General features: G+C 39.9%; 1 protein-coding gene across 1 annotated transcript; it reads right to left on the bottom strand.

Annotated features, from left to right (window-relative positions):
* Positions 1 to 49,104: 49,104 nt before the first annotated feature.
* Positions 49,105 to 255,616, bottom strand: LOC149173395 (putative nitric oxide synthase). Its single transcript, XM_089426682.1, has 7 exons — positions 254,845 to 255,616; positions 244,202 to 244,387; positions 241,313 to 241,399; positions 241,148 to 241,227; positions 130,668 to 130,749; positions 67,734 to 67,754; positions 49,105 to 49,215 (listed from the first exon to the last, which is right to left on the bottom strand). The coding sequence occupies exons 1-7, from the start codon at positions 255,325 to 255,327 to the stop codon at positions 49,105 to 49,107; spliced, it is 1,050 nt and encodes a 349-aa protein (XP_089282808.1). The 5' UTR covers positions 255,328 to 255,616.
* Between the last annotated feature and the right edge of the window lie 32,742 nt (positions 255,617 to 288,358).

Here is a 288,358-nt window from a genome sequence, read left to right as displayed (position 1 = left end):
GCGGTGCCAAATCTCACACAACTCAGAACTGCTAGCTCTGCTGTCGGTACTACTGCTCAATGCCAAAAGGGGCTGAAATGCAAACTTGTACACCTTTGCATGGCGTACACCTATCACTCTAGCTGAATCAGCTTGAGTGCCCCTGGGATACATCAACACCTGTCCTCCCCTGAATAGTACCTCATATCCTCTGTCCTCCGAAGCTGAGACGGATATGAGGTTCTTCCTCATCCCTGGCACATAAAGAACATCTGACACTTTCAAGGGAGGTCTGGACTCCCTCTGAAATGTCAGTGTACCCACCCCGACTGCTCTAACAACTCTGTCATCATCGAGTACTACCTCAATATCAGTGCCACTCTCTGAAAGCTCTGAGAAGTACTCTCGGACTCCTGTCATGTGACGTGAAGCCCCACTGTCCACATACCAGAGACCTGTAGATGCTCCGCTAATCGAGGGAAAAGCATGCTCCCTCTAAACCTGTGTAGCAGGTGATCCTGCACTAGAGGACTCACACGTAGTGAACGCAAACTCTCGGTCAAAACGACCAGCAAAGTCCTCAATCTCTGCTGAAGCTGCCACGTCCTGGTTCTTCCCCTTCTTCTTCTTCTTCTCCGGACACACAACTGCATAGTGTCCCATCTTTTGACAATTCCAACACTTCACTTTGGAATAGTCCTTCTGTGAGTTACTCTGTTTACCTTTACCTTTGCCTTTGCCTCCACCACCGCTTGTGGAAGCTTGCTTCTTCCCTTTGCCTTTCTTGCCTCCTGCCACCAGTGCTACGTCCTCATCCTATTCAACTGGCTTGGCTGCCCAAGCTGTCCTTTCATGATCTCTGTCTGAATGCAATCATCCCAAAACCTCTCCCATGTGGGAAGGCCTCACGTGCACAAACCCCATCAGCAAAGTTCAACCATGAACGGGGGAGGCCATTCACTGCAATACGCACCAACTCAGTGGATGGAATGGCCTCTCCAATCGCTGCCAACTCATCTCTCACATTGGTAATCTTTGTGAGATATCCAGCTGCACTATCATTACCCATCTTAATGTTCTTCAGCTTCTCCTTCAGGACCATCTTCCGGTTCTCATTGGTACTCTGGTAGAGATTGGACAATGTTGTCCACATCTCATGGGCATTGCTCTTTCCTTTCACATGAGGAATGCAATGGTCTTTGATTCCGTCTAGAATCAGCCTCTTACCCTTATTGTTCTTTTTTTTATACTCAGCCAACTGAGTAACATCAGTGGGCACAACAACAGGGTTCTGTGCGGTATGCACCATGATATCCCAGACTTCTGCCTCCTCAAAGATACTCTGCATTCTCTCCTTCTAAACACTGTAATTTGTATGCCCATCCAACCTATCCTCCACCCTCAATCCCAATGACATCCTGCTGTCCTAAAACTGAAAAATAGCACTGCTGTAGTAAAGATAAAACTGTTGTTTATGAAAAAATCAGCTTGCTGGAATTTTCTGAGTGAAAAATCAGCAACTGTAATTTTTCCTTTTGTTGTCCCAAACTTCCCTTCAGCACTCAAGCTCTGATACCATGTAGAAATTTCTGTTTTCCCACCCCGGTTTTCAGTTTCTCCCATGTAGTTAAATGCCCATTCCCATAACCATACATTTAACAGACTGAAAAAAAAAATATTGCTGAAAACACAAATTTTGGAAATTTTTCAGAATGCTGGAAATTGCAGAATTAAAAATCAGCAATCAAAACAGCCATTAAAACACTGATATTTTTTGTCAACTTGACCCTGGAAAAACCCCCTACAACTCTTGGGGAAAACCAGTTTGAGAGCTCTTCTTTATTTTTGAAAATTGTCTTTTTACAGTGAAAATTATTCAGCAAAAAATTAGCAAGCAAATTTACAACTTATCTCCTTTCCCGTGCCTCACAGCAATCTGGAAATTACAGCAAACAGGACAGCAATAAATGTTGTACGGCCTCCGTTTTGTGTGCAGAAAAATCAGCAAACTGCTCCTCGATTTTTGTGCAAAAATCTGCCTTTCACTATGTGCTGAATCAGCGGTACAAATCTGCTCAACTGCTGCCTTGGAATGTGTGCCAAGCTGCTGTCTCCTTCTCCTCCCTGCTCAGAAATCTCTCTTGCTCTCTTGCTCTCCTTCTCCCAATCTGCTCATGAAAGAATGAATGACCTTTTCCTCATTTTCCTCCTTTAATATAACTCCAAGTGACTTTTGGGTGATCCAAGTGACTTTTGGGTGATCTCTAAATCCAATGGCTGAAATAGATTTAGATCAATGGCTGAGATTAAATGCTCATTTAAATCTCACTTTCTATTTTTTAATTCACCCCACTTTAATAAAGACCCACTTAGTCATTTATTTCCAAAGTCACTTTTCCTTTCTAATTTTTCATTTACTTTATAAAAGTTACTTTAAAATTAGACTTAGTAACTTTATCACTTAAAGTCACTTTTAAATTAGATTTAACTTTATAAAATTATAAAGTTACTTTAGGAGAAAAATTAAATTCTTTTGGACACTTTTCCCTAGGCCAAAGATCAAAGCCTAAGGGAACCACCTGTCCTCCGGTACCAAATTTCAACAACTGCACCTCCAAACAGGTTAAACACATACCCAATTGTAGATCTTCTCTTATCCAGATCTCCAGCCCGTCTGTATTAACAAAGCCACGGATGTCCAAAACTTTGTCCAATCCTGTCCTTCCTTGGTAGCATAGACCATAACCACTAGTGCCACGCAAATACCTAAAAACCCGCTTCACTATTGTCCAATGCTCCTTCCCTGGTTTTGACATAAACCTGCTCAATACTCCCACTGCGTGTGCAATATCTAGTCTAGGATAGACCATTGCATACATCAGGCTATCGACTGCACTTGCGTATGGAACACGAAACATGTCCTCTTCCTCTTCTTGTGTCTTGGGACACTGTTCAGCAGATAACTTTACAGAGAACTTAGAGTTGGAAGGATTTTGAAATGTAGATGACCAAATCTTCTATGCCAAAGTTCACATGGGCTAATTTCAACATGAACTAGGGCTTCGACTAAAGGAGACATCAGCCTGTAAAGTCTTCCTTCTCGAATGCCGGCACTGCCGGAAGAGCCGGAACTACCAGAAATGCCGGAACTTTCGGAAAAGCTAGAACTGCTGGAAAAGTCGGAACTGTCGGGACTGCTGGGAACAACCGGAACTGCCAGGAACAGCCGGAATTGCCAGAACTGTCGTGAACTGCCGAAACAGCGGGAGCATTTGTCTCCAAAGGGGAGCAGCATGCAAGGGACAGCTAACTAAAATTGGGACAGTTGTATGGTACTTAGCACCAAATACACCAAGCATGCAATGTTACAGCGAGCATGCAACAACAAGCATGTTAACGACAACAAGCATGCTAGCGACAACAAGCAAGCAAGGTGCAGCGAATACATAGGCTAGGATGGCAACATGGTGCAACAATGGCACATAATGTAGTAACAGTGATGGGTACAGTCATGATTAATGAAGCGTGATGAGATGCAGCATAGTGATGATGGGTGCAGCATGGTGTAGCGCGGTGAGGTGCAGCATGATGACGAAATGCAGCACAACGATAGGTGAAGGAGTCACCTTGAAGAATTAGTTGAAGCAACATGTCTTCAACTAATCTCATGTATCATCTTCTTAGAAATGATCTATGTTCTTATCTAGATAAGTCAAAGTGTTGACTTCTGTTGTAAATGTACTGTCTCTCTCTCTGTGTTGAACTATTGAAGAACATATAAGAAGAATTGATCAAGGGTTTCCCCACACTGGGGTTTGTCGCTGGCTAGCGCCACCTCTTGTGTCCTCTTGTCTTGGCTTGTCTTCTGCGATTTATGTTTATGTTCTATCTGCAGTTTACTTTAATGCTGATGTGATTGCTAATCTGGAAAAGATATGTAGCTAACTGTAAATAAATTGCTCTAAGCATAGAACATACCTAAAATTAACATGGTATCAGAGCCAAGGTGAAGACAATGCCCAATCAAGAGTGAAAGAGCAATCACCGAAGATAGTTGGGAAAGGATCAATGGATTCCTCATCCTTGTTCAAATTCACCAAGGGTGAAGTCAAAGCAGAGAATATTATCAGAATGGCGCAGCAGAAGTTTCTGATGGCCTACCTAAAGATCACTTCAATGGGATGTCCGGATCTAAGGGTGGAAGGAAAGGCAGATGCCTTGGTTGTAATAAGTTTGGCCATTATACAAAGGAGTGTCCAAATGGCAGAGACACATCTCTTGATGAAGATAACAATCATTCCAGGGACATCTTCAATGATCAAAGGAATGACAGGTAATGCAGATCATCAAAGAAATCGCTGACTCTTCAAAGAAAGCAAGTAACCCCAGGTATGAAGAATCAAATTTTGTTTTTGATCAGATAAAGAAGCATTATCTTGTATTGGCCCTCTCCTTCAGATTCTTTGCGCATCTGGCTTATTGATTGTAGTGCTTCAAGGCACTTCATCGGATAGAAGGGTGCACTCTCTAATTTGGTAGAGATGGAAGCAATCGTGGGATTATACTTGGAGCCGATGCCACTTATCCCGGAAAGGGTGTAGGGAATGTTACCCCTCAATTGAATGAGGGTAATTCAATTCATTTACAAAATCTCTTTTATGTACCTAATCGCAAGAAGAACCTGGTGTCCATCTCGGAAATGGAAGTCAAAGGTTTCAGGGTGGCATTCATCGATGGAAAGGTACGTGTTAAAAAAATATAATTTTCAAAGATGCTTTTTCTCATGGGTTCAGGGTTGGCAATTTGTATCAAGTTGCAGGATGGTCCATTGGGGATCATGTCAATTGACATATCGCATCTATAACACCGGAGGTCTACCTATGGGGCCCTACCTGATGTGAGTCAAATGGTGATAGGGATGTCTGAATTCAAGTAGAGCATGAAGGTACATGTCTAAGATGTACCGAAAGAAAATCTTATAAGGGGACCATTCCCCTTGTTAGAGTCGGTCTAGTAGCCCTCCATCAGCGATCAAAGCTCTTTGCATTTGCATAAGTAGGTGTCTCATCAGTGTCATCTTATTGCATTCCATTAGGCATGCCATAACCCTGATGGAGGAGCTGGTGTCTTTATTCCCCTCTTGGCATTGCTGGATCAGAATGTTTTAGTCATTAAACTTTTTCAAGGTTACTTGTCTTGTCTTGAGGTCAAAATTCTAGGTCTAGGGTTTAGGTTCAATTTGTCTTCAAGGTTATGTCTCTAAAAGTCAATAAATGCCCAGCAGGCCAGGGGGATGATTATCAGGGTTTTTAAAGCCAAGGTCATTTCTCAAAATTTTGTAAAAATTGTAAAAATTCAAATTTTTCAAAAGACAGCATGCAGCCCTGGTCCCCTTTGCCAAGACTCCTCAGAAGCTATCCCTGCAAAAATTATCAAGGAAAAACATCAATTCAACCAATTTCAGGACAAAAGGAAACCAAAAAGTCAGCAGCATTCAAAGTTTAAAAAAGTGTCATGAAAAACATTAGAAAGAGGGTTTTGACATGAAATTAATTCAAAACAAGGCTATAAAGTCTCTCTTTCCCTCCATTAAGCTTCATTGTGCCTTCAAGCAATAGAGCAATCGTTTTCAAGAGCATTTGGGCGAATTTGGTGAAGTGTGAAGGCACGCGACCCACTGAGCCTGGCGCGCGACCCGTTGAAGGCGCGCGACCCATCAGGGCACCTCCGCCAGTGTAAATTTTACACGGGCGCGACCCGTTGAGGGCACGCGACCCGTTGGGTAGTGCACGCGACCCATCAGGGTTTCCTCCACAGAAAATTACCAGCAAGCTGCCAAGCGACCACAAATTGTTCAAGCTTGTCAGGTAGGCCTTCAATCATATAAATTATGGTTTGCTAAAGCTTGAGAAGATCATGATAATATTTTTAAAAGCCTTCATTTGCAAGTAAAGACTCCATGTGCTTTTGCTTGAAAATATCAAAGTTGCTAGGGTTTGTTTCGCTGTTTTAAGGTATTCCTTTTCATTCCTATTGTTCCTACATTTTCCCACCTCCCATTTCTTACTCCCTTATCACTGTTATTTAATTTCCCTACCAAAAATATTAAGAAATCAAAAATCAAACCCTAAACTCCACCTCCCATAACATCCTTGCAAATGAAATTGTATGATGATGTTGATGTCATGATTCCTCCCTTTAACCCCTGTTTCATATATTTTTCCCAATTTCCCTTCCAAGTCTCCCTTCCCTAACATTTCCCTTGTGCTATTTGTCCCCTTGAAACTGTTGAAATTTGGTACCGGAGGACAGGTGGTTCCCTTAGGCTTTGATCTTTGGCCTAGGGAAAAGTGTCCAAAAGAATTTAATTTTTCTCCTAAAGTGACTTTATAATTTTATAAAGTTAAATCTAATTTAAAAGTGACTTTAAGTGATAAAGTTATTAAGTCTAATTTTAAAGTGACTTTTATAAAGTCAATGAAAAATTAGAAAGGAAAAGTGACTTTGGAAATAAATGACTAAGTGGGTCTTTATTAAAGTGGGGTGAATTAAAAAATAGAAAGTGAGATTTAAATGAGCATTTAATCTCAACCATTGATCTAAATCTATTTCAGCCATTGGATTTAGAGATCACCCAAAAGTCACTTGGATCACCCAAAAGTCACTTGGAGTTATATTAAAGGAGGAAAAGGAGGAAAAGGTCATTCATTCTTTCATGAGCAGATTGGGAGAAGGAGAGCAAGAGAGCAAGAGAGATTTCTGAGCAGGAAGGAGAAGGAGACAGCAGCTTGGCACACATTCCAAAGCAGCAGTTGAGCAGATTTGTACAGCTAATTCAGCACATAGTGAAAGACAGATTTTTGCACAAAAATCGAGGAGCAGTTTGCTGATTTTTCTGCACACAAAACGGAGGTCGTACAGCATTTATTGCTGTCCTGTTTGCTGTAATTTCCAGATTGCTGTGAGGCACGGGAAAGGAGATAAGTTGTAAATTTGCTTGCTGATTTTTGCTGAATAATTCTCACTGTAAAAAGACAAATTTCAGAAATAAAGAAGAGCTCTCAAACTGGTTTTCCCCAAGAGTTGTAGGGGGTTTTTCCAGGGTCAAGTTGACCAAAAATATCAGTGTTTTAATGTGTTTTAATGGCTGTTTTTAATTGCTGATTTTTAATTCTGCAATTTCCAGCATTCTGAAAAATTTCCAGAATTTGTGTTTTCAGCAATATTTATTTTTTTCAGTCTGTTAAATGTATGGTTATGGGAATGGGCATTTAACTACATGGGAGAAATAAGGAGAAACTGAAAACCGGGGTGGGAAAACAGAAATTTTTACATGGTATCAGAGCTTGAGTGCTGAAGGGCAGTTTGGGACAGCAAAAGGAAAAATTGCAGTTGCTGATTTTTCACTCAGAAAATTCCAGCAAGCTGATTTTTTCATAAACAGCAGTTTTATCTTTACTACAACAGTGCTATTTTTCAGTTTTAGGACAGCAGGATGTCATTGGGATTGAGGGTGGAGGATAGGTTGGATGGGCATACAAATTACAGCGTTTGGAAGGAGAGAATGCAGAGTATCTTTGAGGAGGCAGAAGTCTGGGATATCATGGTGCATACCGCACAGAACCCTGTTGTTGTGCCCACTGATGTTACTCAGTTGGCTGAGTATAAAAAGAAGAACAATAAGGGTAAGAGGCTGATTCTAGACGGAATCAAAGACCATTGTATTCCTCATGTGAGAGGAAAGAGCAATGCCCATGAGATGTGGACAGCATTGTCCAATCTCTACCAGAGTACCAATGAGAACCGGAAGATGGTCCTGAAGGAGAAGCTAAAGAACATTAAGATGGGTAATGATAGTGCAGCTGGATATCTCACAAAGATTACTAATGTGAGAGATGAGTTGGCAGCGATTGGAGAGGCCATTCCACCCACTGAGTTGGTGCGGATTGCAGTGAATGGCCTCCCCCGTTCATGGTTGAACTTTGCTGATGGGGTTTGTGCACGTGAAACCCTTCCCACATGGGAGAGGTTTTGGGATGATTGTATTCAGACAGAGATCAGGAAAGGGCAACTTGGGGCAGCCAAGCCAGTTGAGCAGGATGAGGACGTAGCACTGGTGGCAGGAGGCAAGAAAGGCAAAGGGAAGAAGCAGGCTTCCACAAGCGGTGGTGGAGGCAAAGGCAAAGGTAAAGGTAAACAGGGGAACACACAGAAGGACTATTCCAAGGTGAAGTGTTGGAATTGTCAAAAGATGGGACACTATGCAGTTGTGTGTCCGGAGAAGAAGAAGAAGAAGGGGAAGAACCAGGACGTGGCAGCTTCAGCAGAGATTGAGGACTTTGCTGGTCGTTTTGACCGAGAGTTTGCGTTCACTACATGTGAGTCCTCTAGTGCAGGATCACCTGCCAAACAGGTTCAGAGGGAGCATGCTTTTCCCTCGATTAGCGGAGCATCTACAGGTATCTGGTATGTGGACAGTGGGGCTTCACGTCACATGACAGGAGTCCGTGAGTACTTCTCAGAGCTTTCAGAGAGTGGTATTGATATTGAGGTAGTACTCGGTGATGACAGAGTTGTTAGAGCAGTCGGGGTGGGGACAGTGACATTTCAGAGGGAGTCCAAACCTCCCTTGAAAGTGTCAGAGGTTCTTTATGTGCCAGGGATGAGGAAGAACCTCATATCCGTCTCAGCTTTGGAGGACAGAGGATATGAGGTACTGTTCAGGGGAGGACAAGTGTTGATGTATCCCAGGGGCGCTCCAGCTGATTCAGCTAGAGTGATAGGTGTACGCCATGCAAAGGTGTACAAGTTTGCATTTCAGCCCCTTTTGGCATTGAGCAGTAGTACCGACAGCAGAGCTAGCAATTCTGAGTTGTGTGAGATTTGGCACCGCAGGATGGGACATATGTATCATGGAGCCTTGAGGACATTGCGGGAGATCACTACAAGTGTGCCAGATTTCAGTACTGATCACTTTGATACTTGCAGAGGTTGTGCGATGGGCAAGTTTGCCAAATCCCCTTTTCCCAGCAGTGACAGCAGAGCGACGGGGATACTTGATTTGATTCATTCCGATGTGAGCGGTCGGATGTCTCATGTTTCCTTGAGTGGATATGAGTACTATGTTTTATTCATTGATGATCACTCCAGGAGGACCTGGATTTATTTTTTGAAGACCAAGAGTGAGGTCTTCAAGCGGTTTCAGGAGTTCAGAGCTCTTGTGGAGACTCAGACAGGTCGAAAGATCAAGTCCTTGAGGTCGGACAATGGAGGAGAGTACACCCTTGGAGAGTTTGTTGACTATTGTGCGGAGGCAGGCATTAGGAGGGAGTTCACTGTTCCTTACAACCCCCAGCAGAACGGGGTTGCGGAGAGGAAGAACAGATCCATCATAGAGGCTGCCAAAGCCATGATACATGATCAGGGGTTGCCATTGTTCTTGTGGGCAGAGGCCTGCAACACAGCTGTTTACTTGCAGAACAGGAGTCCGCATCGTGCTTGGGGCACATGACTCCGGAGGAGGCTTTCTCTGGGAAGAAGCCTGATATTGGTCATCTTCACATCTTTGGATGCATTACATACTCCTATATACCCAAAGAGAAGAGGACCAAACTAGAGCCCACCGCAGAGAAGGGTATCTTTGTGGGCTACAGTGAGACCTCAAAGGCCTTTCGGATTTACATTCCTGCACAGAGGAGAGTTGTTGTCAGACGGGATGAGAAGTTCGAGGAGGACAGGGCCTTTAGGAGGTCACGGGAGTTAGAGTATCTGGATCAGCCAGACCCTCAGCAGCAGTTGAGTCAGTCGCAAGGATCCAGTGGGCAGGGATCAGGAGGATCCGGAGGTACATCTATGAGGATGTCAGGTCCATCAGTGAGCAGTGGCTCATCGAGCCAGAGGGGTGGTGCTCCGGGCAGCATGCAGAGCAGTTCACAGAGCAGTTCACTAGGGAGTCCACTGATGGACAGTTCACACGGTACCTCAGCTTCTACAGGTTCAGGTGCAGGCAGGAGGACAGCAGACAGACAGTCAGGAGTTCAGGCTACTGATGATGATGAGGAGGAGGAGTTTCATTCTCCGGTGGAAGAAGTGCGCTCAGGGAAGAGGAAGCCCAAGTGGCTTCAGGACACCTTGAGAGATGCCACATCTGTTGCTGAGCCGAAGAGGCCGGTCAGAGAGAGTAGACCACCTGAGAGGTTTTGTAGTTATATGGCGATGGTTACCAGCATCCTTGACTCTGAGCCTTCTAGCTATGAGGAGGCAGCTAGCCAGCAGGTCTGGAGAGAGGCCATGCAGGAGGAGTATTCTTCTATCATGAAGAATGATGTTTGGGAGGTGGTGCCGAGGCCTGAGGGCAAATCCGTGGTTACTTCCAGATGGCTTTACAAGGTAAAGCATGCTGCAGATGGCAGCATTGAGAAATTCAAAGCGAGGTTTGTGGCTAGAGGGTTCTCCCAGGTAGAGGGAGTTGATTATGAGGAGACCTTCGCTCCCGTGGCTCGATATACTTCGATCCGCTCCATTATATCGATAGCAGCAGAGATGGGTTGGAAGATCCACCAGATGGATGTGAAGACCGCATTTCTCAATGGCTTCATACAGGAGGAGGTGTACATTGAGCAGCCACAGGGCTTTGAGGTGCATGGGAAGGAGTCCCATGTGTGCAGATTGAAGAAGGCCCTTTATGGCCTGAAGCAAGCTCCCAGAGCTTGGTACTCCAGGATAGATGCATACTTGCAGGGGATGGGTTTCACAAAGAGTGAGGCAGATCCGAACCTTTACTTTATTGTGATTGGTGAGGAGCCTCTCATTCTGGTGCTGTATGTGGATGACTTGATCATTACAGGTGCAGAGAGACTCATAGAGCACTGCAAGAGAGATCTTGCGGCGGAGTTTGAGATGAAGGACATCGGCTTGATGCATTACTTTTTGGGTTTGGAGGTGTGGCAGGAGGAGGGGCATTTCTTCCTGGGGCAGGGGAAGTATATTGTGGACATCCTTAGCAGATTCCACATGGAGGATTGTAGACCCATGTCGACACCGATGATCACCAACTGGAAGAAGCTTCATGCTTCGGATTCCGAGTTGGTGGATCCCACATTGTACAGGCAGCTGATTGGTTCCTTGATGTATTTGGTCAACACTAGACCAGATATCTGTTTTGCAGTCAACACGATGAGTCAGTTTATGTGTGAGCCTAGGAAGGTTCACTGGGTGGCTGCAAAACACATTTTGCGGTACTTGCAGGGGACAGTGGATTATGGTCTGGACTACAGGCAGGGAGATGGAGTGAGATTGGCAGGATACACTGATTCTGATTGGGCAGGTTGTGCTTCTGATAGGAAGAGCACTTCAGGGTGTTGTTTTGGGTTGGGTTCAGCAGTAGTGTCATGGTTCAGCCGGAAGCAGCAGTCAGTAGCACTGAGTTCAGCGGAAGCAGAGTATATGGCAGCCAGTCTAGCTAGTTGTGAGGCTATCTGGCTTCGCAAGATGTTGTTTGGCTTATTTGGTCAGCCGTTGAGACCTTCAGTGATTTACTGTGATAATCAGAGTTGCATTAAACTCACGGAGAATCCAGTATTTCATGACAGGTCAAAGCATATCGGGATCAGATATCATTTCATCAGAGACTATGTTCAGAAGGGAGCTGTGAAGCTTGAGTATATTTCCACTGATGAGCAGGTTGCAGATATCCTTACCAAAGCCTTACCACGGGGCAAGCATGTCTACTTCAGAGACAAGATGGGTGTGGTGAGGAACACCTTCCTCGGTAAGAGGGAGTGTTGAAATTTGGTACCGGAGGACAGGTGGTTCCCTTAGGCTTTGATCTTTGGCCTAGGGAAAAGTGTCCAAAAGAATTTAATTTTTCTCCTAAAGTGACTTTATAATTTTATAAAGTTAAATCTAATTTAAAAGTGACTTTAAGTGATAAAGTTATTAAGTCTAATTTTAAAGTGACTTTTATAAAGTCAATGAAAAATTAGAAAGGAAAAGTGACTTTGGAAATAAATGACTAAGTGGGTCTTTATTAAAGTGGGGTGAATTAAAAAATAGAAAGTGAGATTTAAATGAGCATTTAATCTCAACCATTGATCTAAATCTATTTCAGCCATTGGATTTAGAGATCACCCAAAAGTCACTTGGATCACCCAAAAGTCACTTGGAGTTATATTAAAGGAGGAAAAGGAGGAAAAGGTCATTCATTCTTTCATGAGCAGATTGGGAGAAGGAGAGCAAGAGAGCAAGAGAGATTTCTGAGCAGGAAGGAGAAGGAGACAGCAGCTTGGCACACATTCCAAAGCAGCAGTTGAGCAGATTTGTACAGCTAATTCAGCACATAGTGAAAGACAGATTTTTGCACAAAAATCGAGGAGCAGTTTGCTGATTTTTCTGCACACAAAACGGAGGTCGTACAGCATTTATTGCTGTCCTGTTTGCTGTAATTTCCAGATTGCTGTGAGGCACGGGAAAGGAGATAAGTTGTAAATTTGCTTGCTGATTTTTGCTGAATAATTCTCACTGTAAAAAGACAAATTTCAGAAATAAAGAAGAGCTCTCAAACTGGTTTTCCCCAAGAGTTGTAGGGGGTTTTTCCAGGGTCAAGTTGACCAAAAATATCAGTGTTTTAATGTGTTTTAATGGCTGTTTTTAATTGCTGATTTTTAATTCTGCAATTTCCAGCATTCTGAAAAATTTCCAGAATTTGTGTTTTCAGCAATATTTATTTTTTTCAGTCTGTTAAATGTATGGTTATGGGAATGGGCATTTAACTACATGGGAGAAATAAGGAGAAACTGAAAACCGGGGTGGGAAAACAGAAATTTTTACAGAAACAGCATCTCAAACAGTTAAAACAGCAGATTTTAAAGCAGAAGCAGCAGTACATTTCAGCCACTTCGCTCCTGAAACCATGTCAGAAACCGAAACCGATTATGAGCAAAGTGATGACCATGAGTCAGCTTCAGAATTTGAGGTACATAGGAGGCCTCACAGGGGTGGTAAGAGCGGTCACCATAAGAGAGAGGAGCCCACCTCTTTGACCGATTTGCAGGCTTGTCCAATTGCAGTCACATGTTTCCGCTATCTGTCATGTTATGAATTTTGTGAGAGGATCTCTCAAATCCAGCATCACAGGGAGTTGGCTCGCTTGTTTGTTTTGCATTTGCATGATGGGCATGTGAACCTTGCAGGGGTGGATTTTACATTGACACCCGAGATGATTGCTCAAGCAACAGGGATACCAAATGTTGGAGAAGTGTGGAACAAGCGCAAAATATTGGACAGTTTTCAGTATGAGCCTTACATTAAACCTGCATTTATGAGACAAGTGGCGGGTGTATTTCCTTTCAGATTTTTGAGGAATGAGTATGCTCCTTTGATGAGGCTTATCATGCGCTATTTCACCTGTGAGGGAAGATTTTCACGTGTGTATTCATACCATATTCGCTTGTTGATGCATTTCACACGGGTTCGGATGATGAACATCCCTGTTTTCTTGTGCCAGAATATTGAGAGGATGGTGCCCTTGATGCAGAGGAAAAGCCCAGCACAACAATATAGGAGCCTCTATCATTATGGTTTGATTCAGCTTGTGGTCATACATCAGTTGGCTCAGCATGGCATCCCATGGGAGGAGTTTATCTCTCATGAGTTTTTCACAGCACCACCACCACATCCTGAGATTGTTCGTGAGGAGGGAGGACCATCACAGCAGCATGATATCCCTGAGACTAGACATGTCAGCTCTCCTCCATTGGTCACTTATCAGAGAGGCCACAGGGCCTTATTTGCAGCAGCTAGGCGAGTATTTTCTCCACATCAGGTGGAAGGGGTCTCGCCTTCTTCATCAGCTCAGCGAGTGTTATCTCCACACCAGGTGGAAGGGGCCTCGCCTTCTTCAGCAGCACAGGTACCAGAGAGAGGCAAACAGCCCAAGATTGATGAGGGGCCATCAGGTATTCCAGGCATAGAGGTGGTTGATCTTGACATTATTTCTCCTAGCCTAGAGTCAAAGGAGATCATTCAGCACCTTAGAGCTGAAAATGACTCATTGCAGCAAAGATTGGACATGGCAAATTGGACCATCACCTACTTGGAGCAGCGCAACAAGCAACTTGAGGAGGAGCACACTCTAGATGAGTTGCGGAGGATCCATGAGGACCGCAACTTGGCTCGAAAGAGACCCGGCGATTTGGTACCCATTGAGCGAGAGGCTATGCTTCTTCGGGTCAATGCTCATTTGGAGAGGTTGCTGGCCAAGGCCAACCAAGATAAGAACTTGCTCAGGAACATGAAAAATCATTATTGGGCGCGGATGCACGTATGCAAGGCAAGAATGAAAGTGCTCCAAAGACGGTTGGCCAAAGCACAAAAACGAAGGAAAAGGCCCGACCCCCTCCATATCTTGGCTGAGGCTTCTTTGAAGGAGCATGATACTAAATAACTCAACTCCAACACAAATTTCAAAAAATTTTGAGCATTTTGGGTCATTTGTGATTTTTCTGGCAAAAAACAGGTTTTCTTCACCGATGGGTCGCGCGCCGCGCGCGACCCTTTCGTTTGGCAACTCCATTTTGGAAAAACTCAGCATTTCTGGATTTGTCATGGAAAGTTACACTTGCTCAGCCATTACCAAGAAATTTCACCAAGTTTTGGGCCTCCAGAAAGTCAAAAAACAAGCAAAAAATGACTTTCTGCCACATTTTTGACACACAGGAAGCAGTCTTGGGAGATTGCAATTTTGGAGGGGCAAATGACAACCAAATTCAGAAATTCCACTTGGGTTGGAAAGTATACATCTAGACCTTTCCAACAAGCCCACTTTTGCCTCATTTGGACACCGGGAAGTACCTCAAAATCAGCTCCAAAGTAGCGCGACCCGTCCAGGAAGAGGGCGCGACCCGTTGGGCAGTTTTCACAGGAATTCATCTACAGCTCAGGAATTCGCCCAGTTTTGACCAGTTTTGACTTGTGATGGGATTTTTCACCCTCTTTGATGTAATTAATGTATTTTCATGTTGACATGACACTTATTTACCTATTCTAGAAGATTCATTCATGAAATAGCAAACATTTAATGAATGAATTGGTTTCCTAGCTTATAGAGGCAAGTTGTTTTGACTGCCTAGATTTTAGTGCTCAGTTTAGAATTGGTTGAAACAGCTCCTAGAAGGATGAGCTCGACCCCTAGAGGCAAGGGAAGAGGTTGGCTTGCCTATATTATGTATTTTCTTAGTCATTTTCAGAGGTTGGAGAGTTTGTACTCTTGAGGGAGAAAGCTTCTATTATATTACTCATTGTATCTCTGCAATTTTTGGCAAAGGAAGACCAAGGTTTTGCAGTCCTTTTTGGGATTCCTGTGGTTACATGTATTGATGGTGTGTTTCTCTTTGTACTTGTAAGTTTGTTATGTGAATCATCTTCTTACTTTTTCTTCTGCAAATTAGGCAAATGAAGTGTTAAAGTAGAATTCATGATTGCCATGCTCTGCTTTTAAGTTTGCTTAATATTTATGTTTTCATCTGTCTAAAGAGAACTCTTGAAGGTGTCTTGCTCTCTTTAGCTCCTCACCGGTCATTTCTATCCATTCACTGAATTCAAAGGCATCAGTACAGTCTCCTACCTTGCCCCAAAGAACCCCCTGCAAAAACTGTGTCCAAATCCCCGCACCAAAATTTGCCCTTCCCCAACTTTCCACCAAAACCCTAAAAATCCCAAATTAAACCTTTTGATCAGTTTACTAGCCTAAAATCAGTGTTTCCTCATTGGCTATCTCGCCCGTTGAAGATCTTTACCGAGATAGACCGAAGAGAGCCCTCTCCTGCCCCGTAGGGCTAGCTACGAGGCTAAGTGGTTTGATGTTGCCTTGAAGTTTACCTTTCTCAGCCTAAGGTGAAATTTCAAGCGCTAACACCCCTCATGCAGCAAGTCCACAGGTTTGGAACAACCCGAGGAGTTTGAGATTCATGATCGGGAATCTCATGTATACAGGTGGAAGAAAGCCCTCTATGGCTTGAAGCAAAACACCCCGGGCGTATTATGAGAGGATTGATAGCTGTCTGATGAAGCTGAGATTCACTAGGAGTGAAACCGGTCCAAACCATTACCCGAAGGTTGTGGATGATAGACCTCTCATACCGGCACCTTATGAGGACGACCTATTTCTGATAGGTGCAGACCCTCTCATTTGCAAAAGCAAGAGGAGTTGGATTCCGGATGTGGAATGATAAACTACAAGCCTGTGACTACCTCGAGGACCTTAACTTTCAGAAGGTATATGGTAGTAATGTCAGAACAGATTTGGGAAATGCCTCTGAGTTTCATAAACTCATTCGCGTTGCTGTTCTTGGTGAACTTCCGTCCGGACATATGTTTTGCAGTTAGCATGGTGAGCTCATATTTGGTTGAGCCTCACTGGATTGGTGCCAAGAATCTTCTGAGATATCTTCGGGGCACAATATCTCATGGATTGAGATACACTGCCAGAAATATGAAACTGCATGATTATTCGAATGCTGACTAGGCAGGCAGTGTGGAGGATCACTAGAGCACTTCTCAGTGCTGGTTCTCTTTGGATTCTGCTTCGATATCATGGATGAGCAGGAAGCAGAAGTCGGTTGCTATAAGCACCGTCGAGACCGAATACATAGCTACGAGTATGATCTCGTGTGAAGTTGCATGGTTGCAGAAGCTCTTAAGTGAGTTGTTTGTACACATGATGAATACCACTGTGATTCTCTGTGACAACCAGAGGGGGGGTTCGATTATTGAGGAATCCCGTATTCGATGATTGCTCCAGCAGATAGACATCAGACACCAGCCTTATCTGCAATATGGTAAGTCGATCAGTGAGGAGGCTCTATCGCATTGAGACTGATGTACGGGTTGAAAACATTTTTTCAAAGCCCCAGGAAAAGGTCAAATCTGTGACTTTCTCGAATGACTTGGAGTCGTTAAGAGACCTTCTTATAAGGGTCCTGCATGTTGCATGCATTGAGCTCTGGGAGCTCTGGGGGGCTTCGGGTACTTACTGGAGCAACATACGACCACAGGACGACTCACCCTCCCCTGGTGGTGCGCTATGAACAAGATGATTAGTTCTTTTGTGGGCCGGGATGATTAGTTCTCCCATGGCAACTGTGGAACAAGATGATTAGTTCTCTTGTGGGTCAGGATGATTAGTTCTCTTGTGGCAACTGTGGAACAGGATGATTAGTTCTCCTGTGGGCCAGGATGATTTGTTCTCTATGGCGACTATGGAACATGATGATTAGTTCTCTTGTGGGCTAGGATGATTTGTTCTCCGTGGCGACTGTGGAACAGGATGATTAGTTCTCCTGTGGGCCAGGATGATTAGTTCTCCGTGGCATCCACTGACAGGATGATTCGTTCTCCTGTGGACAGGATGATTAGTTCTCCTGTCGAGGCATCCTACCCATGTAGTTTGGGACTCATGGGAAGTACCTCTCATCTGATCAATGAGCAGGGAAATAAGGATAGGGACCATAGTAGTACTATCGATGGACGCATCGTTGTATCTACCGTACTCCCTATGCTAGAATGACCTCCATTGATCTGGGATCAGTATGGGTGGTTTGAGACACTCTCTTGTGACATTGATCTGGGATCAATGAAATTGACCTGGGATCAGTATGAGTGGTTTGAGACACTCTCTTGTGATATTGATCTTGGATCAATAAAATTGACTTCGGGCCAATAAGAGTGATGTGACACACTCTATTCAGATGAAACTGACTTTGGGTCAGTAGAGAATGGTATAAGACATTCTCGATCAATTCTTCTTCTTCATGGTTCAGCAGAGCAGAGCAAAGCAGAGCTCAGCAGTGCAGGGCATTGATGGCAGAGATAGTATAGTCGAACATATGGATCAGTGGGTGGAGTTCTCCCTAGTTGAGAGGGAGTGTTAAAAATGGCAACTAGGGCCAAACTCCATGTGGGTCATCTTATTAATGGAAGCTGATATTTTTCTTGGATCCCTCTCATCGAGAGGTGTAGGATTGATCTAAAGATCATCCGTTTCCGATAAGTATTCATGGAGTTATGAATTTATTTGCCTTATAAGACAATTCGTCAAGGTCGGCCAGCAACCAAATAAACCCCACATGTGCTTAACCTTTTAGTATAAATAAAGGTGGCCTTCAAGTCATTTCAACACACTTGGGATCTCTTCCTCTCTCTACTTGTCTTTGGGTTTTAGTAGGAGGAGAGATCCTAAGGAATAATGTTGCCTTGATCCAGAGGGCGGAAACGCCAGAACTGCCAGAAAAGCCAGAAAAGCTGGAACTGCTGAAAAATCCAGAAAAGTCGGAACTGCCGGAAAAGCCGGAACTGCCAGAAAAGCCAGAACTGCCGAAAAAGCCAAAACTGCCGGAAAAGACGAAACTGCCGGAAAAGCTGGAAAAGTCGGAACTGCCGGAAAAGCCGGAAAAGCCGAAAAAGGTGAACTGCCGAAAATGCCAAAACTGCCTGAACTTCAAAAAAAGCCGGAAAAGTCGGAACTGCCGGAAAAGTCGGAAAAGCCGGAACTATCGGAAAAGTCGAAACTGCCAGAGAAGCTGGAAAAGCCGAAACTGCCGGAAATGCCGGAAAAGCCGGAACTGCCGGAACAGTCGGAAAAGCCGGAACAGCCGGAACTGTCAAAAAACCGGAACAACCGGAACTGTCGGGACTGCTGGAACTGCCGAGACTGTCGGAACTGCCGGGAACAACCGGAACTGTCAAGAACAGCCAGAAATTGCCAAAACTGTGGGGAACTGTCGGGACTGCCAGAACTGCCAAGAACAACCGAAACTGTCGGAACTGCCGAGAACAACCGGAATTGTCGGAACTGCCGAGAACAACCGGAATTGCCAGAACTGTCGGGAACTGCCGAAACAGCGGGAGCATCTATCTCCGAATGAGAGCAGCATGCAAGGGACAACTAACTAACATTGGGACAATTGTATGGTACTTAGCAGCAAATACACCAAGCAAGCAATGTTACAGCTAGCATGCAAGGGGCAACTAGCATGCAACAACAAGCATGTTAAGGACAGCAAGCATGCTAGGGACAACAAGCAAGCAAGGTGCAGCCAACACATGGTGCAGCAATGGCACATAATGCAGTACAGTGATGGGTACAGTCATGATTAATGAAACATGATGAGATGTAGCATAGTGATGATGGGTGCAGCATGGTGCAGCGCGGTGAGGTGCAGCGTGATGACGAAATGCAGCATAACGATAGGTGAAGGAGTCACCTTAGAGAATTAGTTGAAGCAGCATGTCTTCAACTGATCTCATGTATCATCTTCTTAGAGATGATCTATGCTCTTATCTAGATAAGTCAAAGTGTTGACTTCGGTTGTAAACATACTATCTCTCTCTCTCTCTCTCTCGCTGTTGAAATATTGAAGAACATATAAGAAGAATTGATCAAGGGTTTCCCCATATTGGGGTTTGTCCCTGGCTAGCACCACATCTTGTGTCCTCTTGTCTTGGCTTGTCTTCTGCGGCTTATGTTTATGTTCTATCTGCAGTTTACTTTAATGCTGATGTGATTGCTAATTTGGAAAAGATATGGAGCTAACTCTGAAAATTGAAATAAATTGCTCTAAGCATAGAACATTCCTAAAATTAACAACTATATTGACAACAATAGGTGAATAAACTTCCTATACAATGCTTCTTACTTTGTTGAGTACCTTCAGTTTTCAAGAGGAGACATCACTGTCAAGATGAGCAGGTCAAACCCTTAAATTAATGATAAGGTGTCATGTCACTACCCCTTGGGGTTTTAGCCCACAAAATTGGGTCTTCAACTTAAAATGCAAATATCTTTCAAATCCTTAAAGAACTGTGTGGGGTACCACATATCATCGGAAAGATATTTTCGAGGAGAAACCAACTAGAATGATTTGGATGCGAGAAACCACGAATTTCCATGCCAAATTTGCCGATGAAGATCGGGGTAGCTCTTGGTGCTTCTTGGGTTGACATCAATGACAACCACCTATCAACAACTAGAAAATAAAATGAGAGAAAAATAAAAATTATATCCAAGTGGAAAATGATAAAAAAAATGAAGTGGACTTTCCCAAGAAGAGAGTCTAGTCAAAAAATGAAGGAATCTCCACTAATCAAGGAAATTAAGCTCCAAAAAAAAATTGATGGTCCAAGGAAGAAGCTAATGGTCCAGGAAAATCGATTTCACTGGAGTGATAGTCTCGATTTTTAATTTGAATGAGAATTTTTCAAGGAAAAAAGAGAAGAATATTTTTAAGTAGTCCAAACCACTCCGTAATCAAATTTTAACTCAACCCTAGCCACTCCTCCAGTGAAAATGGATTCTCCTCCTCAAGATCTGTGCAAGCTCATCAAGGGTTACAATTTTGTGGTCATGGATCTAGCCGTTTTCCTCTTGGATCTAGCCATTTTCACTTTGGACCAAGATGTTTTCCACTTGGAGGGGATCTCCTCTCAATTTTTCTATAAATTAAGCTCTAAGCTCCTCATTGTAGGCATGAAATTGTAATTTCTGAGCTACTGGCTAGTGAAACTCTGTTGTACTGAAGAAGAAAAAATTGTGTAATAAAGAAAGACTTTAGGGGCACATGCTTTGTGGCATTATTCTTCTATTTCCATGGTAATATTTTTCTAATTTATTTGTGCCCAATGCTCTACTATATCTGATCTATAATTTGTTAGTTTTGCATGCCTTTGTTTGGATTAATTTATACAAGTTATCATGTGTTTTTTTCTAGGTTGGAGGGCCACTCTTGATCTAGAAGCACTAGTGGGTTTTTGGTTGAACCGCTAGTCTTATTTTTCATTGTGTACTCCATTCCCTTGTGTATCTAACAAAAGTTTTTGAAGTGTGTGGAGATCTATAATTTCCTAAATCAGATATTGAGCGTTTGGGGAAGTTTTTGGTTGAACCAACCAACTCTCAAGGGATAGAGGTGGAAGAACCCACATCGGTTTCTCTCAAAGTCTTATCAAACGATTTTATTCGAAAAGGGAGTTTCCTTGCTATAAGCTTAGAATATCATCAATTTTAAGATCTATTTCTTTATTGATGTGCTTTTACTGAATAATCTAGCTATCTAGAGCTTATTTCTTGCTTGCACAAGAGCGGAGGTGTCCTCACACTCTTGTCGCTTGCAAATTTGTAATTTTATGTATATATTCTAGCCATTTTGTAAATATATTTCTTTTGTTCCTCTTGTATATTTGGATCTCCTTTTCTAAGTTTGTGCAGATCTGAAAGAAGCGGGTTTGGCTTGGTGATTTTTTCACACAAAAAAAAAATTGTAGGTGGATGTTTGAATATTAAAGAGACAAATACTCTTTTTTGGAAGCCAAAACATACCCCCGTTTGTGGATCAAACCTTCATCTCTCTCTCCTTTGCGCAGATCTACTAAACGGCTAGGGTTTTGGAATTTACTTTGAAGGGATTATCACTTGGAGGCTTGAAAAATCATAGATCTACATTTTTAAGGACCTTTTCCCTTTGGTCGTGAGCATATAAGAGGATCCCTCTTCCTCTCTTGCGCATAATTTGTTCCTAAAGCTTGGACGTCTATCTCTTTGAGAAAGATCTCTCAAAAGAAAATGATTTGCTTGTTGAGGGAGTCTTCACAACAAATTGTGCCATAATCATTATTTAAATTTCTCATTTGTAATTCTAAGTCTTGAGGAAAGGATATTGGCTCCTTAAAGCACTATTTTGTAGACCCTCCTCTAGATCTAGAGCCTCACTTCTCTATAAGAGGGTTTCACTTGTAATATTAATAAAAAGAAATATTTTGCTTGAGGGAGCTTGGGGTTTTTCCCCTTGGCATCCCACCTCCTCATTTGGAAGGAGGATCTCTTTGATGGTGGTGACTAACTTCATTTTGCATTGTTAGCTTGGTTTATTTTCTGTCAGGCCAGGGTAACTCCAGCAATTAATGAGCGCAAGACAGAACTGGTGATTTTATTCATTAGACAATTGTTATTTATACATATACAAAACGGATCAGTTCATCTTCTAGATGACTGTCCAGCTTCACCTCATCCGTTTCGGATTAGGTGTCAACATTCCCCCCCTTAATCTGAAGGGATGTTGGTGAGTCCAAGCATCGTTCTGAATCTTTCAAGCTTTTCTCTTCCAAGCGCTTTGGTGAAGATGTCTGCAATTTGCTCATTTGTGGAACAATGACGGAGATGGATTGTTTTGGCCTCAACATGATGTCGGATCATATGATATTTAGTATTGATGTGCTTAGTACGATCATGGAACTTTGGATTCTTGGCCAACTTTATTGCAGATGTGTTATCAATCATGAGTGGAGTAGATTGTATTTGTTTTACCTACAAATCTTCAAGAATTTTCCTGAGCCACACAATTTCTTTTGTTGCTTCAGCTGCTGCCACATATTCTGCTTCTATTGTGGAATCTGCTGGTACTGATTGTTTGCGTGATCTCCAGGAGACAGCTCCTGATCCAAGACTCATAGCATATCCTGAAGTAGATACCCCAGTTTCTTTGTCTCCATCGAAGTCTGAATCAGAGTATCCAATCAAGTTGAAGTCGTCCACCTGTGTATACTTGATTCCAAGGTCTTGAGTTCCTTCAAGTACCTTAGAATTCTTTTTGCAGCAGACCAATGTCCCTCACAAGGTTTTTGCATAAACCTGGAGAGGATTCCAACAGCAAATGAAATGTCTGGTCTGGTAGTAGTGAGGTAGATGAGACTTCCTACAAGCTGTCTATACTTTGTTGCATCCTCAAATTCCTTTCCTTCAATAGATGTGAGCTTCAAGTTTTGTTCCATTGGAGTAGAAAGGGGATTGCACTCTGTCATGCCAAATCTGTTTAACAAATCTCCAATGTATTTCTTTTGAGAAAGAAATATGGACTTTGGATGTTGGGTTACTTCAATGCCAAGATAGTAATGAACATAGCCCAAATCAGTCATTTCAAAACTTTTTCCTAATTCTTTCTTTATGGATGCAATATAGCTTTCATTGTTCCCTGTCATTAAAAGATCATCTACATATACCACAAGATATACAACTGTTTTGCCAACTTTCTTGACAAATAAAGTTGCATCATCAAGATCAAAATGTTTGAAGTTGAGTTTCAGAAGATGCTCAATTAGTTTTTCATACCAGGCTCGTGGTGCTTGTTTGAGGCCATACAAGGACTTCACAAGTTTGCATACTTTATTTTCATGTCCTTTCACAGCAAATCCTTCAGGCTGGGACATAAAAACATTCTCTTTTAGATCTCCATTCAAGAATGCAGTTTTTACATCCATTTGATGGACTTTCCAACCGTTCTGAACAGCTAGTGCAAAAAGTGTCCGGATGGTGGCCCATTTTGCTGTGGGAGCAAAAGTTTCCTCATAATCAACCCCTTCCTTCTGTGCAAAACCTTTTGCCACAAGCCTAGCTTTGTGCTTGTCAAGTGAGCCATCAGCTTTGTACTTTTTCTTGTAGACCCACTTGCAGCCAATTGGTTTGGTTCCAAATGGAGGATCAACCAGCTTCCAAGTGCCATTCTTTATGAGGGCATCATACTCCTTCTGCATCGCTTCTCTCCATTCATCATGAGAAGCAGCTTCTTTGAAGGAAGTTGGTTCAAAATCTGTAGACAAGTTCAATTCACAATCATAAGTAATATCCATATCAACAGGTGAATTAGAGTTATCTACATCACCTCCATCTTGTCGGTTTGTATTTCTGGTTCCTGTTTTTCCAATTTCATCAGGATGAACACTTTCAAGTGTCTTTGTCAGCCACTTTGGGGGACCTTTCTGAGATGGTCCAGGTTGTTCTGTTGATTGAGTTGGGACTGAATCAAGATTAAGTCTCCCAATTCTATCAATTACATCACTTAAAGCATTATCCGTTGTTAGAGTGTCATGCAGGGGAGATTGTTCTTCAGAAGGAGATTCCAAGTGTTGATCTAATATAGGAATCCCCCCTTCAAGATGTGGAATCTGATTATCAAACTCTTGAAATGATTTCGGTTTTGTGAATCTATCCAAGCGATTAAGTTGCCGCTCAACAACACTGTCAGATTGGATGATTCAAGAAAAATGACATCTCTAGATAAAACAAACTTTTTATTTACTTCATCATAAAGGCGGTATGCTTTAGATGTGTTTGAATACCCCAGGAAGATACACTTACAACTTCTAGCACCAAGTTTGTTTCTATGTACCTTTGGTATTAAAGCATAACAGGTGGAACCAAATATCCTGAGATGTTTACCGAAGGGACATGTCCATACCACAATTCATAAGGAGTCTTGTTTCTTATAGCACTAGATGGACATCTATTCTTTATATATGCAGCACATAGAACAGCATTAGCCCAAAACATTGTCTTTACATTTTTGAAGAAAAGCATGGATCGTACCATATTCAAAATTGTTCTGTTCATTCTTTCAGCTACACCATATTGTTGAGGATTATAAGGCACAGTTGTTTGATGTTTAATCCCATGTTGGCGAACATAGTGTTCAAATTCATTTGATGTATATTATTTTCCATTATCAGTGCGAATAGACCCAATATGAGATTGTGCATCATTTTCAATCCACTTATGAAAATTCTTGAATGTTTGAAAAGCATCAGATTTGTTCTTCAATAAGTAAACCCAACACATTCTGGTGTAATCATCAATAAATGTCATGATATATTTATTTCCATTTGCAAAAGGAACAGGCATTGGACCACATAAATCTGAATGAATAAGTTCAAGCTTCCTATGTGCTCTTGAATGTGAATCATGAAAAGACTGTTTGCTATGCTTTCCTAGAATGCAAGCATCACATTGTTTATGTTTTCTAGGAATTGTAGGCAAACCAGCAACACCATTTTTCTTCAACAAGCGGAGACTATCATAGTTTAAATGTCCAAATCTAGCATGCCATAATAAACTTGATGGAAGTGCACCTTCTTCATGATGAGAAATATATGAGAAATGTTGTGCATGAGCAGAGGTTCCTTGCAGTTTAAGGAGTCTTTCTTCTTCTATACCCCTCATGACAAGTGAGTGGTCAGATGCCTTTCTTACCTCAAGCTTGCCATCAAACATGTGAATGGAGTGACCTTGCTGGCGGATGTGGACCAGGGACAGCAAGTTTCTCTTCAGCTGTGGGAGATATAGAACATGATCCAGAAGAAAGTCTGGAAGACCAGGCAGTTTAAGCCTGATTGTGCCAAGCCCTGATGGCTTGATTTTTGACTGATCTGCAAAGTATACTGCTCCATCAACATTGTCAGTGAAATCTTCAAAGAAATCTCTCCTATGAGTCATATGACAGGTTGCTCCTGAATCAAGCAACCAGTCATTTTTCGAAGAAGCAAGTGAAGCATTAAACAAATCTTCATTTACTCCAATGTTACATTGTGCCTCAATATAGTGAGCGGATTCAGGTGCTTTACCTTTGTCTGTGTCATCAGTTTTACCTTTCTGCTGATTTCTTCTCTGCTCAACCTTGTCCCATGGTAGCTTGCATGTAGAAGCATCATGTGATCCATTTCGTTTGCAGCGAATGCAATGCAGATCTGCCTTTTCTGCTTGAGGATGTCTGCCCCCCCTGCCTCTGAAATATCTTCCTCTTCCTCTTCGTCCACCTCTTCCTCTTGTAGAATCTTGAGCAGGATGCTTTTCTTTATGAGCAAGGCAAACAGTCTCTTCAGAAGATTCAGGGACTGTTTTCTTTCCAAAGGCTTTCTCTCTTTCAGCAAACTTTTTCACGAGAGTGTCAAAGGTTATATCTTTAAGATTTCCATTTGCTTGTAAAGACTCAAGATAGTTAGAGTAGGTAGGATAGAGTGCTTTGAGAAAGGCAATAAGAGAGATATCCAGCTCAACCTTAGTGGATTTAATATCATGCACTATAGACTTTATTTCAGATGCAAGAGTAAGAGGATCATTATTTTTCAGTTCAAGAGTGAAGAGTTTAATCATGAGCTGAACAACTTCAAGTGCAGAATGTGTATCATAGAGTTCTTTCAGCTTTTGTAAAGATTCAAAGGCAGTGGAATAGGATGAAATATGACGACTTACTTCCTCATTTACAGATGCTGCGATCAATGCAAAGGCTTTGCTGTTCTTGTTTTCCCAAATGGCGAGTTCTTTGTCTGATGTGGGCTGCACAGGGTCTTTGTCTTCTTCTCCAACACACACTCCTTTCCACAGCTCATTATAGATGAGGGTGTGTTTTACCATTCGAGACCATTCTGAATAGTTCTCCTTGCCAGTGAGAACTATTCCTACCATAGAAATGATTGAATGCATTCTATAAAAAAAAATATCTCTGCCAAAAACTTCTGTTAAAAAAAATCCTTATATCATAGCCTTATGCATCAGCATCACCATTTCTTATATCACTGCCACACTACTGTGTTTTGAGAGAAAAAAAAAGGCGCTAAGGGATCTCTTCAACATATATCACTTCAATATATATCAATGCATATCATGTAATACTACAGATGCTTTAGACCCAAAACTGCTCAACCACAAACTGCTATCATCACATAAAACTGCTCAATCAAAAAAAGGCTGTGGAATATTTAAAGGCTGGTGCTGCCAAATCAACAACTCATAAAAAAACTTCAACGCTTACATATACTGATGACAATACTCTGCTCATGTCACAGCAATTCCATGGAAAACGCAGTGATACCAATAGATACACAAGCAGCGCTTCAATAGAATCTTATAAAAAAAAATGCAGCGATACCACAGTCTTTACAAAAGCGCAGTCGCAATGAAGAAATATACAGTTGAACAACCACACCACCAATTCATTGCCGTTCTATGATGTCATTATACAGTAAAAAAATGTTCTTCAGTTTTATATGATTGCCAGACATTCAAAATCCAATGGATAAAGTATGGTATACTTTATTAGTTAATGGTAATGACACGGAATAACTTCAACCAACAATTTCTGGAATAATCAAATCGGAATAACTTCAACCAACAATTTCTGGAATAATCAAATCGGAATAACTTCAACCAACAATTTCTGGAATACCCCGCATCTCCACCATTCTTACCACAGTCCACGGGTTCTCAAACCGTTGTGCAGTTCTGGCGCCCACGGGTTCTCAAACCGTTGTGCATATAATGGGTGTGAATCCTGGTTACGGGTGCTTGTTGCGTGCAACAATAGGAGCAGTCAAACAAAACGCAGCGAATACCACAGTCATCATTCTTTTTATAAAAAGGCAGTCACCATTCTATTAAAAACGCAGTCACCGCAGTCACTACTTACATAAAGCCTTATCCATTTGAATTCAGAAAACCAGTGAACCTGGCTCTTTTTAAATGCAGCGACACACACCTGCATACAATTTGAATAGCAGAGAGAAGAGAATCGATATCAATTTGAATTGCAGAGGGAAGAGAAGCGATATTAATCAGGAGCGGAAATGTTTTCAGGATGAAGAAAGAGAGCTCTAATATGAACCAGCTCAACTCGACGCTCAAGTCTTCCCTATCAATGCTCAAAAACCGAGTCTAAGCAAAGCGTTAACAGTAAAAACGTTGAGGTTCTCAAAGGACGTGATCAATCCCAGAGAAATTGTGACAGAAATCGTCAAGCATGCCAAGGAAAACGCTTCTATGCGTTCAATACCAAAAAAAAACGACTCCTCACCAAAAAACGCACATCAATTACTCATGATCTGAGGGCGCAGTCTCAGAGGCGCTCAGGACAGAGGGCGCAGTCTCCAGAGGCGCTCAGGACAGAGGTTTCATGAGGCAGCAGAAACCTGGCAGAGGAGTTACAGCTATTTTAGGGACTGGGACCTGGGCTCTGATACCATGTCAGGCCAGGGTAACTCCAGCAATTAATGAGCGCAAGACAGAACTGGTGATTTTATTCATTAGACAATTGTTATTTATACATATACAAAACGGATCAGTTCATCTTCTAGATGACTGTCCAGCTTCACCTCATCCGTTTCGGATTAGGTGTCAACATTTTCTTGCTCACTCATTATTGATTTAGACTAGCTCTCTTTTATTTCATTCATTAGTTTCATTAGCCTCTTGATCTACTTTTTGTTTTTCATTGAAGTAACCTCTCTAATTTCTTAAGCTAATCTCACATTGATATCATAATTTGTGCTCAAAATTGTTAATTGCCAATTTGATCATTAAAGTGGAATTGTATTTCTCTATTTTAATTGCCAAATCTTCATCTTATTTGAAGTTCTTGTATTAATTTAGCATCTAATTTGCATCTTTTGATTCTCTAAAATTTACCTCCAAGCATAAGCTTGGTTGATAGATATTTAAGAAACTTCCTCAATTGTCATTCAATTTGAGTTTGGAACAAAGGTTAAAACACATTACCTCGCAGTTCTCTTGTTTGCCAAGCCCCTTGTAGGAACAAAGGAATGCGGGTTGTATTGAAGAACTTAGGGGGTATCGTATTGAAGAACTAAGGGGGTATCATTAATGAGGCCTTAGCCTTCTTGCAACCACCTCACTCCTGACCAAGTTGAAGGAATTGAGGGGAAGTCACACCTTAGATTAGGCAATTTAAATAAAAATTACCAAGACCACTCTTTATTTCACACGTTCACATATAACCTTGCTCACTTTGCACACAATTGGGTAGTGTATAATTTGGATTGTGATCTTATCATTTACTTGCAAACATTTCATATTCTTGTACTTGTTCATGTGCTGATTGCTAATTGTCCTTTAAGCATTATATCATAATTGAGCATCTTTCCTTTAAGTACAAGTTTTAGCCTAAGTTGCATGAGACATCGAAACGTCTAGAAGTTTCTGAACAGGGACAGCCCGAAACGCGACCCACGGAAAATGGAAACGCGACCGAAATGTCTCATATCTATATATATATATATATATGTGTGTGTGTGTGTGTGTATATGTATATGTATATGTATATATATATATATATAGTCAATATTAAATAACACATTATTTTCCAAGAAAAGAAAGAATGAGACATATAAATGACATTTTAGAAAGAAATCCAAATTTATATTAACTCTAACAGATAATTACATGATCCAAAGATCCAAAATTATCTTTTATAGATGAGGCTTTACATCCAAGGCTCCAAAATCAACCTTTATATGTGAGGCTATATGTGCTAAAATTGAAATAAAGCATGAGCTAAAGACAATTATGGCTACATTAACATATCATTACTAATAAAACTCCTCATCCTCATTAGCAAAGATCAAACAAGATGCTTGTTCAATAGAAGAGGCAACTCTACTAGTACTTCCAGTTGCAATTGCATCACCACTGGCACAAATATCAAGAGCAGAAACAGAGAGCTCTAAATCTGGACATTTGGGTGTTAGAAGAGGCCCACGGCCTTCTTCACCGCTTGAGAAAGGTAAAAAAAAATCGCCTTTCTGTTGCCTGAAACGCGACTGAAACGTCGTTGGCCTTACTGTACGGCATTTCGAAATAGTGAAATGTCGTACGATACGGCCAACGACATTTCGGCCACGTTTCAAGGTCATTTCGGGGTTTCAAGCCGTCCCTGGTACCATACGCCACCTTTTTAGGCGTTTCCTGCAACATAGGTTTTATCCTATTGCAAGGTCTATCTTCATTTTGTTGCTCATATCTCAAATTGGTATATAATCTATTGTGGTTGATTCACTAACACTTGTTCTGCAACTTGTTATTCTTGTAACTTGAATATCATAACTCAATTGCAAGTAGTGTGATTTCTTCTTGAGCATATATCTCTTGAAAGTTATATTTAAAGGCATTGGCCTCTTACAATTTGCAAGATACCTTGTTGATTTTATTGGATCTATATTGTTGATATTTATATGCTCATAAACATTTATACTTGCTAAATCAATTTATAATTTTATTTCAAGTTATATTGAATGGTGATAGCCTTACTAGCCATCTCCTAGACATTGTTATCCTTAACAAGTTTTTCCCTTAGAATCATCCTTAGGGACCACCCCCCTTAGCTTAGCTAGGAGAGAGCATAAATGAAGAGAGTTGGGACAGATGACAACCTCTTCTCTGAGTGTTGCCACAAAGCACACAACTTGTGGGGATGAGGATTTTTCCCACATTCCTAGCTGTGCAATTTCGCAGACAACAAGCCCCAAACTTATGGGGTTGTTTTGAGGCCCTAAATGATGTTTTTTAGTAATTTGGGGAGCTAGGGGTTGCGTGGCATGCCCTTTCCCTAGTCGAAGTAGTTCTTATATAATTTTTTCTAGCGAGCTTTCACACACTCAAAGCAGATATTGTATGCAAAAGTTGTACCCCCAGGAAGTTGATGTACCAACTAACCACTTTGGGGCCTGCAAACCATTTGGCATTTCATCTTCTCGAGTTAGGTTTTTAGATCTCTAGAGTTTTTCCTTTATGTTAAAATGCCATTCTTTCAACCTCTCGTAATAGCTTTTGTCAATGTTCATAGTCGCCATCTCTCTTTGTTCAGAGATAGCTACCACCATTCTAGTCAATTTGTGCCCCACAAGTATTCTATTATTTCATTTATTAATAAAAGTTGGGTTTTCACCATATTGTTGTAATCTTTGCTATATTTCTCTGTGTGCATTCCATTTATCTACCTACATTCCATTTCATTCCTTGTACAACCCGAATCACTTATAACTGACACCTATCATTTCAAAGGGTAAGCCTAAGAACTATTCCTCCCCTTAAGGTTGGAAGTTAGTCTAGTTGTCAATGATGTCAATATCCATTGAAGAAGGCACTTGATGATGACCCTACATTGAAGAAGGCAGGCTTGATGATGACATAATGATGTCCTTACATTGAAGAAGACAAGGACACGTTTAAGAAGGCAAGGACACGTTTAAGAAACCAAGGAAGTACTACACTCCATTTCTGCACTCACAAAGGATCAGTCACATTAAAACCCATTTTTTTCATCTCCTCAGAGGCAGAATTTCTTCATGAGACCTCCACCATCTGAAAGAGCATAATTTTAGCTTTCCAACGAGCTATTACTCAATCAAAATCTCCAAGCGGTTTGAAAGTTATTAATTTTTGAAGTTAAGATTAATTTTCTTGTTAGTGAGCCAACCTCACCCTTCCAAGACAAGTCGGCTTACTTCAAGGGGCATGGTTGTTCGTTGAAAGGTAAATTTTATGTATGTATATATATATATATATATATAGATACCCTTCCAAGACAAGTCGGCTTACTTCAAGGAGCATGGTTGTTTGTTGAAAGGTAAATTTTATGTATGTATATATATACATAGATATATATATATATATATATATATATATATACATATATATGCGGACAACCTCCTCTTTCGGATCAGCTTCATCCACACAGGAGTTCGGTGATAGAACAGTGTTCATAGCTCATGAACAGAGATAATTGATTACACTTTAACATCTCCTGAGGTGAATCTTGGTATAGTTGTGGTGAATTTCGGTGAACCTGTGGTGAATCTCGATGCACTGTGGTAGAACTCGTGAAGGACAGACCTATCTGTGACATACTATTTCGGATCTGTGTCTATTGCTAAGGTTGACTCCGGACCTGTGATCACACAGACCTTCGAAATTGCGGTTTGTTGATACAATTGTGGTATATGTATAGAACTGTGTTTGCACCAGGCCTCGGAACAATACCTCTTTATTATATTTGCAGCAGAGATCTTTCGGTGGGATAGCAGTCTCTCTCGGTCCTGACAAAGTCCAAACCTACAAGTAGCATATGCATATATATATATATATATATATATATATATATATATCCGTGGATCAATAAAATTGAAGCTAGGACTGTCGATAATATACAACAGTGGGGACTCAAAAGTGCGTGAAGGGTTAGATTTGAACAGACCTATGGTTGAACTACAAGAGCTCGGACAGTTAGCTTATTGCAGAACTTGTTGGTAACTTGGAGCTCAGATCTATTGAAAGCTTAGGACTACACCTTGCCTCAGTACCACGGTGCTATAATCTCAAGAATAGTGATAAACTTCAAAAAGTGCAATGTGATCTTCTTTGAACAGATGATGCAGTGTGGTGCTAACTCTTCTTGGGAAGTGTGAAGACAGATCAGTGGTATAGTTTGGTGTTTGGAGCAGTGCAGAATTGAAGATGATGCAGCATGGTGCAGATTAGTGAAGTAAAACTTTTGTGATCAATTAAGTCCAGTGAAGCAGCAGAGAAGGATTGGTGTCCTTGGAGTTGGTGCTCCTAAACTCAAGGTCGGTGCCTTGGACGAGATAGGGTCAAATCCCTAGAGGTCGGAGCCTCATCAAAACCAAGTTGGAGCTTCGGAACACATTTGTACTATATTCAATTCTCTTGTTGTTAATTTTTGGTATGTTCTATGCTTAGAGCAATTTACTTCAATTTTTCATATTAGCCCAATGCCAATATTCAGATTAGCAATCACATCAGCATGATAGTAAAGTGCAGATAGAACATAAACATAAAACAATAGAAGACAAGCCAAGACAAGAGGACACAAGATGTGGCACCGGCTGGGGACAACCCCCAATGTGGGGAAACCCTTGATCAAATCTTCTTTAGTCTTCAACAGAGAGAAAGAGATAGAGTACAATGATTTTAAGTCAGTACTTGACTTGCCAAATAGAAGATCTGACATCAAAGATTTACACCTTGAAGATGACACAATGAGGTTGCAATTCTGACATCAAGGACTGCAGTTCTGAATACTGGTTAGGGCATATTTATCAGCCCTCAAAATCTGCCCAGATTGCCTTCAATTAATGTGATTGTCCTCCAAGGGAAAGTTGTCCCCTTTGCTGTAATGCAGAGCAGCCTATAAGCCCTTAACAATAGCTTTGCCTTCCTCTCATTATAGTGGCATCCTACAGCTCTTAGAACAGGCCTGCGGCAGCCATTCAAGAGGACTGTTCCATCCTCTATGGGCCCTCAGACAGCTCCCTTTCTCCACGTCCTTCAAGCAAGATACTCGGCCTTCTTTTAGCCCTTCATTCTTCCTGGAATGGCTATTGAACAGCCCTATTTCATCCACGCTGAATGCCTCTTCTTGTTGTGATCTTAAGCTTCACACTTCAGCCTTTCTCCCTACAAGAGCACCCAGGAACAGCACTCAAAACAGCCTCTCTTTCACACGTTGTACCTACAGCAAAACATAAGACTTCCACGTTGATTCTAGGGCTTCTTTCTTGTTGTCTTATGGCTCCTTCTTGCAGTGGCTAGGGCCTTCCTTAGACTGCAGCTAGGCTTCTTCTTGATGGCGGATAAGGGCCTCCCTCTTGCTACGGATTAGGGTCTTTCTTTTGTTGAGAATAGGAGCCTTCCTTTAGCTGCATGTCTAACCTCTCTTGACTGCATCTAAGCCTTCTTTTGACTGCGGCTAGGGTTGCCTTTTACTGTGGCTTAGGGCTTCCTTTTAGTTGTGTTTTAGGGCTTTCTTTTAGCTGTGTTTTAGGGCTTTCTTGACAGCGGACTAGGGTTGTTGATTAGGCCTCCTTTTGTTACAAATTAGGCCTGTGGTTAGGGCACTAGGGCACCTTCAAGACTGCGGCTATGGTTGCTTTATGACTGCGGCTAGGGCTGGCTAGAACTCCTTCCTTTAGGACTGCGTATAAGGCTTCTCCTTAGGACTACAATTAGGGCTCTTTCCTTTAGACCTCTCTTTCCACCAAAACCCAAATGAGTGGAGAGAGAGATCACAAGAGATGAGCGTATTAAATGACTTGAAGACCTCTTCTATTTATAATGCAACATCGAGGCTAAGTTGGGGTAATTTGCTTGTTGGCCGACCTTGACAAATTGTCAAATAACATAAATAAATTCATATCTCCATAAATACATGTCGGAATCGGATGATCTTTAGATCAATCCTACACCTCTCGGAGAGAGGAATCCAAGAAAAATATCAGCTTCCATAAATAAGATGACCCACATGGAGTTTGGCCCTAGTTGCCAACTTCAACACTTGTTCAATTAATAATACAATTATTATACATTGATTTAATTTAAATTGTGAAGAATCTAACTGGTAAAATAACAATTGAAAAGAAATATTGATTCACCCCCTTCTCAATATTTCCAACAATTGGTATCAAAGCCAGCATCTTCATAATCAGCCTAACAGCTAGAAGAAGGATTCTTAGTCACAATGAAAAATCAATAAGTGTCAAGAAGGCTTCCTTTGTTCGATGGCACAAATTTTGGTTTTTGGAAAAAAAGAATGTCCTACTACTTAATGTCCTTTGGACCTAAAGTTTGGCATTCTGTTTTGAATGGGTACACTGCTCCTTCCACTCTTCCAACTGACCAAGACGAAAGCAAAGCTTACATTGCAAATGCAAAAACCTTAAATTCCATCACTAGTGGAATCACTGATTCTGAATTTACAAAAGTCATGAATTGTGACTCAACCAAAGAAGTATGGGATAAGTTGGTTAGTGTTGATTTTGGGTAGCATCGGATGTGCTCTAGCCACGAAATTTGGTGGAGAGGTTAGGGCACATGAGATCTCCAATACCCATAAAGGGTTTGGGCAGATTCTAAACAGTTTGCGAGACATTAAAATAATTAATATTTTTAATGGAGTCCCTAAGTCTAAACTTAAGGAAATTAAAATATTAATGTGAATTAATATAAAACTGTGTTAGAATGGTCCAAAAGACATGGATCAAGCCAGACCTAATCTTAGCCGCCGATTAGGGACTTAATCTCGGCCGTTGATTTGTCAACGAGAAAAGTATAAGAGGAAGCTTGAGGGTCACTTGGAGAATACACCAGAGTGATCAATCATTCTATTCTCTAGAGCGGGGTTTGCTAAGAGAGATAGAATCAGTGATCAGTTGCAGCGAGGGGCAATGAGTACAAGGCAGAGAGGCAGGGACAGTGCCGAGAGACCAGCGCAGAAGCAGAGAGAGGCAGACACAGAGCCAGAGGCAGCAAAGACTGCGCAGAGCCAGAAGGGCCTGCGTCATCCACGCAGAGGCTGCAGGAGTGACGCAGAGAGCCAGAGAGGCTGCGCAGAGCCTCAGTAGGCTGACACAGAGGGTTTCAGGCTGACGCAAAGGCCAACAGGGCTGACACTGAGCTTCAGATTGTGTTGGAGAGGGATTTCGTGGAGCAAGCTTTCCGAATACCTGTTTCCGAAGAGAGGTATTGCTACCAGATTTTTTTATCTTTGTCGAGTTAGCCAGTTTGGCACCCAGTGTACTCAGAAAGAGCTGCTTAATAATAAAACCCTCAGATAGCTGCACTGGTTTTCCCGCATTGGGCTTTTCTGGGGACATTAGTCCAAAAATAACGGTGTCATTTGTGTGCTTGTTTCTGTTTCCTTCAGTTGATGATATGTAATGTGTTGATCATGCACTTGTATTTATTTTCAGTATTTACATGGTAAATAACTTGTTAATTAACAAAACAAGTAGGTAGGAATAAATCAGTAAAGTGCATGGAGGGTTTCTAACTATTAGACTTAGAAACTTCAACATGGTATCAGAGCGTGGTTGCAGATCACAGGAGAACTGAGGACATCAGCAGAGCAGAGCAGCAGCAGCAGCAACAGAAACTAGTTGTCCCAAGTGACAGAAATTGTTCCTGGCAGCAAAGCAGCAAGGAAGGGGTGACGCAGTGCCACGTCATCAAGTTCGAGCCAAGAAGAGGTTGTGCAAAGGCTAAAGGAGGCAAAGACAGGCTCACGCAGAGGCCAGGAGGGCTGACGCAGTTGGCTGAGGGAGCTAGTTTTCCGGTGGCGGGAGTGCGCAGGGCCTAGGAACTCTCACCTTCAGGTTGCTGGGGTTTAGGAGGTTGTGGGTACGTTGCAGAGTGGAGCTGGTGGGGTATTGTAGTCAGAACAGTACCTAACAGGGCAAGGCCAAAGAGGGCATAGACGATCAGAGTAGGGGGCATCTGGACATCGGCAGAAGGGTTTCTAGGAGGGAAATCAAGGCTCAGAGGGAGTCACATCGAAACTTACAGGAAGGAAGTAGAAGAGAAACATGGCACTACACGGAGTAAGAAACCAAGACAGACTGGACAGAGCCTCAAACTTCGCAGTCTGGAAGGCTAGAATCTTATCTGTACTTGACAGAAATTGTGTCAAGCACTTCGCCTTGAGGAAGATAGAGATCCCAGTTGACCCAGCTGATAAAGACAAGTACAAGGAGGCAATGGCGAGGGCCAAGAGCATCATCCTTGACGGGGTCAAGGACCATGTAGTACCACACATTGCCGAGAAGGAAACGACAAATGAGATGTGGGAGGCCCTAAACAAATTGTACCAACATACTTCTGTGCAAAGAAGGATGTTACTAGAAAATCAATTGCGGTCATACTAGAGGAATAAGGGAGAACCGATCGACACCTTCCTCGGTCAACTAAATGAGATCCAGGATCAGCTGACTTCCATAGCGGCCACGCCGGATCAGGAATTAATGGTGAGAACAGCCCTAAACGCAGTCTCAGAAGACTAGGAGGTATTTGTCTAGAGTATACTGGGCAGAGCGACCCTTCCACATCGGGAGGAAATGTGGGCGGCTCTTCACCAAGAAGAGGTCAGAAGGCTAAGGAAGGCGGGAAGCAGCGGCAAGGGGATCAAAGTCAAGGAGGAGGAGGATGTTGCCCTAGCATCTGAGGGAAAGCAAGAGAAACGGAAGAAGGACCTCTCCAAGATCAAATGCTTCCATGGTGGGGAGTTGGGTCATTATGCGACCCAATGTCCAAGGAAGAAGAATAAGGGAGAGGCCTCCAAGACCAAGGCAATGCCAGCAAGGGCGGAGAAGGAAGTGGAGACAGACAATGATTGTGCCATGAGTGCACACACGCCACTTGAGCAGAAGTGGGGAGACATCGAGCTGTAGTCAGACGAACTACAGGCAATGAGGGGCAGGATCTTCGAGGTACCCAGCCTCTTGGATTAGACCATGCTACGGGAACCCCGAAGAGGAGTAGCAAGACTGGCAGATGTCGGTAGAGACGAATGCGGATGAAGCGGCAGAGAGAGCTACAGTGCAGAATTCCCAAGACAGCGCAAGGCTAACAGGTTGCAACAATGCGAGAGGCACGGGAGTGTTGCACCAGTGCAGGATGACACAGAGAGGTGTGCAACAGTGCGAGATGCAGGGAGTTGTTGCAGCAGCGCAGAGGTCAGAGAGGGAGCACTTGTCAGTGGCAGACGGAGCTTCAACATCAGGAGTTCTCTAGCCTGACAAAGAGGTCAGAGTTGGGAGATCAGTTACTTACTTCTCAGTAACTGAGTTGTAGTGCAGCAGTTAGCAACAGTAATGCTATGGGCAGCACGATGCAACATGATGAGAGGAGATGCAATGCAGATGCATCAGTGGCAGTGACAGGGCCATGGGCAGCAGCAGGGATGCAGAGGGAGCTATCGTACAGATGCAGCAATGGCAATGGTAGAGCTATGGGCAGCAGTATAGAATGCAGCAGTGCAGAGGATGATGGGCAGCAGTAGGGTTGATAATATCAAATCCTTCATTCCCCACCTATCTAACTAATTGATTCAAATAGACCATTTACATCATAAACAACCTTATCTTTCTAGAACTTGATTACAACTTAGAAAAATAAATAGTTAAATTAAAACAACCACTCCCTGTACTAAATTTCAAAAACCCCTTAGGTCTAATCAAAGTGATTGATTTCTAAGGGGATTGCTCCTGCATCACAGCAGTTAGGCTTATGGCTTTAAAGCTCACTTTGTAACTAGCTTGGAAAAGATGCATTTACTCAACTTCACATTTATGGGGACTCGTTAATTGTCATAAATTGGATGAACAAGAACTTCTCATTGTAGAATTACTTTCTTATGTCTTTATACCAAGATATCAAAAGCAGTGTAAATAATTTCTCTCATCTCACTCTTGAACATGTTTACTCCGATAGGAATTAGGAAGCACCTCACTTTTCAAAAGCTATCTTGGCAATGGACAAAGGCTCATGGAAAATGTGTTTCACAGGGTAACATAGGAACAATTTAGCTGTTGATGTATTAGAACAGAGATTGAATCAATTTTTGTTGACATATATGCAATGTTGAAAATATCGGTATCCACAAAATATTAGTGAGGGTCATAAAAACATCTTATCGGCAATATCCACGAAAATATAGGCAAACATAAAAAATCAAATTTTTTTTTTCAGATTTTTAAACATATAAAACAATAATGATATTTAGCCAAGATTTTCAAAATATCATGATATTTAGCAGAGATTTTGAAAATATCGCAATATTTAGCCAATATTTACTCTGCGATATATTGTTTTGACGAAAATATTGTGATATTTGCGATATATCGTTTTGAAAAAAATATTACGATATTTGCGATATATCGGCGATATTATCCACACTAGGCAGCAGGCCTAGCATCAACAGAGGGACCAATGCTAGATGATCAGGGTGATACTCAACAAGGAGTGTTGCTAGAGCACAGTCCTCGCTAAGAGGGAGTGTTGATTTGGGGTAGCATCGGATGTGCTCTAGCCACAAAATTTGGTGGAGAGGTTAGGGCACATGAGATCTCTAATACCCAGAAAGGATTTGGGCAGATTCTAAACAGTTTGGGAGATATTAAAATAATTAATATTTTTAATGGAGTCCCTAAGTCTAAACTTAGGGAAATTAAAATATTAATGTGAATTAATATAAAACTGTGTTAGAATGGTCCAAAAGACATGGATCAAGCCAAATCTAATCTTAGCCGTCGATTAGGGACTTAATCTCGACCGTTGATTTGTCAACAAGGAAAGTATAAGAGGAGGCTTGAGGGTCACCTGGAGAATAAACCAGAGTGATCAGTCATTCTATTCACTAGAGCAAGGTTTCCTAAGAGAGATAGAATCAGTGATCAGTTGCAGCGAGAGGAAGTGAGTACGAGGCAGAGAGGCAGGGACAGTGCCGAGAGACCAACGCAGAAGCAGAGAGAGGCAGACGCAAAGCTAGAGGGAGCCACGCAGAAGCAGTAGAGTCTACCCAGAGCCAAAAGGGCCTGCGTCATCCACGCAAAGGCTACAGGAGTGACGCAGAGAGCCAAAGAGGTTGCGCACAGCCTCAGTAGGCTAAGACAGAGGGCTTCAGGATGACGCAGAGGCCAGCAGGGTTGACACTGAGCTTCAGATTGTGGTAGAGGGATTTCGTGGAGTAGGCTTTCCAAATACCTGTTTCCGAAGAGAGGTATTGCTGCCAGATTTTTTATCTGTCGGGTTAGCCAATTTGGCTCCCAGTGTACTCAGAAAAGAGTTGCTTAATAATAAAACCCTCAGATAGTTGCACCGGTTTTCCCGAATTGGGTTTTTCCAGGAACATTAGTCCAAAAATAATGGTGTCATTTGTGTGCTTGTTTCTGTTTCCTTCAGTTGATGATCTGTAATGTGTTGAGCATGCACTTGTATTTATTTTCAGTATTTACATGGTAAATAACGTGTTAATTAGCCGAACAAGTAGGTAGGAATAAATCAGTAAAGTGCATGGAGGGTTTCTAACTGTTAGACTTAGAAACTTCAACAGTTAGCTTATATGAGGGGGACTCCAAAGTTAAGAAAGCAAAGCTTCAAACTCATAGAAGGCAATTCGAAATTCTGAAAATGGATGATGAAGAAGATATTGCATCATACTTTCTCCGAGTAACTTAAGTGGTCAACTCTCTTAAAGGGTTGGGAGAAAATATTGAAGAAAGCATTGTTGTTCAAAAGGTCTTAAGATCTCTCCCTGACAGATTTGACTCCAAAGTAAGTGTTATAGAAGAAATGAAGGATCTAGATACTCTCAAGATGGATGAACTTCATGGAATCCTCATTGCCTATGAGATGAGAAAAGGAATCCCGAGTTCCAAAGATGCAGCATTCAAGGCCTCAAAATCAAAAAAGGGGAAAGGATGGAATACCAGCAGTGATGACTCCGATGCTGAATCCGAATTGGCGCAATTTGTACGAAGACTAAAGAAAGGATCCAAGCTAAAAGGTAAGTACCCTCTTATTTGTTTCAAATGTGGAAGAATAGGTCATTATGCTGCAAAATGTCCTCATAAGCATGATAGTGATGATGAGGAGGATTCTAAAAGGATGGTATACAAAAAGAAAGGGCTTAATAAGAAAAATTTCTTCTCTAAGAAAGATGAGTCTGATGAAGATGAATTTGTAGTCATCAAAAAGAAATCAACTAAAAATTTCCCTCATCACAAAGGAGGTAATGATGAATCAGATGAAGAAAATGACTATGCTGGAAGCCAAGAATTATTATTCATGGCATTCACAAATGATGATGATTCGGGACTAGAATGAAATGTAGATGAATTGTTAATGAGTTCCATTGAAGAAAATGAGAAATTACGAAATAAAATCATTTCTCTCAATGTAGAAAAGGAGGAAGCAAAAGGACGGGAAGACCTCTTGAAAAATAATCTAAAAGAAAAGGAAGAAATCTGTGAAAATCATGAAGCTGAAAGAGTATATTTGACGAAGGAATTGGAGCAAGTCAAAAAGAGTTGGGAAGGCTCTCAAATACTTGACAATATCCTTAATGCTCAAAAACTTCGATATGACAAATCTGGGATTGGTTTTAAAGGAGAATCCTCAAGTACTAAGGATAATGGAAGAAGCTATGTCGAGACACTTTCCAGCAATCCAAAAGAAGAAAAATCATTTCATAAAAGGTTGATCTCAAATCCAAAGAATGAAGAAAGAGTAACTCCAAGGAAGAATGTTGATTCAAATCGTGGCTATTACAACAGGTACCAAACTATCTTTTTTGGGCATTGTTATTATTGTAAAAATTTTGGTCATCAAGCTAAACATTGCATGGCTCGTAAGAATACAACACCAAGATTGAAGGATCAAACAAATAAACCACGTGGTCTCAAAGAGCAAGGACAAATCAAGACTTATAACTCCTTTGATCCTTTGACCAAATTTGATCCAATTTGCTCATTATGTAATGATTATGGACATAATGAACAAAATTGTCCACTCAAAAGAAGAGAAGCTAGAAGGGAGAATCTCAATACGGATAAATGTGGCCTAGCTCTATGTGCTCATAGTGATGAAAACCATTGGTTTGTGGACAGTGGATGCTCAAGACATATGACAGGTGACAAAAAGAAGTTTGTCTCATTGAACAATAAGGATGGAAGTGTATCCTTTGGAAGTGGATCTGCTAAAATCACTAGAAAAGGGACCGTTGCCCTTGTTAATGGAAAAGGAAAGGCTCAAAACGCTTTGCTGGTAGAAGGACTCAAACACAATCTCTTGAGTGTTAGCCAAATTTGTGACCAAGGACATAATGTTGTCTTTAGCACCAAAGATTGTGAAATAAGAAACTCATCCTCAGGAGAACTTGTGGCTAAAGGAGTAAGAACACCAGATGACGTTTACATCTAAGTTGCACGAAATGCCGAAACGTTTCAGAGTTTCCGAAACGGTTACGTTTAGAAACGTCACCTCTCAAAAATGGAAACGTCAGCCGAAACGTTGGTTGAAATGCCATATATGTTTATATATATAAAAAGAAATTTATAAATAACTGAATAGGACATTATCTTGCAAGAAAAAGGGGAATAAGACCCATAGATGACAATTTAGAAGGAAAACCAAGTCTATATTAACTCTCATAGATGATTACGTAATGGTCGAGTTTCGGTCAAGTTTCAGTGGAATTTCGGAGTTTCGGGTATAGGTACGTCCTGAAACGTCGGGTTCCTATAAGTTTCCTGCAACATAGGACTACATCCTGAGCAAAATCCACAAAGATAAATGTTACTTGAGTCAAACAGATGAGGCACAAGCAATTGGGGCATACAAGTTTTGATAACTTGATGAATATTAGCAAAATTAATGCAGTAAGGGACATTCCAAAGATGTTCAAACTAGATCAAGTTGTATGTGGCCCATGTCAACATGGTAAGCAAACTAGAACCAACCACAAGACTAAGGAATTCTCAACATCAAAACCTCTGGAGATCATTCATGCAGATTTATGTGGGCCAACTAGAACGCCAGCGCTCCAAGGAGAAAGGTACTTTGCTTTATTTGTTGATGACTATACTAGAATGATGTGGGTATATTTCATAAAATATAAATTTGAAGCATTTGAATGTTTTAAGAACCTTAAAGCTCTTATAGAAAATGAAAAGGATTCTAAGATTAAATGTCTTAGAACAAATAGAGGGGGAGAATTCACATCAAAAGAATTTGATGAATTCTGTAAAGTGCATGGAATCAAAAGAGAACTCTCTGCTGCTAGAACACCCAAGCAAAATGGGGTAGTGAAAGAAGAAACTGAACTATTCAAGAAATGGCAAGAACAATGTTACTAGCAGCTGACTTGCAACCAAAATTTTGGAGAGAAGCAGTCGAGACAGTAGTTTATACCTTGAATCGAACTCAACTAAGACCAAATAATGAGAAAAATCCTTATGAATTATGGAAAGGAAGACCTGCTTCAGTAAAATACTTCAGGATTTTTGGAAGCAAATGCTTCATAAAGATCAATGATGAATCACCAGGAAAATTTGATTCTCGATTTAATGAAGGAATATTCCTTGGATATTCTACTAGGAGCAAAGCTTACAAGTGCTACAATAATCGACTACGGAAAATAGTGGAAAGCATTGATGTGAAGATTGATGAAGCCCTTCCAGAAAAGGAAATTGAAGATCATGAAGTTGACCCCCTCATTGAAGAAAACGAAGAACCTGAAAAAGAGGAAAAAGATCAAGAAAAACAAAAGGAAAAAGAACCATCTCAAACTCCTTCAAAAGTAAAATTCCTCCAAAAACATCACCTGGAAGAGCAGATTATTGGCAATGTAGATGAGGGGATACAAACCCGAAGAAGGATGACAAGTACACCAAGGAAAAATGATGTTGCTCTCCTATCTATGATAGAACCAGAAACTTTTACTCAAGCAAGGATCCTCATTGGGTGGAAGCCATGGAAGAAGAAATGTATCAAATCGAGAAGAATGAGACATGGGAGCTGGTACCTCGTCCAAAGGATAAAAATATAATTGGAACCAAGTGGGTGTTCAAAAACAAAATGAATGAAGATGGACAAATCATCATAAATAAGGCAAGGCTTGTTTGGAAAGGTTATTCATGAATTGAAGGAATCGACTTTGAAGAAACCTTTGCACTGGTAGCTCGTATGGAAGCTATAAGGATGTTCTTGGCATTTGCTTGCTCAAAAGGATTCAAAGTCTATCAAATGGACGTAAAATCAACATTTTTGAATGGGGAACTCAAGGAAGAAGTCTACATGGAGCAACCAGAAGGGTTTGATCTAGATGAAGGAAAAGACTTTGTTTGTAAGTTGAAAAAGGCATTATATGGGTTTAAACAAGCTCCTAGAGCTTGGTACGCAAGATTGGATCACTATTTACAAAAAAAAGGCTTCAAAAAGGGGGTGGCGGGAAGTAATCTCTACATGAAGATGGACGAGGATAAGTTACTAGTCACTCTTTTCTATGTTGATGATCTGATTTTTACTAGCAATAATGATGAGATGAGCCATGGGTTTGCTCAAAATATGTCAAAAGAGTTCAAAATGTCGATGATGGGTGAATTATCTTACTTCCTTAGACTACAAGTATCTCAAACCACAGCAGGGATGTTCATATCTCAAGCAAAATATCTTAAAGACATGCTTAAAAGATATAGGATGGAGGAATGTGCACCCATGACCACACCTATGACCACAGATTGCAAATTAAGCAAAGAAGATGACTCTCCTCTAGTGGATGCAACTCATTACAAACCAATAATTGGAGCCCTTTTATACTTAACCGTTACTAGGCCAGATATTATGCATGCAGTAGCAATGGTGGCACAATTTCAGTCATCTCCTAAACAATCCCATCTCGCAGCTGTGAAGAGAATCCTAAGGTACTTACAAGGAACCCCTGATTTTTGTCTTTGGTACCCTAACAGCTCAACTCTTACTGTGACTACATACACCGACGCTGACTGGGCCAGAAGTGTCAATGATCGAAAAAGTACTAGTGGAAATGCATTCTTCATGGGAGATTGTCTAGTATATTAGCTCAGCAAAAAACAATCATCCATATCACTATCTACAGCTGAAGCCGAGTATATAGTTGTTGCAGATTGTTGTACCCAAATATTATGGATGAAGGAAGATCTGAAGGATGTCAACATAGATACCAACCAGCCAATCACCATCTATTGTGACAACAAAAGCGCTATCAGTCTCAATAAAAATCCATTGTCGCACTCAAAGACCAAACATATACCAATCAAGTATAATTTTCTCCGTGAACAGGTGGCTGAACAAAACATCAAGTTGGAGTATATCAATACTAAGGAGTAGATTGCAGATATCTTTACAAAACCCCTTCCTCGAGAAGCATTTGAATATCTTCGTCAAAAGATGGGGGTCATTGCTCTTGCATCACATTAAAGCAAACAAACAACATGATAGGGGGAACAACATGATAGGGGGAACAGCATGACAGGGGGAGCACATTGGCACCCCATTTTCCATTGATGTCAAAGGGGGAGAGAAGAAAAATATTGCCATCCAATGACAAAGGGGGAGATTGTTAGTCTAGTTGTCATTGATGTCAATATCCATTGAAGAAGGCAGGCTTGATGATGACCCTACATTGAAGAAGGCAGGCTTGATGATGACATAATGATGTCCTTACATTGAAGAAGACAAGGACACATTTAAGAAGGCAAGGAAGTACTACACTCCATTTCTGCACTCACAAAGGATCAGTCACATTAAAACCCATTTTTTCATCTCCTCAGAGGCAGAATTTCTTCATGAGACCTCCACCATCTAAAAGAGCATAATTTTAGCTTTCCAACGAGCTATTACTCAGTCAAAATCTCCAAGCGGTTTGAAAGTTATTATTTTTGAAGTTAAGATTAATTTTCTTGTTAGTGAGTCGACCTCACCCTTCCAAGACAAGTCGGCTTACTTCAAGGGGCATGGTTGTTCGTTGAAAGGTAAATTTTATATATATATATATATATATATATATATATAGATGCGGACAACCTCCTCTTTCGGATCAGCTTCATCCACACAGGAGTTTGGTGATAGAACAGTGTTCATAGCTCATGAACAGAGATAATTGATTACACTATAACATCTCCTGAGGTGAATCTTGGTATAGTTGTGGTGAATTTTGGTGAACCTGTGATGAATCTCGGTGCACGGTGGTAGAACTCGTGAAGGACAGACCTATCTGTGGCATACTATTTCGAATCTGTGTCTATTGCTAAGGTTGCCTCACACTGTGAATAAACTCTGGACCTGTGATCACACAGACCTTTGGAATTGTGGTTTGTTGATACAACTGTGGTATATGTATAGAATTGTGTTTGCACCAGACCTTGGAACAGTACCTCTTCTTATATTTGCAGCAGAGATCTTTCGGTGGGATAGCAGTATCTCTCGGTCCTGACAGAAGTACAGACCTACAAGTAGCATATATATATATCTATCCGTGGATCAGTAAAATTGAAGCAAGGACTGTGGATAATATGCAACAGTGGGGGCTCAGAAGTGCATGAAGGGTTAGATTTGTACAGACCTGTGGTTGAACTACAAGAGCTCGAACAATTAGCTTATTGCAGACCTTGTTGGTAACTTGGAGCTCAGATCTATTGAAAGCTCAGGACTACACCTTGCCTCAGTACCACGGTGCTATAATCTCAAGAACAGTGATAAACTTCAAAAAGTGCAGTGTGATCTTTGAACATATGATGCAGCATGGTGCAGTGTGGTTCTAACTCTTCTTGGGAAGTGTGAAGACAGATCAGTGGTATAGTTTGGTATTTGGAGCAGTGCAGAATTGAAGATGATGCAGCATGGTGCAGATTAGTGAAGTAAAACTTTTGTGATCAATTAAGTCCAGTGAAGCAGCAGAGAAAGATTGGTGTCCTTGGAGTTGGTGCTCCTAAACTCAAGGTCAGTGCCTTGGACGAAATAGGGTCAAATCCCTAGAGGTTGGAGCCTCATCAAAACCAAGTTGGAGCTTTGGAACACATTTGTACTATATTCAATTCTCTTGTACAATTAATAATACAATTATTATACATTGATTTAATTTAAATTGTGAAGAATCTAACTGGTAAAATAACAATTGAAAAGAAATATGGATTCACCCCCCTCTCAGTGTTTCCAACATTGGAAGCACCTAATAGGGCTATGTGACAACCCTCCTATACTTAAGCATGGTAACTTGTATTCAACTATAAGTTAGTAAGTTATTTGAAGATGATGCTTGTGTGAAGTACTTTTGTGGCTTAAACATTGAATATGTCTCACTAGGATGCTCTTAAGGTTCTTGTACGCATGATGTCAATCTCACTTGTTTATGTGAATATGTGCTAGATGATTCTACCAGGGGCAACCTTCATCCCTAGAGAAACTATGGGATGCCTGGGATTGTATGATGCTTCTGCAACACTTCAAAGAGGGCATCCAACCATTTTGTTGACGAGATACGACACTTTAACAAAGGACATTGATAACCCTTTTAGGAGCATTGACCTTGGGGATGTATTGGCATAGTTGATGAGACCCTCTCCCACCTTCTCGACATTGGACATTGTTTATTTGAGGTATGATGTTGCCTTGAAAGTAAATGTACCCGTGAGATGGTAGGACACCCCCAAGTTGGCATTGCACCTACTTGATGGACATTGCCCTACTCTTGAGGATGTTTGATGATGATGATGATATGGGACCCCTTTGCAGGGGAATGTACATTGTTTACCATGATGACATCATGCCCTAGCATGATGACGTCCTCCATTTAACGCTCCATTTAACCCTTTTGATGGAGATACATGACTTTTGGGATGAGATGCACCCCTTGGAGCCATTCATTGCACCTTTCATGGAGTGACACACATTTTGGATGATAACATCACCTTTGGAGGACATTTAACTCATACGTGCGGAGAGGCATAATTTTATGTTCTTTCATTGATTTAGCTACCTTCGAGGGTCAATTTGTGATGTATCCACCTTGTATTGTGGATTTTGATTATTTTAGGGTTTTTTTAAGGATAAAATTAGGGAAATCAACCTAGTAGCTCTAATATAAATTGAGGGTCAATTTCCTCTTGGATTCATTCTCACACTTGGAGATCGTTTGCAATAATTATTTGTCCCACAGCCTCCCTAGGATCACACATTCTAACCCACCGTTGGTTCCAAAGGACTTTGACAATGATCCAGTGCCTAGTTTGCCTCCCCCACCATCGATAATTAGACTCAAGAACCCTTGACATTTTACCTCCATTACCAGATCTTCCTATCTCAATCATTCTATCTTGCCAAGCTATTGATTATTTTGTATCATGCCATGGTCTTTTATATGCGTATCATGGCAACACTATTGCTTGTTTCTTTTTTTGTTTGTTATTTTCAGCATTTTCTAGGAGTTGTGCTTGCACTCCCACATTGTAATTCCATACTGATTGTACTCTTCTTCAATCCCATTGACCTACTTTTTTGGTCATTTGTTGGATATTAGAAAAACTATCTTATCTTCTCTCTTGTGCACTATGGAGCTAGTGAAGTGAACCTCTGTTCGACGCCTTTTAATGGATGGTTCTCTCTCTTGGATGATTATTGGTGAATCTTTGATGATATGTGTTATGCAAATATGAGTTATCTTCTTTCATCTTGTTCTTGCTCATGAATTCGGATTTACTAAAATTTTCACCTAAGATATGTTGATGTTTTATGGCTCTAAAATCTCCTTGCACAAGATTTTTCATCAAGTTCTCTTGAGGTGACCTACGTTTAGCTCCCTCCCTTTGAATTTTCCAAGAAGATAGAATAACACTTGGGTGAAAGGATTGAGGAACACTAGTTTGTCTTCCTTTAATTTCTTTGAATCCACATCTATCTTTTTCTTGCAAACATTTTTATCCCAGACTCCATTAGCCCTAGATTGAGAAAGGTACTAATCTCTCTCTCTTGTGCCAATCCTTTAAAACCCTTAAAAAAAATATTTTACTTGTTCTAGGGTACATTAGGGTTCATATACAGCAAAATATTAGATTTTCAGCATTATTCACCTTGGATGTCAAAGTCCTAGGGTTAGGACTTGTTTACGATTATTTGGAAAAGAAAAAAAATAACATTTTACATCCATTTTTCAACCATAATTTAGGGCCAACATCTAGGGTAGGTTGTGTTGTTATACATATTTGATATTTTTAGGACAAAAAGATTGTTGTAATATTATATCTTGTTTACTCTCTATTAGCCCTAATTTTACAATTCTTTATCATAGATTCCATGGCTTTCTATTACTTCTGTTATAACTATTTGCTTGCTGCAATTTCTGGTTTAAAAAACCTAATTTATGACAACCAAGTATAATTTCTTGATTGTATGTGTTTGGGAACTTATTTGAGCTTCTATTGGTTGGCCTAAGCCTCTAGATTGAACCACGGGAACCCTTGAAATCATATCTTGGAATTATACCTTAATCCACCGAAAACCCTAATTGATATATCCTTATTTCCCAGTGAAATCCTGTCATAGAACCATTATGAGCCATTTAGCTTGAGCTTATTGGGTTACTTGATCCCTAAGATCTACTAGAGAAGCTTCTCTTGTGTTGGATTTGTCCATCAATAAAACGAGGGGAGTTGTTGCTGAGGTGACTATGGTAGCAGTCCCATTGTTGCACTCAATCTAGGTTGCTTAGTAAGGCTTTGCACTAAGGTACTAGATTTTGTTATAACGAGAACCACTTGAAAGGGCTTTTACCATACATGGGCAGCCTGATTCAAGTAAGGTTGTTGGAACACTTATGGGAGACCATATAGTATAAATAGAGGAGTCATTTGGTCATTTGTGATGTATCGAATTGGAGTTCTTTCCTCTTAAGGTGTGGTGAGTATTTCCTATCTCTTGAGTTTTTGAGATTCATCCATATGTGATATAATATGCTTTGATTGTACAACGTATTATTTAGGGTATTTTTCAATATTAATTACCCACCATATATTGTTGACATCTCTTCTCTCTTTTGCTTGTGTGGAGTTATTTGGTTGATCATGGAACCTATCATATTTCAATAGAGTGAAATATGCTCTTTAAAACAAATGTGAAAGTCAAAAAGAGATGCAGTTGATTTAAAGCAGAGACTTTAAATAAAAGCAAAGCACAAGCTGGAGCAGATAAAGGAAGAAATTCTTACTTAGTAGAGCATTGATGAATGCCGACTTCCCCACATTAGCAGACCCCTGCAAATAACTATTGCATCATACAGTGCAAATCACTCATGCTAACAACTCATAATGTCAAGACAGAACAGAACAGGTGCAGGTTGCTGGTGCTACAATTTCATTCTCTAGCTGGGAAACAGATGGAATTAAAATAAGTTCAGTGAACAAGAAACATCCTTGAAACGATAAAAGATTAACTGCACTTCAAAGTTAAAAACATTCAACAAATAAGAGGAGTGGGTAGGAAACTGCTGTCTTCGTTTTGTTCAATTATTATGTGGTGTGTTTGGACAGTGGAATATCAAACACAAATTTTGTTATAGGTAGGGTTTTATACGAGATTATTATGTATTTGTTGGGATTATTCTAGCTTTTATATTTTTTATGTTTTCATTTTTTTGTTTCTGGCTTATGTTTTTGTGGCCATATATAATATATCTAAGTTTATCGCAACAACCATATTGTGCATACATGCCTAGTAATTTTAAAGGCAATCCACTCATGTGCAAGCAAGGAAGAAATTTTGATATCCAAGAACAATGAACTGTACAAAGAAAAGTGATTCATTACGATAGGAAGCTACAAATGAAGTCTGGAACAGGAACAAACAAAAATTATTTATGTAGTCAGGACTCAGGCTGGCTTGGCAACAACCTTTTAAAACAAGAGCCAAAACATAACAAAAGTAGCAGTAAAATAACATGATCTGAAATTTGACATTTCTATTGTCTTCACACAGAACATGGATATTCAAAGGGCTTTCAGTTTATGGCTTAAAGGATTTCACAAGGTGGATGGGAACTGAGTTTCTCTCTGTACGATAATTTCACTCTCCTAGTCTGCAGAACAAGAATCAAACGGTATATGAAGACAATCACAATAGAGTGCATATACGTGAAATACTACAGAACAATTTTGTAAAAGTTCTTATTTTAAAATCATGTATTACAACAGACCAACGCATTCATGCTTGGGTTGTGATTCTTTTCCACATTCCACAATTTGGTCTTTTGACCTATATATTGATCCAGAACTTTGGTTTCCGCAAGAATGTGTTGCACATTATATGCCACCATGAAGAGAACTTGCAGGTCTTTGAATTCTCAACAGCATCATCTTCATCCCTGCAACAAGTGTTGCAACCAGCAGACTTCTTTTTTCACAACCATAAATTGAAGGTATCATCAGCTTTGCAACTTTATTGCAACTTTATAATGTGTTACAACTGCCCCAGCAACATTGTCTCGCCCACAACTCCACAACCCTGCTGTTGTGAATAGAAGCATTTTACAACTTTGAGGGTGAAGGATTATGCCTTGCAACTGCAAGCTCAAAACAGTTGTTCAGGCTTCAAATGCTCAGTGACGTTCAAAGAATATATGACTATCTCATGGAATTCATTGATTAAAGAACACTTAGAGCTTATGCTAATGTATTCTTGATATTTCATTGTAATTTTATCAAGAGGTCCTGCTGCTTCTGTGATTCATGAGAAGAAGACCCAGGCTTTGTGGGATACAAACCCTAGAATGGACAATAAGCATGGTAGAAGAGAATGCATTAAATCATTGTATCTTGATGGGGAACATCTCTTGAGTCTTTGTACTTGCTCTGATGCCAGGGAGGATGGCACTAGGTGTTGAAAAGTGTAACTAAGGTTCAGTCTTCATAATGACATGTAATTGTGATTTTTATGTAAATGATGTAAAGAGGAAAAATAAAATTATTATTGTAATGCTTGCCTCATGGGTTTCATGAGCAAGGAATTCTATTTTTAGATGGTTCCCATTGTGAGCCTTTAGGATTTGTCATCTAGTCATAAAAATCAAATAGAGTCAATGTCATGTATGAAGAACCCTTCTTGGGCATGTTACAAATGTATATAAGTCAATAGGATTGTCAAGTAGCCCTCCAAGACAAGCACAAGTTATCCTTCTTCAAGTCAGCTTCAAGATGAAATGTAGAACTCAGGTCGGCTCACCTAAATTGGAGACACAACTCTTCATATGGTCATGTCGACTAATATACATGGACAGACTACTATAAATAGGCAACTCGGCCTATTCCACAGTCAAGCAGTTCGATCACCTCTGAAATTTGGATGACAATTGCAGAGACAAAATTCAGTGAAAGAGCTCAGATAAGGGTACAGAAACTCGACCTTATTGCAGAAAGAATTTCGGATAATTTCAGAGTGAAGTTCGAATAGATCACAGGGATATTCTCTGCATAATTTTCTGAGATAGAAAGCGGATTACAGTGAAGATCAAGAAGGCAGAACTTCGGTGATATATCACAGTAAATGTTTCAGTGCTATATCTTGGTGCCTCCACAACAAATAAGTTTGGTGCTATCACAGTGATAAGGGTTCAGAGCTACTACAGTGAGAGGATTTCGGTGCTACCACAACAAGAGGATTTCGGTGCTACCACAACGAAAGGATCTCTGTGCTACCACAGTGAATAAGATCTCAGTACTACCACAGTAAGAAGATCTTGGTGGTGATAGTGTCTCGATGCTAAGAAGGTCGAAGTGGAAGAGGAATCGAGAAGAGGAAAGGAGCAAAAGGTTGACTGTCAAGAGAACTTGTGTCTTGGTCTTGGAGTGGCAAATAGGTCAAGGGTCGTGGTCTTGGTATTCATCAATTGGAATCTCTATAAGAAGAATTTGTGCGGGTTTTCCTCTCAAAGAGTGAGAGGTTTTGGCCCTGGCTGATAGCCTACATTCCGTGTCTCTTGTCTATTTATGTTCATGCATTGGTAGCTGTTTGATGAAGAAGAACACTAATAACCTAAGTAAAGGAAGATCCTAATCTAAAGAAGTAAAAAGCTCTCACAAGCAGTTACTAATTAAAGAGAAATCACTTAATATCTTTGCCCTAGATTTTTCAACACTAGGTTCTGTGGGAGGCAAAATACAGAGAAGACTTGAAATAATAGGGTTGACGTTCTTGTGTGAGAAAAGCTTAAGGTCTGTGGCAAAAAAACCCTGGAGGTATGAAGCACTTTGCTTGAAGAGCCAATGTGAGGCAAACTAGGAGATGAATCAAGGGTGGCTTTTTGGTGTTGATGATAGGTTGATGTTGAGCCTTTCAAGTAATTAAGAGTAGCTTGGTGTGATGTCCTGACTTTTGCTAGGTCATGTTCGTTGGTTAGGGTTTGTTGTTGATGGTGGATGCTAGTGCTAGGCTTTCGACGCAAATGGAGTGTCCTAGATTGTCATAAGCGGCATATAGGAAATAGTGTACCAGTGTCCAACAAGTTCATATGTACTTGTAATTTCAGTCTCGTATATATAAAGTGCATTTTCCTGTCCAAACTATGTACATGTAGACTTGATTTTCAGTGTATGTTCTCATAGTAGTTTCTAGTGTTGCTTATCTATGTTGATTTAACATAATGAGCAGATTTGTGGAATGATTAGACTGTTGATTTTTGTGTAGTTTGGGAGGTACTCCAAGCCCTAGGGTTCAGGGATTGGAGGGAAAAGCACCACAAGTAGGCTTGTGGGCTTGGAACCCAAGCTTGGGGTTTTGCACCAAATCGTGTTTTGGGCATTTCCAGGAGCACATTTCTACATGTGATGGCATGAGACGATAGAGGGCGGAAAGGAGAATCCAACGCTTCGAGAATCGTCAAATTCCGAGTTGTAGAAGTGGAGATATGAATTTTTGAATGTAATTTTGGGGTTGACACCATAAGTGTCAAGGTCGGCCTAAGGTTATGTTAGGCTCATGACAACTGGACAACCCTAAAATGTGACGTTTTGGAGCCCCTCTCTTTGGTATAAATAGAGGGTGAGTATGAGGCTTATTCCTCATCCATTTGTGCATCACAAGGCAGCGTACAAGGAGAAAGACACTTATGTTCTAGGCCACAACAAGGAGGGTTAACCAGCGTGGGAGAAAGGATTGTTTTGGGTCTCTTTTGGTGACCAAAATTGCAGGGAAGGAGGGTTGAGGTACAAAAGTGAAGTCTGGAATGTTTAAGGGTTTGTTGTGGGTAGTTTACCCCTGAAATAGTATGCCGCAAGCCTTGCTGGAGCAGTCTGTGGCAAAAAGAGGGAGGACAGACCATTAGAGAGGCAGCCAAAGCTGTTGTGGCACATTGTCACAGGGCAGCGTAGGGTGGATTGAGGGTTGTTCATGACCAAAACAGCAGCAGAAAAGGAGGAGACCTCTCCAAGCGAAGGCCGCAGCAAATAAAGGGAGCCACAGATGATTCAAGGGACTGTGTCACTGTGTGTAGGGCTATTGTGGTATGCTAGGTGCCCTAACCTGATGCAGTGAATGACAGTGGTAGTTGACAAACTTAGAGAACAGAAATTGTCTTGCGTTGGGTCATTGTTTTGACCGGATTTGGATCAGTCTACATTGCAGTTTGTTGGGAGCCATTTGTTGGAGTTGCCTTGGGCATGAAGGAACTCCAACTAGGAGCAAATCCCACTATGGAGTGATGTAGGTGTCCTAGTGTGGACAGAGTTATTATAGCCTATGGAAGCCAAGGAGGTAGGGCTGACATGGCATGTTAGAAACCCTAACCAGTGGGTAGTTTCACAGTGAAGTTTGGAGACTAGATTTGTGCAATAGCTCCTCTATTGCAAAGCAAAGGGAAGATGTGGAGAAGTCTGTTGGCAGCCGTGTGTAAGGGTCTCCTAGGTGTGGGGATGCCCTAACTAGGTGCAGATGTTACAACGTGGACTTGGTCACTCATGGACTGTTGAAGGGTAGCGTGAGAGTGGACCAAGTGTGAACATGGATTGGCCACTTATGGTTTGTTGGAGGATAGCGTGTTAGTGTCCAAGTTGGAGCCTGGTGAGCAACACCTTGATGGACAAAGGTAGTTGCGAGAGAGGAAGTTATTGGAGCTCAAGGGTTTGATCGGCGAAGAGCATTTTGTGGAGCCCGAGACTTGCGTGTGGAAAAGGACTTCTATAACAGATGATGGGCAATCCTCCTAGCCCATGTTCATTGTGGGAGATGGACATCTTGCAGCGATAGGTGGCAGCCCTCTGTGCCCTGTGTTGGTCTTCATCAGTGCAACACAGGACCTGACGATTGTGGGTTGAAGTCCCTGTGTAGCTGAGGAGCAGCAATGGGAAGTAGAGAGTTGTTCACATGTAGAGCTATGAACAACTCGACAGGAGTCTCGATGTGTTGATGCGTTGATGGACGAACGATCAACTAGTGAGCAGATTGGATAGCTGAGGTTCAGTGGCCAGATGGACGTGGAGCATTGATAGAGGCAGGAGTTGCAGATTGGGAACCGAAGGACCAGGAAGGTACAAGGTACGACCGAGAGGAGCTGAGAGAGCACACTACATCAGCGAAATGGTCAGACTATCTTGTTGAGGGCAGATTGGTCATCGACGTACTGACACCAAGCCCCAGTTTGTATCTTGTACTAGTGGATGTATGAGGGTCATTATCCCTGGTATGGGAGCCTTAGACTGTTGTATTATATGTTGTTTAATATAACGAAGTTGGGTTGAAAAATATAAAAAGTTGTCTATATTTTGTGCATGTGTGATATACTATTGTTTATATTCCGTTCTGCAAAGTAGCTCTATTGAGATTCTTGGTTTGGTAGCGTCAGATATTTTAAGATTCTATCCTAGACCCAATATCGTGGAAATTCAACATAGACAAGTAAGTAGAAGCTTGGTAGGCAGAACTGTGGATGTAACAGATCTTTTTAGATTGCTCATCATAAAATACCGATGACGTGCCGCATGGAAATTTTTCCAAACTGTGAAGGCATCATCCAGAAAATGGCAGTCAAAGGTTGCCCAATGACACATGGGGGTTCCAGGCAGCGAAACAGGGTAAAATTTTGACCAAATGAACCATGCATCACATTAAAATTATCTACAAAATTGGCTAGACAAACCCAGATAGAAAATTCCTCATTTTCCCTAAGAGATAAACTTGACATACTTTTTCTCTCCTCACTTCCCCCACCCCTAATTCAATAATCTAGAGTGTGTAGGCACTCTGCAATGGCTCTGTAAAGGGATTTTCTTGTTGTTTTTTTGTGCTCTTTCTGCAATTTCCATATTTGCAATCATAGGATAGCAAATACATATGCACAAAACAGCCTCTTACCAAAGGTGCATATCAAACAATTTGAGCTATTTACATGATTATTATCTTGAGTTTCGAATAAAATACCCTGCTAGTCCACATTAATTTTTTGCATAAATTAAATTTTCAGGTCAGTTAAATGTAACGAACAAGGTTCCTATACTCAAAGGAATGCACTAATACCAATGTAACGAACAAAGTTCGTATACTTCAGCAATATGATCTGATACCAATGTAACAAACAAAGTTTGTATACGCAACGAAAAACTCAGAATGTCTAGAATATAAGAATGTCCATCATGGGATAGATGATATATTATATAAGAATATTTGAATACAAGTGAGATGATTACAATGAGGGTGAGGGCCTGCTTATATACCTAGGCAGGTACCTCTTCACAAATAGTCATGTCCTTAGAGACATGCCTCTTTGCTACTAATTATTAGTTAATTAATCATTAATCATTATTATTGTTATTTACATTATTTGTATTATTCTATATATATATATATAACATAGTCTTCCTCTCCAAAAAGCTTTGTCCTCAAAGCTTACTGATGAAAATGCTTGATCTCTTTTTCTGTTTTGAATGTCTTCTCGTCTCGGAACTGTCATCTTCGTTGATACCAGACGATATGATCCTTTGAGTGATAAATAATATTGTTGAACTGAGAATGGACTTGACCATCCTAAATCAATCTTTTGTGGAATCTTTTGGTTACTAGAAACTTGTGATGAACTATTATCACTGGACTGAATTGTGCAAACTTCAGTTTTATGTGGAACATGTTAATTTTTCTTAGAGCCATATTGTTCTTTGCTTAGATAATTGCATTTCTTCATTAACACATTAAGTTCACCCCATATCATCATTTCATCACTCAAATTTACATCATTATTTATCAGCATATTTAACTATGTAGAAAGAACAACATCATTATCATCAATGCAGTGGAACATAAAGGAACAATAGAAGAAAAGCATGCACACATAGAGACACCAGGATTGGTCCGAGACCAGGGCAAAACCCACTATGGGGAAAACCCTTGCAAATTCTTCTTCTTCTTAGATCATCATAAAATGTTTCAGCAGAGAGTACAATGAGCCCAATACATAAACTTGCAGCAGAGATTTATAGAACAGAAGCAGACTACAAAACTACAGAACATCAGAGAGAAACCCTTTATCCATCAGACTACTGAAGCCCACTGAAGGCAACTGTCAAACCCTAGATCAAGACCCTGGACTCTCCCAGCAAGGCAGACTGCGAGCGACTGAAACTTCTTGGATGCTCCCTTAGCCATTGTGTGTGAGCGTTTGTGTCTGACCCGGACGCTCCCTGGAAGACTGTATGTGTGCGTATGGGCAGAAACACCCATAGAACTGCTCCAAACCCCTAGTTGCTCCCTTTCGGCTACTGTGCAAGCGACTGGGACTGCCCAGTTGCACCCTTGACCTCATTGTGCGAACGACTGGGGACCAACAATGTCTGATTTGCTTTAGAAACCCTAGACGCTCCCTTCAGGCTTATGTGAGAGCATCTAAGACTTCCCAGACACACCCTTGACCACTCTGTGCGTGCATCTGGGGACCAACACTGTCTAATTTGCTTCAGAACCCTAGATGTTTCCTTCAGGCTTATGTGCGAGCGTCTAAGGCTTCCCAAATGCACCCTTGAACATTCTGTGCATGCTTCCAGGGACGAGAATACTTAGTTACGAGCTAGCGACCGAGAAACTGAAACCCTAGATCCATGCGAGCTTCAACCCTGTAGTTTCGGACCCTTGTGCGAACTTTCTCCGTTAGACTTGTGCGAACCAAGACAATAGAAGAGAAGAGAAGATGGCTTGATCAATGTATCCAAATGAGCTTAAGGTCTCTTCTATTTATAGGCTTCCATGAAGGTCCATTTGATGTTGAGGCTGGCCTATCCAATTGTACATATGCATAGGGCTGACCTGATCCAATATACATGAGTGGGAACATAAATTCAAAAACCAAAATCTGCTTGTCCAAATGAGGTGATATTTAGGTCGATTTTGGTCCTCTCGAAAAGAGGAATCTATTGCAGTTATTATCTTCATCATATGAGTTGCCCAAAGTGAAATTTGACCGCAGTTGCATAATTTTAACACTCCCTCTCAACTAGGGAGAATTCCACCTGTCGATATTTCTTCATCGACCAATATGCCATTCAAGTGTCATCACGTATCGTCATTGATCATCTTTGTCATGTAGTCGTCATGCCATGACCATCTCAAGTATCTCATCATCACAAATCATCAATGTACATCTCGATCTATCCCTTGCTTATTCCTAGTTATATATTGATTGTTTCTGGCATCTGCTCACATGTTGAACATTCTCGAATCTAAAAGAAGAAGAATTTTGACATCGGAGGGGAGCCCAATCTACCACCCTCTGTCCATCGGCCCACTACCTGGAATTTCGGCAGGGAGCTAAATCTACAATCTATATCATCATCGGAGAGCATACCATCAGTGAGAACGTCTCAACCTGGAACCACATCGAGGAGCACATCTCGACCCGGAATCTCATGGGGGAGTTATACATCTACAACCTCATACCGAGAAATAGGATATCCAAACACATAAGGGAGCACATCTCAACCCTAGGAAGTAGGATCACATCGGGGAGCTCAATCTCAACCCGGAACTGCATAGGGTTATCTCAACCCATCCTATGGCCTACTGATCTTCCCATAGATGACCCTGAATAGTCATGTGGTAGAACACCTGCATCATAATCGACTTGGGTTGTACGCCCCAAGTACACTCTCAACCTGTTGGCCAAACGGGGAGCGATATTCCCGACAAGCCCTGCTTGTGGGTATGATGCCAACTAGGGTATACTCTGCAAAGACCAGACAGGGGAGCAGCATTCTCCAACCCTATGAAGATAGGGGAGCAGCATCTCCAACCATATGGGTAACAGATAGGGGTCATACCCTATTGTCTAGAGTTCCCTCAACCCCAGGAGCCCTCTATCTCAATTCCTCACCCTGGGAGCTCAAACAAGGAGGAAGAGTTGGCTCAGTGTCCTCAATCAGCATTGCTCTCATCATACTCAAATCTGGTATTTGTTTGTCTCAATAGCAGTTGTTTCCTATTCATACAGGACATCAAATCAAATATCATGTTAGATCATAAATAATCATATAAATCACAAAGGGATACCATAATCATCCTCCTTCTCAAGGAGGTGTCAATCACAAGCCTAAGCTTGTCTCGAACAGCTGCACTGTCTCAATATATGAGAGTATCTCATTCCCAACAATATATACGGGGTTTTCTGCCAATCAGATCCCACTCTTTGTCATCACAATATATCCATGTCATATCCAGATCGTGCTCAGATAGCTCTCTAAGGAGCTTCTTCACCCTGTCTCACAGCTAGCCATGCTAGCATCATCGTACTCAACCTCGGTCGTTCTATGGACCTCTCATCCAAGATATCATGGCATATCTCATATTGAAGCAGCATCCAAATGTGCTCATCAATAATAATCTCAAATATCAACAATACATCCATGCAGTCACCTATCATATAAAGAATATCTTAGATCAACAATTGATCATCCTATGCAGATATCTCAAAGGATGATCATCTTATGGCACATTGTGCGGCGAACAACGTTCAAAGACCCACATGATTATATTGTGCGACATAGCTCTAATACCACTGAAGCATAAAAACTGATAGCTTGTTGACTTGATTGTAAAAATACACGAGGTATTTGTAATAATAATTTATTATATATAAAATTGTATAAGTGATGTAAAATGTTACAATGAGGACCTGCATATATACCTAAGCAGGTGTCCTTTCGTGACTGGGCATGTCTTTTAGACATGCCTTTTCACTTAACTTAATGACTATTTAACATAACCAATATTTGATTATTTAATATTTACATTTATTTTATTTATTTACTTGTTATGAATTATATTCATAACAAAGACCCGCATATATAGTAGGCAAGTGTCCCTTCACGTTTGGGCATGTCTTTTACACATGCCTTTTCACTTAACTTGACGACTAATTAACCAATGTTCCACCAAGACTCCGAGACAGGGAGACGCGGGTGCGGGGAGACACACGAAGGGTACGTGTGGGAGTACCCTCAAATTTTAGGGAAATTTAAGGGGGACGTCGGGGTATATAATTTTTTTCCTTTTTAATATATATATATATCAAATCCATATTCTATAATGAAAGCATAAATACCATAATACATACATATTTGAATTAAATAATGAAATACATTGATCCATACTCATCATCCTTACTAATACATACATGATTCATCCATAGACCACGAGATTCAATAATGAAATACTCTGATCCATATTCATTATTCATTATTCAACATTCTAGAATCTACAGTGATTTAAAAATTAACTTCCTCATTCTAGATTCTAAATTGATTTAAAAATTAAATTCATCATTCATCATTCTAGAATATAATTAGTACTAAGAAAAATAGACTATAATAGATATTGAAATCTAAAGTCTGGAATAGTAAAATTGATACAGCTAAAACTCAAAAACAGTGGAGTGATGAGTCTAAAAGTCACATTAAAATACACAGAGGGCTTGGTACTCTTGATTAAATACTAATTCCATACCCTTGTACATGACAAAATACAATGGAAACATTGCAATCCATCAAATCCTAAATTCTTGAAAAATTGTTAAGTCTGCCGGATTTTGAGTGAGATCTAAAATTCTACTCTCTCCATATGAAATCCAATGAGGTCGGAACCACTCTCAAACATCCTGAGTCATTTCATGGTAATGTTAAAAATTTAGGTAAAAGGATGAAAATGAAGATTAAGGAGAATGTCACTTTTACTTTAAGAATTTAGCATTACCATGAATTGCATAGCATTAGTAGGGAAATATGGTCAAATACTAGGTTTTCCGTCATAAATCATTGTTTACAAGCAAATTTAAGGGGGGTCGCATAGCCCATTTTGAGGGGGGACGCTTTCCGTCATAAATCATTGTTTACAAGCAAATTTAAGGGGGGCCGCATAGCCCATTTTGAGAGGGGACGCCTAGGCGTCCCCCTTTTGGAGAGTCACGTCCCCCACACTGGGGAAACGTTTCCCCAGACGTCCCCACGTCCCAGGTGCGTGGGGTGCGAGGGGTGCGTGCACCCGACCCTGGGGGATGTGTCCCCGTGGAACATTGTAATTAACATAATCATTATTTGATTATTTATCATTTACATTATTTATGTTTATTTTATTTTGTTGTGAATTATATTCATAACAAACACCCACAGAGCTTCTACACTTTTCCCTATATTATTTACGGGATGATGCACCTAGACCAGCATGCCCCAAGTCAGCTTAGTAGTACTACAGTAGTTGATCCAAGGCCTAGATGAGGTTTGTCTCATATCTTGAGTCATGGGAGGGCTATCACCATCTTCAGTGCCCTCAATGTTGAAGCAAAGATAGAGATTACACCACTTGGAGACCCATGAAACCCAGTTTTGTGCCCCAAACCCATATTTAGGGTCCACATGACGATTTTTACGAAGATCTAGGGGCCAGCCCCTAGAACTTGATTTTAGAAGCCCTCTACACTTGTTTTGGCACCTGAGGAACCGAGCTCATGCCCTAAAAGGCAAATCCACTAGCATGGTGTCAGCCTTTGCTCATTTTGGCTCACAATTGTGGAGATCTTTATGTGTTTTTACAAAGCTACAAGGTTGTCTTGTGACCTTGCTTATATTTTGCCCATTATTTTATGATTTGAGGGGCTTGTAGGCTAAATTAGACTTAGTGGAACACATATATTAGAGATATTTCATTTGATCTCTCAGGATCAACTCATCTTGGAATTTCAGCATCCTTAGAGGAACTCGCAGTTGTTTTCTTGTGGATTATAATCGATCTTGGATGTTTTTTTATCTTTGGAGCTGATTTTTTCATACTCTTTGGAGCTATTCTTTGGTCTAATGGATGGGTTTCTTTTACATTGTCTTGGAAGTACTCTTAATTGTTAAAGATTTATTTTCTATGTCTAATGTACGGAATAATTGATTCTAGTTTATGCTAAATTGTGCCCTAATTTTATTGAAGAGTAATGCTCTTTCTTTAATTTTGTTGGAAAATCGATGGAGATGGCAGTTAAATTATTTTCCTTCTTAATGACATTAACTAGTGATATTTTCATTATTAGTATTTGATCTCTTAGTTATCTTTTCTTATCATCAAGATTAATGCCAAGCAACAAGTAAAAGAGAACTCAAGATATAGGCACGCTACCAGGGCAAAACCCCCCTCGAGGAGAAAACCCAGTCACAAAATTCTTCCTTCATTAGATTCAAGATAAGGCGACCATGACCCTTACAAACTAGTCTAGACTCCCTCCATCAAGTCATCCTTCTTTCACTGTGATTGCATTGAATACTTGTCATTGTATTTGCACCGAGGCATCATCCTTATCACAGTCATGACATCGAGATCTCACTGTGATTCCACAAAAATCTCATCATTGTCATGACACCGAGATCTTATCTCTGTGGAGACACCGAAACCTTTACTGTGATGGCACGTGAAATGTTGTCCTGAGAAAGCACCAAAACCTTCTTCCTGAGATTTCACCAAGACCTTGCCCTTGAGATAGCACCGAGATCTGTGAGATAGCACCGAGACTTTTCCTCTAAGATTTATGCGAAATCTTATTTGTTGTAAAGAAAACCCTACAATACCAAAACTTCGAAGGTTTGAGATCTTTGACAAACATCATTCAACCCTAACAAGTTAAGATTTCATGATCATACCATAATCCCAAACATGACATCATCAACAAGAACTTCAAATAGCATTTCACAATAACCCTAAGCAGGGTAGGGTTTCACACATTGTCAACATACACTTAGGTTAGGGTTTTCTAGAGAACCTGTCTAGGGTTCTATAAAATCAATTAAGAATCTAGATAGGGGTAGATTTATCGAGAGATGAATCTCCCTAAACAAGAATCTTTATGATTCAAGATATCTAGACATAACGATGTTAGTAATGTAACGCAAACTTCAAACATAAGATAAAGAGAATTTTATAAGATATATAAACATACCTAGAGATGTTTCTTGACAAAACCGTGTAGGGACTCCTTGAAGTGCCATGATATTTTGTACCTATAACAAATACTTCTAGACAGAAGATGAGATACCTAGAATATGATATTAGCTCTTAATCTATAATGGAGGATGGAATCCTTTATATAAAAATCAAGTTTATATTTCCTTCCAATTAATACTCAGATTTTTACTAGATTGCTTTATAAATCCTAGAAGGTAAGGTTTAAGGTTCTTTTATCTAGGCTAGAATTATATGGACCATGAGAGCTTATAAATATTTGTACCTTGAGTTTTCATACCTTGAACTTCTTTAATTGAGAGATCAATGATTTATAGGACTTGATGCTCTCCTTGGAAACTGTAAACACATTGTTAGAAGACTAAAGCACAAAGATCACAATACTTACTTTTGTTAGAGGTTGTTCTCAATCTTGTTGAATGTTGTAGAGAAGGCTTGGAAGAAAATAATTGATCACTCTGAATTTAATCCAAACTAGATCACTATGACACTTGATCAAAAAGCCTTTGGATATGTATCTCTTTCAGATTGTGAATTTATTGATCCTTATTCTCTGAAGGTTGATCCGAATTTCTTCATTGTGATATTTCCTCATTGTAATATCACCAAACTGATGTCACTATGATACTGAAGTTGACGTGCTAGCTTTCAAATTGTGGTTACTGAAGGGACACCGAACTAAAAAGGCACTCAAACTGTGAGATGTAGTGGCATCGAGTCATGTATCACCGAATCTCTGGAGGCATCAAACTGTAGTATACATAATATCAAATTGTGGAAACATAGATATCTTATCTGAGTTCCTTTATGATTGTGACTGTGATTTACACTGATCTTTTCACACCAATTCATCACTGACGTTGATCCGAATTTGACTCCTCTGTTACTTGATTTCTCATTTTCTGACTGTCTCACAAAGTATACCAGAATTCATTACATCAGAATTTCCTTCTGAGGTTTTGTACTAAGCTTTCACTACTCTTGTTTCTAAGATTAATCGAGCTTCTTTGTTGTGACATATTGGAACCTTGCATTGTCATTGCAAATGTCTTCAAATTACCTTTTACTTTGACCATAGCTCTGATACCATGTTTGAAAATCGATGGAGATGGCAATTAAATGATTTTCCTTCTTAATGACATTAACTTGTGATATTTTCATTATTAGTATTTGATCTCTTAGTTATCTTTTCTGATCATCAAGCTTAATACCAAGCAACAAGTAAAAGAGAACTCAAGATATAGGCACACTGCCAGAGAAAAACCCCCCTCGAGGGGAAAACCCAGTCACAAAATTCTTCCTTCATTAGATTCAAAATAAGACGACCATGACCCTTACAAACTAGTCTAGACTCCCTCCATCAAGTCATCCTTCTTTCACTGTGATTGCATTGAATACTTGTCATTGTATTTGCACCGAGACATCATCCTTATCACAGTCATGACATCGAGATCTCCTCACTGTGATTCCACTGAAACCTCATCATTGTCATGACACCAAGATCTTATCTATGTGGAGACACCGAAACCTTTACTGTGATGGCACCTGAAATGTTCTCCTGAGAAAGCACCGAAACCTTCTTCCTGATATTTCACCAAGACCTTGTCCTTGAGATAGCACCAAGATCTGTGAGATAGCACCGAGACTTTTCCTCTGAGATTTATGCGAAATCTTCTTTGTTGTGATCATCTTTGTGATCTATCCGAACTCCTATCCTGTAGTAGCACTGAAACATTACTTCTGAAATCTTATCCGAACTTGCTTTTCTCTGTTATCTCACCGAAACTTCTATTCTGAAATCCAAACTGTCCTGTGGTATGTAATGTGAAAACCTTAGCCTTGTATATATAGTAGTTTGCCTATCTTAAATGAGCCGACATGACTATTGTGCACAGTTGTGTCTCCATTTTATGGTTAGGCCGACCTGAGTTATGTTAATTGAAGCCGACTTGTAGATAATCTATTAAGCAAAGTCTTTCAGTAGAAATCACATAAGAGAAATTTTTGGCCGACGTATTTTGAACCAACAAGTGTGGTTCATCATCAAGACCAGATAATCTATTTGAAGTTGACATGAATACTTTGAGATGGTGACTTGCTGAAGAGGATGACTTGATGGAGGAGCCTTTGACACAACAATAAATGACTTTGACAATAACCTAAAACCTACAATGGAGGCTTGACCTATAATTGACCCAAGCATGAAACACATGCTTTAAAGTCAATTCAATTTTATTATTTTTTCTTTGCACTTACTTTTGACAAATATATTACTTTTTGACTTCAAGTACAATAATGAAGACCGAACCTAGTTACATTCTCCAGCAAATTTATCATAATTAGGGCCATCATATGCTCTTTCTTTTTCTTTTAGTAACATTCATCTATCTAGAATTACTAATGCGTTTAATTGAAGGCTAATGCATTACTAATTGTATGAGTAATGCATGCAACATAAATTGTGCCCTAATCATGCTAAATTGTGCCCTAATGTTGCATGCATTACTCATACATGACATGTTACAAATTATCCTAGTGCTGAACTCCTTGAAGCTCTCCCATCAAACTCCATTTTTCCATTGAGTGGGTAAATTTTTGAAATTGTGTTATTAGGGCATCAAAATTTGGCCTCCTTTGAAACAACGTTAGTTAACCTATCACAGCCTTGACTCCATATAACCAAAATAAAAGGCACTAATCCAACTTCTGGGTGATCATTTTTAAATTTTTTTATCTTTTCTCCCTCTTAAAATCGGCCCTTTCAAGGCTAAGTTACGAAATTAGAACTTGCTGTGAATCCCTAGTCAACAAGAATTTTGGTGGTTGGAGATCCTAAACATCAAGAGGATAGTATTTGCCACTAAATCTATCATTTTTGTGGGCATCCACTTCAATTTCACACATAAATTTCCTTGCCCTAGTTGTTTGTCTAAGAGTGAAGCCTTGGTTCTCCTTCAACTTAAGGGTTTCCTTGAAAGTTTCATGAGCCTTGCAATTGTTGATATACATTGTGAGAAACCTTTTCTCCTAGCCTTGACCTTGAGCTACTCCAACACTCGTCAAATTTATCAAACCCTGGGTCTTGTGCCCTTATTTCTAGGCCTCTTTATAGAAAGTGAATTGCTTCCTTGTGAAGCCTTGGGCTTACATTGTGTCTTTCTTTAAATATCTCTATTGAGATCATTTCACACATTAACCCTACAATATCTATTATAAGTGATCACTCTCCTACCAGGACTCCTTCCATCGGTGAAAATCCGTAAAAAGCAAGGGGTATTGGCTGTGGTGACAGTGGGCCACTGCCCCAGTGTTGTCCCATTATCACGTTTATACCTTGTAGGGTTTCCCTCTCCAAGGCCTACTAGATTTTGTGGCAACACCTCCAATCCTGAAATCCTAAAAACTGTTAAGTTTGCTAGATTTTGCATGGCATCTAAATTCTGCTTTCTCCATATGAAATCCAATGAGATCGGAACCACTATCGAACAACCACTTCCCAACACTTGGGATCCCTTCTAACATTACTTAATCACCCTTAGCTACACTCCAAAATCTTTGAGAGCTCCAAGCCTATGGCTGAATTGCATGAGAATGAGGCAGTATATCAATTTTATGATGTTTTTTCATTGGACACGTGTCCAAATTTCAAGACACCAGTAGGTAGCAATTGTTTTCGAACCTATTTGAGCCTATCCAAGACTAATTAAGCCCTCTAAATTTAGCCATAATGTCCTTTGAACTCATTATCTTGGAATTACATCTCATCTCACCCAAGCCCTACTTTATTGAACATTATCCTTGGGTGTTTTATTTAGTGGAACCCTTGGAAGGTATTTGGCCTGTGGATACTTAGGTTATCTAATCTCCGAGATCAGATGGGGAAGCCTCCCTTGTGGGCATAGTATCCAACCACAGAACAGCAGGGGAGCAATTGCTAAGGTGACAATGCAAACTGTTCCTACTGTTGCTCTTAATCTAAAGTGTTTAATGATGCTTTGCACTAAGGAGCTAGATTTTGCTGTAACAAGGATCAAAGAAGGCAGAAAACCTAGTACAAGGTACAAGGAAGATCCTTTCAAGAAATGGAACCATTTTATAGATTCTATACATGCATGCATGAGGAGATTCAACCAAATGGGCTTTGCTAAGCTACCTGTAATTACAAAATCTGCAGATAAACCAAAGCTTTAGACAAAAAAGTACCTAGAGGGCTTTGTGACTCAGGATTTAAAGCATGAAGAAAACTCTAGCATTGGCAATAATAATTACTAAGTAATCCCCATTTGAGTAGTCATTCTTGTTTTGATGATGCAAGTTTTGAAGTTTTGAACCCTTCTATAATATTTCTGCATTCTATAACTTAATAGCCATGTAGATGACTTTTAAGATTTTATTCTCAGAACATATGATATGTGGATGACTCTTTTGACTAATCATATGATTTTTTGTTTTATGTTTTAGTGCTTTAATTTACTAGTTCTGATTTTCACTTTTTGCTTGTTGCAAATTCATAAAATTTTATATATGTGAAGTGACCTATATTGTGCCAAACTTGCATATTCAAAAATGGCATCCCTGTACCTACACAAACATCTAGACCCACAAACACCTTTTTCATCTAGTATAATAAGTCCACGGTCCAGATGATGTGAAACCATTGGATTCCAATCCAGAAACCCTTTCGAACAGTTCATCTTTTCCACGTAGCAGTTCACTTTATAGACAGAATTATAATTGATGTCAAATACCTCTAAATTTGTATTATTCATATTTACTTTCGAAGAAGAATATTACTTTGCAGGCTGGTGCTTACCTTTGTGACAAAAAGTGACAAAACCATTTAGAAATATAAAACAGCAGCCCTAAATCTATCCTTCCCTGCATAAATTAATAGGATCTCATTGTGACCTCTATTTAGACCCTTGTTTTATACGTAGAACAAGTATACAAGCTATTTCCACGATATCTAAATGTAGCCCTCAGACTTTCACAACTGGTCACTTTTGTCAAAGTCAAATAATGAGGAAAATTTATTCATCAAAATTGGAAACAAAAAGCCTTTTTGACTTTGCCTAGAGGATCTTGTAGGAAAGTCAAAGTCAAATAATGAAGAAAAAATTATTCATCCAAATTTGCAGCAAAAAATCCTTTTTGACTTTGCCTGTGAGGATCTTGTGGAAATGATTCCCGAGATGAGTTATTTGCTTTTGATGTAGGTTAATGCCATATGTCAGTGGATATTAAACACTTATGATGGAATTTTGACAAACCATACGGAAGCATGAAAGCCCAATATGATAAAAACATGACTCACCAGAACATAAACGTTGCGCCCCTGCACAACAAATAACAACAGTGTTAGAAACATATTCCTATTTTCTATTGATATGTTAAACTGACTCTAAAAGCTAATTTTACTTATGATGACAGAGGGCAAAATTGACATCAAATACAATGCATACCTAAGCATCACCCTTGTTAATAGAACTAATTATTTGAAATACGAATTGGGTCTTACAAATACAAGAAATCCAAAATGGTAAGAGCACCGTCGAAGTCCAAATAATTCCTTACAACTTGTCAGAAAGTCTATGAAGAAAGACATTTTGGATCAAAATAGGCTAGGTTTTAAGAACAACACGAACTGTTAAAAAGATGAGTTACTAGGATACAAATGTTGATATGGATATGTATATAGGGAGGTATATGGCACTATCAATTTTTTAGAAAAATTAGATACTCTATGGCCAAATTCGAAATATATTAATATGGACATAATATACAGGAGGTTTTCCCACATGCCAAAATGGCCTTCCATGTCAGCCTAAGAAAGATATTAAACATGAACAATAAAATTATTATTTACGGCCTTCATGTAGGCCCCAAAAGACAAGTCGGCCCCACAATGTGAATGGGTGTGACCCTTGGTCAAAACCCATCCAGTTTGACCACTATAAATAAACCATTCGACCTCCTTCATTTGGCATCAATCAATTCGAATCATCAAGTCACGAAGATCTCTCTTCACACGTGCGAAGAAGAGAAAAGACATTTTATGTTGACCAGCAAAGTTTTAGCTGTTCTATATCAGTTTGACCAGCATTGACTTTGATCTTTCTGAGCTGCATAAACTTGGAATGTTTAACTGGACATTGACCAAAATCCTGGGCAGATTTCTGGGTGTTGACCAAACCTATTTGACCAGCATTGACCGCAGGTCAACTGAGGCAGTTTGACTGAATTGACTGAGGAAGTAGTAGGGATGAAATTCAGCCTGTTGACCAGATTTAACCAGCTAAACAAAAGTCTGATTTTCTCTCCTTTGACCAGGTTTGACTGGTATTTAAGCTTGGAAATTGCAACAGATTTCTAGACAATTTATATTATAAACATTACTGAAGATTGAATTCTCCTTTGAAGAAAAGTTGGCTGGGTTTTTCCCAAGGATTGGTTTTCCCAGGGTAAATTTGTGTCTCTTTTGTGTTTGGTTGTCTCTTTATGATCCTATGGTTCTGATTGCATTATAGTTGAGATTTTCTGTGTATAATTTCTTAATGATATAAGTGACATAAAGACAACTTGAGTATAAAAATCATTGGAAGAAATTATCAGAGTATAAGATCAGTTTCTATTATAAGTAAAATTCAACATCATATCAGAGCCTAGGTGAAGGAGCAGCCACTATAGTACCTTGAAGAAGCCAAGCTTTAGAAAAATTTGAAGTCAGTCCTAGAGACAAGAGTTCACAAAAACTTGATTCTTTTATTGTTTGGCAAATGGCTCCAAACCTTAGAGTTGAAGACAGGTTGGAACAGGTTGGAAGGTGCAATCAACTTTCGATCTTGGAAAACTAGAGTGTTTCTCATCTTGGAAGATAATGACATTCTGACCTGTGGAGAAAGATATTCCATAACCAAAGGGAGTTGAGGAGAAAGCAAAGTAAAAAAGAATGAGGCCAAAGCAAAAATAATTCTTGTAGACTCCATAAAAGACCACTTGATTCCTCATGTTACAGGACTAAGGACTGCCAAAGTAATGTACAATGTTCTAGTAAATTTATATGGTAGCAACAATGATAACAGGAAATTAGCTTTGAAGAATCGTCTTCGCAATATTAAAATGATTGGATCAGATTTGTTACCAATTATCTTATGAAAATAACTCAGGTCAAAGATGAACTTGTAGCCCTTGCAGAGAAAATTGAAGAATCAGAATTAGTTACAATTGCTCTAAATGGTTTTTCTTCATCATGGGAACCATTTATTCAAGGAATCTGTGCACATGGAAAATTGCCATCATTTGATTAACTATGGGATGATTGTATTCAAGAAGAAACCAGGTTGTTAGCTAAAAATTGCTGAGAAATCTGCAGGCTTATGAATTAGGGTAGATTTCTCGTCTTCTGATAATTGCTTGTGAAATTTGTTGTCTTCTTATTAATCTTTATGATGTTTCTTTCATCAAACAATTACCAACACATAAACATGAAGATGATAACAAGAAAAAATTGAACACAAGATATAGGATCCAAGCCAAGACAAAACCCCTCCAAGGGGAAAACCCAAAATAAAAATTCTTCTTATAAATCAAATCAAAGTGAGATATCCAAGACCCATTACCATAGAAAGACTCCAACTCTCAAGATGGCAATTCAAGCCCTCCTTTCACATGGAAAATCCATCAACAGCAAGAGACCAGCAACATGTACATCATCAGAAACAGATTTTCAACAAGAGATACATCAAGGCAGAACTTCCACAAATATGAGCTTAAGATAAACCCTTCTTCACTTGTCAATTTCAGATTTTGTCCCTCCTTCCTTTTGTGATATTTCAGAAACAATTATGCGAATTGTGTGTCCAAAATGAGCTCAATTCTCCCTCTATTTATACTGTCCAGAGGGGTTTTAATAGACATGTCTTTTGGGGCAAGGCCGACCTAGCATCTAGAGGCAATTTTGACCCAAATTACATATTTGAAAAACATTTTTCCAGGCTATAAATAAGCCTTTGACTTTGACTAATACAAATAATAATAAGCATGAAGAACATGCTTAAATAAAATAATAATTTGACTTGAGCATGAAACCCATGCTTGAAAAATTTATTTTATTTTTCTTCTTTTTTATTTGACATAAAATATATAATGATATAAATCCAATAATAACTATGAAGACAGAACCTAGTTACATTTTCCAACACTCCCTCTTAACTAGGGAGGGATTCATAATTACACAACCGGTACAAGGATACTCTCAAATTGACACATTCTCATAAGAAGAGCGAGATTGATAAGCCATCTTCAAGCATCATCATCATAACCAGCATTGTCAAACTGCAATATACCAAGGCCTTGACTAACAAACTCTAACTCTCCACTAGATTAGAATACAATGTTGGGAGGCATACATATGGAAACCACTACAACCGCCTCTCAAGGCACATACCCCATCTAAATGTTCACCAAGTATGCCCTTACAGGACTATTCTTATCTTGGATTCCCAATCCTCAAAGAATACCGTTCCTCTTCAACCACTCTTATCTTGGATACCCTGTCCAATCCTCAAAAAGTGTCGGTCCATGGGACTACTTCTATCTTGGATTCCCAATCCTCAAGAAGTATCGGTCCCAAATGCTTATCCAATCCTCCATTCTCCCTACCAATGCCTTCACTAGACGTATGGTTGTTAGTCTTGGCTTAGTGCATGACACATGGAGAATATGGTGTCCATTATTCCCTCTCAACCAAGGAGGAAATCCTTACTCCTTCTCAAGCATGGAGGAGATTTTTTACTCTCTCTCAATCAGGGAGACATCATTACAATCCTTATCTAGTCTCATACTTCATCAATACATCAGCTACTTTTTTTTTTGTGGAGATATAGTTGTAGCTATAGGGCTCCTTCTCGCATCATACCTGAGCTTCAACCTTCCTAGATGTCAAACATTTTACGGAGCTAAACTCTTTCACATTTCATCTTCATGACAGGGTTTCTCGGTTCCTAACAACATCACATCAAACTTTGACCTTTCGGGATCTCGTCAATCATTATACAACTTTGTCATCAAATGGTTCATCTATCATTTTCAAGGAATCAAGCGTCCTCACAGCTGCTAGAACATGCCTTCTATTCATAGAGTTCTACCTCATATTCTTCCAAGAGTCATATCAGCATTACAATATCAATTATGCTTTCATGCTTGTCCAGGTGATCAATAGTGTTATCCACACAATCCATGTCTTCCATGATCAAACTATGCAACTGTATCCAACAAATTATTTCAAGTGCTATCTTTCCAACCTCTACATATATTTCTGCAATATGCCTTTCCAAGGAGCCAAATCGTATCTCAAACAAATCATCATAATTACTAAACCATAATGGCCTCAAGTCAAGGTGTGGGATTCTTTATGTCAAATTCCGCAACTTCCTCCCTCTGAGATCATCATTCTCTTCCATAGTCTATCTCATATTGCAATAGAGTTCTACTTCATGCTCTTCAACTTTCAATCATCAAACAAGAATGAGTCAATCAACAAGCTTCAGTATCGGGGTATTTACAGCTCCCTCTTTCCATCTAAGGTTAGGAAACTCTTTTGCCATTCGATAGTCTTCATCAAACTGCTCCTTCTTTCACAATCTTCATGATATGCCACGTACCTTTAATTCTTTCATTTTCCTAGTCAAGCTTTAGATGGGACTTGGCTTGACCTATAACCTTGGTTAGAAGACTTATGAAAGAACAAGGAGACAAAATATAAAGACAGTGGCATTAATAATAATCAAGAAGACGTTAAATACTTATCTTTGGAGGAAGGTTGACTCCCTCTTAATCTTGGACCCTTTTTTTCATCAAAGCCTATCTTCACATCAACATGATATAACACTTGTCATTCTTAAGAACTAGGCTCTTATTGTCGCCTTGCTTACACACGTAAGTTAATGTGGGAAAAATCCTCAACCCCACTAGGTGTGTCCTAGGTGGCAAAGCTCAAACAAGGGGTTGTCACCATATCCCAACTCTCTTTGTCTAGGCTCTCTCCTAGCTAAAGCCAAGTGGGGGTGGACCCTAAGTAAGAGACTAAAGAAGGCTTGTTAAACTAACAAATTCTAAGAGATGATTAGTAGATTAATTGGAGCATCAACCATTCAATAACTTGAAATATAACTTGAAGCAAATAAATAAATATCTAGCAAGTACATAATAAAGCTTATATATTATAATAAAGCTTGTATGTAAAACCCCTGTTTATATATTATAATAAAGCTGAGATTATTTCTTCTCATTGTATGATTGAATTGCATGCATTCTAGTGTTCTATTTTACATGGAAATCTTCTGTAAATTGAATGGTAATTTTATGGAGAAATTTTGGTTGAATTAGTTTTCTCCAAAATCTACAAATTATCCCGTTTGGGATATTACAGTGGTATCAGAGCTAGTGTTCCTGTCAGCCTGAGGGTTTATATCACAGGTGCCGAAGATAGATCAAAATTGTTGAAGATTTCCTCTCACAGGCCATATGAAACTGTCTTTCACTTAATAATTGTTCGACAGATTGGCCATTTAACAAAAATATTAAAAACGTAGCAGTTTGATCAAATTGATTAGGAAATATATTTGAGGAAATTATGGGGGGGCGAATTACAAAAGGATTCGTCAAAAATATTTTAGGGGGCGCATTTTATTACTCGGCCAAAATATAAAATAGGTTGAATTTTCTGGCCGAGAATTATTTGGTGAAGCCAAGAAGTAAATTCAATTTAAAGAGGGGCAAAGGATATTATTGAGCCGAAAGATTGATGTCGCAGTTGAATCATTTATTCTTTAGAGATTAAAAATGTAAGGAAAGTCATGTTAATTTCTTTTCCCCATCTAGCCATTATTTTGGCAGAGTATTTTAGACCGTCAGCATTTTGACCCAAGCCCAAGTTTGAGAAACAAATTTCTACATAAAAGAGAGGTCGAATCAATCGAGACCGCATTGCTACTGAAACAGAGGATGTTGTGCGCACGTGGAATTTGCGACATGGTGCCTATGCGGAAATCAATCGATGGCGAGCATCACGATCTAGTGCGTGGAAGTGATCTAACAATGGTTGACTCATATTCCTAATGATCAATGGCATGTGCACAGAAGCATACATGATAGAGTTGACTAGCGTGAGTTGAGGTCATTTGAAGTGTCGGGATCCATCTGAAGACCAGAGGTAGTGCGCAGAGGGCACCTTTCGAAACTTATGAAGTTTGGTTCATGGAAGTAGACGTGTAATGGTGATTGTTGAATTTGGAAGTGACAACTACCTAAGGACTAGCCACATGACAAAAAGGCAAAAATTCGGTCTCCATGTGATGCACTGGAAGAGAGTTAAACAGAGGTCGATCTGAGTATAAAACCAGAATAATTTGAACGTTGTGATTGGTATTTGGATGCAGAGACAAGTAGGAACAGCGCGCATCTGGAAAAGTTGGACCCCTGTATGTGATTTGGTTGGTGTGCATAATTACGTTGAGGCAACTCCTTCGTTAAAGGCTGAATTCTTTGATCAGCAGAGGAATGTGATAGAGAACGTGCTAACAGTCGAATCGTTGTTGGTATGCGCAAAAAGAAAAGGATGGAGATGTGTATGGACAGAGCACTTTGGTTGGGTCATGTGGTCTAAGTGATTGTACATGTATACTGATAGAGACTATTTTCTGAGAGTTGGTGCAAGCTGACATTGTGGAGGGTTTATTCTCAGTATTGGGAGCTAAGATTGTCATTCAAGATTTGAAAGAGCCGCAATTCATCATGTGGAACGGCGGTCAAGTTTCTTTGATGAGACCAAGCCGAAACAGTCGCAAAGCATATCAATTTGAGGAGCTAAGTCTAAATCCACCAATGGTTATTTCCCAGCCACACACAGTACGAAAATTATTATCCTGTGCGCCCTTGTCAGACCGCACTACACTCCATGAGACAACAGTATCAGGAAGCTGAGACGGTTTTCATTTCGGGACTATATTGCCAGTGATCGATTGTCCCATTGGAGCAGTGGAAACAACAAGGTTTTCATGAGGAGGAAATTTATTCCAGATCTCGCTGAAAATTTCAACATCAACAATTACCCAGGCCTAATTCATGGGTTCACTTAAAGACTGAAATTATTTGTTGGAGCGAGATTTCCAGGCACTGTAATTTACTACTAGTGAATTAATGAAATTTACTCCTCATATTGGAGCAAGCCTAGAATTCAGTGGGAGTGAACTGCCAGGGTTGTTAGAGCTACACTCGCTATACATTCTTCAAACAAGGGATTGAATTCAGCCATTGACTGATCATTTTCCAGATCTGAAGCATCATTTTTGTAGCAAGTCAACGCTTGGAAGGTTGTAGCAGAGTACATGATCAGAAGTGAAAAGCCATTCACCACCACTGTTGAAGATGTATTGAAGGCAATCTTGCGTGTGCAAACCAAGTTCCACTATTGTGCACCATTCAGTTTGTTATCCATATATAACAGTCAGTAGTTCAAATTACTTCTGAATGCAATTTGTTATCTTAGTAGCTGGCCTGAAATCTTGTTATAAGTGTGTCATTGTTGAAGCAACAGACAAACTCTACATATACAACAGTTTGTCATGAAATTGTTTGTCAAAACACCTCACTGAGAAATTTATCAAACTCTGAAAAACATTGGCCTCAATATTGTTAGAAAATGTAACTATGTTCGGTCTTCATCAATGTACTTGAGTCATTATGTAATCTACTTGTCAAAAGAATAAAGAAAAGAATTTTTATTATTGTAACAATGACTTATTAAAGCATGGGTTTCACGCTTGGGTCATCATTATATTAGTCAAAGTTCCCATTGTGGACTCCTAGGATTGATATTGAGTTTATAGAGTCATTTTACATTCAAAGAGACCCTTCTTGGGCTTTTGAATCATGTAAAAAGGTTTTATATTGAGTCAAATATGAATTATGTACCCTCCACATCAAGTTGGCCTATGAGAGATCAAGTCAGTGTAAGGACCCTAATTTGACCCACAAGAAGCCTATATATACACGAAGCTCGAAGTCATTTGGACTATCAACTCTCAAGCAAGTTCAATATCTCAAGAAGAGCTAGAGAAGTGAGAAGTTTGTTGTCGGGAGGTCGAAAGAAGTGCGAGTTTGGGGAAGTCTATAGAGAAGAAGAAAATCGAGATTTTAGTGTTTCTCTCTCTCTATTTTGTGGTCTGGATTGGGAGATCGAAGTCTCCTAAGATTTCGTTGTTGCCAAAAGTTGCCTGTTGCTGGAAGTTGTTGTCTAGTCGAAGTTGTTGGAAGGGGTCGAAGATCTGGGAAGCTGACTTAGTGTGGAGGGAAAGTTTGGTCTTGGTCTAGGGTGAAGAGTCTCAAAGAATACTATCGACAGGAAGAATTATCTTGACTGCGTTTTACCCTCGAGGGGGGTTTTGCCCTAGCATGTGCCTATATCTTGTGTCTCTTGTTTTGTGATCTTCATACACACATAATATGGTAATTGCTTGATGACAGATAAGATAATAAAGAAGTAAAAGAAGCCAACACACTCACAAGTAATTATCAAGAAAGGAGAATCAAACCCTAATATAATTACTTCGGTTTTCCAACATGGTATCAGAGCTAAGGTCAGGAAGAGTCAAAGATCACTTTGTTGGCATGGATTCTCCCACTATGGTGAACTACATAAGAATGGGTTGCAACACTGTTGGAAGATGGATCGAGGTCATCTACTACTTGTTCAACAAGGTCAAGAGTCAAGGATTCTTGGCTGCCCTTACAGGTTCTCTTACTGATGACAATGCATGGAGCATTGAGACACATGACAGGTGAAAGCAAGCAACTTCATACACTATCAAAAGAGCCATCCTCTCATGCAGTGCAATTGGGTGACAACAAAAGCTATGTTGTTAAAGGCCTGGGATCAACATCGTTGAAGTTAGATAATGGATCGAAGTTGCATCTCAACAACATTCTTTATGTTCCAGGTTTGAAAAAGAATTTACTTTCTATTTCTTGTTTAGAAGATAACGGGGAAAGAGTTGCTTTTGTTGATAGAAAAGTATTGGCTTGGGGAAAAGACTCTAGCACTGATAAAGCTAGGGTTATTGGAGTTCGTGAAGGAAGTCTTTATGGGGTCATTACACCATCTCCTCAAGCCTTGGTTCAGATGGAAATAAGTCCCATTGAGCTATGGCATAGGAGGTATGGTCATCTACATTACAAGGTCATCCCTACTCTTAGTCAACTGGCTCATGGTATTCCTAATATGAAGTTAGATCATGAAGAAGTATGCAAGGGATGCTCTTTGGGGAAACATACTAGAAAGCCATTTCATAATAGTGAAACTAGGTCTAAAGAGATATTGAACCCCATCCATTCCGATGTGTGTGGACCCATGTCTAACAAATCACTTGGAGGTCATCTTTACTATGTGACTTTCATTGATGACCATTATAGGAAGACATGGCTCTACCTACTCAAAACTAAAGATGAAGTATTTGATAAATTCAAGGAGTTTAGGGCTGAAGTGGAAACCCTAATCGAAAGAAAGATAAAAACTCTAAGGTCTGACAACAGAGGGGAATACACTTCTAAAGAGTTGATTGCATATTGTAAGGAAGCTCAGTGTTCCCTACTATCTCGAACAAATGGATTGGTCGAAAGGAAGAATAGGTCAATTGAAGAAGGCATTCAAACTATGCTCCTTGATCAAGATCTACCAAAGTTCTTATGGGGAGAAGCAACGATGACTATTGTATACATTCAAAATAGAAGTCCTCATAAGAGTCTTGATAATACTACACCCGAAGAAGTATCTCACAGGGAAGAAGTCGAGTGTGGATCACCTCTAAATCTTTGGAAGTCCAGCATATATCCATGTTCCAACTTCCAAAGGACAAGCGAAAGAAGTTGGACTCTACAAGTATCAAGGGAATATTTGTTGGATATAGTCTCTCTTCAAAAGCACATAAAATCTACATAAAGGAAGGGAGACACATTGAACTAAGCAGGGATGTCATATTCAATGAAAATCAAGCTTACAATAAATCAAAGGATATTCCTATTGATTCTGATGATGAAGAAGTTCCCATATTTGAAAAAAAAGAAGTTCATCATGAAAACTCTACTACAAATGTCAAAGAAGAAGGGCCAAGTGATCCTATTCAATCGGTGGTTGTCCCAACCACAAGGAAGAGGCCAAATTGGTTGAAAGCTACATTAGAAGGTGTTGAAGGACATGAAGTTGTGAAAGGTTCCTTCATGGAAAGTAAGAAACCAAAGATATATTCTGGCTATGTTGCATATATGACAAAGTTAATTGAAGACAAACCATCTACATTAAAGGAAGTTGAGCATGAAGAGGTTTGGAAGAAAGCTATGCAGGAAGAATATCTATCCATCATGAAGAATGGGGTTTGGGAGATCGTTCCTAGACCTAGTTACAAATCGGTTGTAACATCGAAGTGGATCTATAAAGATCAAACATGTTGTTGATGGAAGTATAGACAAGTACAAAGAAAGATTCATTGCAAGGGGTTTCTCTCAAAAGGAAGGCATTGACTATGAAGAAACCTTTGCACCTACAGCAAGGTACACTACCATTAGATCGTTGGTTTCATTGGCTGCTATAATGGGGTGGAATATCCATCAAATGGATGTTAAGACCGCATTTCTGAATGGGACCATTGATGAGGAAGTGTACATCGAACAACCCGAGGGCTTTGAAGTAAATAGCAGGGACTCTCATGTTTGCAGACTTAAGAAGGCCCTATATGGCTTGAAGCAAGCACCTAGGGCATGGTATGCAAGGATGGATGCATATCTACTTAGAATTGGGTTCGTGAAGAGTTCTGTTGATTCGAATCTCTACATCAAGGTCATGAATAATGAGCCTGTCATTATTCTACTATATGTGGATGATCTATTCATCACAGGTGTAGAGCGAAGAATTCAAGAATGCAAGAAGATGTTGGCAACTGAATTTGAAATGAAGGATCTAGGACTGATGCACTATTACCTAGGTCTAGAAGTATGGCAAAGACCTGGGGAGATATATTTGGGGCAAGGAAAGTACATCATCAAGTTATTGCAGAAATTTGGGATGATGGATTCCAAGCCGATGACTACTCCTATGATCACCAACCTCAAGAAGTTGAGGGATTCTAACTCTAGTCTCGTGGATCCTACCTCATATCGACAGTTGGTGGGTTCCTTGATGTATCTGGTAAATACTAGGCCAGATATATGTTTTGCAGTGAACATTCTTAGTCAGTTTCCGTTGGAGCCTCCTCATGTTCATTGGATAGCTGTGAAACCTATATTGAGGTATCTCCGTGGCACTATAAATCACTACCTAAAGTATGATAGTAAGGAAGTCAAGCTAATTGGCTTCACTGACTCTAATTGGGGTGGCAGTGAGACCGATGGAAGGAGCACTATCGAAGGAAGCTTTAGTCTGGGAGCTGTTATGATCTCATGGATGAGTAGGAAGCAAGATCTCATTGCATTGAGTACTGCCGAGGCAGAATATGTGGCTGCATGTGAAGAAGGAAAAGAGGTTGTTTGGTTAAGAAAGCTTCTGACAGATTTGTTCGAGAAGTTTCTCGGTCCTACTGTGATTAATTGTGACAATCAAAGTTGTATCAAGATGTCTGGAGATCCCGTGTCTCATTCGAGGACGAAACATATTAATAATAAGTTTCGCTTTATTAGGAACTTGGTGTAGGATGGGATCGTGAAGTTGGAGTATGTCTTGACAGATGAATAGGTGGCAGACATACTGACAAGGCTCTTCCTAATAAGAAGATTGAATATCTAAGGAACTTGCTTGGTTTGGTAGATATTGCTGATTGTATTGATGATAAGAAATTGGAAGAGATTTGTTGAGGCTTTGCAAGTGGAGCATTGCCTGGGGAGACATCTGGCCGGCACTTTGTGTTGATGTCTAGGTCCCGAAGTTGAAAAGGTGGTGTTGGTTATTGAGCTTTGTTCTAGATACACCCCTGTATGTTTGGGTTAATGGTTAGCAAGTAAGCCTGATGGTACCTAGAGGGGTTGAAAGCTTGAGTCCACCTTAGTCCCAATTAGATAGATTGCCCTAGTTAGGAATCTAGTCCATGGCATTGTGTGCCTAAATTGTTGACTGTAGCTGGATAGATAGCCTTAGTAAGGAATCTAGTCCATGGCATGGCGGTGCCCAAAAGTTCTTCATGGTTCATATAGTTTGAGATCTTCCATTGTATTTGTACATTATGAATACCTCCCTAGTTAAGAGGGAGTGTTAGAAAATGTAACTATGTTCAATCTTCATTAATGTACTTGAGTCATTATGTAATGTACTTGTCAAAAGAATAAAGAAAAGAATTTTTATTATTGTAACAATGACTTATTAAAGCATGGGTTTCATGCTTGGGTCATCATTATATTAGTCAAAGTCCCCATTGTGGACTCCTAGGATTAATATTGAGTTTATAGAGTCATTGTACATTCAAAGAGACCCTTCTTGGGCTTTTGAATCATGTAAAAAGGTTTTATATTGAGTCAAATATGAATTATGTACCCTCCACATCAAGTCAGCCTAAGAGAGATCAAGTCGGCCTAAGGACCCTAATTCGACCCACAAGAAGCCTATATATACAAGGAGGTCGAAGTCATTTGGAGTATCAACTCTCAAGCAAGTTCGATATCTCAAGAAGAGCTGGAGAAGTGCAAAGTCTGTTGCTGGGAGGTCGAAAGAAGTGCGAGTTTGGGAAAGTCTAGACTCTATAGAGAGGAAGAAAATCGATATTTTGGTGCCTCTCTCTCTGTTTCGTGGTCTTGATTGGGAGATCGAAATCTCCTAAGATTTTGCTGTTGTCGGACGCTATCTGTTGCCGGAAGTTGTTGTCTAGTCGAAGTTGCTGGAAGGGGTTGAAGATCTAGGAGGCTGACTTGGTGTGGAGAGAAAGTCTGGTCTTGTTCTAGGGTAAAGAGTCTCAAAGAATACTATTGAAAGGAAGGATTATCTTGACTGGGTTTGCCCCTCGAGGGAGGTTTTGCCCTGGCATGTGCCTATATCTTGTGTCTCTTGTTTTGCGATATTCATACACACATAATATGGTAATTACTTGATGAAAGATAAGATAATAAAGAAGTAAAAGAAGCCAACACACTCACAAGTAATTATCAAGAAAGGAGAATCAAACCCTAATATAATTACTTTGATTTTCCAACAATTATCGCAGCTAAACATGGATTAAACCATCAAAAATGCCCTTAATAAACTAGTAACAACAACTAATAGATCCCTTTCCAAGGAAATACTTACTATGCTACAACAAGAAGAACATGAGTTGGGACCCAAAATTTTAGCACTTGGGACAGATTTGAGATACATGGGGGTTACAGTAAAAGCCCTTCTCAAGTTGGAAGAACTTGCTTCACTCCTCTCTAAGTTAGATCAATCAGATGGGAAGAGCTTGATTTGGGCTCTAAAACCAGCCATGCTTGCCTTAATACAACACAAATAATTGGAGCACCCTTATATAGGAGCCACACTCTCAGTTGCCTCTTGTCTCAGTAGTATCACAACGCTGACCGCACCTATACCTCCTTATAGTGATGATATAATGAGGAAGGTCTTCAAACTAATAGTAAAGACCTTTCAGGATTTGGATAACAGTGAGGGTCTACTTTTGGGAAGAAGTTGGAAATTCTAGAAGCCATGGCTCTAGTTAGATCTTATGACATCATGCTTGATTTTGAGTGTGATGACCTGATCCTACAGATGTTCCAATGCTTCTTCAGCATTAGGAAACATCATCCTGACACAATCATAGCACACATGCAATCCATTTTGTCCTCATGTATGGGAGGCCATGATGCCATTTGCAGAATATTGCGAACTAGATTGTTGGCCATTTGGAGGAAAGAACAACTATTCTCACATGTGGCTTATGAACTAGCTGAAAGGTTGGTTGAGCAAGTCATTGGGTTGTTCTTAAGGCAGTTGACCAAGGAGGATTTGCTCAAGTTTGATTGATCATGCAGCAAGAATGAGCTGAGGAGGAAGGGACTTTGCTTCATCTGCAAGGGACCTTGGGGACCTGACCACTCATGCTTGAGTAACACTGAGGAGATGACAGAGGTAGAGCAAGAGGAGATTCCTTCTGACTTTCAGGGTGAGGATTCTTCTTTGGATGAATCCATGGGTTCATACGAGGATGCCTCTGAGGAGCATGAGTCATGTGGAGTTGTTGACAGTAGGCCCGATTTATATTTCGAAGTGTATGATGAGCAGTCAGTGAACCCTATGGGAGACATTCAGGATGATGAGTCACTAGTGATGTGTTACAAATATAAATTACATAAAATAAAGTGAATATAAATAATGTAAATAATCAAATAATCAAATATTGATTATGTTAAATAGTCATTAAGTTAAGTGAAAAGGCATGTCTACAAAGACATGCCCAATCGTAAAAGGACACTTGCCTAGTATATATGCGGGTCCTCATTATAACATTCGACATCACTTATACATTTTTATATATTAATAAATTATTATTACAAATACCTCTGTGTATTTTTACGTTTCCAGTCAACAAGCTACAGGTTTTGTTGCTTCAATGGTATCAAAGCCATGACACACAATATAAGCATGCGAGTCTTTGAACGTTGTTCGCCACACAATATGCCATTACGTTCATGTCCTGAATTCATGGAGCAATTAAGTAAAATTCAAGAAGCATTTCAGCGTTTAGAAAAATCATGTGCAGAAGTTACAACACGTCTAGAGGAAATCGATAATAAGGAAGATGATAGTGACAGTGAAGAAACGAAACAAAGTGAAGCAGGAGAAGAAGATTTTGCTCAGAATGATGATAATGAACACGAAGATGTGATAGATAATGATGAATATGAAAATGATATCGATCAGGATGATGATCCAGATGAAGATGATGTGGATGAGGACTATCTTGAGAAACAAGAAAATGAACAATATCATAACAACGAGAAAGATGTTGAAAAAGACATTGATGATGATGAAGAGGAAAATGTGGAAGAAGAAAAAGAAGAAAATACTTGTGATGAAGAATCACCACATTCTATAGAAGATCAGAAAGGGGTTATGTCAATTTCAGATTATGATGAGAATGAAGATGATCTTAAAAACAGAGATGGCTATGAAGATGATGATGATGATGACCTTGAAACATTTGAAGTTGTGAAACATGTTCCCTTAAATGAATTGGTAAACTTGACCCACCAACTGACGAGGAAAAATTTATAGTTAAAATGGCTGACAACGAGGAATACAAGAATAAGGTGCTAATAGAACACACCAATATTGATATTAGTAGAAGATTTTTGGAATGTCCTAGAGAAGTTGCGTTGATCTGCTTCCGTGAGCTTATGTATGATCAAATACAGATGGATGTGAAGAATGGTGTGTTGGATTTGATAAAGCGAGAGCGCGAGGGAGAGAAGATTGACAGGGCTTTGGTGAAACACGTTGTGAACATTTTCTTGGAAATTGGTAATGGTAATGGTATGGACTCGTACAAGAATCATTTTGAAAAGCCCATGTTTGAAGATACTGCAACTTACTATGCTCGAAAGGCCGCTTTATGGATTGTACAGGAATCCTTGCCCCAATATATGCTAAAAGTTGAAGAGTGTCTGAAACATGAGAAGCACAAAGTTGCCCCTTATTTGCACTCCAGCAGCGAGCACAACTTAATGGAGACAGTAGAATATGAACTCCTCTCCCGCTATGAAACTCAACTTTTGGAAAAACAGGATTCGTGTTGCCGTGTGTTGCTTAGGGATGACAAGAAAGACGACCTTTCCAGGATGTATAGGTTGTTTGGTAAGATACCCCAGGGTTTGGAACCAGTGGCAAGTATTTTAAAAGAACATGTAACTACCGAAGCAATAGCATTGATTAAATGGGCAGAGGATTCTAAGAATGATAAGCATGAATTTGTGCCCAAACTTATTGAAATCCATGACAAGTATCTGGGTTATGTAAAGCATCAAATTCAAAATCATCAGGGTACTCTTATGGCTTTTAGGGAAGAATTTTCAGTAATATGCAATAAAAGAGTGGGGGGAAGCATGAGTTGAGAGGTATTGGCAAAATTTTGTGACATTGTACCCAAGAGAGCTAAATCGATGGACAATCATATTGAGAGCATTTGCCAAAAAATCGGAGAACTTGTTCATTACGTCAGTGATAAAGATTTATTTACAGAATTTTGCAACAAGAAATTAGCTAAGAAATTATTGTTTGACAAGAGCAAGTATTTTGATCTGACTGCTTTAGCCTGATATACCCAAGGATTTAGTGGAGTTGATATTACATAAATTTGTCAGTGGGCTTGCAAATATGCCATTCGAGAAAACATCGAAAAGGATATTGAACGTGAAAGGAACAGAAAAGAAAATCCTGGAGCTGGAAGGACTATCAGCAATGCTGCTATCCGAAAATATCAAGTATTTGCACAAACGCTACAGCAATCTCAAGGTTTTGGTATGGAACTCTAATTTGCAGAGAGACAAAGTCGTACAGTTGTCGCTGGTTCTTCAAAACCATTTACTGGAGTAGAAAATAAAAAAAAATGCCTTCTTAAACGCCATTCCCCTACAAACAGTGCACCGCCCCACAAGAAAGATCATCTGTGCAGTCCAAGCCCATCCTCGACCTCAGTCATATGAACTCCTTGGTGTCTTACATCAAGAAGTTGAAGTCTGGCTCGGCTCAGGTGTCGCAAGTTAAAAGGTCGGCCAGCGTGTCTCCTGCCATAAATTCGGGTGCCACCACTCCTTGGACGCTGAATTCATTCGCTAGCACGGAGGAATATGCATCTCCAGAGATGGTGAACGGGACGGGGCACGAATTTGCAGTGCACTGTTGGGCACAGGGGATTCTCTTCTACGAATCGGATCCATTGTTAAGAGTTTAAAAATTGGCAGGGACGGGGCACGAATTTGCAGTGTACTAGTGGGCGCGAGGGATTATCCTCTACGAATCGGCTCCATTGTTAAGAGTCTAAAAGTCGGCAATCCCTTGGAGATTCAACTAATTGATTGGAGATTCAAATAATTGATGTGATAAGATGCACTATTTTCTGCATGGCGTGAAGTGGATTTAGAAGCCAGCATTGTATGATCTTGGCATAGCAAGAGCAGATATAGCGACAAGCCAAAAAAATATATTAATAAAAAAAAACTATATTAAAAAAAACAATAATATCATTATTTTATATATACATATAAAATAAAAATAAATAAATAAATAATATATATATATATATTAATAAAAAAATGAAAAAAAAAACAACATTAAAAAAAAGCCTAGTTGAAGACAACATTACAAAGAATTCTACATGCTAAGGTACCAATGACGAATTATACACGCTGAAGACAACCTACACTGATGTGAAGAAAATCGTCAGCTACAAGCTTTGAGGACAAAGCTTCTGAAGGAAGGGGCAATGTTACGAATATAAATTGCATTAAAAAAAAAGTGAATATAAATAATGTAAATAATCAAATAACCAAATATTGATTATGTTAAATAGTCATTAAGTGAAAAGGCATGTCTACAAAGACATGCCCAATCGCGAAAGGACACACATGCCTAGTATATATGTGGGTCCTCATTATAACATTAGACATCACTTATACATTTTTATATATTAATAAATTATTACTACAAATACCTTTGTGTATTTTTACGTTTCCAGTCAACAAGCTACATGTTTTGTTGCTTCATGATGATTCACCATGAGCAGCATATGGTGGAGCATGAGTCAGCTGAGGAGGAGGATCTGCACAGTATGCATGATGAGCTTATTGGGGAGAGCCAGTTGGAGGTTCATATTTGAGCCCATGATGGAGGAGGATGAGCAGCCACCCTTAGGGTCAGCCATTAAAGAGGAGTGAACAAATGTACAAATAGCTAGCAGGGTTGCAGTATTTGCAAACACTTGTCCTCCAGAGGTGTTGGAGGTTGACAGGGTAGTTTTGCAAAAGGCTAGTAAACAGCGGGAGTATGGAGTTTCCGATCAGACGAGGGAAGAGATGTTGGAGATGATCGCGCATCCATCTTTGTGTCGACCCACTGATGAGGTGTGGGTAGATGCACAGGCAGGTGGCAGAGTTGCAGTACTTTTAGGGAGCATCCCTCTCTAGGAGTACATAGATAGGGCTTGCAGCACAGTTTAGCCTCTTAGACCCATTACAGGGAGAGAGGCAGAGTTTTCTCGATGGATATTGTTGATTGACCAAGCAGGGTTGCGTGAGTGCAACACGGTGCAACATAGGGGACTTATCACATATACAGGTTCCTATGCATTCGAGCCTTCCCACAGGATGGATTGGCAAGAGGTCATGAGTTGGTATCCTTTTTATGGAGTATCATCTTTAGTCCAGGGCAGAGTGCAACAGGAGCCCTTAGATGAGAGGGTTACTATATGTTTCAGTGGGCAGTGGGATGTGGACCGACAATTCAACAGTATTTCAATAGCACTAGCCCAGCATCAGCAAAGTGGGGTTGACCTCGGCCTATGACAGAGGTTGGATTGGAGAGAGGTGATGAGTCGGTATTTGCTTGATGGAGCAGCTATAGAAAGAGACAGAGCACACTCTGAGCCACGGGACTTGGCGATGATTGGCCATGGTGGCATTGGGATCCAGGTGGTACTACCAGTAGCAGGTTGAGGCAGAGATGGGCATGGGATCCAAATATTGAGGGATCCAGTCATGTTTGGATTGCTTTGAGGCATGACATGGACCATTGGTTCATATGGGATCTTGGTATCAATTTGCAGATGCCCCTACAGTGGACAGGTGCAGATTGCTTGAGGGCAAGCAATCTTGGGGAGGAGGATTTGTCATATCCCCTTTTTTATTTTCCTCCATAGTACAGCCAAGGTGGATTTCCAAGGCATAGGATGGCCAAATCATGTGAGGAGGTTTATGTCATCAAGGGTTCTGAGGGAGTTTTGAGGAGTTTTTATGGGATCTGATGGCATTCGCTTGGCATAGTCCATCGCCCGCACAATTTGCCTTTCATTCTGTTGCATTCCAACAACTTCCAAAAAATTGCATTATTATGGGGCCTAACTTAATTAATTATGCTCGAGGTGGCATTCTGAAAGGATTAGTTGATGGAACACCTCAGTGTAATAGCTCGTTGGAACCAGAACAAGAAGATCTATAGGATGGGATGTTGAGAAGTGGATTTTAGTGGTCGAAGAGAGTATGGTGGCCAATTTACCATTTTCCTACATTAAAAGGAATATTTAATCGAAATAAAAAGAGGGAAAAGTGCTCCATGACTAAAATAATAATAAAATAGGATGTTCTAGAGGGGCCCATCAAATTTATAAAAAGAGGAGGAGGCCATGAGGGACATCTTGGATTTGATATTTCTTCTTGTATGAGAGGTTGGGAATCCAATTTTCTACTTCCTTGGTAGCCTCAGGATGGAAACCCTTGGGTGATCTAGTGCAATGTTGCACGAAGCAGGGACGAAACGGGGACGTTTTTTGGAAGCAGGGACGCGGAAGCGTCATTTTCCAAAAATCTAGGAAGCGAAGCGTCTGCTATATATATATATATATATATATATAGCATTTATATTCAAAATAATCATCCCAAATACCAAATTAGTTGAGAAGACATGAAAACATGCATATTTTTGCATAAATCAAAATAGATATGGCATCCATGATTCCATTATAGTTACTAGTATGTACATCAATGATTAATTATTCGAGCATCAACCATCTATATTCTAGCAATTACAAACATACATCAAATTTTTAAGCATATTATAAAACATAAAACATAGAGCATATTATGATTTATCTAGCAAGTGAGCAACTGTCAACATTTGTCATGTCCAAAATTCAAATAATAATGTTTACAAAATAGGTCACTTGGTCACTGCCAAGACAAAAAGGTTCAAATTCACAAGCCTACAAGTCTAATGATTAATCTATGACAAAAGTAGTAAATTGTGAATATATCTACTAATCTCTCCTCCTTCCACCACGAAGAGAACGTGGCGGTGGGCCTCCATGTGGTGGCAATGAAGAAGATGGTGCTTGTGGAAGTTGTGGCACTAAAACTGATGAAGACAAACCCCTTGTTGTTGGTGTTGAACCATGGAACCTAGGAACCAAGGGACCAGATGGGGGTGGCATCTCAACTCGATCATCATCATCCTGGAATCGCTAATTGCATGCATGCTCCCAAATGGACCAGTGCTAAGTATATAGTTGCTCAATTATCTCCATGCCAAACGCATTTCGGAAAAAACCGAAACGGGAATCGGAAAAACCAAAACACAGATCCATAAAACCGAAACACGGATCGGAAAAAACCGAAACGCGAATGGGGCCGTAAGGTTCCGAAATAGCAGGAACCGCATTTTTCAACCCAATCCGCGTTTCGGAGGGCGGATCACCCATGGATCCGTACGGATCGCGGATCAGGCTTTTGATCTGGGGGTGGGGCACGTTTCCTGCAACACTGATCTAGTGAGATTGGGCAAGTACCCATCTACCCTTAGTGAATTCTTCTAGAATTCATAGGAGAGCTTAGCAGTGGCAGTTCAGTACAACTTTGGTGGAGGGCTCGTGCAACATTGGAGCAGATCCTTGAGGCCAGTTCTATCTTAGCTATATCAGCTATTCTGTTATTTCAGCATGTAAAACCCCAGTTTATATATTATAATAAAGCTGAGATTATTTCTGTTCATTGTATGAATGAATTGCATGCATTCTATTGTTCTATTTTACATGGCAATCTTCTGTAAATTGAATGGTAATTTTATCGTGAAATTTTGGTTGAATTAGTTTTCTGCAAAATATCTCGTTTGGGATATTACAAAATAACTTGAAATAGAGTTGCACCTGTTGACCACTGGAGCGGCACTTGATGACTATCTAAAGACTCCATGCCCAAAGATGTACCAAAGGACACTTGTACCATCAGATATCATCAGATTACCAGAGTTTTTAAACTCTACTTCTTCTTATCATGTTCTTCTTCAGTTCTCAGATTCTGCAACCCTATGGGGATATTGTATAAATGTCACCAACATGATGAATAAGGCCATGTAACAGGCCTAGGGCATTGGGACTCGATCAGCAAGCGAGTACACCTTGGAGTGTTTTTTTTACTTGGTTAATTATTCTTGTTTTTCAGCGGCAAATAATTTTGTAGGTTTTCTCACTCACTACATTACCCCAAAGTCGGGGTGACGGCTTGAAGGTTGAGCCCCTAATGCATCTTAGTGTCTAGACTCAATGTATATTACCATGCTACGTCATCTCTGAAATTTCGCGGAATTTGACTAGGCCTAAGTAGGATTTTTTAATAATTAAAAATTTGTTAGGATATTCCGACACATAGGAAATAGTTAATTATAACTTGGTCTAGTGTAGAGTTAGGTAAAGTGTGTTTCTTTACTATGTACTTTTGTAACTTACAATCCGACGGTCATGATATGTTCTAGACATGAAGTGATCCGACGGTTCATTCCCTCATCGGTATTGCTGACGCTTGATCCGTAGCTTAACACCTGATTGGTCCATGATCTCTATTTAAAGAGCATGGAGGGTCATTTGTAAGGTGGTCGTTCATGAGAGAAGCTTATGTAAATTTTCTTTCTTTTACATTAATAAATTGCCTGAAGTGGCCGCGTTGGCTCAAGCCGTGGATTGTTTCCCCCTTTGAGGGTTTTAACCACGTCAAGAATACTGGTGTACTGATCTGTGATCTGTTTGTGAACGATGTCCCTTGGTGTTCTATCTAAGGAACTTACCCTGTAAATTCCTACATGGTATCAGAGCTATTTGAGGGTTGCATCCGTTGGTGATCCAAATCTGAATCAGGTACAACTCATTCGACTGTCGTTTCCTAGATTTATTCGTTTCTGACCGCTTTTGGGCCAAGAGGACTGCTCTATTGTGTTAGAAGCATCTGTTCCAGCGAGGAAACCCTTTCGTTTCACGCGAAAAGGTTTCTGGTAGCCCTAGTTACGTCACTTTTAAGATCTAGAGGTATACAGTGTTTATTTGCAGTTTTAATTATTTATCTCTCGGTTTATTTCAGTTTATTTATTTCTTTGTTTTTTATTACTGGATCTATACCTTTCATTTCTGCATATGCTCTTTGCCCCGCGACTCTGTGCGATCTAGGCAAATCAGAAATAGAAAAGAAGGATTTTTCTCATGTGTATGCTCTTTTCCGCCGCGCCTTAGTGTGATCTTGGAAAATCAGAAACATTGAGGAAAATATTCAATTTTCGGCAAAATCTAACTTCAAGTCGTAAGGTTTGGTTTTTTTTGCATGTCCGTTTTGTGTTGTGTGTTTTTGTTTTGTAGGCAAAAAGGACTTTCTCAAGTAAGCACACACTCCAAAGCTTTAGTGACTAAAAAAAAAACCCTTCCTCTTTTCCAAAAATTACTAACTTTTTAAACTAGCTCACTTGGTCCAAAGTTACTTTATGAGAATAGAGATCTTGGGTTCAAGTCTTTCTTTTTGTTGAACTACTTTTTCAAAAAGCACATGTAACTTATGTTTTAAAGTTACTTTATGTAAAAGTGTTCTCACCCATTATAAAAAGTGAGTCGCTTATAATTCTAAAGTCTCTTTATCTTTTATTTAAGTTACAATTTAGTGGGTAGCTCATAAAGTACCATTGTAAAAGTGACTTTCACTTATTTATAAAAGTGGGTCATATATATATATATAAAGTGAGCTAATTAGATTAAGTTTGGAAAGAGGGGGGATTTCTTTTAAATATAACATTATCATTCACTTCCGCACATTCACGTACTTCATCGACATCTTCAAAAAGCCATAACTTCTTCATCCGGGTACCGTTTTCAGAGCCGTTTTTTTTTAATCGACCTAATTTTTCGAGATCTTTCCATTGGAACGCTTAGTTTCAGCATCCTACAGCTTCAGTTTCTGTTAAAATGGAAATTCAATGCCAAGTTATTCTTGACAGCACCAACTACCTCCAATGGGTGTCCTCCATGGAGGATTTACTTAGAAGTAAAGGTGTTTATAGAATAGCCTCAGGGCAAGAATCTAAACCTAAATATGATGAAGATAAGGCAGTCAAATGGGAAAATAAGCAAGATCAAGCACATGGGTTGATAGGGATGTCTATTTCTTCAAACCTTAGATTCCATATCGCAGAACTTGATACCCCTGATGAAGCAATGAAACAACGTAATAAAGTTTTTGGAATTAAAAATGAAATTAGAGCCCATCAACTCGAAAATGAGTTGCTTATGTTGGACCCAAATAATTTTTTTTCCAATGAAGATTTTTTATCAAGTTCAAGACCCTTAGACTTCTCTTGGAAGGTGTTAAGGTTAAGATAGAAGATGGTAGCTTTATCTACTCCATTATTACTATGTTGGGACCAGCATACTCTGTGTTTGTTTCTGTAGGAATTTACAGGGTAAGTTCCTCAGAAAGAACACCAAAAGGACACCGCTCACAACCAGATCTCAAATCAATACACCAGTATTTTTGACGTGGTTAAAACCCTCAAAGTGCAAGGAGGGAAACAGTCCACGGCCTGTCCCAACGTGGGTACTACAGGCAATTTATTAATCAAAGAATGAAAATTTACATAAGCTTCTCTCATGCACGGATTTCCCGAACAATGACCCTCCATGCGCTTTAAATAGAACTCATGGACCAATCGGGTGTCAAGCCACGGATCAAGTGTCGGTAATACCGAGGTGAGAGTGAACCGTCGGATCACTACATATCGTGACCGTCGGATTGTAAGTTACAAAATGTACAACAGTAAAGAAACACACTTTACCTAACTCTAACCTAACTCTATACTAGACCAAGTTGAACTTAACTATATCCTATGTGTCGGAATATCCTAACATCCCCCCTTAAGAACAACTTGGGATAGGATTGAAGGATTTACAAATATGACACAATAGGAGAAGGAAGGAGGCACTAGAGCCTATCCCCCCTTAGTGACAACTTCCTGAACTCCAAGCATATATCGAAGTTTAGTGAACTTCGCCTCTGTGAGAGCCTTTGTGAAGATGTCTGCAACCTGATCATCTGTTGGACAATATTGCACTTCAAGAACATGGTCATGAATGAGCTTTCTGATGAAGTGCATGTGTAGTTCAATGTGTTTGCTGCGCTGATGCTGGACTGGATCTTTGCATAGCTGAATGGCACTTTGATTATCACACCAAAGTGTGGTTGGATGCTGCTGCTCAAAGCCAAACTCTGATAGGATCTGACGAAGCCACAAGGCTTCCTTACTAGCTTCCACGGCACCACGATACTCTGCTTCTGCTGACGAAAGAGAAATGGCAGCCTGTTTCTTACAAGCCCATGTAATAGGTCCTGAACCAAGAGTGAAGACATAACCGGCAGTAGACTTCCGATCATCATGGTCACCAGCCCAATCAGAATCAGTGAAACCAACTAACAGAGGAGCTGCTTTGGCACTGTAATGAATCCCAAACTGTACTGTACCTCGAACATAACGAAGTATTCTTTTAGCTGCTTTCCAATGACTTTCACGGGGGTTTTGCATAAAACGAGCAACAAGGCCAACAGCAAAGGAAAGATCAGGACGAGTATGGGTTAAATACAAGAGTTTTCCGACAAGTTGACGGTATAAGGTAGCATCAACTTCAGGAGAAGTACAAGAGACTGAAAGTTTGACTCCAGACTGAAAGGGAGAAGGGGCTGGCTTACAGTATTCCATGTGAAAATGACGAAGAATATCACAAGCATACTTGGACTGGGAAAGGAAAATACCCTCCTGGGATTGCAAGACTTGAAGACCGAGAAAATAGTGTAAGTGTCCTAAGTCTGTCATTTCAAATTTCTTTTTAAGGCTGGACTTCACATGGTTTATAAGGTTGGGATCACTACCAGTAAGAATAAGATCATCAACATAAAGAACAAGGATGATAAGAGAGTTGCCCACTTTCTTGGTGTAGACAGTATTGTCAGAATGACACCTAGAAAAGCCAGATTCTAAAAGAAAGCTATCCATTTTGGCATACCAAGCCCGAGGAGCTTGCTTGAGGCCATAAAGGGATTTCTTAAGTCGACAAACAAGGCTGGAGTCTGTTTGTATGAAGCCAATGGGTTGTTCCATATAGATTTCTTCCTGCAAGTCCCCATGCAAGAAGGCAGATTTAACATCCATCTGATGGACTTCCCATTTTAAAGAGGCAGCAAGGGAAAGAACAAGGCGGATAGAGTTCATTTTGGCAACAGGGGAGAAGGTTTCAGTGTAGTCAATGCCTTCAACCTGTGAAAAGCCCTTAGCAACGAGACGAGCTTTATGTTTATCAACTTTCCCATCTGGTCCATACTTGGTTCTGTAAACCCATTTACATCTAACAAGTTTGCGTCCCTTTGGTAGAGGAACAAGATCCCATGTATCATTTGTCATCAATGAATGATATTCTTCATTCATAGCTGCTTCCCAATGTGGATGGCCTGAAGCTTCTGCAAAAGTGTCAGGATCATGATTTACTGGAGCTTGAGCCAGTAAGGAAGAGGCTCTTTCAAACTGAGAACGTGTACGTCGCTGATCTGTAGGATCACCGGCAAGATCACCTGCTGCATCCCGAGTAGCACGGACCCATCGTGGAAGTTGAGGATCCTGAGAAGGTGGGGGAGGATTATCATCCTCGCTTTCATCATCTGAAGAAGAAATGTTTTCAAAAGTAGAAGAGATAGGAAGAGGTGGCACATCCGCCGGACTAGGCTCGCAGGCCGATTTATTTTCATCAAACTTTACATCTCTTCTAATGATAACATTTTTGGACTTAAATGGAATAAGTCTATAACCTTTTACATCTTCAGAATATCCAACAAAAGTACATTTCTCACTCTTAGGTTCTAAAGCTTTATGCTTTTCATCTGGAATATGGGCCCATGCTTCACTTCCAAACACACGAAAGTGACTTACATCTGGTTTAATGGAACTCCAAGCTTCTTCTGGAGTGATATTCTCTAGAACCTTAGTAGGAGTGCGATTGATTATATAATTTGCACAATTAATTGCTTCGGCCCAAAAACTAAGACTGAGTCCTTTAGATTGCAGCATACAATTAGCCATTTCCTTTAAGGTGCGATTTTTCCTTTCAGCTACACCATTTTGTTGTGGAGTGTATGGAACAGTATGTTGCATTTGAATTCCATTTTCGGTGCAAAAGTTGATGAATGTGTTTTTAACATATTCTCCACCATTATCAGTTCTTAGCTTAAGAATTTGATGTCCAGATTGTTTTTCAACAAAGGCTTTGAAGGCCAAAAAGGTGTTAAATACTTCGCTCTTGAGTTTTAAGAAGTATACCCAAGTGCGTCTGGAGAAATCATCAATGAAAGTTAAGAAGTACTTGCAGCCAGAGAATGAAGCAACAGGAAGAGGACCACATAAATCACTGTGCACAAGCTGTAAAGGGGCTGAGGCGTGCCAAGAGGCACGTTTGTCAAAACTGTCCCGATGATGTTTTCCGAGTACACATCCGGAACAAACACCATCTCTGCAAGATACCATAGGAAGACCTGTCACCATATTTTCTTTACATAGATGCTGAAGGGAGCGATAGTTTAAGTGACCAAATCGCTCATGCCAAAGTTTGCTCACTTCATCATTATGAGCAATAAATACTGAGGGAAGATTTGATGACCCAAAGTTGTGAAACTTATACAACCTTTTGGAATCATCAGCAAGACCAGTAGCTAGAATCTGTTTAGGATCTTTTAGATCCTTGATTACAACATCATGAGGTGAAAATTCAACAATTTTACCTTCACCTGAATGAGTTATCTGATAGACAGATAGAAGGTTGCAGGATAAGGTTGGAACACATAATACATCATTAAACTGACCATTGTCTAGATGAACAGTTCCAGTCCCTACAACATTAAGAGATCTATCATCACCAACATATATATTTTTGGTGTTACAATCATTTAAAGAAGAAAACATGGCTTGGTTTTTGGCCATGTGACAAGAGGCTCCAGAATCAATGAGCCACTCATGAGAATGAGAAGAAGAAGAAGATACATTTAATGCATAACCAGATTGAGATGATTGACAATGACATGCAGAAAGTGCCATTCCGGAAGTTGAAGTTGAAGTAGGCTCCACATGGATGTTATGTTTCTTCATTGCGGCTTCCAAGGCTTCCATCTTCTTAAAGCATTTAGATTCTAAGTGGCCATCTCGATTACAAAAGTTACAATGTCTATTAGTCTTCTTCCATTTGTTTTTATTGGTCTTATCATTTTGCTGAAATGATCTTTCATTTTGAGGCTGAGATGGTTTAGGACCATTCTTTTGAGGATATGACTTCTTAGGATTCTTTGAATTTGGTTGCTGCTGGGCGGCTAACGCTTTCGTGGAAGAGTTTCCAAGATTAAGAAGACCAAGGTGTAAGAGTTTTTCTTGTTCTCTTATTAAGGAATCACAAAAGGAGTCAAAGGAAGGGGCCTTGTATTCTTGTCCTTGACAAATGAAAGCTTCCCTTGTAGAATGGAAAGTGGAAACAAATACAGAGTAGGCTGGTCCCAACTTAGTAAGGATGGAATAAATAGGGTTACCATCTTCTTTCTTAACTTTAACACCTTCCAAGAGATATCTAAGGGTCTTGAATTTGGACAAGAAATCTTCAATGCAAGAAAAATTATTAGGATCCAAAGTAAGCAGCTCATTTTCAAGTTGATGGGCTCTAATTTCATTTTTAATCCCAAAAACTTTAGCGAGTTTTTCTAATGCTTCATGAGGAGTCTCAAGTTCTGCAATGTGGAATCTAAGATCAGGAGAAATAGACATCCCTATCAAACCACGTGCTTGATCTTGTCTATTTTCCCATTTTGCAGCCTTGTCTTCATCTTTTGGTTTCTTCTCTTGGTCTGTGGCTATTCTGAAGAGACCTTTACTTCTAAGTAAATCTTCCATGTAGGCTACCCATTGGAAGTAGTTAGTGCTGTCAAGAATGACTTGGCATGGACTTTCCATTTTTTTTTTAAAACTGAAGCTGAAGATGCTGAAAGTAAGTGTTCCAATGGATAGATCTCGAAAAAATAGGCGTTTTAAAAAAAACGGCTCTGAAAAAGGCTTCCAGATGAAGAAGTTATGGCTTTTTGAAAAAAAAATTGTTGACGTTGCCGGCAAAGTGCGCGAATGTGCGGGAATGAAAAAAAACCGCCCCCACAAAATGGAGACTTGAACCCAAGACCTCTACTCTCTTAAAATAGCTTTGAACCAATTGATCTATACAAAAAATTTGAGAGAGAGAGAGAGAGAGAGAGGGGGGGGGGGCCTTGGTTTGCGTGCTTGCCTTGAGAAAGCTCTTTTTCCCTACAAAACACAAAACACAAAACCCAACACGAATATGCAAAGAAAAACGAACCTTGCGGCTCGAAGTTAGCTTTAGCCAAAAAACTAGAAATTTAAAAAAAAAATCTCAAAGTTAGCTTTAGCCGAAAAACTAAATATTTTTCTCAATGTTTCTGATTTTCCGAGATCACACTAAGGTGCAGGGAAAAGAGCATACGCATGAGAAAAATCCTTCCTTTCTGTTTCTGATTTGCCCAGATCGCACAGAGTCGCAGGGCAAAGAGCATACGCAGAAATGAAAGGTATAGATCCGGTTAAAAAAAAAAGGCTAAATAAACTGAGACCGAAATAAGCAGAGAGAAAATAACAGTAAACTGCAAAAAAAACACTATATACCTCCCGATCTGAAAAATGACGCAGCTAGGGCTACCGGAAACCTTTTTGCGTGAAACGAAAGGGGTTCCTCACTGGAACAGATGCTCCGAACGCAACAGAGCAGTCCTCTCGGCCCGAAAGCAGTCAGAAACAGCAGATCTAGGAAACGACAGCCACATGCAGTTCTACCGGCTTCAGATTTGGATCACCAACGGACGCGGCCCTCAAATAGCTCTGATACCATGTAGGAATTTACAGGGTAAGTTCCTCAGAAAGAACACCAAAAGGACACCGCTCACAACCAGATCTCAAATCAATACACCAGTATTTTTGACGTGGTTAAAACCCTCAAAGTGCAAGGAGGGAAACAGTCCACGGCCTGTCCCAACGTGGGTACTACAGGCAATTTATTAATCAAAGAATGAAAATTTACATAAGCTTCTCTCATGCACGGATTTCCCGAACAATGACCCTCCATGCGCTTTAAATAGAACTCATGGACCAATCGGGTGTCAAGCCACGGATCAAGTGTCGGTAATACCGAGGTGAGAGTGAACCGTCGGATCACTACATATCGTGACCGTCGGATTGTAAGTTACAAAATGTACAACGGTAAAGAAACACACTTTACCTAACTCTAACCTAACTCTATACTAGACCAAGTTGAACTTAACTATATCCTATGTGTCGGAATATCCTAACAGTTTCCACCTTCCATTCTACTAGAAAAGCCTTTATTTCTCAAGGACAAGACTATGAGTCCCCCTCGTTTGATGCCTTTTGTGATTCTTTAATAAGAGAACAAGAAAAACTCTTACATCTTGATCTTCCTAATCTTGGAAACTCTTCTAAGAAAGCTTTAACCACCCAGCAGCAACCAAGTTCAAAGAATCCTAAGAAGCAGCATCCTAAAAAGAATGGTCCTAAACCAACCAAGGGTCCTAAGCACTTTCAATCTCAAAATGAAAAACCAATTCAACAAAATGATAAGACAAATGAAAAAAAAGGGAAGAAGACTGATAAACATTGCAACTTTTGTAATCGAGATGGCCACTTAGAATCCAAATGCTTTAAGAAGATGGAAGCCTTGGAAGCAACAATGAAGAAGCATAACATCCATTTGGAGCACTCTTCAACTTCAACTTCATCTTCAGGAATAGCACTCTCTACATGTGGTTGTCAAGCATCTCGGTCTGGTTATGCACTAAATGTATCTTCTTATCTCATTCTCATGAGTGGCTCATTGATTCTGGAGCTTCTTATCACATGGCCAAAAAAAATCCATGTTTTCTTCTTTAAATGATTGTAATACCAAAAATATATATGTTGGTGATGATAGATCTCTTAGTGTTGTAGGGACTGGAACTATTCATCTAGACAATGGTCAATTTAATGATGTATTATGTGTTCCAACCTTATCCTGCAACCTTCTATCTGTATATCAGATAACTCATTCAAGTGAAGGTAAAACCGTTGAATTTTCACCTCACGATGTTGTAATTAATGACCTAAGAGATCTTAGACAGATTTTAGCTACAGGAATTGTCGATGATTCTAAAAGGTTGTATAAGTTTAACAACTTTGGGTCATCAACTCTTCCCTCGGTATTTATTGCTCATAATGATGAAGTGAGCAGACTTTGGCATGAGCAATTTGGTCACTTAAACTATCACTCCCTTCAAAATCTATGTAAAGAAAATATGGTGATAGGTCTTCTTATGGTATCTTGTAGAGATGGTGTTTGTTCTGGATGTGTACTCGGAAAACATCATCAGGATAGTTTTGAAAAACGTGCCTATTGGCACGCCTCAGCCCCTTTACAGTTTGTGCATAGTGATTCATGTGGTCCACTTCCAGTGGTTTCATTCTCTGGCTACAAGTATTTCTTAACTTTCATTGATGATTTCTCCAGACGCACTTGGGTATACTTCTTAAAACTCAAGAGTGAAGTATTTAACATGTTCTTGGCCTTTAAGGCCTTTGTTGAGAAACAATCTGGACATCAAATTCTTAAGCTAAGATTTGATAATGGCAGAGAAAATATTAACAACAAATTCATCAACGTTTGCACTGAGAATGGAATTTAAATGCAACATAATGTTCCATATACTCCACAACAAAATGGTGTAGCTGAAAGGAAGAATCACACCTTAAAGGAAATGGCTAATTGTATGCTTCAATCTAAAGGACTTAGTCTTAATTTTTGGGCAGAAGCAATTAACTGTGCAAATTACGTAGTAAATTGCACTCCTACTAAGGTTTTAGAGAATATCACTCCAGAAGAAGCATGGAGCTCAATTAAACCAGATGTAAGTCACTTTTGTGCTTTTGGAAGTGAATCATGGGCCCATATTCCAGATGAGAAACATAAAGCCTTAGAACCTAAGAGTGAAAAATGTATTTTTATTGGATATTCTGAAGATGTCAAAGGATATAGACTTCTTCCACCTAAATCCAAAAAAAAAATCATTAGAAGAGATGTAAAGTTTGTTGAAAATATATCAGCCTACGAGCCTAGTTTGGCGGATGTGCCACCTCTCTCTATCCCTTCTACTTCTGAAAATATTTCTTCTTCAGATGATGACAGTGAGGATGACAATCCTCCCCCACCTTCTCGGGATCCTCCTTCAACTCCTCAGCTTCCAAAATGGGTCTGTGCTACTCGGGATACAACAGGTGCTCTTGTAGGTGATCTTACAGATCAACGACGTACACGTTCGCAGTTCGATAGAGCCTCTTTTTTACTGGCTCAAGCTTTAGCGAATTATGATCCTGACACCTTTGCAGAAGCTTCAGGCCATCCAGATTTGGATGCAGCTATGAATGAAGAATATCGTTCATTATTGACAAATGATACATGGGATCTTGTTCCTCTTCCAAAGGGACGAAAACTTGTTAGATGTAAATGGGTTTACAGAACCAAGTTTGGACCAGATGGAAAAGTTGATAAACATAAAGTTCGTCTTGTTGCTAAGGGCTTTTCACAAGTTGAAGGCATTGACTATATTGAAACCTTCTCCCATGTTGCCAAAATGAACTCTATCTGCCTTGTTCTTTCCCTTTCTGCCTCTTTTAAATGGGAAGTCCATCAGATGGATGTTAAATCTGCCTTCTTGCATGGGGACTTGCATGAAGAAATCTATATGGAACAACCTCCTGGCTTTATCCAAACAGACTCCAACCTTGTATGTCGGCTTAAGAAATCCCTTTATGGTCTCAAGCAAACCCCTCGGGCTTGGTATGCCAAGCTTTCTTTTAGACACTAGCTTTTCTAGGTGTCATTCTGACAATACTATCTACACCAAGAAAGTGGGGGAGTCTCTTATCATTCTTGTTCTTTATGTTGATGATCTTATCCTTACTGGTAGTGATCCCAACCTTATAAACCATGTGAAGTCCAGCCTTAAAAAACAGTTTGAAATGACAGACTTAGGACACTTGCATTATTTTCTTGGTCTTCAAATCTTGCAATCCAAGGAAAGTATTTCCCTTTCCCAGTCTAAGTATGCCTGTGATGTTCTACGCCACTTTCACATGAAAAACTATAAGCCATCGCCTTCTCCCTTTCAGTCTGGAGCCAAACTTTCAGTCACTTGTACTTCCCCTAAGTTGATGCTACCTTATACCATCAGCTTGTAGGAAAAAATTGTATCTGACCCATACCCGTCCTGACCTTTCCTTTGATGTTGGCCTTATTGCTCTGTTTATGCAAAACCCACATGAAAGTCATTGGAAAGCAGCTAAAAGAATACTTTGTTATGTTCGAGGTACAGTGCAGTTTGGGATTCATTACAGTGCAAAAGCATCTCCTCTATTGGTTGGTTTCACTGATTCCGATTGGGTTGGTGACCCTGATGATCGGAACTCTACTGCAGGTTATGTCTTCAGTCTTGGTTCTGGACCTATTACATGGGCTTGCAAGAAACAAAGTGCCATTTCTCTTTCTTCAGCAGAAGCAAAGTATCGTGGCGTCGTAGAAGCTGGTAAGGAAGCCTTGTGGCTTCATCAAATCCTGTCAGAGTTTGGCTTTCAGCAGTAGCATCCGACTACACTTTGGTGTGATAATCAAAGTGCCATTCAACTATGCAAAGATCCAGTCCAACATCAGCGCAGTAAACACATTGAACTACACATTCACTTCATCAGAAAGCCCATTCATGACCATGTTCTTGAAGTGCAATATTGTTCAACCGATGATCAAGTTGCGGACATCTTTACAAAGGCTCTCACAGAGGCGAAGTGTACTAAACTTCAATTTATGGTTGGAGTTCAGGGAGGTTGTCACTAAGGGGGGATAGACTCTATTGCCTCCCTCCTTCTCCTATTGTGTCATATTTGTACATCCTTCAATCCTATCCCAAATTGTTCTTAAGGGGGGATGTTAGGATATTCCGACACATAGGAAATAGTTAAGCATAACTTGGTCTAGCGTAGAGTTAGGTAAAGTGTGTTTCTTTACTATGTAATTTTGTAACTTACAATCCGACGGTCACGATATGTTCTAGACATGAAGTGATCCGACGATTCATTCTCTCCTCTATATTACCGACGCTTGATCCGTGACTTAACACCCGATTGGTCCATGATATATATTTAAAGAGCATGGAGGGTCATTTGTAAGGTGACCGTTCATGAGAAAAGCTTATGTAAATTTTCTTTCCTTTACATTAATAAATTGCTTGAAACGGCCACGTTGGCTTAGGCCGTGCACTGTTTCCCTCTTTGAGGGTTTTAACCACGTCAAAAATACTGGTGTACTGATATGTGATCTGTTTGTGAGTGGTGTCCTTTGGTGTTCTATCTAAGGAACTTACCCTGTAAATTCCTACAAAATTTCCAACAAAACGAGATTTTTTAATTATTTTTCATGTAATGATGTAAATAAGTGGGTCTTCTTAAATATCTAGGGCATGTGACTACTCGAAATTCATCTTCAGAGACCCAACATTATCCTAAGACACAATTTGAGGGTCAAAAAACGACTTATAGTCCCTCAAAAGATGATTTTTCTAAATTTAGTGGCAAACATGAGGAAAGAATTCAAAAAAAATGAATAATTGGAAAAATTCATAAATTTTCCAAAGTCAAAATAAGTCAAACAAGTGACAAGGCAAATTGATGAGACACCAAAGGTGATGTGGCGACCATGTGGGGCCCACCATATAAGTTACAAGACAAAGTCAAAGGTTCCAAGTGTTGAGTCAACAAGGCAGCATGTGAAGTTTGGAGACACCACGAATTGTTGAAAAGTGGTGATTTTTAATATATTTCAAAGTCAAAAAAGGACGAGAAAATTAAAAGCATAAAGGGGAAGCAAATTAAAGGTTTAAAGGGGGGTAATAATGCCACATGGGACAAAACTTGTCCCCCCACTTTGTCCCCACTTGAATCATATGTTGGCATGAGATTAATTAAGCTGCCAGGTCCACATAGAAGTTAAAGATCAATCAACGTAGCATTATTTGGCATCATTTGAATTCAGTTTAAAGGGGGGACAATAATGCCACATGGGGCAGATTTTGTCCCCCACATTCTCTTGCATTTGTTACACAACAGTCATGAGAAATCAACGGAGCCAATTAAGGGCAGTCCACCACAGTCCACACAGGCCAGATTCGGAGAATACGCAGAGGATGGTGTACTCCTTAGTTTGCTGACATGTTGACTAGGAATTTGCATGAGTTATTTAAGAGACTTGTCCCCCTTTCTTTGAAGTGCTTTTTAAACATAGCTAGCGAGAGGATACGTTGATCCTCACTCACGAAATACGCTGCTATAGCTAAGGGATTAGCTCGCTGCCACTTCACAGTCACACTGCCATTTGGAGGAGCTTGACCAACTTTGGGATTGGTAATTATGTGTCACTTGTTTGATGGATTGTTCATTGGGATTGGCTCTCATTTTCCTATTTAAATGACCCTTGGCTCTCATTTTTGTAATCATGTTATGAGCTATTGGGCTTGAGGAAAATCTACCATTTTGTACTTGCAACTTGCTAATATAATCAAAGACTTTGGAGCAATTTTGGTGGTGTTCTCTAGGCATTTTGAAGTGATATCCTTCCATGAGCTTGTTATTATGCTTTATTTTTCTTGCATAATTGAATGTTGTTAGTTTATATTTGCCATATATTTTGGATTGATATGTGCAAGCTATCTTTTACATATCCTTGATTTAGAGTAGCATTCTAGGAATGAGCTTGCCAATTTATTTTTGAAGGAATATTCGGTTTATCTTTTGCATTATGTTGCTCTAATACATTTGCAAACTAATATTTGTTTCAAGTGTGTAGGGAAAAATCTATTTGAATTTGTGTGCGGGAATCTATCTGGGCGTGGGAGAAATCTCAATTAGATCAACTCATTCCTAGATTCAAAGTGAGTCAAGACTCATCGATTTTCCACTCCAAATCTTTCATCTAAAAAAGAGCAAGAGGGGAGTTTCTCTTACTCATTATCTACTTGATCATCTAAATTTCATATTTTTTTGATTTTAGAGCTTTCAAGGTTATATAAGCTATTCAAGAGCATTTCCTAAGCTAAACAAGTATGGGGGGTCACTCCCATTACTTGATTTAGTGTCTTGTATATTAATTTGTAATTTATTTTTGTTTGCTCTCTTTTTACACTAACATTTTGTTTTGTATTGCATCCCACAGTTGGAGCTTTGGCCAACAAGAGTGTTGAAGAAAAATGTTGGAAAACTTCTAACCATTTTTTGCAGGACCTCCAACACACTTGAAGATCAAATTCAAGGATGTCGTGAGCCTTGGAGGATAGCTGTAAATTGGCTAGGCCGTGGGCCTTTTGGGGCTTATAGATTTTGGACTTTGAGAGTTTTCCAGTTGGCATTGTTTAGGAGACTCTAGCTTTGCTAAGCTCTTACTTTGTAAAGTTCTCCTTCATCTTTGGGCAGACCTCTTAGAGGCTTTTCTACTCATTGTAACCATTAATAAAATATCAAAAATTTTGCTTGTGGGAGCTTGGGATTTGTCCCATGGCATCCCCCTTCCTCATTTAGAGGGAGGACCTTTGTGGGTGGATTGATTTTGCTTCTCATTTTTCTAGTTTTTTTCACACTTAATCTCATTTGCATGCTTAAGTTAACATAACCTCACTTCACATTTCATTTTGCTAATTCACCCAGGAGAATCCTCTCTCTAAATGGGGAGATAGGATACCATGGGAGAAATCTCCCAAGCTACTACAAGCAAGACTAGATTTTTTTAGAGACTTTATTACAATGAGAAGAAGCCTCTTGAAATGCTACCAAATGCATGAAGGAGAAGTTACAAAGAGTGTGACTTATGAGAGCCAAATCTCCTCCTTAAGCAATATTAAACTTAGCAAACGAAACTACAAGTGAAACTTCCTCAAATCTGAAATACAATGGACCGTTATTGCAGCAACAAATTAGCCTTAAAGATGGTAGAGAAATTAATCTTAGACAAAGGAGAATGAGCCTCCTAAAGCCCACGGCCTATCCCAAATTGTGGTTGCCCTCAAATGCAACTCGGCCTCGTCTAAAATTGATGTCTTTAGATGCCCACGGCCTCCCTAAAATGCAGCCCCAAATCTGTGTTAAGGCCCTGCAAGCAATTTGTTAGATGTTTCAAGAAGTTCCTCCTCAAAATCTGTTAAACAAGAGTTAGCAAGAATCCAAACAAGGGTTGCAAAATAAGTCTAAGATTAGTGGACAAAAATCAGCTAGATGAAGTGTACATGTACAATTATAATTTTCAAAGGACTAAGCTAAAGAGTGTGAGTAAACTCTCATCTTTGCTTAGTCATTTTTAAGCTCTTAGATAGCAAATGAAAGAACTTAGAGCACAATGTTTAATAAAAGTGATTTAAATTTAAAAGTACTTGGCTTGTGTACAAGCTATGTCCCAAAACCCCTGTAAAACCACTTTGTAAGATAAGACTATGAAGGCTCAAAGAACAAATGAGAACTCCTCTAAGAATGTATCATGAGTGGGTTGATCTCTCCAAAGACTTCCCCCCACGCTTTATTCTTTGATCCCAACAAGATGTTCCCTCTATAAAACTTAAATCGAGAAATAGTTCCATATAGATTTAAGAATAAACAATGATAAGAAACTCTAGAGATTTATTTGAAACCAACTAGAGCATTTTATACCTAGTGCTTACTTCTAAATCAAATGTCAATGCAAAATAGTTCTACATTAACAAATCTACAAGAGCATATGGAAACAAATTAGATCAAATCATGAGTAAAAGGAATTATACCAATGATCAACAATTCATCACACTCCAAAAGGAGGAACACCACATGAATGAAACGCCAAAGTCTTTATTGATATTTCTGAAAGTGTACAAGGCAGCAACGTTTCCGCAAGCACAATAGTTAGTAACAATGATTACAAAATACAAGCTCAATGACTCAATTTATAGAAGACTGGGAGCAAATCCCAATGCAAAATGTGAGCAACAAGTGGCATCATAGAGCAGATCCCAATGTACAAATGATCAAACAAGTGGTTGATATGACTGTTGTAGGTGGCAGCCTCTTCTCCTTGATTGTTCAATGCATATCTTGTGACTCCCGTAGGTGTCAATGCATGGATCTCAATCAGGGCAGCGTATATCCATGAGCAAGTGTGTTTTCTTTGTTGTGGACAGGTGTGAACCTAACTGGAGTACGTAGGAGACAAACTCCCTCATAACCTTGCCCATTAACCATGTTGACTGCCACCTCAAATCAGTTGGCTATCTGCTGTACATATCTTTGCTAGCTGGGCAGCGTATTTTCCTGTGATCTGTTGTGCATAAAGGCTGAAAGTAATTGCTGCGTACAAGTGGATGGTGAAGTATAGATTGGTGGAGACATACTCCATGATTTCCTCCAATCAAATCCCATTAAAAAACTTCAAACCATGTGTTTATTACATGTCGGCAGTATGTCTCTTTATTGCATCTGTGTTGACAATCCTTTGATTGGGACAGCATGGAGTTCTATTAATTTGCATGTGCGTATATCTTCGTAACTATGCATAGGCAAAGGGAAAGAGGTGGGGTCTACTCCCCATCCATTAACTTTACCTTATAACTTAATTTCCTCACATTTTATTTTACATTAGATCAAAGTTAAACTTTAGCCACACGTATATCTCATGAGCTCCTTTGACCTTTTGGAATTTTTTACTTGCGCTTGTTGTACCTTATGTAGTGGGCCCCACATGTTTGCCACATCATCTTTGACTTCCCCTCAATTTACCATGAACACTTGGTTGACTTATTTTGACTTTGAAAAAATTTATGAATTTTTCCAATTAATGATTTTTTTTTATTTTTCCTCATTTTTACCACTAAAATTAGAAAAATGGGCTTTTGAGGGACTATAAGTCGATTTTTGACCCTCAAAGTGTGTCCTAGCATAATGTTGGGCCTCTAAACATGAATTTCGAGTAGTCACACGCCCTAGACATTTCCCAAGGCCACTTATTTACACATTACATAGAAAACCATTAAAAAATATTGTTTTGCTGGAAATTTTTAATTATTAAAAAATCCTACTTAGAACTAGTCAAATTTCAGAGATGACCTAGCATGGTAATATACATTGACTCTAGACATTAAGATGTGTTAGAGGTTCAACCTTCAAGTCGTCACCCCAGCTTTGGGGTATGCGGTGAGTGAAAAAACCTAGAAAATTATTCGCCACTAAAAAGCAGGAATAATTAACCAAGTAAAAAAAACACTCTGAGGTATATTCGCTTGTTGATCGCATCCCAACACCCTTGGCTTGTTACATGGATTTATTCATTATGCTAGTGACATTTATACAATATCCCCGTAGGGCTGCGGAATCTGAGAACTGAAGAATAAAATGAGAAGAAGAAGGTTATAGTTAAAAAACTTTGATGATATCTAAACTCTAATGGTACATGAAGCCTCTAACATATCCTCAAGCATGGAGTCTTCAAAAAAAAAAAATCAGGTGCAACTTTAGTGATCAACATTTGGCTCCACATGGGGATGTGTGCTTGACAGGAAGTGAGAGCATGCAAGGACCTAGAATCTGCATCCACAAAAAGGCATATATCAGTAGTGTTTGTTCAAAATATCATCATATAAAATCAAATACTCAAATGAAATACTAAACTAACATGCTGAAATAAAGAACTACTCTAATAGCATGAAATGGAAATTTATTCTAATAGCATAAAATGAAACTACTCTAGCAACATAAATGACAAAGAGTTGAGTTAGAAATACAATAGAAAAGATGCCCCATGGCATCAGATGTCCTCGATGAAGTCCATGCTGAGACCCTACTTACTTTCGGGCAGATCCATGGGTTGTTTTTCTAATGTGCCCTGTCCAATTCTGAATATCTTAGGACTTTGATCCATCCCAACACTATGTTGTATATGACCATCAGATTTACCAAATCCTTTCCCTTTTTTTCTTTTCTTCTTAATAGACTGTGATGTTGATGTTGATGCGATCAAAGTAGACCTTTCTGCCCGATCTTGAAAATGCTCAGATGGAAAATTCTAAGTATCCAAGACTTCTTTGACCTGCCTTTCTCCATTTTGCATCTACTCTGATATGGGTGATGAATCAATCTCATAAGTATTAACATGATTTCCCTCAGTTTCCTTTCTATCTAGGTCACCTTCAATTAGCCATTTTTCAATGGAATAAATGACCTCCTCATAATAAGATGAAGCTTGCTTTAGTGGATTGGGAGGCTTATGATATGTTTCTTTGTTCTTTTCTCATTCCTAACCTAAGCTAGAATTTTTGTACCTGTAATCTTTCCATTTCCTCCAACCTATTCTGAAAGGTGATCTGATTAGCCTTCATAACACTTATTTCCTTGGCATGATTTGCTATTGATCTTGTTTGATTGAGTTCCATGTTCTTAATTACTTGAGCGTGGTTTGCTTCGATTGTAATCATATGATTTTGAATAGAGGTCATCTTATTAGAATGATTGACTTCCATGGTCTTTATTGCTTGTGCATGATTTACCTCCATGGTCTTAATGAGTTGAGCTTGGTTGAATTGCATATCCTTAATCATTTGAGTCAACTCCTTGATGAGAACACTCTCATTTTCCTTCATTTCAGCGCTCGCTTTGACCTTTCTTTTATCTCCATATTTTTCATCAAAGGCATCAATGATTGATTTTAGAGAATCAAAATTGTTAGCAAGTAAGTTTCAGTACTAATGGTGCATTTCGGTATGAATGGCATTGTTACCTAGAAAACTAGGCAACTCTTCAAAAGTCTCAGTGGCTTCATCCGAAATAAAATTCGGATAGCCTGGAATGTTAGTAAAATCACAAGGGGTGAACAAATCACTCATGATGCCATGCTCACTTGACCTTGAAAGAGCAAATGGATACCAGAAAGAGGCTCCTGTCCAAGATTAGCAAGAAGTCTATTGGAAGAAGGCTTCAAGTAGAAATCTTTGCAGAAAATGAAATGAGTGGAGTCGCCACTTGAATAAGAATCTAACTCTAAAATCCAATATGCAAAAAATCAAAAGTTAGTCGTATTCTAGGTACAAGGGAACTTGTCCCTAGCAACGGCACCAAAAGATGTTGTTGCCACCTGGCACACATACCTAAGTTAGTGAGAAAAAACACTTAACCCCACAACATGTGTTTGGTGGAAAAACTAAGAGATGAGGTTGTCACCTATTCCCAACTCTCTTCGTTAAAGCTCTCTCCTAGGTAAGCTAAGGGAGGTGGTCCCTAATGAAAAAGTTATATGATATGAGTTTCTAGAAGATTAAATTAAGTGGGATACTTGTCAAAAATAACTTGTTTCCAAAGAATTAAGCAAGCATATGAATAAATGAGCAAATTTCAATGATATATTCAAAGTATAGACTAGCGTCTTCAAGTAAATAACAATAGCTTGCTTGGAAAATGAAATCAAGATACAATGATATACAATCCTGCAAAATCAAATGTTAGACCAAGATGAGCATATAAACATCAATTGCAATTATAAAGGAGATGGTACTTGAAAGTAAATGCTCAAATGACAAGATAATGACATCAATTACTCATGAGCTAAATGATCATCAAAGCATCAAATATATGAAATAACTTGAAATAGAGTTGCATCAATAAAGGATATTCCAAGTACAAGAAAGTTAATTGTTGCAAAAATAAAAGATCCAAATACTTGCAACATAAAGCAAATGTTTCTTGAGAAAATAATGATATTTGCAAATATGATTCAAATGAATTCAACATAACATATATAGTTGAGTTGTATTGCAAGTAAAGTAAAATTGTGATGTAGAGATGCTCTTGGTTTATTTTATTAGTTGTATTCTAAAACAAAGTTTCAATTTAAACTCTAGTCCCCAGACCTCACCCGCACTGGGAAATCTGAATCTCACAGAGAGGAGTCAATAGGGGTGGAAGGTCCCTAGAGTCTACACAACCAACTTAAGTTGGAGGTTGATTTTAGAGATGCTTGAAAATGGGTCTAAGTAGGATGTTTTAGTAAATGTAAAATGGCAATGCCCGAAGTAAATTCTATTAGCAACTTCAAAGGAAAATTAGAATGGAATTAACTAAATGATACTTGACAAGAAATTCAAATGGAGTTGTATGCTTCACAAAATGCTTGAAAGCAGGTAACCAAATGTGAAATTGCAATGTTGCTTCGAAATAAAGATGCTCCAAAATAGCTTATGAATCACTTTGTCAAGTAAAAAGATGGAAATGAAAAAGTGAACTAATCAAAGCTCGTAAAGTAAAGTAAGTACTTGCTTGTAACTTGAATGCATGTAAAGAAAATTTGCTCATAAACAAATATTGCAAGTTATAGCTTGAGCAAAAGTAAATTTCACAGAAGTGAAAAGGAAATTGAAATTTCCACAATTGCAGGCACTTGAAAATTGCAATAACAAACTAGATAAGTTCACTTGCAAATGGAAAAGTAAATGAAAAAGATATGTTAATCCGAAGAATTAATGTGAGTGTCGAGAAATTTTGAACACTAAAGATGCATGCAAATGAATGGAGTGTGAAAGTTTAAACCATGCAAAGTCAATCCACCCAGGAGAAGCCTCCCTCTAAATGGGGAGATAGGATACCATGGGAGAAATCTCCCAAGCTCCTACAAACAAGAATAAATTTTATTAGAGACTTTGTTACAATGAGAAGAAGTCTCTCGAAAGGCCGCCAAATGCATGAAGGAGAAGTTACAAAGCGTTTGACTTATGAGAGCCAAATCTCCTCCTCAAGCAATATTAAACTTAGCAACAGAAACTACAAGTGAAACTTCCTCAAATATGAAATACAATGGACTGATATTGCAGCAACAGATCAGCCTTAAAGATGGTAGAGAAATTAAGCTTAGACAAAGGAGAATGAGCCTCCTAAAGCCCACGGCCTATCCCAAAGTGTGGCTGCCCCAAATGCAACTCGGCCTTGTAGAAAATGGATGTCATTAGATGCCCACAACCTCCTTAAAATGCAGCCCCAAATGTGTGCTAAGGCCCTGCAAGCAATTTGTTAGATGTTTCAAGAAGTTCCTCCTCAAAATCTGCCAAACAAGAGTTACAAAAATCCAAATAATGGCTGCAAAATAAGTCAAGGATTAGTGGACAAAAATCAGTTAGATGAAGCGCACATGTAATATTATAATTTTCAAAGGACTAAGCTAAAGAGTGTGAGTAAAATCTCCTCTTTGCTTAGCCATTTTTAAGCTCTTAGATAGCAAATGAAAGCACTTTGGAGCACAATGTTTAATAAAAGTGATTTAAATTTAAAAGTACTTGACTTGTATACAAACTATGTCCCGAAACCCCTGCAAAACCACTTTGTAAGATAAGACAATGGAGGCTCAAAGAACAAATGAGAGCTCCTCTAAGAATATATCAAGAGTGGGTTGGTCTCTCCAAAGACTTCCCTTCACGCTTGATTCTTTGATCCCAACAAGATGTTCCCTCTACAAAACTTCAATCAAGAATTAGTTCCATATAAGATTTAGCAATAAACAATGATAAGAAACTTTATAGATTTATTTGAAACCAACTATAGCATTCTATACCTAGAGCATACTTCTAAATCAAATGTCAATGCAAGATAACTCTACATTAACAAATCTACAAAAACATATGGAAACAAATTAGATCAAAGCATGAGTAAAAGGAATTATGCCAATGATCAACAATTCATCACACTCCAAAAGGAGGAACACCATGAATGAAACCCCAAAGTCTTTATTGATATTTCTGAAAGTGTACAAGGCAATAGCTTTTACACAAGCACAATAGCTAATAACAATGATTACAAAATAGGAGCTCAGTGGCTCAATTTATAGAACACTGGGAGCAAATCCCAATGCAAAATGTGAGCAACAAGCGACATCATGGAGCAGATCCCAATGTAGAAGTTATCAAACAAGTGGCCAATATGATTGATGTAGGTCGCAGCCTCTACTCCTTGATTGTTCAACGCATATCTTGTGACTCCTGTAGGTGTCAAGGCATGGATCTCAAATCAAGGCAGTGTATATCCTTGAGCAAGTGTGTTTTCTTTGTTGTGGACAAGTGTGAACCTAACTGGAGTACGTAGGAGACAAACTCCCTCAAAACCTTGCCAATTAACCATGTTGATTGGCACCTCAAATTAGTTGGTTGTCTGTGGTGCGTATCTTTGCTAGCTAGGCAGCGTATTTCCCTGTGATCTGTTGTGCATAAAGGTTGAAAGTAATTGTTGCGTACAAGTGGATGGTGAAGTATAGATAGGTGGAGACATACTCCATGATTTCCTCCACTCAAATCCCATTAAAAAACTTTAAACCATGCCTTGATTACTTGTTGGCAATGTATCTCTTTATTGCATCTGCGTTGACAATCCTTTAATTGGGCCAGCATGGAGTTCTATTAATTTGCATGTGTGTATATCTTCATAACTATGCATATGCAAAGAGAAAGAGGTGGGGTCTACTCCCCATCCATTAACTTTACCTTATAACTTAATTTCATCACATTTCATCACATTAACTTTACCTTATAACTTAAGTTATTTGGAAGCATGCTTCATCAAGTGGGTGGAAGAAAGTGATAAGCATGCTAAAAGGCAAGCAGGTTTTAGACCTAAACATTCCACAATTGATCATGGTATAACTTTAAGGCACATCATTGAAAAAGTTTGGGAGGAAAAGGAAGAAGCCTTTTGTTGCTTTTTTTATTTCAGAAAAGCCTTTGACACAGTTCCTAGAGATAAACTTCGGCCTAGAATGGAGGAACTTGGGTTTGCTAGGCATTTAAGAGCATTTGTGCATAGCTTGTATGAAGAGGTGAAAATCAAAATTAGAACTTCAGTAGGCATTTCTGAAAGTTTAAGAAGTGATATTGGGGTCAAGCAAGGTTGCCATTGTCTCCTACCCTTTTTGGTTTATATATCGATGAGCTTGAAGAGTGGCTAAATTCACAAGGGGGTAATGGTATCCTTTGGGTGAGTTTGTTATAAGGCTTCTTTTGTATGCAGATGACCTTATTCTGATTGCTAAATTTGCTCTTGGCTTGCAAGGTCACTTACTTTCCGTCAAGCATTTTTGTAGAAGGGGTGGGGATGCAAGTCAATATTAGCAAAACGAAAGTAGTGGTTTTCTCTAACAAAAGAAAACATAACCAACATAATTTCTATTTTGAAGGCAGCACTCTAGAAGAAGTTGCAAATTACAAATACCTCGAAATTGACTTCAACAGAAATCTAAGTTGGGACGGTTGTAGAAAGAAAAAAACTTTGGGGGGTTGGAAAGCATTTTATGCTTTTCAAAATAGGTGTAGAGAGGCAGAGTTATGGGACTGTAAAACCACTCAAACTTTTTTTGGGCTTTTAGTGATTCTAGTGATTCTCTACGGTTGTGAACTGTGGGCCAGAAGTACATCCAACATGCAGTGGAAACAAATTGAGAAAATTCAAAAGCGCTTGATTATAAACAAATTCAAAATTAAAAGTGCAGTTCCTTATGCTATCTTGTTAAGCGAAACGGGGGCTGCTCCTATTGAAGCAATTGCTATGGCGCGAGTCATAAGGTATTTAAAAAAAATTGAACAAATAGAAAAGGGCAAGTGGCCTAAGGTTGTCTTTAATGACATATTGTGCGAAAGAAAGAAGACTTGGATGCGGCAAAATAACAAATGGTTTAATAAATGGGGTATTTGCTTGAACATGTGTCCCACAAACAGTAAAGAGATAAAAGTTTTTGTTATGGATAAGTTCCACAAGCGTACTTGGGATAAAAAGCTAGGGAGAAAGAAAAAGTACTATATTGAAGAGTTTAATCCCACTTATAATCATCAACAAAAAGCGTACATAGGGGCCAATATTTCTTGGAGAGCCAAAATTCTTATTGCTCAATTAAGGACTAATTCTCATCAACTCTGTTGTGAAACAAAGCACTGGAAAAGACCAAAAGAAGTGTGGGAAGAAAGAGTATGTATCTTTGCTCTTCCGGAAAAGTGGAAACAGAAAAGCATTTCATTTTAGAATGTGAGACCTTCAAAGGCAGCGGGAAAGTTATGCAGATATTCTAACAGCTAGCTCTTGGGATAATTTATTCAGTGAGGGGTTTGTCAAAAAGTTGGGAGCGTTTATTGTGAAACTTCACAGGAAAAGGGTTGAATACAGGGATAAGATGGCGAAGCAATCTATCCCATAGGTTATCTTTAGCCTCGTGGACATTAAAATAATTTCTTATTCTTCTTCTTCTTCTTTGATTTTACATTAAATCAAAGTTAAATTTTAGCCACACGTATATCTCATGAGCTCCTTTGACTTTTTGGAATTTTTGACTTGAATTTTTAACTTGAGCTTGTTGTACCTTATGTGGTGGGCCCACATGCTTGCCACATCATCTTTGACTTCCTCTCAATATACCTTGTCACTTGATTGACTTATTTTGACTTTTGAAAAATTTATGACTTTTTCCAACTATTAAATTTTTTGAAAATTTTCCTCATTTTTGCCACTAAAATTAGAAAAATGGACTTTTGAAGGACTACAAGTCGATTTTTGACCCTCAAAGTGGGTCCTTAGATAATGTTGGGCCTCTGAGGATGAATTTCGAGTAGTCACATGCCCCAGACATTTCCCAAGGCCACTTATTTACATCATTACATAGAAAATAATTAAAAAATCCTGTTTTGCGAGAAATTTTTAATTATTAAAAATTCTACTTAGACCTAGTCAAATTCTGCGGAATTTCAAAGATGACCTAGCATGGTAATATACATTGACTCAACACTAAGATGCATTAGGGGCTTGACGTTCAAGCCATCACCCCGGCTTTGGGGTATGTAGAGAGTGAAAAAACCTAGAAAATTATTCGCTGCTAAAAAACAGGAATAATTAACCAAGTAAAAAAAACACTCCAAGGTGTAATCACTTGTTGATCGAGTCCCAACACCCTAGTCCTATTACATGGCTTTATTCATCATGCTAGTGACATTTAAACAATATCCTCGTAGGGCTACAGAATCTGAGGACTAAAGAAGAAAATGAGAAGAAAAATGTTAAGAGTTAAAAACTCTAATGATATTTGAACTCTGATGGTACATGAAGCCTCTACAATATCCTCAAGCATGGAGTCTTCAAAAAAAAAAATCAGGTGCAACTTTAGTGGTCAACAGGTCATGAAACCCAAGCTGCAAAATTTAAAAAATAATTTTGTTGTCTTAAAAAGAAGAAACTTGTTACTGCAAACCCTAGTGATCTCGGATCTCTCTCTTACAATTATCTAGAAATCTCTGATACCATGTTAAATCTTCAAATACCAACCTAGATTCACTTTCTCATGGCAATTATTTATTCCCAACAATTTATTTAATTAACCAAATAAATTATGAATTACTGAAAAATCAAATCATTGGTATTTTAACCTCTAGAAATTATATGCAACAGAAATAAAAATTCGGAATGATCAATCACACATTAGAATAGATAAGTGCCCACAACAATTCTATGTCATTCATTAATCTAGAAAATCAAAGTTTTTGACCCATTGAGTATTACATGGAAAAATACAATTGTGGAACCTGTAACTCGACCCCCCACTAAATGAATTTGGCTTCCTGGAAATTGACCTCTGAAGTAATTCAGCCTGGGACATTTTGCCCAAAAATCTGCTGGTAATGTGGGATTGAGCTACTAAGTACATGATACACTGGCATCAATGGGCCAGAAAATAATACAATGGATCCCATATACATAATGTGTCTGGAAAAACATAGGCCAGGACTGAATACAATAACATCTGAGTACATGAGACATAATGCCCCTCAAGTTGACATGGTGAGGGGGGATCACAACCAACGAAGCCGTGTTGAACAAGAAGGGGCTTTGAAGATCTGAATGGATAATTTGAAGGAGACATGCGTGTTGAGTGTGCTGCAAGCGACGGAAACTGAACCCATCATATCTACGAAACTTCATCTGAGGCTGGATCAACATATGTGGTCATCTGGGCACATGGGGGCCTACCTGAGGGGCCACCCCCTCATGAGGTCTGGAACATCTCACACACACCCGGGAATCACTGGGACAATCGTCTGGATCACTGAACCATCAAGTGTACGAATCTCAATCGTGCGATAAGGACCTAGAGTCGAGCACGTGAGAAACAATTATGTCAAAAGGCAATGATGATTCCCTTTGCTTGATCCGAGGCACCGAACAAGAATGGAAGATGGAATCAAGGTACACCGCCCTCTAGACCACTCTTATGGAATAAATGTGCTGAGGTCAACAAAAGAGGGCCCACCAGAGTTAAGGCAATGAGGAATCCTTAACAAAGGCACGAGAAATCATAGTAGAGTGACTGATGGACGATTGATGGACTGACACCGGGGATGATGATGGAAGGAAACAAGATGGGTGGTTGACTAGTGACTTCCCTTGTCAGAGCATAATAAAGATGGTTGATCTAGCAGCGACTGACTCGATTCTGGAGGGGATGGTCAATGACTCAAATAGGGGTTTGGCAAAGACTGAGCAGTAGAGTTGGAGGCCAAGTATGAAAAATGGGAGGGATGTGACACGACGATGTATGGAACATTGTAACTAGAATCAAGGGGACTCGGAACAGACTCCATAGATACAAGGGTGACTCATCTCGGATACTCTGAACAAGGGTGACTCGACGATGCTGCCACCCGGGGGGGAGGCCCAGAGGGGACCATGAAAACATGAGTAAAGGATTGTTACTCATGACGAAAATCAACACGTGAGTCAACCAGTGCAAAGGTAAAGTGGTACCAAAGTACGAGCAGCTCAAAGGAAGAAATTCGGTTTGAATAGGCAACAAAGTGAAACTTCATGGAAAAAATGGCTTCCCAGTGAAGTGTCAAATTACCAAAAACAAAGAGAGACCCATTATAGAACTCGGTGAGAGCTTTCCAACAGTGTTGACGGTTCGTCAAACAGAGCTACCTTTTGGTCACAATGGGTGACGGAAAAACTAGGGTTTTTCCTATAAAAGGGCTTTTTGCCCAAAATCTAATTCATTTGCATAGTGAGTTATGGAGAATTTGCAGAGAAGGAGAAGGCCCTAAATCTTGTGGAGATCGTACCAAACAAACCGACCGTGCAAGTTGGAGGTAGGTGGCTTAACCTTACTTATCATTTTTGGTGGATCAGACTTTTAGATTAGGGCTTCAGTTCACTGTGGGGGACCGTTGATCATCCTCACAGTCGCAACGCACTTTTGGGGGCCTGTTCTACACTCTGGAGCGTAGGAATTGGGCCCACAATTACGTCCAACGCAATTTTGAGGGAAAAAACTGCGTTTTGGGTTGAGGATGGGCAGGACTGGTGGTCTACTGTGAGTTGAAGCTAAGTACTAGACATGCATGCCTTTGACTCTAGACTGACAAAACATAATGGTATTTTGCAGGTATGGCAGAGCTGAAGATAGCATGGCGAGAATGAGATTTGGAGTCCCTCTGTGTTGATATCCAAGGGAATCAAGCAATGGGAGGGGTGTTGGCACAATATGGTGTGTTGAAGTTCTTAGAGAACCCTATGATGAGGGTTGGTGAGCCCTTGCTGTTGAGGATAGTGAGTTACTGGGACCCAGATCAGGAGGCCTTTGTAGTACAGGGGCACAGGATCGAGATCACAATCCAAGACATATTTTCTGACAAGATTGCCCCCCTTGGGGGTAGCAAGGGAGATACATCCAATGTTGCCTCGAGAGGCATATAGGTGAGTTTGTTGATCGTCACAGTGTACCGGGGATTCGTGCAATGGGCACGACCATACAGATTAGTGACCTGGAGAGGCTTGAGACACGAGCTACAGTCGCAGTGGTGTTGTGAATCTTGGGTAGTCATGCCTTCCACCATATCATTGGAGGGCAGATGATGCTGGTGGAGATTGTGCTAAGAGGGACCTACTATGGGTGGGCCCAGATGATGCTATCGTCGTTGAAACGACAGTTGCCACTATTCAAATGGAGGACAATGATAAATGTTCATTTGGGACAGTGTTATGCTCACTCTTCTTTGAGAAGATCCCCACTATTCGACCTCATGTTCAGATCCGTGATGGGGGCCCACAGGAGCCTAAGATGCGCCGCTGGGGGCAGCTACTGAGACGAGGTGGAGGAGGGGGAGTCGGACGAGTGTTCCGACCTGAGTTTTTTGCTCATTGGGACCAGATGCCACTGTACATAGATGACTATCCATATAGTGGCATGAACTATCAAGGGGATCTTGACTTACCACTTCCGCCAGGACGAGCATGGGGTCCAGATGGTAAGTGAAAGTTGTTATATATTTGATGCATTTATAGTTTAAGAAATATATGTATGTGGTACTGATTTCTAAACTTTGTGGTATGCAAATATAGCACTGGTGAGGCCGGCAGGATACACGGGATGAGCCACAGCGCCTGGGGCTGCAGATCAGGGTGGGGCCACATCACAACAGAGATCAAGGAGTGATGCTCTACTGGAGGATCTCCGACGTAGATTCGACGTGTTATTGACTGGGGTGACAGAGCGTGGGTGGCATGAGCTAGAAGATCGGTATACAGATGAGTGCACTGATCTTAACTCGGAGTGGCAAGGAATCACACGGCGTATTGCTATGGCCGGTCAGGCAATATGAGATCTACAGGCTGGGGAAATGGAACCATTGGCTCGGGAGCCTCCAAATGATAGTGATTAGGCATAGGGACATGTGGGTACCCATTTTTGTGTTGTGATAACATGTGAATGAGCATGTCGAATGTATTTAGAGTAGTGGACTCAAAACGTTGCATTACGATACATATTTATGATGATGCATCTTCTTGTGACAATTGTGGTTCACCATTTGTTTATGGATGTCTTCTTACATGTGATAAATGCTAATTTAGAATGTTATTTGCAATGGTATCTACATAGTGATTCTGGGCTCTAGGAACATGATTGAATGAAATGGATTCAAATTCACGTGCCAAAAGCTTAACTCGTAGATATTTTCTAAATAGGACAGGATTATGCACACGATAAACGCCATTCAATTGCATGACAAGTAGCAAGGAATCAAGACAAACATGAAGGTGAAGGATGCGACGATCAAGGGCATCGGCTAACAAACCTATCACATCATCATATTCAGCCTGGTTATTGGTGGCATATCCAATGCAAACGCCATTGGAGTGGACTAATGAATGCAAGGGGGTAAAAATGGCCCAAGCTGCCGAGGCTAGATTCCTGGTGAAGCAACTCACACCATCAGCAAAACCGATATAAGGTGTGGATGATGGATCCATCTGAAAGACGCAAGAAGATAATGTGTAAGAAGGTGGGGGATGCAAACTACCTAAATGCAAGAAGAAAGAAAGAGATACACACATTTCAATGGGAAATGCTATGGGTAAAATTTCTTAAGGTAGAGTGCATTTCGAGGATTGGGAAGGATTTCTCCTTCTGGACCCCCTAACAGTTATGCCCCCTTTCCCAAAAACTTATGGATGATATAAGGTCCTAGCCATAATGGTTCAAACTTCGCACGCCCTAGGAAATCATGAGCTTGGTCATATACAAGAACAAGGTCGCCTTCGTGGAAAGTACGAGGGTGTATTTTGCGGTCATACTGAGCTTTGGTGCGCTTTTTGGCTGCTTTGATGGTTTGCAATGCAACACGACGATCTTCAGTGGCATGCTCAAGCATGACAAGTCATCGTTGTTCTAACGGTTGGGTGTCCAGGAGGAGTTTGACGGCAAGGTGAAGGAAGGGAACTCGCACTTGATTGGTAAGACTGCCTCTCTCCAAAAACAAGGTGGAAAGGAGTGAATCTGGTAGCGGTCTTGACAGAAGTTCTATAGGCCCACAAAGCAGGGAAGAGCATTAAATGCCAGTTGGTCTTGTGTTTATTCATCATCCACTGAAGCATAGTCTTAAGGATCTTGTTGACAGCTTCAACTTGGCCATTGCCTTGGGGGTAATAAGACGACGAATATTGGTGTTCAAAGCCCAACAAAGAGGATAGCTCACGCCATATCTCATCTTCAAAGTGTTGGCCATGGTCGAAGACCAATTGTTTCGAAACCCCAAATCGAGCGATAACATGGTTAAAGAAGAAGAGGGTTGCAGTAGCCACAATGTTATTGAACGTTGGCATGGCTTCAACCCATTTGGTAAAATAGTCGACGGCCACAATAATATACTTATGGTTATTAGCAGATGGGGGTCGACACTCCATGAAGTCAATAGCCCATTTACAGAAAGGACCGGCTGCGATGATAGGATGGAGGGGAGTAGGTGGAGCTCGCGCCTTAGGGGCATATAACTGGAAATTGGGACAATGTTTGACTGCCTCAATACAATCGCTAAAGAGAGAAGGCCAAAAGTACTCGGCACGCATGATTTTCTGGGTAGTGGCCATTCCAGAGAGGTGACCACCACAAGCACCACCGTGACAAGCATTGAACACTTTCTCAGCTTCAGCATGAGTGAGACAACAACGAAGGACAGTGTCGAAACCAGCCTACTTGAGTTTATCGATTTCAGCTTTGATAGCTTCACGTTTGGAAGGATGGATAGGCCTTTGTTTTTGGCGAACGGGTATGGCATCAGGCCAAGTGTCGATGTGATGTTCAACAATGGCGGGATCAAGTCCGGGCATTTCAGAATAAGACTAGGCAAAAACATCACAAAATTCCTTGAATAACTTGGTGTAAGCATCAATTTCTTCCAGGGTGCATTGTGCCCCCAAGATAATGTTTATTCAAAATGTTGATTTTGATGGTAGGGGAAATGTTAGCCATATTTCCTTCTTCAAAATCATCTGGTGCAGGAATGGGATTTTTAAACCAATCGACTTCACCATGAATGAAGTCTTTGGACTCCATAGCATATTGGTCATGGGTTTGTTGCGGAAGGAAGTATGCACGATGGTGCATATCATCCCAAGGATAATTAGGGGTGGTCATGGCTTCCATGATGTCTTCATCAGAATGGAAGATGGGGTGACTGGAGGAGAAGAGACCACATGATGGAGAAGATCTACCTGAAGCATCTTCATGAGAGACAAGGTTCACATACGCATCGTCAAGGGTGGAAGACATATGACAAGTAGATGGAATATCTACCAATGTTGAGACCGGGGTGTTTGTCGAAGAGGGTTCAACAGAATCACAATAGGAAACATCACGGGAGTTCCAATACATCGATCTCATGGATGACGAGAGGTAGAGAATGGGAACAGTACTATCCATCATCTCGACATCAGGGGCAAGGATCACAATGGGTGTTTGAGAGACCTCTTATTCTAGTGTATGAGTGGGACCAGAATCTGTAGGTAGAGGAGAGGTGGACTCACTACGAGTGGCCTATAATTCGCTTAGTACTTGAAGTGTATCACGAAAATCTTCGAGACAGGGGCAGTGATGAGAATAGTGGCCATAATTATCACACAAAGCACATGGGTGATTCGTGCGTAATGATATGTTCTTCTTAGTTGACTCAGGTAAGGTGACATGGACCTCAGGAATGTTAGAATCAGGGAAGGTATCAGCGACCACATCCTTAACATGAGGGAGTTCAGGACAATTATTGGTGGCATGACCAGCAACATCACACAAAGCACAAGGAGGAATAGGCTTTGGCGGCTTAGGAGGAGCTGGAGTTGTTGGGGGTGCCTTGTCTTTAGTTCCCTTTTTCTGGGCTTTGCCCCCCTCGCCAGATGCTTTCGCAACAGGAGTAGGCTCCTGTTGAGGTTGTTGTGGAACTGAAGCAAAGGCAAGGGTAGGAACAACAGGTTGGACCGGGGTCAAAGCAGTGTAAGGTTTGAGTTGGTTGGATGGAGTGTTTGCGGGAGGATCGATGTACCAGACTGGGATCCCCAAGGTAATGTTGGGTAAACTCAACGTAGCCATAACAAGTGTAGAATAAACTCCAAGGGGGGGGGGAATAAGAACGGTATCTGACCAGAAGGATAATGGCCTGGAGGAACTGCTCCGAGATGGTTAAGACCTGGGGGAATGGTTCCGAGCAGAAATGGATTAGGAGAGACACCAGCAGAAGGAAATGATCCTTAAGGAGTAGTACCAGAAGGCTAGGTTGAGTTAGGAACAACAGGTTGCAGAGGTGTTGTCTGCTGTGAAGGCATATTGGACCGTTTGTGGGTGGCTCGCGATGCTTGGAGCATGCAAGCACTAGATGAACTAGGGTTAGGAGTAGGTGGCAAACCATAGTAAGCACCAAGCAAAGTGGAGTCTTTAAAAACTCTTGGAGAGACATTCGTGAAGGACGAGATAGTCTTATTGTCAGCCACGAAAGAAATGTTGGACTGAGGTGAAGTCTAGGCTTTGGGGTCATAGTACGTCAACTGATCAACGGTGACAATCTTTCCATTGTGGGGAAATCACATCTTACGGTGAACCGCAAATGTGACAGTTGACATAGCATAAGTATAACTACGACCCAAAAGGATGTTATATTCTAAGGGAGCATCAATGACTTCAATGTCAATAGAGAGTCTTGCCGGCAACCGTGACTGGGCAGTTGCAATACAAGCCAAGGGGCTGTGAAGGATGACCATCCCATGCACGAAGAGTGATGGTGGATGGGGATAGGTCAGGGGAACCAAGTTGCTTCCAAACACTGGCAGCCATCACATAAGTGGAGGTGCCTTCGTCGATGATACACCGCTAAACAGTGGCATTTCTAATGGAGACTGGTATTTGAAATGCAACGGATGAAGGTAAGGGAGGATTTTCCGACTTGTCAACATGAAAGACAATCATCTGATCGTCTTGGGGATCCATGGCACCTAAAGCAGATAGTAGAGATTTCCATTGGGATGGGCACGTTTGGAGGACTTCCAGCGTTGACATGGCAGCAGGGGACTGCGCCAAGTCATCTACTATGCTATATGTATGGGCGGCTTTGGCAGAAGCAGCATTTCGACGTAATGGACCTTTGGGGATCTTGGGAATAACCTCGACCTTAGGCTAAGGGATCTGTAAGGTACCATCGGATGACGACAGAGGCTAGGTGGAAAGTTTGGGTTGGGACTCAGTCGCTGACTTAGCAGCTTGTCGTATTGGCGTGATCGAGTATGAAGGTTGATTTGCTCGATATTAACCTCATCAGAATTCATCATAAGAATCTGATAATCACGGTGACCAAATGGTGGAGCTGGTTGAGCTGCCTTACCTTGTGTAGGTTGGGTAGTTATGTATCCTTGGTGAGGGAAAGGATTGGTAAGCACTGCTGATTGAGATGAAGCAGGGGGTGGAGGAGGAGCGGTGGGTTGCAATCATCGGGAAGCAGCTACTTGAGCTTCCCATGCTTGAGGCAACTAAGGTAAAAGAGGACACGCATGAGTATAACGACCAAATACGCCACAACAGGCATAAGGTTTGTTCGTGCGAAGATCCTTGTTTTGCTTGGGTTGACCTCCTTGTTGTTGGGTTGCGGGATTAGGTTGAGGACCCTGAGGGGCATTAAGCAGAGGACCCTGGTTGTCAGGATTACCTTGAGATTGCTAGTTCCAATTATCCTTCCCTTTGTTCCTTTTCTTGGGGTTAGGGGGATTGGATCCGCTCTGCTAAGCATACACTTGACTTTGTGGAGGAGGTTGTTGTTTTGGCAGAGGGGGAGCAGGCATGGGGGGTTGGGGTGATGGTGCTAGAGGGGCTGGAGCATTAGGCGGTGCATACGAATAATAAGGAGAAGGGGAAACATTGGGATAAACAGGCAGTGCAATCGCTGACCCTGGCATCTGTTGATGCGGATGGGGATATGCATACGGCGTGCTGGGACCTGGATAAGAGTTGCCCTGTGGAGGATTGGGGGAGGGATAATTGTAAGAGGAATTAATCCCTCCCTGAGGTGGACCATAACTCATCAGAGGTGGAGCATATTGTTGAAAGTGTGAAATGGTTACAACTATGCCATCCGCGGCATGAGATGCCCCCAGTGCATTAACAGCATCAGGCCAAGGCAGATCGGGGATGACAGTGTAAACATAACCTGACTGGGCGTAGATCAGATCAAATTTTAAGGCTACTTGGATTGATTCTTCCTCAGATTGGGGGAAGTGTGACGCGACATCTTTAGCAATGGGGGCCAAAAGCGATCTAAGGAACCAGTCCATTAGACACGGTCTTCGAATTCAGGAGCTCTACAGACACTCCTCCTACGCGATTCTTGAACATGGTTCGAAAGGTGAGTGGCAAAAGTTTGACGGAAACAAGTCAAAAGTTCGGTATTGGTGTCATCACAGAGAGGTAACTGGAAATAGGAAAGAAAAGCTTTGGCAAGAGTCGCAAAAGTGGAATGAGTGACTTTGGGTCAATGTTTTAAAACTCTGACTCGGCCAAGGGTCGACTCCGACTCCAACTCCGACTCCGTATCAACTCGGCCGGCTTGATTTCAATGACTCAGTCGTTGTAAAAAATACATTAAATATTTATTTTTTTATAAAAACACATAATTTTAAAGATTTTCATTCATGTTTCCAAACACGCAGCATTAGAATATAGATAGAAGACAACATATGATCAAAGTAGGCTCATGAATATATCCATTATATCAAAATGGCACCCAGTGCACTGTCCAATACATATACGATGATGATATAGAGATCAAAACAAAAACACATAACCATGGAGGCTATAAATGGCCTCTACAACAAAAGTTTGTGACCAGTACTACTGGCTATTGCTAGAGTTGCCAACATCATCTGGCTCAGTGTTACTTGGGAGCGGGAGCGAAAGCGAGAAGCAAGAGCGAAAACGGGAGCGGAAGCAACATTTTCAGAAGCTCCCAGTTTGGGAGCGAATCCCGAAGGAGTTCGACAACCAATGTCACTAACATCAAGGTACATAGAGGGATTGGTGCTCTTGATTAAATACGAGTTCCATACCCTAATACATGACAAAATTCAATGGAAACATTGCAATCCCTCAATCCTGAAAAACTGATAAGTCTGTTGGATTTTGAATGAAATCTAAAATTTTACTTTCTCCATATGAAATCCAATGAGGCCGGAACCACTCTCAAACATCCTAAGTCATTTCATGGTAATGTTAAAAATTTAAGTAAAAGGATGAAAATGAAGATTAAGGAGAATGTCACTTTTACTTTAAGAATTTAACATTACCATGAAATTTGAATAGCATATCAATACTAGGAGAGGGGAATGGACCCCAAAGACCAAAAAACCAATTAATAAAACCATTTGGAGTCCCCCACACTCAGAAAAAACATAAGAAAAAAAAAAAAAAAAAAATTTGCGTTTTTGGGGGTTCGCTGGCCGCTTTCCTTGACCTGGCCGGGTTGATACAGACTCGGCCGAGCCGACTCGGTATTAACTCGGCCGACCGAACCAGTTCAACCACCGAGTTGAAATTTTTTTGGCCGACTCAGACCAACTCGGCGGAGTCAGTTCCGAGCCGGCCGGGTTTAAAAACACTGTTCTGGGTTGATCGACATACCACTTAGCAGCAGCTCCAGTCAGTGTGCATTGGAACAGACGAACACAAATGGAGTCTTTAGTAATGGAATTTGATGACCACCACATGTGGAAGGAGCGAACATGATTAGTTGGATCTTCTCCAGGATTACCTTCAAATTTTGGGATGTCTAAAGGGAGTTTAGTAGGCATAGTTGGCCATGTGGGATCGTGGAGAAGAGGATCGTTGATGAGCTGGCTAAAATTGAGGAGACTCAAACCAGCCATAAAAGGAAGTAATGGAGTATAAGTGACCACACCGGTGGGGGTTCCGCTAGTAGGGGTACCTTGGTTGGTGCCTGGGTTAATACCCTGGTTTCCCGCACCCACATTGGTGCCAGACATGGTGGCGATACAAGGTTAAGAAGACGCGGAATCAAAGGAGTAACTGGATGAATCATTAGAATCAGAATGATGACTCGATGAAGAACTAGGAGGATGAACTCTAACTCGATAGGGAGGAGTAATATGTCCTAACGGGAACTGGTGGTGAAGACCTCGAAGTCTCCATGACAAATGCCTAGGGTGCGCAATAATGTCAACATAATAACGATCTAAGAACGAAAGGGGGATGAAAGGAATAAAAAGAGAAACAAACAGCAAGCAAACACCTAGTGTAGTGGTGCCAAGTGTAAACTAACTATATTAATGATGTTACTCCAATGCAAACAAACACATCCTATCAAATAAAAAGACCTCTAGCCTATAGGTGATCGAAATCCTCAAACAATCCTAGATCTACTATTTCAAATAGCCTTCCAAAGAATTTCTTACTTGACGAAATCTGATTCTCGCAAGCAGAGTTGTCCAGAGAAAGGTGGGGTAGAGAACCAACTACTTCCTACAGTCAATCCTATAGGGTGTTTTCCTAAGAGTGGTCACTACAGTTACCTTCGCGCCACGGGGGTGGTCGAGTCTTGAGCTTCTTGATAGTCAGCCAACGCATGAGATTCTCTGTCACGGGTTGGGTAGCCCCAAGGAGAACCGTTCGCACGATGACCTAGCCTAACCCCCTTTGAATCGGGTTTCTGACGCACTCTAGCTTTGGACCATGGGATGGTGAAGGATTTTAAGCTCCCTAATATGTAAACTTCTATGTCTCAAGGAAAGCGATTGATGGGCGTTATTGGAAGCGTATCCCACCAATCCTACACTTACACTACAAAGATTGTTTGGCCCTGGTGCCCAAGTGGGCTTAATCTATGTGTGTTGATTTATTAAGGTGTAGTGTTTCAAGTCTTGGCTTGGTGGTGTTAACCAAGCTCACGTTCGCTTAGGGTGTGAGTGTGTGAAAATAATGTGTCAAGTGGATGAATTAATTAAGCATGTTTCATGATGCCATGTGTTGCTGAAAATAAAGTTCTGAAATACTGTAAATAAATCTGAAAATGACAAAAAATAAACAACCAATCAAGCACACAAAACCCCACCCACAAGGGTTACCAAGCAACTAAGAAAGAGAGGGCAAACAAGCTACTCAAAGACACATAAAAAGACCTAAATGATCTAATGTCAAGGGGCTAATATCTAGAGGAACTAATCTGCTATAAATGGTGCAGACAAACAGCAAAAATCAGAGGTGAAAAATGTTGCAAAGGATAGGTGTGAAGCTCTAAAACCTAGGATGTTCAAGGGGATCCTAAGGGGGAAAAGGCAAACCCAAACTCTAAATGGAGAAAAGGTAAAAGAAACCTATCCAAAAGAGTTGAAAAGTAATGGATCAAACTCTGAAAATCAGTGGCTGAAAATGTTGAAAACCCTAGACTCCTCACTTAGCAAATCTCTTCCTAACAATGTGGAGGTGTACTCTAAACCCTAGGGGGATTTTTCCTTCCTCAAAGAGACAGATCAAGTGTATCTAGGCTTAGGGGGAGACTGAAAACAGAAGTGAAGTACCCAACCCAGTCTGCAGACAGCGCTCTCGGCAATTCTGAAAAAAAAAATGAAAATTTTCTGGAAAAATACCAAAACGCAGGCACTGACTTGGAACAGTGAAAAACACAGTTTTTGGGGCAAATAGTGTGCTCTAGAATGCAGATCAGGAGTTGAAAAGTGCGTTTTTCTCCCGAGACTCTCGGTCGACAGATCTCGCACAGATTTTGCCATCTCCAGCTCGGCTGGTACCTGTGACCTGCGAAAAGAACCAAAAAACCACCAAAATCTGAAAATTTGACAAAAAAGGAAATAATACTATAAATAGAAATTGAGAGGCTAAAAATAGTTGTAGAAAACCCTGAAATTTACTGAAACTTCAGTCACCCAAGAACGTTGTTATTACACCAGTGGAGTCGCCATTTGTTAGTGTGAAATTTCTTGGAAGGTGTACCAAAAACACTTCACTTAAGTCACTAGGTGACAAGTGACCCTAACAACAATTTGATGGCTACTTACGATTCAGATCTACAATAAAAATGGAAAAACCTGCAACAAAAATATAGACGATCTAGAACAGCAAACAACAGTAAAGATATCCAATGCAATAACCCAAATGGAAAGACTTTAATTGAATAAATTATTTATTAAAAACACCTGGTGAAGGAGATCTACAAAAGGGTCTGTAAGTCCCCCTCTGTGGGATGGGTCCTTTGATGTCCTTGATGCTTTAGCAAACGATCTTCTCTCTCAATATGTGAAAAACCTAGACAAAATGTGGAGAACTCAAATGGGAGCTCAAAAGAAAAAAGACGATAATGGTGACGATGATTATGATCATGGTGAAGAATGAATGGAAAACCTTCATATTTATAACAAACTATTGAGTTCATCTCGAAAATGGAGCATAAAATAATATTAACCAAATCAAGATCTAACCACTTGGAATACTTTATGATATTTATTGGAGACAGAAAATATATTTAAAATGGTTAAATGTCTTTATTCAGAAATAACTAACAAATAAAATGATTTATAATTATTTCACGAGGATTAAAATGGTGTGAAATTGAAATAATTATTAAATAGAGATTTAAATATTTATTCCAATGATAGAAATAAGGAATAATAAATAAATAGTGATTTATTTAATTATTCCTAAGGGATTTAGTCAAATGTGACAAGGAATAATTATTTAAATAGTGATTTAATAATTATTCCTAGAGAAAATTAAATAAATAATGATTTATGTAATTATTCTCATGGGTTTTTTATTTAAATCAGAAAATAATTTAATAAAAGTGCTTTACTAAATTATTTTCCATAGTGAAAGTGATTTTACTATGGTAAAATTAATCCTACATGGTGTATTTCAATCCACCAAGTTCAAAATGGCTAAGTCATCATTTTTTGGTGATAACAATTAGGATATTCAACCTCCAACAAATCGACTTCTCCACTTAAATCGACCTCCCTCTCTTCAACAACTCGGCCTCCTAGATATGCCCTCGAATCCTCTTGTAGTTTTCCTACTATGTGTTTCAATCTAGTGAGCCACTCGCACTAGAGAAAATCGCCTTCTCTTGTTGTGTCTCCTATCTTGTGTCTTCAGCTCTTCCTTAAGCTTCTTTTTATAATCTTCATTAAGCCCAAATCCCTAACCCTAATCTCCCTTCTAGAAGATCTTTGAGATCAATGGTTGAGATCATTTCTAAGTCACTTAAATAATTAAAGTATTTACCCTTAGAAAATGACTTAATAGTCCACAATAATTATTTGCCTTTAATTATTGTACTTTTCCTCAGTTAGACTTAGGAAAGAAGAGATAAATCACTTACTCCACCAAGAAAGCACGCTAAAAGGCAATAAACCATCTTCCACATGCTAAGACACCAAGCATATGCAGAAGACCTTCTAAAGCTACTATAAGCTTCAACAAGTGGCACTTGGGTAGGTCACCCACTATCATCTCAACATCCTACCTTACTTCTCTAGGCCAGCCCTCCTCTGGCTTCGATGGGGGCTCCCATACAAATCACTAGGGTTTAAACAATATGAAACAAGGTGATATTACAAATAACCCTAGAGAAGAAATGGTTTTTTGATCTAGTAAAGAAAAGACAACGATGGAAGGATGCAAAGACCAATGCCAATATTCAAGGGCAATAGGTGGATCGTGATCACAACCCCCTCTTTGTCAGCTCTTTCTTTACGGCCAAATGGGTGACATATTGGGGGTGAAACTATCCTATTCTAGGCTAACCCACAAGGAACACAGCTTCACTAAGAGGCCCTGCTCATTCAAGATACCCCAACCATTGTGCTAACGGCTATAACCAATATCCCACAAATTCAGTTGAAGATTCCCCTACTATGCAATTACACCTGCTAATTGGAGAAGTGGGACTTGAAGGAGTAACACGTCATCATTGCAGTAGCTCTTATTTTCCTTAAGGCCGAATTATTTCACTAGGTCCAGGAACTCAAGGAGACCGAATTGTTTATTCCTAGAGATCAAATTATTGAAGGACAAGTATTTGTTGGGCCAATTTGTCTACTAAAGATGAGATTGAAGTATGTTGAGGGTCTATTTCTATAGGTCAAGTTCTTCACTCATGGGCCGAGCCAAATAAAGGAACGTCTATTGAGGTCAAATTGCAGGCTGAGTTACAGTCTCTTGTGGTCCAAGATTATAATCTATTTGCAGGTCAAGCTTCACTGTGTGAGAGGCCGAGTTTCTTCGTCTTCTACAGACCGATTGAACATCATTTGCAGACTGAAACTCTGTTTGTTGGCAGGCCGAATTAGTTATCATTAAGGGCCGAGTTCTTCTCACTTCAGGCCAACTATTCCTTGGGCCACCACCTTATCTAGCACCAAATTTTGCAGACGTCAAAGTCTGTTTTTGAAGACCAGATTGCACCCTATTACCCAGCCAAATCATGCCTTGTTGCGGAGTTGCTACAGTTGACAATATTTAAGTACTGGCCATGTAAATTTCAGATCAGTATTAATAAATAAGATTGGCTGAGATTTGTTGTTCATATTTGGGTTATTAATGGATTAAGAGTTTTGTATTTATATCATAAGCAAACTGTTTGAAGAAATATCCCTATGATCAAAAGGTTTCTCTTGTTTTCATGCTTAATGTTGGAATAAATATTTGCAGGCCAATTGTTTGCCGAAATGCATGAAAGAAAATTTTAACACTTATTGCATGTTGTTTAGTAAATTTAGAATGGGACATTACAAGGAGAGGGGGGATAGGGAGAAAAGAGAGAAAATTTGCAAAGAACTTGAATAATAAAAATTGGACAGGAAAGCCAAAATTGAATATCAGGCTGCCTGTAGGTGATCAAAGTCAACTAGATGCTGTCTATTGCATGAAACAAATATTGAGATTACTCTCTGCACATTGTAATCAGTCCTCCAATCATTCGATTAAAGAACAAGTTTTTTCAACTCATTCAATCTTATGAAATTTTAATGTTGTATTTTATTGAAATGCTTTTACTTTGACATGTAGACCCTAGGCCCGCATCATAAAAATCCTCCCAAAAGCAAGCTCTAGTTGATAGGTGGTTCTATGGTACAAATAAATTTTAATAGCATATCTTGAATTTTATATTGTTGAAATTCTCAACTGTTGATTGCTTTATTCCCAGTGAAGGGATATGACAGGGAATCCATACCAGTCATATCCAGAATGGACATTTATGGATCTTACAGAGATTCGTGTTGTATCACTTCTGTATATAGATCCATGAAAGAGCCAAGGCAATAATGATCCATATCACAAGGATATCCAGGGGGGGAAGTATCGAATACCATAGATTAGATGAGATAGAGAAGCATGCAACATAGCTAGAAAGCCACTGAGCAAAAAAATAAAATTGAAATTTATATTAGTGTCCACTATAGACCAAACTAGATTAGAAGCCCAACCAAAAAAACCGGGGGCACAAGCACCCTTGAGAGATGAAATACGATAAACCTATGCAACTTTCCAGAATGTGGCTACTTGAAAAAGAGTAAATGCTTGGCAGGTAATATAATGAGCACAACCTGCAAGGATTTCGAGGCAATAGCCTTGGAAATATATCTTCCATGTGATGACTATAAGATTAATGAGTACTTCCATTAGGATTAAAAAATAGAAACTCAGGTGAAGGTTTATTGATGTAAACGGCACATAGAAGCACATCAAAATCACTACAGAACCTGTAGAGTAATTGTCCTAATTTAGTTCATCAAGAGCAGCCAAATACTCCAGGACAATTAACTGCAATTTTAAGCTTCATTTCCCTGTGAGTATGACAGTATAACTTAGTGAAAATATCCCTTGGATACCCTTAAATTATTCCCATATCTATTGTTGCTAATTATTCTTTATAAAAATTGTCTTGCTACTTCTCACCACGAAGTAATGCTGAAACCCAATAGAAATCATCCGAATAAAAAAACCCAGAATAGAATCACATAAGAAGCAGCTTCCAAGCAATGCACAAAATACTTCAAGTAGATCGTAATATTCTTCCAACAAACGGGTGTGATGTCAAAGCCCTGCCTATACACAAACAACTAGAAATATAGAGAAAAAACTGCACAGGCTAACATTTTCTACTCAAAGAAACAGATTTGTACGCATTAGTAAGAAAAAACCCCAACCTTTCTTTGTTGTTGAATTTCTGATACAACTCCAACAAACCCTGACAATGATTTTGAACTTGTCAAGTGAATACTAAGAACGCTGCATTAAACATTGAATAGAATCGCCATCATTTAGCTTTTGGTACAATGCCAATATTTTAACACATTCTAGCACCTAAAAAATAACAAAACTTTGGCACAACCATTAACAATTTACTTTTACTAATGTTCTTTTCAAATCTATTGAAATTAGTAACACACTGGTGAGGAAAACAAGTTTGAAATTACTGTTTTGCTTGACATCATTCATAACCCATTCAAAGAAAGCATTAAGGAAATGGTTTGGAATCGACAGTCATACATAAACCAAATTAAATGCCCCTTGCATAGACTTGTTAAATGTCTTTCCACAGAATATTGGAACTAGCAAAAGTAACTCAACTCACTAGGTTGAAAAGCAATAAAAAGTAAAAATCACTCTCCAACTACAAAGAAAAACTATCTAAACACAAGGTCAAATTCTTCATGTCCAATAACTCCAAAATTATCTCTTCACTTCAAAGTTTGGCTGACAGAAATGTCCCTGAAATTTAAATTTGCATCCCCTAGATACAAGTGAAAAGTGGAACTGTAACCCACATTGTTGACCATATAACCTAATTTTGGGATTAGTAAAAACTATAAAAAATTACAAAGAGCTTTCTGTTACCACTCAGTAATTTTCTGAGGTTGCAGAAGAAAATCACCAAGGTAACCACAAACCAACTTTGGAAGCTGGGATCTAGCCCTGCCAGCTTCAGAGAGGGCTCTCTCTGTAAGATTTAACTTTGTTGGATTGAATATTAGGCTAGTTATGAAGTTTGGGGTTTGATTTGTATTTGAATGGTTGGTTGATAACTAAATTACCATTGGGCTATGGAGTTTGTTACATAAAATACAGATTGACTGCAGTGTCTACAGATAGATCTCACAGGGCAGGGTAGCCAAACCGAATGGATTCTTTTAGTTTATGAGATGGAGAAGGAAGAACAGATTAAGATTCACTTTAAATATAGAGCATTGTTACTTGAATTCTATATTTAAAGATTAGAAGAAAACATTGAAATTATTCGTTGTCCGGTGCAGAGTGTAGATTGAAAACAACTATGTGCTATAAACAGAGAAATATAAACACATAAGACGATAGATGCACTTCACCAACAACTTGACACAAGAATCTTGTGAAAGAGCTTTCTGTATTACTTGGAAAATCCGTTGATGCTTTAGCAATATACAATAGTGTTCTTCGTACAAAAACCAACCCTTGATACTTCTAAAGATGAAGTATTTATAATTAATTTACAAAAAATATCCTGTCAGAATGACTAGGATGTATCTAAAAATAATAAAACTGAATCAATCTAACTTATTACAATGATATCAAGGAAATTCGAACTATCTGAAGTGGTGGCACTGAATTGGTGGAATAGCTAGCTGTCTAGCGCTCAAATTTTGCATGTGTTGTAACGCTGAGTTGTGCCCCTGAAACTACTTACTCCAGTAACTCACAAAGTTTATCCCAGCGTTGTTCACTCGGGATATTCATCTTCATCAACTTTCTGTACACTTTGTCGACTTCCGTATATTTGGCAAATGTCAGCCTCGTGATGAATAGATTTGGAATTGCATACTGAATGTTGAGAACGTATGCCAATGCTTCTAGGAACGCCTTTCCTGTCATACTGAATCTTCCAGCTGTAACCTTGGAACTGTCTCTTGCCTTGGTCATAATTTTCTCATTGTAATCCGACCACGCGCTGAGCTTGTCATTAATAACTAATAAGTTTGGAAGTCCTTTCTTGTAGAAGGGCTCCAGCTTGGTGAAGAATTTATTTACACCAGTGTTCATAATTCGACCCTTCTCTTCAAGTTGTCTCATAAGATTTCTTTTAGTCAACAATTTCCTAACTTCCAAATCGTTTTTGTTCTATCTTCAATTTCCAACTCTTCCAATTCCTGACTATTCTTAAAGTTAAGAAATTTGATGAGCTCAGTGGCTTCATTGGATCGTTCAATCAGCTCCTGTTGCTCAAAAATAATTTGGATTGAAGGCTAAATGCCTTCCATGTCTTCATTGATCCTTTTCCAGATATCTCTTTTACCTGTGCCAATGTATTTTTCCCATGGCACAGTGTTTTTCCATCTTCAGCAATCTTTGGGACAATGTTTGGGACTTCTGTGTTTTTGTCATGAAGGCATTTTCAAGTCTTGTACTTTGTTCCTATAGGACTTTCACCTCATGCCTTAACTTCTTTAGCTCTTCTCCCTATATAGACATGTTTTCCATTGATTCAACTAAATTAACTGAGTCATCTACAACTGATGTGGGAAGCACGGTAGAAGATGATGTTCCTGTTGTCGTGGTTGCTAAAGGGACACCAACTTGAAGTAAAGATGCAATAGGAACTGTGTCAAGAGGAACCACTGCAAGTTGTGAAATTTGTTCCCTTTCTTTTATCAACTTGTCCATCGCTGCTTCCATTTCTTTGATCTGTGCACTTTGTTCCATTAGAAGCTTTAGCATTTCTTCTTTTTGTAACTCTATCTCTCCAAGTTCCTTGGCCTCGTGGTCTTCTGTTGCTGGCAGCTTCAATTGCTTCTTCAGGGTTGTTATGTCAGCATTTTTCTTCCTAATTATCTCCTCCATGGATGTTGAATTGTCTGGATCAAAACCTGCTTTGATCACCATTTCCTCCAAGTATTTGATTCTGGTATCTTTGGCAAGTGAGGACACTTTCTCCAATTTAAGTTGAGACTGCACATTATCCAAAGTAAGTTGTAGTTTAGAGGCAATGATAGTAGTTTGTGTTAAAGTAGAGTATACCATTTCTCCAACCTGCTGTGCATATCTATTTGATCTAAAGGATGGACATCCTTTGCCTCAAATTCAAAAGTAGTTTGTTTGAAATCTGTTGCTGACTTTGGTTGAGGGACCTGGACCTGCAAGAATGCCATATGCATCCTTCCCTTCTCTGAATCATATGCTGAAATATACATGTGCTGGATGGAGGAAGATTGCTTCATGAATTGAGCAGATATATTATCATGAATGGCTTCATTCCTCTACTTAATCTCTTTATATCTCTGAAAAATATCCAGTTGCCTCTGCTCTGTAGATGATTCTGGTGTCTGAGGTATAGTAGTTGGAATCTCTTTAGTAGCCAAGGATGATGGGGACTCTGTGGTACCACTATCCAACTTAAAAGTCTGAAAACCTAAGAGTACAATAGTGCCTGGTGTGTCCTCCAGTGATGGGAAGTCTATTTTAGAGCCTGTTTTAATCTTCTTTGTGTATATTTTGAACTCTTTAGTTGAGACTTTTGTAACTAATGGAGAATCATCCTCTCTCGGTCTCTTATCTGTCTTTTCTCTAGGTATGGGAGTCTCTGAAGATGTCCTAGAAAGTACCTGCTCCTAGGCCTCCTGCAATATATTTTCTACCCAAGTGTGCTGGTTCATATACTTCTCTATTTCTAGCCTCTGAGTATGCACATAGGGTGTAGCTTTTTGTTCCTCTTAACTTGGAAATTACCCCAAAGGGGTTATAGGACCAAGTGAAATTGAGAGGGAAATTCATTTGTTTCAACAGGAGGTCTGCTTCCTCCCCTGCTGCTCTATTGTTGTAGATGAAAGGTCTTATCTGTGTTATGATCCGGAATTGAGATTTCTTCTTGGCTGCCACGAAATGGATGTTGTCAAAATGAATTATTTGCCTGATGTACTCCAAGGCAAATATTCTCATTGGCAAATACTTAGGCAGCTTATATGGTGGCAGCTCTGAACCATACACTCTAATTTCTGTGAATGACTGGTAAAGGTACCAGTCCCCTGTTTTCACCTATTCACTAAGCTGTAAAATCTTCTGCATGTCCTAACTTATCCTTGGAATCTGCTAGCCACTCAGCAAACAAGTTGTTGGATAGATAAACTGATTGATGAAGTTTGTGAAGCTGAATTCCTGTGATTGTCTTTTGATTAAGGAAGTCCATAAGACAACAGACTACGGCTCTCCTTGTTGATCAAGCTTCTGCACTGCGAAGGGAAACTTATCTGTTTGAAAGAAAATAAACATGTACATGAGAATAGAAGAATATCTGAACATTCCTTCAGTTAGAAACTGAAGGAATTGTTCATGAATTACATTTGCTAAGAAGTGACCATAGTCAAAGGTGACTGATAGTCCTTCTTCTGAAGAAAAGGTGGATAGAAAGCCTAGAATAGGCTCATCTACCCATTCATCTGAATAGTAACCAAGAATGGATGACAAGACAGAGATAATCTGTCTGGTCCTTTGAGGGAACATAGAAGAGGGATAAGGGGGGTTTTTCTTAGGGAGTTGAGAGTCTTCAGGGAGGAAAACTTCAAAGATTCTAGCTCTCTGGGGGAAGGTTAATTTCTGATAAATTTCTCTGAGAGCTTCAAGGGAAAAAGGGGTAAGGGAATCACTATGGGGGACCTGTAGCATTTGATTTATGTTATCAGTTGTAATGGTGAAGAGAATTTCACCATTTGGAGAAATAATAGCCCTCCTACTTGAAAGGTAAGAGGCTTGGCATTTTAAAAAGAATTCAGGAAAATGATAGGACTGGGGGAAAACAAACAGAGGAAGTTTGGACTGCCAGAGGTTTATTTCATCAGATTGATCGAGGTAATTATCCCGAAACCAATAACGTAATTTGAAGAGGTCGAATTCACATTGTGTTTCAGCAATCTTGTAGTCTCTGTCAGCGAGCGGAATGTGGTCTAAGTCCACAGGGGGAGTGAGCATAGGATTCACTACGGGGGCGACTTTGGGTACCATTGTAGTTGCAGAATGGATAGGGGAAGAATTTTGACAGAAGGAAATCGCAGCGTGTTTCAGGAATTGGCGGGAACTTAGAGTGACAGACCTCTGTAGATTTATCAGTGACGACCAACGGAAACGCTGCTGTGAGATTAGAGCGCAACAAGGGCGGGAGCAATATTCATAAGGCAAAGAGAAAAAGGTGTAATTGTAGATGAGAAATTAATTTTTATAAGTAGCGGATCGGGCTTAACCATTGGATTAACGGTCTTGATATTGCATTAATCTCTGTAATGGAGCGGGTGAACGAAAATAACCTTAATGGCAGGTGCAATGGTCGCGGACGTGGTAGTTGAGGATTGGTGGACGAATGGCGCGGGACCGTTGGCGAGAGTGATGGGAGGAGGGACACGTGGTGTGATGGGAATGGTGGATGAGACGAGACGTGGAGGACGACAATTGGTGGGAAGGCGGATTGCTGCGGGAGGCGAAACAGCTTTCGGAGGGGGGGTTAGGCGGTATCTGGTAAGCGAGGGGGGGTCCGAAATCCTACAGTGTTGACACATAGGGGGGCGGGAAACTGCTTTTCGGACCCCCCTTGCCATTAAAGATCATTACTGCGGGGGGGTTCGAAACTAATCCTGGGTCGTTGGATCAGTGTGATGGATGATCGGGAACGGGGAACATGTATGCAGTTTAACACTGATCAGCCCCACAACATATTTCTGGCGCATGCATTATATACCAAAGTCCAATATTTTGGACAATGAACCACTTAGCCTATTACATCGAAAAAGCATTATTTTCCTATTCTAATGCTTTTTACAACAAAAAAGGGTGTATTTAAATTTGCACATCCTATTTATTTTTTCATTCTTAACAGACTAAGAATGTTTATTTCAACTCACTAAACTAATCTAATCAACTAAATTAATCCAGATTAAACTGTTGGATTAACTTTATTCACCTATTCTACCTATCTAATCTTAGCCAAGATTACATTGTTTGGCTAAGTTATTCACTCTAATCTAATTAACATAAATTGAAACCATCTTGAACATGATTAAACTGTATGTCTCAAGCAGAAAGGGATTGTGGCATTTAAACAAGCTGCACACAATTTCATGAATTTATTCTTTATAAAGCCAAAAGGCTAGTAGTGGCACTTAAACTAGCATCACTTTCACATTTATTCATTTTTTGTGGGGTTCATTTATCATTTCCTTTCTTTTTCCTTTTTTTCTATTTTTTGTATTTATACCCTCTTTTCATTTTTATTTTTTATTTCTATCTTTTTTGGAAACAATTTGCAGAAAGCAATATTATTTACAATCTGAAATACTGAAAGCAATTATTCAATGATCATTTGATCCTATAAATTATAGGACCCTAACAATGGCTCCAGCTGGGGATGGCACTTCCTGGTGAAGTGTCAAGAACATCGTAGACTAGTAGCCTTGAATCCTCATCTTCAGTATTGGCTGCATCTAATTTTTTCGGTTTTCAATAGTTATGGTGGCAAAATGCCTCAAAGCTCAAGGCCTTCTCCACGGGCTTCAACTTTCAGACATAAGCTACCCACTCATGACAGTACAAAGGTAAATGGTATCTACAATGGGTGTGATAAAAACACTTTCTTAGTCCTGAAAAACATAATGCTTTAGCATCCTGCCATTGACAAGTCCTCCAAGTAATTTTGTTCCATTTGTGTTCTTCAGAAAAAATGCATTGTTACCTCGGTAAGAATCAATAATGTAAGGTCCCATCCACAAGTTGTCAAACTTACCATGCTTTCCTTTTTCTTCCCTTCTGGAATCCCATTTCAGAACATGATTGTCGATCTGAAAGTCATCAACTTTAGTCCTTCAATCAAATGTCTTCTTGATGCTATCTTGGATCAACTGAGTTCTGTTATGAACTGCTTCTCTTGTCTGATGCAAATGAATGGTCTGGTTTATTCTCCTCTGTAAATCATTTGGTTCCACCTCCAATTCTTGCATCATCTTTAAAATAGGAATTCCCAACGAAGTTGGAAATACAGCATCTATCCCATAAACTAGCTGATATGGAGACATGCCTATTGACTTTTTGGTAGTAAGCCTGTCTGCCCACAATGCATTAACCAGCTTGTTGTGCCATGATTTTTTATTGTCCTGCAACAACTTTTTAATAATGTTAACTAAGCTTTTATTGGAAGATTTTGCTAGTCCATTTCCCTGAGGGTAATAGGCTGTAGAATGTCCCAATGTTATCTGATATTTGTTGCAAAAATCTACCATCCTTTTTGACCTGAAAACTACAGCATTATCAGTAATAATTTTCCTAGGGCATCCAAATCTTGCAAGGATATTGTTCTCCAGGAATTTTATGATGATAACATCGGAAGCTTGTCTAGTAGGTATGGCTTCTATCCATTTTGTAAAGTAATCAGTGGCTGTCAGAATCCACTTGTGTTGGGCAGATGAGGCAGGGTGGATTTCTCCTATGAAGTCAAGGCCCCATTGTTGGAAAGGGGTTTCAACAGATATAGGCCTCAAGGGTAAAGGCAAAAGTTTCTTTTTACCTTCGAATATTTGGCATTTGTGGCATGAAGTAACTTTCTTTTGGATATCAAAAAATAGGGTGGGCCAGTAAAAACTTGCCCTCAGAATCTTATTTGCAGTAGTCTTCCAATACAGGTGTCCACCGCAGTCTCCTTCATGGAACTCTTGCATGACTTTATCTGCTTCATTTTTCAACAAACAGTTTAGTAAAACACCCCCAGCATCTTTCCAATACAGATTTTCATTCAAAATACAAAACTTAACAGCTTTAAGTTTAATAAATCTAGCCTTTGTTTTAGTTAAACCAGGAGGAGCTTGTAAATTATGTAGGACATAAATAATGTCTGCATACCAAGGAGAGGTAGCAAAAGCTTTTGCTACCAGTGGAGTCACCAACTCATCTAGTTCATTAAATATTGCCAAAAAAATTATATTTAAAGCATGTAAGTTAGATTCTGCCATTAATTTTGCTAACCCTTGACCTTTGATGAGTTTAGTGGGTCGGATTTCAATATCATATTCTAATATAACAGCAATCCACTTACCCCTTTTCCCATCAGGATCGTTTTGAGTCAGTATATCTTTTACTACTGCACTTGGAACAAAAGCAATGATGTGTGAATGAAGAATATACACTCTAAAATCTTTTATGGCCTTTACCAGGGCAAAAGCTTGTTTTTCCATAATGTCATATTTCAATGTTGCATCTCTCAAAGCTTTGCTGAAGAAAGCAATAGGTTGTTCATGGCCCTCATTGTTCTTTTGTAGGAGAACTGCAACAATGGTGTGCTCAGAAGCAAATGAAAAAATTAGGAAATCTTTAGCAAAATCAGGACTAATTAACACAGGTGCCTGAGTTAAACCTTGCTTTATATTGTTAAATGATTGTCTAGCTTCCATGTTCCATTTCACCTCAGTATATTTTTTTAGCATGTTGGTTATATTCTGTAAAAGCTCAGCTAAATTCGGAATGAATCTCCTTAGAAAAATTATCTATCCAATAAAAGATTGAACTTCCTTTATATTCCTTGGGGGATTAATTTTGAGTATAGCTTCGATTCTGCTGGGATCTATCTTGATTCCTTCTTTCAAAATTATGTGTCCCAACAGTTTTCCTTCTTGCAAACCAAATAATGTTTTCTTGGGGTTGAGGGAAATGCCAAATTTCCGACACTTTTCAAAAACTCTTCTCAGGTGATTTAAGTGTTCCTCATCTGTTTTCGAAAAAACAATGATGTCATCCAGATATATAACTATGAAATGACCCATTTCATCAGCAAAAGTAAAATCCATGGCTCTCTGAAAAGTTGCTCCAGCATTCATTAGACCAAAAGGCATTTTCACATACATGAAAGTGCCCCAAGGTGTAGTAAACGTTGTCTTCTCTTGATCGTCTGGGTGTACTAAGACTTGGTTATAACCAGAAAAGTCATCCAACAAGGAAATCATGCTGGATCCAACCACCTTCTGTAGGATGTGGTCCATCTTGGGCAGAGGGTAATTGTCTTTTAAAGAGGCTTTATTTAAATTCCGGAAATCAATGCAGAGCCTGATTTCACCAGTCTTTTTCCGAGTGGGAACCAAATTGGATACCCATTTGGAATATCTCAAAGGTACTATGATTTTTTCATCATACATTCTTTTTACCTCTTTTTCAACCAGAGGCATAAGCATTGGATTAATCCTCCTTGATTTTTGTTTAAAGGGTTTATGATCTTCTTTCAAGGGAATTTTGTGGTGTATGATACTGGTGTCATAGGATTTTAGGTCCTCATAACTCCTGTGAATGCTTCTACGGGTGTCATATTATTGAGGATTTTATGAGGACTTCTATTTTGTATATATACAGCGGTCATTGTTGCTTCTCCTCATATAAATTTTGGTATATGTTGATCAAAAATCATTGTTCGTATACATTCTTCAAGTGTTCTATGTTTCTTTTCTGTAACTCCATTCTATTCGAGATTATAGGGAACAATAAGCTCCCTCTTAATTCCTTCTTCTTTGCAATATGCAATTATTTAGTTTTAAGTGTATTCTCCACCATTATCGGATCTTAAAGTTTTTACTCTTCTTTCGGTTGAGGTCTCTACTTCAGACCTAAATTCCTTGAACTTTTCAAATATTTTGTCCTTTGATTTTAGTAGATAGAGCCGTGTCTTTCTGAAGTGATCATGAATGAAGGTTGCATAATAAAGATGACCTCCAAGTGATTTGTCAGGCATAGGCCCACACACATCTGAATGAATGAGGTCCAATATTTCTTTAGACCTTGTTTCACTGCTTGTAAGTGGCTTCCTTGTATTCTTTCCTGAGGCACATCCCTTGCATATTCCTTCACGATCTTCTTTGATATTGGGAATGCCATTTACCAATTGATTGAGAGAGGGAATAACCTTATAATGTAAATGTCCATATCTTCTATGCCATAGTTCAATGGGATTGATTTCCATGTGAACTAGGGCTTGAGGAGATGGTGTTATGACTCTATATAGACTTCCTTCACGTATTCCAATAACCCTAGCTTTATCGATGCTTGAATCTTTTCCCCAAGCCAAAACTTTTCCATCTACAAAAGAAATTCTATCACCTTTATCTTCTAAGCAAGAAATTGAAAGTAAATTCTTTTTCAAACCTAGAACATAGAGTATATTGTTGAGATGTAGCTTTGCTCCATTGTCCAGCTTCAAAGAAGTTGATCCCAGGCCTTTAACAACATAGCTTTTGTTGTCTCCCAATTCCACTTTATGAGAAGATTGTTCCTTTGATAGAGTGTGAAGTTGTTTGTTATCTCTAGTCATGTGTCTTGATGCTCCACCATCAATAATACATACATTGTCATCACTGAGTGAACCTGTGAATGTAGACAAAAACCCTTTTCTTTTGACCTTATTGAATAAGTTGTAGATGATTCTTTTGATCCAGTTTCGTACAATATTGAATCCCATTTTCAAGTATCTTATCATAGAGGGAGTAGCCCTTTCTTTCAAGCCAACAGAGTGATCTCCAATCTTTCTTGACCTTAGCTGTAGTACCATGTTGAGAAATCAATGCTAGTAGAATTAGGGTTTGATTTCTCTTTCTTGATAATTACTTGTGAATTATGTTGGCTTCTTTTCCTTCTTTATTATATTATCTTTCATCAAGCAATTACCAAGTTATGGGTGAATAAAGATCACAAGAACAAGAGACACAAGATGTAGGCACTCTGCCAGCAAACTTCTTCCTTCAGTATTTAAGACGAGATAGTCCAAGACTCTTCAACCTAGACACAGACTTCCTCCAACCACCAAGTCAGCCCTTCCTTCCAGCAACTTCGATTTAGATCTTCCAGCAACAGAACTTCGACCCAGAAAATAGCTCAGTAACTTCGCATAAAAGAGAGAGAGAGATAGCCCAGAAACTTCGACTTGCAATCCTTCTTTCTTCTCCTTGAACTTTGCACTTTTCTGCACTTCCTTCTTGTGCATCGAACTTGTTGGTTGGTGATCAAATAAATCGAACTACACTTGTATATATAGCCTCTTTTGTGGGTCGAATTGTCCTCTTGTAGACTGACTTCATCAGGCAAGGGCCGACTTGGGGTGGAGGTGACAAATTACATATTTGACTGAATAATAACTCTGTTTACATGATTCAAAAGCCCAAGAAGGGTCTCATTAAATGGACAATGACTCTAATGATTCAATATAAACCCTAGAAATCCTCAATGGGGACTTTGACCTATAAAATGATGACGCAAGCATGAAACCCTTGCTTTAATAAGTCATTGTAATAATAATAAAATTTTGTTTTTCATTCTTTGATAAATACATTTCATAATGACTCAAATATGAAAACCGAACCTAATTACATTCTTCAACAAAGACAAGTGCTCCTCTCTCTCTATTCTTGGGATGAGTTACATTTCTCCTCAAGTAACTCCTCCCTCATGGAATTCAATTCTCCTATTGTTGGCTCAAAGCATGAATTCATTTTGTAACTCCTCTCATTTCTCATCTATTTAAGCAAGAGCAAGTGAATTGAGAGTAGCATGTTCATTGTCAATAAGGAGACTAAGTGTTGAGTGTGTGCAAGAGAAGTGTGAGAGCAAGTGAAGAGCAAGAGCAAGGTAAGAGCTGGAACAAGTGTGAAGGACAAGATCTGATCAAGAGAAGGAGGAGATCTTCAAGCAAAGAGCAAGAGCACTTCAGCTGCAAGTTGATCAAACATTGGTGACTTTATTCATCTCTCTCTCTCTCTCTCTCTCTCTCTCTCTCTGTACTCTACTAAACAATTGAAAAAATCTAATAGAAGAAAAATCATTTGGGTTTTCCCCTTGAAGGGTTTTTCCCTAGTCATTGGAACTAAATCTCAGAGTCTCATATTTGTGCTTGGCTGTCTTCATATGATCCTTATGTTTATGTTCTATCTACAATTGTTGATCTGAAAAGTTTTGAAGAAGAAATATGCATTCTAAGTAATTGTAATAGCATAGAACATTTAATCTTCTGCAAAATACTTTCAAGTCTCAACTTAGAACATTAAGTTTTATGCACGGATCTTTCAAGTTTCTGCATAGAACTTTCATATTTTTAACGTTTATATTGTTAGTTCTATCTGCCTTTGGATTTACTAGTGTACAATTATTTTGCACTATTATTTGGGTTGAGGAAACACCGATGATTAGAAAGATCTACTGGATTTTAGCTGAATCCCTAGACTTCCTTTTCCCTGTGCCAATCAACTCCAGTGGATCTAACAAACCTTTCTACTGTGTGTGTAGAAAATTTTATTTCATAGAATTTCAAGTACATGGGGAAGTTTTAGTTGAACTGACTAACTACTTGAGGCGTGAAAGCTATGGATCCATAACAGGTTTTCTTATAGGCTCATCCTAAGAATATCTTTAAAGGAAGTTTCTTGTCTTTTATTCTACCAAGATCATCTATTTACAAATTTATCTCAGTTATTTTAAAGCACTTTCATTGATCTATCTGTTATTTCTAGAGCTATATTATCTTATATATGGGTGGAGGTTTCCTCATACCCATAGAATAGACTTGTAAATTATTTGTAAATACTTGTAAATAATTTCTCTAACCCTTTGTATCTATATTTGTCTTGTATATATTTGTGGGGTTCTTTTTTTTTTCTCTTTGCAGATCTGAAGACAAGGTCTGGAGATTGGCTTGCAAATATTTGATCCCATTGGTTTTCAAGCAGATTCGCAAGTTTATTTGGGTCGATCTCCTCCTAGCCACACAGCTAGGGTTTTGAAGCAAAACATCACATTTTCAAGTGTCGCAATTTGGGGTTTGGTTCATATTGTAGCCCCAAAAAAAAAAATTGTGAGGTCGCAGGCTTGGTAGGCCTTATTTCATTGTTCCGCAAGGGTTTGGGGCACTTTTTTGGCTTCACAAAGTCCTTTGCTAATCATTTCAAGGAGCTGCAAACATTTTTCCTCCATTCTTGCTAGGTCGTAAGGGTTTTAGGCGTTGTTTCTTTGCCATTGGATTTCATATGCACTAACCCTTGTTCTGCAGTGATAGAACAGAGTTTTTGAGGGTTTTAAAAGTTCTTTTTTTAGGGCCGCAAGCAAATATTGAGCCTATTTTTCTCCAAGTCCGCAAGCATTTTGGAGACTGATCTCTGCTTCCAAGAGAGAAAGTCTTTAGGGTTTTGAAATTTAAAAAAAAAATGTGGCTTCCTTTTTTTAAATTTTATCGATTTCTAATCTTTCTTTGAGTAACCTCGCAGGCATATCTTTGGCATCAATTAGCTGAGCCACATGCCATAGGAGGCTTGGATTTTCCTTGATGTAAATCAACTAACCCTTTGATTTGTTCTATGGAGAAAAATGAGTTTTTCTAAGGGGATTTTCATTACATTTTGGCAAGAAATCAATCTTTCGGGAGGCTTGAAATTAATTTTGAAGTTTTTTAGTGAAGGTTGCAAGCCTTTTTAGCTAAGTTGCACTGAAACGAATATGGGAACGGATACAGATACAAGGTTTGAAATAGATATGGAAAATTTTCAAAAAATCTGGATATGGCACGGCAGGAAACGGCACACATTTATATATATATATATATATATATATATAAAGAGAGAGAGAGAGATATGATATGGCAGGAAACGACACATATATATATATATAATAATAAAAATTTCATATTACCATTCATATTTTAGAATCTAAATTATATCTAAAGACTAAAAATACATAATCAATTATCATCTATGATCTATCATGATTCATCATCATCAATTCAACATAAACATTGTCATCATCATTAATGATTATTATAACATTCATGATTCAACATATCATCAAGTTTTTGTTTCAAATTTCAATCATCAAGTTATCAACATGACAAGTTACAACATCATCACCAAAATTAATAATGCATACTACATAGTACAAAGTACAAAATGAACTATGACTGGCAGTCTACTATCATTATTCATAATTCATATGGTTGTTCAAAAGTTTAAAAGTTAAAACACCATCATAAATTACATTTACATATCATCAAATATGTCTTCATTCCTGTCACTAAGAAGTTCCACATCCTCTCCAGAAGTGGGAACATTGTTGCCATGTCCACTTGAAGATCCACCTATTGGTGACTCCACATCAAACAAAGTCATATGAGACATGGCATTCAATGTCATATCCAAGTCAGACAACTCTAGTTCCACGTCCCATAATTTGGTGGCCCCAAATTTGTATTCATCTCTCTTGTGTGACAAAAGGCGAAGGTTTGAATGAACATACACTAGTTCCTCAACCTTCTTAGAGCCCAATCTGTTTCGCTTCACTGAATGGATGAAGCCGTATGTACTCCAGTTCCTCTCTATTGAAGAGGAACTAGCAACCTGTGACAAGATCATGATGGCCAATTTTTGGATATGTGGAAGTACCCCATTGTTATGAATATAATTCATAACAATTAGATAAATAAAATAAATATAAATATTAAATAATTAAGTATTATTTAGGTTAAAAAGTCATTTAATTAAGTGAAAAAGTATGTCTAAAAGACATGCCCATTCACGAAAGGTCACCTGCTGAGATATAAAAGCAGGGCCTCATTGTAACTTTCAAATCATCTTATACATTTTATATATATTAATAAATTATTATTATTAATACCTGTGTGTATTTTTACATTCAAGTCTACAAGTTATCAAGTTTTCGTGCTTCAGCATAAGTTTTTATGCTACAGTGGTATCAGAGCCATGGCACACGATATAATCATGCGGGCCTTTGAACGTAGTTCGCCGCACAATGTGCCATTACATTCACATCTTGATTATGTTGAACAAATCAGTATTCAAGAAGTATTTCAGCATTTAGAAAACTCATGTGCAGAAATTAAAGCATGTCGAAAGGAAATTTCAGTTGAAGAGGAGGGGTTAGTGAAGGTGAGGATAACCAAAGTGAGGTCAGTGAGTGTCTATCTAATGAAGATGAAGGTGAAGAAGAAGAGGTTGTAGAAGATTCTGAAGATTCTAATTCAGATACTGATTCTAAACCAAATAGGAAAGCAGAAAACTACATAATTTATGGGATAATGGAAGATCTTGAATCAATTCACACTGAGTATACGACAGGAACTATTAACTCTAATGAACATGTCACAGGAACTGTTAACTCTAATGAGTATGCAACAGTAACTGCTAACTCTAATGAGTATGCAGCAGTAACTGCTAACTCTAATGAGTATGCAGCGGTAACTGTTAACTCTAATGACTATACAACAGTAAGTGTTAACTCTAATGACTATGCCATGGGAACTGCTAGCCCTAACGACTATGCCCCTGGAACTATTAACTCTAACAGCGACCTTGGCATTCCACCTCATGATATTGATCATGACTGGATTGCTACAGTATCATTGGGTGGCTATTGGTCCCCTCTTGACAGATCAAACCAGGGGAAGAAGATTGTCTGGAGTGTCGGTACATCTAACTCAGAAGATTCGGTGACATCTGGCTTTCCACGTTGCCTCTGTAAAAATGTTGTTGCTGACTTTGAAGCTAAGAAAAGGCTAGGTGGTCGTCCAGGTACTGCTAAGCTCTTACCGCCGAATGCTCAGCCATACTTAGAGCCTCCACCAAAGAGGTCATGTTGGATTCCACCTGGCATCCTTAAAGGCATGCTGCCTTTAAAAAGAAATGTCGAGGCGGCAGCCCTACCCCTGGCAACACGTAAACCGGTGCCCAAAGTGCCAACGACGCAGAAAACGTGTCGTGGAAGGCCACGTAAGGGGACTTTACCCTTAGTAAACACAATTGAGCACAAAACCGTCCACGTCATTTCAGATGACTCAAAGATAATAACACACGCTGGCAACAAACGTACTAAACATCAACATCAGACAGCGCCAAATTTAGGAAAACCGCTAACTGTTCCTGTGCCAAATGATGAGAATGTTCGAGTTAGGAAGGGCCAAAATTGGCAGCATTCATCTCCTAGTCCAGTTAGGAAGGGCCAAAATTGGCAGCAGTCATCTCCAAGTTCAGTTAGGAAGGGCCAAAATTTGTCGTCGTCATCTCCAAGACCTGGAGCCGCCGTTAAAGAAGAAGATGCAGACAATATTAGTGACCGATGTAGTTCCAATAATGAGTATATTAAACGGAATGAAATACAAATTGTGACATTAGATGAAACGAAACGTCGTCACACTTATAGTAATAACTTCATAAGCATCTTGCAGCTGATGGAAGAGGGATCCCGAGGATTCAAATTGTTCACGCTGACATCTCCTGACAAAAAACCGCCAGCCCATCATATAGCAGCATGGTCAATCGGGTTAAAGGCATATGCGGTTGCAAAGACACTTGCAGAGCAGGAAGCGCTGCAGTACGAAAACGAACGCAGTCTGGCTGTGGTGATTATCAACCCTGTGGTGATGATTAGATTTGCCATTACCCCCAACATTCCCTACTCTATTGAGTTAACGCTTTCGTTGCTTATCAAAGAGAACCATAGCATAGAATCGTTGAAGGCTCTACAAATCTTATTCGACACACTTTAATTGGGTCACCAAGACAACGTCTCCAGCGATCATATTTTCGTGATAGAGGGTCACTACATCTGTTGCCCAATCAACTCCTCAGGCCCACTGCTGGCACACTACGTGTCAAAACGCTATCCACAACTCAATGTCCAAAACAAAAAGTTGTATGTATTAATTCCGGTCAAACGGTGTGAATTCATAGTAGTATCGAATCCCTTGAAGCTAAATTTGAATATCCTTCCCTCATGGGCCTATTCGACATTCCTACATGATGACTCTAATGCCACTTTTGTTCCTAAGCCCGTCGGTTTTAATCAGGAAAATGCTCGTCCACATTCTTCTGTGTTGGACACTGAAAATTTCTTCCCAGATTATACTGACCAGATGTATTCAATCCCTTACAGTTCTTTGCCTTTTCCTGAAGTCGGCGTACATTCTGATGCATATCTTCAACAAACGGTCTCTGAGAATGATGGAGTAATTCGTAATAATATTCCTCAAACAGTCCCTATGAATGATGGGTTAACTTGCAGTGATAATACTGAGTGTACTCTCAAAGTTAATTTCTCTGATACAAATCCACCGGGCTCTAATGTGCGAAGGACGTGTTGTGGTTGTCAAGAGACGTGTCGTTTAGGGTTCACCATCACACCGTTTAAAAAAAAATTAAAACGATTGCCGTCACCTGTTTTTTTATGAACGTATCATATAAAAGTGGTTATATCTATATATATATATATATATATATATATATATATATATATATATATATATATATATGACGAGGTTAATGTAAAATGGAGATTAATAATGATCTTACAATCACATAATTTAATTAATTAAATTATTAAATATATATATATATATATTATTTAAAAAAAAAAAACAAAAAAAATACTAAAAATTAAAAAAAAAAATCCAAGGAAATAGTACTGATAAGCTACATGACAAATCGATGACCAAGTTGTATACATTGAGACAACAGCGACTAAGTGAAGAAAACCCCCAGCATTAAAGCTTTGAGGACAAAGCTTCCGAAGGGAGAGGCTATGTTATGAATATAATTCATAACAATTAGATAAATAAAATAAATCTAAATATTAAATAATTAAATATTATTTAGGTTAAATAGTCATTTAATTAAGTGAAAAGGCATGTCTAAAAGACATGCCCATTCATGAAAGGTCACCTGCTGAGATATAAAAGCAGGGCCTCATTGTAACTTTCAAATCATCTTATACATTTTATATATATTAATAAATTATTATTATTAAATACCTATGTGTATTTTTACATTCAAGTCTACAAGCTATCGAGTTTTCGTGCTTCAGCATAAGTTTTTATGCTACACCCACCATAGTAGTTCCACCAATCAGTTGGACTTAATATGGTCTTGTCCCGCATACAATCAATATCAGAACCCCAACCCTCTGATCCCACAAAATGAGAAAACTCTGCATGAATCCGAAGCCCAATTTGGGATCTACAAAAAGCTTTCTAAAAGCATTTTTAAATCCTATTGCGACTTCTGGATCTTTGTTTGGTGTGGTTCTTTCTAGATCACTTAGCAACTCTGCAGCGTAATATTTTGTTCCACCTTTTGGTCAATATATCTTTTACTTATCTGTAAAAGAATTCATCTGGATCATTCTCCTTGGCATTTATAACCACCCTTATCTTCTCTATCATGGAATCAATGCCCTCATACAACTCTCCCAAATTAGGCATATCTGTGTCAAACATATGGAGCAAATCCACAATTGGCTTAGTAAATGCCAAGAGGTACTCCACCCTATCCCACCATTCATCATCAACAACCAACTGTTTCATTGCTTGTGCTCTATCAGATTGGGATTGCCTCCGTTGATTCCAAAGAGAATTGCATACCATTGATTGTAATGCATCTTTCACCTACATAAGCCTTGTTAAGACTATGATGTGAGAAGAAAATTGAGTCTCGGCAACCTGCAAGTGCCAAATTGTCAATGTTTCAAATTTCAACAAAATTAAAAATCATAAATTGATTGAATAACTACTACGATTCACGAATCATGACATTTGAGAATACAATTTAGATATTTGAATTTAGAGTCAGAAATTAGAATTTTTGAAATAAACTTTAAAGTTTAGGTACCTTAAGAAGCTCCAACTTCGCAAATTCACTGTAGATGCCTTAGGACATGTGGTGGTTTGTGATAAAGGCTTGAATTTCTTTTGCCTCTTCAAAAATAACTCGAATCCACTCAATTTGCTTCCCCATCTTGCTCAACATGAGGTTCAATGAATGTACAGCACAAGGGGTCCAAAAGATGTGTTGATATTTGCCTTCAATAATTAGGCCTGCTACTCTACACATCGTTGCATTGTCAATTATTACCTAGACAACATTTTTTGGCCCCACCAATTCAATTGCTTCAATCAAGATGTCAGCAATGAATTGAGAATCTTTCATCTACCCCTCACAATCCACTGCCTTCAAAAACATTGCCCCCTTTGGGCTCTGAGCAATCACATTGATCAAAGGCCTATTTCTTTGATCTTTCCATCCATCAGAAATGATGGACACCCCTGAAATGCGCCATGAATTACGAATGGGGCTTAATTTAGCCTCCAAATCTAACTTTTTAGCACTCAACATTGTGGTGCATACCTTCTCATATCCAGGGCTCTTGAACCCTCTTGGGGCTTCATTCACTGCTTTTATCATCTTTGCCTAGTAAGGAGATCGCACAAGGTTAAAGGGAAGACCATTTGCATAAATGCATTGACCTATAGCTGCATTTGCTATCTCTCGAGCATCATTATTAAAATCCCTTCCAAGCAGTCCCAAATTAGACCGCTTTGAACAAACAATTCCATGAGAATGAAGTGGAGGCTTTGATGAAGATGCTCCCAACCTTGTTGGGTGTTTTAAATGGGAGGCGGGATTTGCCTCATTTGCTTTAGCATCTGCCTCGCCTTGTTCTTTCTGATATTTTGCAAGTTTTTCCTTGCTTAAACCATTTCCATCTGTCCCATTCTCTTTAGGTGGGCCACTACATATTCGAACCCCATTGCCTTTTAACCCAAGCAAATGTGTTTTAACTCGTGCGAATGATCCCTTATACTCCTTTTTACACTCACTGCAAACCCATGCCAATGATCCCCCTCGGATCTTCCCAACAGTGGTTACATATTTCCAAAGTGGTGACTTTGGATCAACTTTAGGGGCAGATTCAATTTCATGTTCCACTTCCACTGCCTCACGAATGGCTGAACTTGAAGTTGCCATGAATGATGATGATGATGTAAATGAAACTGCAAAATAAAATTGGCAAATATGTATTTCAAAAATTCAAAACAAGTTACAAACTTAAAAATTAAAATATGTATCTCAGATCTCAAGAATACCCTAGTAAAACTTATTTTTATCATTATAATGTTGATTTGGGATAGCATTGGATGTGCTCTAGACATGAAAATTGGTGGAGAGGCTAAAGCACATGAGATCTCCAAGACCCAGAAATGATTTGGGCAGATTGTACCCGGTTTGGGAGATATTAAAATAATTAATATTTTTAATGGAGTTCCTGAGTCTAAACTTGGGAAAAATAAAATATTAATGGGTATTAATATAAAATTGGGTTAGAAGGTTCCAAAAGTCATGGATCAAGCCAAATCTAATCTTAGCCGTTGATTAGAGATTTAATCTCGGCCATTGAAGGACGAACGAGAAAAATATAAGAGGAGGCTTGAGGGTCAGTTGGAGAACACACCAGAGTGATCAGTCATTCATTTTGCTAGAGCGGGGTTGCTAAGCAAAGTTGAATCAGTGATCAGCAGCAAGGGGCAGTGAGTACGAGGCAGAGAGGCAGAGGCAGTATTGGGAGACCAGCGCAGATGCAAAGAGAAAGAGGGCAGCAGCCAGTCCAAGCTATGCAGAGCCCAGCAAAGACAACGCAGAGGCCGAGGGACTGCGTCATCCACGCAGAGGCTGTTGGAGTGACGCAGAGGGTCCCAGAGGCTGCGCAGTGCCTCAAAGGGCAGACGAGGACCTGGAGCTGACGCAGGTCAGCAGAAGGCTGACGTAGTGGCCAGAAGGGCCAATGCTGAGCTTCAGTTGTGTCGGAGAGGGTTTCGTGGGACAGGTTTTCTAAATACCTGTTTCCGAATATAGATGTATTGTTGTCGTGTATTTTTCTCTGTCGAGTGAGCCGGTTAGGCACCCTGTTGTACTCAAAAAGACTGCATAATAATATAACCCTCAATAGTTGCACCGGTTTTCCCGCATTGGTTTTTTTCGAGGACATTTGTCCAAAAATAACAGTGTCACTTGTGTGTTTGTTTTCTTTCAACTGATGATCTGTAGATGTTGTGACTATATTGTGTTATTTTAGTATTTAAATGTTTTAAATAACTTGTTCAGAATTTACAAGTAGAAGAAATAAACCATCAGAGCCAGGTTGCAGATCACAGGAAAGCTGAAGGCATCAGCTGAGCAGAGCATTTGCAGTAGATTCAGTTGTCCCGAGTGACAGATCTGATCCTTGCAGAAAGAGACAGAGGGACTGCGTCATCAGTCTGGGCCAAAGAGAGGCAACGCAGACGCTGAGGAGGGCAGAAACAAGCTCACGCAAAGCCACGCAGAGGCCAAGAGCGCTGACGTAATTGGCTGAGGGAGTTGTTTTGTCGGTGTCGGGATTACGCAGAGTCGGGATTGTGCAGAGCCAAGAGGCTCAATCCTTCAATTGCTGGGGCGAAGGTAGCTGTGGGTAGTTAGCAGGAGCGAAGCTAGTGGGCTACTGTGGTCAGAACAGTACCTAACAGGGCAAAACCAAAGTAGAGGGATTTGCTGCCGAGGCAGGTTTCTAGCCAAGAAATCTGGATCAGTGTTGTAGTTGCACAGACGATCGGAGAGGGGCAACTTGACCGCTAGCAGAAGGATTTCCAGGAGGAAAATCTGGACTCAGAGGGAGTCCAAAAGAGAACTTCCAGACGAGAAGTAGAGAGACTCAGCAGGAGTCGAACCGAGAACTTCCAGACGGGAAGTAGAGAGACTCAGCAAGAGTTAAACAGAGCACTTCGAGGAGGGAAGTAGAGAGACTCGGAGGAGTCGACAGAAGAGCAGCGAGATGGTCGTGAATGGGCTAAGAGATCAAGACAAGGAGGACGGAGCATCCAACTTTGTGGTCTGGAAGGCCAATATCTTGTCCATTCTAGATAGACATCGCATCAAGGGCTTCGCCTTGAGAGTAATGGCTATCCCAGTTGACCCGGTAGCTAATGAAAAGTACGAGGAGGCAATGGCTAAGGCAAAGTGCATCATCCTTGACGGGGTCAAGAATCATGTGGTCCAACATATTGCCGAGAAGCAAACGGCAAAGGAGATGTAGGACACTTTGAAGACATTGTACCAGCATACTTCCATGCAGAGGAAGATGATCCTTGACAATCAACTAAGGTCATACCAGATGCAGAAGGGGGAGCAAATAGATCACTTCCTCGGTCGATTGAAGGAGATCAGGGACCAACTGACTTCCATAGGAGCTATGCCGGATGAAGAGATGATGACTAGGACTGCACTTAACGCAGTCTCCGAGGAGTGGGAGACATTTGTCCAGAGCATACTGGGCAAGGCAGATCTTCCAGATTGGGAAGAATTGTGGGTGGCTCTTCGCCAAGAAGAGATCAGAAGGCTTAGCAAGAAGGGAAGTAACAGCAGAGGAGTCCAGATCAGAAGGAAGAGGAAGAGGATGCGACTCTGGCATCTGCGAGAAAGCAAGAGAAGAGAAAGAAGAAGGACCTCTCCAAGGTCAAGTGCTTCCATTGTGGAGAACTGGGTCACTATACAAACCAGTGTCTGATGAAGAAGAATAAAGGAGAGGCTTCTAAGTCTAAGGCAACGCTAGCGAAGGCAAAGAAATAAGTCAAAGAGGATGACGATTGTGCCTTGAGTGCTCATGTGCAACTTGAGAAGAAGTGGGGAGACATTGACCTGTAGTTAGGAGGACTACAGGTAATGAGGGGTAGGATCCATGAGGTACCCAATCTCTTGGATTATACCTTGCTACGGGAGCCTCGAAGAGTAGCAGGACTCGCGGATGTCGGTAGAGACAGATGTGGATGGAGCGGCAGAGAGTGCTACAGTGCAGGAGTCCCTGGGAAACGAGAGGCTAGCAGGCTGCAATAATGCGAGAGGCAGGAAGTGTTGCAATGGTGCAAGATGGCACAAAGAGGGTTGCAGCAGTGCGAGATGCAGGGAGTTGTTGCAGCAGCACAAAGGTCAGTAGAGGGAGCACTTGTTAGCGACAGAGGGAGCTTCAGCATCGGGAGTGTTTCTAGCCTGACAGGGATGTCAAAAGTTGGGTAGATCAGTTACTTACTTCTCAGTAACTGAGTTGCAGTGCAGTAGCAGTATGCAATAACACGATGCAACATGATGAGAAGAGAATGCAGTGCAGATGCTGTTGGAAATAATACTGAGGGGGGGGTGAATCAGTATTATCTAATTCTTTTAATAAATCTTCTTTATTTGTTCTTTGAATTATTTTTGCATGTCAGTACCATAAAATAATGAGCATGAACAAAAGAAAACAGATAGTCACACCAAAGAACACAAGATGTAAGGTGGAAACCCAATGTGGGTGAAAACCACCTGCTGCAATATGTCTCTATCTTCTTTCAAATTAGAAACTCCTTTTACAATGGTTTTGTACTGGTGCAGTCCTTTACCAGTACGCAGGCTGCAACCTGCAGAGAGCTACAACTCTCTCTCTCGTTTTCCAGTCTCTCCTGGAAGGGAGCTACAACCCCCTACTTCTTTTCTTACAAGGACCACTTTTCATAAATTTTCAAACTGGATCCATAAGCATCAAATGATCTTCAAGTATAAGAGAATCACCCAATCAACTGTAGTAACCAGATCAACAATAATAGGACCAAACCCAGAACACAACAATGATAAACAAAGATCTTAAGAGAAGTAAGCACCCTGCTCAACTGCTCGCCTGCTTAAGTAAGCACCCTGCTCAACTGCTAGCCTGCTTACTGTACTCACCCTACTCAACTGCTTGCCTGCTTACAGTACGCACCCTGCTCAACTGCTAGCTTGCTTATGTACGCACCCTGCTCAACTGCTAGCCTGCGGACCTCCGCACCTGCAACCCTTCTGTGCCTGCGTATGTACGCACCTGCAACCCTTTTGTGCCTGCGTATGTACGCACCTGCAGCCCTTCTGTGCCTGCGTACCTCCGCACCTTCAACCCTTCTGTGCCTGCGTACCTCCGCACCTTCAACCCTTCTGTGCCTGCGTACCGGCGCACCTGAAACGCTTCGTTCCTGCGTAAGTACGCACTTTTCTTTCACTGTACCTGCGTACCTTCGGGCATAGATGATTTCAAGACTTCAGAAATAACCCAGACAGTCAGATCTACAGATCTGAACATGCGCCGAAGAGATCTCAGTCCATCAATAGATTCGCCTTATTTAGATCTAGACCAGATCTAGCCCTCATAAGATATTCAACCCAAAACATGCTCAAGCCAAATGATCTCCTTTGCTTTATATAGGAAAGCTCTTCCTTAAAACATGGATCAATACCACGAGCCGACACCATAATAACCCAATACCGTCGGTTAAATACCAAGAGTAAAACATAAGAAAACCCCACATGTGAATTTCTTTGCCTTGAAATGTGTGCACTGGGGTACGCACCTCCTGAACGGGATAACTGCGGGTATGTACGCACTTTATGTAACACTGACCTGCGTGTACGCACCTTATGTAAGGTGTACCTGCGTACCCCTTATTTTCTTCAATATTTGATAGCTGATCATCAATCTCTGCTGCTGACTTGAAGTACTGTGATCTATCACCTGAATGGGTTGCCATCAAGGACAACACTTTAGCCATAATGCCAACAGATGCAGCGTTGGGAGTATGGACTAGCAGCAGCACAGATGCAGAGGGAATTGTCGTACGGATGCAACAGTGGCAATGGCAGAGTCATGGACAGCAGTACAGGATGCAGCAGTGTAGAGGATGTTGGGCAACAGGCCTAGCATCAGCACAGGTACCGGTGCCGGATGATCAGTGTGATACTCAGTGAGGAGTATTACTAGAGCACAATCCTCGCTAAGAGGGAGTGTTGATTTGGGGTAGTATCGGATGTGCTCTAGCGATGAAAATTGGTGGAGAGGCTAAAGCACATGAGATATCCAAGACCCTGAAATGGTTTGGAGATTGTACCCGGTTTGGGAGATATTAAAATAATTAATATTTTTAATGGAGTTCCTAAGTCTAAACTTAGGAAAAATAAAATATTAATGGGTATTAATATAAAACTGGGTTAGAAAGTTCCAAAAGTCATGGGTCAAGCCAAATCTAATCTTAGTCGTTGATTAGAGATTTAATCTCGGCCATTGAAGGACCAACGAGAAAAATATAAGAGGAGGCTTGAGGGTCAGTTGGAGAACACACCAGAGTGATCAGTCGTTCATTTTGCTAGAGCGGGGTTGCTAAGCAAAGTTGAATCAGTGATCAGCAACAAGGGGCAGTGAGTACAAGGCAGAGAGGCAGAGACAATATTGGGAGACTAGCACAGAAGCAGAGAGAGCGAGAGCAGCAGCCAGTCCAGACTACGCAGAGCCCAGTAGAGACAGCATAGAGGACGAGGCACTGCGTCATCCACGCAGAGGCTGTTGGAGTGACGCAGACGCTGCTGGAGTGACACAGAGGGTCCCAGAGGCTGCGCAGTGCCTCAAAGGGTTGACACAGAGGGTCCTGGGGCTGACGCAGGTCAGCAGAAGGCTGACGCAGTGGCCAGAAGGGCCAGCGCTGAGCTTCAGTTGTGTCAGAGAGGGTTTCGTGGGACAGGTTTTCTGAATACCTATTTCCGAATATAGAGGTATTGTTGCCGTGTATTTTTCTCTATCGGGTGAGCCGGTTAGGCACCCTATTGTACTCAGAAAGACTGCATAATAATATAACCCTCAGAATAGCTGCACAGGTTTTCCCACATTGGTTTTTTCTGGGGACATTTGTCCAAAAATAACGGTGTCACTTGTGTGTTTCTTTTCTTTCCGCTGATGATCTGTAGATGTTGTAATTGTATTGTGTTTATTTCGGTATTTAAATGTTTTAAATAACTTGTTCAAGATTTACAAGTAGAAGAAATAAACCAACAGAATACAGATTAATTTTGTAACAGATAGAATTAGAAAATTCAACATATAAGAGCTATCTCAAACATTGTCATGACGTCATGGTAGAAAACATTATTTTTCTAGGATAATGGGCTTTACTTTTAGCCCTCAATCACGGGAACTAGATCTAGAATCTCAAAATTTACCATTGGGCTTCACTTTTTTTTTATTGCCCTCAATTAGGGGAACTGGATAGGGACTTCGCTTTTATTTATTGTCCTCAATTAGGGGAAGTAGACATCAGTGAGGGTATAAAGTTGCCTGGCACATTTAGTGATATCCTTAGCAACTTTAAGTGTGCCACTAATTCTATCTCCAAGATTTACACAGAAAGTTTTAGCAGAGTTGAAGAGTTTCTCCATGGAAATAATTGGAGGGAGTCCTGGTACACAAGGAATGCAAATTATGAGCCTAGTGGAAAGTCACTGCTGCATAATGTGGAAGATCTGAACTATTTTAATTCTCTGTGGTCTTGGCAAGAAGACAGATATTAATTTTAGTCTTAATAACAACTTTCCTAACCTACTCATCGAGAGCACTAAGAAAATTCATGTATGGTGGCCTCCATTCTTCTATGTTGCCTGTCTCAAAGATTTCAAACCCTGAAATTATAGAAAGACATGCCAATAGTTTTCATTCTCTGAGAAAATTCTTCCAAAAAATAAGGGTTGAAAATTGAAATCCTTATTAACTTTTAACATTCTCTAAACTGCCTATTAGTTCAACTATGAATTCCAGGCACTTCTCTAAGCCTTTCAATTCGCTCAAAATGTCTTGTCATTTCCAAATTCTTGTGTATTCTTATTAACATCCATCAAATTAAATATGGCAACAGATCAGAGAAAGTTTAAACATTAAATTCTTGTTGAGTTATTGTATGTTCTATCCTTAAAGCAATTTACTTCAATTTCTTCTTATTAGCCCAATGTCAATTTCACAGTTTAGCAATCACATTAACATAAAGTAAAATGCTGATAGAACATAAATAAATCGACAAAAGACAAGCCAAAACAAGAGACACCAGATGTGGCGGCTAGCCAGGGACAAACCCCAATGTGGGGAAACCCTTTGATCAATTCTTCTATATTCTTCAATAATTCAGCAGAGAGAGAGAGATAGTACAATATCACAAATCTGATATTTTTATATCAGCAATAATATATCAGCGACCATCGAAGTCAAAGCTAGTCAAACAGCTTCGATTTGACCTCTAGTCAACCTTGAAGAACTCAGTCTTCAACAGCAAACATCAGCAGCCCAAAACAGCCCTTAGTCAACAGTCAAACAGCAGTCAACAAATCAGCAACCTGCGGTCAGCCTGAACCAGTCAATGCTTTGGTCAATGCAGCACCCAAACAGCATGCGCATGTCAACACTTGGTCAACGCATCTTCCAGCAACCCTGCACCTTGGTCAACGCAGCCCATAAAAGTCAACTCTGCCCAGAAAGTCAACGCTGCCCTAAACAGAAAATTTCATCCTTCTTGCACGTGTGAGAGAGACTGCTCCTACGCTGGCCCAATGAGATTAGGAGAGAGAAGATGAGTGTTGTGATGATGTGAAATAATGTGACAAGGTATCTTCCTTTTATATGAATCGTTGAGGTTAAGTTGGGGGTGTGCCACACATTTATCTTGTTGGCCAACCTTGACAAATTGTCCAAGTATTTACAAATAAATTCATATCTCCATAAATACATGTCAGAATCGGATGATCGTTAGATCAATCCTACACCTCTTGACAAGAGGAATCCAAGAAAAATATCAGTTGCCATAAATAAGATGACCCACATGGAGTTTGGCCCTAGTTGCCAATTTTAACACTCCCTCTCAACTAGGGAGAACTCCATTTGCTAATCCATCTTACCGTCGGTACTATCTCTGCCATCAAATGCACTGCTTGGCTCTGCTCTGCTCTGTTGAACTATGAAGAAGAAGAAATGATCGAGGATGTATCATACCATCCTCTACTGACCCGAAGTCAGTCCCAGATAAAAGAGAGTGCTCCATAGCGCTCTTACTAACATGAAGTCAGTTCAAAAGAGTGTGTCATACTACTCTTATTGATCCCAGATCAGTTCCAAGAGAAAGTGAGCTATATCACTCTTACTGACCTGAAGTCAGTTCCAATTGATCCCAGATCAATGTCAGTCATCCTAGCATAGGGAGTACGATAGATACACGATGCATCCATCGATACTACTATGGTCCCTATCCTCATTTCCCTACTCATTGGCCAAATGAGAGGTACTTCCCATGAGTCCCAAACTACATGGGTAGGATGCCTCGGCAGGAGAACCACTCACCCTGCCTACAATTCGTCACGGGGTATCACAGGGGAAGGCTGAGCTATTCACCCTGTACACAGCACACCACTAGGGGAGGGTGAGTCGCCCTATGGTCGCTCGTTGCTCCAAGAAGTACCCCAAGCCCCCAGAGCTCCCAGAGCTCAATGCATGCCTCATACAGGACCCTCATAAGAGGGTCTCTCAACAACTCCGAGTCATTCTCGAAAAGTCAAGAATTTGACCTTTCCCAGGGGCTTCGTCAGAATGTCGGCAACCTACTCATCTGTACCATTATGATGGAGCCTTATTGTTCCTCGTTGTACCATACCCCGGATAAAGTGGTACTTGATATCGATATGCTTAGAGAGATCATGAAATACAGGATTCTCGGATAAACAAATCCCACTCTGATTGTCACAAAGGATTACGGTAGTATCCAATGTATGTCCAAACAGCTCACTGAAGAGCTTCCGCAACCAGACAGCCTCACAAGAGGCTATACTCGCAGCAATGTACTCTGCCTCAACGATGCTCAAAGCCACTGACTTCTACTTCTTACTAATCTAGGATATAGAGGCAGAACCCAAAGAGAAACAGCAACCGGAAGTGCACTTTCGATCCACCACACTGCCTACCCAATCAGCATCGGTATATCCATGTAGCCTCACATCTCCAGCAGTGTATCTCAACCCATGAGTGATTGTGCCCCGAAGATATCTCAAAAGATTCTTGGCACCAATCCAATGTGAGTGGTGAGGCTCAACCATATATTGGCTCAACGTGTTGACTGCAAAACATATATCCGAACGGGAGTTCACCAAGAACATCAATGCTCCTATGAGTTGATGATACTCAGTAGCATTTCCCAAAGCAGGTCCAGCAGCACTACCACATAACTTCTTGAAGTCAAGCTCCATCGGGGTAGTCACAGGCTTGCAGTCCACCATACCAAATCTCTCCAATATCTTCACCATGTATTTTCCTTGAGATAGGAAAATCTCCCCTAGCTTCTACCAGACTTCCAGCCGTAGGAAATAGTGCATCAGTCCTAGGTCCTTCATCTCAAATTCGAAAGCCAACTCCCTCTTACATTTGTGAATGAGAGGGTCTGCACCTGTCAGAAAGAGGTTGTCAACATATAGCACCAATATGAGAGGCTTATCATACTCAACCTTAAAGTAAAGATTTGGATCGGCTTCACTCCTAGTGAATCCTAGCTTCAACAAGTAGCAATCGATCCTCTCATACCAAGCTCGAGGTGCCTGCTTCAGCCCATAAAGAGCTTTCTTCAACCTGCATACGTGAGATTCTCGATTATGGATCTCAAATCCCTCGAGTTGTTCCACATAGACTTCCTCTTTAATGGAACCATGCAAGAACGCGGTCTTGACATCCATCTGATGTAGGTTCCATCCTTGCGAAGCGGCAAGGGCTATGATCGAGCGAATGGTGGTGTATCGGGCAACAGGTGCAAATATCTCGTCATAGTTTATACCAGTGTTTTTAAAACCGGAACCGGTGACCGGACCGGTCCACCTAATGAACCGGTCTAACCGGGACTGGTTTGGTCTAAACGAACCGGTTTTAGAAAAATACATTAAATAATTATTTTTTAATGAAAAAAACTATTTTTTAGATTTAAAACCATGATTCCAAGCCAATAGAGACAAAATATGCAAAGATTGCTCATTGATATACGGTATACCATGTAAAGCCTTAAAGGTGAATATATCAAAATGGCACCGAGTGCAATACATATCATCGACAAAATACATAAGCAATGAGGCTCTAAATGGCCACTAGAGTGCAAAAATAAAGCCTACAAACTATGGGGCCAGTGGCCTACTACAAGACTTCAATCTAGACTCTACATATATGATAATAGTAATACTATAATAGTGATCAACATTATCACTTGAAGTTGAAACTTCTTATGAGTCTCAGTCATCATGATCAAACTCAGTTGGTTGAGTCTCGACTCCCAAACTGTGTAGCCACAAACTTCTCTATTGGTTCAGTGACTTGAGTCTCAAACTTCTGAAGGTATTCTGCCCTAATATGCCCTATTATTTCATTTGGTGCTCCACATGGCTTTACATGGCCTCCTATCCCAGCCAAGTGTTGCTTGAACCTGTTAATACCCCCTCCTTGAATGGATTTTTGGCAATATTTGCAGATCATTTTGCCATCAATCATATCACAATGAGCCCATGCAGTATCTTCAGCTTTTGGAGGCATGATGACTCCCTGGATGGTAGATCATAGAAGTGAGAAGTTTATAACACAAAAAAAAAATTCATGGACAGCAGACTCAAATGAGGAATTATCAAGTGCAAATCCTTACCTGGAAATGCAAACTAGCTCCCTTAGCCTCCTCTTGAAGATGGCAACTCCACTGACAGCTACACACTATCTCCAAAATAGCTCCAACTCCAACTCCAAGATGACTACTTCAGCAAAAACTCCACACTCTCCAAGCTCACAAACAAACTCACAAACACTCCAAATCAGTTGTGTGAGACAAATGAGAGTGAGAGGGGTCTCTTATAGCAAGTGTGAGGGTGTTTTTGGAGGGAAAATACCTTTCCCTCACCCCCAAAACCCCTAAACCACAAAACCGCTGTGCTTTTTGTCATAATTCGGTGGGCTGTCCATAAATCGGCCGGTTTAGGACGGAACCGGCCGGTTTGCTACAAACCGGCCGGTTCTGCCCTAAACCGGCCGGTTTTGACCAGTTAGGGCCAGATTTCGGGCACATGACGTATCTAACCGGGTTTTTTAGGCCGGTTCGGACCGGCCAGGCCTCTAACCGGCCGTTTAGACCGGTTACCGGTTTTTGTGGCCGGTTTTTAAAACTATGGTCTATACCTTCCTTTTGAGAGAAGCCTCGAGCAACAAAGTGAGCCTTATACTTTTCAGCACTCCCATTAGCTCCATGCTTTATTTTGTAAAGCCACTTCGAGGTGACAACTATTTTGTCCTGTGGTCTGGGGACCACATCCCAGACATCGTTCTTCATGATGGACTCATATTCCTCATTCATAGCATCCTTCCATCCCTGATGCTTCACGGCTTCTTCGAACGATGAAGGCTCATTTTGAATGATGGTGCTCATAATGGTTAAGTATCCCTGATACCTGGTTGGCTTCTTAATTTCACGGAAAGTCCCTTTGGGTGCAATGTGTCCTTCGGCATCATCAAGTGTCCCCCTAAGCCATAGGGGCCTCTTCCTATAAGAGGAAGGCTCTTGCGGAGGGGGATCAATAGGATCCATAGGTTCTTCCACATCGAGCATTGTCTCATCTTCCTTCTCATCTGGCTTCCTGGTGTCAGCTTCTTTAGCTTTCCTTAGTATAGGAAGATTATCAACCTTGCTAAGAGCCATATCTTCGTCAAAGGTGACATCATGACTAATCTTGACTTCCCTTTGACCAACCTCATAGATTCTATAGCCCTTGGAATTTTCACTATATCCCATGAAGATTCGCTTCTTTCCAGATGCACCCAATTTATTCCTTTTCTCTTTCGCCGCATGAAAATATACAGGACTTCCAAAAATTCTAAAATGAGAGACATCAGGTTTCTTACCAGTGAACATCTCTTCGAGAGTCTTGGAACCCAATGCTTGGTGAGGGCATCGATTTTGAACATATATGGCAGTATTCGCAACTTCGGCCCATAGAAACTTCGGAAGCCTTTGATCATGGAGCATAGCACGAACAGCGTCCACAATCGTACGATTCTTCCTTTCTGCCACACCATTCTGCGTAGGAGTGTATGGTGTTGTGGTCTCCCTCTTAATGCCAGCCTCTTTGCAAAAGTCATGGAACTCATTGGATTCATACTCGGTCCCATTATCAGTCCTTAAGATCTTGATCTTCTTCTCGGTTTGATTCTTGATCAAGGCTTTGAAGTGACGGAACCAGGGGAACACTTCATCCTTCTTTTTCAAGAAGTATATCCATGTCTTGCGAGAATAATCATCTGTAAAAGTGAGATAATATAAATATCCTCCTAAAGAGTTCACAGGCATCATACCAGATATGTCGGAGTGAACCAACTACAAAATATCGGAGGTCTTGCTATGGCTTGAGGGGAATGGTCCCCTTTTGAGCTTTCCTTCGGCACATCCCAGACATACACCTTCATGCTCTATTTTGAACTCGGGCATCCCTGTCACCATTTGTCTCACATTGGGGAGAGCCTTATAATGAAGATCGACAAACCTTCGGTGCCATAGTTCAAACTGAAGAGATGTGTCGCAAAACATGACTCCCAACGGACTTCCTCCAACTTGATATAGAGAGTCAACTCGAAACCCAAGAGTGAAAGCATCTTTAAAATTCTTTTTCCACACATGTACCTTACCATCGATGAAGGCCACCTTGTAGCCTTTGTCTTCCATTGTCGAAATGGAGACCAGGTTCTTCTTGAGATCAGGTACATATAGCACTTCTTGCAAATGAACTATGTTACCCTGATTTAATTGAAGAGTAACATTCCCTACACCCTTTACGGGATAGGTGGAGTTATCTCCAAGAATAATCTCCAAGTTGGTCTCCTTCTCTATCAGATTAGAGAGAGCTTCCTTGTAACCAGTGAAGTGCCTTGAGGCACCACTATCAATAAGCCAATTGCCCAACAAATCCGAAGGAGAGCTAGTGGAGAGGGCCGATATCAGATAGTATTCATCTTGCTTATTGTTAACAACATTAGATTCATACCTGGAGTTTCTTGCCTTCTTGGAGGGTTGACCACTTCCTTGATTTTCGGCATTCCTCTTTCCTTTGCCATTGAACCTGCCATTCCTTTGATTGTGGTTGGAATTGCCCCGGGAGTGATTTTGATCATCGTCATGAGATGTGTCCTTCCTATTTGGACACTCCCTCGCATAGTGGCCAAATTTATTGCAAGCGAAACATCTTCCCTTCCTTCCACCTTTCGATCTGGCCTTTCCTTTGGATTTAGACCCGAAATTATTTCTCCTTTTAGCATGAGAGGAGAAAGCAGTGGGGTTGCCTTTAAATGAAGGCATTTCCTGTTCTTCCAACCTTGTCTCTTCCTGAATGCATCTTGTCATCAATTCCTCAAATCCCGGAATTATATTATTGTTGAAAAGAGTGGTTCTAAATACATACCATTCAGCTGGGAGCCCTCCAAGAGTTGTGATAGTCAGTTCCCTGTCAGGAATGACTTCTCCAATCGATAGGAGGTCATTCTTGATCTCGATGATCCTTAAGAAGTAGGATTGCATATCCTCATCTTTGCCCTTCTTAATTTCCTTCAGCGTAATCTTGAGGAACAACACTTGATTTGCATCACTAACTTTAAACAAGCTTACCAGTCTATCGTAGATCTCCTTGGAGGTGTTCAGCTCGGAAACATAGGCTACCAGGCGCTTGTCAATAGAGTCCTGGATGATCTTCTTCGCTTTGACTTCATCCTTAGTGTACTTGTTCCTTGTAGCAGCCGGTGCATTTTATGGAGACTCCGTAATTCTACCTCTCACATAGTCCAACATCTCCTGCTCTTCCAATGTCAAATCGAGAGACATCTTCCATCCGTTATAGTCAGACTTCTCACGGAGCTTGTCTTCGGCGGGGAAGTGTGATGAGGAACTCATGAAGTCCTAAGACATTTTCCAACAGTCTTTGGTGATTGCTCTTGCTCTTGCTCTTGCTTGGCCTTTGTCTTCACCTCAGCTCTGATTCCATGTTAAGTTATGGTATGTTCTATGATTAGAGCAATTTACTTCAATTTCTTCTTATTAGCCAATGTCAATTTCACAGTTTAACAATCACATTAATATAAAGTAAAATGCTGATAAAACATAAATAAATCGACAGAAGACAAGCCAAGACAAGAGACACTAGATGTGGCGGCTAGCCAGGGACAAACCCCAATGTGGGGAAACCCTTTGATCAATTCTTCTATATTCTTCAATAATTCAGTAGAGAGAGAGATAGTACAATATAACAAATCTGATATTTTTATATCAGCAACCAGCAAAGTCAAAGCTAGTCAAACAGCTCCGATTTGACCTCTAGTCAACCTTGAAGAATTCGGTCTTCAACAACCAACATCAGCAGCCCAAAACAGCCCTTAGTCAATGGTCAAACATCAGTCAACAAATCAACAACCTACGATCAACCCTAACCAGTCAATGCTTTGGTCAACGCAGCACCCAAACAGCATGCGCAGGTCAACACTTGGTCAACGCATCTTCCAACAACCCTACACCTTGGTCAACGCAGCCCAAAAAAGTCAATGTTGCCCACAAAGTCAACACTTCCCTAAAAATAGTGAATGCTACCCTAAACAGAAAATTTTGTCCTTCTTGCACGTGTGAGAGGGATTGCTCCTACGCTGGCCCAATGAGATTAGGAGAGAGAAGATGAGTGTTGTGATGATGTGAAATAATGCCACAAGGTATCTTCCTTTTATATGAATCGTTGGGGTTAAGCTGGGGGTGTGCCACACACTTTATCTTGTTGGTTGACCTTGACAAATTGTCAAGTATTTACAAATAAATTCATATCTCCATAAATACATGTTGGAATCAGATGATCGTTAGATCAATTTTACACCTATCGACAAGAGGAATCCAAGAAAAATATCAGCTGCTATAAATAAGATGACCCACATGGAGTTTGGCCCTAGTTGCCAATTTTAACAATTCTGATCTCTGGGACCATGACAATTATAATATTCAGGCTCAAATCATCATTTCATAGGATTAGTATCAAGTTTAGAAGTGAAAAAGAACAAGGCATTTGAAGTTTTCAAGTTTCAACAAATGCCCAGACAGAAACAGGAACATCTTTTGAGGGATTTGTTCCAGCTGAGATAGTTGAGATAGCTAAAAAATCATACTGCGATGTTCTCTCTTATTAACCTATGTAAACTCGTTATGGGATATAATGATGAACACACTAATGATAAGCAAGTGAAGAAGAGGGTCGATGCTTACTCTGCACACTGCATAGTCAACTCCACTTTCAAGTTTCAACAAAGACAGCTTTTCGAAGTCTGCAGTCTACACAGTCGAGTCTCGACTCACAGTGACCAGTCACTCCAGGCAGTTCGTTCCAGTCTGCGGCTCAATGAACACCAAACACTTGGCACTCCTCCAACGAAAACTTAAAATACAAACACTGAATTGAACTTGAGCGGCAAACAAACAGTGAACAATCACTCTGGCGCCTCACTCAGGTCGGCACTCCTCCAGCGATAATGTTTCACTCTGGCGGCAGTCACTAATTTAACCTTTTAGATTAGGTTCGGTGGTCAAAGCTAAAGGAGGATTGAAAACGAAAAGGAAAATTCCAAAATGAAATCGCAGGACCGTTCTCGGCGGGCAAATTTCGAGATACGTTTTTGGATTAGTGAAATACGGATCACGAAATCACAAAATGTATTGAAGAATTTTGGAAACGGTTCATTTTTCAACCAAAACGCTAGAAAAACGGCTGAAATCAAAACTTCCCGTTTCCGAACAAACAAAAATCCACAAATGCGTTTCGGATCCGAAAAGAGATCCGGCGTTTTTGGGGTTGGAGGTAGCCGTTTCCGGCAACTTAGCTTTTTAGCCCATTCTCCCTTAAATGAAAGCTCAAGAGACTGCCATATTTTCTAGTGCGAAAATCCCTTATTTTTGGGCTTGAATGTTCTACAAATAGAGTAAATCTTTTCAAGGGCTTAAGGCTTCAAGCGTTAAAGAATTAATCATAATTTTTTCACAAAATTTAATTCAATTTTGAGCCCTTTTTCATGAGCTATTGAGGCTTTTATTTCTCCCCTTAAAGGTCGCATTAAATTAAGGGTTTCAAGCTGGTAAAAAGCTCAGTTACAAGGTTGTGATCTTGATATAGAATTGTTACAGCAAGTCGAATTGTTGTAGTAACTTTTATCTTCTCTGTGGTGTGAAATTTGTTGCTAACTGTTAAAATTGGCAACTATGGCCAAATTCCATTTTAGACAGCTCATTTGATGGAGATGATGATTGCATTAAATTCCTCTTTTCGAGAGGACCAAAATTGATATAAAGATCATATAATTTGGACAAGCAGATGTGTGTTTTTGAATTTATGCCCACACATGTGCAAATTGTTCAGGTCGGCCACATCATCATGTAGGCTCATGAAGCCCAATGGACGTGTCACTTCACCCTCAACAACTTGTATAAATACAAGTGCTCTCTCACCTCATTTGCATCAACATTACTCACACATTCTTCTCTCTCTCCTCTTGTTGATTCGTACAGCAATTGGGCATTCTCTCACACACAGGTGTGGCAAGGACGAATTTCAGAACAGAATTGCAGGGCCGAAAATTTCAGGATTTTTTGCAGTTTAACCAGCGTTGACTTTGACTTTCTAAGCATCCTTTGACTTCGATTTTTAGGGTGAATTTCTATCTCAGCGGGCTGCATTTTTGGGCACAAGAAATGAGGCAAAAGGAGGACTTTGACCTACATTGACCATAAGCCTGTTTGACTACAGGTTTGACTTCAAATTGACCAAGTTTGACCACATATTTTATCACTGTTTTGGGTTGACTTTCACTGACGCTCGAGGCCGAGGTTTGATTGCCTTTGACCGAGCTTCAAAGGAGAAGTTTGACTGTTGCGTTGACCATCTTTGACTTTCTGGTTAGGACTGAATTTGACAGCAGATTTGTCAGGATTGTTTTGATTGTGATTTGGCAAGTCAATTTTGACTTTCTATACTCTCTCTCTATATTGAACATTTGATATAATAATAAGAAGAATTGATCAAAGGGTTTTCCCCACATTGGGGTTTTTCCCTGGCATCCACCAAATCTGGTGTCCTCTTGTCTTGGCTTGTAATCTGCATTTTACTTTATGTTCTATCTACAGTCATTGTCAATGTGATTTATGGTTAATGTGATTGTTATTGGAAACTAATTTGGAAATTGTCATTGGGCTGCTTAAAAGTACATTGAAGTAATTGTGCTAAGCATAGAACATACCATTGTTATCTAAATTTAACATGGTATCTGAGCCCAGGTAAAGACAAAGCCCAGGCAAGAGAGAGAAAAGCATTCACCAAGAAAGATTTATTGGACAAGTTTCAATGGCTTCTTCATCTTACTTCAAGACTGAGGACAAGCTCAATGACAAATCTAACTATCATGCATGGAAGATGACTTTGGACCTGACTTTGGAGGAGCATGAAGTATTGGACTATGTACAAGGAAAAGTGGTGGAGGCTCCTTCAAATGCACCAACTATTGCTAAGACAAAGTATAGAAAAGGTGAGGTCAGAGCAAAAAAAAATTGGTTGACTCTATTCAAAAGCATTTGGTTGCCTATATTTCTAATTTGGGAACTTCTAAGGAGATACATGATAAGTTGATTGGGATGTTCAAAGTAAACAATGCAAATCAAATCCTTTTTCTCAAAAACAAATTGAAGGACATCAAGATGGATAAAGGGATTCTATCCAATCCTACTTCATGAGGATCACACAAATCAAAAATGACCTTGTATCTATTATTGGAAAAGTTATTGTTGACAGGGAGCTCACTCTCATTGCACTTGGGGGTATTTCAAGGGCATGGGATGTGTTTAATACCACCATTCTCAACAATGACAGGATTCCTAGTTTCGATGAATTATTGGCTAGATGCACTCAAGAGGGGACGAGGATGATGGAGAGAGAAAAGGCTTCAAATGGAAATGAACCTACTGCTTTCTCCGCTCATGCAAAGAAGAAAAATAATGTTGGTCCAAAGAGACAGGGTCAAGGGTTCAAGCAGGGATTCAAAGAAGGAAGAAAAGGAAGGTGCTACAATTGTAACAAGTTTGACCACTATGCTAGAGAATGTCCTCACAAGAAGAATGCTCCAAGGGATGACAACAACAACAATTTCGAAGGCAGTGGAAATCAAAGGAACAACAGGTTCAACAACAAAGGAAAGAGGAATGCTTCAGCTGCTCGAAATGGAAATGGTCGACATCCCAAAAGATCGAGAAATTCCAGGTAGGACGAAAGTAATGTTGCAGAAAAACAAAAGGAATTTTATCTTATTTCCGCTCTATCTACTACCTCTCCTTCAGATACTTTGGATCATTGGTTGATGATAGTGGAGCCTCAAGGCACTTCACTAAGTACAAATAGGCCCTCTCAAATTTGATTGAAAAGAAGACTAATTTGGAGATCATACTTGGAGACAATGCCACCTACCTCGTGAAATGGATAGGTACTATCACTCTTCACTTGAATCAAGGTCAAACCATTCATCTACAAGAAGTATTGTATGTGCCCAATTTGAAGAAGAACCTGGTGTCTATTTCTGCAATGGAAGATAAAGGCTTCAAGGTAGCATTCATTGATGGAAAGGTACGTATTTGGCAAAGAAACCCTAAAGATGCGTTCACACTTGGATTTAGGATTGATGATCTCTATCAAGTTGGAGGAAGTCCTTTGGGACCCTTGTCATACGATGCTTCACTTCAATCTGAATTATGGCACCAGATATTTGCCCACTACAAAGCCTTATCATGAATCATGAAGGAGTTTATCAGGGTGGTGCAGCTAGGAAACTTACAAGGGGACCATTCCCTTCAAGTGAAAGCCAAACTACCAATATTCTTCAATTGGTCCATTCTAACCTATCTAGTATGTTGTCTGTAACATCATTGGGAGGATACTTATACTATGCAATTTTTGTGGATGACTTCTCTCGCAAAACATGGATCTATTTCTTAAAGAAGAAGGATGAAGTGTTCAAATCGATATGTTCTTTCAAAGCCTTCGTGGAGAATCAAACAGGGAAGAAGATCAAAATATTGAGGACCGACAATGGAACCGAATATGAATCAAATGAGTTCAATGACCTTTGCAAAGAGGCTGGCATTAAGAGGGAGACAATCGTTTTATACACTCCTGAGAAAAATGGAGTTGTTAAAAGGAAGAATTGAAGAATTATGCAAGCCACCCGTGCCATGCTCCATGATTAAGGTCTATTAAAGTTCTTATGAGGAGAAATTGCCAACATTGTCGTGTATGTTCAAAATAGGATCCCGCATCAAGCTCTAGATTTCAAGACACCCTATGAAATTTTCACTAGTAAGAAACCTAATGTTTCTCATTTTAGAATTTTTGGTTGTCTCGTGTATTTTCATGTGCCTAAAGAGAAAAAAAACAAGTTGGGAAGAAAGGTATATTTGTGGGCTATAGTGAAAATTCAAAGGAATATAGAATCTATGTGCCAGGTCAAAGAGACGTGGAAATAAGGCATGATGTCACCTTCAATGAAGACATTGCCTTTGGAAAATCCAGAGGTCTCCCCATTCCAAGGAAGAATAATGATGACGCTGCAGAAAAACAGGATGAACCTCCGACAAATGAGCCTATGCCCGATGTTGAAGGCCCGATGGATCCCATTGATCCACCTCATGGTGATCCCTCTACCTAAAGGAAAAGACCTTTGTGGCTCAAAGATACTCTCGAATATGTTGAACGACATATTGCTCCAAGAGGGACATTCCGTGAAAGTAAGAAGCCAAACAATTATCAAGGGTACTTAGCTGCTATGAGTACTATAGTTCAATCTAAGCCATGTACAGTCAAAGAAGCCGTAAAGCACCAAGTCTGGAAGAATGTGATGAATGAAGAGTATGAATCTATTATGAAAAATGGTGTGTGGGATATGGTGCCTAAACCGAAGGACAAGTCCGTATTCACTTCAAAATGGCTAGACAAAATTAAGCATGGAACAAATGGGAGTGTTGAAAAATATAAGGCCAGGTTCGTTGCTCGAGGCTTCTCTCCAAAGGAAGGAGTGGACTAGAAAGAGAGATATTTGCACCAGTTGCCCGATATACCACTATCCGATCCATTATTGCTCTTGTTGCCACTCAAGGATGGAGCCTACATCAAATGGACATTACGACCGCTTTCTTGCATGGCTCACTTAAGGAAGAAGTCTACTTGGAACAACCTCAAGGATTTGAAGTACAAGATTAAAGGACACATGTATGCAGGTTGAAGAAATCCCTCTATGGGTTGAAGCAAGCCCCTAGGGCTTGGTATGAGAGGATTGATAGCTATCTTATGAAGTTGGGATTTACGAGGAGCGATGTTGATCCTAACCTATACTTCAAGGTTCAAAAGGACATGCCTCTCATTTTGGTCCTTTATGTAGATGATCTCTTTCTGACAAGTGCAGACCCTCTCATTTATCAATGCAAGAGGGAGTTGGCTTTCGAGTTCGAGATGAAGGACCTAGGATTGATGCACTACTTCCTAGGCCTGGCAAAAGACAGGTGAGATTTTCCTTTCTCAAGGAAAATACATTGTGAATTTGCTCGAGAGATGTGGGATGGTGGATTGCAAGTCTGTGTCTACTCCGATGGAACTCAACTTCAAGAAGCTATGTGGTAGTGTTGCTAGGCCCGAATTGGAAAACCCTTCTAAATATAGACAACTTGTGGGGGCCCTGATGTTCTTAGTAAACTCTTGTCTGGACATATGCTTCATTGTGAATACGTTGACTCAATTTATGGTCAAGCCTCATCACATACATTGGATTGTTGCTAAGAATCTCCTGATATATCTTTGTGGCACAATCAACTATGGACTGAGATACACTATCGCAAATTTGAGGCTACATGGATATACTGATGTTGATTGGGTTGGCAATGTGGTGGATCGAAAAAGCACGTTTGGATGTTGCTTCTCATTGGGGTCTGCTTCAATTTCTTGGATGAGCAAGAAGTAGAAATCGGTTGCTCTAAGCATCGTCGAGGCTGAATACATTGCAGCTAGTATGGTCTGTTGTGAAGTTGTTTGGTTCAGGAATTTCTTTAGTGAGCTATTTGAGCACGTGTTGGATACCACCATGATCTTCTGCAACAACCATACTGGGATTTGCCTTTCAGAGAATCCTATGGTCCACGACTGCTCCAAGCACATTGATATCAGGTACCATTTTATCCGGGATATGGTACAACAGGGAGCAATAAGGCTCCAACACATTAGGACTGATGAGCAGATAGCAGACATCTTCACAAAGCCCTTAGGGAAGTTCAAATTCTTAGCCTTCCGAGAGAGACTTGGAGTCGTGGAAAGACCCTCCCATGAGGATCCTGCTTGAGTTGGACATTGAGCTCTGGGAGCTCCTAGGGGCTTGGGGTACTTCTTGGAGCTATGAGCGACCATAGGGTGAGTGGTTCACCTTCCCCTATTAGTGCATTGTGTACAGAGTGAGTGGTTCACATTCCCCTGTGATACCCCATGATGGTTGACATGTATGTAGGGTGAGTGGTTCACCTTCCCCTACGATTGACATATGCATAGGGTGAGTGGTTCACCTCCTCCTATGGCATATGAGCAGGATGAGTGGTTCACCTTCTCCTGTTGATGCCCCAACATACATCCTACCCACGTAGTCCAGGACTCATGCAAAGTACCTCTCATCTGGACAATGAGTTGTGAAAAGTGGATAGGGACCATAGCACTACAGATGGACGCATTGTGTACTGTCATACTCCCTATATCTAAGATGCATGGTGTTCAACAACTTGATCTGAGATCAAGTCTGATTGAGGTTCTACCTCTGGACTGAATTTTGTCAATGGAGTGTTAAGGTCTTGTGACTCACTCTCGATCAATTCTTCTTCATTATTCATATCAATGTTCAGCGGAGCAGAGATGAGATGAGATACAGAGATGGTACATGACGTCAGGATGGCATGATGATCGATGATGATGGATGGATTGGAAAGTGGAATTCTCCCTAGTTGAGAGGGAGTGTTAAAATTGGCAACTAGGGCCAAATTCCACTTTAGACAGCTCATTTGATGGATATGATGAAGGACCAAAATTGATATAAATATCATCTAATTTGGACAAGTAGAAGTGTGTCTCTTAATTTAAGCCCACACATGTGCAAATTGTTCAGGTCGGCCACATCATCATATAGGCTCATGAAGCCCAATGGACGTGTCACTTCACCCTCAATGACTTGTATAAATACAAGCGACATCTCACCTCATTTGCATGATCATCACTCACACATTCTTCTCTCTCTCCTTCTCTCAATGGTTCGTATAGCTATTTAGCATTCTATCTCTCTCACACCTATGGCAAGGAGGACGAATTTCAGGACAGAATTGTAGGGCCGAAAATTTCAAAATTTTCTGCAATTTGACTAGCATTGACTTTGACTTTTTGGGCATCCTTTGACTTCGATTTTCAAGGTGAATTTCTATCTCAACATGCCGCATTTTTGGGCACAGGAACCGAGGCAAAAGTAGGACTTTGACCTGCGTTGACCACAGGTTTGACTTCAGGTTGACCAAGTTTGACCGCAAATTTTATGACTGTTTTGGGCTTAGTTTGACTTCCTTTGACCGAGCTTCAAACGAGAAGTTTGCCTGCTACATTGACTATTGTTGACTTTCTAGTTAAGGCTAAATTTCACTGTAGTTGATTGCTAATTTGTCAGGGTTGTTTTGACTGTGATTTGGCAGGTAAATTTTGACTTTGTGTACTCTCTCTCTCTTTTGAACATTTGATATAATAATAAGAATGATTTATCAAAGGGTTTTCCCCACATTGGGGTTTTTCCCTAGCACCCGCCAAATCTGGGGTCCTCTTGTCTTGGCTTGTCTTCTACATTTTATTTTATGTTCTATCTACTCCACAGGATCCTTTCTTCCAACCAAAAGATAGAGATATCAAAAACCAAGCTCATAAATCGCTGATGGATGGCAACCTTAGGGATATCATCCCCATCATGGTCCTTATCATTCATATCGCGCTTTATGGCTACCCTAGGGTGATGACTAGATGGAAAGGGAGACTGATGACATGGGGAGACACAACAAAAGGGTTGCTTATGATGATCATATTCAGGTGAGAGAAATGATTCTTTATTACAACAGGGGTTGAAGAAAGGGTCCACATGCAACTCAACTACAACCCTAGGATTTTGAAGAGAGACTACGGTCCTATTGATATCCTCATCATCGCTGTCATAGATAGGGGCCTTGTCAAGACTCAAAACAATTCCCACGAACTTCCCATTTCCCTTCTTCAATATGTAAGTAATCACTAATATCAATGTTTGAAGGGGTTACAAGATCACCTTCTCCGAGGTCTTCAAAGAGTGGATTATTAGAAATAGCACCCTCAGAAAAGGTAGGGTTAACCTAAACTTCACTTTCGATAGACTCATCCTCCCTATCACACGTGTTCTGAAAATTATCTTTATCACCTTTTTTGTCATGTGTACCCAGGAAGGACCCTGCTTCCTACTCATCATCTAGATTCTCAAGGTCATCACGATGCTTAACGAAGGCTTCCTCTTGAATGTTTAGTGAAATGGCATACTTGAAAATGTCCAAGAAAGCCATCAAGAATTCCTCAATAGATGAGATGCTCCTAGGTTCGTGATCATGCAAACATGAATTATGACCATGGAGGGATCTCATGAACAACATTATGTGGACCACTTTCATCTTGAAGTATACACAATAAATCTTTCTACATGATCAATTGCGGTGAGTGAATCACAATTAAACATGGGCACCCCACGTGCCATCATCCCTGTAACATGAGTAGGGTGCCCAGGGATGCTAGTGATGTCCAAAGCGGAAAAATCATCAAAGAAAGACATCCTATTGAGATATAAATGTAAATTATGTAGGACTCACCAGGGTGAATTTAGAGATGCCTAGAGAAATGATTGCTCCACCACACAAGCATTTACCTTAAAGTTCAATGAAGAACTAGGGATTTGTTCTTCCAATGGAGTCGCCAAGGATGATATATCCATGATGTCGAAAGGGTAACAAGACACACGTCTCATGTCCCTGATAACGGTGCCAAAACGTTACTGCTCAATTAGCAAAGGCCCTAGGGGGGGTTCCTAAGGGACAGCTACTAGACCAAATGGCAACAATAGGACAAGGACCCAGTGTCACCTCAGTCGATGTCCCCTACTCTTTACGAACTTTCACCAATGGGAAGGTCCCGATATGGACGAAATTACTTGAATGATATCAATGGCAAGGTATAACGTGATTTACTAGGCCCATTCAAATGAGGGGCTCAATTAATGGTTCAGATACTTAAAGAAAAAATAAAAGGCTTCCCAAGAAAGACCTATGAAGGATGACCTCGGGCTTAGGAATATTCAATAATGATGAATGCCTAAGATCAAAACTTCCAAAATCCCTCACTTGTGATTGATGTGTTTATACTAGGATTCAAAGTAAGGCAAAAATGGCTCATTCAATGCAAAGATTCAATTAAAGTGTGAGCTTTGGGAGAAGCTAGGGTGACTTTCCATGAAAAACCTCTTGAGAGAAATACAATAAGAGACCAAGGGTTGAGAGATATACCATGGTAACAACTCATCCACTAATCACCTATAGTTAAGAGAAAAGGTTTTGAATGATGAACTACAAAGTGCAAACCTTCAAGAAATCCCCAAGTCAAAGCAGCTTCAAGGGTTCCCTCTTGGTGTGATAGCTAGGGCATCAATTTATTTGAAATTCCACTGTCAGAATTCGTTCAAAACTGGAGGATGCCTAGAGGAGACATAAATGAAGAAACTTGTCCAAACGAAATCCTAAAATTCCTCCTCCCTAAAATTTCACCCCAAGACCTAAAAAATCTCCTTGTCCTTAGAGGACGAAGAAAAGAGGAAGAAAAGAGGTGAAAAAATGATATTTCGTTAAGTTAATGTGATCACCAAAGATCTAGGACCAGTGCCTGGCTATTGGGAATATTGGAGTCAAAATGATCAAGATTTAGGAAATTCGCTCTCCAAGGAGGCCTAAAGACGCAGCGACACTCTCTGTGGATGCAGCTTCACAGCAACTTTAGACTTTTATACTTCGATATGCAAGATTTGATGGAGTTTCAAGTTAAAAGGTGCACAACCTACCCCTAGTGTTGAGATTTTCTGTTTTAATTTAGCAAAAATCTCATGTTGGTGACAACAATAGGATTAGTTGCTATATTAGCTCCAGTATTTTTTGAGGAGGAGTTAATGCACCCTATATTTGTTGTGAGGGAATTTATGATTCAGTTTTATACTCCAGCTATAAAGGAAATGTAAATCCGTTGAGGATATGTGTGTGTAAAGAAAATAGGGTGAGCTGAGAGTATGTGTGAAGAATTAGAATTGTTGTAATCTCCTTTTGAATAATAAGATTGTCGATGCCTCTGTTCTAGTGGACGTAGCCCAGATTGGTTGGGTGAACCACGTTAAATCTGTGTGTTATGGTTTTGTGTTTTTAAATGTGCTGTGTATGTTTGTTTATTTTTTATTTCCCTGCGCCTTGTTTGGTCTAACAATTGGTATCAGAGTGGCACAGCGGAAGCGTGGAGGGCCCATAACCTACAGGTCTCTGGTTGTGGAGCTGGTGCGTGTGACAGAGCTGCTAAAGGTGGAGTTTTGGCGATTGGCGCGGTTTCGACAGAGACAGTCGCGCCAATTTCTCAGTGAACGGGTTGGCGCGTTTTATTTTGGAACAGACGCGCCAATTGGCGCGGATCCGAGTTTAATACTCGCGCCAGAGCGCCAGTATCCCGATTGGCGCGGAATCGACGGGTTTAAGCGCGCCAATTTTTTGTCACTTACACCGTTTTTTGTTTTGGCGCGGATCGTCTGCTGTCAAGGAAGCACCAACGCGCCAATTGGTAAAACTGCAATTTTGTTATTTGTTTTATTTGTAATCTGCAGTTTGTACAGCAGAGGGATTGTATGATAAGGTTAAGGCAGCATAGTAGAAGGCAAAGGGATTTTTTGTTAGATATTAACTTTATTTATTAAGTTGGAATTGGAGATTTAGTTTGTTACAACATGCAAAAACTCAAAGTGCTCGTTTTGAGATCGAGAAGTTTAATGGCAAAAATAACTTCGAAATTTGGAAAGTGAAGATGCATGATCTACTTGTGCAACAAGGCGTGGCGAAGACGTTGTTGGGAAAATCCAAACAGCCTTACACCATGAAAGATGATGAATGGAATGAATTGGAAGGAAGAGCTCTGAGCGGTATTCGACTGTGTTTGGCGGATGATGTTTTGTTTAACATCGTATCAGAGAAAACTGTTGCTGGTTTGTGGACAAAGCTTGAGAAGTTGTACATGACAAAATCCTTAACCAACAGGATTCTTCTGAAGCGACAATTGTACAGTTTGCGCATGAAGGAAGGTACATCTATTACCGATCATTTGAATGTCTTTAATACTCTCCTGGTGCAATTAGAAAGTATAGAAGTAAAATTTGAATCAGAAGATAAAGCTATAACTTTATTGTGCTCGTTGCCCGAGTCATGGGATCATTTTGTTACTTCTATAAGTCTTAGTTCATCAGAAACCATTGAATTTGATGATGTTGTTGGAGCTTTGTTGTCCGAAGAGACAAGGAAGAGGTCAAATTCAGAAACCTCTACATCAGAGGCAATGATGGTCAGAGGTCGTTCTAAAGAAAGACGCTTCGGTAAGCACAGCGACTCGCGTTCAAAATCGAAAGGGAAGAAGAGTAAGGTAAAATGTTGATTTTGTGGCAAATCGGGACATTTGAAGAAGGATTGTTGGAAGAGACAGCAAGCACCCAAAGAAAACTCTTCGACAGAGAAGAAAGAGGCAAACACGACAGATACAGGTTCGGCATCCAAGACAGGTATGAGTGATGAAGTGTTATCAGTTGATTTGTCTAGTCATGATCAACATTGGCTGTTAGATTCTGGTGCATCAAATCACATGTGTATTCATAGGGAATGGTTTAAAACTTATCAACCAATCAATGATGGAGTAGTTTACATGGGAAATGATGTCACATGCAACATTGTGGGAATTGGAACCGTTCAACTGAAAATGTTTGATGGGACAAATAAAATTTTAACTGATGTAAGACATGTACCTGAACTAAGGAAAAACCTCATTTCATTAGGAGTACTAGACACTAATGGATATAAAACCTTTATTCAAGGTGGAGTAATGAAAATTTATAAAGGAATTTTACTAGTAATGAAAGCAAAGAAGGTTGGAAATCTTTTTCAGTTAGAAGGAAGAACAGAGTCAGATCATGTTTCTACAGTGTCTAAAAACGACAGTAATTCTATTCGTTTATGGCATCAAAGGTTGGGTCATATGAGCGAAAGAGGTTTAAAGATTTTAGCTGATCGTAAGTTACTTCCTAATTTAAAGTCTGAAAAGTTAGATTTCTGCAAACATTGTCTGTTTGGGAAACAAAGCAAGCAAAAGTTTCAAACTGGCAAACATACTAGTAAAGGAATCCTTGATTATATCCATTCTGATATTTGGGGTCCATCTCCTACAACCTCATATGGAGGTTCGTCATATTTTGTATGTTTTATTGATGATTTCTCTAGAAAAGTGTGGGTCTACATGTTAAAGAAGAAGTCTGATGTGTTTACAGTTTTCAAACAGTTTAGAGCATTAGTTGAAAACATCACTGGAAGAAACATTAAATGTTTAAGAACTGACAATGGTGGTGAGTTTACTTCAAAGGAATTTGATAATTATTGCAAGGACACTGGGATCGAAAGACATAAAACCACTGTATATACTCCTCAGCAAAATGGAGTTGCTGAACGCATGAACAGGACTCTTTTAGAGAGAGCAAGAAGTATGCTTAGTAACGCCAATTTGCAGAAGGAATTGTGGACAGAAGCGGTTGCCACAGCTTGCTATTGATGAATCGATCACCATCAACTGTAATAGGATGCAAAATTCCTCAAGAGGTATGGAAAGGTCATCCTTGTGATTATTCTAAACTGAAAGTTTTTGGTTGTGATACATATGCTCTAGTTCCAAAACATCAGTGTTCTAAGTTAGATCCTAAATCAAAAAGATATATCTTTGTTGGATATGGTGATGGGACTAAGGGATACAGATTGTGGGATCCTACTACTCACAAGATCATCATTAACAGAGATGTTAAATTTAATGAATCCTCACTTGAAAATACAGATGTAGATGATAAATTGAAACAGGATAATGTATCTAAGCTTCAACACATTCAGTTTGAAACCAATTCAAACATTGATGATAGTCAAGATGAACATGGTTCAGATGCAAGTCATGAACCAGTTTCAGATGCAGATCATGAACAAGTTTCAGATGTAGATCATGAACATGTTTCAGATGCAGATCATGAAGAAGTTCCTACAGATAATTATCAGAAAATTGTGGAAGTACCAGAAACATCTTTAAGGAGGTCCACGAGAATCAAACGTCCTCCCAAAAGGTATGATGATTATGTTACTTCAATTGCTTTAACCGCTAACGATGATGAACCTTTGTGCTATCAGGAAGCTGTAGAAGGTTCTAAAAGTGAAAAGTGGAAAGAAGCTATGAAGGACGAGATGATGGCATTAGACAAGAATGGCACATGGGATCTGGTAGAACTTCCTAAAGACAGAAAAACTGTGGGATGTAAATGGGTTTACAAATTGAAAAGGGGTGTTGATGATACAGAGGACAAGTACAAAGCAAGGTTGGTCGTGAAAGGTTTTTCTCAGAAAGCGGGCATTGATTTTCATGAGATCTTTTCACCAGTTGTAAAAATTGTTTCAATTCGAATTGTATTAGCATTAGTTGCCTTGATTTAGAATTACAGCAACTAGATGTTAAAACTGCATTTTTACATGGAGATTTAGATGAGGAGATTTACATGGAACAATTGGAAGGGTTTGTTCAAAATCGCAACAAGAAATTTGTCTGCAGGCTCAAGAAATCATTGTATGGTCTGAAGCAGTCGCCTCGACAATGGTACAAGAAATTTGATTCTTTCATGTTGAGTCAAAATTATATAAGAAGTGAATATGATCATTGTGTTTACTTTAAGAAATTAAGTAATGGCATGTTCATTATCTTAGTGTTGTATGTTGACGATATGCTTTTAGCAAGCAAAATCATAACAGAGATCAACAGGTTAAAGGCTCAGATGGCTAGGACATTTGATATGAAAGATCTAGGAGCAGCAAGACAAATTTTGGGCATGGAGATTTTCAGAGACAGGAGCAATGGTAAGCTGTGGCTATCACAACAGAAGTATATTGAGAAAATACTCTTGAGGTTTGGTATGAACAATGTGAAGCCTGTTTCAGTCCCTTTAGCTTCCCATTTTAAGCTTTCTTAGAGTTTATGTCCTAATACAAAGGAAGAAAAGGAATATATGTCTCGAATTCCATATGCCAATGTAGTAGGTTGTTTAATGTATGTGATGGTTTGTACTCGACTAGATATTTCACATGCAGATGGGGTTGTCAGTAGGTATATGGCAAATCCAGGAAAAGAACACTGGTCAACAGTGAAATGGGTGCTTCGATATTTGAGAGGCACAAGTGATTATTGTATCACTTATAACAGAAGTAGTGAATTTGTTTGCGGATATGTTGATTCCGATTTTGTAGGTGATTTGGATAAGAGAAACTCAACTTCAGGGTATGTCTTTACTCTTGCAGGTGGAGCTATTAGCTGGATGTCAAAGCTACAGAATATTGTTGCTTTATCCACTACTAAAGCAGAATACATAGCTGCTTCACATGCTTGCAAAGAAGTGGTTTGGTTGAAAGGTTTGATTGGTAAGTTTGGTAGGTTGCAGGACAACATCAAGTTATTTTGTGATAGTCAAAGTGCAATTCATTTGGCTAAGAATCCGGCCTATCATAGTAAATCAAAGCATATACCTATCAAGTACCATTTTGTGAGACAGGTTATCACTGAAAGGGGAGCCTCTCTTGAAAAAGTGCATACAAAGGACAACTGTGCAGACATGTTCACGAAACCAGTTTTGTTAGAGAAGCTACGTTGGTGTCTGGCTTCTCTTGGCTTGCAGAAAAGATAAAAATAATAAATGAACAAGGTATCAGGCTAATTGTTGTCAAGGTGGAGATTGTTGAGATTTTCTGTTTTATTTAATTTAGCAAAAATCTCATGTTGGTGACAACAATAGGATTAGTTGCTATATTAGCTCCAGTATTTTTTTAGGAGTTAATGCATCCTATATTTGTTGTGAGGGAATTTATGATTCAGTTTTATACTCCAGCTATAAAGGAAATGTAAATCCGTTGAGGATATGTGTGTGTAGAGAAAATAGGGTGAGCTGAGAGTATGTGTGAAGAATTAGAATTGTTGTAATCTCCTTTTGAATAATAAGATTGTTGATGCCTCTGTTCTGGTGGACGTAGCCCAGATTGGTTGGGTGAACCACGTTAAATCTGTGTGTTATGGTTTTGTGTTTTTAAATGTGTTGTGTATGTTTGTTTATTTTTTATTTCCCTGCGCCTTGTTTGGTCTAACACCTAGGAGAATTCGTTCCTCTTGCCAAGATGAATAACATATGCAACGTGCCAAGATTACAAGTGTTTCATAAATTTGCATTAATTTTTAGGTCACAAGTAAAATCATGACACAGCATTCCATACATTAAACATGAAACATTATGAAATTCGCATGAAAAGAGCACTTACATGGCAAAAAGAGTATATCCATCCATAAACTTGCCAAATAGAAACTTCAAGAGAGAGCGAAAAAATTCCACATCAAAATGCATTTAATCATTCAAATCAGTCCACATACTGCAGGTCCGAAATCTTTATCAAGATATATCCCAAATCAAAGTGATGGTGAATGAGAGAGAATGCCTCTCTTATATTTATACAATCCTCTCAGGGGTTCGAATGGCCTAATTTGGCTTAATGATGCCCCTACAATAAAATAATGTGCAAAATAAGAATACTTTTGGTGACAAGTCCATCAAATAGATCCATAACATGAATAATTAGCCTCTCAAGAGGGCCGAAATGATAAAAAAGTAGCTAGAAGGGTCATTGGAAGGCCAAATGAAGTCCCTCATGTGCCATAATGAATAGGAGGGTTCCAATAACAGTGATGAAGGGGGTGGCCCCTTGATCTCCAAGCAAATGACTTGTGGTGCTCCCAAGTGGCTGTGGGGGCACAAAGAATATCCTCATGGGTCTCCAACTAAATCGAACAAGCATGTGCTCCATCTGTAAGGGTTGGAACAATGATGCAAGTCCTCCCTTGTCTCCCTAGGTAAGACAAAATCCCATCTGGGCCCTGGATCAACTGCCAAGTGTGTAGTGCAAGTGTGTAGTCAACTAAGCAAGGTGCATCATCGTTATCGAACAAGTGGGACACGAGCAAGCAATAAGTGGTGTTGAGGATCCCATAGCATGGCTATCTGCTCTCTGCTATAGTGCAGGCCTATCGCTCTCAACGCTCACCCTATAAATGCCATTAAGACCCTCTGGAGAGCTTGGATCCTGTATAGGGAGGCCAAACCCCAAGATGAAGACCCACCTGCAATCTTGTATAAGATCCAATGCGTCTCCTCACCTTTCAATACAACAATTCATTAGTGCAATTGAGCAAATAAGCTTACAAATCATGGAACCAAGTGGGCACTTCATAGTGGCATGCCCTTCCATAATGGGCTTTAGAATGTACAGGTGCCTCCAACCTCAAGAAGGAGATTAATCAAGGACCCAATTAGGTGGTTTCAAGCTCTAGGGAAGTGACAGGTCCATGGTACATCTGTCAGATGTTAGGTGTCGTATGAAATAATAATGGAACGGAGTGGGGTAGCAAGGGAAGGCTCCAAGCCACATGCCATGGTACAAGGGTAGCTATAATGAGGGAAGCCCACACATGGGTGTATAGATGTAAGAGGGAGCAATCATGGTACATGAGTTACCCAGGCCTTTTTTTTCCACCCTTCTTCATATGACTTTTGTCTTTTATTGATTTTTCATTTTATAACTGCTCGGGGCTTCAGGGAATGAGAGTATGACGTGAATATATAGCAATGGATACCCCCTTACGATAGGGCAGTTCATTGCCCAGCAAGGATTGGGACAATCATGGGTTCCTTAATGATGCAGGGGGCTCACATCTATGTCACAGGGTTCGGCGAACCTGAAAAAAAATTGAAATTCGTTCAGGTTCGCCGAACCTGAAAGTCGAACCTGAACGGCGAACCTGAACGAATTCGAACCTAATCGAACCTTAAAATTCGAACCTGAAAAATCGAACCTGTACGTATTTTAACGCGAATTTCAACGGTTTTTTTTGAGGTTCGATGGTTTTTTTGGCAGTTTTATCGAACATCTGCATCTGCATGCTCAGATTTTCTGCATGATTTGAATAATGGATCGATTTTTACCTATGAACATTCATGCACTACAGCTGAAATCGAGGAACTATCTTTTTTGAAGTTCCTATGAAATTTACCATCAGGCCAAAAGCCATCATGACTCCCGCATTCGATGTGCAGCGAATGCTACAAAATTATCTTACTGAGAAACGCCTTTGGTGCATACCTGAAATGATGTGACATTCCTACAGTAAACTCGGCTGAATCTATTGGTATAGCAATGATGGATATCCATATTAAATGGAAAATCAACACTTGTACTAAATTGTTTTCAAATCGGTTTTGGCTCATTGTTCTCATGTAAAATCTGTGTGTACAATTTGTCATCTAGAAGTTCCAAACCCTTAGCTTTCATCTCTGTGAAAAGATGGTGTGCTTCTTCCTCTAGGCCTACTTTGTGACAAATCCTGATCAAATACTCATAGTTTACTGAATCCAAATTGGGATTCGTTCCACTCTGTTGAATCAGGAATGAATATGCTTCCTCAAAATCTTTGTCGAAGAGGATTCCCTTAAGGAGATGAGCATAAGTACCATACAGAGGCTTAATCCCTTCTTCTTTCATTTTATCCAAGAACTGAAGTGCGCCTCCAAGCTTCCTTGTCTTGCAAGCATAATTAATCATTATATCATATGTAAATGCATCCGGTTGGTAGCCACTGTACAGTGTCATAATACATCTAACAGTGGCCTAAAAACTAATCAGTGGTTGTCTTATATAATTGGAAGGTCATTTGCATTGTTCAAACTTTAACTTAGTACATTGTTTGGCATTTTATTAAAATTTGGAGGACTGCTAAACTAATTAAAGGTCTGATATAAATACTGAAAAGTCTGGTAATAAACATAGCACTAAGCAGTGGTATGATTCACCCATTGTTCAAACTTTAACTTAGTACATTGTTTGGCATTTTATTAAAATTTGGAGGACTGCTAAACTAATTAAAGGTCTGATATAAATACTGAAAAGTCTGGTAATAAACATAGCACTGAGCAGTGGTATGATTCACCCATTTTTATTTATATTTGAATTTCACTATTTTATCATTTATTTAAATTCGAATCTTAATATGCCATTGCCAACAAAAATGCAGACATATTTGTATTCATGTGTTTATGGATCGATTTTGAATTTTCTATTATTTTGTCATATATAAATATATATATATTGAAAAATATGTATAGTCAAACCTAATGCCGAACCTCATTCGAACTTGATCGGAAAATTCGAATTCGAATCGAACTTAATTGTTGTCGAACTCGAACTGTATGACATAGGCTCACATAAGGGGCCCTAGGAACCAGGGTGATGGCCATAATGATAGGGGTAGAGCTCATGCTTGGCTTTTGTGCACGTGCTAAATTGTTATCACTCCGTAATTTCTTAAGGTTGTGAAAGAAACCCAAAGGTAACCACAGAACCACTTTCAAGCTTAGAAGCTAGCCCTTCTAAACTCAAAGAGGGATCTCTCTATTAGATTTAGATTTGTTGTAGTGGGATTTTAGGCTAGTTATTAGGTTCAGAGTTTGGTTTTTTGAAATGTTTGGTTGAAACTGCAAAGAAAGGCCATTGGGCAATGGAGTCAAAGTCTTAGGGTGATCAGATGCAGAAATATCATAATAGATTTAGATTTAATTAAACATAGAGCATTTTAACATGAATTTTATATTTAACTTCAGTTTGAAAACATATAAATTGCTTATAAGCCAAGACAGAGTGTGATTAAACAAGTTCATCCCTTCATCTTCTTTTAAACAATTCAGATAAGAAAACATATGAAAAAAAAGATATAACAAGTTTACAAAAGGAAAGACATCACCAATTAGCCTGACACATGAATCCTGGAACAGTCTTTTGTATTAATGAAATGATCACTTTCAGCTCAGTGAACAACTTTACATCAAAATGTGCTTTCTTGATACAAGTCCCAACATTTGTACTTCGATTTGTGAAGTACTTATACAAAAATTATCAAAAATATCTTGAGTGAAAATATCAAGATTTTTACAAAATATCCTAAAACTGATTACAGAAATAGTACAAAAAAGTAGGCAGCTAAAACTGTTGTAGTGCTCTGGCACTATCTTTGAGGATTGTTGGTGATGACTCGGCCTGAAAAAGTGTTGCCTTGTTGTTGAAGGTGAAAAATTGTTTTACCCAAGTAACTTGCACAATTTGTCCCATTTGTCTTCACCTGGAGTGGAGAATTTGACTAGCTTCCTGTAGGTTTCATCCACCTCGGTTTACTTTTAAAAAGTAGGTTTGATAATAAACAAGTGTTTTATCTCATGTTTGATCAGCAAATCAAAATCCAAAGCTTCCATGAAGGCTTTCCCTGTGATACTTCCTTTAATGGTAGAAAACTTTGACTTATCCCTGGCTATGGTATATAATTTATGGTGATAATCTTCTAAACTAATCAGCTTATCTCCAATTCCTATCAAACCTGGCAGTCCCTTCTGATTTAGCACATTAAATTTTTTGTGGAACTTCTGAATGTTGGACTCCATATTGTGACACTTGTTCTCCAATTGCAGCATAAGGTTCCTTTTTGTAAGGACCCTCCTCACCTCCAAAATTGTCTTTGTCCTATCTGTAATTTCAAATTCTTCTAATTCTTCTTTAGTCTTTGAATTCAAAATTTTGATCACAGCAGTGGCTTCACCTGGCTTCTGTCCTAAATCTCTTTTCACCTCTTCAATGACCTCTTTAGACCTCTGTACTAACTCCTCTTGCTCAAAAATAATCTGAATTGAGGGCCATATTTTAGTCATGGCCTCATTTATTTCTATCCATATACTTTCTTTTGCCTGTGCCAATGTTTGTGCCATTGCAGACTCACTTTGCAATTGTTCAATCTTTTGTGTTAATCTATGAGTTTTCTGCAGTTCTACTAGGTATACATTGTCAATTTTCAGCTTCTGCTCCTGGAAATTATTTAGCTGAGTTTTTAGCTTCTCAATTTCCTATCCTCTGATTGACAGGTCATCCATTGCTTTGATAAGTTCCTCTGAAGAATCTGTGGATTGTGCCTCCACTGTGATGGTTGCTGAAGTGGATGCCCCTGCTACTGATGTAGATGAAATTGGAACTGTTGTCAATGGAATGGCTACCAACTGTGTGGATTGTTCTCTTTCCTTTAACAATTTCTCCATCTCAACCTCCATTGCTTTGATCTATCCACTTTGTTCAATAATGATTCTGAACATGTCTTCCTTTTCCTTCTCTAATTCTCCAACTTCCTTAGTTTGTGGGTCTTCTATGGAGGGAAGCTTGAGCTGCTTCTTGAGTGTTGCAATATCAGCATTTTTCCTTCTGATAATCTCTTCTGCTACTTTCACATTGCTGGGATCATATCCCAGTTTGATTACAAGGTCTTCCAATGATTTAATTTTTGTATCTTTGGCTAGAGAAGAGATTTTCTCTAATTTAAGCTAAGACTGGATGTTATTTACAGAGGCTTGCAGCCTAGAAGCTGTCATTGTTGAAGTTGTCAAAGTGGAGTACAACATCTCCCTTGTTTGCTTGTGCAGGTCTATTTGATCAATTGGATGAATTTGATCAGTATTGAAGGAAAAAATTGATTTTTTATAATCTTCAGGAGTCTTTGGGAAAGGGACCTCAGCCTTGTAGGAAGGCTATCTGCATCTTCCCTTTCTCTATGTCAAAGGCCGAGAGTAGCCTATGCTGTGAAGAGGTTGTTTACTTCCAAAATTGTGTATATGTTGTAGCTTTTAGCAGTTCATTTTTCTTCTTGATCTCTTTGTACTTAGCAAATATGTTTGGTTCAGCTTGGTCATGAACCAATTCCCCTGACTGAGAGGTGTCCAATGGCTCTTGGGAGGCCGAAGAGGATGGAGATCCTATAAAAATATCTTCATCCCTCCTTGAAGCATGAGGGTCTGTCAAAATAATAGTGGATTGTGTATTTTCTTCTTGAAAAGCTTGCTCTGTTGGATTGGTCCTTTGCCTCTTCTTGTAGATTTGAAATTCTTTCTCTGGAATTTTTGTGACTGTAGGGGAAGCATCTTCCCTTGGCCTCTTGTCCTACTTCTCCTGTGGTGTAGGAGTTTGTGCCATTGTAGTGGAGATTACCTGTTCTTCTACCTCCTGCAGAGTGTTTTCCAGCCATTGATCCTAGTTCATGTATTTCTCAATCTCTGGCCTAGGAGTGTGAATGTATGTAATCTTTTGTTCTACTCTTAGCTTTGAAATCACTCCCAAGGGGTCATATGACCAGGTAAAGCTGAGTTTGAAGTTCATTTGCTTTAGGAGGATGTCTGCTTCTTTAGTTGCTGCCCTGGTATTGCAGATGAAAGGGCCCACCTGTGTCTTAATCTTAAACTGTGATTTCTTCTTTGCTGCCACAAAATGCAGCTCGTCCATGTTAATCATTTGTCTAATGTATTCTAATGAGAAAATTCTCATTGGGACAAACTTTGGCAACCTGTAAGGTGGCAATTCACACCCATAGACCCTAATCTCTGTGTAGTTTTGGTACAAGTACCAGTCACCTGTTTTGGTCTGCTCACTAAGATGAAGAAACCTTTTGATTTCAGGTCCTATCCTTGGCTCCACATTACTGTTTAATAAGCAGGATATTGTATATAAAAATTGATCAACATATTCACTGAAGGTGAATTCATTAGAATTCTTCCTTACCAAGGAAGTCCAATGAATTACTGATTGAGCATTCCCTTGCTCATCTAATTTCTGTAGGGGAAACTGAAACCTGTCTGCCTAATGATATAGAAATAAATAAACTAGGACTGAAGCATACTTGAAGGTTCTCTCTGTAGAAAATTTCAGGAACTGCTCATGGATTGCATCTGCTAGAAACTAATTGTAGTTGAAGATGGAGGGTTTTTCACCTGTGGTAAAGACTGATAAAAAACCAATGATGGCCTCATCAACCCACTGATCGGATTGGTCACCAAGTAAGCATGAAACAACAGATATAATCTGTTTGGTCATCTCTGGAAACATAGAGGATGAATAAGGGGGATTTTTCTTGGGTAATTGGGCATCCTCAGGGAGAAAAGTCTCAAAGATCTTAGCTATATGTGGAAAGGTGAGATTCTTGTAGAATTCTATGAGGGAATCTACTATAAAAGGTTTCAGAGAGGCAGAGTTTTGTACTTGGAGCATTTGGGAGATGGATTCAGAGGTGATTGTGAAAAGGATGTCATTATTTTGGGCCACAATTTCCCTCTGACTGGGAATATATCAGAATTGGCACCATGAAACAAACTCAGGGAAATGGTAGGTCTGAGGGAAAATGAAGTGGGGTAGGGAGGATTCCCACAGACCCAATTCATCGCTGAGGTCTATGAATTTCTGCTTTAACCAGTTGTGGAGTTCATAAAGGTCGAACTCACAACTAGTTTCAATGATCTTATACTCTTGGTCTACTAGAGGTTGGTGGTCTAAATCGATGACAGGGGGTAGAAGGGGGTTCTCCTTTGTAACCTTAGTTTTTCTTTTAGGAGCCATGATGATAGAAAAATAAACAGGGGAATTTGAATTACACGAGAAAGGTTGGTCGAAAACTGGTATCTGAGGTGCAGAGGCAATTAGCTTGCTGACGGGTCACAATTACGGGTTGGTTCGATGACTGGGCGCTGTGACAGGCTCTATCTACGGACTGGGCACTAAAATAGGTATATTTGCTGACTGTGTACTAGAAAGAAAAGCTCTGATTACTAATGTATCGAAACAGCAAAAGGAGGGTGACAGAACGGGTTTTGGTTGATTTTATAGGCAAAAATGGATTTACCATTGCAATCAGGCCATTAACGGAGTGGGTTCGTTATCGTGGGAACGGTTATATAACGGGTGGAACGAGGATGAGTTGACGTGAAGGGGGGAAAGGATGTGACCGTGAGGGGAGAGGAGCGAATAGGGGGTGCCATGTGGCAGCATGGTATAGGAGTGAGGTAGGGACGGGAGGCACCACTAGCGGAAGGGGAGTGGAGCAGGAGCGCGGGAGTCAACGGTCACAACAGTAGGTGGGAGAGGATGGTGGATTTCGGAAGGGGGGGCAATAAATGGTATCGGGGGGGGGTCCGAAATGAACTTGGAGGGGACGCATAGCAAAGGTGGTGAGCGGGGAAACCGCTTTTCAGACCCCCCCCTGCTTAACCATCGAAGGGGCAGGGGGTCCAAACTCATCACCCGTCGTTGATCTGGGTGGGTGAGATCTCGACCGTTTAGATATGCGCCTCATTTATTACAAAATGACAAACATGTCGCATCAAAATAACTTTATTTAACCAAGCCTAATCATTATTTAACAATGCATTTTGACTAATTAATTTGATTAACACTAATCTAAGCGCGATTAGATTGTGTGCTCGAATATTTGGCTTTATCTAACTATTCTAACCATATTTAACTCTAATTTAACCACGATTACACTGTGTGGTTAAATCATTATTTATTCTAACTAAACATACTTCATTTAATTAATCTAATCGCGCTTAAATGGTGCGATTAAACCATTAAACCTATTTATTTAACTTTGATGAAAATGTGGAATTTTAACTAGCAGCACACTTTAAACTTTATAAAACGTTTGTCATGCATATTTTTTATTTTTTCTTTGCAATGCAATGGCATTTAAATTTGCTCACTCATTGGGGTATTTTCATTTTTCATATTTTTTCATATTTTTATTTTCACTTTTTTTTCACATATATATTCTTTGTATCCCCTTTTTCTTTTTCTTTTCTTTTCTTTTCTATTTTTTCTTGGAAATAATTTGCAGGATGAAATATTATTTACAACATGTCACATGAAAATCGACAAATTATCATCAATTGATCCTATAAATTATAGAACCCTAACAGTGGCTCCAATGGGGATGGCATCCTCCTTGTGAGGTGTCAAGAACATTGTAGATCAGACGCCTTTATCCATTGGGCAAGTTGTCCTTATTCTGCAACTGAACTGATTTACCTGTTGTTATTCTTAAATATGGGCAACAAATCATCAAAATCTTAGGGCCTTCTCTTTGGTCTTCAACTCCTGATGTGAGCCACCCTCACTCTTGCAGTAGAATAGTAAAATGATATTTACAATGATTCTAAATGAAACTAATCTCTTCTGGAAGAAAGTAGTGTTTGAGTACTCTGCCATTGACAGGTCCACCTGGCAGTCCTTCTCCAGTCAAGTCTTTCAACAAGAATGCATTGTTACCTCTAAAGGCTTCAATTTTGTAAGGCCCTTTCCACATACTGTCGAATTTACCATGATTACCTTTGTCTTCATTCCTTGAGTCCCATTTTAACACAAGATCATCTATTTGGAAGTCATCTGCTTTTGTCCTTCTGTCATGGATCTTCTTGATTTTACCCTGAATGAGTTGAGTCTTGTTGTAGACGTCCTCCATGGATTGTTGCAACTGAATGGTCTGATTGATCCTTCTCTATAAATCATTTGTTTCCACTTGTGATTCCTACAGTAGTTTTAGGCTTTAGCACAGTGATTCCCAAGGCAGTAGGAAAGATTGCTTCTACTCCATATACTATTTGAAATGGAGACATCCCAATAGATTTCTTGGTGCTAATTCTATCATCCCACAGGGCATGAATCAACTTCTTATGCCAAGATTTTTTATTTTCCTGCAAAAGTTTCTTGATGATGTTGAGTAGACTCTTGTTAGAAGACTCAGCTAATCCATTCCCTTGTGGATAATAGGTAGTAAGTGTCCTAATTTTATGTGGTATTTGTTGCAAAAATCTACCATTTTCTTTGATTTAAAGGCAACAACATTGTCAATCATAATCTTATGTGGACATCCAAACCTAGACAGAATGTCACCTTCTAAAAATTGAATGATTACAGTGTCAATGGCCTTTCTGGTTGGAATAGCCTCAATCCATTTGGTGAAGTAGTCAGTGGCTGTCAAGATCCATTTATATTGACCTGAGGAGCTTGGACGGATTTCACCAATAAAATCTAGGCCCCACTGTTGAAAAGGAATCTCAACTGAAATGGGTTTCAATGGTAAAGGCAACAGCTTTCCCTTGCCTACAAAAATTTGGCACTAATGGCAAGTGGTAACCTTCTTATGCACATCTGCAAACAAGGTAGGCCAGTAAAAACCAGCCTTGCGGATTTTGTTGGTTGTGGTCTTCTAGTACAAATGGCCTCCACAGTCTCCTTGATGAAACTCTTCCATGACCCTGTTTGCTTCATCTTTCAACAAACAATTTAGCAAAATACCTCCAACATCTTTCCAATATACAATCTGATCTAAAATACAGAATTTCATAGCTTTCATTTTTAGAAACCTAGCTTTTGTCTTTGTTAAACCAGGAAGAGCTTGTAAATTTTGTAACACAAAGATAATGTCTGCATACCATGGAGAGGTAGCAAAGGCCTTTGATACCTGTGGAGTCGCCAGCTCTTCCTGTTCATCAAGTGCAACTATAAAATTAATATCTAGTGCATGAAAATTGGACTCATCCATTAGCTTAGCCAATCCCTGACCTTTGATGAGCTTGGTAGGTCTTATCTCAATGTCATATTCTAGGATTACAGCAATCCATTTGCCTCTTTTTCCATCTGGGTCAGTTTGTGTAAGAATATCCTTTACCACAGCACTTGGAACAAATGCAATGATATGGGAATGTAGGATGTAAACTCTAAAGTCTTTCAGTGCCTTCACCAAAGCAAAGGCTTGTTTCTCCATGATGTTATACTTTAATGAGGCATCCCTTAAAGCTCTGCTGAAAAAACTATGGGTTGTTCATGTCCTTCACTGTTTTTTTGCAACAAAACAGTTGCAATGGTATGTTCAGATGCAAAAGAAAAAATCATAAAATCCTTTGTAAAGCCAGGGCTTATTAAAACAGAAGCAGTGGTTAAAGCTAACTTTACTTCACTAAAAGATTTCTTGGCTTCAGTATTCCATTTTATTTCAATATCTTTCTTTAGCTTGTTTGTAATGGATCTTAAGATTTCGGTCAAGTTAGGAATAAATCTTCCAAGGAAATTTATTCTACCAATGAAGGATTGAACTTCTTTCTTGTTTATGGGAGGGTCAATTTTCAGTATGGCTTCGACTCTGCTAGGATCTATTGTAATACCTTCTTTTGAAATGATATGACCTAAAAGTTTTCCATCCTCTAAACCAAAACAGAGTTTTCTTAGGGTTCAATGAGATACCATATTTTCTACACTTTTCAAAAACCTTTCTTAAATGCAATAAGTTTTCTTAATCTGATTTTGAAAACACAGTGTTATCATCTAGGTAAATCACAATGAATCTATCTATTTCATCAGCAAATGCAATGTCCATTGCTCTTTGGAAAGTGGCCCCAGCATTCATAAGGCCAAAGGGCATTTTTACATACATAAAAGTCCCCCAAGGTGTAGTAAATGTTGTTTTCTGTTGATCATGAGGATGAACCAGAACCTAGTTGTATCCTGAGAAACCATCCAGCAAAGAGATTTTGTTGGAACCAACTACCTTTTGTAGGATGTGGTCCATTTTGGGCAAAGGGTAATTGTCCTTAAGAGAGACCTTGTTTAGATTCCTAAAATCTACACAAAGCCTAATTTCACCTATTTTCTTTCTGGTAGGCACTAGATTAGAGACCCATTTCGAAAATTTGAGGGGTACAATGATCTTTGCATCAAAAAGTTTTTTGACTTCTTTTTTATCAAAGGTAATAAAACTGGATTCATTCTTCTCAATTTTCGTTTGAAGGACTTTAGATCTTCTCTGATGGGAATGGTGTGTTGTATGATACTAGTATCATATGATTTTAAATCTTCATAGCTCCAAGCAAACACGTCAGGGAATCCCTTAAATAGCTCAATGTATTTTTGTTTTTCTTTAGGAAGCAAGGATTTGGACAGTTTTACAATTTTTGGATTCTCTGCAATTCCTATGTTACAGTCCTCTACCTCAGCGCCTACTGGCTTTATTTTTGGCTTTTTGGCTAGATCATTGAAGTCAAAAAGCTCTTCCAATGGTACCAATCCTCTTGCCAACACTTGTCTTTTAGTTGCAAAACCTCAAGTTCTTCTTGATTGTCATCAGTTCCATTTAACACTATTTCTTTTTATTTTCATCTACATCATTATCTGTATTAATATTTACAGACTCAAATTCATCTTTTAATTGTAAAAAATTCTCGACTTGTTTGTCACTTCCAAAAACTTGCCAATATCTTACATTATCTGGGATAGCTGGTCTATGTTTTATCTCAACCTCATATTTTCTGTTAGGAAGGAATGGTAACTTACAAGTACTCACTGAAGTAGCTCAAGTATCTGCAAAAATATTCCGGCCTCTAGGAATAAGAGACAATTGATATTCAGGGAAACATTGAAGAAAATCTAAAACTGCATTTCTATAGGCTCTTAATCTAGGGTGTTTGGTTGAGTACTCACCTTTAATCTAGTTAATGATGAGTTCTGAATCTCCATGCACAGAAATTCTTTTTGCCCCTAACCTCTTTAAAAGTTGCAGTCCTAAGATTAATGCTTCATATTCAGCTATATTGTTTGTACATTGAAAGTTTAGTTTGTAAGAGTGTCCTTTAGCTATCCCTGTTTGTGAGTTTAGAATCCAAACACCTGCCCCTGCTCCTTCCTTGCTTACAGCCCCATCAAAGTCCATGTTCCATAGGGCTTCACTCTCTTCCTCTGGTTTCCCAGGTTCAAATTTCATTTCCTTTGTCTTGCTTAGCTCAGCTTCTAAATGTGAAACTTCCTCCTCTACAGATTCATCATTGTATAAAATAAAGGAGTCTAAATCTGAATGCACAGAGTACAGGGGGTAATTGTTTGGTTTTTCTTGGCTACTAACCATGTATTTCATGAGAGTCTCCCTGTATAGTCTTCTTTGCTGACCAAAAACAGGAATGGTAGCATAGGTCATATCCATTTGCAAAGTACCTTGTAACTTTGCTCCCCAAGACCTTGATAGTAACATTCCATACTTAGGGGGTATGTCTACTACTACAATGTCCATGACTAGAATTTTGGCTGGGATTTGGGCTAAAGTGACACACAGGTCTTTGATGAGACCTAGGCATCTGACCTTGCTGGAATCAAAGGAATACAAATCTTTGTAAGGCCTTGTGATATCTAAACCCAGTTTTTCCATGATGGCTCTGGGCATCAGATTGTGAGAAGCACCAGAGTCAAGCATTGTGTTATGCAGAATCTTGTCATGAATATTTAAACTAATGTAGAAAGGAGGCACAATTCCATCCTGAGATTTGCCTTCCACTTCAGGTCCAAATAACAACTCAGGTTGGTCATCAGTCAGGTTTACTGTGTTTGTCCCTTCCCCTATTTTCAGGGCTTTCATAACTTGGGACCTATATGCATTTTTATTGATTAATTCTGTTAAAGGAATTGAAATTTTAACTTTAGCCAACTCAGTCTCAATGCTGAAAGAGGTTTGAGGTTTGTCTATCTCTTTGGTATTCTGATCCTGTTTTTTAGGAGCCTCTTTTTGAGAGTCATCCTTTGTTTGGCTAGTGGAAGGGGCATCATTCTGAGTTTTGCTTGGAGGATTTCCAACATTCTTTTTACTTCTTAGGTTGTACTACTTATGCACTTCCATTATAGCGTTTTGATACCCTTGTTTATACTCATTAGACTCTAAAGGGAGGGTTTCTAGTTGTGAGAGCAAGAAGAGATCTTGTTCTTCTTTGGTCAAGAAAATATGATCTATCTCACTTTCTCCAAATAAGTTTATCTGGTTTTCTTCAGGATCTTTTGTCAACTCAACTTTTTCATCATCATAGTTTTATTGGAAGGGAGGCCTAATCTGTTGTTGATCATTAGGCCTATTAGTTCTCTTTGTTTGATTAGGGATGGATTCCTCCTAAGATTTTGATTTCTATTTTGAGGACCACCTTGATTATCTCTTGGAGGAGCTCTATCAGTTAAACTTATTCTCTCTACCATTCTTTCCATAGACCTAACTAAGCTATCCAACTTAGCATCGGATGAGGAAGAAGCAGGTTCCTCTTTAATAGAAACTCTCCTTTCAGCCTTTAGCCTAGCTCTTTTGGCTAACAAATTAGCTTCTACACTAACTGCATTTCTCTACATCTCCTCAAGGGTAGCAGGATTTCTTTCTCTAAGTTGGTATGACATGTCTGGATCAAATCCATCAGGGAATTTGATCAGGGCCAGTCCTGGTGGGGGTTGTATGGCAGTTGGGATAGAGTTGTAAATTCTGTTAAATCTAGCACAATAATCCTGGACTGTTTCACCAGGGGCTCTTTTGATACTTTCATACTCAGCTAAAATTTGAAGAGAGTTTTTCTTCACTTCCCATCTTGCAAGGAAATTTTGATGAAATTGTGTTAGATCTGGGATGGAGGCAGCTTGTAATGATTTAAACCATTTTTTCATTTCCCTTGTTAAACTTTGAGCAAACAGACTCATCTTTACATCCTCCTCATCAATTTCCTGTAAATCTAGATAGTCATCCATCCTATCTACATGTTGTTGAGCAGTGATTGGCCCTGTGCTATCGAACTGAGGTATTCTACTTTGGTAATCTTGTGGCATAGCATTGAGTTGTCCAGGTAAAACCAGGGGGGCATACCGACCTGCCATGATGGGTATGTGAGAGGAAGATGTTACTACAGTGGATGTAGATGTGGAAGGTATTAAAGGGGGTAGAATTACACTTTGTTGTGTTGATGTAGAGGTGGTAGGGATAGTAGATGAAATGGGTATACTGGTAATAGGGGGAATAAATGGAGGTGTAGTAGAAACAGGGGGAATCTCTGGTGGAATAGTGGAAATAGGAGGAATCTCTAGAGGAACAGTAGAAACAGGAGGAATCTCTAGAGGAACAGTGGAAATAGGAGGAATCTCTGGAAGGGTAGTATAAACAGGGGGAATTTCTAGTGGGATAGAAATACTAGGTGGAATTAATGGTGGGGTTGGGGATGAAGCAGTAGAAGAAGAATGTGAGGATTTAGGTGATTCAAGAGATTTTTGTACAGCTTGATTTAGTTCAGATACCAACACTTCAAGTTTGTTAAATTGTTTGATGACATCATCATCAGAGTCTGATTTCACAATTTTATGCTTTGAAATGTAGGGTTTTAAGATGTTTTCATCAAAAACAGTTTCAGCTACAAAACTGTCAGATTTAGTTCGGAAGAGACTATGTTCAAAAGCCAAATCAAATTCTATATCTTCTACTGTTTCAAAGCTTTCAGACAGAGAATTAACCCTAGGGAGAGAATTATTACTTGCCTGGCTCTCAGCTAAACTTTTCTTTCTAAGAATTTTTCCAGGGTTATCTACAATTTTTGGGGGTTTAGGATCTGGATTAGCTCTAGTATGTATCTTCTTAAGAGCCATATCTACAATAGTATATTTACAAATATAAAATATGTACAAATTTTAAGTGGTAAACAACCTTAAATCAGAGATATTTCTCAGCCACAAACCTAGAAATAGCTTAAGTATGGGGGTTTTACGCAGTGCATTATATTAGATATCATTTTGGGATTCAACTGCGTTAAGTAAGTCATTCATGTATGACCATTTCCATGAGAGGTAGTCGTAACTGACTAATTTCTCATGATTTTTGAATAGTTCACTTAGCACTCATTGCATCGGGTGATGCTCACAGGGGTGAAGAAGTGGGATTGAAACTAGTGAAATGTGGAGAACGAATCACATAGCATCACTAGAAATAGCTTTTAAGCACTGAAATAAAAATTGTGACCAGGGAAAATTGAATTCAAATCAGATTTGTTCGAAGTCCCCAGTATGGTCGTCAAGATGTTTCTACAAGTGGTTTTGTGGTTACCTCTGGGTTTCTCTCACAACCTTGGGAAATTACGGAGTGATAACACCTACAATAAAACAATGTGCAAAATAATAATACTTTTGGTGACAAGCCCACCAAATAGATCCATAACATGAATAATTAGCCTCTCAAGAGGGCCGAAATGATAGAAAAGTAGCTAGAAGGGTCGTTGGAAGGCCAAATGAAGTCTTGTGCCATAATGAATAGGAGGGTTCCAACAATAGAGATGAAGGGGTGGCCCCTTGATCTCCAAGCAAATGACTTGTGGTGCTCCCAAGTGGCTGTGGGGGCACAAAGAATATCCTCATGGGTCTCCAACTGAATCGACCAAGCACGTGCTCCATCTGTAAGGGTTGGAACAATGATGCAAGTCCTCCCTTGTCTCCCTAGGTGAGACAAAAACCCCATCTGGGCCCTGGATCAACTACCAAGTGTGTGGTGCAAGTGTGTAGTCGACTAGGCAAGGTGGTCTAAGTGCATCATCATCATCGAACAAGTGGGACACGAGCAAGCAGTATGTGGTGTTGAGGATCCCATAGCATGGCTATCTGCCCTCTACTATAACGCAAGCTCATGGCTCTCAACGCTCACCCTATAAATGCCATTAAGACCCTCTAGAGGGCTTGGATCCCATATAGGGAGGCCAAACCCCAAGATGAAGACCCACCTGCAATCTTGTATAAGATCCAATGTGTCTCCTCACCTTCCAATACAACAATTCATTAGTGCAATTGAGCAAATGAGCTTACAAATCATGGAACCAAGTGGGCACTTCATAGTGGCATGCCCTTCCATAATGGGCTTTAGAATGTACAGGTGTCTCCAAGCTCAAGAAGGAGGTTAATCAAGGACCCTATTAGGTGGTTTCAACCTCTAAGGGAGTGACAGGTCCATGGTACATCTGTCAGATGGTAGGTGTCATATGAAATAATAATGGAACAAAGTGGGGTAGCATGGGAAGGCTCCAAGCCACATGCCATGGTACAAGGGTAGCTATAATGAGGGAAGCCCACACATGGGTGTATAGATGTAGGAGGGATCAATCGTGGTACATGAGTTACCCCGGCCTTTTTTTTTCCACCCTTCTTCATATGACTTTTGTCTTTTATTGATTTTTCATTTTATAACTGCTCGAGGCTCCAGCGAATGAGAGCATGACGTGAATGATATAGCAATGGATACCCCCTTAGGGTAGGGCAGTTCATTGCCTAGCAGGGATTGGGACAATCATGGGTTCCTTCATGATGCAGGGGGCTCACATAAGGGGCCCTAGGAACCAAGGTGATGGCCATAATGATAGGGGTAGAGCTCATGCTTGGCTTTTGCGCACGTGTTAAATTGTTATGTCCCAGCCATCTTTTGCATTTTATGGTACATTTCCTGTTGTAAGTGGCCAAATTATGCTTTTAACTTTCTTTTTAGCTACATCAACCTTTGGGGCATCGTTCCAAACCCGACCCGAAATGTGGACAAGGGGAGGGGGAGCTTAACTCCTTGTGGACCTGTTGACCACTACTGGTCAACTACCCATGCAGTACCCCCCCTTTTCTTGCAAAGAAAGGGGCAACACCTGATCAGCGTTTCCGTGCCATCCTGCAGTCATCAGCAGCTTGATCATTTTGATTGTAAACCCAGTCTGCATGTATGAATTGTAAATAATCTTAGCAGACATGAGTCGTGTATGTGTATTGCCTAGGTGGACCTAACTTTCTAGTGGTAATCTACGTCCCGGAAGGTTTTTTGTCTCACCGATCCATGGATCAGCAGAGTTTTCCCTCAAACCTGACCCCAAAGCCGGGATGGATTTTGTCATTAGAACTTTAGGAGAATCCTAGCGTGTTGATCTGCTAGATTATAGTTGTGTCGCAGACCTGGGTGTTTTGTGAGGGTCTGTATTAAGTGGGTTTGTCCCCTTGAGATGTAAATTGTAAAAAGTCATCATGAAATGTGTCTTGAGGGTTGAAAATGTTTTAAATCCCCTCGTGAGTCCTAAGTCCTAGGTCCTAGGTGATGTTTCCAAAGGCTTAGTTCGATGATCCATTTAAAAAAATGAAATAAAATAATAAAATAAATAAAAATTAAGAAATTTAAAAAAATAATAATAATAATAATATAAAATAATAAATAATAAAAATTTTAAAAATTTAATAAAAAATAATAAAAAATTTTAAAATTTAATAAAAAATTTTAAAATTTTAAAATTTTAAAAAATGAAATAAAATAATAAATAATAAAAAATTTAAAAATTTAAAAAATAATAAATAAAAAATTTAAAAATTTAAAAAATAATAATAAAATAATAAATAATAAAAATTTTAAAAGTTTAAAAATTTAAAAAATAATAATAAAATAATAAATAAAAAATTTAAAAATTTAAAATAAAATAATATGTAAGTGAATAAATCGACGGATGAGATCAAGAGATGTCTTGATCCTCATCAACGGTCGAGATCATTTCTACATGGATCATTCGAACTAGCCGTTGGGATCATTTCCTTTATATAGGGTCTTAGGTGGTCATTTCAAATCATTGGATCTGTGCGTCAGATACTGAAGAAACTCTCTTGTAAATCTGTTTCTGGTTAATAAAGGAAGACTTTGGGGTCCATATCTTGCTGGTGTTACTCTCTTGAAATGCTGTGAGATCATTTCATTTTCTGCATGTGTTATTTTCAGTCGTTAATAATAGCTTTTTTTTTGTAGAGTATTGTGAGCACAGGTATCTTGTTCACTTGCTAGGGTTTGGGTGTTGTTAGGGTTTCTGAAGTAATGGCAGGTATCTCCATTACTCTCTGAGATCTAGCAGCATTTTTGCCCTCTTTACTGATGGTTGTTTTGAGCTGTGCAGAAAGCATTTTATGAAGGAAATTTGTGGGCGTTCGAGGAAGTTCTCGGCTGAACCAGCCAACTCCCGCAAGCATTTTTTTTGCTGAGCCCAGTTGGACTTGATCCTGGGTCTATCATTCGGTTTATTTTTTCTAATTTGCATGAGAGATTTTCTGAAGTTCTTCACAGTGACAATCTGAAATCTTTGTTTCTTTAAAATATTTCCGTGCTTATTGATGAATCTGGCTGTTAGGGGGCGAAATCTGTAAATTAAATTAGCTGTTCTAGGGTTTCAAAATTTTGTTCAGGTTCAATTAGGGTTTTCAGTTTCTTGGTTTTAGGCATATTTTTCCTTTGGGTGATCTTTTCCTTTCAGGATTATGTATAAAAAAAAAAAAAAATTGGAAAATTTTCTTCGTCAGATCCAGTCATTTTCGGGATTTATCATTTTTTATGCTGAGATCTAAAATTTTCAAGTCGAGATGCGAATATGATATCTGGTTGATAATTCTCGTGGTGGTTTAAGGCTTTCATCTTTTCAAAATTCTCAATTGCTGGATATCGTTTTGATCATTCTAAGAGCATTTAGCTGATGATAGATGATTGCTGTTCATGGTCCATATTTTTTATATCATTTAACAAGTAATCGTTTTAAACACAATCTCTTAAGGCACTGGTCTGCTCAATTAATCAAATCCATCGCGTCCTTTTTATAGCGTATCTCGTGTCTCCCAACCAACTGGTCGACAGTTGGTCTCATCATCTCACAGGGACTACCCCCCTTAGCCGCGGGAGACAGGTTTAAACGGAGGGATCAGGGATCAGAGTGACAGCCCCCGGTTTGAGCGTTGTCGTGTCAATCCGCGCGACAACATTTTTTGGCGCCGTTGCCGGGGATAGAGTTTTTCTGTCCTTGGTGTTTCAACGACTTTTCATCATTCATCGTTCATCTTTTTATCATTCATTTGAGCCGGCAACGCCAACATTTTTTGGCGCCGTTGCCGGGGACGGAGTTTTTCTGTTCCTGGAGTTTCACCGACATTCACCTTCTCATCTTTCTCATCTCTCATTTTGAGCTGGCAAATTCAACCTTTTGGGTTATCATTTGGATCTTTCATTGCCTCATCAGCATATCTTCGGTGTGTTTCTTGTTTGGGTGGCGACTCCATTTTCTTATTTTTCCCATACAAGAAGCCTCCCGCATATCTGCTTGTGGTTACTTTTTGGATCCTAGAATCAGATTCATTGTTCAAGTGGCGACTCCACTTCTTTCATCTCTTAATTTTCTTGAGCAGAAATCTCTTTCTATCATCCATTTGATCCCTTACTGTTCATCATGGATTATTCATGTAAACCATGTCATTTTACTGATAATCTCCATGATCTTCCGAAAGAGGCCATTTCTAAATTATTTAAGTTCTCGAGTGGTGATTCGGTCACTGTTAAACAGCATTTAAACATGTTTACTTGTGTAATGATCTTATATTGTAGATTTCCTCAATATAATCATGAAAATTTCAAGATGCGTCTATTTGTCCATTCTTTAGAGGGTGATGCCTTGAATTGGTTTAATAATTTTCCTAATGATTTTTTCACTTCTTTACAAGACATTCTCAATGCTTTTAAAGATAGATATGATAGTCCAAACAGCTTGCCTTCTACCTCTAAAATTGTGCAACAGAATGAAAGTAATTTGATAAAAGGTCCAGCTGATGGTGAAAGATCCCAAGACGATTCATCATGTCAGAGTGAGTCATCCACCGGAAATATTGCAGATCAAGTTCATGATAGTGAAAAATCAGGGACAAATGACAATGAAAGGGAAGAGCAAAAGCAAATTTTACGAGATCTAATGATGCTGGTAAGAAATATGGAAATCAACCAAACTAATCATGTCAATGATGTGAAAACTTTATGCACCCACCTGGAAAAACGTAATAGGGAGATTGAGGTCACGCAAAATCAGCATGCTAAAGAAATTGAGGCCATGAAAACTAAATATGAAACAGAAATTGGAAACATGCATAGCAAGATGTCAGTCTTAGAGGAAAATATGGTGACCATGAAAGTTGATCATGATAGGGAAATTGACTCTATGCAAAACAAGTTATTAACTATGGATGAGGAAATGACTATCATGACGTTCAATCATAATAATCAGTTGGCTGACATGCAAGCGAATCATAAAGAAGAAATAAATTTCATGCAGCATTACTTGATGGACATAAAGGAAAAGAACAATAAAATGATAAAAGACATGGAAGAACATCATGCCAGACAAATCGGTGATATAAAGGTTGAACACTCTAGACAGATGGATGCCATTAGAATACAGGTTCAAAGGTTTCAGCAATTGAAAGATGAAAGAAACCAGGTAACATCAACAGATCAGGAGTCTTCTCATTTGCTGCAACAAGCTCCATCTTATTATGAGGAGGTTATTGATTCGATTGAAAGATGGTTAATTGAAGGTGATCCGGATAGACTTAAGAATGATAAAGATCAGATGCAAGATAAAGAAAGACATATCACGCATAATTCATCTGATAGTTTTGAAACAGAAAGTTCCAGGTCATTAGTAATTCAACCTACCAGAAAGAAAAAGCGTAAGAGAAAGAGAATAAGAAGAAGATTTGACGAATCAGACGGCCGCGAGCAGCTTGATCTTCGGATAGGAAAGAGTCCTACCTTATGCAAAATTGGACATGGTACATCCGACAAGCAGCCGACAGATTTGCCTGAAAGCAGGCAAATGCTCAGTATGCACTATATTGAACACATCTGATGCCATGGGGCATCTTTTGTATCGTATTTCTAACCCTACTCCTTCTTTTTCCGCATTTTCGTTTCTGCTTTAGATAGTTAATAAATGAAGAGCTCATATCTTTCCTGTGCTTAATGTTATATGATGATTTTTGGACGGACGCTACTTATATTTTGTTTTGTGTTGTATGGATGCAGATTCTGGATTCTCACATTCCTGCAAGCAGCAACGTGTCCCCAAGTAGAGCCAGATGTTGACCACTACTGGTCAACTACCCATGCAGTACCCCCCCCTTTTCTTGCAAAGAAAGGGGCAGCACCTGATCAGCGTTTCCGTGCCATCCTGCAGTCATCAGCAGCTTGATCATTTTGATTGTAAACCCAGTCTGCATGTATGAATTGTAAATAATCTTAGCAGACATGAGTCGTGTATGTGTATTGCCTAGGTGGACCTAACTTTCTAGTGGTAATCTACGTCCCGGAAGGTTTTTTGTCTCACCGATCCATGGATCGGCAGAGTTTTCCTTCAAACCTGACCCCAAAGCCGGGATGGATTTTGTCATTAGAACTTTAGGAGAATCCTAGCGTGTTGATCTGCTAGATTATAGTTGTGTCGCAGACCTGGGTGTTTTGTGAGGGTCTGTATTAAGTGGGTTTGTCCCCTTGAGATGTAAATTGTAAAAAGTCATCATGAAATGTGTCTTGAGGGTTGAAAATGTTTTAAATCCCCTCGTGAGTCCTAAGTCCTAGGTCCTAGGTGATGTTTCCAAAGGTTTAGTTCGATGATCCATTTAAAAAAATGAAATAAAATAAATAAAAATCAAGAAATTAAAAAAATAATAATAATAATAATATAAAATAATAAATAATAAATAATTTAAAAATTTAATAAAAAATAATAAAAAATTTAAAAAATTTAAAATTTTAATAAAAAATTTTAAAATTTTAAAAAATGAAATAAAATAATAAATAATAAAAATTTAAAAAATTTAAAAAATAATAATAAATAAAAAATTTAAAAATTTAAAAATTTAAAAAATAATAATAAAATAATAAATAATAAAAATTTAAAAAGTTTAAAAATTTAAAAAATAATAATAAAATAATAAATAAAAAATTTAAAAATTTAAAATAAAATAATATTTAAGTGAATAAATCGACGGATGAGATCAAGAGATGTCTTGATCCTCATCAACGGTCAAGATCATTTCTACATGGATCATTCGAACTAGCCGTTGGGATCATTTCCTTTATATAGGGTCTTAGGTGGTCATTTCAGATCATTGGATCTGTGCGTCAGATACTGAAGAAGCTCTCTTGTAAATCTGTTTCTGGTTAATAACAGTGTTTTACGAAACGGCCGAGTTGAAACCGAAACGGCCGTTTCGGACCGTTTCATTAGCCAAAACATTGACCCGGCCCATGACCCGGCTCGGCTGACCGAGTCAGCTATGACTCGGCCGAGTCATCCAATGACTCGGCCGAGTCATAGCTGACTCGGTCAACCCGGCCGGGTCCGTATTGACTCGGCCGAGTCATAGAAATGACCGCTGGGCAGCGATTTTAATAAAAAAAATTCATTTCTTGGGTTAGTTATTCATCAAATTTTGCAGAGTATTTTGGGTAAGAACTTGTGTTTCAGGTGGCCATCATTGGAAGGAATTTGGTTAAATAGCTTCAAGGCCTAGGGCCTCAGGTTTTGTCTTCTAAACCTCTATTTCATTCATTGTCTAAAACATTAAACTAAATCACATTTAAAACAGTGATAAAGCAATCATTAAGCTACAAAACCTCTTATCATAAAAAACCTGAATTGCATTGTTAAATTCGAGGCTAATCAATGTAGAATTGTTTGGCATGTTAAATTGGCATTGGTTTAATTTCTTAACTTCATTGTTGTCATAAACAATTTGCTGCAGTCATAAAATTTGTCTTTGAAATGTAAGTGATTTTGATCATTTACTTCAGCAAATTTGGCATTGGTTTTTAAGTCTGAATACTTGCTATTTTCTGAAGGGTCTAATTTAAATCACATATAAGCTTGCTGCCCTAAAGAACATTTAGTTTCACACTTGGTTTCATAAACAAAGGAATTGTTGATATTCATCTTTTTAAAGCACTTTTTCATTCCTTACATAGTGAATGGTGATTAGGCTAAAATTTAATTCCCTCAAGTTAAAATTGCATGACATTGGAAAATGTGAAGATAATTGATTGGTTTGAATCTAATTGAAATACTTGGGCTACTTGAGTCTTGAACAGCTCGTGTATAGCTAGTTTTTGAATTTTAAGCAATTTGTCTTTCTACATTGATCAAATCGTCATTTACATTGAAATTTCTATTGTGAACTTGTGGTACATTGAGATATCTTTGGAAACTTGAATGAAAATCTTTAAAATTATGTTTAAAATATTTAAAATTATGTTTTTTTATAAAAAAAATAAATATTTAATGTATTTTTTACAACGACCGAGTCATTGAAATCGAGCCGGCCGAGTCATTGCCGAGTCGGAGTCCGAGTCGGAGTCGATCCTCGGCCGAGTCCGAGTCCGAGTCCGAGTTGTAAAACACTGGTTAATAAAGGAAGACTTTGGGGTCCATATCTTGCTGGTGTTACTCTCTTGAAATGCTGTGAGATCATTTCATTTTCTGCATGTGTTATTTTCAGTCGTTAATAATAGCTTTTTTTTTGTAGAGTATTGTGAGCACAGGTATCTTGTTCACTTGCTAGGGTTTGGGTGTTGTTAGGGTTTCTGAAGTAATGGCAGGTATCTCCATTACTCTCTGAGATCTAGCAGCATTTTTGCCCTCTTTACTGATGGTTGTTTTGAGCTGTGCAGAAAGCATTTTCTGAAGGAAATTTGTGGGCGTTCGGGGAAGTTCTCGGCTGAACCAGCCAACTCCCGCAAGCATTTTTTTTGCTGAGCCCAGTTGGACTTGATCCTGGGTCTATCATTCGGTTTATTTTTTCTAATTTGCATGAGAGATTTTCTGAAGTTCTTCACAGTGACAATCTGAAATCTTTGTTTCTTTAAAATATTTCCGTGCTTATTGATGAATCTGGCTGTTAGGGGGCGAAATCTGTAAATTAAATTAGCTGTTCTAGGGTTTCAAAATTTTGTTCAGGTTCAATTAGGGTTTTCAGTTTCTTGGTTTTAGGCATATTTTTCCTTTGGGTGATCTTTTCCTTTCAGGATTATGTATAAAAAAAAAAATTTGGAAAATTTTCTTCGTCAGATCCAGTCTTTTTCGGGATTTATCATTTTTTATGCTGAGATCTAAAATTTTCAAGTCGAGATGCGAATATGATATCTGGTTGATAATTCTCGTGGTGGTTTAAGGCTTTCATCTTTTCAAAATTCTCAATTGCTGGATATCATTTTGATCATTCTAAGAGCATTTAGCTGATGATAGATGATTGCTGTTCATGGTCCATATTTTTTATATCATTTAACAAGTAATCGTTTTAAACACAATCTCTTAAGGCATTGGTCTGCTCAATTAATCAAATCCATCGCGTCCTTTTTATAGCGTATCTCGTGTCTCCCAACCAACTGGTCGACAGTTGGTCTCATCATCTCACAGGGACTACCCCCCTTAGCCGCGGGAGACAGGCTTAAACGGAGGGATCGGGGATCAGAGTGACAGCCCCCGGTCTGAGCGTTGTCGTGTCAATCCGCGCGACAACAGGACCCAATGAACAAATGTGGACCCGAATGGGAAATATGTAAAAGGGGGTTATAATGAGTGGAGGGGTGTGATGTATGTGGTATCGGGAAGCGAGACCATGCAACCAAAATCGGGATTTCCCAAGTAGTGCCATCCCTAAAGCTAGTAACCAATAAATGAGATCCCACGAGACTAGGATACAAGATTAACCATCCAGTTGGATAAGGGGACAAGAGTACAGACCAATCCCATTCTTTCAATCGAATCCCCCCACTAATCCATGCCCAGAAGTGTCCATGATAAGTAAGCAAAAATACCCAACTACATAATGAAAGCCATATCTTCGAGGTTGGAAGGCCCACCTTCAAACATACGATCATAACAAATAGATGAGGGCACATAATGGCTGGCTTAGGTGGTGGAGATGGTGGCACATCAAGCTATCTAATGGCTATAAGGGGTTGTTAGTTGTTGGCTGAAGACAATCTAGGAGAAAAATCTCTCCTATGGGTGTCACCAATAGGTGGTGGGTAGCAGGTTGCATTGTACAAAACCGACCGGTTCAGTTCGAAACTGGTCGATTCAGTACCGAACCAACAGGTTTCCTACAAGAATGGTTTGGTTCATTGGTCCAAACCGATTTTTCCTTCCAACTGATCAGACAAGTCGGTTCAAACCAGTCCGGTTTGGTTCTCATAACATTGGTTTCCACCCCTAAATCTAGTATACATATGAGGCCAAGGGAGTGGCAAATCACAAGTTTAGAAGGACGCATCTTGTGGAGAACAAGAAGCCCTAGAAGACAACCTCAGCCTAAGAAGACAACGACAAGTCTGTGTTTGAAGAGAAAGTTATGTTTGTTCTAAGACGTGGAGTGAGGATCTGACCAGTTGCAAGGATAAACAGAGGTTTGTTCTAGCGCATTAGGGTTTGTTTGTGTAGAATGGTCGCAACCCTAGAAGAGAGCCAAAAGCCTAAGAAAAGGTGCCCATAGAAGTCAAGTAGCATTTCAAGAGGGTCGAGGTTGTTATGTGTGCTAGCTGCAATCAATAGACCTATTTTGTGGTCTGGTTGCAGCCCTAGGAGAGGGCCAAGGGCCTCAATAACCAATTTAGGAAGGTCAAAAGGCCTCAAGAACTTAACAGAACAAAGTCGCAATACATATAGGTTAGACGGGTTGGAAGGGCTCCTTGAAGTTGAGCCGAGTCAGGACAGTGTGACAAAAGACTTGTGTAAGGCTGAGTTGTGAAGACAACAAGATAAAAAGGGCTAAAGAAAGGGTTGATAGTGATCTGTAAACTATCGTGGATATTCCATTGGACAGTTTGTCATAACGGATCTAATAAAATTATATTTAAAAATCTGAAATCTACACTTGTACGGTTTTATTTATGTTTAGATTTATGGATTTGTGGATTACTGTTAATTGTGTATGCATGCAAATTAAAATTATGCAAAAATAGAGAATAGTGAAATAAAACACATTTGACACAAGATATGACTTAGGAACCTTTTTCTAGAGAAAAACCCTGCTGGAAGGTGAGGTCGCTTGTGGCCTATGGGCCACAACAATGCACAAATCCTCTCTGTGTGCTTTATCTCATATCCCCCTGGGCTATTTTGCTCATATATGGAACAAATGCACTCAAAAAGAATGAAACCCCTTTTCCTCCTAGTAGCTCGTTTATAACACAGCCCGATAGCCTACTAGAGGTTAGGTTTGGCTACCACAACTCTGAACTAGAATTAACAGACTCTTCTAGAGTCTTCATCATAATCACATGGATAGCCCATTTTCATGAATAACGGGGGCTGACGTGGCATCCTCTCAAATTATGGTGGTGAACAGGAAGGTCAACTTTCAAGTGGCATAACTTTTGCATACAGACTCTGATAACGTAATTCTTGCACCGTTGGAAAGGCTTTTGTGTGTAGAATATGAAAAAAGAGGTGTGGCACTAAAGCGGCAAAGTTTTACCCCCAAAAAATGTCGTTTGAATCAAAATGCTCTCGAAAGGTTTCAAACCCCGATTTGCCAAATTAGGTCCCACTGATAAAAATGGTCCTGTGAGTTGATTCCTCCACTTTTTCCACTCTGAAAGCATCGATATGGATGAAAAACAATACAATGATCTAATCTGGATCAGACCTCCCCATTTTGGGAGGCTTTTGGTCCCCAAAAGCTTCTATTGAATGAGGTGAGGAAATTTTTCCTTCACCTTTTCTCGGGTGCACCATTTAGCTATGTCTGGAAGCTGTCCTTTCAACCCAATCTGTCAAAGGTCATGTTTCCCCTGTCACGTAGTTCTAGACCTATTCTACAAAATTGTATCTTTCGTCAACTCTACCTGAGCATCTGGTGCCAAATCCTCCATAGAAGGTAGGTCGTGTTCCTCTTCCTAATCTAGCATGGAAGGCTCATCGAGCTTTAGATTCTCCATATTCACAACTGAGTAAATGTGCATGTATGGTGGTGAATTGAATCGATAGGCATTATCACCCACCTTTTCCAGTATCTCGAAGGGACTATACCGCAAAGCCTTGATTTTCTTATCAAGACCCTATAGCCTCTCCTTGTTCAACTGTAGCCATACTTAGTCTTCCACCTTGAACGAGTTCTCTGTTATGTGTTGATCATGCATGGCCTTATACTTTTCTTGTGACTTCTGCAGTATCTCTTGTACTTGTATATGGATCTGCCTAATCTTCTCTACACCCTCAAGGCATCCCCTATAAGATCTTCCCTCACTCCTATTTGTTGCCCATATGCAATATTCAAAGGTGAAGGTGGCAAATATCCAAAACAAGTTCAAATGGGGACTTACCAGTTGAAGTGTGAACTACTCTATTATAGGAGTGTTATATATATACTAGATTTTCATCCCAAGTCTTCAGATGCTTCTAACTGTATACCCTAAGAAGTTGCACCAAAGTCTTGTTGACTATTTTTGTCTACCCATCTGTTTGTGGCTAGAATGTTGTAGACCTCTTCAACTTTGTGTCCATATTCTCCCAGTGTAGTCCAAAATGCACTGATAAATCTTGTGTCTCTGTCTGAAACGATGCTCCTTGGTATCCCAAAGTGCACCTAGACCTGTCCAAAGAACAAGTTCATCGCTTCTTTCCTCTTATGGTCTTTTTACAAGTCAACAAAACACACATCTTATTGAACCTATCAGCTACCACGAACAGATAGTCATGTCCCCTCCTAGTTGTTGGTAAACCTCCCACAAAGTACATGAAAATGCTTTCCCAAGGACGAGTGGGTACAAAGAAGGGACGATATAAACCCTATTTCTTGTTACTAGGCTTGCTGGTACAACAAAGCATGCATCCTCTTATGAACCTAACTACTTGTTCTTGCATCTTGGGCCAATACACATACCTTTGCAAGTTGGCCACTGTCTTCCCTACACCAAAGTGCCCTACAACCTTGGAGGTGTGAGCCTCTCTAATCAGTTGCAATCGCTCACTTTTAGGAACACACAGCTTATCCAGCCTGTAGAGTAACCCATCTTGGAGATGGTAGTCAACGGTGTTCTTGCCATCGTGCACATGACTCTGACTCTGCAACCACTGAAATGCCTCCTTGAAGTCCTCATCCTCTGAATATGCCTCTTTGTACGCATCATGGGTTAATGGCTCCATGTGCATCAAAGTTCCCAAAGTTGTGATCTTTGATATGGGTGGCCTTGAAAACATGTTGGCCAACTTATTTGTGTTGCCTTTCTTCTATGTGATCACTAAATGAAATTGTTGTAGAAACCCCATCCACTTGTAATGCATGGTTTGTTGTAGCTTAATTTGAGCCTACAGGTACTATAGTGCCAGGTGATCGGTGTGGATTACTGTCTCCTTTCCCATCAGATAGTCCTTCCACTTCTTCACAACTTGCATCAAGGCACAGAGCTCCTTGTCGTAGGTAAGGTAGTTAAGAGCTACCCCATGAAATACTTTGGAATGGTAGCATACAGGCCTTCCTCCCTGCATCAAGATCGCTCCCATAGCATACGCACTTGCATCTGTCTCCACTTCGAAGGGTTGTTGCAAGTTCAATAATACCAGAATTGGTGCTTGACTGATCTTTTTTAGCTCCTCAAAGGCCCTTTGTGTTGAAGAATCTAAGGCATGTAGACATTAGCTTGATTCTTCGTTACATGATAACAATTTGTGAAGTAATTAAACAATTTATCATTGTTAGAGGTTCCATTCATTATTAGTATATTTGATTACTTCATCAAACTGCTACCAAAGACAAAAGAGACAACACAAATGTTTTGGCTTTCTGCCAGGGCCAAAACCTCTCCCTCTTGGAGAGGAAAACCCATGTGTAAATTCTTCTTATAGACATTCCATTGACAAATACCAAGACCATGACCCTTGACACATTTTGCCTCTCCAAGACCAAGATACCAAACCTCCTTTCAATCACTGCTAAGATCATCCTTAGTGTTGCATCACTAAAGCTATCACATCATCACTGAGATCTTCACTGTTGCTTCTTTACCATATCAACGAGATCTATTGAGATCTCAACTGTGATCTCTATACTTTCATCAATGCACTAAAAGCTTGATCTTCATCACTGTACTTTAGCTAAGATTGTCATCACATTAATTGCGAGCATGTCAAGAGTGTATTTCTGGACTGTGATTACAACAAGGGAACCTTATTTCGAGACATTGAGAATACACAAAGACAGTGAGGGATCTGAGCTCCTTTTCATCATATATATACAAGGACTGTTGAGAGATAAGTCCATCGAGACTGTGGTAACGTTTCTTTTTAGTCTCCACATTTGAGACTAGGATCATGATACCCATCTCACTGAAATTTTATATCACTGTATTTCTCTTTAACCAAAAATGTTGATCCATTGTGTTTATCACCGAGACTACTACAAGGATATCATTGGTATGTCGAGACTGTAGAATGTTGAGACAAAGATAGTGACATGCCCAAACTACTTTGTTGCTTTCTCCATGCGAGGTTACCACCTTCATATCTTAGGTATGGTGACATCGTTCACTGCTCCATGCATCGAGGTTGTGACTGCACCTAAAACCCAAACTAGGTGCAGTCAAACCCTACTGCAGCTCCTCTCATTATGACTGCGGCTCCCTCTTCATGACTACGCCTTCCCTCTTCATGACTACGGCTCCTCTGCGGCTCCATACCTTGACTGTGGCTTCACCTCTATGTGAGTTTTGTCCTACTCCTTTGCAGATACCCCAACAAGGTATTTATAGTAGTCATCTCATATATGCAAGCCGACATCAACTTGTGAACCAACGTGTCTATTATTTCAAGCCAACATGACATAATTATATATATTTAAAACACTTATTTGAGCCGACATGATCATCTCTTTATCACTTTGCTTGCAGACTTCGGAAGGCTTGTTTTGAGGCATTGATCTTGGTCTTGGAGGGTTGTTAGACAACTTTGAAGACTTGTACATATTTACATAAACTCATGAAGAGTTTCTATACACATGACATGACTCTTTGACATATAAATAAATCCTAAAGACATCAAGAAGAAGTCTTTCACCTAGTGACACTTCTTGCTCATGAAACCTGTTATGTAAAAATTAGTTAAATTAGGTTTATTATTTAATTTTCAGTTAAATTAGACGAAAGGGCACGATCATAAGATCATGCCTTTTCCCCAAAGGGTGTCCATGGCGGTATATAAACCAGGAACCCCAATTGTAATCATCATCATCTATAATTCATCTTTTAATAAAATATTTATACATATATTACTGCTTTTCAAGAATTTTCCGCTTTATCTGGTATCAGAGGAGGTTGCTCCTCGGATTAGTGCTGCACAGATTAATTTCCGACACCGTCATTACACTCCTCGTATCTGATACCCTCTCTTCCTCTACCGTCGATTGTGCTGCCCACTCTGACGTCCACTTCCATTGACTTCCGTCACGCTGTTGAATCATAGTGTTAAAACTGGTCCGTACGGTGTGCGGTGATCTCTGCGGAATATCTGCATTGAATCGTAGCATTAAACCTGTTGTCCGTACGGTGTGTGGTGATTTCTGCAGAATATATGCACCAAAAGAGTTGACGGTTAAAACTATTCTGACTGCTCAAAAAAGACGTAACTGTTGGCAGGGGACGTAACAGTCCATATGATATATGTAACATATATATATATATATATATATATATATATATATATAAAGTTAATTTAATTAATTAAAATTATTTTAATTAATTAAACAAAAAAAAACTTATGTCATATAATTAAATTAATTAATTTAATTTAATTATTTAAAAATATATATATATATTATATTTAAACTGGAAGATAAATACACGCCCCCGCAAACCCGCTCAATGTCGACAATGACAATGGCAGATTTTCAAAAAAAATTGTTGGATTCGGAGCATAAGATAAATAACAACCACGACGAGGTCAGTAAAAAATTAAATGAATTCCAGATCAAGCTTGGGGAGCAAGCTGACGAAATCAAAAATCTTCATGATACGACAAATCGAATAGAAATAAAGATGGAAAATCAACATGTCCAAACAAAAGTAAACATCAGAGATGCCTTAACAATGCTGAAAATTCTGTGTAAAAGGTCGAATTGTACACCCGAACAACTACTAAAAGAAGGTGAAGAGAATCAAGAACACATCTCGTCAGATTCAACAAAGTCAACAGACTCTCATGAAAAAGTTGAATCCCCAAAAAAATCAGCGACACCCCACCAAGAAGTGAGTAACACAGCCTTTACAAACAAGCAACTCTGGGATAATTTTACCAATCAACACCCTTTTTCGCTCAACCATTAGCAACATACCAGCGAAGGGCAAAAGTCGAGATGCCTAAATTCGATGGAAACGAAAAAACAATGTTGCATGGATAAATAAAGCAGAAGAATACTTTGAGATATATGACATCAATGACGATGACGAAAAGCTCAGGCATGCATCCATGAAAATGGAAGGAGAAGCATATAATTGGTATATGTGGTGGAAGAAAACAACACACGTCATTAGCTGGAGAAAATTTAAAGATGCCTTCTTTAAAAGATTCCAAGGTGTAAGAGAAGAAGAGTTCTTTTCAAAACTCATCAAGTTACAACAAAAAAGAAGTGTGGACAAATACACTCAAGAATGGGAGACCTTAGTAACACGAGTACCTAGGTTATCGGAATCTCGTCTGATTCAATCATACGTCTCAGGACTCAAAACCCATTTACAAGTAGAACTTGAGATGCATGACATTTCATCAATTGAAGTAGCAAGACAAAAAGCAAAAACCGCCGAAAAGAAATTCGAACAAATATTTTGGTCAAAATCCGAAAAAACATATTCAAGACGAAGAACACCTCAGTATGCGGACGCAAAAAATACAAGATATGTTCCACCACATCGTCGTGAAGATGAAAAATCTAATGTGGAAACGCAAAGGATAAAAGAGGGTAAATGCAGGCGCTGTGGTGAGAAGTGGGACCCCAAACATAGGTGTGCTAAAGGAAAAGAACCAAAGAACCTATATAATTGTGAAGCAACCAATGATTCAAATAGTGAAGACTCTGACATAGAAGAAACAGAAGATACCCCAGAATTCTCACCAGAATTAGATGACGAAAGTATTCCGCAAGTGTCATTATCAGCCATGACGGGTATATCCCAACCTCAGACCTTAAAGTTAAAAGGACACATAAAGAAGAACAACATGGTGGTTCTCATCGACTCTGGTAGCACACAATTTTTTAGATGCAACCGTGGCAAAGAGACTCAATATTTTTTCATTTCCCTTACCAAACATGAAGGTGATGGTAGCTGACGGTAAGAAGATTGAAAAGGTGGGGAAATGCCATAAGGTTAAATTGCAGATTCAAGACTTCAGTTTAGAGTCTCCATTTTTCACAGTACCATTAGGAGGAGTAGATGTAGTCCTAGGTATCCAGTGGTTACGAACTTTAGGTACTTATGTCGCCAACCACCAAGTCCAATTTATAAAATTCAAATGGGGAGGTCAAAAGTACAAATTACACGGATTCCAAGCACCGGAAAATCAAATTGTATCATCATCACAAATGATGAAGATGATTCGAAAGGGAGCACCCGCTTATGTAGTACAATGTCATCAGTTAGAAATGTTATCTGCAAATATGACCAGTGAAGAGTCACCAAAGATACAAGATCTAATTCGGAAGCATGAAAAAGTATTTCAAGACCTACCTATGAAGATGCCGCCTAATAGGGAAATTGAGCACACAATAGAAGTCAAGGCAGGATCAGACCCTGTCAACATCAAGCCATACCGATATCCACATCACCAAAAAACAGAAATCGAAAGGTTAATCCAAGATCTCTTAAAGTGTGGGATCATCTCGAAAAGTAAAAGTCCTTACGCTGCTCCAGTGGTGTTGGTAAGGAAGAAAGATGGTTCATTCAGGCTATGTATTGATTATAGAGGATTAAACAAAATAACAATCAAAAACAAGTTCCCAATCCCCTTTATCGACGAAATGTTGGATGAGTTACATGGCGCAAGGTATTTCTCAAAATTGGACTTAAGATCAAGCTACTATCAAATTAGGATCAGATTAGAGGACATACCAAAAATAGCATTCCGAACACACGAAGGTCACTATGAATTTAAAGTAATGCCGTTTGGATTAACCAATGCACCAGCAACGTTTCAAGCAACTATGAACGAATTATTTCGCCCACATCTTAGAAAGTTTGTATTAGTATTTTTTGACGATATTCTAATTTACAGTAAAACTTGGAAGGAGCACTTGCAACATTTGGACAAAGTTCTTACACTACTTAAAGAACACCAATTTTACGCAAAAAAATCCAAATGCACCTTCGGAAAGGAAGAAGTAGAATACCTTGGACACATTATATCCCATGAAGGCGTAAAGGTGGACCCTAACAAAATCAAAGCTATAAAAGAATGGACCAAACCTGCTAATATATCCAAGCTAAGAGGGTTCTTAGGTTTGACTGGATATTACCGAAGATTTATTAAAAACTATGCACATATAACTGCACCTCTAACAAATCTTTTAAAGAAGAATTCGTTTCTATGGGATGAGGAAGCAGGAAGGTGTTTTGAAAAATTAAAGGAAATTATGTCTAATGCTCCCGTATTAGCAACACCAGATTTTTCTAAACCATTTATCATTGAGTGTGATGCTTCCGGATTCGGTATAGGTGCAGTATTAATGCAACAAGGACATCCAATAGCTTTTGAAAGTAGGAAGCTCAACAAAAGAGAACGCCTCAAATCCACATACAACAAAGAAATGCTCACTATCATGCACGCACTAGCTAAGTGGAGGCAATATCTTTTGGGAAGTAAGTTTTCTATTCGAACAGACCATAACAGTCTCCAGCATCTCCTTCAACAAAAAACACTTTCCGAAGAACAACAAAAATGGATTGAAAAAATTGCCGCTTTTGACTTGGAAATACTACATAAAAGAGGTAAAGACAATGTAGTAGCAGATGCCTTATCCAGGAAAGATGAAGAACCAACACTACTTTCAATTTCGGTTGTTGTCCTGAGTGGCTTAACGAAATTCGAAGTGAGTATGCCAAGGATCCGGAAATAACGACAATAATCAATAACCTGCCCAACAACTCAAAATTTGAGTGGAAGAATGATATCCTATGGTATAAGGGAAGAATCTATCTAAATACAAATTCCAAGTTTAAGTTTAAGATACTCAAGGAATTACATGACTCACTGTCAGCTGGACATGTAGGATTCTTTAAGACTTATTGTAATGCACGTCAATCCTTCTTTTGGAAGGGAATGAATAGTGATATTCAAAAGTATGTAGCAGAATGTGACACATGTCAAAGGAATAAAAGTGAAAATATTACGACACCAGGATTACTTCACCCTTTAAACATTCCAAATCAGAAATGGGAAGAAATCTCGATGGACTTTATCGAAGGATTACCAGTATCTGAAGGCAAGGACAAGATTTTTGTAGTAGTCGACAGACTCACCAAATATGCTCACTTTATGGCAATCAGCAAAAGAAATCGCTGAAATATTTTGCAAAAATATATATAAGTTACACGGTTTTCCGAAAGTCATTATGAGTGAGAGAGATGCCAAGTTCAAAGGTAATTTCTAGAAGGAATTGTTCAGCCATATAGGAACCTACCTAAATATGAGTTCCGCTTATCACCCTCAAACAGATAGCCAAACAGAGGTTGTCAATAAATGTTTGGAGGCCTACCTACGTTGCTACACTACAGAAAAACAAAATAAGTGGGCTCAATGGTTACATCTTGCTGAGTGGTGGTATAATTCCACTTATCATACATCAGCAAAAATGACGCCATTTCAAGCTCTATATGGGTATGAACCCCCGAAATGGAAGGATCTAGCTATTGTCCAGACAAATCTACCCGTTGTTAAAGATCAACTAGAAGAAACCCAAAAAATCGTCCAAATATTAAAAGAAAACCTGAATAATGTGAGGAATCGTATGAAGCAACAAGCAGACCGTAACAGAACCGAAAGAGAGTTTGAAGTTGGAGAATGGGTATTTGTTAAGCTCCAACCATACAAACAATTATCCTTAAAACAGAAAGGAAAAAACAAATTGGCACCAAAGTTTTATGGACCTTATCAGATCAACAAAAAGATTAGCCAAGTTGCGTATGGTTTAAGCCTTCCACAGATAAGTCGTATTCACAACGTCTTCCACGTATCTTGCCTTAAAAGAGCACTAGGTAACAATCAAACAGCGCAAACAACACTTCCATCCCTAGATGATGAAGGAAGAGTCATTTTAGAACCAGAAGGTATTTTGTCTACTAGAGAAAGAAAGCTTCGATATTGTACTATCAAGGAATATCTGATCAAGTGGAAGGACTTACCCGAAGAAGAAGCTTCTTGGGAGAATGAAGCATTTTGTCAACAACATCTGTCGTTACGTATGCTTTGAGGACAAAGCATTCTTTCGAGAGGAAGGCAATGTTATGTAAAAATTAGTTAGATTAGGTTTATTATTTAATTTTCAGTTAAATTAGACGAAAGGGCACGATCATAAGATCATGCCCTTTCCCAAAGGGTGTCCATGGCGATATATAAGCCATGAACCCCAATTATAATCATCATCATCTGTAATTCATCTTCTAATAAAATATTTATACATATACTACTGCTTTTCAAGAATTTTCCGCATTAAAACCCATGTAGCAAGATTACAAAAATAATTTATTACATCAAATACAAAGATCATGTCATTATGAAGACCGAACCTAGTCACACTTTCTTCAGCACTCCCTCTTAACTCGAGAGGTATTCATAATGGTACTTGGTCATTCTCAATCTGAAGAATTTCTCATAAGAAGAATCAGATTTGCAATCCATTTGTTATAGCATCATTTCAACCAACATTGTTTCCATTTAGCAAGGCCTTGACTAACAGCTCTATCTCTCACTTAGATCAGAGCACACAATGTTGGCGAGACCAATGATTGATAGACACGCATCATCATTGTCTCTCTTAGGGTCATACCCACCCGGGTGTTCTCCGAGTATGCCCTACTAGGACTATTCTCATCTTGGATTCCCAGCCCTCAAGAATATCGGTCCTCTTGCCCACTCTTGTCTTGGATGCCCTACCACATCCTCAAAGAGTGTCGGATGCCAGATGATTACACAATCCTCCATTCTTTCTTCCAAACTAAAGACAAGAATGTCGTGTCTAACTCTCCCTCTTAATCAGGGACGAGTTCCAAGTTTCTCTTTACTTAGAAACTTGCTCGAGTTCCTTTGCTCATAGGAACTTCCCAGAGCTCCCTCTTACCCAGGGACTCTATCATCAGTGCTTTATAGGGTCTTCTAGTTGACTGACGATTCAAGACTTCGATGTCATCAATTCCTTCATATGTAGGGCTCAACCATCCATCACTTTCCTTCGTCATGTCATTCCTTCGTTCCCGGAAAGTATCCTCCTTGGCTTTACATCTGGGGCTTCCTTCATAAGCTCATTTGTCTTCACTTTTCTTCAACAATGATTGCTCTGGATCACAAGGTACATAGTTGTGACATCCTTCACAACTCTCCTTTCCTTGATCCTGCACACATACCCAGACTTTTCCAAGAGGTCAGACACCAAAAACAAATCACATATTACCTTTTGGTGATGGCCTTCTTCCAGTGACATCTTCTTGTAGGCATCAATCATCCTGCATTCATGTTGACACATCTCCCGATGATATCTGTTGTCAAGGGTCCTCATCTTTTCAGACTTCCATCAAAGTCTTCACATCATTCTGGGAGGTTTCTTGGTCAAGTCTTCCTGATCCTCTAGATGTTGACTGCCTTCATCATGGTTGCATGTCTCACGATCTCTTTCATCCTCATGTCTTTCATTCCCAGGAACTCTCATAGTTCTTCAATGGTCACCAACTACCTCATACCATATTATGAGGACATATTATGTTGATTTCATCTACTCTAACTTATGTCTTTCTGCATCCTTTCAGAGGAGGAGATCTATTCCCTTTTGATCATGCTTGATCTATTTTATCTGCAACCACATGTCATGACATTACAATATCAAATGCAAATACAAATACAATCATACATACCTTATTTTCCTTCCGGTATTTTCCTGCAGCTTCCTTGATTGAAAAGATCTTCAATCCCTTGGTCTGCTCCATTCTTCATGTCATTGAACCACCAACTCATGAGTTCTAGGAGTTGGAATTTATGACGAGACATTTGTTGCCTTCTCGGACTAGGAGATCCTCCATTGAGATCTCTATCAGAGATCCTTCAAGATCTAGTATATCCCCATCTGGAAAATGTTTCCTTTGACCTGAATGACTTCTTCCTTTTCTTCAATGTATAACGAGATTCCCAGAGCTATGTTCTTCAAGATTCCATATGAGCTCTTGATGCCACGATGCATCTTACTATGTTCATATCTACAAGGACTCTTGATAGGATCCTTTTGAGAGGGATATCATTTCATCCATAGTGGAGATCCATTATTCCCTCTTTCCCTTGATCCTTTCCTCAGCTTCCCTGCACTTATTTGTATCCTATACAACTTGCCTTTCTCTATCTAACATAGAGACCACAAATTGTTGATCGAGGTAACCTTCTTGTTTATGGACATTTGTTACCTTACTTATCAATATCAATATCAATGATGATTATTTTACCAGATTTCTCCATTGATATTTCATGAAGATATTTCTTCACTCTTTGGCGCCTTCTGCACTTTACTTCAGAGAATATATCCTCTAGTATTTTATGTAATCTTCTTGTGTCTCCTTTCTTACTTCATAGAACCTTAAGAGTTCTTATGACTTAAAGGAGACCTTGATGTGCTGACTTCACTTCTTCATAAGGATTCTGTCAATCCTACTACAAGAGCTTTATCTAACCCATAGATCTTCTTGCACTGATGAAGTCAATAAACCAAAACTTGATTATAGAATAAAAATACTTACTTGATACGTGAAGATGAGATCTTCACCTTGATTGAGGTAGATGCATTGATGCTTCCTCCAGATAGGATCCTTGCTGAAGCTTATCTTCAAACTTTCAAAATGATTGTTCTGAATATCTGATCCTTGCATCATCAACTTGAGGTTGATTGCCATGATGTAGAGATCCATCAATAGGTGTTATTATGGCTGTGAACACCTTCATTCTGCATCGAGAACTGTCCATATACCTCATGTTGTAGATGATCTGCTTCTTTAAGTATGAATTCGAGTTGTTCTTTATTGGAAGGATGAATCTTTGTATGCCATGATGTGGATTGTGAGAAACACCGAAACTGCTGCTATAGATCAGACTTCAAAACTCTTGATGAAGATGACTGAAGTTGTGAACTGCTTATTAGACCTTGATCTTCTTCGATATGGTGTAGGTAGATGTAGAAATTTCTCATTTCCCACCCCGGTTTTCAATTTCTCCTTATTTCTCCCATATAGTTAAATGCCCTTTCCCATAACCATACATTTAACAAGCTGGAAAAAATAAATTAGCTGAAAACACAAATTCTGGAAATTTTACAGAATGCTGGAAATTGCAGAAATAAAAATCAGCAGTAATAAACAACCATTAAAACACACTTAAACACTGAGATTTTTGGTCAATGTGACCCTGGAAAAACCCCCTACAACTCTTGGGGAAAACCAGTTTGAGAGCTCTTCTTTATTTCTGGAAAATGCCTTTTTACAGTAAGAGAAATATTCAGCAAAAATCAGCAAGCAAACTTTTACAACTTATCTCAGCCTTGCTGAAACTCAGCCTTGCTGAAACTCAGCCTTGCTGAAACTTAGCCTTGCTGAAACTCCGCCCTGCTGAAACTCTGCTCTGCTGAAACTCCGCTGCTGAAACTCCGCAGCTCACTGTCCAGAAATCTCCCTTGCTCTCTTGCTCTCCTTCTCTCAATCTGCTCATGAAAGAATTAGTGACATTTTCCTCCTTTTCCTCCTTTAATCTAACCCCAAGTGACTTTTGGGTGATCCCTAAATCCAATAGCTGAAATAGATTGAGATCTAAGGCTGAGATTAAATGCTCATTTAAATCTCACTTTTTATTTTTTAATTCACCCCACTTTAATAAAGACTCACTTAGTCATTTATTTCCAAAGTCACTTTTCCTTTCTAATTTTTCATTGACTTTATAAAAGTCACTTTAAAATTAGACTTAGTAACTTTATCACTTAAAGTCACTTTTAAATTAGATTTAACTTTATAAAATTATAAAGTCACTTTAGGAGAAAAAATAAATTCTTTTGGACACTTTTCCCTAGGCCAAAGATCAAAGCCTAAGGGAACCACCTGTCCTCCGGTACCAAATTTCAACACTCCCTCTTACCGAGGAAGGTGTTCCTCACCACACCCATCTTGTCTCTGAAGTAGACATGCTTGCCCCGTGGTAAGGCTTTGGTAAGAATATCTGCAACCTGCTCATCAGTGGAAATATACTCAAACTTCACAGCTCCCTTCTGAACATAGTCTCTGATGAAATGATATCTGATCCCGATATGCTTTGACCTGTCATGAAATACTGGATTCTCCGCGAGTTTAATGCAACTCTGATTATCACAGTAAATCATTGAAGGTCTCAATGGCTGACCAAATAAGCCAAACAACATCTTGCAAAGCTAGATAGCCTCACAACTAGCTAGACTGGCTGCCATATACTCTGCTTCCGCTGAACTCAGTGCTACTAACTGCTGCTTCCGGCTGAACCATGACACTACTGCTGAACCCAACACAAAACAGCACCCTGAAGTGCTCTTCCTATCAGAAGCACAACCTGCCCAATCAAAATCAGTGTATCCTGCCAATCTCACTCCATCTCCCTGCCTGTAGTCCAGACCATAATCCACTGTCCCCTGCAAGTACCGCAAAATGTGTTTTGCAGCCACCCAGTGAACCTTCCTAGGCTCACACATAAACTGACTCATCGTGTTGACTGCAAAACAGATATCTGGTCTAGTGTTGACCAAATACATCAAGGAACCAATCAGCTGCCTGTACAATGTGGGATCCACCAACTCGGAATCCGAAGCATGAAGCTTCTTCCAGTTGGTGATCATCGGTGTCGACATGGGTCTACAATCATCCATGTGGAATCTGCTAAGGATGTCCACAATATACTTCCCCTGCCCCAGGAAGAAATGCCCCTCCTCCTGCCACACCTCCAAGCCCAAAAAGTAATGCATCAAGCCAATGTCCTTCATCTCAAACTCCATCACAAGATCTCTCTTGCAGTGCTCTATGAGTCTCTCTGCACCTGTAATGACCAAGTCATCCACATACAGCACCAGAATGAGAGGCTCCTCACCAATCACAATAAAGTAAAGGTTCGGATCTGCCTCACTCTTTGTGAAACCCATCCCCTGCAAATATGTATCTATCCTGGAGTACCAAGCTCTGGGAGCTTGCTTCAGGCCATAAAGGGCCTTCTTCAGTCTGCACACATGGGACTCCTTCCCATGCACCTCAAAGCCCTGCGGCTGCTCAATGTACACCTCCTCCTGTATGAAGCCATTGAGAAATGCAGTCTTCACATCCATCTAGTGGATCTTCCAACCCATCTCTGCTGCTATCGATATAATGGAGCGGATCGAAGTATATCGAGCCACGGGAGCGAAGGTCTCCTCATAATCAACTCCCTCTACCTGGGAGAACCCTCTAGCCACAAACCTTGCTTTGAATTTCTCAATGCTGCCATTTGCAGCATGCTTTACCTTGTAAAGCCATCTGGAAGTAACCACGGATTTGCCCTCAGGCCTCGGCACCACCTCCCAAACATACATTCTTCATGATAGAAGAATACTCCTCCTGCATGGCCTCTCTCCAGACCTGCTGGCTAGCTGCCTCCTCATAGCTAGAAGGCTCAAAGTCAAGGATGCTGGTAACCATCGCCATATAGCTACAAAACCTCTCAGGTGGTCTACTCTCTCTGACCGGCCTCTTCGGGTCAGCAACAGATGAGGCATCTCTCAAGGTGTCCTGAAGCCACTTGGGCTTCCTCTTCCCTGAGCGCACTTCTCCCACCGGAGAATGAAACTCCTCCTCCTCATCATCATCAGGAGCCTGAACTCCTGACTGTCTGTCTGTTGTCCTCCTGCCTGCACCTGAACCTGTAGAAGCTGAGGTACCGTGTGAACTGTCCATCTGTGGACTCCCTAGTGAACTGCTCTGCATGCTGCCCGGAGCACCACCCCTCTGGCTCGGTGAGCCACTACTCACTGACGGACCTGACATCCTCATAGATGTACCTCCTGATCCTCCTGATCCTCCTGATCCCTGCCCACTGGATCCCTGCGACTGACTCAACTGCTGCTGAGGGTCTGGCTGATCCAGATACTCTAACTCCCGTGACCTCCTAAAGGCCCTGTCCTCCTCGAACTTCACATCCCGTCTGACAACAACTCTCCTCTGTGCAGGAATGTAAATCCGAAAGGCCTTTGAGGTCTCACTGTAGCCCACAAAGATACCCTTCTCTGCGGTGGGCTCTAGTTTGGTCCTCTTCTCCTTGGGTATATAGGAGTATGTAATGCATCCAAAGATATGAAGATGACCAATATCAAGTTTCTTCCCAGAGAAAGCCTCCTCCGGAGTCATGTGCCCCAAGGCACGATGCGGACTCCTGTTCTGCAAGTAAACACCTGTGTTGCAGGCCTCTGCCCACAAGAACAATGGCAACCCCTGATCATGTAACATGGCTTTGGCAGCCCTTATGATGGATCTGTTCTTCCTCTCTGCAACCCCGTTCTGCTGGGGGTTGTAAGGAACAGTGAACTCCCTCCTAATGCCTGCCTCCGCACAATAGTCAACAAACTCTCCAAGGGTGTACTCTCCTCCATTGTCCGACCTCAGGGACTTTATCTTTCGACCTGTCTATGTCTCCACAAGAGCTCTGAACTCCTGAAACCGCTTGAAGACCTCACTCTTGGTCTTCAAAAAATAAATCCAGGTCCTCCTGGAGTGATCATCAATGAATAAAACATAGTACTCATATCCACTTAAGGAAACATGAGACATTCGACCGCTCACATCGGAATGAATCAAATCAAGTATCCCAGTCGCTCTGCTGTCACTGCTGGGAAAAGGGGATTTGGCAAACTTGCCCATCGCACAACCTCTGCAAGTATCAAAGTGATCAATACTGAAATCTGGCACACCTGTAGTGATCTCCCACAATGTCCTCAAGGCTCCATGATACATATGTCCCATCCTGCGGTGCCAAATCTCACACAGCTCGGAACTGCGAGCTCTGCTGTCGATACTACTGCTCAATGCCAAAAGGGGCTGGAATGCAAACTTGTACACCTTTGCATGGCGTACACCTATCACTCTAGCTGAATCAACTGGAGTTCCCCTGGGATACATCAACACCTGTCCTCCCCTGAACAGTACCTCATATCCTCTGTCCTCCAAAGCTGAGACAGATATGAGGTTCTTCCTCATCCCTGGCACATAAAGAACATCTGGCACTTTCAAGGGAGGTTTGGACTCCCTCTGAAATGTCAGTGTCCCCACCCTGACTGCTCTAACAACTCTGTCATCACCGAGTACTACATCTATATCAGTGCCACTCTCTGAAAGCTCTGAGAAGTACTCACAGACTCCTGTCATGTGACGTGAAGCCCCACTGTCCACATACCAGATACCTGAAGATGCTCCGCTAATCGAGGGAAAAGCATGCTCGCTCTGAACCTGTGTGGCAGGTGATCCTGCACTAGAGGACTCACACGTAGTGAACGCAAACTCCCGGTCAAAACGACCTGCAAAGTCCTCAATCTCTGCTGAAGCTGACACGTCCTGGTTCTTCCCCTTCTTCTTCTTCTTCTCCGGACACACAACTACATAGTGTCCCATCTTTTGACAATTCCAACACTTCACCTTGGAATAGTCCTTCTATGTGTTCCCCTGTTTACCTTCACCTTTGCCTTTGCCCCCACCACTGCTTGTGGAAGCCTGCTTCTTCCCTTTCCCTTTCTTGCCTCCTGCCACCAGTGCTACATCCTCATCCTGCTCAACTGGCTTGGCTGCCCCAAGCTGACCTTTCCTGATCTCTGTCTGAATGCAATCATCCCAAAACCTCTCCCATGTGGGAAGGGTCTCACGTGCACAAACCCCATCAGCAAAGTTCAACCATGAACGGGGGAGGCCATTCACTGCAATCCGCACCAACTCAGTGGGTGGAATGGCCTCTCCAATCGCTGCCAACTCATCTCTCACATTAATAATCTTTGTGAGATATCTAGCTGCACTATCATTACCCATCTTAATGTTCTTTAGCTTCTCCTTCAGGACCATCTTTCGGTTCTCATTGGTACTCTGGTAGAGATTGGACAATGCTGTCCACATCTCATGGGCATTGCTCTTTCCTCTCACATGAGGAATGCAATGGTCTTTGATTCCGTCTAGAATCAACCTCTTACCCTTGTTCTTTTTATTATAAGTTGTCAACTGAGTAGCATCAGTAGGCACAACAACAGGGTTCTGTGTGGTATGCACCATGATATCCCAGACTTCTGCCTCCTCAAAGATCAATGTTGTTAAAAGCGCGATCGGGATTAAATCGGCGCAGGGAACGAATCAGAAAAAATCGGAAAAATTGGGAAAAAATCGGAAAAAAACGGGAAAAAATCGTTTGGTACAAAAATATTCATTTTTTTTCATTTTTTTTCAATTTTTTTAATATCTAAACCATCTACAACATAAAATAAATACATTGACACATAAATATGATAAAAAAACTAATATATAAGATGTTTAATATCATTTCTAGCGCTAAAATCACACATAACATTGAATCATGTCCTGAATAGTAAGTCCCAACTCAGCCTCAAAATATCAACAAAAAATATGATAATGTATCTCATCATGTCATAATGTCATATACAATAAAATGAAAGTCTAATCCTATTGATTTCCTCTGCCCCTCTTGCGAGAAAATGCCACAACTTTCCCTTTCCCTCTAGATGTAGATGCCGGTGCCCGTGCAGGTGGAAATGGCAGTGGAGTCTGATGTGATCTAGACGTTGAAGAACTAGAAGTAGGAGCTATAGGAGGTAGACCACGTCCTCTACTGGTGGCAGGGGTAGCCCGGACAGGTGGTGTCACCTGGAAACATTACAATCTCCCAATCCTGAAATCCTGAAAAACTGATAAGTCTGCTGGATTTTAAATGAAATCTAAAATTCTACTTTCTCCATATGAAATCCAATGAGGCTGGAACCACTCTCAAACATCCTGAGTCATTTCATGGTAATGTTAAAAATTTAAGTAAAAGGATGAAAATGAAGATTAAGGAGAATGTCACTTTTACTTTAAGAATTTAACATTACCATGAATAGCATATCCATACTAGAGCCTAGACTTGATCATTAAACTACCCCACTCAAAAATTATTTGTTTCTTTCAAAAAACATTGCATGAAAAAACCCAAAAAAAGTTATAAAACTATGCTGCCCTGAGCCCCCACGATTTTTTCGTTAAAAATCGCGCTTTTTTCGTTAAAAATCGCGCTTTTTTCGAAAAAAGCGCGATTTTTTCAGTAAAAATCGGCAAAAAAAAAGTAGGCGATTTTTTCGTATAAAAATCGCGATTTTTTCATTAAATCGCGATTTTATCGCGATTTTAACAACACTGTCAAAGATACTCTGCATTCTCTCCTTCCAAACGTTGTAATTTGTATGCCCATCCAGCCTATCCTCCACCCTCAATCCCAATGACATCCTGTTGTCCTAAAACTGAAAAATAGCACTGCTGTAGTAAAGATAAAACTGTTGTTTATGAAAAAAATCAGCTTGCTGGAATTTTCTGAGTGAAAAATCAGCAGCTGTAATTTTTCCTTTTGCTGTCCCAAACTGTCCTTCAGCACTCAAGCTCTGATACCATGTAGAAATTTCTCATTTCCCACCCCGGTTTTCAGTTTCTCCTTATTTCTCCCATATAGTTAAATGCCCTTTCCCATAACCATACATTTAACAAGCTGAAAAAAATAAATTTGCTGAAAACACAAATTCTGGAAATTTTACAGAACGCTGGAAATTGCAGAAATAAAAATCAGCAGTAATAAACAGCCATTAAAACACATTTAAACACTGAGATTTTTGATCAATGTGACCCTGGAAAAACCCCCTACAACATTTGGGGAAAACCAGTTTGAGAGCTCTTCTTTATTTCTGGAAAATGCCTTTTTACAGTAAGAGAAATATTCAGCAAAAATCAGCAAGCAAACTTTTACAACTTATCTCAGCCTTGCTGAAACTCCGCCCTGCTGAAACTCCGTTGTACAGACTTGCTGAAACTCGGCCCTGCTGAAACTCCGCTCTGCTGAAACTCCGCAGCTCACTGTCCAGAAATCTCCCTTGCTTTCTTGCTCTCCTTCTCTCAATCTGTTCATGAAAGAATTAATGACCTTTTCCTCATTTTCCTCCTTTAATCTAACCCCAAGTGACTTTTGGGTGATCCAAGTGACTTTTGGGTGATCCCTAAATCCAATGGCTGAAATAGATTGAGATCTAAGGCTGAATTTAAATGCTCATTTAAATCTCACTTTTTATTTCTTAATTCGCCCCACTTTAATAAAGACCCACTTAATCATTTATTTCCAAAGTCACTTTTCCTTTCTAATTTTTCATTGACTTTATAAAAGTCACTTTAAAATTAGACTTAGTAACTTTATCACTTAAAGTCACTTTTAAATTAGATTTAACTTTATAAAATTATAAAGTCACTTTAGGAGAAAAATTAAATTCTTTTGGACACTTTTCCCTAGGCCAAAGATCAAAGCCTAAGGGAACCACCTATCCTCCGGTACTAAATTTCAACAGTAGATTGTCTCCTTGATCATCTTTGTGTATACATACTGTTGTTGTAGACTTACCCCTTGATCTAGGGTTTGATCAAGGTATCGTTCTTGATCTTCTTTCAGTTTGCTATGCTTGAATCTTGATGTTGGCATGTCTCTTTTCTGCCCTTCTTTGACTATTGAACCAGTCCCTCTGATACCATGTTGAAGAATCTAGGGCATGTAGACATTAGCTTGATTCTTCGTTACATGATAAAAATTTGTGAAGTATTTAAACAATTTATCATAGTTAGAGGTTCCATTCATTATTAGTATATTTGATTACTTCATCAAACTGCTACCAAAAACAAAAGAGACAAGAACACAAATGTTTTGGCTTTCTGCCAGGGCCAAAACCTCTCCCTCGTGGAGAGGAAAATCCATGCATAAATTCTTCTTATAGAGATTCCATTGACGAATACCAAGACCATGACCCTTGACACATTTTGCCTCTCCAAGACCAAGATACCAAACCTCCTTTTAGGCACTGCTAAGATCATCCTCATTGTTGCATCATAGAAGCTATTACATCATCACTGAGACCTTCATTGTTGCTTCTTTACCATATCAACGAGATCTATCGAGATCTCCACCGCGATCTCTATACTTTCATCAATGCAGTGAGAGCTAGATCTTCATCAATGTACTTTAGCTAAGATTATCATCACATTAATTGTGAGCATGTCAAGAGTGTATTTCTAGACCGTGATTACAACAGGGGAACCTTATTCCAAGAAAGTGAGAATACACAAAGACAATAAGGGATCTGGGCTCCTTTTCATCATATATATACATGGACTGTTGAGAGATAAGTCCATCAAGACTGTGGTAACGTTTCTTTTCAGTCTCCACATTTGAGACTAGGACCATGATACCCATCTCACTGAAATTTTATATCACTGTATTTCTCTTTAACCAAAAATGTTGATCCATTGTGTTTATCACCGAGACTGTTACAAGGATATCATTGGTATGCCGAGACTGTAGAATGCCGAGACAGAGTTAGTGACATGCCCAGACTACTTTGTTGCTTTCTCCATGCCAAGTTACCACCTTCAAATCTTAGGTATGGTGACATCATTCACTGCTCCATGCATCGAGGTTGTGACTGCACCTAAAAAACCAAACTAGGTGCAATCAAACCCTACTACAGCTCCTCTCATTATCACTGTGGCTCCCTCTTCATGACTGCGGCTTCCCTCTTCATGACTGCAGCTCCTTTCATTATCACTGTGGCTCCCTCTTCATGATTGTGGCTTCCCTCTTCATGACTATAGCTCCTCTCATTATGACTGTGGCTCCCTCTTCATGACTGCGGCTTCCCTCTTCATGACTACGGCTCCTCTGCGGCTTCATACCTTGATGCAGCTTCACCTCTATGCGAGTTTTTTCCTACTCCTTTGCGGATACCCCAACAGGGTATTTATAGTAGTCATCTCATATATGCAAGTCGGCATCAACTTGTGAACCGATGTGTCTATTATTTCAAGCCGACATGACATAATTATATATATTTAAAACATTTATTTGAGCCGACATGATCATCTCCTTATCGCTTTGTTTGCAGACTTCGGAAGGCTTGTTTTGAGGCATTGATCTTGGTCTTGGAGGGTTGTTAGACAACTTTGAAGACTTGTACATATTTACATAAACTCATGAAGAGTTTCTATACACATGACATGACTCTTTGACATATAAATAAATCCTAAAGACATCAAGAAGAAATCTTTCACCTAGTGACACTTCTTGCTCATGAAACCCATGTAGCAAGATTACAAAGATAATTTATTACATCAAATACAAAGATTGTGTCATTATGAAGATCGAACCTAGTTACACTTTCTTCAACATTTTGTAGACCCTTTCCCCACTGGAAACTCTTACCACTTGTTATTATGACATGGAGTGGCGTTGCTACTGCTAAAAATGAGGCTCTAAATTTCCTCAAGTACTGTATTACCCCAATGAAACTCCTAACCTTAGAAACATTAGTAGGCACCAGCCATTTCATTATGGTCTCCACCTTGGCAGGATCTACCTGCAACTCTCCTCCACCTATCACATACCAGATACACCATCAACTGTTGTGCAAACTCACACTTCTTGAGATTTGCTAGCAGTTGGTGCTTCTTTAATGTCTCCAACACCTGCATCAAATGTGAGACATTCTCCTCCCAGTTAGCTCTGTATAACAATATATCATCCAAATAGACAATAACAAATGAATCTATAAAAAGGTGGAGTACATCATTCATTAATCTCATAAATGTAGATGGTGCATTGCATAGGACAAATGGCATGACTAACCACTCATACAAACATTATCTAGTTTTGAAGGCTATTAAAATTGGCAACTAGGGTCAAACTCCATGTGGGTCATCTTATTAATGGAAGCTGATATTTTTCTTGGATCCCTCTCATCGAGAGGTGTAGGATTGATCTAAAGATCATCTGATTCCGATAAGTATTCATGGAGATATGAATTTATTTGTGTTATGGGACAATTCGTCAAGGTTGGCCAGCAACCAAATAAACCCCACTTGTGCTCAACGTTTTAGTATAAATAGAGGTGGCCTTTAAGTCATTTCAACACACTTGGGATCTCTTCCTCTCTACTTGTCTTTGGGTTTTAGTAGGAGGAGAGATCCTAAGGGATAACGTTGCCCTAATCCAGAGGGCAGAAGTGGGAACTGCCGGAATTGCCGGAAAAGCCGAAACTGTCGGAATTGCCGGAATTGTCGGAATTGCCGGGAATAGCCAGAATTGGCGAAACTGTCGAGAATTGCCGGAATTTTCGGAATTGCCGGAACTGCCGGAACTGTCGGGAACTGCCGAGAAAAGCTAAAACTGTCGGGAATTGTTGGAATTGTCGGAACTGCCGGGAATAGCCAGAATTGCCGGAACTGCCAGGAATAGTCGAAATTGCCTGAACTGCCGGGAACAGCCGGAATTGCCAGAACTGTCGAAACTGCCGGGAACTACCGGAACTGCCGAGAATAGCCGGAATTGTTGGAACTGTCGAGAATAGCCAGAACTGTCGGGAATAGCCAGAATTGTCGGGAACAGCCGGAACTGTCGGGAAAGCTGACGCGGAGGGCAGAAGCCGGAACTGTCGGGAACTGCTGAAACTGTCGAAACTGCCAGAACTGCCGGGAATAGCCGGAATTGCCGGAACTACCGGAACTGCCGGAAATAGCCGAAATTGTCGAAACTGCCGCATTAGCCAAAGCATCTGTCTCCGAAGGAGAGCAGCATGCAAGGGACAACTAACTAACATTGGGACAGTTGTATGGTACTTAGCAGCAAATACACCAAGCATGCAATGTTACAGCTAGCATGCAAGGGACAGCTAGCATGCAACAGCAAGCATGCAAAGGACAACAAGCATGCTAGGGACAACAAGCAAGCAAGATGCAGCCAGCACATAGGTTAGTATGGCAACATGGTGCAGCAATGGCACATAATGCAGTACAATGATGGGTACAGTCATGATTAATGAAGCATGATGAGATGCAGCATAGTGATGATGGGTGCAGCATGGTGCAACACGGTGAGGTGCAGCATGATGACGAAATGCAGCACAACGATAGGTGAAGGAGTCACCTTGGAGAATCAGTTGAAGCAGCATGTCTTCAACTAATCTCATGTATCATCTTCTTAGAGATGATCTATGCTCTTATTTAGATAAGTCAAAGTGTTGACTTTTGTTGTAAACGTACTAACTCTCCCTCTCTCTGTTGAACTATTGAAGAACATATAAGAAGAATTGATCAAGGGTTTCCCCACATTGGGGTTTGTCCCTGGCTAGCACCACATCCTGTGTCCTCTTGTCTTGGCTTGTCTTCTGCTATTTATGTTTATGTTCTATCTACAGTTTACTTTAATACTGATGTGATTGCTAATCTGGAAAAGATATTGAGCTAACTGTGAAAATTGAAATAAATTGCTCTAAGCATAGAACATACCTAAAATTAACAAAGACGGTATTCCAAGTATCTTCTTTGACTCGAACCTAATGATATCCAGACTTTAAGTCCAACTTGGTGAAGTATTTTGATTGTTGCAACTAATCCAGCAGATCATCTATCCTGGGCAGGGGGTACCTGTTCTTGAGCGTGATTTTTTTCAACACCTTGTAATCTGTACACATCAGCCAAGTCCCATCCTTCTTTGGTACAATGATGATGGGTAACCCACATGGTGATGTACTTGGTCGAATGACACCCTGTTCTAGTAACTGTTGCAATTGTTTCTTCACCTCACTTGCTTATATAACAAAATGTATGTACATCCCAATATTTAGCAATGGGGAGTCTGGCGATAGTTGGATCTCGTGCTCCACTTCCCTCTTGGGTGGTAACCCTTTAGGCTCCTGGAACACATCCCTATATGCCTGTAGCAACTCTTCCAATTGTTTTTGTTTCTTAGTATACTCGTCCAGGGATAGCTTTCCTCTTACTAACTCTTCAACAGACTGACTTTCTCTTAAATATAGTAAAACATACCTTTTGCTAGAACTAATCAATTTCTTGGTTTGGTTGGCACTTACTAGCAAAATTTTCGACTTATCTTTGTGCGCGTTGATGGTGAACGATTTTCCATCCTTGACGAGCTGGTATTGGTTGGCTCTCTGCATGAATATTGCATCTTGCATGTACATGTAGGGACTTCCAACCACCACTCTGCATGCATCAAGGGGCACTACATCTAGTTATACTTCATCAATAAAATCAACACTAATGGAAAATATAATTTTATAATGTTTTGTTACCTTCAACTCTGCATCCTTATTTACCCATCCCAATGGATATGGGGCTCGAATGATCACAAACTTCCAATTCCAATTTGTTGACCAGCTCTACTGTAATGAGATTTGCCTGTGATCCTGAGTCAAACAGAGCATCAATCTGTCTTCTTTACTTGTATCTTTATGTGGAAGAGTTTGGTCATTTTTTTCTCTTCTTGTTGTTGAAGGCTACTCAGATTCACCTTCTTCTGCACTGATGTATAGACAATCGTCTCATCCACATCCAAGCTACTTTCAACCAGGTTGCTCGAATTGATGGCTATGAGATTCTTCTTCTTCTTGTCTTTCTTTGTGTTCATCGAGTTAAACTCTAGATGTAACTTCCAGCACTTCTTCTTTGTATGGTCGTCAATGTTACAGTAGCTGCAGTGGTTACTAGGATCTTCGCACTGGTGTGTTGTGGTTGTCGTCTTCTTATCTTTTCCCCATTTCAACTTCTTCTTCCCCTCCTTATAAGCATCTTGTTCCTCCTTCTTCTTCGATCTACTTGATTACCCTTTCTTCAGGCCTAGGTTCTGCAGGTACTATGCCTGTACAGAAGCCTCGTCCACCAATCTGGGCTTGAACAACACCACTTGCTTCCACAAATGGTTGTGTAGACCCCACATATACTTGAGGAGTACATATGGATTCTCTGGGGAGATACCCAACATTATGCCCATCTTTCTCAACTCTGTGGAGTACTCTTGTACACTCTGCCCTTCTTCTACTTGAAGTAGTGTCACTAGATCCATTGGTCCTCTACATACCCAATAGGTAAAATTATGACTTTATGAGGGTTTTGAAATCCTCCCACTTAGTCACTAGAGGATCTCCCTCCAACCTCAAGGTCTCTGTGTGGCTCTCCACCAAGTCAAGGCTTGGCCCTCTAATTTCAGCAGCACAAATGAAATCTTTTGTTCCTCCTCTATATGATGAACACTTAAATACACTTCTAGTTGCTACAACCAGTGATTCAGCTTCAAAGCGTCAATCTTGCCTTAGTACGGCTTAATATTGACCTTTGCTTCCATTTTGAACAAAGACTGTGAATGATTCACAGCACTCAAACTGAGTTGATCTTTTTTGGGTCCTCTCTTCGACTGGTTCTCTATTTCTTTTCGTTCTTCTGATCTCCCCTCTGATCTGTCCTCTACATTAGAACCCCCATCTTCTCCAAGTAGCCCAAGCTTATTGTTCAATATCGGCATGAGCTGATTCAAATTGCAGTTTACATTTGCAAATTGTGCTTCCAATCATGAAAACCTCCTCTACAGGATCAACAGGGTTATTCAAAGATTCGTCAGCCGTGATTAGGGTTTTACGACTTTTAACTCAACCGATCTAGATCCCTTGCAAATCTCCACAACCTACCCAAATAAACCTACTCTGATACCAATATGATCCGTAAATTGTCGTGGATATTCCACTAGACAATTTATCACAACAGATCTGATAAAATTATGTTTAAAAAAAAACTACACTTTTACAGTTCTATTTCTCTTTAGATTTATGGATATCTGGATTAATGTTAATTGTGTATGCATGTAGATTAAAATTATGCAGAAAATTGAGAACACCGAAATAAAACTCACAAACACATTTAACACAAGATATGACATGGGAAACCCTTTTGGGAGAAAAACGGCCGCTTTGCTCTCTTTCTCTTAATAGAAAATTGTTGCGAGTAAAAAGAAGTATGGTTTGTGGCCTGAGAGCTACTACAATGCACAAATCCTCTTTATGTGCTCTATATCCTATCCCCCTCAGTTATTTTGCTCACATATGGAACAAATGCACTAGAAAATAATGGAAACCCTTTTCCTCCTAGTGGCCCAATTATGTAATAGTGGTTAGGTTTGACTACTTCAACTCTCAACTAGAGTTACAATATAGACTCTTCTAGAGTCTGCTTCATCATAATCACGTGGCTAGCTCCTTTTTCATGAAGAATGGGGCTTGTCGTGGCATCCTCTCGCATTATGGTGGTAAAAACAGGAAGGTCAACTTTCTAGTGGCATAACTTTTGCATAAGGACTCTGATTGACATGATTTTTGTGTCATTGGAAGGTCTCTATGTGTAGAATATGAAAATAAAGTGTTGTGCTAAAGTGGCAAAGTTTTACCCCAAAAAAATGTCATTTGATGCTTCAAAATGCTCCTAGAAGGTTTTAGACCCCAATTTGCCAAACTGGGTCCCGCCGATAAAAAATGGTTTTGCAAGCTGATTCCTCCACTTTTTCCACTCTGAAAGCATCAAGATGGATGACAAACAATATAATGATCCAATCTAGATCAGATAATGAAGTCTATTAGGTGAAGAAAATACCTAGCAGCAAGGTGACTATTGTTGGCATAGTACAATGGACAAAAGGTGTCAACATGTGAGCAGCAAGTTGACAAAAGACAAAAGGAGTTGATCTTCTCTATGACAAGGAGGGGGCAAAGGACAGCCAAGAACAGTGGACAAAGAGGACTAAAAGGGTTGCTTGTCAAGGACTACATCAGCAAGTAATTCAAGTTATTTTGTCTTTGTTTTGCGCGCAGTTGTGTGTCTAAAGGATTAGACTTCAGCCCTAGTTGAATAGTCAAAGGACATAATGGTATTTGTGGTATTATAGCATTGTATTAGGGTTTCTAGAGGGACATGATCCCTGGTACCAGAACCCTATGATTTTCTTGTTGATCGACTGATAAGAAAAGTTTTGGACCATATATATCTTGTGTACTTTTATTGATTTCACTACTGTTATATTCCACTGTGCGAAGTTGTTTTTTGTTGAGCACTGCTAGTGTGTTTATGCTAATTTTAGATATGTTCTATGCTTAGAGCAATTTATTTCAATTTTCACAGTTAGCTCAATATCTTTTCCAGATTAGCAAACACATCAACATTAAAGTTGTTGATTTGGGGTAGCATCGGATGTGCTTTAGCCATGAAATTTGGTGGAGAGGTTGGGGCACATGAGATATCCAATACCCAGAAAGGGTTTGGGCAGATTCTAAACAGATCAGGAGATATTAAAATAATTAATATTTTTAATGGAATCCCTAAGTCTAAACTTAGGGAAAATAAAATATTAATGTGTATTAATATGAATCTGTGTTAGAGTGGTCCAAAAGACATGGATCAAGCCAGATCTAATCTTAGTCGTTGATTAGGGACTTAATTTCGGTTGTTGAGATGTCAACAGGAAAAGTATAAGAGGAGGATTGAGGGTCACTTGGAGAATTCACCAGAGTGATCAGTCATTCTATTCTCTAGAGCGGGGTTTGCTAAGAGAGATAGAATCAGTGATCGGGAGAGCAGCTGAGGGGCATTGAGTATAGAGAGACAGAGAGGCAGAGATAGTGCCGAGATAGTAGCAAAGCAGCCAGAGAGAGATGCAAGAGCAACCAATGCTCACGTAGGGCCACGCAGAGGCAGCTAAGTGCTGCGCAGAGCACCAGAGGGGCCAGCGTAGATGACGCATAGGCTCAGAGAGCTGACACAAGGCCTCCTGGGGCTGACGTAGTGCCAGCACTGGGCTAGGAGAGGCTGACGCATTCCAGATTGTGCAGACGTTGGGGTTTCTGGGGCAGATTGGTGCTAAGTAGCTGCCGAAAGGATTATCCGGGGTTTCAACCAGTAGATTTGTCAGAAACCTAAAGGTATTACTGCCAAGGAAATTCTCTGTTGGGTAGGCCAATTTCAGCACCCAGATTGTACTCTGATATTGCTTAATAAGAAAACCCTCAGATAGCTGCACAGGTTTTCCCACATTGGGTTTTTCCAGGGACATTAGTCCAAAAATAATGGTGTCATGTGGTGTGTTTGTTCTTGTTTCTTTTAGTTGCTGATCTGTAGTATGTTGAGCATGCACTAGTGTTTATTTTTAGTATTTACTTTGTAAATAACTTGTTAAGGAAAAATAACAAGTAGGTAGGAATAAATCAGAAAAAGTGCATGAAGGGTTTCTAAGTAAGTAAACTTAGAAACTTCAACATGGTATCAGAGGGTGATTGCAGATCACAGGAGGACTAAAAGACATTAGCCATCGCAGCAATAGCAGCAGAAAACAGTTGTCCCAAGGTGACAGAAGTTGTTTCTAGCAACGCAGAAGCCAAGAAGTGTGACGTAGAGCCAGCCAGGGCCACGCAGAGGAAGCCGGGAGCTGCGCAGAACCCCAGAAAGGCCACCGTTGTTGATGCAGAGGGCCAGAGGGCTGACGCAGGGCATCCCAGGGCTTATGCAGACCCATCTAGGGTGGCGCAGAGCCAGCGTGAGGCAAAGAGGGGCTGACGCAATTCACAGAGAGGCAGTTGCTGGGGTCTAGAAGGCTGCAGGAATATTGCAGAGTGGAGTTGGTGAGGTAATGTAGTCAGAACAGTACCTGATAGAGCAGGGCCAGAGGAGTTATTACCGAGGGTTTCTAGCCGAGGAACCCGGATCAGCAATGCAGTTGCACGAGTCGATCAGAGTAGGGGGCATCTCGACAAGCGGCAGAAGGATTTCCAGGAGGGAAATCAAGACTCAGAGGGAGTCCAGAAGAGAACTTCCAGACGGGAAGTAGAGACTCAGAGGAGTCGAACAGAGAACTTCCAGGAGGGAAGTAGATGAACATCATGGCACTACACGGGGTAAGAGACCAGGATAGACTGGACAGAGCATCGAACTTCGCAGTCTGGAAGGCCAGAATCTTATCAATGCTTCACAGGAATCGTGTCAAGAACTTCGCCTTGAAGGTAATAGATGTCCCAGTCGACCCCAATGATAATGATAGGTACGAAGAGGCGATGGTGAGGGCCAAGTGCACTATCCTTGACGAGGTCAAGGATCATGTGGTACCACATATAGCCGAGAAGGAAACAGCGTTTGAGATGTGAGAGGCTCTCAAGAAGCTGTATCAGCATACTTGTGTGCAGAGAAGAATGTTGCTCGAGAACCAGATGAGGTCGTATTAGATGAAGAAGAGTCAATCGATTGACACCTTCCTCGGAGAACTGAATGAGATCCGAGACCAGTTGACTACTATAGGAGCGACACCGGATCAGGAGCTTATGGTGAGGACAGCCCTGAATGTTGTCTCAGAAGATTGGGAAGTATTTGTCCAAAGTATCCTGGGCAGAGGGACTCTCCCACCTTGGGATGAGATGTGGGCAGCTCTTCGCCAGGAAGAGATCAGACGATAGTCGAAGACAGGTAGCAGCAGCAAAGGGATCAAGGTCAAGCAGGAGGAGGAGGATGTGGCCCTAGCATCTGAGGGAAAGTAGGAAAAGCGGAAGAAGAAAGATCTCTCCAAGATCAAGTGCTTCCACTGTGAGGAGCTGAGTCATTATGCGACCCAGTGTCCAAGGAAGAAGAGTAAGGGAGAGTCTTCCGAGACTAAGGCAGCGCCAGCACGGGCAGAGAAGGGAGTTTTGACAGACGATGACTGTGCCATGAGTGCACACACGCCACTTGAGCGAAAGTGGGGAGACATCGAGTTGTAGTCAGATGGACTACATGTGATGAGGGGCAGGATCCTCAGCGTACCCAGCCTCTTGGATTAGACCTTGCTACAGGAGCCCCGACGAGGAGTAGCAGGACTGGCTGATGTGGGTAGAGACGGATGCGGATGGAGCGGCAGCAGTGCAGGAGTCCCAAGACAGCGCAGAGCTAGCAGATTGCAGCAATGCGAGAGGCACAGGAGTGTTGCACCAGTGCAAGAAGGCACATAGAGATGTGCAACGGTGCGAGATGCAGGGAGTTGTTGCAGCAGAGTAGAGGTCAGAGATAGGGAGCACTTGTCAGCGGCAAAGGGAGCTTTAGCATCAGTGGGTGTCTCTAGCCCAACAAGGAGGTCAGTTGGGAGATCAGTTACTTACTTCTCAATAACTAAGTTGCAATGCAGCAGTGGGCAGCACGATGCAGCTTGATGAGAGGAGGTGCAATGCGGATGTAGTGCTGGGAGAAAGGACCACCAGCAGCGCGGATGCAGAGGGAGCTGATGTACAGATGCAGCAATGGTAGTGGCAGAACCATGGGCAACAGTACAGGATGCAGCAGTACAGAGGATGTTGGGCAGGAAGGCCTAGCATCAGCACAAGTACCAATGTCGGATGATCAGAGTACTACTCAGTGAGGAGTATTGCTAGAGCACAGTCCTCGCTAAGAGGGAGTGTTGATTTGGGGTAGCATCGGATGTGCTCTAGCCACGAAATTTGGTGGAGAGGTTGGGGCACATGAGATCTCTAATACTCAGAAAGGGTTTGGGCAGATTCTAAACAGATGAGGAGATATTAAAATAATTAATATTTTAAATGGAGTCCCTAAGTCTAAACTTAAGGAAAATAAAATATTAATGTGTATTAATATGAATCTGTGTTAGAGTGGTCCAAAAGACATGGATCAAGCCAGTTATAATCTTAACCGTTGATTAGGGACTTAATCTCGGTCGTTGAGATGTCAACAAGAAAAGTATAAGATGAGGATTGAGGGTCACTTGGAGAATACACCAAAGTGATCAGTCATTCTATTCTCTAGAGCGAGGTTTACTAAGAGAGATAGAATCAGTGATCGGGAGAGCAGCTGAGGGGCATTGAGTAACGAGAGGCAGAGATAGTGTCGAGACAGCAGCAGAGAAGCCAGATAGAGAAACGAAACAGCAGCCAGTGCTCACGCAGGGCCACACAGAGGCAGCTAAGTGCTGCGTAGACCACCAGAGGGGCCAGCGTAGCTAACGCAGAGGCTCAGAGAGCTGACACAGGCCAAGATAGGCTGACACGGTGCCAACGTTGGGCTAGGAGAGGCTGATGCAGTCCAGATTGGGCAGACGCTGGGGTTTCTGGGGCAGATTGGTGCTAAGTAGCTGCCGGAAGGATTATCTGGGGTTTCAACCAGTAGATTTGTCAGAAACCTAGAGGTATTACTGCTAAGGAAATTCTCTGTTGGGTAGGCCAGTTTCGGCACCTAGATTGTACTCTGATATTGCTTAATAAGAAAACCTTCGGATAGCTGCACTGGTTTTCCCACATTGGGTTTTTCTGGGGACATTAGTCCAAAAATAATGGTGTCATGTGGTGTGTTTGTTCTTGTTTCTTTTAGTTGCTGATCTGTAATATGTTGAGCATGCACTAGTGTTTATTTTCAGTATTTACTTTGTAAATAACTTGTTAAGGAAAAATAACAAGTAGGTAGGAATAAATCAAATAAAGTGCATGAAGGGTTTCTAACTAAGTAAACTTAGAAACTTCAACAAAAGTAAACTGCAGATAGAACACAAACATAAATCACAGAAGACAAGCCAAGACAAGAGGACACAAGATGTGGCGCTAGCCAGGGACAAACCCCAATGTGGGGAAACCCTTGATCAATTCTTCTTTTATGTTCTTCAATAGTTCAGTAGAGAGAGAGAGAGAGAGTACATTTACAACAGAAGTCAACACTTTGACTTATCCAGATAAGAGCATAGATCATCTATAAGAAGATGATACATGAGATCAGTTGAAGACACGCTGCTTCATCTGATTCTCCATGGTGACTCCTTCACCTATCATTGTGCTGCATCTCCTCATCATGTTGCACCTCACCGTGCTGCACCATGCTGCACCCATCAACACTATGTTGCATCTCATCATGCTTCATCAATCATGATTGTACCCATCACTATACTGCGTCATGTGCCATTGCTGCACCATGTTGTCATACTGTCATATGTGCTTGCTTGTTGTACCTTGCATGCTTATTGTCCCTTGCATGCTTGTTGTACTATTGCTTGCTTCATGTACTTGCTGCACCAAGTACCATACTGCTGTCCCATTATTGTTTTGTCTCATCATACGATTGTCCCAACATCTTGCAGTTGTCCCTTTGATCATTGCAGCATTATATCATTGTTGTCCCAACATCTTACAGTTGTCCCTTGAATATTGCAGCACTATATCATTGTTGTCCCTTTGATCATTGCAGCATTATATCATTGCTGTCCCAACATCTTGCAGCTGTCCCTTTGATCATTGCAGCATTATATCATTGCTGTCCCAACATCTTGCAGCTGTCCCTTTGATCATTGCAGCGTTAGATTATTGCTGCCCCATCATCTTGCAGCTGTCCCTTTGATCATTGCAGCATTATATCATTGTTGTCCCATCATCTTACAGCTGTCCCTTGAATATTGCAGCACTATATCATTGTTGTCCCATCATCTTGCATCTGTCCCTTTGATCATTGCAGCATTATATCATTGCTGTCCCATCATCTTACAGTTGTCCCTTGAATATTGCAGCACTATATCATTGTTGTCCCAACATCTTACAGTTGTCTCTTGAATATTGCAGCACTATATCATTGTTGTCCCAAAAACAAGCTACTACTCCAGCTATTAACTCGGCCTCCATTGAGGAACTCAGGCCTCCTCCACGCTGTCTTAGAACCTCCCTCTCTTGTTGTGGTTAGGGTAATCCATAGACTGCGTTAAGGTTCTAGGGCATCCATTAAGGGTATAGACCCTTTTTTAGGCTGCGTTGAGGGCTTACATTGCTGCCCTTCTTGACTGCATATACCTCTTCATAGGTTATGTTAGGGCTTCCCCATAGGGCAGCGTTACGGATTCTCCATAGGGCAGCATTAGGGCTTCTCCATAGGGCATCATTAGGGCAGCGTAGGGCCTCTCCATAGGGTTGCGTTAAGGCAGTGTAGGGCCTCTCCATAGGGTTGCATCAAGGCAGCGTAGGGCCTCTCCATAGGGCTGCATTAGGGCAGCGTAGGGCCTAGGGCACTCCCTCTATATTAGGGCAGCGTTATCCCTTAGGATCTCTCCTCCTACTAAAACCCAAAGACATATAGAGAGGAAGAGATCCCAAGTGTGTTGAAATGACTTGAAGGCCACCTCTATTTATACTAAAACGTTGAGCACAAATGGGGTTTATTTGGTTGTTGGCCGACCTTGACGAATTGTCCCATAACACTAATAAATTCATATCTCCATGAATACTTATCGGAATCGGATGATCTTTAGATCAATCCTACACCTCTCGATGAGAGGGATCCAAGAAAAATATCAGCTGCCATTAATAAGATGACCCACGTGGAGTTTGGCCCTAGTTGCCATTTTTAACAGTTTATGTTCTAGTCTAGACATAGAGCAGACCTAGGGTGCAAGGAAATTTCAACATCTTAACTAGAACCAAATTGGTCAAAACCAGTGACAAGAAACACAATTTCTAGGCAAAAAGAAAATATGTTACAAAAGCTTTCTAAAAACCAGCATCATAATTAAACAAACAAAAACTTACTTGAGTTTCTTTCGCTTGGTGACCTCAACAAGCCAATCACCAACCACACTAAGATCTGTTCCTTTTGGAAGAAGATCAACCTTCGAAATAAATGAATAACAATGAGACTTGATTTACTAAATTTGTAAGAAAGTAGAACGAAAACAAGTAGGTGCACAATACAACCTTTGTTGCAACCATTATGATTGGGTTTGCACCAACAAGATCACGAACTCTTGCAAGAAAAGACCCATTGAAATCAACAATGTCCACCTGCAAACCATATATTACAAAGTATAACATTAAATAGACACAGCATCATTATATATATACATCAACTAGAAACAATTTTTTTAAGAAAACAGAGCTATATAGAAAAAAAGTTCAGGACATGGGACATAATCTACTTATATAAAAGCAATCTTAATATGAATTTCCTCGAATACTCCTCTAGAAAGATAGGGGGAATATGTGATCGAATTCCCAAAGAACGTGACACAACCAACTAAGAAACACTCCTAATCTTTGTAAAATAGAAGGTAACATAATCTGGAAGGGATGCATGTATATTTGTTTTACCTTATTATGTAGATAGGGTACCTGAAGCACAAAGGAGGAAGACTACAGGAGAAATCAAGGGCATATCCAGGAGGCCGGTTTGCTGCATATTGCAGGGCCAAGTTGTTGAAGAGAGAGGGAGATCGATTTGATTGTAGCAGCCAATTTTCCAGGGCTGAAATTCTTGAGGTGCAGTGGCAGCTCGAAGGGAAGGCATAAAGTAGATTTGCTGGCAAATTGTCGGGTTGAAATTCTCCAGGCCAAGTTCTTTCAAAGGCTGTTTTCCAGGAGGCCAAATTCCTTCAGCCAAATTCATCTAGTGAGGGCCAAATTACAGGTTCCAATAAATGTACTTTTCCTTGTAATTCTCTGTGGGTCAAAAACCCTGATTTTCCAAATTAATGAATGATGGAGAACTATTGTGGGTATTTATTTGTTGCAATGTGTGATTGATCTTTCCTAATTTTTATTTTCCACTACATATATTTCTAGAGGTTAAAATACCAGTGATTTTATTTATTGGTAACTCAGAATTTATTTGGTTAATTAAATAAACTGTCGGGAATAAATAATTGACGTGAGACAATAAATCTGGGCTGGTATTAGGAGATTTAAAACCTCCTAGGGGACACTTGGTTGACCAGGGATAACCATAAATTGCTTTGGCATTCAATTTCACTGGCTCCAACTAGATTGCCGTGGAAACATCATTGTAAAGTTATGTTCAATGAGGGTCCTCACCACCTTACCTTAAGGGAATTGAGGAACTCTAAGCAAGAGATGGCTTTGCTCTTGAGAGTAAACTTCAGTGCCTTTCATTGTGATGTTGAGTCCCTCTCGCTGGGGGGCCAGGCTCATATGCTGGCTCTTTTAGCCTTTAGGTTGCTGATATAAATTTACTGGACGAAACTATCTCCAGAACTGGAGTCCAAGCACAAAATTCACCCTATACATTGCCTGAATCATTGCTGTGTAGTTAGTTGAGATGTCTGTATGCCAAATGTGACCATGCGTTCATCATTAAGAATACACCAACATTTACAGATGAGCAAATGCCAAGCATTACACAAGCAAACTTACTCAGCAAAGAATAACATTAAAACAACATATCAACATAGTCCTCTGGTATAAAAGGAGCAGAGGAAAGTTTTATTGCCATAGAAAGTTTCCATAGGAGTTATAACCTATATGTTACAAAATAGAAACATAATACAACTATGCATTAATTAGCAGCCAAATGAAATTGTGTTAAGTTATTAACTAGAAATTGGTCAAAACTGAAAAATTAGTGTAGCAGGATTAAAGTGGTGCACTACATTTCTACTTTCAACTTTGGAGTTTGGATATACTTTTGCCAAGGCCCATCATAAAAATATACTGGCTAAGACAGGCCATTGAAGTCCATTTTCTAGTCCAAAAAGTGAACAGACATTCACTAACATCATCTGCACACTATGAAATTTATAAAATTGCAATTAAAAATAAAAGCTAAATGAATTATTTCATTATCATTTAGACATTGCTCTAAGTACCTCTCCCACCGCCCACATTGATATCTTGTTGTGATCATAAATGTCTGAATTATTTATAAAAATAAATTGTTACAACAGTGCTAACTAAATCCTTTAAATAGACAGATTTTCCCAACCAATGTGCCTTGGAGTTTTTCTCATTTAAGGCACATTTAGTTAGCACTTACTAGCAAAAGAAGAATGCAGATATGGTGGTCAAATAATTTATGCTAAAGTGGGCAAATTTAGAAAACGACTATAAAAGTAAATATGGGTTTTTAGAAAGAAAAAAAGGACCGTATCCTCCAAACCATGCTCATTTTTATAAATCTGCCTACTTATTACTCAACTTGGCTCATTTTGCACAAAACCCACGTTTTAGAATTTTCATATTCATCTTCATTTTTTCTGAGATGTGCATTGCAAGTTGACTACCTGAAAACTTCCAAAATTGCAACAACATAGTCAAAGTTGTAGTAATGTAGAACAATGTTGTGGAGTTGTGGCAAGGTGTAACAATCAAAGTTGTAGCAACTGGAGTGTGACTGGAGTTGCAACAATGGATGTTGAAGTAATGGTAACAATGATCGGGAGTTGCAGTAGCAAGAATTGCAAGAACTGTAACTAGGACCCTATGACAACATTACAACCTGCACAACCACTTGTTTAGCAGATCATCTGTTCAAATTAACTAAAAGATAAATACAAATGTGATTTACTTCTAATGTTTAATCATAAATCCATGTAAAATACTAAAGAAATGCAATGGAAACATATTAATTCTAAATCCCACATAATAATGAATTGATATGAGGTCTAGGTATGCTGAAAGAGGTTAGGGGAAGGATGGTATAAATAAGTGCCATTTTTTAAACCCAACAGAGTGGTTGAACTATGCAAGTTGTCATTGTTTCAAAGTAAAGACGCCTTTAAATTATGACACTCATATCTCATGATGTATTACAAAAAATATGATAAACAACTAAGCAATTTAATTCTTACATACCAGTTTAATGATCAAAGCTTTATCATGACGAAGATGAGACAACTTTTCACGAAGTTGCTCAGCAGAAATGAATTGTTTTCCACCAGAATAGCCCCCATGTCCACCAACAGCAGTGAGCATGTGTCCATGGGATAGCAGCCGACATCTTCCACAGAGTACAGATCTCAACTGGCGATGTTTCTTTTTCTGCACCAAACATCCAAAGCCTCCAAATTTAAGTCATATCATGAGTCCTTCAATGGGATTTAAAAATGCATTAAATGATGTGATTCTTTTCAACCAAATATATGGATTAATTCATTAACTTTGTTTGAAATAATGATTCCTAAAAAGAGAAAATCCAGTATTATACATTATTGGGCTTCAATTGGATAACAACTTTAACTATTACTTGATGTTTTCAAGAAGGCCCAATACCATTACAAGAACTAATGGGCTTATACTGTTAACCTGCTATAAAGGAGGTTATTTGGAACATTTACCAAAACATTTACTAGAGACTCTAGAGTAAGCATCAAATAAATAGGCCCTATCTTAATTTTAGATAACAATGGTATGTTCTATGCTTTAGCACAATTTACTTCAGTGTTCCTTATTAGCCCAATGATAATTTCCAATTATATTCAGTAGCAATCACATTAATTTAAACACATTGATAGTAAATGCAGATAGAACATAAAAAACATGTGCAGAAGACGAGCCAAGACAAGAGGACGCAAGATATGGCAGATGCCAGGGGCACACCCCAATGTGAGGAAACCCTTTGATCAAATCTTCTTATTATTCTTCAATAGTTCAGCAGAGAGAGAGAGAGTACAAATGTCAAATTTACATGCCCAAAACAGTCCTGTCAAATCAGCAGTCAACTGCGGCCCTAACCAAAAAGTCAACAGTGGTCAAAGCAGCTCCAAAATGCCCAAGCAGCTCAGTCAACAGCAGAAGAATTCAGCCTTCCAAGAGGGTCAAAGTCAGCGCAAAACAGTTGGGTCAACCCAGTCAAACACTGCTGTAATTTCTGCGGTCAAAGGCTGAAGTCACGCTAAAGTCAAACCAGTCAAACTGTCCCAATCGCCTCGAAAACCGTGCCAATCAATGTGGCCTTCAAAAATCAGAATTATGCCCTCAAGATCAAAGTCAACATTGGTTCAAACAGTCCTGGTCAACGCTGACCTGTTTTCTGAAATTTTCGGCCAGCGGACTAACCCAGAAAATCGTCCTTCTCTCACACGTGCAAGGTAGGAAGAGGCTGCCTCCAAGCTGTACGAACCAATCAAGAGAGGAGAGAGAGAGATATGTGATGAGATGAGTGATGTCCAAATGAGAGAGAGGCCACTCCTATTTATACACTTTGTTGAGGGTGAGGAGACACATCCATTAGGCTTCATGAGCCTACATTTGAGCCCGACCTTGATAATTTCTGCATGAGAGAGAATAAATTCAAAATTCCATTTCTGCTTGTCAGAATGAGATGATCTTTATATCAAAATTGGACCTCTCGAAAAGAGGAATCCAATGCAATAATCATCTCCATCATATGAGTTGTCCTAAGGCGGAATTTGGCCCTAGTTGCCAATTTTAACACTCCCTCTCAACTACGGAGAATTCTACCTGCCAATCCATCTGACATGATCATGCCATCCTGTCAGCCTGTACCATCCCTGTCATCACTGCCATGTTCTGCTCTGCTCTGCTGAACCATGAAGTAATAATGAAGAAGAAGTGATCGAAAGTGAGTCATAAGATCGTACCACTCTCCAATGACAAAAGTCAGTCCTTGATCCCAGATCAAGTTGTTGAATACCATGCATCCTAGTCATAGGGAGTACGGCAATACACGATGCGTCCATCGGTAGTGCTATGGTCCCTAACCATCTTTTCCCAACTCATTGGCGAAATGAGAGGTACTTCCCATGAGTCTCGAACTCTATGGGTAGGATGCTAAGTTGCACGAAACGGGGAAACGCGGAAGCGAAACGAAACGCGACCTCCCCAAATTTTGGAAACGGGGAAACGCGAATATATATAATAATATATATATATATATATATATATTAAAAATTATTATTATATATATGTGCAATCATAAAGCATGAATGATACATTTACTTACATAAACATTTAAACATTAAGATTAAATTTACATCACATTTACTACCTGGAAACCCTAAAAAAAATAAAAAAAAATAAAAAACAAGTGTTTTTTTGGGGGAAACGTGGCACGTACGGCCTGGAAACGCGTTTCCGGCCGTACGGCCAAGTTTCCGTTTCGGGAAACGTGGCCGTACGGCCGGAAACGCGTTTCCAGGCCGTACGGTACGGGGAAACGAGTTTCGTTTCGTTTCCCCTGGGGAAACGGACCCCCTGCCCACGTTTCCTGCAACTTAGGTAGGATGTGTGTCGAGGCATCAGCAAGAGAAGGAGAGCCACTCATCCTGCTCATATACCATAGGAGAAGGTGAACCACTCATCCTATGCATATGTCAATCGTAGGGGAAGGTGAACCACTCACCCTACATGCATGTGTCCAGGTAGGGGAAGGTGAACCACTCACCCTACACACATGTCAACCATAATGGGGTATCACAGGGGAAGGTGAACCACTCACCTTGTATCTAGCGCACCACTAGGGGAAGGTGAACCACTCACCTCATAGCTCCAAGAAGTATCCCGAGCCCCCAGGAGCTCCCAGAGCTCAGTGTCCAACTCATACGGGACCCTCATAGGAGGGTCATTCCACGACTCCAAGTCTCTCTCGGAAGGTTAAGAATTTGACCTTCCCCAAAGGCTTCATGAGAATGTCTGCGACCTGCTCATCCGTCCTGATGTGTTGGAGCCTTATTGCTCCTCGTTATACCATATCCTGGATAAAGTGGTACCTGATATCAATGTGCTTGGAGCGGTTGTGGAACACAGGATTCTCTGATAGGAAAATCCCACTCTGATTGTCGCAGAAGATCACGGTGGTATCCAGCACGTGCTCAAATAGCTCACTGAAGAGCTTCCTCAACCAAACTTCTTCACAGCAGGCCATACTTGTAGCAATGTATTTGGCCTCGGTAGTGCTTAGAGCAACCGATTTTTGCTTCCTGCTCATCCAAGATAATGAATCAAACCCCAAAGAGAAGCAGCACCCAGACGTGCTCTTACAATCCACCACACTGCCAGCACACTCAACATCTGAATATCCATGTAGCCTCAAGTACTCGGCAATGTATGTCAGTCCATAGTGGATTGTGCCCCGGAGATATCTCAAGAAATTCTTATCAGCAATCCAATGAATGTGACGAGGCTCGACCATAAACTGACTTAACGTGTTAACAGCGAAGCATATGTTAAGACGGGAGTTGACCAAAAACATCAGGGCCCCCACAAGTTGACGATACTCGGAAGAGTTCGCTAATCCAGGCCCAGCAGCACTTCCACATAGCTTCTTAAAGTTGAGTTCCATCGGAGTAGTTACAGACTTGCAATCCACCATCCCACATCTCTCAAGTAGCTTCACAATGTATTTTCCTTGAGAAATGAAAATCTCCCCTGACTTTTGCCAAACCTCCAGCCCTAGGAAATAATGCATCAGTCCTAGGTCCTTCATCTCAAACTCGGAAGCCAACTCCCTCTTGCATTGATGAATGAGAGGGTCATCACCTGTTAGAAAGAGATCATCCACATAAAGGACCAGAATGAGAGGTTTGTCCTTTTCAACCTTGAAGTATAGGTTCGGGTCAGCATCGCTCCTTGTGAATCCCAGCTTCATAAGATAGCTATCGATCCTCTCATACCAAGCCCTAGGGACTTGCTTTAACCCATAAAGGGATTTCTTCAACCTGCATACATGTGTCTCATGATCTTGAACCTCAAACCCCTTGGGTTGTTCAACATAGACTTCCTCCTTAAGCGAACCATGCAAGAAGGCAATTTTGACATCCATCTGGTGTAGGCTCCATCCTTGCAAGGCAGCAAGGGCTATAATCGAATGGATGGTGGTATATCGAGCAACTGGTGCAAATATCTCATCATAGTCTACTCCTTCCTTTTGAGAGAAGCCTCGAGCTACAAATCTGGCCTTGAACTTTTCAGCACTCCCATCAGCTCCATGTTTGATCTTGTAGAGCCATTTTGAAGTGACCACTGACTTGTCCTTGGGTCTAGGAACCACATCCCAGACATCATTCTTCATGATCGACTCATACTCCTCGTTCATCGCATCCTTCCAAACTTGGTGTTTCACGGCTTCTTCGAATGTGCAAGGCTTAGATTGTATAATGGTACTCATGGCAGCTAAGTACCCTTGGTACCTATTCGGCTTCTTGCTTTCACGAAATGTCCCCCTCGGTGCAATATGTTTCTCAGCATCTTCAAGAGTATCTTTGAGCCACAAAGGCCTTTTTCTTGAAGTAGAGGGCTCACTAGGAGGTGGATCAATGGGATCCATCAGACCTTCAACATTGGGCATCGGTTCATCAAACAGAGGTTCATCCTGCTTTTCTGCATCAGCATCATCATTGTCCTTCCTAGGGATAGGAAGATCTCGGATCTTTCTAAGAGCAAAATCTTCATCGAAAGTGACATCATGACTTAATTCCACTTCCCTTTGACTAGACACATAGATTCTATATGCCTTCGAAGTTTCATTGTAGCCCACAAACGTTCCTTTCTTCTCAGATGCATCTAGTTTGTTTCTTTTCTCTTTCGGCACATGAAAATATACAAGACAACCAAAAATTCCAAAATGAGAAACATCAGGGTTCTTATCGATGAAAACTTCTTCGGGTGTCTTGAATTCCAAAGCTTGATGTGGGCATCTGTTTTGAACATACACAATGGTGTTGGCAGCTTCTCCCCATAAGAACTTCGGTAGACCTTGGTCATGAAGCATGGCACGGGTGGCTTTTATGATAGTACAATTCTTCCTTTCGGCAACACCATTTTGTTCAGGAATATATGCAGTAGTCGTCTCCCTCTTAATGCCAGCTTCTCTACAATAGTGAATTCATTTGACTCATATTTGGTCTCATTATTGATCCTCAATATTTTGATCTTCTTCCCTGTTTGATTCTCGACCAAGGCTTTGAAAGTGTGGAACCATTTGAATACTTCATCCTTCTTCTTTAAGAAATAGATCCATGTTTTGTGAGAGAAGTCATCCAAAAATAGCATAGTACAAATATCCACCCAAAGATGTCACGGGCAACATACCTGATAGATCAAAATGGACCAATTGAAGAATATTGGTGGTTTGAGTTTCACTTGAGGGGAATGGTCCCCTTGTATGTTTTCTAGCTTCACGTCCCTGACAAACACTTTCATGATTTAAGTTGAATTCGGGCATACCTATGACCATCTTTCTTACATCAGGTAAGGCTTTGAAATGAAGGTGAGCAAATCTTCGGTACCATAATTCAAATTGAAGAGAAGTATCACAAGTCATTGCTCCCAACAGACTTCCTCCAACCTAATAGAGACCTTCAACCCTGAATCCAAGAGTGAATGCATCTCTTGGGTTCCTTTGCCAAACACGAACTTTCCCATCAATGAATGTCACCTTGAAACCTTTGTCTTCCATCGCAGAATAAAGACCAAGTTCTTTTTCAGATCAAGTACATATAGCACTCCTTGTAAATGAAGAGTTTGACCTTGATTTAAGTGAAGAGTAACAGTCCCAATTCCTTTCAAGGGATAAGTGGCATTAAACCCAAGTATAATCTCCATATTTGTCTTCTTTTCAATCAAGTTTGAGAGAGCTTCTTTGTACCCAGTGAAGTGCCTTGAGGCACCACTATCAATCAACCAATGATCTAATTTATCAGAAGGAAAGGCGGTGGTGAGGGCAGAAATACGATAAAATTATTTTTGCTTTACAACATTAACTTCTTCATACCTAGAATTTCTCGACTTCTTGGGAGGACGACCATTTCCATTTCGAGAAGCAGGAGCATTCATCTTTCCTTTGTTGAACCTGTTGTTCCTTTGATTGACATTGCCTTTGTAGTTGTTGTTATTGTTGTCATCATCTCTTGGAGTATCCTTCTTGTGAGGACACTCTCTAGTGAAGTGGCCAAACCTGTTACAATTGAAGCATCTTCCTTTTCTTCCTTCTTTGAATCCTGGCTTGAACCCTTAACCTTGATTTCTTGGACCAACGTTGTTTTTCCTCTTAGAATAAGCGAAGAAGCCGGTAGGATTGTTTCCATTTGAGGGCTTGTCTCTTTCCATCGTCCTTATTTCTTCTTGAGTGCATCTAGCCAATAATTCATCAAACCCCAGAATCTTGTCATTGTTGAGGATGGTGGTGTTGAACACACCCCATTCTCTTGTAACGCCTCCAAATGCAATAAGAGTAAGCTCCCTATCACCAATGACTTCTCCAATAGATAGGAGATCATTCTTGATCTCAGTAATCTTCATGAAGTAGGATTGGATGGATTTTCCTCTATCCATCTTAATGTCTTTCAACTTGTTCTTGAGAAAAAGAACTTGATTTGCATTATTTACTTTGAACATCCCAACCAGCTTGTCATACATCTCCTTAGATGTTTCCAAATCAGAAATATAGGCAACCAAAGGCTTGTGAATAGAATCAACAATAATTTTCTTAGCTTTAACCTCACCTTTCTTGTACTTTGTTTGTGCAGTTGCGGATGCATTTGAAGGAGGCTACACTACTCTTCCCTTGACATAATCCATCGCATCATTTTCTTCCATTGTCAAATCTAGATACATCTTCCATGTATGATAGTCAGATTTGTCTTTAAGCTTGTCCTCGGATTTGAAGTAAGATGTAGTCGTCATTGGGACTAGTTCCAAGTCCTTGTCCAACAACTTCCCTTAGTGATTGCTTTTCTTCACTCTTGCTTGGGCTTTGTCTTCACCTGAGCTCTGATACCATGTTAATTTTAGATAACAATGGTATGTTCTATGCTTTAGAACAATTTACTTCAATGTTCCTTATCAGCCCAATGACAATTTCCAATTATATTCAATAGCAATCACATTAATTTAACCACATTGATAGTAAATGCAGATAGAACATAAAAACATGTGCAAAAGACAAGCCAAGACAAGAGGACACCAGATACGGCGGATGCCAAGGACAAACCACAATGTGGGGAAACCCTTTGATCAAATCTTCTTATTATTCTTCAATAGTTCAGCACAGAGAGAGAGTACAAATGTCAAATTTACATGCCCAAAACAATCCTGTCAAATCAGCAGTCAACTGTAGCCCTAACTAAAAAGTCAACGGTGGTCAAAGCAGCTCCAAAATGCCCTCCAAGCAGCTCGATCAACAGCAGAAGAATTCAGCCTTCCAAGTGGGTCAAAGTCAACCCAAATCAGTTCGGTCAACCCAGTCAAACATTGTTGTAATTTCTATAGTCAACGTTGAAGTCAACACTGAAGTCAAACCAGTCACATTATCCCAATCACCTCAAAAATTGTGCCAATCAATGCAGGCTTCAAAAATCGAAATTCTGCCCTCAAGACCGAAGTCAACGCTGGGTCAAGCAGTCCTGGTCAACGTTGACCTGTTTTCTGAAATTTTCGGCCAGCAAACTAACCCAGAAAATTGTCCTTCTCTCACATGTGCAAAGTAGGAAGAGGCTGCCTCCAATCTGTACGAACCAATCAAGAGAGGAGAAAGAGATATGTGATGAGATGAGTGCTGTCCAAATGAGAGAGAGGTCACTCCTATTTATACACTTCGTTGAGGGTGAGTGTTGAAGTTTCTAAGTTTACTTAGTTAGAAACCCTCCATGCACTTTATCTGATTTATTCCTTCCTATTTGTTATTTTCCTTAACAAGTTATTTACAATGTAAATACTGAAAATAAACACTAGTGCATGCTCAACATATTACAGATCAGCAACTAAAAGAAACAGAAACAAACACGCCATATGACACCATTATTTTTGGACTAATGTCCCCGGAAAAACCCAATGTGGGAAAACTAGTGCAGCTGTCTGAGGGTTTTCTTATTAAGCAATATCAAAGTACAATCTGGATGCCGAAACTGGCCTACCCAACAGAGAATTTCCTTGGTAGTAATACCTCTCAGTTTCTGACAAATCTACTAGCTGAAACCCCGAATAATCCTTCCGGCAGCTACTCAGCACCAATCTGCCCCAAAAACCCTAGCATCAACCTCTCTCTAGACTGCATCAGCCCCTCTCTCCCTCACGCTGACCCTGCATCACCCCGGATGGGTCTGCGTCAGCCCTGGGAGGCCCTGCGTCAGCCCTCTGGCCCTCTGTGTCAATCACGCTGGCCTCTCTGAGGCTCTGCGTAGCTCTCGGCTGCCTCTGCGTGGCCCTGCGTGAGCCCTGGCTGGCTCTGCGTCACTCTCCTTGGCTACTACACTGCTCTCCCAACACTATCTCTGCCTCTCTGTCTCTTTGTACTCAAATGCCCCTCAGCTACATCTCCCGATCACTAATTCTATCTCTCTTAGCAAATCCCGCTCTAGAGAATAGAATAACTGATCACTCTTGTGTATTCTCCAAGTGACCCTCAAGCCTCCTCTTATACTTTTCATGTTGACATCTCAACGGCCGAGATTAAGTCCCTAATCAACGGCTAAGATTAGATCTGGCTTGATCCATGTCTTTTGGACCATTCTAACACAGATTCATATTAATACACATTAATATTTTATTTTCCCTAAGTTTAGACTTAGGGACTCCATTAAAAATATTAATTATTTTAATATCTCCTTATCTGTTTAGAATCTGCCCAAACCCTTTCTAGGTATTGGAGATCTCTTTTGCCCCAACCTCTCCACCAAATTTCGTGGATAGAGCACATTTGATGCTACCCCAAATCAACACTCCCTCTTAGCGAGGACTGTGCTCTAGCAATACTCCTTACTAAGTATTACTCTGATCATCCGGCATCGGTACTTGTGCTGATGCTAGGCCGTCCTGCCCAACATCCTCTGCATTGTTGCATCCTCTACTGCTGCCCATGGTTATGCCACTGCCACTGCTACTGCTGCATCTGTACGACAGCTCCCTCTGCATCCGTGTTGTTGTTGGTCCTTTCTCCCAGCACTGCATCCGCACTGCACCTCCTCTCATCATGTTGCATCGTGCTGCCCACTGCTGCACTGCAACTCAGTTACTGAGAAGTAAGTAACTGATCTCCCAACCTGACCTCCCTGTTGGGCTAGAGACACCCACTGATGCTGAAGCTCCCTCTGCCGCTGACAAGTGCTCCCTCTCTGACCTCTGCGCTACTGCAACAACTCCCTGCATCTCGCACCATTGCACACCTCTCTGTGCCATCCTGCACTGGTGCAACACTCATGTGCCTCTCGCACTGTTGCAACCTGCTAGGCTCACACTGTCTCGAGACGCCTGCACTGTAGCTCTCTCTGTCGCTCCATTCGCATTTGTCTCTACCCACATCAGCCAGTCCTGCTACTCCTCTTCGGGGCTCCCGCAGCAAGGTCTAATCCAAGAGGCTGGGTACCTCGAGGATCCTGCCCCTCATCGCTTGTAGTCAACCTGACTACAGCTCGATGTCTCCCCACTTCCGCTCAAGTGGCGCGTGTGCACTCATGGTACAGTCATCATCTGTCAAAACTTCTTTCTCTGCCCGTGCTGGCACTGCCTTAGTCTCGTAAGACTCTCCCTTACTCCTCTTCCTTGGACACTAGGTCGCATAATGACCCAACTCCCCAAAGTGGAAGCACTTGATCTTGGAGAGATCCTTCTTCTTCCGCTTTCCCTGCTTTCCCTCAGATGCTAGGGCCACGTCTTCCTCCTCCTGCTTGAATTTGATCCCCTTGCTGCTGCTACCCGTCTTCGACTGTCGTCTAATCTCTTCTTGGCGAAGAGCTGCCCACATCTCGTCCCAAGGTGGAAGTGTCCCTCTACCCAGTGTACTCTGAACAAATACTTCTCAGTCTTTTGAGACAACATTCAGGGTTGTCCTCACCATCAGCTCCTGATCCGGTGTCGCCCCTATAGCAATCAACTGATCTCGGATCTCATTCACTCCTCCAAGGAAGGTGTCAATCGGTTCTTCCTTTGTACAATTGGCCTCCAGTTATGCAAAGGCTTTTTGAATTTATACAAAGCAATTGTTAGAGTATTTGCACATTTATAAAGATTCGCCAAGCAGTAAAACAAAGAAAAATAGGAATAGTAGAAATGAATTCGCACTAAATTTACGCTGGACCAAAAATTTGGTATCTGTAGTCTGTTTTTCTCTGAAAACTCCGGGATATTTGTACAATTCACCTCCGATGTTAGGCAAAGGTTTTTTTGAATTTAATACAAAGTAATTGTTAAGAGTATTTGGAAAGTTATAAAGATTAGCCTGAGTTTCTACATTTTTCTAGTGTTCCTTGATATTTTCCCTGCATTCATTGTTTAATGAACTCCGGTGTTGATGTTGCAGTTATTGTGCTAGAAGGATATGATTGGCCAGTATATGATTTATCGTGAGGGAGTTCCAATTATCAAGCTTGTTTTGAAACCCCGATTGTCTCATTTACTCCATGGCAAGACTGGAGTAAACTTGTCATTAAACTGTATTTATCTTCATCTTTTCAATGTCCTTTGCGACTTACTTGATGTATGGAACCTCTACTCTTAAGAAAATTTCATTTGAAAATGAAAGAAAATCAGAATTGATAGTTTACCAATTCATAGGTCTCTGGGGTTACATAACCAGGGCCATCAACCTCCACAGTTTGCAAAGGTGCCCCGCATCCGTAACAGACAGGCTGCGTAGACATTTCTGTTACTTTCTTCTTCTTTTTCTTTCTCTTCTCCTTTATATTGGACTGAGCAGAATCGTGCTTATCCAGAGCCTTTTCTAGAAATATCTGCCCCCTGCTCTTGGCAGAGGGCCCAAGTTCAAGTCCACCCGCGTCCTCTTTTTCCTCCGAATCTTTGTTGGCCGTCCCCACGTAGGCATTTAAACACCATGGACGACGTGAATTCATGCTCTCTGAGCGCAGAAAACTGCATTTGCGTGAGTTCTGCCGGGCAAAGAAAGAGGTTTCGAGTGAACTTGTGTGAGGAAAGCGAAGTGCTGTAGGAAATGGCAGTGAATGATAGGAGGAAGGACAAGTATATGGAAATCTGAGTGTCAGTCCGAGTTGGGTGTATGCCACTGCCATGGAATGACTGAGCGAAAGGAGCAATTACAGACACGGGATCGCTGTTTCGAAGTTGAGTGGGCTTTCAGATTTTATACTGACCCACTGTCATGCCATGAAAGCGAAGCTCGGGGGCTTTCAGATTTTATACTCACCCACTGTCATGCCATGAAAGCGAAGCTCGGGGGCTTTCAGATTTTATACTCACCCACTGTCATGCCATGGAAGCGAAGCTCGTTTGCTCGAGTATGCCTCCCGTCGAAACTTATCCCTTCGATAGGCTTCGGAGAATTGAGAATAAATGTTGGTGCTATTTACATTTTCTCCCTTTTTTAATCTTTTTCCAAAATATGCAAACCCATGGAATCGTGAAAACAATCTGACTCGTTGGCAGGTTGCAAAGTTATCAATTTTAAATTAAATATTGATATTATCGTAATAAAACATATGAATTCCACTATAATTAATATATTTTAATAATAAATATATGTTTGTGGCTTAAAAAAATGTTTTTTAATTTAGTAAGTTAAAGATGTTGTAATGTAATGTAAACATTTTGAGTTGATTAAAATAAAATAAAAATAATTTTGAGTTAAAATAAAATAATTTTTAATTAAAATAATAAAAATAAAAATTCTATATTATTATTATTTTTATTAATTTTTGTTGGGTATTTAAGGTGGGCTTGACTTGGTGAAGTTAGTTAGTTTTTGAGCTTTAGGTTTATGAGAACCGTGGTATTGACCCATGGTATTCATGTGTAATATAGCCTATCTAAAGGGGAGAATTAGACCAACCTACATCCATATTTACTTCGAATCTACCAAACCTACATCCATATTTACTCGAAATCTACCAAGCCCTCAAAGAGAGAGGGATTGAATCTCTTTTAACTCTAAAAGAGGTTTGCATCAAACATGATTTGATCCCTCTCCCCACTTGGAAAATCCGGAATTAAGATAAATCTGGTATATTAAATAATGTTATTAAAAAACTTCACAAAATTAAGAATTATATATATATATATATAGATAGATATATATATATATATATATATATATATATATATATATATATATATTATTTCAATCATTTTGATTTTGATTTCAATTTAAAATTCCTGATCACAAATTTAGGAATTTTAAATTGAAATCAAAATCAAAATGATTGAAATAGTTTTTATCTTTCTCGTGTAGTCATAAGTTACTTTTTTTTGCCATTTTTATTTCTATTTATAGTTTAATTACAAAAATATAATTTTAATATATCACAAAAATAAAATAAAATAAATATTAGCCTCATGTTTTACATTCACAAATAAGTAAATATTTATAATCAAGGCATAACAAAGGCAAAGTCATCAATTAATAAATTGATATAGTCCTTACATTCAATAACAACTAATAATGTAATTTTGAGGTCACCCCAAAACTAGACACCAAATTGGTGTATGAGACCTCCTTGTTTGTGGGAGAAGTGACCCATCTCTACTTAGTGCTTTCACTATTAAAGTTGATGAAGGCATACATGTTCTATGTCATCTAGATTCTAGATTCGAACATGTGATATTTATGAGAAAGCACATGTTCTTAACCATCGAGCATATTCTTCTTAAAAAATAGTTGCATATTTTAAATATGCTTTTGGTTGTATATTACTAGTAATTATTTATAAAAAGTAATTATTAGATAAAGAAGTTTATGCTGTGTTACCTCCATTGAAATCTCTATCAATTTGAATGACAGCTTTGAGGTGCAAGTCCTCTTCTTGATGTGATAGTATTCTTTCTCAGTTTAGTCCTCGGGGCATCATATAATAGTGTAATAAAAGCAATACCTATTGAATCTGAACATAAGAATAACAATGTCATGTTCAAATATTATTTTCAATATACCCTAGAAACCATTAGTCAATATAATACATAAGGGACCAATATAAAAAAATCCATGCCCCCGACATGAGGGGTGTGTCCCCGACAAACCCCCATTAAGATGCGTGATTAAGTTTATCTACAAAGAATGCAACATATATCCAACATTTTTTCACTAGTTGAATACCTTTGCAAAAATAGGGGTAGGAGATGTATAATCAACTATTAAGGGCAACTATGCCTAGTAATTATCTACACCAAAAGAACTTTTCAATGCTAATCAACTATGTTAATAACTATAACAACCTTGGTTAAAAAATCATGTAAAAATAAATAAGACCACGGTTGATGGGACATGTATTCCAATCTGAATGGTGGGCAAGACATCCTAATGGGTGTTCATTCGGTTTATTATGGCTAAGGAAATTGGCAAAGGCAATGGAAACGGTTTTGGAAAGGCATGAGGCATTTATTAGCATGTTATTTATGAAATAAAGGAAATTAGGAGAAAAGGGAGGTGAAAGGTCACAAGTTGCATGCGAGGAGAAAAATGAAGGAAAATAATGGGAAAATGAAGAAATTAGAGGCCTCGTTGATAAAAAGGCTTCTGAGGATCAGTTGGCAAGCTTTTGCTCAAACATGGTCAATTTAGTTTTGGAGCTCTCTCATTATTCTCTCTCTCTCTCATACTCTTAGACACTTAGAGTTTTCTTGGAGCACTTTTGGAGGGTGTGGCATACTTGAATTTTTGGAGCAAGAAGACAAAGGAAGAGCACGAAAGCACAAGAGGACATTGGGATTAGTAGCTACAACGGGTTTGGCTTGTAGGTACCGAGTTGCATGTATGTTTTCCTCACTAGTTTTGGCATGCATGACATATTCATGTGGATTATTGGTCATGATCTGTCACTGGCATGGAGGATTGCCTGGATTGACATTGGAATTGCCTAGCCTTGCCATTTCCTAGATAGCCATGGAGACTGTGGGTTTATTTCCTTGTTTTCTTTTGGTTAGTTCTCATGTTTCCTTTAGCTTGGGTTGAGTTACTAGTCCTGGAAACCTTGGTTGGAACAAACACTCTAGAGCCCGAGAAGGCTTGGGTAGAGACCGATTTGGTGATGGTTTTGTGATGTCTGACTCTGACGTGGAATCATTGTTTGACGGATTGAGGTGGATGACATCTAGAAGCCCTAGATGGTTTTGGATTGATGTGTTCTATGAGATCCCACATTCATGCTTGGAATATGGCACAGGGGTGAATGGCTGAAGAGAGATTTGGTTCAACCATTTTACGGTAGGGTGGAACGTGGAAGTCCCATCTCGGGTTTGGATTTTGCATCATCAATATGAGGTTATTTCTCCTTATATTTCTATGAGTATTATATTGGTCTATATGTGGATTATATGGTTGTGATTTCCTTAGCATTTATGTTGCTATTATGCTAGTTAAGTATATGTTTTATGATAGTAGCTATGTATCGCTTTCATCATGTTTTTACTTGTAAATGGATGGACACTATATCTATGACCTAATGGATGAAATTGTAGCTAATGTGTTGAGGCATCAATGCTTCTTAGCGATTCTCAGATAAGTATGAGACCCCTATGCTTAGATCTGTTATTTACATCTATAGATTACATATATGCCAAGTGTTTGACAGAATGTCGGTCCCGATTGGGGATGGTCAAGCCTAGTCCTGAGTTAGTTTTTGGTTTATTAGTCTTATCATCATGTGTTTAATGGATTCCGAAAGTTACAACAAGTTCTAGGAAGTGGTCGGAATTCTAGGCTTGAAAAGTGCCTTAAAATCCCCGGACTCTGGCATAGGTCTTCTGGAAATAGTCCCTGGACGCAGGCATGCAAGCTTGTGGGAGCGTCTAGAGCTCTCTGGGCGTTGGCATGCCCATAACATGGGAACGTCCAGAGGTCAAGAGGTCTAAAACCTCAATAGGACTCAGGGGCTGGTTAACAGAAAGATTGACATGTTTCTTAGGAGTCCTATTGTTGTGTTGAAGGTTTGTATGGTGTGTTTTCGTCGGTTCCACTTCCTTAACGTGACTTAGGATGTCAAATCATATCATAGTAACTTCTCGTCACATGTTTACCCTGGTTGGTCGGTTACTTGGGTAGATGTGGGAGGAGGGTGTTACAAAGTGGTATCATAGCATGGTTCACCCCTCGGACTGGATGGGATGTGTGTTGGTCATGCATTCATGTCAGTTGCATATGTGTTTCTTGTGTTGTCGTCCATGTGCTTGTTACATTTGCATGGTGTTGATCATGGTTGTAGTGATGTTGTCATGTGAAGGTTGATGGTGTTGTTGTGGGATGTGTCGTCATGAGTGTATGGGTGTATGTGCATTGTTATGCGTGTCGGTGTCTATATGCATGCATTGTCACGGTGATGGTTATTCATGTATGGTAGGTTAAACATGCATTGTGAGGTCATTGTATGCAATTAGGTCATCATGATAATATTAGTATGTTATGATGCTAATGTGTTGGTTGAGATAGAGTAGGAGATGCAGATCATTAAAGTGAAGTTGCAGCATTGGACCTCGAGGCAAGAGCACGTCGTCATACAGGATTGTATGTTGGGCATGCAGGTATGTAGGTTAAGGATTGTTATATGCATTATGGTTAGGTGTATGTCTTTGATTCTATTGAGGTTATGGTTACATACATGATAGATGCTAATTTATTAGTATAGTCATATGCACATGTGTTAGATAGTCATGAATGATAGTAACATGTGGTTTTTGTTTTATGTTCAGATAACTTGACGATTATGTTAAACATTGTTGAAGAGTATGTTATAGGTTAACTTGTTGTTGTTATATGATAGTTAGCTTGATGATTAGGTTATTTATTGTTGACGAACATGATATATAACTTGTTGTTGTTATATGATAGTTAGCTTGATGATTAGGTTATATGTTGTTGATGAGCATGATGTATAACTTGTTGTTGTTATATGCTAGTAACTTGATGATTAGGGTAATTACATTAAGATCTTGATGTTATATGTATCATGTTAAATTGGATTGGCCTATGCATATGGTTAGGGTTATGACATTTAGGTATGAGTCGGCTTAGTTGTGACATTGTGTTGTGTTAATCTAGACTGACTGTGCAGATGTGATTATTATGAATGAATGATAAATATTTAGGAGCTTATGATGTGGACATGTTAGATAGTGACTATTATGGATATCATGACCTTATTTATGTTCGAGTTGATATGTTGTGAAGTTATATTGTGCTAATCTGGATTGATTGTGTAGACAAGATTGCCTCCCCTTAAATATATTAAGGTATGAACTTGCTTATGTCGTCTAGTTTGTGCTTGATTGTATGATTATGATGTCTATTTGGTGTTTGAGTGTTTGGTGTCTATTATGTCATCTAGTTGATTTATTTAACATGGTATGTTTGAAAGTTGGTTGAATGTTTGATGAATTTCATAATATGAGTATGTGTTCCAATGATCTTGTTTTAAGACGATTGTACTAATACATATGTGTTGAGACAGTTGATATGTACTTGTGTGTAGTAGGTGATAGTTGTAGCATTATGTCTAATGACTATGAGTTGACTATGGGTTATGAAATGATTGTTAGTCTTGGTAAATGTTGATTCCAAATTGATAGATATGATTGCCTTGATATTTGGAATGTGTGGTTGACATGTGTGAAGAGTTGCAGGAAACATGCTTGGTATTAGCATGACAAGGTAATAGTTGATATATTTATATAACTAACAGTTGGGTGATGTGACAACATTGCAACAAAGTAAAAAGGTAAAATAAAGGAATTGGACAAGAATTCCTTTGGCTATGTTTGGAAACCATAATTCCAAACGAATGAGTGTTTTGCATACATGAAGCCTTCTTAACCTTGATTTCTTTTGAAATTATGTGGATATATGTTATATTCATGAACATGTATTTGACAGCTATATTAACTAGTCTCTAGTTACAAGTGGATCTGTCAAGGGAATTGAAGTCCCTTGAGAGATGGTGTGGATGTGTTTAGTTGCAAGCAACATGCTTAGCACAACAAGGTAAGGTAGCCAATATATTGTTATGTTTATTTATGCACTGGAAATTATGTGTTGATGCCAGTATGATGCAAGGGATTGCATGGAAAAGAGGTTGCCATGAAATCTTGAAGAAGGCTCAGTTTGAGCTTTCCTTTAGAAGCACTCGGAACCATGGGGATTAATTCATGGTGTCTGTTGTTAGTCTTGTGCTTTTGGTCTTTTGTGATTTGCTTGCACTTGAATTGCAGTTTCGTTATGCCTAGTGCATGAGCATGCCACTTTGTTTGTGGTGTCGTATTGTTATTGGTTTTCATGGTTTTCTTCTTGTTTATTTCTTGTGTTTTCCTTTTAAGTTTTGAGTCTCGGGAATTCGTTAGGAAAGAGGAAAGTTAGTGGAGCTCGGAGAGAGCTTAATGAAATCTAGCAGGTAATGTAAGACTCAAATGAAGTTGGTGCATGCATAAAGGAAGTTGAAGGCAAGAATATGACAACCAGTTGGACTAGTTGGGTCCATTAGTGTAAATGGACGATGACGGGACAATCATGGGAAAGGTAATCAAGAAAGGTGAAGTAAATGGATCTGAGGCATCAAATGCCTTGGCTATGTTGGGAATTGTTGTTCTCGATGTTGCGCATGTGTTGCACGCATAAAGGGAGTTCTCTTAACCTTGACCTTATGATATCTAGTAATTACGTTGTGATCACGATTATGTTGATGTCTATATGTGTATACATGTATGTATGTGTGTATGTCATGTCTAACAGGGTCATCATGGATCATGATTATTTTATGTTAATGTTTACATGTACATATGTATGTATGTATGTCGTTGATTAACTATATCATTATTTGTAGTGTTGTCTTCCGGAGTCATCGCATACAAATTATTGGAATTTACGTTTTCGAACCATCCTCCATCGATTCCAATAATTTGTATGCGATGACTCTGGAAGACAACACTACACATAATATAGATCATTATTATTTTATGCTTATGTATATGTATGTATGTATCCATGTATCTATATCACTGTTCGACAGGGTCACCGGGGATCATTCTTATGGAAGAATGATTGCTTATGTAGGTGAATGGCATGAAGAGGTTCTTGGTCTTATGAGGAATCAATTGGAAGGAGTAGCCCTGACAATCTATGAGGTCAATATCATGTGGTTATGAGTTGATATTATGTGATTATATTATGTCTATGTTATGGGCAGGCTATACTGAGGGATACATCAATGAAATGAAAGCGGCGTGGTCTGCAACATGTTGGGACTAACACAGATAAGATATTGGAAGCAAGGTTGCTTGGTAGACGCAGTGTGGTTTTGGATGTGTGGTACTATTGTTTTTCATATGTTGTATATATTGTACAAGTTGCATATCTGATGTTGTGTGCATGTGGTGTTGTGTATATATAGTGTGTGTACATGTTGTTTATGCAACGATTATGTACAAGGTGGTACAGATATTGTTGTGTGAATGTTGCATATGCAGTGTTGGGTATAGATGGTGTTATGTACATGTTGGATATGCGGTTTTGTGTACATATGGTACTGTGCACATGATGGATATGTGGTGTTGTGTGCATATGGTGTTGTGCGCGTGTTGGATATGCAGTGTTGTGTACAGAGGGTGCTATGTACATGTTGTATATGCATTGTTATGTACATATGGTGTTGTGTACATGTTGTACATATGGTGTTGTGTGCATGATTGTACAAGTGGTGTTGTGAGCATGTGGTACCGTGTACATGTTGTACATGTGGTGTTGTGTACATGTCATGCATATGTTGTTGTGTACATGTGGTGTCATGTACATGTGCATGTGGTGTTATGTACGTCTGGTGTTGTGTACATGTTGTACAGATGGTACGATGTACATTTGGCATTGTGTACACATTGTGTAGGTGGTGCCGTGTACATGTTGTGCAGGTGGTGCTTTGTACAAGTGGTATTGTGTACGTGTCGTACATATGGTACTAGTGTACATGTGGTATTGTGTGCATGTCAACATGTTGTGTTGCAGGCATGCAGTACTATGTATGTGCATTGTGTAGTCATGGTATCGTGAAATGTGTATTCGTTATGTTGTACTTTGTGTACGTATATGTATTGTGTTGTGTTGTACACTAGGTGTAGGTGTATATGTTGTGTGTCAAGTGTAGATGCATGTATTGCATGGTGTTGTATGGCATGTGTGGTTGTACGTGTGTGATGCACACTATGTGTATGTGCACATGGTTGAGGAGAAGGCACTGGGTGTTTGTCAGTTGTGGCAACCGATTCGGTGTGCGTACAAAATAAGGACAAAGGTAGAAGCCAAGGATCGATTAAAGGATAAGTATTAATGTTTTATTTTAGTTTTATTATGCATGAGATTTATGATTTTGGTCTATGATGGTTACATGTGATCTATGATTCTGGTTTATGATGGTTACATGTGATTTATGATTTTAATTTATGATGGTTGTGTTTTGAGCTAACGTGATGTGATATGTTTATACATAATGATTTGGTCAAAGATGCTAGTTTGACTTATTGTGACAGGAAGCTAACAAAATTGCAAGTGTACCTTATTGATGGGCCACCAATGAGGTATGATGTGAGTTTATTTCAATTTATTTTAAATCTAATGGAATTTATGTGCTTGGTACAGGAAAGCGTGAAATGCTTGATTGGGTGGTTGAAACCGACTACAAGAATTAGTAGCAACAACAAAAGGAATTGGAAAATACAACAGTATGCTGGTAAAGTATTCAGGAGCAGGGCCATTGTGGGACACTGGTACCCAATAGTGTCCATTGATTTCCATGAGCATGTTATGACCAATATGATGGTTTTAAGGCAGGGATATGCCTTGGTTTTTATATTTTCCGATGCGAAGAAGCCTTTCCAAAGGATGGACTGCCCAAGATGGGGATGCCAGCGGAACTTGGAAAGTGAGTGACTACATAGAAGGGGGTGACCAGATTTCCCGAGGGACTGTGTAGCATAGAAGGGAAGATCAGGGATGAATTTGTTTTGGTCATTAGCATTGCCAGATGGAATCAGATGTACATTGGGAGTGCGCCCTAGAACAATGAGTCGGTAATTGTTCATTGAGGGAACATGTAGCGCGGGATTACAGCGCTGGACATTGGATGCAGATTTGACTTTGCAGTGGATTATGGACTTCTAGGGAAGGAGGTGAATCCTGATATTACTTTGAGGATGGAGGTGCGAGCCTCTGGATTCCCTTATTGTGGATACAGGCATCATATCCTTTATTTGATGGTTGAGAAAATGTGCATATGTGTATATGTGTGTATTATTGTAAATATTGTATCGAGCTAGATTTATAAAGCTCCATAGACTATGATTATTTGTTGGGTGAAGAAAACGTGTATGTGTGTATATGTGGGTATTATTGTAAATATCATAATGAGATGTGTTATAAAGCTTCAGTAAATGGTATGTTTGTCATGTTTCAACAATGGTCATTGAAAATACTGCAACAAGTTGTGTTATAAAGCTCCATGGGCAGTATGTTTTGTTTTCAGTAGTCTTGTTGGTTATAGGTGTCATTAAACACCGAGGACGGTGTTCCCCCAAGGGGAGGGTTCTATAATAGCCTTGGTTAAAAACTCATGTAAAAATATATAAGACCACAGTTGATGGGACACGTATTCCAAGATGAATGGTGGGCAAGGCATCTTAGTGGGTGTTCATTAGGTTTATTATGGCTAAGGAAAATGGAAAAGGTAATTGCAAAGGCTTTGGAAAGGCATGAGGCATTTATTGGCATGTTATTTATGAAATAAAGGAAATTAGGAGAAAAGTGAGGTGAAAGGTCATAGATTGCATGTGAGGAGGAAAATGAAGGAAAATAATGGGAAAATGAAGAAAATAGAGGCCTCATTGATAAAAAGGCTTCTAACGATCAGTTGGGAAGCTTTTGCTAAAGCTTGGTTAGTTTAGCTTTGGACCTCTCTCATTATTTTCTCTCTCTCTGTCTCTCATACTCTTGGACACAAATATTTCTTGGAGCACTCTAGGAGGGTGTGGCATACTTAGATTTTTGGAGCAAGAAGGTAAAGGAAGAACAAGAAAGCGCAAGAGGATATCGAGATCAACAACTACAACAGGTTCGGCTTGCAAATATCGAGTTGCATGTATGTTTTCCTCACTAGTTTTGGCATGCATGTGGTTTATTGGTCATGATTTGTTATGCAACCAACTCACAAAATAGAATAAAAGATAGATCAACGACTTCAAAATCAACCTCTTTGAGGGGGAAACCTCCTTTACATTACACAAATGAACAATTCTTGGATGATTCAAATGACAAAACCTCCTTTTTATATATAGGAGTCTAAGGGGTCACAATATAATCAGAGCCGACATAACAATAATAATGTAAGGGCACAACAATAACAATAAGGGGGCTACATTAATAACAATGAGGGAATACACTAGTATTATAAGGACCTAACATGCCCCTCTCCTTCAAAAAAAGTGTTGTCCTCAATGCTTGAGTAGTTCTAGATGCTTTTGTATAAAATTATCATCCTCCCATGTGGAATCTTCCGCAGGTAAGTTCTTCCACTTGATAAGATACTCTGAAATTGATCGATTTCGTAGTTGTCGAGTTCTTGTTTCCGTGACTGTTTCAGGTTCCAATATGATTTTTTCTTCCTCGTTAAGTTTTGGCAATATTGTTTGAACTAGGAGCTTGTCACCTATAACCGTCTTTAAGCATGAAACATGGAAAACTGGGTGCACTCGGGAAGATGTAGGAAACTCCAATTTGTATGCCATAGTACCAATATTTTGCAACACCTTGTAAGGACCATAATATTTTGGTGATAATTTATTATCCTTCTTAACTTGCTTGAGGGACGTTTGTTTGTATGGTTGTAGCCGTAAAAATACCTAGTTGCCTACATCAAAACTTCTTTCGCTGCGATGTTGATCAACATGTTGTTTCATTCTATTTTGCACCAAAGTGAGGTTATCCTTTAAGAGTTGGAGAACTTGTTGTTGAGGCTCGATGTGATCTTCCACTGCTTGAACCTTAGAATTTTCTCGTAAATATGATGTAATGGACGGTGGATGATATCCATAAAGTATCATAAATGGGGTCATTTTTGTTGCAGTATGGAAGGAAGTGTTATACCACCATTCTGCCAGAGGTAACCACTTGACCCATTGTGTCTGTTTATCAGATACAAAGCAACAAAGATATCCTTCCAAACATTTGTTCACTATCTCAATTTTCCCATGTGATTAAGGATGACAAGATGAGTTATGAGTTAATTGGGTACCCAGACAAGAAAATAATTTTGTCCAAAAAATTCGAGTGAAAATAGGATCTCTGTCGCTTACAATAATCTTTGGGTTTCCATGTAGCTTTTGAATTGTTTCCATAAATGCATTAGCAACTGTACTAGCTTTAAATGGATGAGATAATGCACAAAATTGTGCATACTTGGTAAGTCTATCAACTACCACTGTGATGACACTCTTTCCTTTGGACTTGGGTAAACCTGTCATAAAATCCATTGAAACCTTCTCCCAACGTTGACTTGGAATGGATAAAGGTTGTAACATACCCGAGGTCTTAATTGTATCAACTTTATTTTGTTAGAAAACCAAACATTCTGCCACAAACTTTTGAATATCATATTTAAGGCCATCCCAGAAAAATCCTTCTTAACCCTGTGGTAAGTTTTTTAAAATCCTGAGTGCCCTCCTAAGGGAGAGGTGTGCAATTCCCGAAGAATCTTTTGTTTGACTTGGGAATTCTTACAAAGGTACAAGCGATCTTTGTACCATAATGACTCATTATTCGAGCTGAATGTCTCAGATGTACTAGGATCTTGCTGCAACTTTTGAATGAGTTCCCACACTTCTCGTCATTCCTCCATTCATCCCTTGCTTGGGTTATCCAATCTTGTTGGATAATAGAAATGGCACATAAAAATGCTTCTACATCTTCATCCTTCTTGAGAGTGCATCTGCAACAACATTTTGCTTCCCTTTTTTGTAGATAATTTCAAAGTCATAACCCAACATCTTTGTGACCCATTTTTGTTGCTCTTTTGAAGATAATATTTGTTCTAAAAAGTATTTAAGACTATCACAATATGTTTTTACCTTGAAGTGCCTTCCCATTAGGTAAGGTTGCCATTTCTTAAGTGCATATAGTGTTGCCAACATTTCCTTCTCATAAATAGCTCTATGTAAATACTTTCCTTTGATTGGACGACTTTCAAAAGCAATGGGTCTTCCTTCTTGCATTGAAACAACACCAATTCCATTTCTTGAGGCATTACATTCCGCAATAAAAGTTTTTGTGAAGTCTGGCATAGCTAAGACCGATGCTTGGCACATTGCCTCTTTAAGATGCTCAAAGGCCTTAGTTGCTTATGGAGTCCAAGAAAATGTATCTTTCTTCAATAATGTTGTTAGAGGTGTTGCCATTCTCCCATAATTCTTAACAAACTTGAGATAATACCATGTCAACCTGAGAAATCCTCGTAGATGCTTTATGGATGTGGGTATTTTCCATTCCTTAATGGCTTTAATTTTGTTAGGGTCTACCTTAACATCCTCATGAGATACAATATGACCCAGATATTCCACCTCTTGTACTCTAAAGAAACATTTGGAGGTTTTTGCATATAATTGTTTCTCCTCCAATAGCTTGAGCACCCTATCAACATGTTGAACATGATCCTTCGAAGACTTGTTGTAGATTAGTATATCATCAAAAAATACTAACACAATTTTTCTAAGGAAGGGTTTGAAAATGGAATTCATCAAACCTTGAAATATAGAACGTGCATTGGTAAGGCCAAAAGGCATGACCAAAAATTCATAATGACCCTCATGAGTTCTAAATGTTGTTTTCGGAACGACTTCAGTCTTCATTCTTATTTGATGATATCCTGAACAAAGATCCAACTTGGTGAAGTAAATTTCTCCATGTAATTCATCCAATAATTCATCAATGACAGGAATGGGAAATTTAACTTTAATAGTGAGCTTGTTGAGCTCCCTATAATCCAGACACATGTTCCATGCTCCACACATGTGCCATAACCCATCCTTCTTGTGCACCAATACCATTGGAGCAGAGAAAGAACTTTGACTATGTTAAAATATACTAGCCTCTAGCATTTATGCAACCATACATTCAATTTCACTCTTTTGGGCATAGGGATATCTGTAAGGCCTGATGTTTGGAGGAATACTTCCTGGAATCAAATGAATAACATGATCATGATCACGAATAGGTGGGAGGCCTTTGGGAGTCTCAAATACCCTAGAATGATTGTCCGAGACTTTTTGGAGGTTTGGAGAAATAAATGATTTCGATGTTTGAGCCTCAAGTGAACATAATTGTGCAATTACGCCTCGTTGTTCTTTCTTTAGAAGCTTTGTCATGCTATTAGAGTCGATTATCTTTCCTAGTTTCCCTGTGATACCCCTTAATTCAAATTCCTTTCCTTCCCATAAAAAATTCAAGAAAATTTCTTGAAATTAAAAGTTATCGTACCCAAATATAGTAACTATTGGACTCCTAGTACAATATCAACACCACCCATTGGAAAGGAAAGCATTGGACTATTCAGTACATATTATCCCATGGATAGCTTGATATTATGGCACTTCCCAAGCAATTTATGTTTCCTCCATTTGCAACCATCACTTGAGACTTTGGTGCTGGATATAGGAAGCAATTTAATTCCTTAGCTATCTTGCAATGAATAAAATGATGGGTACTACCTGAATCAATCAACGCTATTACCTTTTTCTTCTTGATATGTCCTTCTATCTTGAGAGTTTGAGGAGTGGTAATTCCTGCCAATGCATTACAAGATATGGTCGGATTCGTTTCTTCTTTCTCTAGGGTTGGTTCCTGTGTATATCTTCTTCTTTTGACGTTTCTTGTTCCTTTTCTTCCTCCTCTTCACAATCGATGTAAAATAATTTCTTCTCAGTACACTTATGACCTTTAGTGTACTTGCTATCACCACTGTAACAAAGCACGTTTGCTCTTTTTTCTTCTAGTTGTTGTGGTGTCAACGTTGTAGGTTGTGGAAGGCTAGGAGCAACCACACTTCCATCTTGATATTTGTGAGTGGTAGGATTCCTTGTTGCCATAATTTTGCTTTCAATTTTTCTTGCCAACCTGAATGCCTTCTCCAATGAATCGAGTTCCCAAAGGCGAACCTCATGTTGGATGTTATCCTTTAGAGTCCCTATGAATACATCAATCATATGCTCCTTTGGAATATCATTTACCCTTATATTCAACTTTTGGTAGTCCTCAATGTGCTCCACTATTGAACCCTTTTGTTTGAGATTTATCAATTGGCTAAAGAAGGTGTTGCTCTTCATATCCTCACAATGTGCTATCATTTCTTTCGTAAAAATTGACCAAGTGACAATTTGCTTACGAGAGCAAAGCTATCGATACCATACAAACTAATTGGGTTCTAAATATAAAGTTGCAATGCGTACCTTTTGTGTGTTTTTCATATTATGGAGATGTTGATGGTACTGGACCTGCCAACATTCAGGGGATCACCCCGATATGAAGTCCCAACTAGACCTCACATCGTTTGGTGTGGGAGTCCCATCTGGTATGATGGGCCGATTGCCATTATCCTAAGGATTTGTCTCAACTCTTCCTTGTCAGCACAGGGGAATGGTATGCTTTGTCTTTCGAGAAGTGAGGTTCACGTGCATGGTGATTGTAAGTGTCACTTGCGTCAATGGTTCTTTCACCATAGAGGGAGAGGGTGGGAGTGAGTCCCAAGTCAGTTGGGAGAAGTCCCAACTTTGCTAGGAGCGCACAACACAATAGGACATGCACAACTTCCGACGGAACAGTCTACACTGATGCAGCAGTCACAATACACAAGGGAAGATAACACGTATAACACTCAACAGATTAGTCTACGCAAGTGCAATGGTTTATATAGCAAGTTTTATGTGAAAGGTCTGTCTGATGTCCGGGAGAGTAGTCAACACGGGCGGGACAATGTTAACAACATATTTTCATTAACATATATGTATTACAACAAGTGAATTAGTTCAAGTGTTAAACATAGGTTAAAGCAACATGCATTACAAGTATTCAAGATTAGTCTTACAATAGTTACAACACATGTGTTAAAACGTGATGGCCTGTTAGCAGGCTTCTGAATTAAAGGAAAGTTCTAGGACACATTGTTACACCATAAATCACTAACCCCGTGTGAGGGGCGTTGGAGCCACTACTTACTCCTCAAAGAAAAGATTACAGACTCTCAAGGCAATGTGGGAGTAGCTGAGGTGAAAAGTCATTTGCATGTACAAATGAGGGGGTATTTATAGCCAAGGGTGAAACTGACCCTTGTGGTTGTTCGACTACCCTCATGATTGTTTGACTTCCATGACTTTTCGACTTTACATGACTCTTCATATAACAAGTGGGTCTCTTGGACTTCCACGTTACGTTACATTGTTTGACAGTATGGTCCACATTGGAGATGCGTACAACATGACTCATGACAAGACTCGACATGACAGTGCTGGTACATTCGTGTTGCTACTGGTGTGCATGTCGAGCTGCAGTGTTGCTGGTGATGGATGTCCTCATGGTGTGTCACATCTTCACCTCCGGATGGCAACATGCGCGGAGTCTTTGATGGTCGTTGGTTCGCTTGGTGTTACATTTTCACATTGCTCCTTGCTTGTATGTTGGAAGGCTTGACAGGTTCGTTTTTTCACGAAAAGTGCATGTTCGTTCGTCCGTCCATGAACACATCTTGCATGTTTTCTCATCCATCCATCCGCGAACACATCTTTGCATGATCATTCATTCACGAGCACATCTCTTCGCACGCATCGTTTGTTCATCCATTGGCGAACATGTCCTTCTGCACGTGCTCCCTTCATTCATCCCATCCATCGTCGCGCCATTTTTGTTTGTGTACCTGTATCTGCACTCACTCATGACAAGACGACATCAAATCCAAAAACCTCCCAGTTTACCATGATGCATGATCGTTTCAGATGCAGGTGACCGGGAGAGGAGACAAGGTTGAGAGTTGGGATGGAGGTTCCAGGCACTGCCGGTGAAATCTGCGCAGTAGTCACTGGGTGATGGAGATGGGAAATCCAGATCGACAATGACTATCTGCGAGGTCTGGCTCAGCTGGAGGACAAAACTATGCAGTTTTTGGGAGGAACAGTTTGGGCTACGGGAAGGCTAGGCAGACAAAATCTGCGCAATTTCTAGAAGGAGTAGGCACCGGGACACTAGCAGCAAAAACTGCGCAATTCCTGGAGGGAACTGGCAGCAAAAACTACACAATTTTTTAGGGGAACTGGTAGTCAGCTGCTGGGTCACTTGCAGCAAAAACTGCGCAATTCTTGGAGGGAACTAGCAGTCAGCTACTGGGTCACTGGAAACAAAAACTGCGCAATTCCTGGAGGGAACTGGCAGTTGGCTGTCGGGAGCTGCTGGCAGGAAAAACTTTGCTGATGCTGGGAGGCTGGCCTATTGATCACCTCTGCACATTTTCTAAGTTGAGCGGATTGTTGGGCAACAAAGGGCTTGCTCATGAAAACTGCGCAATTTTCCGGGTGAGCAACCGGTCGATTGACAAGAGGGTTGGCTGGAAAAACTGCGCAATTTTCTGAGGGAGATCGGGATGGGAACTTGGTGTCTTTCCAGCCTATCTACACAATTTTCTTAGTCAGCGGAGCAGAGAAGGTCTGCAGCCTCTGCACAATTTTTGAGGGGAGTCAGTCCTGGGGTGGATGTTGGGTCAAACTCTCTGGTTGACCAACATGAGGGTTGATTGATTCGCTTGCGGGCAGTGCAACTTGAAATGGCTTGCTTGGTGCTTTTGTGTTGTTCTGGGTGACAGTCCATTGAGTCAATGGCGGGGTGATGGTCCGGCTGTCAAAGGGGAATCCGGTTGTGAGAATTTCAACAAAGTGACTAAGTGTGTGAACGAGCGAAAGATGCACACGTGATCTTGCAAACTCACACTTACATGACTAGACGACGAGACGAATCAAACCATCCAGGCACACATGCTCAACATGACTGATCGACGGTGTAAGTGACAAGCGCGACACTTGTGATTAATCGTTGGTTGACCGCGACGACGCTTGCACGATAGTGTATGTGATTCCATGTGTGAGTGCGACATATGTTTTCATAGCGAACACAACAAGTACGCATGAAGTGAAGACCTTGAGTATAACTAAAACATGGTCACAAGCATGACATTGACATCAACATGCAAAACTTGCATGAAATAATCAAGCAAGGTGGGTGCGAAGACTCACACAATCTCACAAAGTGAACCCGAGTGTGTGCAGCCATCAAGTGAAACTCTCAAGGGAGGCTTCGAAATTAGGTGCAAGTCAAAATTTTGGAGGGTGGTTGTAGCCGCTACAACACTTGGCGACACACTGGTAGAACTCTCGCTTCTCTGTTTTGGTTCACTTGTTGATCTTGCTGTGTGCAACATGTACCAAGATTGACAAACTTCGGATCTTGTTCTATTCCCAGGTTGATCAGTTTGTGCATCATGTTGGAACTCTGGGTCTTGCTATTCCTTGGCCCCTGAAAACGTTATTGCAAGTCATAAAGCTTTTCCAATGTTACCACACTCTTTGTGATAAGGTGGCCTTTCATGTTACCATCTTCTACTTGCAGAGAGCACTCATGCTCGTCATCATCTATCGCTGCATCTTTGAAGACGTCAACGTTGGCCATGAAATGCAGTATCTATTGATCATCATTAAACACGTGTAAATTAGTTATGTTGTCAGGGATAGATGTTTGTACAAAATTTCAATAGTAAATTTATCCCTAATTGGTGACATTCGTGAAGTTGCATTTGCCAAAGCATTGGCAGCTGCATTACGTGTACGTGGTATAACAATGATGTTAAATGCTTGGAAGTTAGAGATTAGCCACCATACCTCTTGCTGGTAACTTTTGAGATGCGGTGACAAACAATGAATGGTGTTACGTACCTTCCGTACCACTATCTCTGAATCACCTACCACTTTGAGCACGACCACATTGAGGTTGATGGCTTTCTGCAATCCCAACATGAGTGCTTCATACTCAGCAACGTTGTTTGTGCACTCGAACTCCAAGCGACTTGAAACCAGATGCTTTCTATTGTATGGGTCGATCAAGACACACTCGACTCTTGAGCCATCTTGTGTTTTTGATTCGTCAAAATACATGGTCCACAACTCATCTGTACACGAACCGTTTGACGTGCTAGTACTATTGCTACTACTGCTACTGCTACTATTGGTACAATGCACTGTACATGCTTCATTACTGTCAATTGGGCGTTGAAGGAGTCCCAACTGCGTGTCTGGTGGGGTTGGAGTTGGCCGTGCAGGATAACACCCCAATGCTGTTTCTAGGAGGCAGTTGCCAAACATGAGTTTTGCGAAGGCCAACAGTTCATTCTCACTGTTAAGGGCAGTGACATTGTGCTTCATATACCTCTAAGACAATACCCGGATTTGGTTGCATTTTCCCTTGTATGGAAGCCACATATGGGACCAATTTGTAGCAAAGTATCCATCTAGCTTGTTGGACCTTTCTCTGCTGAGTTGTAAACCGTATGCTTCTGTATATCTACAACAACTATGTTGATGCATTGGTGGACTCTACCGTCATGAGATAGTCATATGATCACATCTCAAAGTTCATTAATGACGGGTATTGATGTTTGATCAAGTTGGATGATTCACGTGGATGTCTTGCTCCATTGCGCATTGATCTTTTTCACAATGGAGAGTGGCATGATGTTGGCTGCCGCGCTAGAATCGACCAAGCAGTTGTGAACATTGCAGTTAAAAATTTCAAATGATAGCAGGAATGGAGGGCAACCTGAGTTTTCTTCTTCCATTCGGAGTGCTTTAAGCACAATAGAAAGTGATCCGGGAGGTGTGCTTGCTCCCTTGCTGGTGGAGGTTGCATTGTCTGTTGCTGTCTGTCCCAATGCGCATAGTAGGATGTCTCGTTGACTCTGGATCTTAGCTAACTTGAACAAACTGATGTTTCCTCGAGTTTTCTTCATGTCATCTACAATGTTGTAGTCCAGAGGTGGTAGACTCACTGAGGTGTCTGGTGTAGAACGGATGTTCGCGTTGTCTAGCGGAGTGTTTTGCAGTTTGCTACTCATGGATGTAGTCTTGTATGCCATTGTCTTCCCGGAATTGTTTTGTGTCTTCTGCTTTAGGCGGTCGGTGAATCAACCTTCCTCATCAACAGTCTCATCTTTTATTGTACTTCCCAAAGTGTAGGGGGATCGCCTTTACTCCTGAGATTGTAACGGTCATTTTGATTTTGGGGCTGCTTCTCGGTGTTCATCTTCAGCATTGCTTGCGAGCACTGATATACGTTCACCACATGCTCAGAACTTGATGCTTAATCAGGTGCAATACCTTCGCCATTATCTCTGTCATCGGGCTGCTCCTGCATACTGCTCTCTGCATCAAATGTATGAGTGTCTACCGAGTTTGTGACTCGCTTCCAGTCTGAACAACAGTTCTCGGGGTGATGTTCTTCGTGGAGTGAACAGAACTCGGGATCTGTGGACTATTCAAAATTAAACACAGAACTCTGTGCAGTTTTTGGAGGGTACCAGTTGCTGCATGATGAGATGCTTCCCTGTCTCTGTTTGGGCGGATGACTGCTTGCAGATGTGTCTGTTTTCCGTTGTTTAAGCTCGGACACTTCTGTTTTTAAGTTCTTGACAAGGCTAGTGAGGGTTTCAATATCATTTGCTTCCTTGTCTCTACCTTTGCTCGCCATCACTTGGGACTTTCTGCTCGCGTCCTTGGAGCCTCTTGCTAATTCATCATCCTTGATGACTCCAATTGCACGCAGGTCTTTCTCTATAGCAATAGCCTCTTTGCAATTTTCCAAAAGTGTTGGTTTCGCAGCTAGCTTGACGAACTGCGCAATGTTGGTCGGCAGTGCGGACGTGTAGTAATCAATATTGATGGAGTCACGAGGTTTAGTGTTCGCTGCAAATTTTTTCAATATGCGTGTAAACCTCTAATTGAAGTCTTTTACCTTTTCTTTCCCCTCCATCTTCAGGCTTCCCAATTCTTTCAGTAACATAGCTGGGGTCTTGTTGTCAGTAAACTTTTCAAGGAATGTGCATTTGAATGCACCCCAGTTCTGTATGGAGTTTGGTGGAAGGATGTGATGACATGCAGCTGTGCGACCATCCAAGGTACATGGAAACAATCTACAAGCTACGTTGTCATGTCGTACCAGAAGGGTCTGCAACTGTAGGTATAAGTTATCCAAATGGTCTTCTGCCTTCACTGTGCTGTCGGGGTTGAACTTGATGTTCATTCTCTCTGCACGCTTTGGCATCTTGTGCAGAATAGCCAGGAGAGCCAGCGGTCCCTGAGTCATCCATTCCAAATTTGGGTTAGCCATCTCATATTCTTCTTCGTCCTCCTCCTCTCTTTCAGAATCTGAAGGTTCTGGCTCTAAGTCCATTGGTTTGTCTCCACCTTCGCCTCCTCCACTGCCTTCCCCTCTGCCTCCTATACCCGAGTCTGATCCCAAGATCACAAGGGTGTCTCATTCGCCTTACCGGAAGACTGGAGGCTCCTCTCCCTCTTCAATATCTTTTGCCAGACCTTCAAGTGTGGCAAGGACTGCTTCTTCCACTGATGATACAAAAACCCCTGTAGGAGTGGATTTGGGCTTCCTTGACATGTATGGAAGATGATGAATACATGGGATCAGTCTGACTACTTTCACAAACTGGTGAGTGATGGGACGGACAGAGCGAAGGTGATGACATAGAATCTCGTGTTTAGTCCACGGAGGTGAGAAGTAACAAACTGTAGAGTCGCGTGTAGGTGAGAGGGAATGTGAGTTACTGCCTTGACCAGATGGTTGATGAGTGAGCGTGAGAGGATGTTCAACCATATACCACTGGCTACCCTCCTTCTAACGCCAGAAATTTTGATGGTGCTGGAACCACCAACATTCAGGGGATCACCCCAGTATGAAGTCCCAACTAGACCTCACACCGTTTGGTGTCGGAGTCCCATCCAGTATGATGGCCTGATTTCCATTATCTTAAGGATTTGCCTCAACTCTTACTTGTCAACACAAGGGAGTGGTCTTATTTGTCTTTTGAGAAGTGAGGTTCGCGTGCTTGGTGATCGTAAGTGTCACTTGTGTCAATGGTTCTTTCACCATAGAGGGAGAGCGTTGGAGTGAGTCCCAAGTCGGTTGGGATAAGTCCCAACTCTATTAGGAACACACAACATAACAAGACATGCACAGCTTCTGACAAAACAATCCACACAAATGCGGCAGTCACAACACACAAGGGAAGATAACACGTATAACACTCAGCGGATTAGTCTGTGCGAGTGCAGCGGTTGATATAGCAAGTTTTATGTGAAAGGTTTGTCTGATGTCTGGGAGAGTAGTCAACACAGGCGAGACAACGTTAACAACATATACAACACATTTTCATTAACATATATGTATTATAACAAGTGAATTAGTTCGAGTGTTAAACACAGGTTAAAGCAATACGCATTACAAGAGTTCAAGATTAGTCTTACAACAGTTACAATACACATGTGAAAACGTGCTGGCTTATTAGCAGGCTTCTAAATTAAGCGAAAGTTCCAAGACACATCCTTACACCATACATCACTAACCCCGTGTGAGGGGTGTTGGAGCCACTACTTACTCCTCAAAGAAAAGATTACAGACTCTCAAGGCTATGTGGGAGGAGAAGAGGTAAAAAGTCCTTTGCATGTACAAATGAGGGGGTATTTATATCCAAGGGTGAAACTGACCCTTGTGGTTGTTCGACTACCCTCATGACTATTTGACTTCCATGACTTTTCGACTTTACATGACTCTTCATACAACAAGTGGGTCTCTTGGACTTCCATGTTACATTACATTGTTTGACAGTATGGCCCACAATAGAGATGTGGACAACATGACTCATGACAAGACTCGACATGACAATGCTGGTATATTCGTGCTGCTGCTGGTGTGCATGTCGAGCTGCAGTGTTGCTGGTGATGGATTTCCTCATGGTGTGTCACAGCTTCACCTTTGCATGGCAACATGTGCAGACTCTTCGATGGTCGTTGGTTCACTTGGTGTTGCATTCGCACATTTCTTCTTACTTGTATGTTGGAAGGCTTGACAGGTTCGTCCATTCGCGAAAAGTGCATGTTCGTCCATCTGTCCGTGAACACATCTTGCATGTTTGCTCGTTCGTATGTCCGCGAACATATCTTTGCATGATCATCTGTTCGCGAGCACATCTCTTCACATGCATCGTTTGTTCATCCGTTGACGAACACGTCCTTCTGCATGTGCTCCCTTCATTCATCCCATCCATCGTCACGCCATGTTCGTTTGTGTACCTATATCTGTAGTCGCTTAGCATGAGATGACATCAAATCCAAAACCCTCCTAGTCTACCATGATGCATGATCGTTTCGGATGCGGGTGACCAGGAGAGGAGACAAGGTTGAGAGCTGGGATGGAGGCTTTGGGCATTGCTGGTGAAAACTGCGCAATAGTCACTGGGTGATGGAGATGGGCAATCCGGATTGACGGTGACTGTTCGCGGGGTCTAGCTCAGCTGGAGGACAAAACTGCGCAGTTTTTGGGAGGAACAGTCTGGGCTGCGGGAAGGCTGGGCAGACAATATTACGCAATTTCCGAAAGGAGTAGGCACCGGGACACTGGCAACAAAAATTGCACAATTCCTGGAGGGAACTGGAAGTTGGCTACCGGGACACTAACAACAAAAACTACGCAATTCCTGAGGGGAACTGGTCAGTTGCTGGGTCACTGGTAGCAAAAACTATGCAATTCCTGGAGGGAACTGGCAGTCAGCTGTTGGGTCATTGGCAGCAAAAACTATGCAATTCTTGGAGGGAACCGGTAGTCGGCTATCAGGAACTGTTGGTAAGAAAAACTGCGCTAATGCTGGGAGGTTGGTTTGTTGATCACCTCTACAGATTTTCTGAGCTGAGCGGACTGCTGGGCAATAAAGGGTGCTCACAAAAACTGCACAATTTTCCGGTGAGCAGCCAGTCGACTGACAAGAGGGCTGGCTGGAAAAACTGCACAATTTTATGAGGGAGACAGGGACGGGCACTTGGTGTCTGTCTGGTCTGTCTGCAAAATTTTCTCAGTTAGTGGAGCGGGCAAGGTCTGCAGCCTCTACACAATTTTTTAGGGGAGTCAGTCCCGGGGTGGCTGCTGGGTCAAACTCTCCGGCTGACCAGCATGAGGGCTCATTGATTTGCTTGTGGGCAGCACACCTTGAAATGGCTTGCTTGGTGTTCCTGTGCTGTTCTGGGTGACATTCCATTGAGTCAATGGCGGGGTGATGGTCTGGCTCTCAGAGGGGAATTTAGTCGTCAGAATTTCAACAAAGTGACTAAGTGTGTTAACGAGCGAAAGATGCATACGTGATCTTGCAAACTCACACTTACATGACTAGACGACGAGACGAATCAAACCATCCAGGCACACATGCTCAACATGATTGAGCGACGTGTAAGCGATAAGCGTGACACTTGTGATTAATCGTTGGTCGACCGTGACGACGCTTGCACGACAGTGTATGTGATTCCGTGTGTGAATGCGACATATGTTTTCATAGCGAACACAACAAGTACACATGAAGCGAAGACCTTGAGTATAACCAAAACATGGTCGCAAGCATGACATTGACATCAACATGCAAAACTTGGGTGAAATTATCAAGCAAGGTGGGGTCGAAGACTCACACGAGCTCACGGAGTGAACCCGACTGTGCGTAGCCATCAACTGAAACTCTCAAGGGAGGCTCCGAAATTGGGTGCAGGCCAAATTTTTGGAGGGTGGTTGTAGCCGCTACAACATGAGATCAAAATATTGATCCATCTGTAGTATCCATGTTACGAGTTCCTTGCCATAAAACTTCCTCATATAGATCTTTGCAATATGGCGGGTCTTCCATCCAATATTAGAGTGTATGAAATCATGATTAACATTTCTTTTGTTCTCATCATGAGTTTCTTCTACTACCTTTTCTCCATTAGGAAGCATTTCGTGTAGCAACTTTGCCAAACCTCCCTTCAAACCTTCCATGTCTTTCTTCAAATCTTCAATGTTTCCTTTTGATTCATTGATGCCATTCTTCAAACCATCAATCTTAGCTTCCATGTCATTCCTCAAACCATCCATCTTAGTTTCCATGCCATTCTTCAAACCATCCATAGCTTCCGTTACTTTTTGTGAGATTGAAATTTGTTGAACTTGGTCTCATAATTTGGATATATCAGCTTGCATTTCTTCCTCTTCTTCATGAGTCATAAAAGAAATTTCGGGTTTATTACTAGGTGTTTCCATTTTCTTTCTTTGGGTCATCAATTAATGATAATTATGCTTCTCTATTCCTTTTGAATCACTTTAAACTATTTTTCCAAACAAAACTTATGCAAATTTTAAAAAAGACTATACAACTTTTATTTTTTTGTTTTGCTTTGTAGGAGCTCGATTTTGAATATGATGTATCTCTAAAATTTCAGATCTCCAAGGTTTGAAGTTTCGTCCTATCGTAGACTTCTAAGTCCTCTTTCCAACCCCACAAGCCTAATCAAGATTGGATTTTCCAAGAAAGGGTTATTCCCAATCTCCCACGATGACCTGATTATACACTAGTTCCGTAGAGTGAACTTGTACGAAGTTCCATGTGCCATTGTTTTGACCTTTGGCCCATAAAATGATACCCAAAAAATTACAGCTTGTACTCTTTCTGTTTATTTTTACGAAATTTAAATATGATGCTCAGAGAGAAAGTTATGACGATTTTCCCAAGGTCACCTGTTTGAGATGGAATTCGGGAGCCTGCAAAAACCATAACTTCCTCGGTTCATATCTCCCAACATTTTACGAGAAACAGTCTGAAATTCAAACATGAAGTTCTTCAATATTTCGTCTCAAATGGTTTTTTTCAGCTTATGAAGCTTCGTAGAAAAAGAGTTATAGCAAAAATGCCACAATAACCTGTTTGAAGCCGCGAAACCCTAGAATCCAAAGCTCTAATCCCAAATCTTATGCAACCAACTCACAAAATAGAAGAAAAGATAGATCAACAGCTTCAAAATCATCCTCTTCAAGGGGGAAACCTCCTTTACATTACACAAATGAACAATTCTTGGATGATTCAAATGACAAAACCTCCTTTCTATATATAGGTGTCTAAGGGGTCACAATATAATGAGAGCCGATATAACAATAATAATGTAAGGGCACAACAATAACAATAGTGGGCTTCTATGGGGCACACCAATAAAAATGAGGGGGATACACTAATAACAATGAGGGAATACACTAGTATTATAGGGACCTAACATGATTTGTCGCTGGCATGGAGGATTTCTTGGATTAACAGTGGATTTGCCTAGCCTTGCCATTTCTTGGATAGCCATGGAGACTGTGGGTTTATTTCCTTGTTTTGTTTTGGTTGGTTCTCATGTTTCCTTTAGCTTGGGTTGAGTTGCTAGTCCTGGAAGCCTTAGTTGGAACAAACACTCTAGAGCCCTGGAAGGCTTGGGTAGAGACCAATCTGGTGATGGTTTTGTGATGTCTGACTGTGAGGTGGAAGCACTGTTTGATGTGTTGAGGTGGATGGCTTCTGGAATCCCTATATGGTTTTGGATTGATGTGTTCTATGAGATCCCACATTCCTGCTTGGAATATGGAGTAGGGGTGAATGGATGAAGAGAGATTTGGCTCAGCCATTCTACGGTTGGGTGGAACGTGGAAGTCCCATCCCGGGTTTGGATTTTACATCATCAATATGAGGTTATTTCTCCTTGTATTTCTATGAGTATTATACTGGTTTATATTGGATTATATGGTTGTGATTTTCTTGGTATTTTTGTTGTTATTATGCTGGTTAAATATATGTTTTATGACAATAGGTATGTATGGATCTAATCTTGTTTTTACTTGTAAATGGATGGGCATTGTATCTATGACCTGATGGATGAAACTACAACTAATGTGTTGAGGCATCAATGTTTCTTAGTGATTCTCATATAAGTATGAGACCCTATGCTTATATCTGTTATTTACATCTATAGATTACATATATGCCAAGTGTTTGACAGAATGTCAGTCCAGGTTGGGGATGGTCAGGCCTAGTCCTAGAGTTAGTTTTTGGTTTATTAGTCTTATCATTATGTGTTTAATAGATTCCAAAAGTTACAGTAAATTTTGGGCAGTGGTTGGAATTCTAGGCTTGAAAAGTGCCTTAAAATCCCCAGACTCTGGCACAGGTCTGCTGGAAATAGTCCCTAGACGCAGGCATGCAGGCTTGTGGGAGTGTCCAGAGCTCTCTGGACATTGGCATGCCCATATCATGGGAGCATCCATAGGTCAAGAAGTCTAAAACCTCAGTAAGACTTAGGGGCTAGTTAGCAGAAAGGTTGGGATGGTTCTTAAGAGTCATATTGCTGATGTTGAATGTATGCATGGTGAGTTTCTGTCGATTCCACTTCCTTAACATGAGTTAGGAGGTCAAATCATATCATAGTAAATTCTCATCACATGTTTACCCTGATTGGTCGGTTACTTGGCTAGATGTGGGAGGAGGGCGTTACACCGACCTAAAAACATTCTTCAAGGTATCAGCCTTCTCCAATAATACTTTATTTTGTTTGACGATGTCTTTGACAAAATGGTACCTCATATCAATATGATTTGTCTTAAAAATTTCAGTAGAGTTCTTTGCCAAAAAAATGCGCTTGAGTGGTTTCAACCTATTCTCATTGCTTTCTAAATAAAATGGATGCCTAAACACAATCATTGCAACCTTACATTTTCCTACTTCCATGAGTAACAACCATGTATTCAAGTAGTTGATAGTGCAACTATGACCTGCATCTTGCTCCTCCAACTAATTGCTCGACAAAATAGGTTAAAAACATAACCAGTTGTAAATATTATATAGTCAAGAACTCCAACCCAATCTACATCAACAAAATCATCTATATCTTTCTATTTCCAGTGTCCAAGGCTTCCTTGGTAGCATATTGCATTTTATGAAGTGCCACACAAATATTTGAAGACACTCTTCACATTTGTCCAATGTTCCTTCCCTATTTTTGACATATACATATAGAAAACTCGCACTCTATGGACAAATTCTAGCAAAGTATAGAACACAACATACATTATGTTTCCAATGGCACTTGTACAAGGAACGAGGGACATATCCTCTACCAATTATTGTGTCTTGGGACAATAATCTATAGATAAAATTATTCCTATGGTAATAGGAACCTTTTTGTGGTTTACATTCCTAGATATTAAATATCAACAATATTCTCTCAACATGTTTCTTGTCATTCAACTAGAATTCCATGTATGCTTAATCTCTTTTGATTTCCATGCCCAAGATAAAAAGTTGTGGCAACAAGATCTTTTGTATCAAATTCAAAAGACAACTAAGCTTGGACATCCTTGATGATTTCCTTATTGTTTCCAATTAGCAACATATTAGTTACATACATACCACATAAATAAAATGGTCACCAACTAGCTTGGAATACACACAATGTCTCGCTTTTCTTCTTGAAAACCAAGATCCCAATATATAAGTATCAAAATTTTGATGCCACATTCTTGGAGATTGTTTTGATCCCTAGAGGGACTTATTTAGCTTGCTAACTAGATCCTTTTTCCCCTTATTGCAAAAAATTCTAGTTGTTTCATGTAGATTTATTCTCCAAGATCCACATGTAAAGATATTGTCTGCATAGCCATCTACTCTACTTTGAGAAAAAAAACAACAACAAATATAAAAAAAGAGTTAGCAAAAATTAATTTAATAAGAGAAGGAAAAAATAAAACCAATATTGATTCCCTTTGCCTACCAGGAAAGCTTTGTGCTTCTCTACTTTACCTTATGCACTCATGAACTTCTTAAATACCCATTTGTTACCATTAGGTTTTCTTCCTATTGACAACTAAACTTTATCCAAAGCTTCATTTTTCCCAAAGCGTCAATTATTTCAACCATGTCCTTCTTCTAGAGATTACTTTCCTCTGAATGCGCCACCTCCCTAACAATTCTAGGATCACCATCAATAACATATAGAAAAAAAATAAGGTGGGGTATCCCTTTCTAGTTGCCTTCTTTCTCAAACTAATATCCTCAACACTGGTATCTGAAGTTCTTCTTCTTCTAGTTCATATTCTTCTTTTGAGTGAGATTCTTCACCTTCCAAATAAAACTTTATTGTCTTGTGTTCTTCTTCTCTTGTTTGTACTTCTTATCTGGGAGCAATTTTGACCTCTCTAGATACAATATCAAGATTGTAAACAATATTCTTTATTATTGTTTTCCAAAGTTTGTAACCTTTTGTACCATCTTTATTGCCAATAAAGATACATTTTACAACTTTATTATCCAACCTAGTATTTTGCCTTGGAACATGCCCATAAGCATCACAACCAAAAATCTAAGATGTTTAAGCAAATATTCTTTACCAATCCATGCCTCATGTGAATTTTTATCCACTAATGTCGGGGTAGGTGATCGATTTATCAAGTAACATGTAGCATCCCTACCTTTTCCCATAATTCATGTGATAACCATGCACCATTGAGTGTACTTCTTACCTTTTCAATCGACGTCATATTCATTCTTTATCCAAATCCACTCTATTGAGGTGTGCACAAAGTATTCATTTACCTTTTTATTCCACACTTTTTGTGGAACTCCTCAAACTCATTTTCATATAACCCTCCACCATTATCTATCCTTAACACCTTTATTTTATTCTCTACTTGGTTCTATATAAGAGACTTAATCTCTTTAAATTTACAGAAGACCTCATATTTCTTTCAAATGAAATAAATCCATGTGTTATTAGATAAATCACCTATAAATGAAACATAATATATAGTTTTACTTAGTGATATAATTGCTACAAGTCTAAACACATTACCATGTATCAACTATGAGATTCATTTTGCTCTTGTAGCACTAGATGGGGATCTTACTTGATTCTATTTACCATATATACAAATACTGATAGAAATCCAAATATAATGAGCAATTAGACATACCTTCAACCATACTGGTTACATGTAATGCTCAAAGGCCCTTCTCTCTAATATGTCCTAGTTTTTTATGGCATAGCATTATCTTCTCTCTAGGCACAGTAGGGATCCTATATTCTTGATTGACACCCTCAATAAAAATAGAATTGTTACATCAATATTAATAATGCTTCCCAATAGCTTGTAAAATTTTCCAATCTTAACTTCCCTCATCAACAACATTGCTCCTTGAACCATCCTATTAGTTTATTTTCAAATATAATATGCACTTCTACACCATTCATCTTACTTACAAATATTAGGCTTCTAGCTAGATTTGGAATGTTCAAAACCCTATGGAGTTTCTAATATTTCCATGTTTGTGCAGTGACTTGATGCTTCCATGTCTTATGGTCTTGGTTGTTAAGTTGTCTCCCATGAAAACACCACCTCCATTGTACTTTTCATATTCACAAAACCACTCCTTGTGAGAAGTCACATGAAATGAAACACTTGAGTTGATAAAACACACATCATGATATGAATATGTACTTTTAGATGCCAATTAAACGTTATCTTTTTCTTCCACGAAGATTTTCGTCTTTGTGGAAGGGGCATCATCAAATCACTTACTTTTATCAACATTCTTAGATCTACAATATTTCTTATAATGCCCATTTTTACTACATTTCTATCATTTCATTTAGATTGTCTTGGAGACTTAGATCTACCTCTAAATCTAGATCTGGCCCCACTTGTTTTTTCTAGCATATGGACAACATCTTACAAATAAGACACATCTATCCACATTGACCATTAATTTTCTCCTCATTTCCTCTAATGAGAAGGATGTAAACATCCTCAAACTTTAATGTGGATTCAACAATACTACCATTTGATACAACCAAATTATCCAAAGAGTTTGGCAAAGAACATAACAATGTGATACACTTATCTTCCTCCATATTAATATCAACATAGATAATTTAACTAACCAAAGTATAAAGGAATTTAGATGTTCCATAATGAAGTTTCCATTAATTATCTTCAGATAATACAACTTCTTTCAAACAAATAACTTGTTTCAAAAGTACTTTAACTGATATAAATTCCTCAGCTTATCATGTAACTTCTTTATATTATCTTCTTTAGAGATGCTCAACAACATTCAACCTGATTGTCTTTCTTTGCAAATTCTCCCAAATTTCTTTCAACACATCAATAAATTTTGCACCTCAATCCATAATAACTTACTATTCCCTATCTACGAGAAGATCTTCCACCTTTAGCTTTCATAACTTGAAGTTTTGGCTATTAAACTTTTCTATTTTAGTTCTTGCATTGCTCATCATTTTCCTTTACACAAGATTCACTATGAAAAGTTCCCACTCAAATATAGGTTCATCACAAACCCAAGTTACCCTTGATCTTATAAAAAACCCTAACAATAAAGGCTTCCCCCCTGAAGCCAATAACCTTGCTCTAATACCAAATGAAGAGTTTGATAAACTTGTGCAAAAAACACAATGTTAATATAATTTATGACATAAGAATAATGATGCCACATTAACATAGTATACACAATATTTACCCTAGAAATTCTTGACTATGAAAATCAACCCAACTAAGATTCATGCCCTTCTATATATCATTGTATTAACTCAACCATTCACCATGCAAATATTTTTATTTTGCAGCTTCAATCAACCCTAATTTGTTAACCCAAATTAAATCACAAGCATAGTTCCTTGATTGGTATTATATAATGGCCCAAAACCATTAGCCGAAATAATACACGACAAACCCCCAAAAAAAATCTTGGGTGCCCACAACCCCCCATGCCCCCATATCCAAGTGGGTGGGTCCTCCTCAAACCCATACCATGAGGTGACTAAGTCTAGCTGCAAAGAATACAACACATATCCAATATTCTTCTTCTTCTTCTTCTACAATCAATTGGGTAATGGTTCATAGTGAAGATTTTCACATGTCACACACTCACCAAGGTTCAATTCTCTGAAGACATGAAGAAGATGGTCACATATCAGGCATTCACCAAAGTTTAATTCTTCCAAGAAATAAATAAGTAGTCATCCAGTTAAGACACAAAACCTAAGTGAAGTTCAGGATTAGTACCTTGTGACAACATAGCCAACTAAAAGTGATGAAGTGCTTGTGTTAATGGTCTACACATAATTTAGTTAAGTAACAACTATCACAAGTGATGTACTCTAGATTCAAAAAAAGAAACTTGTTACAAAAAATGGATTGCCCCATAGTTGTTAAACCCAAGAAAATATGTCTTGTAGTGGCTAGGTTGTCCATGTAATGTTGAATTGAACCTCTATATACCTTCTCTCCAAGTCTTGCAAATATGGTTTATCCTCTACATGCATATTTCTATTTCATTGATAAAATAAAGAAGTAATTTAAAGGCGTCTTTACTTTGAAACAATGACAACTTGCATAGTTCAACTACTCTGTTGGGTTTAAAAAATGGTACTTATTTATACCATCCTTCCCCTAACATCTTTCAACTTACCTAGACCTCATATCAATTCATTATTATGTGGGATTTAGAATTAATATGTTTCCATTGCATTTCTTTAGTATTTTACATGGATTTATGATTAAACGTTAGAAGTAAATCACATTTGTATTTATCTTTTAGTTAATTTGAACAGATGATGCGCTAAACAAGTTGTTGTGCAGGTTGTAATGTCGTCATAGGGTTCTAGTTACAGTTCTTGCAATTCTTGCTACTTCAACTCCCGATCATTGTTACCATTACTTCAACATCCATTGTTGCAACTCCAGTCACACTCCAGTTGCTACAACTTTGATTGTTACACATTGCGACAACTCCACAACATTGTTCTACGTTACTACAACTTTGACTATGTTGTTGCAATTTTGAAAGTTTTTAGGTAGTCAACTTGCAATGCACATTTCAGAAAAAATGAAGACGAATATGAAAATTCTAAAACGTGGGTTTTGTGAAAAACGAGGCAAGTTGAGTAATAAGTAGGTAGATTTATAAAAATGAGCATGGTTTGGAGGATACAATCGTTTTTTATTTTTCTTTCTAAAAACCCATATTTACTTTTATAATTGTTTTCTAAACTTTCCCACTTTAGCATAAATTATTTGATCACCATATTTGCATTCTTCTTTTGTTAGCAATCTAACATAACTTAACTAAATGTGCCTTAAATGAGAAAAACTCCAAGGCACATTGGTTGGGAAAATCTGTCTATTCAAAGGATTTAGTTAGCACTGTTGTAACAATTTATTTTTATAAATAATTCAGATATTTATGATCACAACAAGATATCAATGTGGTGGGGGGGGGGGACACTTAGAGCAATGTCTGAATGATAATGAAATAATTCATTTAGCTTTTATTTTTAATTGCAATTTTATAAATTTCATACTGTGCAATTTAATGTAGTAATTTTCCTTTGCATTGATTTCTTTTGATTAGCTTGATTAATTTAATTAATTCACGTCTTCAATGTAGCAAGTGTTGATATATAATAATATCAACACTCTATTTTATGGAGGCAGGGCCCACTCTAATAGAACATAGTGTTGTTTAATTTAGATATATTCTTTAATTCCTCGTTGTGAAATTTAATTTCTTTTATTTATTCTTAAATATTTGTATTTTGGATTGGCTTACAATCATGTTATTGAATAAATGTGCTCAATGTGATGATTACATTTGTTGATCAGAGTAGAGATAGGGATCATCTTGGCAAGGATCAACCATTTCTTTCTTCCAATGTGATTTACTTTCTGCAAGTGTGAATTTACTTTTCTACAAGCATGAATTTACTTTCCTACAAGTGTGCTCTTTACTTTCTTGCAAATTGTGGGTTTGATTACAAGTGTGGTTTGGATGCTAGAATATGTAGAACCTTGCCAAAGCTTTTGAGTTGTATATATTCCCTCCACAAAATTGATCATTGATACTACAATTGTAAATCAAACCA

This window comes from Pinus tabuliformis, chromosome 4_2 (genome assembly GCF_031772625.1).
Source record: "Pinus tabuliformis cultivar Carrire ecotype Pingquan chromosome 4_2, CPIR1, whole genome shotgun sequence".
In the NCBI taxonomy this organism is placed as follows: Eukaryota; Viridiplantae; Streptophyta; class Pinopsida; order Pinales; family Pinaceae; genus Pinus; species Pinus tabuliformis.
This window is presented reverse-complemented; position numbering and strand designations above follow the sequence as displayed.

Bases quoted from the DNA above. Each gene is read 5' to 3' on its own strand.
- LOC149173395 (XM_089426682.1), bottom strand. From the start codon at position 255,327: ATGGCAGTGGCATACACCCAACTCGGACTGACACTCAGATTTCCATAT. The intron at 244,388-254,844 runs GTAAACTATCAA...TGTTTGGTGCAG, and splicing joins CCCCAGAGACCTATGAATTG to AAAAAGAAACATCGCCAGTT. The intron at 49,216-67,733 runs GTGAGTCATGTT...AGTTATTTGCAG, and splicing joins GGCGCAACGTTTATGTTCTG to GGGTCTGCTAATGTGGGGAA.